The sequence below is a fragment of the Sparus aurata genome, chromosome 16, assembly GCF_900880675.1.
Source record: "Sparus aurata chromosome 16, fSpaAur1.1, whole genome shotgun sequence".
In the NCBI taxonomy this organism is placed as follows: domain Eukaryota; kingdom Metazoa; phylum Chordata; class Actinopteri; order Spariformes; family Sparidae; genus Sparus; species Sparus aurata.
The window spans coordinates 3999560-4287917 of NC_044202.1; the positions used below are offsets into that span (position 1 = coordinate 3999560).

A 288358-nucleotide genomic window follows, 5' to 3' on the forward strand; every position below is an offset into this window, starting at 1 on the left:
TCGAAAACTTGATTTATCCTCTGTGGATCATAAAGATCCAGAGAAAATTATTCACTATTTTATCTACAAAGAAGAAGAAATTGCAAACTGATGTGAAGGGTCCTAAGTGTAGAGGGTTTTTTCCTCTGGGGAGCATGAACGTACTCAAACTTACATGGTTTCCCATTTATATTTTTGTGTACAAGTTGACATTTTGGGCCCTTGCTAGAGAGGCAAGTGATTAGACTAAATGTCTGGAGGTCACCAAAAAGATCCATCCTCTGGAGATCATGCATTTTATCACGCCATTGATTTAAGTAATTCAAAAGATTCAGAATAACTCATTTTGGTTAAGTCGAAATTTGATAGGACGGGGACGCTAGAGGAAACAAACTTCGAGTCATCCTCTGGGGATCATGCATATTACCAGGCCATTTTTTCTAAGTGACACAGAACATTAAAGGTAAGATATTTTAGTGAAGTGGTGACACTAAAGGAAAGTTTATGAGGTCACAAAAATCTTTAGAAGTCATCCTCAGGGGACCACGAACACCTGAACCCAACTTTCATGTCAGTTTGCTCGAAAGGCGTCTGTAGCGATAAAAGAGGTCTCACTCGGGATTAAAAGTGAAAGACGGAAAGTTTCCCCCACATTATCCATCGTATCGTGACTCAGCACGTCTGCAGCTCTGTGTCGGATGAATAGGAAGAAACAAATAATGAGAGTTATTGTTTGTAAATACACTTCTCCCCGGGCCTGTTTTCAAATAATCGCTGCTATTTTTAATGCCGCCGTTGATGTTTCCGAGCCCTCCAGCTAAGCGGCGGCGGGAGAGGCTGAGTGTCGGTGAGCCGCTGTGTTCTCACCAGCAATTATTCATCACCAGTCATCCCGCATCGCTCCCTCGTTCTTTCTCTCCCTTTAATCTCTCCGTCTCCCACCTCTCCCTCGCTCCCCTCCTCACTCAGTGTCTCTTTTGTTTCTCTCCTCTCCCCCCCTTTCACTCCTCATCCTTCTTTTCTGTTTGCCTCTGAGCTTTTCGTTTCATCTCCTCTTTTCTTGCCCTCCTTCTCTCACTCTTTCTCTTTTGTCTGACACCTTTTTTCCTCTCCTCCGTTCTTGGCACATTTCTCCCACTCGGCCCATCCCGTTTCTGTTTATCTTCACTCCTTCCATCTCTCACCTAGAAAGTTTTTCTTCTCCTCTTCCACACTTCTAAGACTCTCTCCAAGTCTTTCCTCAACCTCTCTCCATCATCACCCCATCTTTCACGTCTGTCCTCTTTCATTACCTTTTTTTTCTGTCTGTGATTTTTCTCTCTCATCACATCTATCCTTCTACCCCCTCTCTTTCCTTCTCTCCATCTCCACCTTGCCTTTCAGGTTTTCCCCACTATTTTCCCCTCCTCTTCCTCCTTTCCACTCCTCCATCCTTTGTTTCTATTAATGCAGCATCATTGTCTTTTACCTCCTATTTGAGAGAGCCGGTCTAGGGATCCATTCGAGCCAGAACTTCCTCTATCCATCCTTCCTACTTCCCTTTTCCTTTTCTGTCTCCATCCGCCCATCTCTCGAGGGAACTTCCTCCATCAGCATCACTGTCTTTTCTCCCTTCATCCTCTGCTCCCTCGTCTTCCCCCCTTCACCTCCTCTTTTGCTCCGTCTACCATTTCTCTACCTGTTTGATTTTCTCGCCTGTCGCTGCCATTCTTCTTCCTCCTACACTCCCAACACTCACTTCCTTCCCTGCGACCTACCTGCAGTCGTTTCCCTCCACAACAACTCCATCCCTCCTTTTCTCTCCTCTTCCTCACTCAGTCCTCTCACCCGCACCTTCTACACTTTCCCACCTTTTCTTTCACCTGCCCACGTCGTTTTCTCTTCCCTCACTTCCTTCTGTCACCCGTCTCCCACCTCTCTTCCTCCTCCACGTTGTCCGACCCTGTTTTCCTCTCCTCCTCCTCCTCCTCCTCCTCCTCCCGCCTCATCAGGAGCTCCTGCTCAGTGTAAACAGATGATTAGGTGCTGCCCTTTGATTTCAAGTCTCTGACTAAATCCATCCTGATCATTCTGACAGGCTGCACGCTGCCGCTCTGTAGCAGTTGGCTGATAATGAGCCTCTTCTTTTTTTTTTTTTCTTCTCCCTCCTTCACATTATGGCGAGGCTGTTTTATGAAGCCATCCTCCTCATCCTCCTCTTCCTCCTCCTCACCCTCTGAGTCTGATACCGAGTAAGCAGAGATTGTTTGCCGGCTTAACACGCGTCTGCCCATTTTCAGGTCATCTCATCTTTATTGCTTTCACCAAACAGTCTAATGTAATTATCTCTCCTCGGCTTTGATTTGCTCGAGCTGTCGGGGGCAATAACGTCTGTTAAAAAAGAAAAAGAAATAATAAAAAATTTCCCCTGTCATATTTCAAACTTGCTGAACAAAGGTTACTCGGTGAAATGTAATTCTCAGAAATGCTGCATTTGTGTTTTTCTCGCTGCAGATTTTTCCCCCCCGTCTCTTGCTGACAGCATTAGACACATTATCACAATTAGTAAACATTTCTCAGAGGAGTCGCTGCGATCCATCCGCCCCCGCTTCATCCAGTGTGCCGAGCTGTCAGATCCTGACTTATGATGATGTTTTTCGCCCCTCGGTACTTGTTACGTTGAAGGCTTTCACTCATAAATAATCTGCAGTAAATCCATATCGGGAGAAAAAAAACAAAAAACGTGTTTGCTGATGTGCAGCCGGCGCCCCAGAAACAAAAAAAACAGGTGTCTGCCACAATTACAGGTGTCATCCGAGATGTTTCTAATGGCGCCAAATGGCCGTAATTTGTCTGCGAGGCGACGTTTATTTTTCTTGGAATAATTAGCAGTCGAGGAGCGGACATGTCTGGCCTTCAACACGTCACTCCAGACACATTCCCGGCCTGTTTGCTTGCTTCTAGTTTTGGAGCTTCTTCACCAGCTCTTTAAAGGAGAATTTGAAATGATTCATACTTTCCAAAAGTTCTGGAATTGGTCCTGCAGATTGCCTCAGATCATTTTGGTCTGTTGCTAGAGAGGCAAGTGATTAGACTAAATGTCTGGAGGTCCATCCTCTGGAGATCATGCATATTATCACGCCATTGATTTAAGTAATTCAAAAGATTCAGGATAACTCATTTTGGTTGATGGGGACGCTATAGATAACAAATTTGGAGTCATCCTCTGGGGATCATGAATATTGTCAGGCCATTTTTTTTTTTCAAAGTGACACAGAACATTAAAGATTAGATATTTTGGTGACACTAAAGTAAAGTTTATGAGGTCACAAATATCTTTAGAAGTCATCCTCATTAGACTAAATCTAAATCTATCTGGAGGTCCATCCTCTGGAGATCATGCATATTATCATGCCATTGATTTAAATAACTCAAAAGATTCAGGATAACTCATTTTGATTAAGTGGAAATTTGATCAGATGGGGACGCTAGAGATAAAAAATTTGGAGTCATCCTCTGGGGATCATGCATATTGTCAGGCCATTTTTTTTTAAAGTGACACAGACTTTCCTTTAGTGTCACCACTTCATCAAAATGTCTCATCTTTAATGTTCTATGAGGTCACAAATATCTTTAGAAGTCATCCTCAGGGGATCACGAACAACCTGAACCCAACTTTCATGTCAGTTTGCTCAATAGGCGTCTGTCATCTTTATAGGAGAATCTGAAATGATTCATACTTTCCAAAAGTTCTGGAATCGGTCCTGCAGATCGCCTCAGATCATTTTGGCCCGTCGCTAGAGAGGCAAGTGATTAGACTAAATGTCTGGAGGTCCATCCTCTGGAGATCATGCATATTATCACACCATTGATTTAAGTAATTCAAAAGATTCAGGATAACTCATTTTGGTTAAGTGGAAATTTGATCAGATGGGGACGCTAGAGATAACAAATTTGGAGTCATCCTCTGGGGATCATGCATTTTGTTAGGCCATTTTTGTTAAAGTGACACAGAACATTAAAGATTAGATATTTTTGATGAAGTGGTGACACTGAAGGAAAGTCTATGAGGTCACAAATATCTTTAGAAGTCATCCTCAGGGGATCATGAACACCTGAACCCAACTTTCATGTCAGTTTGCTCGATAGGCGTCTGTCACAGATCTTTACTGGAGAATATGAAATGATTCATACTTTCCAAAAGTTCTGGAATCGGTCCTGCAGATCGCCTCAGATCATCTTGGCCTTTTGCTAGAGAGGCAAGTGATTAGACTAAATGTCTGGAGGTCCATCCTCTGGAGATCATGCATATTATCACGCCATTGATTTAAGTAATTCAAAAGATTCAGGATAACTCATTTTGGTTAAGTGGAAATTTGATCAGATGGGGATGCTAGAGATAACAAATTTGGAGTCATCCTCTGGGGATCATGCATATTGTCAGGCCATTTTTTTTAAAGTGACACAGACTTTCCTTTAGTGTCACCACTTCATCAAAATGTCTCATCTTTAATGTTCTATGAGGTCACAAATATCTTTAGAAGTCATCCTCAGGGGATCACGAACAACCTGAACCCAACTTTCATGTCAGTTTGCTCAATAGGCGTCTGTCACAGATCTTTATAGGAGAATCTGAAATGATTAATACTTTCCAAAAGTTCTGGAATCGGTCCTGCAGATAGCCTCAGATCGCCTGCAGCTGCAGTGTAATCCTTCAGGGTGACTGTGACCGTCCACTGTGTGACAGGCTGAATTGTTATTTCAGTTTGAGGAACTATCAGCAAAAGTCATGACTGAATAATTAATTTAGCATCATCTAGATGAGACGACGACTGTAACCACTCAGCTTGCATGATTTCAGAGCGAGACTTCTGTTTCCGCTCACAAAAAGGAGCTCACACATGAGGAACAATTCTGTCAGAATCATTTCTGTAATGCTGTCAGACACTCAGAGCAACAACCTCAGCCTGTCAGCGGTGAAACAGGCACTTTTACTGGACATGACACATTATATTGTCACCATCACTGCAGCTGTGTTGCTGCTTTTGGTTGGTAAAAATCCCCCTTTTGATCGTTATTGAAGCCCGGAGAGGCGAGTGAGAAAAATAAAGTCTGATCATCCAAGTACAATCAAAATCTGTTTTCTTTCCTGTATTTATGACTGAGAACAGGTGAAATAAGTTTTAGGCTGAAAAAGCTTTCTAACTTTCTTGATCTTTTTTTTCCATCTGTGAGACAGATGGAGAACAAAAGTTTAATCAGGTGAGGAAGAAAAAAAAAAAAGTTTTGCCACGATCATTTTTCTCACCTGTGAGAAAATGAATGAAGGAACGTGGAACATTTATCCTGCTGAACAATGGCAACAATGTGGACCAGACTTGGATCAGACGTTTGTCTCTCAGGGCTTCCGTAGTTTTCTCACACCTTCTTGACTTCTTGATTTCAAACCACAACTGAACTAAATGGATGATTTAGTTGGTGTTGTTTTGAGCCATTTACACGTCCAGGAAGTGGGCAACTCCATCTGCTAAGGACCTGTATATGGACTGTGTGGTAGATCTGAGCAGCTGCTTCTCAGATCGACAATGAACATCCAGTCTCGGCTCTCTGTCTTTGTTTTGGTACTTTGGTACTCCTAAACAGGTGATTTTTGTCTCAGGACTCATTGCTGTGTCCAAATCTGTTTGCACAGGTGTTCAACATTTGCTCTCATGGTGATGACGACGACGAAGAAGCTGCTGCACCTGGTTGGAACCAGGCGGTGTGGACTCAAACACGGTGGACATTTTTGCACTTTCCCTTCCTTAGACTGCTTTTCTTCCTGTTAGGAGCTACAAAAGGTGGAAGAGGCGCTTTTAGACGATGCGGAAATACAAATTCTTATTTCTTGTAAAGTAATGAAACAACAGTTTTACTCTCTCGCTTTCGTCGAGTCAGTTTTAAAGGCCCAATCTGACCACGCAATACTTTACAAACTAGATAACCATCGACCAGTTTTACTAACACATTTACTAAAGATATTTATTTAGATTAAGACTATAAAAGAAGAGTTTTTACATCTTTCTCTCTTGGAGTCTGTTAGAACTTCTGTTTTAAACCCCGACGTCACTCGTTAGTTTCAGATTCTCTGACCCGTCCTCAGCTTTCTGTCGGTGTTCAGATGATTTGTGGACTTTTATCTGCCAGCAGCAGCAGCAGCAGCAGCCGTGGACCCAACAGCTCCAGTATGTGGGACAGCAGGAGGTCTGTCCCACATAGCTGCTGACCCAAAACATGGAGGCTGGGACCAATTACAGCCGCCATATGCAAAGCACAGGTGGCACACAGGCAGCTGGACCCATCTTTTGTAAAAAGGATGACTGCCGGAGTCTTTTTTAATTTGGCCTGAGTTAGCAAGTGATTTGTAATTCACGTCAAGTTACTGCTACTTCTTTATTGCAGCCCAGTTGCCAGGATAAAATAGCAAAAACTTGATCTTTTCTTAACCCTGACCACGTGTTTTTTTGTGGGAAATGTAACCTAAAGAAACGTCAAATTGCAATTTATCTGTGGTTTGCAGAAATATACATTGCCAACATGTATTCTGAAAGTTGGGCTACTAGACGACAGAACATCTTGAAGTATTCCTGTGGCTCTCCTTCTTCATTGTCCCCCACAAATTTTCCAGTTTTACCTCCGCTGCCTCTCCAGTTCACCTCTGCACCGTAGCCTTAAGGTACAGAGTAGTTTAGAAGAAGCACAGATCTGCTCTGGGTTTGTTTACACCAGGGGTCTCATTTATTACAAGTTTTCTGATGCACAAGTTTGCGCTCAAAGTTGTGCTTTGTAAAGTTTTCATGTCAGAATCAGCCTCCCGGTGATTTCTCTCCATCTGACATATCAAAAGCAAAACTTTGGGTAAAATCCTTTTTATTATCAGTCAAGGTATGAATGTTATAGGCATCATATATGTGGTATACACTGTGTAGTATATACACTATACTATAACATCTTTACAAATCACTCCCTGTGTGTGATAGGAAATGGCTTTTGGACTCGATGCCGGGGGCGATGCCAGAGGGAGGGAAAGGGCGAGTACTGATCCGAACTCTGGTGAATCTCAGTGAAGATCAAAAGTCACATTTCATCAGGAGACAGGTGAGGAAAAGAAGTGCTTCCCCTCTTGCACAAGAAAACCGGTCAGAAGTCACCTTCCATTTACAGTGTAGTCTTTATTTGCAGGAAGTGACACGTGTCGCATCAGAGATTCTGCCGACGCAGGCGAGCAGGGGGCGGTCCGTCGGGTCACCTCACGGCAGCAGAGCACATGAAGCGAGGCCCGCTGACTGAAAACCAATCAGAACCCGGGGGCGGAGCTTATCTGGTGAGGCTTGATGGACACCACATGTAACACTCAGATCACATAACTGCATCATTTAAAGGATCAGGTCACCAGAATCACAAAAACATATTTCTCACTCACACTTAATGAAGGTGTTCTTTTTCTGGTCATCTATTTTCTAAGTCTGATCTAAAGTGTTTTCTGTCCTCTGGTGTAATACTTGAAAACTGGTGGGAGAAATCGTTTTGCCAAGATAATCATTCAAAGTTGATTTTTTTTCTTTTAATCTGTGAAAGCATGTGAAAAAAAAATATTTTCCTCATGAAAGACATTTTCTGGGGATTTTTTTGTAAATATAGCTTTTTAGGGTTTTTTTATCAATGGAAAATTGTTTACACAATTTGTCATGAAATGTTTTTCCAAAAATTCTTTTTTTTTTTTCACAAAATAAGTTTTCTACATTTTTTTCTTGTGTCAAAACATAAAAAAAAATACATTTTTGGAAATGGAATTTTCCCAACCCAAAAAATGTTCAAGAATTCTTTTCATAAAAATGTTTAGGATTTTTTTTCCAAAAAGAAGGAAAAAACAATCCTGAACATTTTTTCAAAAATTACAAGTTTTCTCAAGAATCTTTTTTCCAAGATTTGAGTGAAACTGATTTTTCTTACTTATTAATCTATTATAATCTTTCTATGTTCCCTATTTATTTATTTATTGATTCATTTATTTATTTATTCATTTATTTATTTTGTTTTCTTCTGTGAGAACACTAGGAAGAAAAAAAATCAGGGGACTTTTTCTTTGGTTTCATGTGTAAAACCAAGTGCTAAAATCATTCTTTCTGATTTCTTTTTTTCCCTCCGGGAATGTGTCAGGCAAAATTTTTCTGGGAGAAAATGAATGTCCAGACTTTCTTTGAGCACTCTCAGTCTAGAATGAATCCAGAATTTCGTTTTGGTTTCATGCTTAAAACTTTCTCTTTTTCTCAGTGAAAAGAATTCCTAAAATTGGGAGAAAAAAAAAATCCTGATTCGTTTTTTTCCATGTGTGAAACTAAAAAAAACATTTTCAGAAGAAAAAAGAGAAAGTTAATAATCTTTCAAAGTTTCATCATAGTGTTTCAGGAGAATGTTTTTACATGTGAGAAACTGCAGAATTCAGCAGATTTTTTTTTTTTCATGTTTCACACATAGAATACTTTTATTCATGTGTTTTCACAGGTGGAAAAAATATTAAGGAATTTAAAGATTATCATAGCAAAACTTAATAAACTTAATTGCAAAAAGTAATAAACTCAGGTGAGAAAACAGTTTAGATCAAACTTAGAAAATGGATCAGCATAAGAAAAAAAAGCCAAAAACCTTCACTTGCCCCTCAGGGCTTCCGTAGTAATCCATCAAGCCATGCAGAGAATTTTTATTTTATGCGCCCAGGATCGGAGACATCTGCCCGTTAAACTTCTGCTGCTTCAACTTCTTTTGTAGGAGCTACTTCTGTTATATATACATTATGTATACATATCAATAATGCAATGTTAAGGAGTCATTGAAAGAAGTCAAAGAAGAATTTCGGTTATCTTTATTGTGTTTGGATGGCAGCAGCAGCAGATCGACATCTCTAAACCTGGACAAAAATGTCTCCATGAGAGATCCAACGCTGATTCAATAAAGTTGGGACACTGTGTAACACGTAAATGAAAACAGAATGCGAGAAGTCTTCTGTTGCTCCTGTCACATCTTATTTGAAACTAAAATTCAGATAAAGTGTATAGAAAACTCATGAAACTGACAGGGTGAAACATTAACTATATTGTCTTTGGACTTTTCAACTGAGTATATGTAAAAAAAAATGATTAGCAAATGATCATATTCTGTTTTATTTGTTTTACACAGCATCCCAACTTCTTCTGGATTCTTGGTTGTAAGTGAGAAAAGGTTTGTGATTCACATGACATTTGTGTTACGTTATTTTTAGGTCTTTACAACCCTGCAAAAAAACCTTTCGGGCTCTTTATTCCAAAATCACACGGGCATCAATGAAGAACAACAACAGTTTTTTTTCCCTCTCTGTAGAACTTGGCAGGCAGATCCCCAGCAAATCGTGTGCTGCTATGATGATATTACGAGCTTATACTGTGAGCGTTTTTAGGTCCAACTTGAACTAAGAGCGTGTCTGGTTCGTCGGGGCGACACACGTTGTTCTGTCTTTGTGGTGAAATCAGCACGCGTCGTGTCGTTTTAATAATGCAATAAAACAAATGGGTGTTTCTTGGGGTAACTCAACTCAATGGCAGTGCTGAAGATGACACATGACCCGGCACAGCCTCGTGAGCTCAACACTTTTTCACAGACATGTCCGCTCCGCAAAGCAGAGCCGTGCCTTTTACAGTACATGTTGTAGATCCTCTGGTGTCCCACTCGAGAGTGAAGAGTCCCTGCAGGTAGCGGGCCAACACGGGTCACCACCTTCATCTCAAGAGTCCCTCGAAAGACAGATGCCTCTCTTCATGCATCAAAAACCCCGCTCCGTCTGTTTTTTCCACCTCCGCCTTCTCCTTCTTCCATTACAGCAAAGCATGATTGGTCACAAACTCGTCTGTTTTCTCTGCTGCAAAGTCCACATACATTTAAAAAATAGAAACTTGTGTCACCTCGTGCTGCTTCACCAGACCAACATGATATTTTTTTTTTATACATTTCTGAGGAGGAACAAACCCCCCCCCAATGGCTCTCACACTTAAAGCTGAACGAATGAATCATGAAGAGTCCCCTTCCAAAGTGACATCTACTCATACAAAATGATTTGTAGCTTTAAAATTAAAAACACGTGAAGGGTTAATAAGTAAATGTAGGTCCTCGTTTGTCAAAATAAAACACTTTCACAGCCTTATGGAGGTTCTCTTAATCTTCAAATGTTACATTTAAAAGTTTTTCTTTATTTTTGAAAACTTCATCCTGCCACTTGAAACACAACAAACAGTCAAACAATTCCTTCGTGATTCGATTATAACATGTGCTTCCCTCTAACTAAATTAAAAAATGTGGTGGCTGTGTGATCAGAGCGCTGCATGTCGACAAACACACACACATCCACCTTTAAATCTCGTTTAACACTTCATCACGGCTCATCTGAGAGAAAAGTCTTAACATTTAATATTTTCTTTTACATCAAGGAATGTTCAGGGACGAAAAAAAAAACCTTTTTTTTGTTTTATTTTATATGTATATATATATATATATATATATATTTTTTTTAGAGTTTTCCAGCACTGTGTCATCAGTGTCTCTTCGCTGTACACCTTCTGAACCCACTTATTTTTCCGATGAGCAAAGTCCTGGCGTGTGTGTCGTGTAACAGTTTGTGTTTGAAGCAAGAAATGAGGTGTGTACTTCCTGGTTCCCCACCCAGCCCACCCTCCACCCCCCCCATGGTGCGGTAGCTGCACCCTCTCCGGCGTTCTTTCTCAAAGGTTTGGTCTGCACAACACATCTGCTCTGAGTCATGATTCACAAAAAAAGAGATAAAGTGTGATTGTTGTGACAGAGAGGGAAGCGAGGCAGGACAGAGTCGACCCTTTCCTCCCTCCACCGTCGTTTGACACATAGAAATGGCTCTTTCTTTCTCCCTCTCTCTCTCACACCCACCCTCCCCCCCTTAGTTCTGGAGTTTTGTCCTTGGAGGCCAGGTGAGCGAGGCCTCTTATTGGTCGGAGAGCAGCAGCAGGAGCAGCCAACCGAGGCCCAGCAGCAGGGAGAGGCGGACGGGCTCGGCGCCATGGCCCGGCAGGCCCGGAGAGGGAAAAGTGGAGTCTACCTCGTTGCCCCACAATCTGTCGTTCTCGTTTACCTGAAAGAGAAACATATTCAATTAGCCAAGCTTTTTTTTAATTTTATTTTTTGGGGGTAGAAAAATAAACCTCCAGGAAACACCTTTTCAGCTCAAAGCAGCAGAAGAAAATAACTGATCTGGGAAAAGACATTTTTTACGAGCTAGCACACGGATATAATGGCCAAATGTTCCGCATCCGCGGCTAAGTGATGCTGAGGACATTGCCACTTATCAGCCAGACGCAATTTCACAGCCAGAGATGCTTTTTCGCTGCAAACATATTCAGCATAAACTCTACAATCAGTCGAGCTCCATATCCAGATTATTCTCTTCATATCTCTCCAGCCTCCATCACATGTCGTTTGGACTCATTTCCTTTTTTTTTTTTTGTGTGTTTGCTTTGCCCCTCAACGCTGCTCCCGTCTGTCTCCGGGGTTAACAGCAACTTGTGCTATTTGACTGTAAAAATAATAAAAAAAACATAATCCTTCACACTGTCAGTCACTTATACTCTTATGCTTAATAACAAGGTTTCACAATCGAAGATGCCTTTTCTCTTTATGTAGTCTATAACATGACACAAAGAACGTGTGGAGCATTGTTGTTAAGCATTGTTTTAAAACGCTCTTGATGAAACGTCAGTGTCGCAGAGTGTTGACGCATTTGGGGAAACTGAGCAAGAGCAGTGTGTGGAAATGCATATCTGCATGTGCCAATATCTACTTTGGCAAAGGAAAAAAACATTTTTTTTTATTTTGTTGTTTTGTTTTTCTAGGAGAAAGTTTTGAAAACTTAAATGGATTGGATTTATTTATTTATTTTTTTGGATGGATAGTTTTCAAAGTGTGTAACTGTTGCATGAAACCTGACCTCATGTTCAGTGTATTGAGTGCTTTTTTGTTTTTCTAGAAGATATTTTTGAAAACCGAAACATAGCGGGAAAAAATGTTCCTAGGAGAATTAAAAAAAATAATAATAAAATTTGTTTAAGCAAAACTTTTTTTTCTTTTCATTTATTTTCTCAAACTCTCATTGACGCTCCTAAAGCTTAGTTCCATATAAATGCACAGATAATTCATTGTTTTGTCATTAGAGAAAAACAATATTGACCTTGAAGTTGAAAAAGGAGCCTCATATAAGAAACAATGCTAAAATAAAAAGCCGGAAAAGTCACGTGAGATATCGCGTGGATAGTTGTTGCTAGAAGACAGTAGTTCCACCATAACTGTCCTCTATGTTACGGCGAAGATCGATACTTCTCGACTGGCAGGACGGCGGCTAGCGGAACAAGCTACTGCTAACGTGAATTTTTCAAATATCTCTTTTTAGTAAACTCTGTGTACACAAACAATGTTCTCAATGCTCGTGTTCATGTGTAGAGACCCTGGTGATGCTACAAGCAAAGTTTCATGTTGTGTCGAGTCTTCTTAGTGTTTTAAAAATAGAGATTTTGATGCTATCGTAAAAGTGCCCGTAGCACTCCCATTGAAAATGAGTTTGACCGGAAAACGAAAATATGGTAAATCTTAAAAGTGCCTCTTTCACCGTAATTATGCTTTTGTACAAAGGTTTGACTCGGGTACATTCACAAGAGAGTTTCGCTTTAACTGTTCGTAACTGTTGAGCATAACAGTCATACAAACAATCTGAAGAACATTTTCAGTGTGCAAATTAAAACCACCCTGGAAGGAAACGCTAAAAGTTTTTAGTCCTATTCAGAACATGGGGTAGTGGTGCACCTCAGCCTCTGGAGGTCAGAATGAGTATTACAAAAACTAACAAAGTAAAAAAAAGTTACTAAAAAAAAAAAAAATGTTTTCTCTTCTGTATGGAACTTTCTCCTTCCTTTCCAAAAATGACTCAATTCCTTAATTCAGAGATTCAACCAAATTAAAAAACACCATTGACTTCGAGATCAAAAATGCTTACTCATATCCAGGTTTAAGGACTCTTATTAAAGTGATATATATATACTAAAGTCTATAATTTTAACTGGCGGTTAAAGTTAATTGAATTGTGTAATAATAAAGGATCATTTGTAAGAAATGTATTCAGCACGTTTCATACAAAGTTAGCAACTTAAACACAGCAGAGGAGAGTTTGTCTGCTGCTGAGGCCGAGGCCGAGGCCGGTGTGACTGAAACGCACGGTGACATTTCCAGCGTTAATTAAATTTTTGTTGAATTATCAGTGACAGTTATTTAAATGTGACAGGATGGTGGTCCAACATGTCTGATGATGTGACTCTGGGGCAGCTGTCCAGAGCTCGTTTACCGGATTAATTAACTCTGACTGGTGTCGACTCGGCGACACTTTATTTGATCCCGAGTTGATACTCGACTATCAGGTGTCACTTCATTGTTTACTCTGCGTCTGCGCCGCAATATGAAGTCCAACACAGTCGGAAGATGATAAAGACCGTTGGAACAATCGCTGCGTGGGACGAGGGGCTTCAGAGGTGAATATTTTCTTCCACTTTCCCTCTGGAAATAAGAAAGTGGCCTACTTATACATTTAGCTTGTGAAGTTTATTTATATCTGTTGGCGGATTGTCAATTACAGCTATTTTTCCCCCACTAGCAGCCAGACGCATGGAACAAATTTCCTTTGCCTGCAGTGAATTGTATTATTTATGATCCACTCCTCATTATTTAAATGGAGATAGTGTGTGTGAGTGTGTGTGTGTGTGTGTGCGTATGTTTAACGGAAAACAGGCTGTCCGCATTAAAATTGATGTTCAACAGAGTTTAATAGTTGTTTATTCTACGGCTTCATCGTATGGCCTACATTGATGATGTTTACACAAGCTGTTTATACTGTTGATGAAGCAGTTATGAATATGAGACAGTTTGCAGTGTCTGATATGTTCCGGCTGATTGCGCTCAGCTAGCGATGTACGACCCGAAGACCCCCGACCCTCCACCACTACGGAAACCTTAATAATAATTCCACTATTTCATTATGCGCGCGGATATGTTTACTTCTGAGGGCATGTGTAAGTATATTTCTATATGAGAGTTATTTATACGGAACTATGTCATATGAAGCTTGATCTGTAATGTATCAATAGCTCGAGCTTATATAACGCACATTTGTTTACATAGTTTTCCGCGGCGTGTTTTTTAATTGTCTCCGCTCTTTTATTCTCATTATGTTGTTTGTTTCATGCTCCACTTTGCGTGCTGAATCCCCTTTAATGCTGCAAGAGATGCAATGATCCCACTGGGATCAATAAAGTTACATCCGATCTTAAAGCCTCAAGGCCTTCCTCCATTCACTCACTGCGATTCTCTACATGACAAACACTCGATAGGTTAGTCTATAGTGGAGCAGCCGAGCCCGACTGACGGATTGACTTTAACATCCAATACTATCTTGTCACAGTGTGTTGAATCAAGTCAACGAAAATACAAATTTCATCTTATTTTGGCTGGTACGTGTCGGTGCACATATCTGATCACCAATTTGAAGCATCATTGCGAAAAAAAACTGCAGGTGTTTGTGCACAAAAAGGAAAATATAAGCTAATAAAGTTTTGCTGTCCAATTCTAATTAACTCATAAATCCCGTATCGGTCGATCTCTAATGAGAAACATGACATTTAGGAAAGTTATAGATCATTATATCTTGTCCTGATTGATTTTTATATCAGCAGCAAGGTGAAGCAGTGCATCTTGATTTCTTAGATATTTCTTCGCTCTGGTTCAATATGTCAGGTTGACTGTTTACATGAGATGGGATTAACAGCGCTGTGGCACTTATTCCACATCTACAGTGGCTTGAATCGACGTTTTGGACAAAAGCATCCGATCATTTTTACGTTCTGATTGATCTGGTAGTTTTAATATACTCTGCTAGGGCCCAACAGTCGTCTTTAACGCAATTAAACCTGATCCAGTATCATATTTGTTGCCATATTGCGGCAGAAAAGACTATATATAAAAAGAATATTGCTCGATCTGGATATTGAATCACATCTAATTGTACGCATTTAGGTCCCATCCAGCTAAAAATGGCAGATTTGTTTGACCAGAGATCGATACATTATTCCCTGAAAATGTAACAAATAAATTCCTAGACTGGTCTCTCCCGGGTCGAGACCCATCCTTCAATCAGCCTTCGTGGAAATCCATTCAGTAGCTTTAGTGTAATCTTCCTGACAAACAAACGGACCGGGTGAAAGCAGAACCTCCTCAACAGAGGTAATTAAATCATGCCGACATCTTACACCTAGAATCTGGACACGTGGATAAGCTGATGTGAAGTGAACCGGGCGCAGCTTCCGTTCTCTCCATCTCGGCTTCCGCGTGACTGACGCTGTCTGAATTATGCGGATAATGTAAATCCCACCCGTCTGCTGCTCTCCCGCCGGATAAAACAAACACCCCGAGTTATCAGCAGCAGTGCGACCCAATTCTGAGTGCGGCCGTCTCCATTAGTGCCTCTCTGTTTGGAGAAGGTTGTACATCACATTCTCATTCTTCCATCTCGTCTCACCTGAGTAGGTATCTGTGCTCTCAAGATGTTCTGCTCTGTTTCCATGGAGACTCCCGGTGCGGTGGTTGCCAAGTGTGGGCTCTGGTTGTCGGTGGCTGGACTGGGCATCCCGGGCTGGCTGGCGCCCGTTTTCACATCTGATCCGTTCCCAAAGGCCTGGATGGCATTTTCTGGAACACAGGGAGCAGCAGGGACGACAGGATTTAGGGATAAATAAATAACAACTTGACAGCAACTTTCACATCGGCTTCACCTCTAGTATCTCAAGACCACGAGTTAATTATTTTGTTATCTCGACATAATCAACCCGTTATCATGGGGAAAAAAAGGTTGTGTCCTCCAATTACGTATAATGTTTATCAGAGATCAGGAGTGCCGTGCCAGCATATTTAGATGTCTGCTTGACAACTATCGACTGATTGAAGCTGAAAATGTCACATCAAGATGTCCAGATTACTGATCAAAGCATCAGACTGTCTTTAATCTTACTTTGTTGTGCGCATACTCTTACATGTGATTATACTAATAAAACATCATATAGGTAATTTATTTCCAAGGTCTCCTAGTTTTTTTTCTTCTGGTGATCCATTTTTTGTTTTTTTTAAGTCTACACTGTTTTTCTCTACTGTGTTTATAACTTGAGAACTGGCAAAACATGTAAAAAGATAAATAGAAAAAATAAATTAAAAAAATGCAGATATTTGAAAAAAAAAAAATAATTTCATGTGTGAAATGTAGAAGTTTTCTTTCTCAATTTCACACAAAAAAAATAATAAAAAAAAAAATAAAAAACTTTGAGAATTTTTTTGTAATCTGTTTTAACGTGTAAAAGTACGAGAAAAAAAAAATTCTGGCCAATTTTTTATTTCAGGCGTGAAACCAAGTTTTACTGAGCCTTACCCAAAAATTAAAAATAAAAATAAAAATCCTGTCAAAACTTTTTTCCTCCCAGTTTCATACAAGAAAACAAACCCAAATTTTTTTTTTTTTTCCCATTTTCACATATAAGAAAAACAAAAAATTAAAATGTAATTAAGGATAACCAAGAAACATTTTTTCCCCACAAGTTCTCCAGTCAGAAACACAGAAGAGAAAACAATGTAGACTTTCCTCACCAACAAACTAAAATCTTTACTTGCAACTCAGAGATGATGCTACTGAAACATGCCTCATTATCGATAGTTTTGTCCCAGTTCCACTATTCTAATGAGCCCTTTGCATTAATTTGACCAAGCAAGTGAGGATTTCTTTTTTTCTGGTGACCCTTTTTTAAATCTACATTGGTTTCTCTCCTGTGTTTATGACTTGAGAACTGGTAAAACATGTCAAAAATGTTTTATAAAAATGAAATTAAAAATAAAAACCAGCAGAATTTTTTGTGTGAAAGTGGGAAAATATATTTTGTTTTTTCGGGACATTTTTTTATTTCATGCATGAAACCAATGAAGTTCAGCCTCTTGTGGTCGATGAGGTTACTGAGCTTGACAAATCTTTTTTTTTTAAAATCCTGTGAAAATGTTATTTTTCATGGTTTCAAACATAAAAACAAAAAAGTTCACTCGGTTTCACCAGAAAAAAAGTATTTTCCAATTTTTTTTTCACATTTTCACACATGAAAAAAATATAAAAATAAAATAAAAGTAAGAATAATCAAGTTAAAAAAAAAAAAATCCACCAGATCTCTCTCACAAACACAAAAGAGAAAAAAATGTAAACTTTTCCCACCAGAAAAATAAAATCTTCACAGCATCTCTTGCAGTAATTACCGATATTGTGCACGCCTTCACTAATGAAAACATTCTTAAAACAAACGCTGAGAGTTCACAGAAAGTTTATATGATTTGCCTTGGAGGTCCCTCGCCCGCCCCGCAGAGCCGTGTGTGTTTGTCAAGGTCCACTAATCCTATGAAGTTGTTTTCTCCTGATGAATCATCTTATTGTCCTGAGAAATCTGCCGTTTGTTTTCTCAAGATAAATCAATCAGTTATCACAAGAAAAACAAGCTTCATCGTCTGGAAATAACAACGTAATTAAGTCACGAGCCTGATGATGATAATGGCATCAAAAATACTGCAAGCGCGGCCAATTCTCTGCTTCCATATGGAGGCCAACCTCCTCCTACTGAACACAATGCTGCAGGAGTAAATTAATTCATATTGGACAAAAATACGGAAACCAAGTGTATGTGTTTGGAGCTGATCATTATATGACTTGAATCTTTGAGTGGCGTTTTAGTAAAGAGTGAATTTAAGCTTCCCCTCGATAAACAGTCATGCAGTGTAAACCGCCCGGGGCTTTTATTGTGAAATGTACAAAAACAAAGAGTGTCTGTTTGCGCTGCAGTTGTGAGTGGAATAACTTCGCCGTCTTAAAACTAGGGAGCCTCCATTAATATTGTACAATCTTCGTCAGTATAGATGCAACATAGAACCCTTGGCTACAATGTCAATTAACATGAAAATGTAATTTTTGGCCTCATCTGTGACCAAATCAGCCTTTTCAGAACCTGCTCAAACCATAATTTGAAGTTCAACTTCCTTCACGCTGGTGCTGCGGCTGCACCTGATATACCAGCCACCACTTCTAGTTTCCTCTTGCCTTCCCACCCCTGCAACGCTCTTTGTAATGTGATTGGTCACTGATTGCATATAATTACAATGTCGTCATGGCAGGGTGAGTCATCAGGTGACTGAAAGACCCTATTTTCTATTTGCATTCAGCAAGACTTTCTCATGAAAATACACTGTTGCTTAGCCAAGATCAACAAGTGGTAATGAGGCAGACAAAACGGCCGACATGGTTTGATTTAGTCTCCAAAAAATGAAAGTGAACGCACGCACACGTCTCTGTTCACAGGAAGCGATGCATCAGGAGACGAAGAGAAAAACACGCTCCCTGAAACAGCAGCGACGGCTCAGCCATTCACAGAAAAGCAGATTTCTGAATAATGGAAGCTCAGATTTCTCTTTTTTTTTGGTTGCAATTTTACACATCTCGTTGCTTTTCTGGGCCACTATTGTAAGACGCTGCCTGAAGTGAGCAACATATGTTATTCATACGCCTGGGGGATACGTTTAAATATGTCATACGGCAAAAAAAAGTGCTGCAGTCCTTGACACAACTGTCTGCCATTACACGAGAGAGAGAAAAGGAGTGCTGCGTGGGCAGGGATTCACTTTCCTCTCTATTAAATGTAAATGTACAGTGAGAGAGCCCGTTTGGCTGAAATAGAAGAGCGCCTCAGTCGGTGGCAGATTGAAGGTTTGATTTTAATCACAGAAATCTCAGAGGCAAGAGCTGCTCGCTGCAAGTCAGATGTAATGCAAGTTCACCGACAGGAGACAAAAAGAGGAACTGGGGATATCACGTAAAATAATGAACAAAAATGAATAATGAACAGCTGTGAGTTACTTCTTTTGGATCCGTTCTCAGTCAGCAGGCTCGCTGGCTGGCTTACCTAAATAGCTGCAGGGTAGCATGAAAAAGTCAGAGGTGAACATTTCCCAGACACTGAGTGGATTTGACTCACTTCTGACCTTCCTGCTGGTTTTTCAACGTGAAGGCTGCATGCAAATTCAGCCTTTCCCCTCATTCACTACTCACTTCTGTACAAAGAGAATCATATGTAAATATAATAACGTGTTGTTGTCAAAGGAATGTAAGAAATGGAAGGGCTGTTTTATGGGTCATAAATAATATTCACACACGCCGTTATCATCCCGTTTCTGCTGTTGGTGCGAGTCAGTGTCGGCGTGCTGTGAATGAGAAATAATAAACTGCTTGTTAGAGAAGTATGTATAGTTGGGAGATTGACAGTTTGTCAAAGATAAAAACAATCATCACCTGTGTAGCGAGTAGTAGCATGCATAAGAAAAAATAATAGTGCCCATGCATGAGAGAGAGAGAGTAGTAATGGCAGTCTGTAAAGCTGCAATCTGCCGTCTTTTCTATGTGAAAGGGAGGCGTAAAGATTTGACGTGACCTGAAGCACCAAGTTGGGCGTGAACAGTGACGTACAACATGAGCGTCGGAAGAATGAATGGCCACTCCCTCGTAATGGGTGCTCCCCCCCGCCGTGGTATTAAATGTGGCGACACTTAATTATAAACCCGTGGCCCATATTCTCGCCTCCTCAGTCAAACACACGCTAACGTTAAACCCCCGTTATAACGGAAGCGTGCAGCAGAGCGCCTCGCCCCCTCCGTTAGCTGCCTCAAGCACCAGACAGAAAGAAGGTCGAATTTGTCTTCAAAATAAGAGCTTCAAATTGCACCTTTTAATTTGAAGGTAGCGACCGTTAGTAGCTTGCCGGACAACCAAGACAGCTACAGAGACCGAGAAGACGCTAGCATCTCCTGGATCTCAGCGGCTGTCCAGTTGCTCATCTTGACGTCCGCGGATGAAGTGATGGACTGACTGCTGTGATCAGCTGTTTCCTGGTTTTAAAACTCCCCGGCTGTGAATCATCGACACCTCCGCCCATCTCACGCAATTGCCGGCACATAGACGACTTGGATTTACATAGCAATGGAGGTGGCAAAAAGTGTACCCTCCTACGCACCACATTGGCGAACCAAAACAGTCGTGGACCTAGCCACAAAAAGGACGGCCAAATTGCCGGGTCGCTGTTCAGTATAAAGACAGAATGCAGAAACAGAATAGAATAGTTTGAAGTGGTTAAAATACATTTTGGTGCATAAAGCTCCGATAGGCTCACGGCTGCCCCCTGTGGCTGGAGGGTGGAAGACGCCCACTGCAACTATGCTGAGAACTGCCGTCATAGCGGGTGTTTTATTTTTTCCCTGAGATGAAAGTTCAAGAGGTTTAGCTCAGGAGTACTTCCTGGTTCTAAAAGTAAAGTCCCATCGATTTTTACCCAAAGTCAATCTTACGTGACTCAACGTTTGAGCACTTCAGTGGCTCGGATTGGCACAAAAATCTCCTGGTTGCATCATTAGCACAGAAGATTCTGGTTCTTTGACAGAAAGTCCAAACCCTGTGCACATGAAACCTTAACGCAGAAGGTAAGCGCAACTCTCAAACATGCATTTTTGGCTATAGGCATCCAATCACCAAGCCCGTAAAATTCACCAAGGCTTGGCAATCGTTAAATGGCGGGAAATGTATAATCAGAAAATCTGCATCTTGAAACAATTCAGATTTTGATGGTGGGTCAATGTGAGATGTTTGTCACCCGTCTGATTTGTGCCACAGAAACATTAGATTTATGCTCTAATGTAAGTGTTATCATACAGTTTGTTTGGTTTAACAAGTGAAGGCTTGAATAAAGGTGAACCTTTCCTAACCTCGCCATCAGAGGCTCTGCAGAGACAATACCAAATGGGGATTAATGGAATATGTAATCTAACATATAACTGTGGAGATCAACATGAGGGCAAACTGTGTTCTGAGTGTGTTTACACCTTGAAGAGGCTGTTTGTGGCCCTGTGCATGGGTTATTACTCAGCTCGTCTTTTAACATGCGCTGTCTATGTTTCTAAGAGTTTCACCATGAATCGCCATCTGAATAAAAGCTTCTAAACTTTCTGCCAGAGGAGCGACTTGGATCTTTCTTCGTTTGAACCTCGGTGTTCCCTGCCAAAAAAGAGCACCTTCTTCGCATTTTGTTTGAACTTCTGAGCAGCCTGGACTTTTTCTTTTTCTGATGCAACCGAGTATAATTGTGAGTGTTAAGGGGGGAGGGGGTTAGTGGTGTGGGTGTGAGGGAGAGCATACAGGTGAACCTGTGGTAATTAAGTTGTGTGGAGTTTTTTAAAGAAGTGCAAAGCATTTTGTTAAATGTGTTCAGGACCCTGACAGGAGCTTAGTTTAATAATCACTGTGTGTGTGTGTGTGTGTGTGTGTGTGCTGACATGTTTGAGAGAATAATAAAGAAATGTTTTTGAACCAGTTGTTATGTCTTTTTATGTGTGTTGTATTCAAACTAGTCTGCTCTTTCCTTTCTTAATACTATCACACACACTATTTCTACTCTCACTGAATCCTGCAACTCATAATAAAACCTGACGGTTTTTCATCAACCACATTAAAACAACCGTGTAGGGTTAGGTCGCCAACAGTCAGAGAGAAAAAGCTCCAGATCCGTCTGGGCTTTATTTGTTCAAAACACCTGCGCCTCATGATGGATATATGGTAGCTGTGGAACTGAGGGTCCTTCATACTCCAGGAATCTCTCTATAATTAAATATAGCACCACACACGTGGTCACAAACAGCGTAGCCTCGATGCATTCACACCACCAATATCAGCTGAATGTCTTCTACACAGGAAATGATTCATATCCTCATGAAACACTAAACTGGTGGGTAAACTGTCACAAATCTAATTGCAAAATGTCTCATTAAGGACACACCTATCATGTGTTTACACAAGTAATGAAAGAGAATAAAAACAGACGTCTGCCCTTGGATGTCTCTGTGGTGGATAAAACATGACAGGTGCCCTCTAGGCTGCTCCTCCAGCGGAGAAAACATAATCAAGTGCCCTCTGCTGTGGCCTCATTTGCAAGAGAAAGTGAAATTCTCTATAAGCTGCCATCAAATGGAGAAAACATTGTTAGATGCCCTGCAATGCTTTGTGCATCTGTTGATACCTGATACCGATCCGATACCGAATTAATAATAAACTGTGTACCGGCCTCGGAAAAATACTTGAGCATCTAAAACAGTGAATTCTAAAACTTTCTGTGTTATTGCAGATTTTTTCAAGCTCTCCATCGGAAACCTTTCGCGTCGTTGAAATTCATCTGCCAAAGTTAGTCACTGGGCTGTACTGTCTGCTGCTCTTTGGTTTTGTTGAGCTGCAGGAATTCCACGCTCTCCTCAGCATGGTGCTTTAGGATGTGCTTGATTAAATTGGTAGTATTGTACTTTGCAGTACTACCACCACCCCTCAAAACATTTACTTTGCAGACACTGCAAACAGCCGTCAAACAAGTTAGCGGGGTAAGCCGACTCTTTGGCTCGGTCCATGTTGCTTAACGGTTAACTCAACTCGGATCGGCCGATGGATCTGTCAATTTTTCCGATCCAGCTATTTTGTCAATATCAGGGCCGATATCCGATCTCAATCTGGATCTGCTCACCCCTACTCTAGGGTTCAAAACATAGCAAAATGCCCTCTAGGGTCCCTTCCAGAGGGTAAAGCGGGATGAAGTGCCCCGTAGGATATCCGTCCAGTGGAGAAATCATGATAAAGCATCCTCTTGTATTCCATTCCAGTGGAGAAATCATGATAAAGCATCCTCTTGTATTCCATTCCAGTGGAGAAAACATGATAAAGTACCCTCTTCAGTGGCCCACTGTGCAAGAAAACACAACAGTCACATAACAAAACTATTTCCATCTGAACTGGGGTTTGGGTCTACTTCAAATGCAGGACGACTTCCTGTGTGCTGGTGCCACACCACATGCAGCTGATGCCCTTTTTTGTTGGGAGGCTGGTTTGCCGTTTGGATTGGAACAAAAAAAAGCTCAGTGATTTGTTCTTGCCGCTGCTGTTGTTGTCACCCTCTGTTAACCCTGCTGCTGTCACCCCCCAGATCTCTTCTGACAACGGAGGCCCCACGCTGCGCACAGTTCCTCCGTCATTGACAGCGCGATAAAAGAAATGCATACATTAGTGGCACTTAAGAAAACAATTTATTCGGTGTCAATGACTGTGGTCATGGGCGATAAATACTGAGTTCAGCCTACGTAGAAACACTGAAGTGGTGACTTAGCACACAAACACTCTGAGGTTGGTGATGTTAAACAGATTTTGATTTGCCACGCAGCAAACAGCAGTGAACAGTGCTGTTCAACAAAAGCCCCCAAACTAAAGTCATGTTTACATTGTGTATGATTCAATGATATGCATTGGGCCGATATATCACACTATAATGGAAAATTGGTTATTGGCAGATAATCAGATTTTATAGCCGATATATAGAACCGATAATACAAAGCCAAATTGCTTCAGTTGACTTAAAAAGTGCAGCATTTGCACACAAAATGTGGCGGTATGCATCTTTAAATTGGTTTTCCAGCCGCCAATAAACACAGAGAAGAAGAAGAAGAACAATGCTGTCGACACAGAGCTAGCTAATATTTTAATGTTCTGTTTTCAGCTTGTTCTGCTGCTCCAAGTTCCAAGTTAAAGTTTTAATGCAAGGTTTGTACCGTCTCTCGACTCAAATTGCATACGCCAACAATAAATATTAACTTCAGGGAACAGGTTCAGTCTCTTGCTGCCGAGTACTCACAGTATATGTTCTTGTTCTCGGATGTTAGCACGCATATTTCACACTGAGCTCACTGGATTTCCTTCACCGCTGTTAAGCTGTTGGAACAGTTGCATGATTGCGGTGATGACTGGAGGAAGGCAAATCTTTAGAGATCTTTCTCCCTCGTTAAAAAGGGAACAGATGTTCAAGTTCGGATGTAATTCAATTAAATAAAACAGATGCTTTGGGTGTTTCCGGTTTGAGTCCTCACCTGACTGAAAACAGATAATGTTTTTGCTGTCAGAGCTGAAAACAAGCGATTCAGGGAGGGTGAGATACAGGCGAACAAGCCTGAATTCTCTGGATGGACAAATACTTCTTTTACTTTTCAACTCTTGATGCAGAAAAAGTGTGACAGTGTAGAAAAAGTCATACAAGTGTTAACTCAAAGTCCTGAAGTTGAAAAAAAGCAGCATTGGACTCTGATGTAATGCTCATGGTGAATATCTAAATGGACCACTTGCAGTGAGTAAGATGTGACTGGAGGGCATTTTATAGTATGTACATTCTGTACTATATATAATTTACAGTCTGGTGGATTCGTACGCTCTCGCGCGCCCCAGAGGACGTCCAATTACATCACGTTCTTGGCTTTACCACAGCCAGAATGACTGATCGTCGTATAATGAATTGATATTCTATAAGCATTCATTTTAATTCAGCTAATGGGCTACTCTGCAGCAATTACGTTTGCATGAAAGTCACTTCAATTAAAATATGCTCAAATGAAGACATGAATGAGAGATTCATCAATTAATATCCGCAGCTTATACTGTAAGATGGATGTGGGTGCTCAGCAGTGAAAATCACGCCATTATTCCATCGGTTTCCAGCAAAAACGCTCAAGATTTCTGAAGCGACGCGCCGGTTGTTAGGGATGGGATTTCAAAGGCTTCAGTGGAGTATCGGGGTGTGACAGACAAACATAGATTTCTCACAGGACCAGAACAAATTGATCCATCCTCCTGAGGTGGGTTACCTTTGCAAACACAATTCAGCAGCAATCAATGCAGAGCCTTGACTCGACTCCCTCCACCGGTGCAACGCTGAGCATCAACTACTAGACAGAGGCGGAGGTGGTGGATGGGTAACCTGCACAGTCATCGCCAGCTTTGCAGCTAATTAGAGAATCTGCAAGTTGCAACACATCAGCAACGAGTCAATAGTGAGGGGAAACAGATTGAAGCCGGCTGACGGGGTGTATACATCAGCACCTCACAGGAAAGGCTGTGGACCAGCTAATGGTGCTGTGGGCCATTAGCGTCGGTGGGACAGGTGGGAAAGTGTGCCGCAGCACTCAAAGAGCGCAGTTAGCACTCGGCAGCGTGCAGCGATCCCCTGGCAGGCTGACGGATGAGAGAAGCGAGGGGTGCAACTCCAGCTGCTCGCCACCGCGCCTCGCCACCCGCCGTCACGCGGCGATGAAGTGCCAATTGATATCTTCACTGGTAAGCTGTTGTGACAGTTCCTTTGTAAATGTTTGGACACGGCTGTTTAAGCACCGCCATCTCGCATCTCTTTGACTTTTAAGTTTCTCCCAGAGGGCTTTTTCTTTTTACCGACTTCATAGGTTCCCCCGAGCCACACTGCAGAGCACATCCTGTGCACCATCCCCATTCCTGCCCCCAACCTTTCCTGACACATTGCTGGTTACCTTCACTCTTTTTTCCTGCTACGCTACCAATTTAACTTGCAGAAAAAATTAAAATAATTGCAGAAATAAATGAGCTTCACCTCCATCTGTCCTCTCGGTTTTTTTTCCCCGACACACTCAGCTTTCAGCGTGCGAAGAAGTCCAGAGCTGCTGTTCTGCATAGTGATGTGGTTATTATCGCAGTGATGAGGAGGTAAGGTGGGGTGACAGCTGTTTTTTTTAAACTTGAGCGCGCTCACTCCATAGAGTCCAGCAGTTTTTCCCCTTCCCCTATCTGCAAACGACTGTATTCTTCCCTGCCACTATTCTGTCTGTCCACCTCATTAGTTCGGAGGCAGGAAACCAAATTATCTTCAATTACAAAGTCATCAAAGGCCATCTGAAGTCCTGTCTCAGCAATCCGGCCCCAGCACAACAACACGGGGGGCCCCTGTGCACAAAACAATGCTGAATTTGGTGGCACAAAGATGTAAACACCAAAAGAGACCAGGAGGATTTATTTAATTGACGATCATGCGGTCCACTTGTGAAACACGACCATTACCGGAAGACGGCAGAGTCTTTTGGCTCGTGTCAAAACGAACAACATTTCATTCTCTGCTCACTGTGATTACATGAGGAACATGGGGGAAAGACAAACATTCATGAGCTCTCCCAGGGCGAATTCATTTTCCCAATTATTGGCTCGAATCCAAACCCTCTTTGCCAAATCATTACGCACACTTTCTCCCCAAAATAGAACTGTGGCCCTGCCTGAGCCTGGCAAACAACACCGAACTCCAATTGAGATGAGAGCTCGACATGCACCGCCGGTCCGTGAATCGCCTTTCCCATTATAAACTTGTTCGTCCTTATTACCACGTACTGTATGCGGTTGCTTGGCTTCAGCCATTTGCTCAGGCAGGAGGAGAGGAGCGTTTTTTTTTTTCTTTTTTGCTCAGACGGAGGGAAATGAGGCCAGTCAGTCTGAGGTTTGTTTTTCTGGGTCTCTAAGGAGCTTACAGTAAACAGCACACAGGAGCTGCCTTGGCAAGACTGAGTCCTAGCTGCAGGATGCACATGAGGAGTTTCATTGAAAAACAAGACATCCATCAAGCAGTTGAAAAAAACACATGTGGCTACGCTGGGAGGTTTAACTCACTACAGGATAATGTACATTTTATTGCCATCGCGAGTTGGCTAATCAGAGAAAATTAGCATTTTAACAAATGTCATTATCTCGCTGAGCGATGCATGTCAGGTAGCGAAAAATGGATACAACATGTCGTAATTGGCCTGAAAATAGCTTAAAGGCAGGAGGTTTTGTCCCCAGATAAAAACTGTAATTTGCTCTTCTATGTTTTCTAAATGTGCACATTTTCTCCTGCTGCATTTACGCCTTCGGTGTCATTTTGTTTCATTTGTTTAGTAGAGGGGCTACTTATCAGTGCATTAATGTCCTGATGATGGCTGATGATTTCAGAGTTTTTGAGGTAGCTCTTGAATGCACCATTAGCTCCTAAGAAGCCCCGGTCCAATTAAACCCCTGATTATATACATGACATAAGAAAAACAAGTCCTCCAAATTAAAGAACAAAAAACATAGTTTCAACTACTCTTAGATGCCTCGAGCTGCCCACGGCTCCTCGGGGATGTGGTTTAATTCAGAAAACAACCTTCAATTTGTACGATTGTATGTGACAGTAAAGAATCTTTGTCTTTTTCTTCAAAGCATAGAAACGTTTTCTGATCCGACTCCATCATTTGTCCGCGCCAAAGTCATTCCAAATCGCTATTGAAAAATAAGCCAGTTTTATCCTTCAAGCAGCATCTGAAGTGATGCAGGCTCTTCTTATTTAATGTGTAGTGGTGCAACTTCCATTCCATTGTTTAGTTTTATGCTGCTATATTGTTTGTCTCATATTTTGCCATTTAACACATAAGAAACATATTAGAAATAAATGTTTCCACTTAAGCATGTAACACGTCATCCCTCAGATTTTGTTGTCTGCAAACATGACGGGTTGGGTTAAAAAATGTATACGTTAAAGGGATATTCCGGTGTAAGTTTAATCCATGGTCTAACACACCGTGAAACTGTGTTAGACTCCCTCTCGAGAGATCAAGTTAGCAGACCGCTAATTTACGGAGTTTTATCAACCTCAGAAACGACCGCACGACAACAATACACTGCAGTAAATGGATCCAAATATAAACCGCCACCAAAAAGCCACAAATAATGCTCAGAACAGCACCAAACTTCAGCAACAGTACAAATAGGGTCTCAGCACATAGTCCGGGGCATCTAACCTCCGCTAGCTTAGCTGGATTTCTACTGAAAAGCTGACTAAATTTACCACTCTTCTGCAGCAGCTTCCTGTTGACGGGAAGTCCCGACGAGTCGATTACCGAGTGCAGTAGAGTTCCGCGGCTCATGGATGAAAATGTATGATTATGACTCCATGGAAAAGCAATCAAAGTTCATATGTGTCTTACCTGCCAGTTTATAACAGTTATTATGGCGAGCGGACAGGGAAAAGAACGGAATTGAGCATTTCTAACCGCACTCGGTAATCGTCGAGTCGGGACTTCTCCGACCCGGAAGCTGATGGAGGAGAGTTGAACTCTGTTTTTAGCTTCCCAATAGAAATCCAGCTAAGCTAGCGGAGGTTAGATGCCCCGGACTATGTGCTGAGACCCTATTTGTACTGTTGCTGAAGTTTGGTGCTGTTCTGAGCTGGCGGTTTATATTTGGATCCATTTACTGCAGTGTATTGTTACCGTGCGGTCGTTTCTGAGGTTGATAAAACTCCGTAAATTAGCGGTCTGCTAACTTGATCTCTCGAGAGGGAGTCTAACACAGTTTCACGGTGTGTTAGACCATGGATTAAACTCACACCGGAATATCCCTTTAAGTATGTGACAAGTCATCCCTTGGATTTTGTTGCCTGCAAACATGACGGGTTCAGTTAAAAAATTTTACAAAGTTAACGGTTAAAGAAACATTGTGGTTTTGGTTTGAATGACTACTTTATTTAAAGTTCGAGGAACTTTGTCATCCCGTCACAAACAGCAGTCTCTCGGCTAAAGGGAGACATTTTCTTGACCGATCTATCAGCTCGATATCCTCGTTTCTATGCAGACTTCGTCGCTCTTCAGCAGCTCCATCATGCGACTTCATCCATTGGTCCAGATGGACACAAATCATTTTTCCTCTGCCTGCCAAAAAGCTTTCTGTCGCTCCCACGTAAACATATGTCGTCTTTGGCGCTTTTACTTTGGAAGACAATCTCATGAAAAAACATTCAAAACTTCCAGAATTGGCAGCTCAGTTATACTTAGTATTGACCTGTTCTGTGCTGTTAAGTGGTATCCTTTTTCACAACTATTCCTAGTCATTGACTTCTGTAACACAAAAGCACAACCGCTCACCGGTAAAAGAGGTCGGTAGGCTTCAAATTAAATTGCGGTTTCTTTTTTTTGTGAGGGATCGTTGCTCCACTGCAAGTTTTAATCACCGACTAACTCATTAAAACCCATAACGGCACGTCAAGTGGTGATCCTTTTTGTGAAGCACAATTAATACAAGTGATGTACTGTACCAGGAGTTTTGTCACTGGAGGAGTAGATAATTCTTCTAATGAGTTATTTTGAAATGTTTTACTCTGTTTTGTTCTTCAGGAATCTTAATTTCTTCCCCTCGTTTCCTCTTTATCTTCTCTTTTATTGGTGCTACTCCTCCAGATGGAGGGTTTTTTTTTTAATGCTGTTTTTATGCTCAGACTCGCTGCTTTCTTACTGGATTACTACGCTTATTACTGGATTAAACACCAAGCTGGTAAATTTTGTAGCTGTGTCGGTTTCTACTTTCATACTCCATAAAAATACCTGTATGTTAGGCTGTGTACAGCATGAAATGTAAAGATGTTCCAGACCGGGTTTGGACCAGATATCCTGTTCTGTGATCACATGTTCACCACATGTGGCTGTGACTTGTTTCAACCTGTTGTTTAAAGTTGTTTGTAAGACGTTTTTTAGGTTTCCAAGCACATAAATACACAAATGCTTCCCATTTATGATGGATGCGGTGACACTTTGTAATCTACTTTTCTGCTGATTACCTCACGCAGCCGTCTATTTAGCCTCTGTATTTCCAGAATAAAGCGAAGCCAGAGTCAAACTGCTTCCTGGCTTCTGCTTGTTGAATATTAAGCAAGTGAATTCTTCATTCCTTTAGAGCACCGCCTGCAAAACTACATTAGAATTATTTAGCAGTTGAATGTGGGATACCGATAAATATTTCGTTAATGCCTAGACAGAGACGAATATGTAAAGAATAAGGAGAGAAGAGTTTAGGGAAGAAGATGTGTTGAATAGAGAGTCTGAACTGCACTTTAAATATTTAAAAAAACATAGTTAAATGGCACTAACAGCGTTGATATTACAAATAAACGTCCAGTGAGGATTTTGTGGCATCTAGCGGTGAAGTTGGGGATGGTAACCAACTAAATACTTTAATAAGAATGTGTCAGACAAGGATAGAAACATGGTGGTGCAACAAGGCGGACCCTTTTGAAAGAGGTCCCGCTCCCTCTGTAGATATAAGAGAGTCTTTCTAAGCTAACGATTCTTATCTTCAGGTGATTATAACCTAATGAAAACATAATAATGAGTGTCATTTTCCGTTTCAGCCAATAGGCCCTCTAATTACTACGCACTGCACCTTTAAATTAGGTATGGCATCGTTAAATAAAAAAACGATGATACTTAAAATAAAACATAAAAAGATTACTTTGGGTGATTACACCTTATTAAAGTTTTTATACGCCATTTATTATTGTTGCTCAGGGACAAAACATTAGGCCAAACTTTGGAACTATTATAGCTATAAAACTTTAATGAGCTGCCTTTAAAATGATGGCAGAATACTGAGGGGAAGTAATGTCGTGTCGAGGCCATCGCAGCTGATGGACAAGCTTTTATATCCTTTACGTCCCAACAACTGAAGGGTAACTCCACCAATTTTACACATTAAAGTGCGCTACAAGTCTTTTGGAAGTACTAATACATATGAAAAAGAAGTAGTATAAAGTATTTTGTGGCTCCAGAGGAAACTGCCTGTAAATATCATCCGATGTTGTCACTCAGTGGTTGCATTGTGGGTAATTTAGACATCAAGTTTTGAAAAGGAAGAAACAATATCTCTGGGTCTGCTCTCTAATGTCCACATTTTCAAAACCAGCTGCCTACATTACCCAGAATGCACCTAAGTCACTGAGTGACATCACTGGAAGCAATTTATCGGATTCCACGCAGCTTCCTCTGAGGATATAAAGGCCTTTATACTACTTGTAAACACTCTTTAACGTGTAAAATTAGTGGCATCACCCTTTAAAAAGCTCCTGAATATGCCTACTTTCACTTTCTTGTGGTTTATTGGGACAACACACAGCTTGAAGAACAGTGTAGGTGTAATTTGTGGGCTGTAATCTCAATCTCTCACTGCGAATTTCACAGTTGAGATGCGAGCTGGTCGGGCCAAAATAGACCCGAAGTGTAGAGGTACTGGAGCAGCGTCCAGTGGACTTTGGCACGTCGCCTGGACAAACACAGGATCGTTTCTTGGATCCAGAACAAAAAAAAAAAAAATGCAGTCGTGTCCGATTGATGCAGGTTTAAGATGCTTTTTGTGTGATTACTGATGACAGGCTGATTCTGTTTTATTTTTTATTTTTGTCCTAATTGAACCGAGACGTATCCTTGAATAAACTTAACCAACGCTGACATTCTCTTTTGTCACCACACGACAGCAGCAGCGGTTTGCTTTGTACTGTCACTGGTGTCATTGGTCTGTCACTGGTGTTGGGACTCATACCGACAGCTTTGTAAGAACTTGTCTTCATCTGTTGTTAGAAAAAAAATAATAACCCAAAAATAAACTTCAGTCACCGGCAGCTACAGTCTGTATTACTTTGTCACCGTTGTCAGTCTGATGTCAGTGCCGCCATCACTCATTCAGAGAGATGATCGCTATCATCATCGCTGTTCTGTTGTTGTTGTTGTTAGATGATACAAGCTGCGACAAAAGGTAAAAGACTACAGAGGGTGATCCTTATATAACAGCAACTTCAGTTCATCAGCCAACGTCGTCCTTGTATTGTCATTTGTGTCGCTACTAAAAAAACAACACATGTTTCTATCATCGTACATAGTTAGTTTCCCCGGAATAATCAGAACAAACACGAGCGGTAACCCATTACTGTGCGCCACCAGCTGTAGTGTTTCATTAACGTCACCGGTCTACCACTGCTGTCATCACTCAGGGCGTTGTTTGTCTGCAGAGTCTTATGTGTGCAAAGATATAAATGAATATCGACTGAAGTAAAGACACACACGGAGGGAGTGACTGTGTTGTCTTGTCTCTCTGATGTGTCCAGAGTGCCATCACTCCTCAGGGATGATGAAGAGCGAAACACAGCGGTGGTCTATAGACGATCTGTCAATATGACAGAGTGGGCAGACCCTCGTTGTCTCTCTTATTGATGAAGAGGACAGCAGCTAACATTTCATAGAGTCCATGTTTATTATCGTTTTGTCACAGACGTCTATGTACGCACAAGTTTGCTGCAGAGTTGTCTACCAAAGTTAGCATGCTAACCGGCTAGCCCATCTTGTAATACCATGTATGAATAACGATCTTCTCATCAGACTGTCTGCAAAATAAAAAAATCAAACTATAGCAGCCAGAGGCGTGCACAGACTTTGTGAAGGGCAGGGGCGAAAAGAAGGGCACTTTAACGTGAGTTTTGGCTCCCAAGAGGGCACTTTAGCATGAGTTTTGGCTCCCAAGAGGGCAGTTTATCGTGTTTAAACCAGCCAAGGGGGCAGTTTAGTGTGTTTTGCCAACAAAGAGGGCACTTTGACACGCTTTTTTGGCTCCCAAGAGGGCACTTTAGCACACGTTTTTCAACAATTGAGCCACGAGGGGGGTGACTGCCCCCCTTGCCCCCCCCCCCCCCACTCGTGCACATCACTGATGTTGATGACACCAACACATCACACCTGTCAACATGTTCACCTTCCTACGCAGGACTACTCAGTTGTCATTATTACATTATTACATCAGACCGCACTCATCATCAAACTCAACCTCCATGGACAGATATAAATCCTGGCAAAGAACACAAACCCACTTGCCAAATATTTCTTTAATTATCACGTTATCTTTCATGTTACTTTTGTCTACTTACATGACAGCTAAATGTTCTTTCAACGCCCTCTCTACACTGTTACATTTTGGGATGTTAGGTTTGAAAAATGGCAAAATCAGCCTCTAAGAAGCCTTGAAAATAATAAAAACCAAGTGTCTGTGTGTTCTTTTGTTCATCCTCTCACAGAATAAATCACACAATGGAGCTGCAGATGAAAGTTTTTTTAAATTTTTTTTTTACATCTGCGGCTCTCACAACTCCATCAACCGGGCTGAGGCTGATTATCGTTAGCGTTGACTTTGATTACCTTCCTTCACAAGTACAGATAATTCTCACACTTGTCCTTGCTTTCTTTGTCTGTGTTGTCATTATCACTGCGTGGCCAGAGGTCTCTCTCTGCAGCTGTTACTCACTCAGGCAGACGTTGTCGTGGAAAAAAGTGAGGAAGTCGTTGCATTGTTCCCTGTGGTTGCCGCTCGCTACGCAGGAGCACCAGGGTCCCACGTTGGATGTGGAGTTGTCAAGGTAGTTGGGAGTGATTGTGCTTCCTGTAGAAGAGAGAACAACACCGTGTGTTTACAGGAACACTGAAGAAACACAACTTTTTGTGTTCAGAGTGATTGAATCTGAACATAAGATCACATCAATAAGAAGCGTGGTGGTGTTTGCTGAGTTGAACTGGGCTGAATCAAACTTGTTTCTCAGGATATTCTCTCTGTCTGACGGAAGAGTTTAATGTCCCAACAAATTGAACGTTGGAGCAGAATTCCGCATGATTTAATCTTACCTGCTTAGCCTGATTATGACCTTACCCCCCATAATTATGATAATGAAATAAAAAGCGTTTACATGCCAATTTCTATCATCACAACATCGCCTAATCAGGTTAAGGCTGAAGTTGTTAGAGTGCACGTAAATGCATTCACTGAGAGAGAAACTGAGAGGAATGTAAAAAAGGAGAATAGATAATGAAGCTGGAGCGAACAGAGACACAGACTGGCAGGCTGGTTATCCAGTGTCGACTGGTTCAATCCCAGTTGCTGACAGCGCTGCAGTAATAAAGTTTTTACTCTGTTTATTCCAACAGACAGGTTTTTTGGCAACCAGTGAACATAAAAAAAAAAAAATCCACTTTGATCTTTCCTGACAGGCAATTATTTTTAAATGTCATTTTCTTTGAGGATGTACTTATGATAAAAATGCAGCAAAAAAAAAGAGACACAGAGCTTATATAGCATTCTCCTCTTGATCCTCATTTGATGCTACTATTACGCACACTCCTCTCGAGTGCTACCGATCAGGCTGGAGGTCTGGTAGTCCAGTTTTCATGGCTCTGTTTGTAGGTTTAGTTCACGGTGTCGCCTCTATATGTTGCAGATTAAGTCCAAACAAGTACAGAAGTTGTTGTTAAGCTTCTATAGTTTCTGAGTTTGTAACAGGCAGATTAACGCAGGCAGCCGGCTTGGTGGTGGTCCTGCAGCAACCATCATGGAGATCTTTCAGGTCTTGTCCACATGTACGCGGATACTTTGCAACACTCTGTGTTTTGGCTTTTGTTCCCTTGCAAACAGGGTTTTTAGTCGAAAGAACAGATTTGTATAAATGTCCTTTATCAGTGCAAAACTACAGATTTTTAAAAATTACAATTTCTGGGCATCTGTGTGGACAAAACAGACTATTCCTGAAACGATGGCGTCATCACCAATCTGTTCCCATCCCAGGTCTTCAAATGCTGATTCTGCTTTGTCGCACTCCTCCGTGTCTCATACAGACTCACCAGGCATCTGACATTTCTAAACACATGGTTGAGGTGAAATGGCAGTTTGGTTAGGTTGAAAAAAATACATTTTTGGTTTCACACAAGGAATCAGCCCTGGTCTGCTGGGTGAAGGTCTTGTGTATGACCCACCACTCAACCCCTTCTTACCCGCAGTTCTCACCCCTCTTGGGACTTTGTTGCACTTTTGGATCCGCCAGTTGCTCTGATCTCATATTTCCTGGGATGTGTTTATATTGGAGAGACTTTAAAGCCCAAAGTGAAGAGCAGCTTCTGTGTCTTCATGACAGAACGTCTGTATTTGACGACCCGGGAGTGAGAGCAGGATGTGCGTGCCCGTTGCTGATTCATGTAATAAGTATACCTCTGAAACATCTGCAGACTAACAGTTTGTTTACATTTGGTATATGTAATCATTTGTTGTCGTCCATGTGTGTGAGGACAAAACCTCAGATACTTTCCTTTTATACCTTTCTGCCTTTTCAAGCTTTTCAGCAGGAAATGATTGGGAAGTCTCTCTCCGGGAAGGGTAATATCGCCTTGTAGCTTGTATTTTTTAAAAGAGGTGGGAAACAGAATTGGTGCACTTTGAGGCAGTGTGGCGAAAAAAGTTCTGATTTACCTCCATCGATTTTCTGGGTCCCAGACTTCCAAAACAACACCACCTCTCCGCGTCTCACTTCTACTTCAGTTGTCCAGAATGGCCAATCACTGCTGCGCTGCTTTCTGTCTCTGTATTCCTTAATCTGTCTCTCTTCAGTTCCCCAACAAACTAAACAACCTTCTTTTTTGGCTCTTTTTGCAGCAGCTCAATGAGGTATTGTTGTCCCATAATGACATGTTTAGACTGAATGCTTTTTAACAACCCTTTGTGCATTATGTGATCTTTTGTTAAGTTTTCATCGAAAGTACAATAAGCCGTGTTCCACGCCTCCGTTCGCTCCCACTCATCGTCACGTCAGGGATAATTCTCCCAAAACAGCGGTCAATAGTTGTAATTGCACTACTTATAATGCCGACGACTTGGCCGGCCGTGCAGCAGCCACATTAATCAGCGCCGCATCGATCGTTGAAGCGCGCTTCTCATCACAATCCTCGATTCATTCTTTTGAGTCCTGCTCAGTGCGCTCGTCTGCTCTCCGCCATCCTCCCCTCCAAAGCCTCTTTGTTCCTGTTCCATCACAGAAGGTGGGTGAGCCGGAGCTGGCACAGAAAGATTTAGTTCTTACCCATCAGGCCGGTGTAGGCAAGTAGACATGATCCGTAGTTCTCCTGCTTGCAGCCACTGGCGCTCTGCTCCGCAGGTTGGCAATCATACTGGAACTGCGCCCAGCGAGACCTGTGGGAGCAATAACATGCCATCCATCATTTACTTGTGCCTGGCTGCTGCGCACATTGTGTCACTGAGAGGTGGCCAGCGCCGGGGCTTTCTCTCAACGACAGGATGCGGATTTTAAACCCACAGCGCTCGTCTACCTACCTGTGCTCCTACATCAACTTCCTCCACCCTTCAAGATCTTCTCCTCTAAAGCACTTCAGCCTGTGCTTCACTCACCACTGGTGACATTCATCCCCCTTTTTTTCTTTCCTCCCCACTTTCCCTAGCGAGCCGTCTTATGGAAGGCTGCCAGGCTGTAAAGAGTCAATGAGGGGCAAAGAGAGGCCTTGGCTCTGCGCTCTAAATACCGTGGGCAGTGTCTGGCAGGCCTGGCCTCGAGGAGATTAGACAAATATGGATCTTCCACATAAATTCTCCCTCCCACAGCCGCGCACTGCCTTCCCTCCTTCACCTTTCCTGCCAGCCGCTCAGACATCTAGCCTCATCATCATCACTGTACAAGGCTATCGCAGCCATCATATCACATCATCGGCCCCCGCCGACTGGCATTTGCAACGGCATCCCCTCAGGGCACCACAACTCCCCGCTCTCCCCTCGTTTGTCATGTCGTTATAATGATGTGCGTAAAACTCATAGGCTGTGTGCTAAGTGAAGGCATCTTCTGCAGGCTGCCGGTTAATGCCAGCTGACTGGTGCGGGATTGGCGGGGGCCTTGAGATACTTCATCCATCGGGGCAGTGCTGGAGAATAATGCCTGATCGATAGCTGTGACAGATGAAGCTCTTTGTCTTCCTGACATTTGAAGAGGAACTAGATTAAACGCTGGCGACCGTGTGCTGTCAGAGAGAGGGGGACGGCTGCATGGGTATGAGAACTCCATGTTTTCAGTCTCCGGTGAAGGAGAGAAATACACCGTCTGAATATTAATGACTCTGTAAGACATTATGACTGATTGGATGTTTTCGAGCAATTTAAATTTGAATGAAATCGTTGTTTTTATCAACGTCGCACATAAACGAGGACTTAACGTGGAATAAATATGGTTATTCCGAAAAACTGATATTACACAGAGGGTCAGTTTTCTGCAAACTACTTGCAGATCCGGCCGATGTCTCGGCTGGATATTGGTAAATATTTTCTGAGCACTTTGGCAGGAAAGTCATGTGTGAATCCCAAATGATAATGGCGGCTCTAATAATGCCTATTTCACACGGCCGCCGCTCGTTGCCCGACTGCCTCCCTCAGAAAGTGAATGCAGAATTTAATTGAACTAATTAAACACAGTTAATGAGTATAACAATTGAATTAATTAAAACACAGCTGACTAATTAAATCTAAATGAACATATCATACCAGCCAGACCTATCTTCCAAGACACACAGTGCCATTTATTGTCCTGAGGGAAAGCTGGTGTGTGTGCGGCTACAACATCAAAAAACACGACAGATACCACGAAACCGCATTAGTCGCGCAACTTGTTACTGACTTGAAAGTATTCTATGTTTTGCAGTATTTGGGGGGAGGTGTACCCGAGTTGCAACATACAATAATGGCAACGACGCCGACTTGGGTTGGAGACGGCAGTTGTTTTTGCTGCATGTTTCTTACGCCATCCCTGACGACTGATTACAGATATTTCCTTCTTAATTGGGAGACTGCAGGTTTTAGACTATTTTAATTGACTTTAGTCTGGCTCCCAGCAACACAGGTGGCATCTATGGATCCTGGACACACTAAATGTGGCACAGGAAAATGTATCTGTATGGCTTTCGTCTGTATGTTTGCAAAAGAGGTGGCGCAAGGAGCTAGCACTGCAACCAGGGCTAGTTGGTGAGCTAGCTGGGGAATCCACCTGCAAGAGTGCGATGCGCCAACATTTCCCACCGTCGGTCAGCAAGCTAGTCAGCTAACGGGGCACTGAGCTTGAACAGTTTGCACGCAATGTTTGCGCAAATTTACAGCAAAGCTTTTCGGCCTCTTCTAGCTAGTTGTTTTGGTTTTACGGCACAGCAGGTAGCGATAAAACCAAGACAGCCAGATCGAAACAGACACAGTTGGTGAGCAGCTGCTGAGGAAAAGATGCTGGATGTGTAGCAAGAGAACACTTTGTCAGCATCTGACTTATAACTACTTCTGTTTGTCTTTCAGCCTGTAACCTAAAAGAAAATGATTGCAGCTTAAATAAAAGAAACTACCGGCCACATTAAGATTAAGTCCTGTTGCTCTCACAGACTACTCCTCAAACTCGATTGCAGAATGCTACTGATAACACAGAAGCGGCCGGTAAAGCTGGTCAAATACCTGACAAGAAACGAGACCTGGATAGTTTTCTCAGGAGTCGGCAGATCAAACAGTGTCGGTGAACTCAGGCAGCTGTTTGCCATCAAGTGAAACATGAGAACTGATAAGCGTGTATAGTTTCTCACAGCTTGTTTCTCCGTTCATGTCGGGGTCCTTCTTTCTGCCTCTTCAAGAAAAGTATCTGGGCTTTGATTTTGGACATCAGAGCTTCAGAGCAGCACTCAAACACACCAGGACTTTCCAAAAATCAATCAGTGTTTGCTGTCATGGATTCGCCCATTCCTCATTTGAGTGTCAAGTCGCTGTGAATTCAATTTTATGCCGCACAAACAGGAACACAACACCATGTCTAACCCGTGTCTAATAACACTGCATATGGTATGCTTTGAAAAAGGTTCAGCATTAATGTAATGTGCACATGATTTGCATCAGCTGAGCCAAAACAGCTTACAACACTTTTGTGATCCTTTAACAGAAGCCACCATTTCTGCAAATTATCAGTTCAGTGAGTCGAATGATGCCAACTCAGGAAATTAAGTGTAAAAATGTTCTTGGCAGCGGGCGGCATGTTAGACAACATTTCTAATTTATACCTGCACACGTAGTCTGCTTTACAAATCCGCAGCTGAGCCAGGCAGTTGGGCTTGTCCTTGTCCTCGTAGGAGCAGGACGGCACGATGGTTTGCCGGCGGCGCTCTGCGCAGGCCGTGTCGGTGCAGGGACAGAACAGCAGCTCGTGGGTGTAGTCGGGGGGAACGCGGTCGAAGAACTTCCTCAGCGCCTTGTTGCACTTTGGTCGGTTACACGGCCCCGAGCGGGCTGACGGCTGGATGCAGGCTGAGACGTACTCCGTGCGAAGCTTCTGACACGTCTCGTCGATGTTGCACGCCTTGGCGGCGTCCAGGCAGCGGTTCACCGTTGTTACCTCGGACTCTGAAAAGGAAAATAAGACACAAAATGAGAGCAGAAAGCATTTCATCCTTCTGTGTGGTTTGAGAAAATCAAATCCCAGGCAATGTTTACCAATGATTTCAGGGCCTAATTGGAGCTGGTATTGACTTGCCACTCTCACCTCTAGACTCTGATGCAGCGTTGCATTTACAGATGGAAAAAAAAAAGAGGGGTGTGTATGTGTGTGTTTTACAAACTAAACCAAAAGGATGATTATATGTAATAGGCCCCCTTGTAATGAATAGAACATGAATGCCGTTTAAATGTTGCATGAGCCCGGGCAGTGGATGTGCTTCAGCCGAGGTCTAATGGCTGAATATTTCATTCTGCTGGGTTAATGCAGAGTGGCAGTGCTGAAAAAGCAGCTCCTCCATCTCTCCAACCGCAAAACAAGGCCTGTAATTACTGTTCCTTCCCCTTCATCCATCTCTCCATCCATCCATCCTTCCAACATCTGGGTCCATCCCTCACTCACCTGACTCCCTCCTTCCCTCGCCATCCTCCTCCCTCGGCGTGCGCCTGCTACTCTCAGCTCTGCCATCACCCTCCGCTCCATCTGTCTCCTCCCTTCACTTCCCCTCTCCTCCATCCCTTCTTCCTCAACTTTGTCCATCTCTGCCTCCCTCAGTGCCCCGCGCTTCCTCTGACTTCCTCGGTAATGAGCCACCTCTGTGGATGCAGCGGCGAGCCCCTTTCATTACCATTTTCTTTTGGCCGCGTTATTTCCCAATCCATCATCATGTGTGTTTTTTCCCCCCCCCACGAGCGACCTACCAGTCAATACGGCCATGATGACGCTCAGCTCCTCTGGCAGATAGAGCTGCTCATTAGTTTGTAAACTGCCTGTAGTTGTGTCTCCTGGTGAGTTCGCCTCTCACCAAGCTGTCATATAAAATATGAATGGCCTTGGAGAGCAAGCTAACAACCCATCACAAAGCATAGGTTATTCCCAACTTAACTGCTCAGCAGACGAGGGGGGAGGCGCAGGGAGGATGGGAGGACCTGATGGAACCGCAGGGTGGGATGACAAATTGCATCTAGTGGCCACATGCCTGGGAAACAGTACGCACGTTGGATTTTATGTTGTTGTGGTGTTTTCTCGAAGCCATTATTTATTCAGAGGATACTTGCAGAGAATGCGTGCTCTTATTCCAGGAAACCATCCTGATTCACATTCATGCCCTGCACACATTTACACCTCAGAGCTGCCCGGCGCGACCACGGTCCTGAGCCGCTCCGCGTCGGAGCCAGCGGAGGCTGAGAGCACTCACGCTGGAGCTTGTTTTCCAGTCGGAGGCCTGGCTCTGTAATATTCATCATCATACATCTAAATTTTAAATCCGCAGAGTCTGTCGGTGTTTGGGCATTCTGTTGTTTTGGCCTCCATAAAGCAGCACATTTGATTTCAGAGCCTGAGATTAAAATACTGACTTTAAGGCTTTAAAAAGGAAACTTCAGCACCAGACGATCTTGTTTGAGAGGACGATGGTGGCCATTGCGACGAGTGACGTGAGGTGGCGGCCAAGTGAGAGATCAAGGTCAACATTTGGAAGCGCAAAACCACCAGGTAATTTTCAACGAGACGTCACGGCAATTTCTAGCTGTGTTAGTGGCAAGAAAACCCTGATATTTTTATATGAGACATTGAGACAACTGCAGCTGAAAACACTATCGTTTAAAAAGGCTTGAAGGAACACAAACCTATATTTTGTGCATCTGATATCCGCACATCCACACTGGACGCCATTTTCATGAACACCAATCTGTTCCTGCAATGTTTTGTTGCTAGAGTTCTATAGAGTTTTCACTGTTCCTACGATTCGCCTGCAGTTATTCCAGTCAGTCTCACCATGTCCAGACTGTAAGTGATGTGCTGTGCAGGTTCTGACGCCTCAGCCGCAAGTGTGAGCGCGAACGCGGTCCGTTGATGTTGTGATTCCTCAACCCTGAGGCTAATAAAGCCCCATGTTGAACTGGTATCTTTGACCCGCTGAGCTCTTCCTTGGAGAAAACCCTATAGCTCACCTTAAAATGTTTGAAATGTTTTCCAAACAACTCAATATGTTGCCTCAGCGTTCGCTTTAGTTGCATCACCTTTTCTCTGCTCTGTGTCGACACTGGAAGTCATGTATTTATAAATTCATTGGCGTGTTGACCCTGGTTAGGGACAGGATGAAACACAAGCGAACGGTAAAAAACTTATGCTATAGAAATACGAAAAACTGGACATTTAAATCCTTTTTTGAATCATTTGTTTTTGCCATGACACAGGGTGGATACTGAAATATAAAATACTGTAGCTGAGAACAGCAGCCTTCATGAAGGAGCAAGCTACAAAAACCTTTAAAACTCCTTTTCAAGCCTACACAGGGTGAATATTAGACATTCAAAAGAGATCTTTAGTGAGGTACTCCATGACAAGCTCTGAAGGTGATTATATTCATATTGGATGAACAATGAATGGGAGGTTTGGACAGTAACAGGGTTAGATGTGCTACATGGGATTCAAAGTGCTGGTTTCCTTGTTGCTTTGACCAACTTGTTGAATTATAAACACAAAGAAAACAAAACTGTGTCACAGCCAAAGGGCACCGGGAAGAAAATCATACAGGGAAGAAAAACAATATCTGCCACGTCTTTAGGAGGTCCTTCTTGGTGCAGAACAACAAATGTGTTCAACTAGAAGCCTTCACTTGATGCCGCAGGCCTCACATTAGCTAACTGATTAATTGGTAGAGGTTGAAGTTCTCTGCTGTTTGAATACTCCTCAAAAAATATGATGAGCTGTGGCTCCGGCTGGCATCTTTGAAAAGGGTCATTACTCTGTTTGAGGGAGAGATGCTATAACGGGTCGGAAAAACATCCATTAATCACGTCTTTGTTGTTTTGGCAGTCGACTTGTCGAGATGCGCGGCATGGATGTCAACTTTGACCTCCCGCGGAGCCGCTGCAGTGAAAATTTACGAGGAGGCTGTACAGTGCAGGTCTGCTGCTGCTGCAATTCAAAGCAGCCCCAAAACGAGTGGCGTCGTTTTCACGAGCGGCTCATGTACGAGGTCACAGAAACATACGATGACGCATAATAATCTGAATTATTTTAATGCATTTTCCACTCATATGCCAACACAGCCTCCCACAAACAGGAGAGGACAGTTTATCCACATTTTTCCTAATCTGCAATCTCAATCAATTATGCAGAACGAGCCTGTCGAAAACTGGAATTTTTTCTGAAGATCTCACATGTGACTGCTGCAAGCTGCTGCTGAAATATCAAATACGCTGAACAACTTAGAAGTACAAGCATGTTTCCAGCTGTCAGCATGTGTGAAGAGTGGTGTGTTAAACCAACTTCATCATGTGTTTGAACTGTAACGCTCATTACAGTTGGAACTGTGTCAGACTCGTTTACTGGCTCTGTCAGTGCCGTTGACTGTAGAGATGGACAACACGTCTCCGCTTCCTCCCACTGTACAAAAATGAACCTCAGATCACTCTCAGACAGAGTATGTGCAGCACTGATCAGGCGATGGAGCCACAGTATGGAGGTCCTGTGCACACACTCAATCACAAACAGGCCTGCAACTACAAATTTACCACAATAAAAGCTCCTCTTATTTTATTATGTCAGTGCAAAAGCAGCAAAATTTAGGAAAGAAACTTTTCTTTAAAGGGATATTCCGGTGTAAATTTAATCCATCGTCTAAATCACTGTGAAACTGTGTTAGACTCCCTCTCGAGAGATCAAGTTAGCAGACCGCTAATTTACAGAGTTTTATCAACCTCAGAATGGACCGCACGACAACAATACACTGCAGTAAATGGATCCAAATATAAACCACCACCAAAAAGCCACAAATAATGCTCAAAACAGCACCAAACTTCAGCAACAGTACAAATAGGGTCTCAGCACATAGTCCGGGGCATCTAACCTCCGCTAGCTTAGCTGGATTTCTACTGAAAAGCTAAAAACAGATTTCAACTCTCCTCCATCAGCTTCCGGGTCGGGGAAGTCCTGACGCGACGATTACCGAGTGCGGTTAGAAATGCTCAATTCCGTTCTTTTCCCTGTCCGCTCTCGATAATAACTGTTATAAACTGGCAGGTAAGACACATATGAACTTTGATTGCTTTTCCATGGAGTCATAATCAGACATTTTCATCCATGAGCCGCGGAACTCTACTGCACTCGGTAATCGACTCGTCGGGACTTCCCGTCAACAGGAAGCTGCTGCAGAAGAGTGGTAAATTTAGTCAGCTTTTCAGTAGAAATCCAGCTAAGCTAGTGGAGGTTAGATGCCCCGGACTATGTGCTGAGACCCTATTTGTACTGTTGCTGAAGTTTGGCGCTGTTCTGAGCATTATTTGTGGCTTTTTGGTGGCGGTTTGTATTTGGATCCATTTACTGCAGTGTATTGTTGTCCTGCGGTCGTTTCTGAGGTTGATAAAACTCCGTAAATTAGCGGTCTGCTAACTTGATCTCTCGAGAGGGAGTCTAACACAGTTTTAACGGTGATTTAGACCATGGATTAAATTAACACCGGAATATCCCTTTAAGAAGCATTTTCAAGACTTTGGCCAGGAGACTGCAGATGACAACAAGCCTTTTGCATATTTACTCATCTATTACAATGTGTTTTACTAACTCAACTAAGAAGCCATGAAAGTGCTGAGAGCTGAACACACAGACACTTTCTATCTGGACTCCTGCAATTACAGTATATATGCCTGTTGGAGGTGGGGAGAAGGGAGCCCAGCAGGGGGTTGTGCTTTGGCCTCGCTCTGGAGAGGTGCCATCTCTGACCAGGCTCTGCTCAATTCGACGCGTTTAAACTGGTAATGGAAAAGCAAATCACAAAAGCAAAAAGCCCCACTAGAGGAATTAGGGGGGGCGAGGTTTGAGACCTACATTGCGGCGAGATATTTTGGCTTCACTTTCGGGGAGCTATTATGTCGACCTCACATACAGTCAATGTTTATATTGACTGGTTAAAAACTCATCCAAGGATTCAACAGAGTTCACATTTTCTCTTCTATATCTTGCACGTTATCATGGGGGTGCCTGTGTCTCGGGTATCGTCAATTTGAGATCTTCACAATGTTATGAGCTCTCTCACAGATCATAAAGAATATATACATAGATGTTTAAATATCAATAACAGATAAACTCAAGGGCTTCTTCTGTTTATGTCTGATTATCTGGTGTTTCTTGGCCTGTCAGACTTCATTTTATACATCGAAGTACACGAATGGAAACAAAAATCTGATTTAAGATGATTCTTTAACTGTGCAGGGCAGTGTGCAAATATAACACACTCTCGAGATTCATGCCTTTAAGTTCAGATTGCCTTCAAGTTCAATGGACTCTCTTGTAAAGCTGTGTAAAGCTGTGTTGAGTACCTCGGCCGTGCCCCCCCGTGATCTCTATGCTGTTAAGTAGAATTGTATAACTGTTGCACAACCGGAATTCATCGTTACATTATGCAAACTGTCTCCTGAACCGGCCTCATTACGCCGTTAAATCATTTGCCTTTTCTCATCCCTGCGGTATGAAATCAGGCACGGGCTGTTTTGCTGATGTCGCCTCGCATTACCGCAGGTTTCAAATCATAAAACGAGTATTTGACACTGATCCCCTCATTGCCATTAGGAGCCGCCGTCATACAAAACTATCTAGTGCAACTTTAATATCACGAGGAGACGAGTGATCCCGTCGTATCCATAATAAACATCGCTGCTTATTAAGTTTTGAAAAAATAAACACTGCTTGAGACAACTCAAATGCTCCTGAGCAGCTTGGTATTATACATCCAAATAACATCTAATACAACAGCCTGATCTAAATCCTTCTCTCAGACACTAAAAAACCCCAAACAAATGCCACTGATTACCCAGTAGCAGTGATGGGATGCAACTAAGTACATTTAATTAAGTACCATACTCAGAATGTATTTTACTTGGGTTTTTATAACATTGTCTGATTTATACTTCAACTCCACAACATTTTGGAGGCCAATACTATACATTTTTTTTATATACAAATGTAAATTAATGTATAATTTTAATTGCACTCTTTCTACTTCAGTACATTTATTCTCAGAAAAACGACTTTTTTGTCAGGTTTTATTCATATGACTGACTTTGAGTAATATTTTTACAAAAAAAAAAAAAAGACTTTTTGTGACATTTCACAAAACCACCAAGTAGTATAAAAAAAGGGGAAGGCATAATATGGCATTGAAGGTATCATTTTGTTGATTCTGGCGCCCCCTGTGGACAAACGTGGTATGAGCACCTCCTGAGTTAAAGATCTCGATCAGGCTGAGCCGCTTGTTTTGTAAGCAGGTGAAAGAAACACGGAACATTTTTTTAAATTACTCAAGTTCTATTTGTAAAAGGTGACTTTCACTTTTACGAAGATATCTTTACTTTTACTGACACACTACTTTTGGTGCCAAGTGGTATTAAAATAAAGAAGAAGGCACGATTACTATTCTTAACCTTGTCTTCTTGTCAGCTTTTTGCATAGATGTCCTCATCCAGTATTGATCTAATGAAACAATTTTTTTTTAAAGAAGCTAAATGGATTTTCATTCTTTGAAGGTTCTGGCGCCCCCTGTGGACAAAAGCGGTATAAGCACCAAAACCACCTGAATGATCGGAAGATGGAATATATCTTGAATATTGTTTTACACAGCTGTTTTCCAGATGCATGGTGATGAGGCAATGTATTTATTCATGCCTATGTAAGATTACTTAGTGTAATAGGAGGATGGTAGCCGTCACACACCTGTATTACACGGGATCCTACAATTAACAGGTGTAGGATCTTTCATCAAGATATAGCTCGACAGTGGAGCAAGAAATGTAAAATCACAAGCCGGTTGTTCTTTCCTCGGGCTGTGAGACTCTTTAATTCATCCTCAGCACTCTGTCTGCCAGAAAAACTTGTTCACATTTTTCAGAATCCAACCTGGAAACAAATCTTCTTATTTTCTTATGGAGGTCATACAGAGAATACACTGAAGTGTTAGACTGAGACTGTTTCATCACCAGTTTAAAGTTCCTTGTGGAACATTTAAATAAACCAATTGAACTTTGGTTTTTTCGTGTAGTTTCTGTTAATTCTCTCAAACGCTGCCTGAGCTGCTTTATGTATATAAACACACTGTATGTAAATGTTTTTAATTAAGCCGTGAACTCCCTATTTAAGCTGCCATTATCCACTTGTTTAGACTTATTTTGTGTGTGTGTGTGTAGGACATTTATCATTACACTGTAAGGCACGCTCCAACGCCTTCCATACTAATCACTTCATTTAAGTCATTATTTAAGTTTCACAGTCTCTCCATCTCGGCTTCACTCATCCACGGCATAATTGCCGTCGGAGAAAACAAAACACTTGACTTCATGTCCTCTCCAGTGAGAAAAAAACCGTAACTCCTCATTTGTGTGCAGCCCGTCTCTTTTCCCAGAAAAAGATGTGGCGTCTGAGTAAACAAAGCCGCTCTGTCTGTCTTCCATTTTCTTTTCTTTGTCTCTACCTCCCTCTCACCTCTTACCACGACTTTTTTACTTTCTGTTCTCTCCCTCTTCCCCACATCCAGTGCTGCCTCTTCCCTCTGTATTAGAGCAAATAGGTAATTAATCTGTGCCTCAGGGGCTAACAGCAGCACATACTGGCCCTGCGGCTTGCCCACAGGCTCGGAGGCAAGACAGAAGCCGAGTGTGGGATGTTGCTCATCAAACGCTTTTCAAAAACCTCACTGCACATCCGCCCGTCTACTCCGTCAGAATTATGCAGAATAACATCTCGATCTTCTCCCTCTTTGACATATATAACTTTGGTTGGGACCAGAGTATATTTTTGGGTAGCAGAATAAGATGCTTCACGTTGCGTAGACGCAGAGAAAGCACTTGTAGCGGTGGCAGCTCGCCAGTCACCTGCAGCGATGGAGGCCAGACGAACGTAGTCGGAGCCTCTCTCCTCCGGTTCATACGGGAAGCTCTCCACCAGGCTGAGTCCTGCCAACACAGAGAGGAGAGACGGGTCAGATTCTGTTTCTCTCACTATACATCATTAAAGGCTGCATGCAAAGTCTCCGCGCATTGTGTATTTACCCGATCAATTAGCAGACTAAAGACCAACCGGCGCTGTGGGAATAAGCGTATACAGATCTCTGGCACAGAGCTGCAATATAACCCGTGTGTTGGACTTAACTGGTGCAAATTCCCAAACAAATCAATCTAGTTAAAACCAGTTGCCGTGCAGTGCCGCTGACTTCTGAGGCACTTTTGGGGGGTTTCAGTGCTCGGAGCAGTTACCGGCCTGATAACCAGCCTCAGCTTAACTGCGAAGAAGTTAAACTCTGAAGTAAATCAACTATCAGGTAGTCGACTAATTCTGCAAAGACATACATCTTAAAGCGGTTTGTGCTTCAGTATTTCCACGTATTTCTAAGGAATCATTTATATTAGTTAATCTACCATTTCTATGATTATTGCACCTCATTAATGTTTGTTGTAGACTCACTCCACACTGGATATAATGATGTTTGATGTGTGAACCAGAGAGCTTTACTGTTTATTAATCAATTATCTCTTTTTTTTAATGTTTTTGGACACAGTGTTGTCAACCTTGTTCTGCTTTCGCACTCGTATTTCTTTTGCAAATAAAAACAAAATGCCTAAAATCTGAATGTGAATGTACCACATATATTGTGTTCAGCGTAGGATATGACAACGTTCGTGCATTTGAAATAAGCAGTAACACAATGAGCGTGGGTGGAACAAAAGGAATCAGCGCCTCGTTTTTTTTACTATTTTCGACACAATAATCGCTCTTTTCATTTCACCCTGGAATTCACCGTTGAGCTCGTCTGGAGGCGGAAGCCCTAATTCGTGTGTAATGGGCGGCACACTTGATAATCCAAACAATGTACTGTACCTGCTCCCGCCCGCCTCTCGGGAGCAGAACCATCAGATTCTGTGCGTGTTAGCGCCGGTCTTACCGTGCAGCACGGACTGATGCAGGCTCCAGTAGATACTCAGGCAGTTCTTCTCCTTCTTCATGCCTCGTTTACACTGGCAGCCGTGCAGAGGGGTGGACAGCAGCGCCGTCATGGCGTTCTCACACTGGTTTCGCGCCCCGGGCCCCAGCTTCACGCTGCCGTCCCCCGCCACACACTGCCTGAGGGTGCGCAGTCGCGGGCTGCAGGTGTCGTCGCTGGAGCAGGTGTCTCCGGCACGCAGGCAGTCCCTCCCGCCCATCGACAGAGCCATACGGGGGACTCCTGCAAAGACAAGGCAGACGAGACAGCTTAGTGTCACGTTGAGGTCCCCTGCGAGGAGCTCGGAGCAGGACACCGAGCTATGGGTCGGTTTGCGTGCACTCGATCGGGGAAGCTGTCCGACTTGTTGAGCATTACTCCAACACACCAAAGCCCTAACACAACAAACACGATAATCTCTCAGCCTGCGAGTTAAATAACACAAAAGGAAACTCGTGAAAATAAACAAAATGTGGCTTATCTCGTTAACTCATTCAACCGTGATCAGTCAGATTTGATACAGGCAAATGAGAAAGCTTGTAGAAACAACCTGTTGCACTGTGTTCCACCTCAGAAACACACTAAATCATTCAAAAGACCCATCAATTCTTTTCGGTAAGAATAGCGGGAAGCAACAGTTTCTTGGTTGAAACAGTATTGATAACAAGTCAGAAAGAAGTATATTAAATGTTCAAAGAATCTTAACAAATAAACTGACAAATCTTGAGACGTGAAAGTATTCGGCGGGCAGAAAATTGGGGAAAACAGAAAATACACAAGACTCAAAACCACAAAAGACATTTTATAAGACTCATGACGACAACATCAGAACGGAGCTGAAAATAAATCCGACAGCGGGGTAACATGAAAGATGATCAAATACTTTTTTTTGATTTAATGTTACAGTGTTTCCACCCTGAAGAGACAGCGATGCAGTGATCTGAGGTCTGGAGGTCGAGGAAAACGCGTCATGCAGTTAAATGTATTCGCGGTGAATCATCGGCGCCTGAATCGGTTTTATTTATACACATTTGTACAAGTATGAAAATTCAACCTAAAGGGAATTCAAAGGCAGCAGCTCAGTATTGCGCTTCCAGGTGATATCGTGGATGCTCTTTCTCCGCCGTGGGTCAAGATGCACTTGCACTTCCCATAATGCAGCTCATCTGTATCCTATGTAGGACCTTGACCCGTAAAAAAGCCCACGCGACAACTCTGACGTCATTATGACCTCACCGCGGTTAGTTTGTCCGACTTCCTGTGATCCCTCCGGCACCACGAGTCGTGTTACTGATCTCTAACGCAGGAAAGCCATCTTTGATGTGCAAAACTGGTGGATTGCTCCTTTAAGCGGATCAAAACAAACTGCCGACTGATGATAAGATTTTATGATCGTCGCTAAAATAGTGTAAATTGAATTGAATTGAATAATCTGATTAGATCTCCTGCAGCCTCCTTGTCAGGAGCGATCGACTAGGTCAACGAAGCGTCTCGCCGTTGAATCGCAGCATTTTCAAAATCATATTCATAAACCCGAAGGGAGCGCTGTATTATTCATGAATTCATACAGTTGTCACGTAGAATACATCTGACACCGCTGACTGGATTCTGATGAAACGAGGGGGGGGGGGGGGGTTAGATGCATCTCGCCAATACATCCTGACATGTTCAAAATTAAACCGGAGTGTTTCGGCTGCAGTCAAAACAAAGTGTCATATTTGTTAGCGGTCGGCCCAGAGAGAGGACGGCGTGTTTGCTGTTGTCTCGTTTCACGTGGCACTAATAACATGCAGGCTCCGTTCCCCTGAGCAGTAAATGCTTGTTTATTCTAAGCTGTCTGAGACTCACTCTTAAAAAATAATGCAGTGTTTTTTTTTTAATTAAATCTACAAATTACAAGAGTTGTAAGAGTCTACAGCCATGCTAGTGGCTCTGTGAGGCTGTGTTCAGGCTAAATGTACGAGCTAAATGCTAACATGTCAGGAGCAGCTGTAGCTCAGGAGGCAGCGCGGGTCATCTAGTAAATGGAAGGACGCTGGTTTGAATCCCCGGCTCCCACAGCTGCATGTGCTCCTGATGGGCAGTTGGCACCTTGCATGTCAGCCGCTGACATCAGTGTGTGAACGTGTGAATGTGACAAGTGTTGTAAAGTGCTTTGGGCGTCAGTAGCTACTATCAAACCAAACAATATTTCCCATGTTCCCCATCTTGTTTCATTCTCTTAGCATACCAACATTCGCTAATTTGCACAGAACACAAAGTCTTACCGAAGCTGAAAGAAACGTCTTTGTGCTACTCAGTTGCTTATAAAACCGAACGGCGCGTTGCACAGAACCGCCTGGAAAGGCGCTGCGAGGAAACGTTTGGGAAAAGGCCAGGCGCTGTCAGTGATTTAGTCTATTGTGCAGCCAAACTTTGTTCAAACCCACAGAACTTCATTTTCTACTAAAGCGGAAATCCCAAAGCTTCTCCCCCCGCCCCCTCCAAAAAGAAAAGAATATATGTCACGTTGAATCTCTGTGAAATGTGAAAGAGTGTGCACATCGCAGAGACATCTAGAATATTTCAATTTGAGGGAATGGTGCAGCCGTGAAAAATGGACCCTTGGGTGTGAATATTTCACCCAGTGTAAATATCAAATAGCTTTGATAAAAGAGCTGGAACAGATTATATATATGAAGTTCTGTCAGACGAGGGGGAGCACGCTTGACGGGGAAAAAGGGGGGGCGAGACTGTATGTGAAGGGGTTATTTAAATATCCATTATAAGTGTCCATTCACTGCTCTCTCTCTCTGTATGTTTGGAGAGCATTTAAACAATCGGAGAAATGACAGTGATTAGTTTGGAAGAAGTGAGAGGAATTAGTTTTCCACCGCCTGACAGATTCCAAGAAATCATGTCCAAAAGCGTTTTCTGTGTCACTGCGCACCGAGTGCTCGGTGCAGCGAGCCGGTTCGATAATTAAGTCTTAATCAAATTTGATTCTATCACAGCTCAATCAAGTGATAAGGGGCGAAGGCGGTATCCCAATAAAATGGCAGAAACTTGCTAATTTTCCCCTCGGCGGACTGACGAGGCTGTCAGAACTCTGCGTTTTGGTTTGGCTCAAACTGCAGCCGGCTCTCCCTCGGTTTACGTGACTCTGGAGGCGATCGGATGAGAGTACAACATTATCTGAGCTGGAGGGTTCTGTAGCTGTGGAGAGGAGAAGGGTTAACCGTCACGCGCCCGGCAGGTGACTTCTCAGCCCCTTTCCGAGGACTCAGCTAATTTAGCCGTGAGCCGTCAATAAAAAGTCTAGACGCACAGCGAGGCGAGACGCCGGTTGCTGTGGGTTTTGGGATGTTTGTTGAGCCTGCTGAGAGAATTCATCTGCCACTCAAGCGAAGAGCTCATCATCGCCGAGGTCCTGACAGGCGGCACTTAGTGTGCCAGAGAAAACGTCTCCCTCCACAAATCATTTATTCCACTATAGAGCCTCAAAATCTGCTGCCGACTTATGTAATGTGGAGGGGGAAAAAAAACACCACAGGGTGAGACAGTGTCATTCGTTTTCGATGCAAATCAGCTCCACTCACGAGTTTTCTTGGATCACGAGTACCTTGGAAAAAAAAACAAAAAAAAAAAACCCAAGAAGAATCAGTAAGATACTTCACTCGCTCGGAGAGAAAAAAAACTCTCGAAATGCACATTTGCATTGGAGATACATGATGTTATCTCACCCCTGCGGTGCTTCTCTGCACTCCATTTATGAGAAACAATATTTAAAACATACTTAAAAATGATTTTCTTCTCGCTCCTCTCGTCCAAAGCGACTGCAGGTGGGTGCAGATGCGTGGGTGGCCTGTGTGTGTGTGTGTGTGTGTGTGTGTGTGTGGGTGTTCTGATCTGCAGAGGTGGAGCACGGAAGAAAAACCTTACAGCCAGGTTTTTTTTTTGTGTGTGTGTGTTTTTTTCCCCCCTATAAGCTTCGAGGCAAAAAGCAAAAAAGCAAACACAGCAACAAATCTTATTAAATTGAGACTAATCCGGCGTGGAGAGCGGGGTTTGATATTTGTCGGAGAAATTAAGCAGCACTCCAGATTGCGAGCAGATAGCTGTTTGCCTGGAAACGCAGCCGCGGCGCACCGGCAGTTCAAAGAGAGACAGTCAAAACCAATTAGGAGAAATCAGCTGCCTTGTCATTCAAATTCGTTCCATCCTATATGCCTCCCTGTTTATCCCACTGAGGTAAATAATCTGTTTGAGCGCTCCCTCTCCGCTCACGCTTTGTTTCTCTTCCCTCTTTGTTTCGCTCTCTCTCCGATTTCCTCTCCTCGCTCTCGTCATCCCTTCCACTTATCTCTCCCCCCGTCCTTTCAGTTTTTTTTTTTCCCTCTTTGCACACACAAACACACCTGCCATGGTTCGAGGAGCACATTCGGGGGGAAAATTACAGAAATAGTTTCAAGGAAACGGGACGCCTCGGAAAAACAAAACAAAACAAAAACTCAATTCACTTTTCATTCCTGTGATCTCTGGCTCCGTCCTCGCGGCTAGACGCACGAAAAATGAAAAACCACAGAGGAGAGGAATTTTGTAGTTTTTTTTTTTTTTTTTTGACAAACAATGCGTGGGACTGTCCAAATTAGCTTTAACTGAGAAACTGTCGACAGTGTTGTTGGGACATGAATCAAAAGCACTGGTAATCCTGCAGGCATACAAAACATGTTGCTTTACAGCTGCAGCCGCGAACACTTAGAAGACAACAGTGGGTGAGATTAACGGGGAAAAAAAGCCTCACAGAAGACACAAAATAACCACATTTCTTATCCTCCTCTCGACTCTGCGCTCAGAGTAAACAAATGCAGGGACGGTGAAGCGCCTTCCTCTCATCGGGCGGCTCCTCACGTCTCACGTCTAAACACCCCCCGGCTCCTCCACAGCCACCGGACATAAGTCACTGCCATCAGCCGCGAAAGCCGCGAGGAAGCTTCCTTTAAAAACCTCTGAGAGCCGCTCGGCACAAAGCGTTCCCGTCGCATCGAATATAAAAGAAGCTCGATGAGATTTAATTCTCGATAAGTCAACGGTGTCGATAAAACTGGGATGCGAGCAGAGAGAGGAGTGATGACAGTGATAAAATGAGTTGTGTGTTTGCATACAGTCGGCCTGACGCGGCAGTTTTTTCCAGAGTCGATATCCCACAAAACAAACAGGAACAAGTTTACAGCGCGTTCATCTCCGAGCCGTGTTCCCCGCAGAGACAATCAAAGCGTGGGATTTATTATAAATCCACTGTCGGATTATAAATCCCTTGTGTTTTTAAATTCTATGACTTCTTGTATTCCGTTTATTATTTGTAAAACATCTTCTTACAGACTTACAAACCAGACTGTCTGAGGACTCTTTGAAACTGTCCGTCCAAGGCAATGTTTTTATTTCCGTTTGAGGTTTTTTGAGTGTCGTTTTCTTTTCTCCTCTTCTTGAAGACACTCGAGCTGAATTGGAAAACTTCTGCCTCGTGTGCTGCTGAAACGAGAACACTCGGTGGCCACTTTGTTTGATAAGACCGGAAAAATCCAACGCAATAAAAGTACCAACAGCTCAGCCGCGAGTTCTGCCGGTTCAGTTCTGACTGACAGTGACACAGAGGGATTGATCGCACTGCATCTTTATTATCGAGGCTGCAGGTTGCTGCTCTTCTTCACACTCTGGATGTCTGGTGTCATCTGGCTGCAAGGAAACGACTTCGGATGAAGAATTTGAAGTAACTATTACAGCGAGAAGAAACACTGTTCCTGCAAATGAGGCAGGAATGTGAGCAGAAAATCACTAATCATTCAGTGCTCCTTCAATGGTGTAACAACCCGAGCTCTTAAACTGTAAAGTTGACAGAGCAGAGTGAGATACTCTGATATGGAAGTAGACTAGTGTAGTTTTTGGTTACGTCAAAGTGAAATAATTTGTATTTAGAAGCATTTTAAAGCGTGATTGCGATCGACAGAAGTAAAAACGTCTCTGCTAGCTTAGCTGGATTTCTACTGAAAAGCTGACTAAATTTACCACTCTTCTGCAGCAGCTTCCTGTTGACGGGAAGTCCCGACGAGTCGATTACCGAGTGCAGTAGAGTTCCGCGGCTCATGGATGAAAATGTATGATTATGACTCCATGGAAAAGCAATCAAAGTTCATATGTGTCTTACCTGCCAGTTTATAACAGTTATTATCGAGAGCGGACAGGGAAAAGAACGGAATTGAGCATTTCTAACTGCACTCTGTAATCGTCGTGTCGGGACTTCCCCGACCCGGAAGCTGATGGAGGAGAGTTGAACTCTGTTTTTAGCTTCACGATAGAAATCCAGCTAAGCTAGCGGAGGTTAGATGCCCCGGACTATGTGCTGAGACCCTATTTGTACTGTTGCTGAAGTTTGGTGCTGTTCTGAGCATTATTTGTGGCTTTTTGGTGGCGGTTTATATTTGGATCCATTTACTGCAGTGTATTGTTGTCGTGTGGTCGTTTCTGAGGTTGATAAAACGTAAATTAGCGGTCTGCTAACTTGATCTCTCGAGAGGGAGTCTAACACAGTTTCACGGTGATTTAGACCATGGATTAAACTTACACCGGAATATCCCTTTAATTAGTCTATGAATTGTTGAGTTAAGAGGCCGACTAGTGAGTAAATGAGTCCTTATTACGTATTTTATCGTGGACCAAAATGTGACAATCTCTTGACCACAGATGTCATTTCAGGCATCTGAACCGAAACCCGTCGATTCAGGTGCATAAATGCTCATTTGCAGGTTTTCGGACTGATTCCTGTCGCTATAAAAACATGTTCAATACATAATATTGGTAAGAAAACAAACTGAATACATTTTTTAAGACAATTTGCAGATATGCCCACTATAAACATATTGGATATTAAAAAAAAGTTTCTTCACTATGTTCTTTCTGAGCAGATGGAGTCGTTAAAAGATGAATTAGTTAAGATGGGAAAAACTCAATTGATTGATTGGCGCTGAGAATAATCACTTACTCCAGGCCGAGTCGCGGGCGTGTAAAGTCGATTGAGACATTGTCTGAGATATCGAGCTGTGAAGATAAACAATAAGTACACAACGTGGCCGCGGAACAACTTACTTTGCAAACATTTTAAAAAGAGTGAATCCCCGAGACGGCTGGAGACGGCGTCTTAAAAAAAATCAATATCTCGGCAGCAGCTCTTAAAGTTTTAGTTCCAAGTCGCAACTCCAAGTTCACAATATCGACTGAGCCAACGAAGACCAGCGAAGCTCATGAGTGATGAAGTGGCTGCTTGTGACCAGATCTCACATGGAGACCTTCTTTCTCTTCATCAGCCGCTGCATGCCTGACTGACTCAGCTATACAGACAGGATGATGAATCCTATTAGAGATAACAGGCTCTTGGATTGTTTGCTAAATCTTTGACAGTGCTACCAAGGGACCGTGCTTTTTGTCACTGTATACTGTAGCTCCTTATTAGCCGACTGCGCCTCCCCGAACACGTTTTTAAACCGAGATGACTCACTGCGTGTCTTCTGGGGGTTTCTCTCTTTTTTTTCCCGCTGTGTCGTCTACCGTTTTCACAGCCGCTAATAACGCCCTCTCTCCTCTCCTCTCTCCCCCCCCCCCCGCTAGCAGTGCCGAAACGAAACCAAACAAACAATCTTCCGTCTCATAAATGCGCGCACACAAACGCACCGAATCAATGCGGAAGAACAAACATGCTTGTGTAAATCCATTAATCCACACAGTGGCACAAGAGTGGAGGGGGAAAAAAAAGAAGCTGTTTCGATACTTTTCCCATAAATTTTGTTTGCAGCAGGATTAATTTGGACAATAATTGGTCCTCAGAATACGAGATGTGATGTGATGGGGTCCTTTCTGCTACTGTATCATTGATTCAGTGAAACATGATGAAATTAAGAGGAGAACCAAGAGACCGCTCCGGCCGGCGATCGCAGAATACTAATTTCCTTCCTTCCTTCCTCGGGATTGACGACAAAACCGAGCGACTAATCCATCCCAGAGAAAGTCAATATCCTTCCAAAGCCGCTCCAGAATAACCACACGACTACAAAAAATTTGGGGCATTTTTCTTTTGTCTCCTTGGAATTTAAAGTGTGTGTGTGTGGGCACCATGCGAGTTCCTGAGAGCTCGATCGCTTCTCTTCTTACCATTTCATAAAAGCCACTTTGCTAGTGAGAAAATAATTTGGCGTTTTTGAAGTAGAGATCATGATTTTTTTTTTTTTCTTTGCAGACACATTTATGTGCGGCGAGATAATAATAAATTGATTTTTGGACCGAGCTCCTCAGCGGTGTGAGTGATGTGACTGGGGAGTGAGATGATTATTACACTGAATTTAGATAACTGGATCGCTGTTTGAAAAGAAATAAAAAGATAAAGGCTCAAGACTTCAATCAGTGCCTCTAAAAAGTCTAAATTGGATATTATGGTAATGAAGACTTTTTTATGTGAATATAAATAAGAGATACTGCATGTGATTACGATAATATTTAACACGGCAGGAATCTGCTTTCATGTCGGACTTTCCAGATCTTCTCGGAGGTAAAAGGCGTCAAACACGAGCACTTCAGCAACCGTACACATGTGGAAACGTGATGGTCGGAGCGCTTCCTGGATTCACACTTGCTGTGTCTCAATCCAGGGTCTGCATCGTTCGGAGGAGCATGTGAAGGCCAATTACGTCACAACGCCGCATGAAGGCTCCTTCAAATGCGGCCTTCTTTTCCCTGTTTCTGGAGGATGCACCGCTACTATCCTTCGTGGCCTCACATATCCCAAGATTCTTTGCGGTGCCCAAAAAAGAAGAAAGAAAGACAGAAAATGGTGACATCGCGTGGCGTAGATCGTCACTTTCGAGGGCCTGGGCGGCAGAAATCGTGATATAAAGGTGAAACATCTGGTGACGCAACCAGGAAATGCTCCCAAGGCTGACGAGGTTAACAAGGTCTCTCTGAAGGACTCGGCCTTCAAAGACCACAAAGGCCGAGTCCTTCAGAGGATGCAGACCCTGAATTGAGACGCAGGAACTGAGTCTGTCAGGTGTGCTCTGTGGACGAGGCTACATGTAGACATAAAAATCACACTTTTAACTATCAAAATGTATTTGTTTTGGGTCATTTTACAGAGAAATGTTGCACTTTAATTTATCTTGACTAGAACTAAGAGGAAGCTGATGTTGAGTTCAGGTTGTGTTTCCATGTAATGGTCAAGGAAATTTGAGGTGAACTTTTAAAATGTTGCAAAAATAAGAAAGAAAAGAAGGATAAGTTGCGAATTAGGCACATTTCCATCAACTGGTTGGAAAGGGGAAACACCAGGGAATTCATCTGGGAATGGGAATCTTACGGCAACATCCAGGATATTGACGTGGGCTGTGAACACTTCAGCTGATCAGTCATGTGAGTTAAATGTTTGCTACCAGGACTTGTTTACAAAAGATGCTCTCATCTCCCACTCAAACTCCACCAACCTTTCCTGATACCATACTTCAAAACGCTCCTGTGTGTGTGTTAATGGAAGCAGCTATCGACAGCCTTGTTTTAACTCAATGACACTCTGACTTTTAGACTACATTTGTGAAAATCTCTCCCGTTCTTTGCCTCTCTTGGCGCTTTTTGTCGTCTTATTTCACTAATAGCTTCGTTCTTCTTGTGCCACGTTACATTTTCTACCTTCTGTTGTGTTACTGTCTCTTTTTGTCTGCATGTAGTAACAAAATGAATGCATACTTTTAAATGTTTTGGAATACATCTACATTCTACTTTTACTCTGTCACCAGTTTTACTTAAGGAAAAAGGTATATTAGCACAATTCCTTCCACTTTCCTTCCTCCTCATGACGCCTCAAAACAAAGCTGTATGGTTCTTTAGCTCCGGCACTGAGGCGACGAAAGCATCTGTGATGGAACTGGATGTTGTTAAGCTGCTGAACTAGAAGAAATCCCATAAAGAGGTGAAAGGTAAAGTAAAGTCTGCTGTCATGGTGAAGCTGAGGGTCTAAAGCTACAGTCTACAGTCATTCAGAGAGTGAAGATGTACGGCTGCCGAGTGTGGGTCAGTTCTGATAAAACCTCCGGCTGCTGGGAGTTCGCTCCACACAGGTTGGAGATGTGAAGCTCTTCAAAAGACCGTCGCTGAATAATCTCGTATCCTTCCTCATGTCTGCCATGATGACCGGCTTCTAACATCAGGGAGGCAGTTTGTCTCTTAAACTGCGAAAAAGAACAAAATTCAAGAGCTATTGTGTTCCCAAATCTTTGGGGATTTTAAATTAGCATCTGGCTTTTTTTGCTTAGAAGTCCCAACACAGATCTTCAGTTGGTGCAAATGTGCTAAATGCAGCACTTTCAGCACAGAGATCAAATGGTCTTTGAGATCGGGAGAACAATGTTTTATTGGATATGAGGGTGTGTGGGGGTGTTTGATGTTTTTCTGTGTGATGTTTTGGGCGCAAAAATGGATTTCCATAAAAATGAGCAATAATTAAGCAGAGTCTGTGTGAGGACGAGCTGTGGCGCAGCAGTTAAACGCCTGCTGCTGATCTTAAAAACAGGCATTGTGATTAATATCAGATGGGCTCAAGTATTAAATCTCATTAAAGAGGAAAACGTCTCATCACCTGCACCAGAAGAAACCAAACAAGTGTGTCCCTCCGTTAACAGAGCTGTGCGTAATTACGCAAAGGAGAGAAACGTAAGGTGACTCCTCAACTGTGAAGCGGCCATTTCGTTGCGTCTACTCCTTGTTAAGGTCTTTTCACACAATGAGTCCAGGTTATTAACACTGTCTGCCGGCTTCATTCATTAAAACAAACACCATCCTCTCGACAGGTGATGTGTTTTGTTTTCTTTTCCCGCCTGTAGCTGCAGGGTGTGTTTGTTTTGTAAGTCGCTGCCGACAACATGAAAGCGTCTCCACCTGCAAACCAATCACGCGCTTTCCTGTATCCCTGTTGCCTGATTGGCAATCAACAAATCAATCACCTGCAACGGCAGCCAATTATTTTACCCGTTCCACTTGTGCACAGGTGGGTAGTTAAGTTGCATGGGAGTCAGGTTAGCGCAGTGTGTCACGGTGCCGGAGGAGTCCTGAAAATGGCGATAAGAAGGTTAGAAATGATAGATAAAGAGAGACCGCGTTACTCTGAGGCTACAGTAACGAAAAAATATTACCCAAAAGTGGTGTAACCAGTAATCTACACTGATACTAACACTGTAGAGTAACGTATCAACCTACTTTTAACACCAGTGACAGGAATTTACTTGAGCACTGTACCGAAGTTCAGTGTTGAGATACCTGTACTTCCTCTCCACTACAATTTGGAGACAGATATAATTTTGCACTCACTGTATTTATTTGGTAGCTTAAGTTACCAGTTACGTTTTAGATTACATGCATAATTTACATACGAAAAATACTGAATATCTGATTCAGATACAGTACACAGTATCTACATACATGTAACTAAAATGTACTTTGACTTGCACTGTTGATATTTAAGTGCTTTTATTGCCAGAAAATTACGTTATTAAGTACATTTAATATCAGCTACTTGAAGACTATTACTCATGTACTCTTCATATGTGTGACTCTAACAGGATATCTTTACTTTTACTCAAGTATACGTTAATATGTAATATATTACATTTTGGAAGTTAACTTGCCCAACATTTGTAACTGTAACTGTAGAATACATTTAGTTAAGAAGAGCAGTGGCGTGCAGACTTTTCGAAGGGCAGGGGGGAAAAGAAGGGCACTTTAGCGCGTGTTTTGGCTCCTAAGAGGGCACTTTAGCGCGTGTTTTGGCTCCCAAGAGGACAGTTTATCATGTTTTAACCAGCCAAGGGGGCAGTTTAGTGTGTTTTGCCAACCAATAGGGCACTTTGGCATGCTTTTTTGGCTCCCAAGAAGGCACTTTAGCGCACGTTTTGGCTCCCAGGAGAGCACTTTAGCGTGCGTTTTGGCTCCCAGGAGGGCACTTTAGCGTGCGTTTTGGCTCCCAGGAGGGCACTTTAGCGTGCGTTTTGGCTCCCAGGAGGGCACTTTAGCGCGTGTTTTTCAACAATTGGGCCACGAGGGGGGGCAGTCCAAAGAAGCATAAAATGGAAGTACAAGTTCATCCAAACTGTACTTAAATACATTTCTTGAGTAAATGTACTCACTTGTGTTCTATCACCAGTGAACATTCTAACATGTTGTGACATAATTTGAATTAAACACAAATTACAGGAACATCTTTGTAGTTTTGCAGCTGATGACCCAATCCACCAAACAACTTACAATTCTTTAACCGATCAATACCTGATTTATTTATATGCACGTAGTATTTTTTTCATAACTTTCAGCCGAGGAGAAAACCTCGTGCTGAGGAGTTAATCCAGACCCGCTCACAGAAGCGAGATCCACCTGGCCCTGTAGAGTCATCTGTGTTGCAGCCTGGTCACAGAGCCCAGCAGAGGGCACAGCTGACAGCGTCCTGAACCTCGTCCGCCCTGCCAGCTGCACCCGGGCCGCACCGTGCCAAGAGGCGAGAGGAGGGTGTCGTACAAGATGACAATGATCCCGACCGCAGAACAACTGGTTGTCAACAAGACATCCTATTATCCCCTGCTCTCATTATGTTATCCCCGTCTTTAGTTGTATTAGTGTGTGATGCTCAAAGCAGAACAGGTGTTTTACATCTCTGATTTGTCGATGTTGAACAATTGGACCGGGCCAAAACGGCGGGGGCTTAATAACTGCCATGATGTTGGGAGAAAAATTCACTCGAAATGTCATCGGATTGTGAGCGCAGCGAGAAGGGAGGCCGGGGAGAAGATGTTCCCTTCAATCCGCTATTTTATTTGTTGTGCCAGTAAATCCAGGGACTTGATAAAAGAGTCCAGTGTCAGTCTTGATGTAATTGTTGCCAATTTTCCCTGTTAGAGGACAATCTGGGGAAACAGGGCTATTTGTTTCAACTATTGTCTGGGTTGCTGTCATTCTGACCTTTAAAATCCTGACTCTTGTTTGAGCGCAGTGGATTTGACACTTTAAGTCTTTCCTGTTGATTGCCTGTAATGTCTGGGATGTTAGAGCCAAACCTTATTCCCACTGCGGGGCCTGTGGATAAGATGCGAAGATGTGAAATAAAGAAAATACCGCAGGGACTGAACTGAATAGTGACATTTACATATTTGAGTACTAATCATGAATAATTAGGACTTGTATTAAGCTATTTCTGTCTAAAATAGTCACAAAACAAGTCACAGAATTGTTGATGCATGCAACTCTCAATCCGTCCAGTTTGGGATATGATTACAGCCCAGACATCCTTTGTTTTTGGCACCATGCTCCAGCTCATGGAGTCCCAAAGTATTCTTGGACCTTCTGGGAGATGTCAGCACACCAGTTGGTCCTGGGTCTCCTCCCAGCAAGCCGTTACAAGAACACTGTTTAAAGGGATATTCCGGTGTAAGTTTAATCCATGGTCTAAATCACCGTGAAACTGTGTTAGACTCCCTCTCCAGAGATCAAGTTAGCAGACCGCGAATTTACGGAGTTTTATCAACCTCAGAAACGACCGCACGACAACAATACACTGCAGTAAATGGATCCAAATATAAACCGCCACCAAAAAGCCACAAATAATGCTCAGAACAGCACCAAACTTCAGCAACAGTACAAATAGGGTCTCAGCACATAGTCCGGGGCATCTAACCTCCGCTAGCTTAGCTGGATTTCTATTGGGAAGCTAAAAACAGAGTTCAACTCTCCTCCATCAGCTTCCGGGTCGGGGAAGTCCCGACGCGACGATTACCGAGTGTGGTTAGAAATGCTCAATTCCGTTCTTTTCCCTGTCCGCTCTCAATAATAACTGTTATAAACTGGCAGGTAAGACACATATGAACTTTGATTGCTTTTCCATGGAGTCATAATCATACATTTTCATCCATGAGCCGCGGAACTCTACTGCACTCGGTAATCAACTCGTCGGGACTTCCCGTCAACAGGAAGCTGCTGCAGAAGAGTGGTAAATTTAGTCAGCTTTTCAGTAGAAATCCAGCTAAGCTAGCGGAGGTTAGATGCCCCGGACTATGTGCTGAGACCCTATTTGTACTGTTGCTGAAGTTTGGGGCTGTTCTGAGCATTATTTGTGGCTTTTTGGTGGCGGTTTATATTTGGATCCATTTACTGCAGTGTATTGTTGTCGTGCGGTAGTTTCTGAGGCTGATAAAACTCTGTAAATTAGCGGTCTGCTAGCTTGATCTCTCGAGAGGGAGCCGGAATATCCCTTTAAGGAGGAGGCGGTCCAGGCGACATCTGCTGAACTCCTCGCTTTGCCACACACGCACAAAAAAACGGCAGCCGAAACGCAGACGAATCTCTTCTCTCACCATCACGTAGCTGTGATCTCACTTCCATGGCCTCAGAGCTTGTAACAGGGGCGAGCGTCGACAAACACTGAGATTGACGAGTAAATGGAGAGCTCTGCTTTCCAGCTCACAGCTCCCTTCACCAGCTGGTGCGGCGCCAGCGTCGGTGCAGACGGCACCCGCAGCCAGTGCTCCATCTTTCAGCCTGCGCACACCGGGACACGGTGACCATCGTGGTGCGATTAAAACCAAATGAGACCAATTTCACCCGCAAAATACGCCGTCAAACTGGGCACTCTACAGGCCTCATGCTGGTCTTTGTGTCGTGTTGATGTCTGAGAGGGTAACTCTGGGGTATTGTTTTTGTGTCTAAGTGACTAATGGGGGACAACACATTCAGAAAATGGTCCTAAATGAGCAGCTATTGCAGCTGGCAGCCATGACACATCCCTGCACGCACGCTGAATTCCTCCCCAGCGTCTCTGATGTCGCCATCGCTCGCACACGAGTACGGTCCAGATCGAGAAGATATCTAAATCCATTCTTACATGCAGATACAGTTATGGGAATGATTAAGAGCTGTAGGTGTGACGCTACTGTGTCCAAAGTGACCAAAACATGTTCTTTTCCAAAACTTAACCGAGCGTTGTGGTGCCTAAACTTACCCAGACCATGAGCACAGTGCTGTTACAATATACATCTTTGAAAATTGAATGAAAAGAAAAGTTTCAACACCACGAAAAGTCAGGTTTCACCTGTAGTTCACCGAAACAAACAACATTTATTCTGTTGTTTCAGTTGAATAGGAAATCACGAGCAGAGGCCTTCGTGTTTTACGTATGATAACAACTGTTACCACTGACATGCGGCACATTTTACTGGCGAATATTGTTGAGAGTTTTGCCATAAATTTCTTCTGCTATTTTTACTTTGTTGAATCATTCGTTCCTCACTATACTCCGGGGACAAAGCGCTATAAAACCTGATTGGAGCACAGTTGGAGGCTCCATCCAAAATTTGTGCATTTAAGCTTCTTATCCCCGTCTGTGTCTTCTTTTATACAGATGCCAAAACAGCTTCACCCTCGCTCTCCCTCCTGCATCACCTCCCATCACCTCTTCTTTCTCCTCGCAGAAGCACACAGACACCAAAAAATGAACAGTTTCACCTCCTCGCGTGTCTCCGCACCACGTCTGCGTTGTGTATCGAAATCAAACACGATGCACGCGCGGGTGTCTCGTTTCTCACATTCAACCTCGCAGCCTTGTTCTCAAATGACTTCTCATCTCGGCTGCTTGCACGGAAAGTACGAAAATCGACACCGAGATGCACAAACACGCCTCCCTCCGTCTCGCACATGCCCCGAACAGGCTCTCTGGTGAAGCCTCACCTCTTCACTTCATCTCCCCGGGGTGTCCTTTCATGCGGCGCTTTTGTGTCTTCCAGATTGTGTGTTTGTCGAGATTTCTTTAACTCTGAACGTGCGCCTCCCCGCCAGCATTTCCCCCCCCCCCCTGTCGGTACTATTTAAAGCACGCACGCTCTTAAACAAATATTTGCTCTCGCACATCTTTTTTTTTCCGAGGGCGGAAAAAAAATAATCTTATTGTTTGAGTTAATCCAGAGTAGGAAGAGCTACAGGGACAAAAGCCTCGCCGAACACTTGGGAACCAGAAAACTTGAGTGGCAAAGAGACGGCGGTGAAAGAAGTGTTTCAGATCCTTTAATGAAGAAGAAGTATTCATATTTAAACTGTGAAAAAAGTCCTGCATTCAAAACCACATCTAAGTATTAACGACAAAAAGAAGTTAAAGAATGTAAAAGTAATCTGTTTGGGTAAAATGTTCCCTGTGAATGTTTATTAATATTAATTAATATTACTGTAGAAACAATGTGAAAGGTGATGTTGTTGAGCTTATTTGATCTACTTCATATATTGTATAAAATGATAATGCGTGTGACGATGTATTTTCCAGCTAATACGAAAGAGTTTCTTTAAATTAAGAAGAAAGAGGAGACATTTCTCTACACTTCACCTCTAAACCCTAAATCAGCCAATTTGAAGGAGATTTCAACAAATTTGGGGTTAGTTTGGGGTTTCATTCTGTGAATTTGTATATCTCAGCGCACCGGTCGAGCTGCTGTTCCTCAGCTGTGGTGTTGGTGATGTGTTGTGACGTCACAGCGCCTCTAAACCTCCGACCTTTTGCATATAAAATGTCACAAATTAATTTGATCCATCGAGAGCATCCATTTGAAGAAATTCCCTCGAGGCGTTCACGAGAACCGAACAAGAAAATCTGATCAGTTCATCAATACGATCGAGACAGCCGAATCAGAGATGTCACCTTTTTTATTCCACACATTCTTCTTCCATCTTACCCATAATGCACCTGAACCACTGAGTGACATCACTGGAGGCAATTTCTCAGACAACAAGCAGCCACAAAAGGCTTCATGCTACTTTTTTTTCACACTTGTAATAAAGAGTTTTAGAGTAAATGCTGCACAGTCAGAACTTCTTTAAATTATTTTTCCATCCGTCACAGCCTTAATATTTATTATCTGGTAAGGTCACCAAGTAGCCTAGCAAAGCTCCATACTAATGTGATATAATATCATAATAATAATTTCTTGATGTGAAAGTTCAACAGGCGCTGAGCCTCTAAAGTCCCCGCGAGGAGACATTTTTCATCCTGTGTGCACAAGATAATAAGTTGGCGTGCCGCTGCCGGGGCCGCCCCTCGCGTTATGAATATCTGCCCCTCCGAATGAATGTGTGAGTAACAAGAATGTCCTTTTAGTCTGAAGGTGGAATTATATTACGGCAGTATTTCAAGCGCTGTTTTCAAATGTCAGCAGCGCAGTGTGAGGCCCGGCTGGAAATGCTACTCCCACACCTCGGGATGGAGCGTAGTAAATATCATGACCCAGTAACCCCTGAGCAACACTTGCCAGTGTGCTTAAGGTGTATTTTTCATCTAATGTGTTACTCATAAGCGCGCCGTAACACCGGGGATGTGGGCTAAAGGCTCACTCTATACGTCTCTGTTGGTTTAACAAGTGCTCGGTAGTAAAAACAGAAGCTGTCAGACTGAAACCAACGTGATGCATCACAGAAAATGACTGTACTGAGTATCAGCAATGGGGAGGAGGTCACATCTGAATATATATATAACATCAGTCTGTCATTTAGCGTCTTTTTTTTTGGCGTGCATATTGTCGGAAAACATTTGGACAGGCTCCATCCATTGAGCGCCACTTTTGATTGGTTCTCTTGTTTGAAATTGTGTCACCTGTCGTCTGCTCAGCAAATCAGCACACACCATCTGCACAGGTTTGATTGGCTGATTTGATTTATATTTATCTATTTTCTATCAGCTCTTTATTTTGTTGTCTTCGTCCACCAGGCGACATATTCATGTCTTATTAAAACATTTCTTTCTTACATTACCTTTTTTTTTTCTGTTTACGTTCTTGCAGGGTAACTTGTAATCTGTATCCTATTACATTTCAACAGTAACCTTACCGACACTGTACTGAGCACGTCTGATGTGTCTTCAGTGTTCAGCCGTAGCCGTCCTCGCTCTGAGCTCTGTCCATGGTGCTGAAACTGGAGCTGAGTGAAACTCTCCCCACCGACTTGTTTGTGAATTATCAGAGGCAACTTAATGGAAATTGTTTTAATTAATTGCTTATCACACATAGGGTCATTAAATAAAAGGTAATTACTATACTTTATTAATTACTGACGGGCAAAAGTAATGAAGCTGCCTCCACGTCAGCATCGTCTCGTTTACAAACTGATTGTATATCATTTCACTTCCGTAACTATTCAAACTTTGGTTGACGAAGTGCTTCATGATTTCATTCACCCGTATATTTAGATACTCCATGTGCTGTATCTGTCTCCACAGTGTGTCCATGTAGCTGCCAGTTTCTTAGCTTCTCTGTCACTTTTGTTCGGTGTGTGTGTGTCTGTGTGTGTGTGTGTCGGCCCTCTGTTCCTACGTGTTCCCCCAGTCAGATGAGGCGACGGGACGAGGACACGCTGATTGCCGGCCCGGGCTGTGAATGCATCACTGACCCCCAATTATAACTTTTACAAAGAGCTCCTCCAAATGCATGTTTGAACCTGGAGGGCACAGGTCAGCAGACAATTATACTGTGGAGAGGGGGGGGGGGGAAAAAGAAAACTTTTCAATGAGAGAGGGAAAAACTAACCTTGAAACTGACAAATGGAGCTCTTTGTTCAGCGAGACGGTTTCAAGCCTTCGTGACGGCGCCGTCATTACCGAGTTTTTGTCATGGGTTTTGTTTCTCGGCTGGAGAGATGCCCTCTCACTGGCCAAGAATCCGCTCTGCATTAATTACCGATTGTGGATGCATGCTAATTAACGACCGTTGCTCCAAAAAGATATAAATAGACGGTCGGTTTGATGTTAGCGCTCGGTCACAAACTCCTTGGGCGATGACCCGCGATGAGCAAGGTGGCGAGTTGATGTTTCATTATGTAAGGCGGCAGATTAGAAGACGCACCACTGGGTCCCCCCTCTTATCTGAGAGCATTACGCTCCATATGAGATCAGGATGAAATGATAATGCGTATTGACAGATTCACTCCTGTCTCTTTCCATCTCTCTCTCTCTCTCTCTCCAGCTACCTCATGCTCCGGCACACGTCCACAGCGGTATCATTCTGCATGAGCAAATTATCGTTTTTTTGAATCTCTTGGCTACATCCAGCGGAATAACTCTGCGAGTTGGCCCTCGGTTTGATGTTGCCGCGCAAGAGCGGCTCCCAAATTGAATTCTGGCCATTTTCTACTCCATTCTTCTGCCACTGCGGGTGCTGTTATGTCAGTATTCTCCTGCTAATATAGCCTGGTGAGCAGAGGGCACCGCGGTATTAATACGGTCCTTGTCACTTCGAGGAGAGCTTTCTCAGTTTAGGTCTCCGGTCATGAGTTTGGAGCCAGAGGCATCTTTTTAATGAGGAATAGGGACACTGTGACAGGGGGCGAGCTGACCTGAAACAAGCCCGGACTCAGCCACTACTCCGTCCCAGTGTTTCTGTATGTACACACTCAATGACACATAGACACCGAAACCCACATAACAGGAATAATACACGAGCCCTGCAGAGACAGATCAAGTCGGACACAAATGACCAGCTAGGCTCGCTCCGTGTCAGAAGCAATTTGGAGTGCCTACCGCAGACTGCCAACACACAGAGAGGCTCCTGCATGTTCACTCACACGAACACGCCGAGAGCCTCCATCTGCACCCGCGCTGCACCCGCAAATCGTTTGTTGCCGGGGTGGAAAAGACCTTGAAATGGCATTTAGATGGCTGGAAAAAAACAAAAAAAAACAAAGCTTCCATAGTTGTAGGCTACAAGGTAACATGAGACTATTTCTTTAAAAAGAGAAGGTGCAAGGTTTTTTTTTTTTTTTTCTTTCCCCAAAATAAACTCAATTAGAAATCAGTTTAATCATCCCCACGGAGAAATGTTCCCTTCACTCGGCACGGGAGCGTCTGCCGAATGCCGAAATGATTAGACGCTAAACCGGCTAATTAATTAATCATTTGAGTCATTAATGGAGTGAAATCGCTGAAAGTCGCTGATTCCAATTATTTAAACCTGGAGAAACTTGCTGTTTTTTTCCCCCTTCGGTTTATATCTGGAAATCTGGAGTTTTTTTGGGTTTTTTTTGGACTAAACAAGCTCCTCGAATAATCAGAAATAATTGAAAATCATTCAAAACATAACTGTGAACATACATTTTAATTGAACTGTATTAAATCAGGCAGTAGACAAACTCTTTGCATTAACTCATCACTTTATAAACCTCACTTTTACTTTGTTATTCTATTATTAAAGTCTACACTCAAACCGTTGTAATGGCAGTGATGGAATGTAACTGATATATTTGACATCAGAGAGACTTTTGGACGCTTCTTACAACTTTGCTTCTATAGATCAATCTGTTGGCCTCAGACCGGTTGCACCTTTAATGAATCAGATATGCGACCAGCGTTTAATATCTTATAGCCGAAACCTGATAAATCTTCATATCATCCTGCCTGCACTTGGTAAAACTAGACATTTAAATAGTTAAGATTAACATGAGAGAGTTTGTCTTTAAATATGTGATGCATAGTCAAGCGTCGTATCAAGATGTCTGACTTGTTCCAGGCTTTTGTGATCCACTCATGATCACTTTGAACCCCACGGAATATCAAACCCACAGGTTAACAGAGCAGAACTCGGCACTGTCCAATTTACAAGCCAATTATGACTTCACACGATCTGTATCACAGTCGGGTTGTCCCGCTGTGTCCAGTGAATTCAGGTGCGACTGCACCTTTAAAATCTGTTGTCGCAACAGATACGACCGAGGAAGCTGTGAAACTACACGACAGCGAAAAACTTTCAGCTGAAAGCCGCGCTAACGATATTCACAGACGCGGCATCTGCTGTGACAGCGGTGACAAAAAACTCTCTTTATCCAATAATGATGAGGCTCCGTCAGACGAGGTGTCAGCTCCTCTGGACTTGAGCGACGCACTGCGAGTACTCACAAGCAGGAGAGAAAGCGGTGCGTGCTCAGTCGACACGCAGCACAGGGGGGGAGGAATTGGAAGTGAATTCTGTCTTGGCGTGGATGCGAGCGTGTGGGCGGTGCAGAGCTGCTGCTGCTGCTGCTGCTGAAGCCAGGCAGGGCAGAGCACGCCAGGCCACCTTACTGCCACTGAGGGCGTGCGAGGAGTTTGCTTCCAAATCAACAAAAATGCACTCTAAAGTTATACTTTTAATTACCTGCTGGAAAAACAAGACTTACGAAAGTTGCACTACACCGACAGAGAAGTTAGGTTGAGAGGTCATGTTTCGAAATCAACAAACTATACGGCTAATTTATGCGGCGCTCTTCTCTGCAGAAGTAACAAAGTGTGCTGTTCCACTGGCCCACATGTGATTCTTTTTTCCCAGCTCATTTCGGCCAACTTCAGATGCCAACATATGCACATATTTTTCCAGCTAATTGCGGAGAACATCAAGTTTCTCCTCGTAGTGGAATTAACATATACGAGTCATTTGTAAATGTGCGGATGCAGGGACTTCAGTATATCAGGCCGGTTAAATCAGACATCACGCTCAAAATCCGCTTTATAAGATTTCATTTGAGTTCATTGCCAAAAAAGACTCTTTCTCAATTTTTTCAGCTTATGTGACGTTGCCACCCTCTTCCGGCTCACGAGTGTTTTGGAGCTCGGTGTTGATCAGGATCCGGTTTGAGTCATCGACCCACTTGACGCTGATGTTATTTTGTTCACGTCGGGAGCACTTTTTAATCAAGCGATTACCAACCTGGTCCTCTGAGAGCATGCTGCGAATCTTCCCTTTTGTACATTTAAACCTTTAGTTAAACACGCGACAGAACAACTCGTGTGCTGATTAGACGTCTGTTCGGGTTAGGGTCATTTAACTCCAGGAACTCAGAGTGGTCGTGCTCATTATGAGCGCCGGAGTGCTCGGTGCTCCTCAGACAGCTTGACATTAGTCACTAGAATAAAGTGGCGGATACCTGATGGTGGCGGATCACGCGCTGCACGACACCCAGAGGAAACAACTGGAAGTGCGCATGGAATCAAAACGTCATTGTGTTGCAAGTCACAAGTACGTCTGAGTCTCAACAGGGTTCAGACGATTCAGCGGCTTTGTAAAGGGTTCGTCTCGGGTTGGAAACAGGAGAATTGTCTCAACTCACGAAGGAGCACTCCCTTCTTGAGGCTCCTGCGTGCTAAACTGAAACCGCGGTTCTTTCTTTATCAGGCTTTTGCCAATACAAGACGGTCAGTTGTTCATTCCAAGAATCTCCTTCCTCGCACACGTCGTGATTGACAGCAAGCGATAGCTGGTCAAAGAGCGACAAGAGGTCTGCCATTTTATAGGTTTTATATCTCGCCCTCGCGTCTGCACCGGAGCTTCGGTGGGGATGATAGGAAACCTCTCTCCAAAACATTCTCTGTATCCAGCCCAGATTGGGAGCAATTGGACAAATAGTAAGAGAGAAAACACCTGTTATTTGTTGGTAGAGGGTTTGCTGGAGGAGGCTGCGTTAAGACAACCAATTTCGGGCCTGATTCGGAGCAGGAGGCACGAGGTCTGACGCGAAGGCTTTGCGATGCAGATCTGCTCCTCTCACGGACGGAGTGCAGAAGGACGAGGCACACGGAATCTGCAAACCAAATCTGACCCAAAGCTCTGAGCAGCGAAAAAAGCCTCATCAAATCACATTTTCCTGGTGTTTAAACAGCAGAGATAGCCTTCTGCGAGCCACAAAGAGATAAAAGTTTGATTATCTTTTTCCATTGTGGATGCAGCTTTAGTTTATGTATGCAGATGCCTCGTGGAACCAATTCAAGAGTTTGGAATTATGAGGTCCCATCTGCACGTAGAGCAGTTTTCGCCATTATCAAGAGGAGAGGGAAAAAAAAAAAGTTTGCATGTGCGTGTTTTAATCATAACTGGATATTTTCAATCTGGGAAGCTTTTTTTTTTCGCAAATATTCTGCCAACAGACACAGAAGGCCATAAACTCATCCCGAACATAAAATATACTCGAGCTTTTCTAATCATTATAAAAGCAAAAACTTAAATCAGACCCAGACCTGGAAATAATGAGAATTAGAAAAATCCTATTTTCGAGCCTTGGGTTTTCAAGCCACTTGTACTGACTGGCCAATTTCCACTCAAATGTCAGCTGGAGCCGTCTAATAACAAAGAACCTGGGGGAATCACAGACTGAATCAAACACCGGTTGTGAGATGAAAAAAGAAAATTGAACCCCGGTCACCTTCTCCTACACCGCCTCCTCTGTACTGTATGACAGCAGAGAGAGGGGGCTGGAAGCAATTATCAATTCCCAGAGATCCAAGCTGTGATTGTGTTAATCTGATTCAACAAGGTCGGTTATTTTGGTTCTTGTGGCGGGTGTGGCTGGGACGCTTTTTATTCCTGTGGCTTCCCGGCATGCTCTGATGGCACATCTGTCCTCTGTTCTTGTTTTGGCAAAGTCATAACTATTGCAACAGACACTTTTAAATGTCCCGTGTAAGTACATATACAGAACAAACTTATGTATGAAGAAAAAGACAGATGTCAAGCAAGTAATGCAGTCACCGCTTTGTACATATGAACATTTCTACAATAGGTGTCACATAGAGGGGGTGGTGGTGGCAAGGACCAGCGTTTGCGGTGACGCTTGAACATTTGAAAGCGTGAAACTACTGGATATGTTTCAGCCGTGTTTGTGGTGACGAAGCATGATCTTCTCCTAACCCTAACCAAGTGGTTTTTGTCCCTAAACCTAACCAGACCATGAGTGCACAGCATTGAAACATTTAAATTAAAGAAGAATAAAGTCTCAACATATCTGTGGTTGAGTTTCCAGACTTTATTCTGGTGATTGGTGATGTTGTTCATCAGCAAAAATATCTGCATGACTGTATTTGGAGTAAACCAGGACACAAATCAAAATAACTCCCATGGTCTGTGATTTTCTCATCTCCAGTGTCAACAGATATCACTGATAGACTCATAGACTGTATAAAACTAGTGTGTGCGTTGGCGTCAAGCATTAATATGAATCCCACAACCCAGTCGCCAGAATTTATGTTTCTCCAAAACCACAGATAAGTTGAAACTGAACGTTTCTGTCTGTTCAGGTTGAAATTTCTATTTCTGTCTCGTCACAACGCTGTGCTGATGCTCTGGTTAGGTTTAGGCACAGAAAACACTTGGTTGGGATTTAGGAAAAGGTCATGGTTTGGCGTAAAAGATGTGTTTTTTATGCCAAGATCAAAAACAGCTGGAAATGTCTCATCTTCCTCAAAAAACAGCGAAAAATACCCCAAATATCGGACAGAAACATCCACTGCTGTTACTTGAACTGCAGTCCGATGTTTGGCCACCCTTGGTCATCTGGTCACCCTGTCCCTGGATATCACCACTTGGTTAAAATTCAACGGCTATCATTTTGTTTATATCTGACTAAAATATCTGTATTCAGTTACATCCTGAATAACATTCATCATAAAAATACAGAGGAGTTCTCTCGGAGCTGCTTCCCACCAACCATCGAGGCCCGAGTGAACCGCTGGGTGAGAGTTTGGTTTTGTTTCACGAAAAGGAAAATAAGACTTCACTTTATCGGACCGCTCGCTGTGACAAATGATCCTCATTTATTGCAGGAAATGTATAAAGAACAGTGGGTCTTCATAAGAGTTTGAGGCTGGCAAAAACATTTTCTGTGATAATGGAGGCGCCGGCACATAATGCTTTTTTTTCTCTCTCTTTCTTTCCGTCTGTCTCTCTCTCTCTCTCTGCTAAAGATATTACAACCTTTGCACTTTTAGCTCCAAAGGAAAATAACTAGTTTAATGCACTCAATTTAGAAGAGTTAGTAGGGAAGTCTGATAAAATGCTCCCAAAAGACTTTACAGAAATAAGCTCTCAAATGCGTGCCGTGCTTATTTATTTATTTTTCCCCCCTAGCCCCGGAAAAAAAAAAAAAAAAAGAAAGGATGTTGTCTGCCGCTGACCTGGATAAAGCTGAAAGTTAATATTTTTACTATGAGGCTTTGCCATGGGCCTACTCAAAGGAGTCCCACGGGCTGAGAATAAGGGTTATATAATTCAGGGATATGTAACTTTGATGTAAGCGGGCAGAAGAAAACTTTGTGGTCAGATAGTGCTCAGTAGAATAACTTGAGTGTGTGTGTGTGTGTGTTTGTGTGTGTGTGGCCTGAAGGTGACACATACATTCAACTCAAGCTGTGTCATGTATGATGTAATGTGGCTGTAATGAGGGTGAGCTGCACCGCGGCCCCACTCTGGAAGGTAGCGGGGGTTATAATTATAAATCAGGCGCTGAAATATTGACGAGGTCGGGGAATCACAGGGTGGTTTGTGTCATGGTGTCTCTGTCATGGACGCTGCCATTCCAGATGATTGGGCATGTGCACGCCGGGGACTCTCTGTCAGCCGGGCTCTGTTTGCCTGTAACTGTCAGTGCAATTTGTAACAAAGCGAGGCATTTTAAATCAACTTTGTGCTTTTATATGTGAGAGGAAAAAGAGAGTGGGATGTTCAGGGACACCTGAGGAAACGCTCTATGTTAAGTGACGTGCAGTTAGGGACGGTTAGAAAGAGTGAGCGTATTTTCACTAGTTTCCCTTTCTGGTCTAAATTTATTTTGTGAATTTAAATCATTTAAATGAATTGGATAGTATCATTTAGTAAGTGAAACAGTTACACAAATACAACAACTACTACTGCAACTTTTTGTTGCCACTTGAGAGCAGCAGCGAACACAAACACAACATTAACCTATTCCCCCCATTTTCCAACACTGAGTGCTAACAAAAGCCATGTTCGTTATTTATGTTCATTATGAAAATGACCTTTTTTTTTTCTTCGGTGTGAGACATGAGGTAGTTGGATATGGTTAGCGATGACAACGATGTGCTGCACTCACACTGCTGCGTTAAGCACACAACCCACGAGCTGAAGAACACAGCAGCAACACACTCATTTGGAAGCTAACATTAGCACAAAGCACACAGCCCCCGATCCAAGCTAATCTAGTTAGCACAAAGCACACAGCCCCTAACCCAAAGAATGGAGAAAACAAGCAAAATAGCTGTCACAAAGACGTGCCTGATACTGAACAGGCTACCAGGTGCAACAGTTACTCCTTACTACTGTAGGTGTGAGCTTTGTGCTAACTAGGTTAGCTTGGCTCAGGGGCTGTGTGCTTTGTGCTAAGTTACTCCACAAATTAGTTTATTGCTGCTCCATTTTTTGGACCACTTCAGCAGCTAATGTTTGCACAAAGCACACAGCCCCTGATCCAAAAAATGGAGCAGCAACAAACTAATGTGTGGAGTAACTTAGCACAAAGCACACAGCCCCTGAGCCAAGCTAACCTAGTTAGCACAAAGCACACAGCTACAGCAGTAAGGAGTAACCGTGCACCTGGTAGCCTGTTCCGTATCAGGCACGTCTTTGTGACGGCTATTTTGCTTGTGTTAACATGATTGTGGCAATTAACAGAGTTGTTAAAACTAAGCCTGATTTATGCTTATGGTAATGTTAGCAATCGTCGCCGCAGACCTACCGGACCGACGCCGAGCTGACTCGCCCAAAAAAGCTGACTACGGGCCGTCACTCGAGACGCGACGAAAGGACTCGATGGTCGCTCAGAACGTGATCTCTGGCAGTGGCTTTTAGGGTAACAGTATAACACACCGCCACGCATATGTGTTTTCCACGAGTATCTCAAACTTCATTTCAGTTGCTTGTTTACTGTATACGGGAAAACTCCGTTAACCCCGAAACAAACAAGACACAGCACATAGGCTTGGCGGAACAACATCCCTCGAGCAGAATACGAATGCTCAATGCGCGTAGGGCATGAGTGCTACGCCTGCCGCGACGCAGAAGCTAACCGGTTAAGAGAGCTTCGTTGATGTTGCAAAATGCGGTAACACATCGACCATCCAAAGACAGGCAGTCACTGTCGAGTAACGTATTGAGGGTGCTCGGGGGAGGGTGGATATTTTGTTACATACTTTGATTGCTCTTCAGGTGGCTTGATCAAGCTACATGTGAAAGTTTGCTACTTAGCTCGTTTAGTCTCCTAGCTCTGATTAAATATAGGCTCGAGGCTAACGCTCGCTTGGCTGAAACAGCTGCTACGCGTGAAATGATGTCCGAGATGAAGCTAATCCGCAGAGCAGAGGGGAGCTGCTGCGGGGTCGGGCAGTAATTTGTCACTTTGAGCGACAACTTTTCACATCACAGATAGACAGCTGATCCAGCTGTTGACATATTTATTATTGCAGCTTTAAAACTCTTTTTTCAGAGAGATTTGTTCAAGAGCGAAGCATTAAAGCAACAATGAATTCAAGCCAGACAACAAAAACAGACCAAACAGTCCCAGACAAAGAAGACAAACAAGGTCATGTCAGACTTTAGACTATGTTTGGTGCACACAAGAATAAAACTAAAAACGAAAACAAGAAAAACACTGAATAAGAACAGTGCTACCAGCACTCCGTCTGTATCAGTGTAGCACTGAGACATTTCAGTTCTAATAGCAGTGATTAAACAAAAGATCCTGCACTCTTGCACCTTTAGTCATTTCAAAAGTGGAAAACACGTAATTTTAAAGGTGTCAGTAATGTATACCTCGTTACATTCTCAATGGCTTTTAATTGCATGATAAGAAATGTTAACGAAAACGGTGAGCAGTGTGTGTATTTTGGTCTGGTGTCGACAGCTTTTGAGAAGGGAATGAGATTCAACCCCTAGACGATCAAAGTTTCCATCGAGCTGTCGTATGCAGCCTTGACAATACAGCTCCGAGCACAGAGAGATCGTCTAACGAGAGAAAAGGAATCAAAAATAGGAGCGACGGGTGCCTTTTTTCCCGGCCGAGAACAAATACAAGCGGGGAAAGTCGCGAACAGATCCATTTTCAGCCTGCTTGACTTTGCGGATGGTTTTCAAATACCTGAGCGCTGACAGTTCGGAAACTTTAATCTTTTTTGTCTTTCGGCAAATTCAGTAAAAGAAATTGAAGCCCCCCCCCTGAATTTGTATGAGCACTCAGCAAACTGTATGCAGGAAATGTGATCAGTTTCAGCCCTGTGGGTTTTTTTTTTTTTTTTTTAAGGAGAGCTCAAAATAAATGTGATGCAGGGAGATTCCATTGACCATAGCCTGCAGCCAAACAGGCTTTTACAGCGAGCGGGAAGTCTACTGGCATCACTTTCTGTCCCTGAAATAGCCGGAATAAAATTACCCCATTTAGAATGCATGGATGTTCAATATCAACAATCATTCTGCTGTTTAAAATCCTTTTTCCTTTATGGGCTCTTAAATACCGATCTTGTCACACACACACACACCCCCCCGTATTCTGTCCGTGACACAAAACAATATCGACCGAGAGCTATCGACCCGGACCGGTCCCAAATCTGAGCAGGAGACAGACTTGTGCTCCTGCCAAAGCAATTAAAACCCCGGCGAGACCTTCGATGGTTTGTCTTTGCAGGGAGGGGTATCAATATAAACAGCGGAAAAAGAAAAAGTTCATTAAGAAGACACAGTGAGAGTAAAGGGGCCAAATCACACACTGACGTGCTTTCTTAAGAGCTCGCTATCTTGGCTTTGAGAACACGCCAACCTTGTGCCGTCGGGTACTTCGCTTTTTAAAGCTCGCACTGAGGCGCCGCGCTGCACAATTTCATATCAGACAATCCCCAGCATATGTCTGCCGTCCTCTGAGATACAGGATCTTGATTGCTGTTTCGACTTTGGACCGCTTACAGTACGCCTGAGCCGATGTAATAACACTCAGAACTCCTGTCTGAGCGTTTCAATCACCTGACAACTCCAGCAGACCTACAGCGGCCGTGATCAGGGTGCCGCGGAGCGAGATCTCATGGCTGTATTGATCCGCGATGTCCCTGCGAGGGGGGCTCATGGGAGCCTGGGGCTCATTAATCAAGCCGACACTCAGAGTGACACACGGCGCTGAGGCAGCAGCACCAGGACACCGCTATGAACACCTTTTCTTCTTCTGTCCCCCGCTCGTCGTTCTCCCAGGCTGCCTGCGAGTCACATGAAATGACGAGCCTGTAAGTGGGTGATGTCAGCACATAATGCACTGCTCCGACACCCCTCTCATTCTTTGGTTTCGGCACTGCTCGGTCCCCAAAGTCCCTCTAGCCTTTTCATTTTCTTCACAGGCATTTCACAAAACCTTGACACACAGAGTGTTAAGCCTTGCCCAGCACCACGAGCTGCAAAAACAGCGGGGAAAGGCAAGTGCATGGGCTTGTGTATCAATTTCTTTAAGAGCAATTCACATTTTTGGATAATTGTAGGGAAAGCTGCTGTCAAACTAGAACGAGGCAGTCGAGGAAAGTGGACTTCTCACATTTCTGCTCTTCGTGCTGCAGTGCTCAGTTCCCATGGAGATTCACTGAATGCTACAGAACAGCCAGCCTGCACACTTCCACGGTGGGACTGTTGGAATGTGTCACATCGGTCGTTACGGCACCAATCTACCCAAGACATAAACCTGATAGTGTTAAAATCTACCCGAAGTGGACTGAAGTAATGCGGACAAAGGCAGCAAACGGACTTCATCCTTATCGTGAAACTACTTCTAATCTAATCTGGCGAGGTTGACGGCGTTAACAGATTTTATGTCCCCCACAACACGAGTGACATGCTGTGGGCCGACGTCACCGCGCTCCACACACGCTCTCCCCTCCATCGTCCTTTTTGTGATGCACTTCTGTCATTTTTTTTTTTTCCCCCTGTCGTTTGTTTCTTCCGCTGCGATTCACCCTGGGACAAACGCGCTGGTTAAAAGCACTTTATAAATAAAGCCGACTTCACTTGACTCGGTGAGGAAGTCAACAAAATGCGAGAAAACATCGTCGGTTGTCACCGCTGAAGGCAGCCGCAGAGGGAAGTCTGGGAAACAAGCCTCGCACTTCCTACGACTATCTAATGGCTGAGAGGAAGCAACGGAACAATGTCAAGTGCAGCGCTGGTAAAATAAAAAAATGAAAAAATCCCTGCTGCATTCAGGGTCAGCGTGGCGAGAGGAGATATATAAACAAAGATTCAGGGCTAAAGAGTTTGCCACGTGTGGTGTAAACCTTAAATGCGCACTCTGATGAATACACGATGAGTGTTTGTGGCCTTCCAGTGGCTCAGCGACAGCCGACGAAGGAGCGAAAGCGTAAATAAGCGATCGTTATGTGAAATAGATAGACATTAGCCGCAAAGGCATGGGTCTTTATCGAGAGCGGGCCAACAAACTGTTGAACCGCACCGAGATAATTAGTGATGGAAAATTCACGGGAAAAAAAGGCATGGAGTTTCACGCTGTGCTAATTATGTTTATCTTGCTGGTATAATTACTTTTAATACCTCTTGCTTTAAAAAAAAAACAAAAAACACAAGCATATCCAATTCCCCCCCAGTAGAAAAGCTTTTCTTAACACGGCACCACAGTGCAGCGTCTCCGTTCGTAATCTCACGGGACAAACGTCGTTACGGAGCAACGCCGCCCTGCTTGTTTATTTCTACCCGTCTGCAGCAGCATCCAGTCCTGCAATGCAGAGATCACGCAGAGCCACGAGAACGCGACGACTAAAATAGGCTGTTTTGTGCTTATTGATGCCTTGTCATGTTTCATTCCCTCGACCCGCCTGTTTACAATATGACAATGAGGAGACTGTGTTCTGCCACGGGATCCGGCACATCGCGTTCCACTGAGTCACAATCCAGCCAGAATCAGACGGGAAAGAAAAGAGGGAGCCTAAATCTTACCCTCCAGAAATCTACAGATTTAATGCATCAGAAGACACAGCAGAGGGTTTTTTTTTTTATTTCTGATTCAGGCTGGAGTAGAATCGTTACTAACCTGGGAGGGTTCACATCACAGACTCACTGCAGCTCAAATAAACACATAGTGGGGAAGTATTCAAAGGTAACTGGTAGTTAGTGTTGATACAGTTATGTTTGGACCACCAGGGAAGTAGCGAGTAAATGTTCTGATGATTAAAACTGACTGATATGAACAACAAATCGATCCTACTGGCGAGTGTTCTCGGTGGAAGAAGGTGTACATAAAGATATATCTAATTTTTTGCCAATATGCCGATATTTTCCAACTAATTTTGGGCCAATTACAAACGCCAACACGCATCTCTGCTAAGTGCAGAGAACATCAAGTCTCTCTGCATTGGAATTAACATATTAGTATTCCTGCAATTATCGTAATGGCCCGATGGAAGATGGAGACATACAATTCACATTCACTGCTCAAACTGAGAAAACTACAGCTGCACGATATGGATTAGTTTCAGCAGATACGATAACTGATAATTACCTGCTTTCTCGCGGCTGAAACCGATAAGATAACTGATTATTGTATTGTAAGAAAAGAAGATCCTTCCTTGTACTGAGTGAACCAGAGTCTACACTGTGCGGCTCCACTCAGGTGAAGCAATTCGCATTTCATTTTGAAGCCTTTTTATTACACAATACTGATGATATCATTGTGCATAACATCCAAAGAATTATGAGAATTATCTCTGGCTGGTTGCGCTGGCTGACACGTTGCTTCACTGCCATGAACACAAACACTGTGGTGTATTTTAAATCAGCTCCAGATGTGTATTAATCCACAGCTGAAAATAGTCCCCAACAAATGTACCAATTTCTCCCATTTGAGTAATGTTCAAGACAAACTACAGTGAATAGTTGTTTTGGTAAATCATTAATGTACGCGGCACAAGAGTTTGCGATGCAGATGGAAAAATCAGCATTTGTGTTGAATAAATAATAATAACAATCCTCCAACATTGCAAACATATAGAATCTTTTAGTGGCTTCATAAAACATAGTGCAACATGAATAACAGGTCCACGAGCAAAGTTCCTGTTTTGAATTTAGATTCTTTGTTAGTTTTCCTCCTTTTTGCTCTAAAGAAGAGATTTCCCCGCACGGTGCTTGGTGGAGGTGAGATGTTTTGCTGCCAAATCTTTTGAAAAAACGCTTTTTTTTTTTTTACAAAATCGTTTCAACCCAGGGGTCTACTTATCAACTCGTGTTCGACAGAAACAAAATAAATAAAGGTGTTTCTTTGCCAACAGATCAGTGGCTTCTCCAACAGCTGCCAAAGGAAAAAAACACAGGAAAGATTAAAGGGAAGCCGCCGTGCCCAGCGGGAAGAGAAACTGTCTCAACTGTCCAAAAAGAAAACTATTACATAACTGTTTGTATATTCATCAAAATCTCAAGTTATATACCAAAAGAAAATCACAGTTTGTTGGTTTAACTTTTGCTCAGTCGACGACGTGAGACACATAAACTACTCCATCATCTTCTCTTAGTGTGTTGGAAGACAAACTTTGCAGCTTTAAATATCAAATAAACAGAATAATAGAAACAAATGCTCTTATTTTGCTGTTTTTAATATAATCTTATACTTTAGCTCGCTGAGGACGTTTAACATTCATCTCAGGTTAGGCTGTACGCCTGACATACAGTAAAGGATGACGAGTTTTGCACAAGAAAATCTTTGACCTTTCAGCAGGATGATGTCTCTCTGATCTACTGGCCGTCATTTAAATTCACCATTTTAGACAAGTTCATCCCATTTTTTGAAGAGACAGCACTTTGTTTTTTTAGGAGTTGCACGCAAGCAAAAAAAAAGTTTACTTTCCTAACAGGAACTCCTCGCGAAGCCTTCTCCCACGAGCCCCTAAACAAGCACGGGGGGTTTCCCACGTCAACTTTGGCAAAGTCTCGATGAATAATGCAAATTCAGAAAGCCTCTGCGTCACACGTCTTTTCTTAGAATACTAATCGTTCTGACGGGGAGATATTAGATCCCTGTGTACCTCGTGTGAACTCTTATCTTAGCCCTGGCTCACCATATGGCTGCGAACAGGAAACTAGCTGTTTGTGTGAATTTCACATCACCCGTAGCGATCCAGAAAAATGCCACTCTGAGGGGGCACGCGACGGCAACCTGCCAAGACGCCCGGGGTTCCTGATGCCTTCCATTACGTTTCGGGACAAACCACTTATCAGTCCAGCACAAACACTTCTGTAGAGTAAACATGTTTACAAAGTTAGGATCTCTGATGAAATATGCCCCTTCTGATTCCCCACTGCTGGTAAACATGTTTTCTCACCTAAGACACTGTAAACACCGTTGCACGGAAAAACACGTCCGGTTCATTTTTTCTGTTGAGCTGAAAATTTGAAACGACACCGACCCACCATCGGAAGATACTTGCCGTCAGCGTGGCCACAATATTATATCAACAGATGTCAGATTGTGTCGACATCATAGTTAAGGGAGGAGAAAAGCACACTCCGCTCTCTTCGAAACTGGGAGTGCCGCACTTGACCTTGTCCATTCCAATTACAGCAGCCCTGCAGCCGCCATCATGCACTGTGTCTATTGTCATCGGCTTGATAAGACCGTAATGTGCACAGTGTAAAACCTGCAGCTACCCTGCAGGGAGTGAAGGACTATGGGATACATGCAGTCACACACACACACACACACACACACGACTGCTGCATCTGACGTGAACAGCAGCATCTCAAGTCACTATAGGAGAGTACATTTGGCACTTGAGGCCTGGAGGGTTTTTGAATTCAGTGGATTATGTTTGATTGATTGAATTAGTGAGGGCTATTCATGAATGTAAATAGATGGAAAACATCTGCCTGTACTGTGTGCAGTTATTTTTCGACTGAAAAATAAGATTAAACCTTGTTTTTTTTGTTCATTGATGGGTAAAAGATAATTCCATGTTTCTGTTATCGTCACAATCAGAGGTGTGTTCAGTCGTCTCTGTAATTTCAGATCATATAGCTCCCAGCCCCGAGCCTTGTAGCTCATACTGAAGATAGAAAAATCATTAACAAGGTGTCACAAATATACAGCTTTACTTTGATAAATGGTTCAGTGTTGTCCTCAAACAGCCCAGCATGCTGTGTGTTTGTTGGGAACTATTTTCAACTGCGGATTAACACACATTCGGTTCTCTAGTGAGTGTTTACACTGCAGCAGGGAGGCGACAGTGTCACGTTTTACCTCACTAAGGCACAGAAAGTACAAGCGCATATGAAGGTACAGTGGCAGTGCAGTAGTCGGTTCATGGTTGGCGGGATCGAAAATTCAACACTGCACTTCCTTTGGTCCTCATCAACAAACTTGCAAAGTATGAAGTGGATCAGATGAATGGTTCTTGGGATATGCCGACCACAGACTGACAGAAAGATGAAGATTGCTTGCGTTATGGTTAGATTATGATACAGCAATCGTTTCCGATACCTAACCAAACTGCAATCATCAGTTGAAATGTTCTTACTGGACGTTGCATATTTCCTAATTCTACCTTAACCGTAGAATGAGTACGTGCACGTCTGGGCGAGGAGGTGCATGACGCCGTCAGAGTGGAGCGGTGGATCTATTACTCGCTTTGACATGATACTGGGTTTGAGAGATTGAATCAACTTGTCCTGATGCTCACACTGATCTGCATCTCGTTCCACGTTCGTTTAAAAATGTTAGATATGGAGCGCTTGCTGTCAGCTCTCCACCGTCTCCTAATACCCCTCAAAATACAACAAATCACACTTCCAAACACTTCTGCAGAGTTTCTCACATAAAACTTTAAGGGAAAACGAAAAGTGGAGGCTGGAGAAAATCTTTCTGTGGTCCGTCACACTATCTATCTCACTATCACGGCAATCACGAGCCGAGGCAGGCCAGAGGAAATGGCAGTAATGACGGACAAAGCCTCAAGCTGAGCCAGACTGCAGAAAGTCTGAGCTAATAGCCTTTTTTATGGTCGAAGGTGTTCTGCTCCCATGGGGACGTTTTATCAGAGAACCCATAGTTCTCAGCAAGACCTCTGCACAATCTGATTAGGAGCCGGCAAACACCAGGGACACCTAATGAACATCTACACGTTAATCTCTAATCCTGCGCTGCTCGGTCTTTCATGTGTTTAATTACGTTGGGAGCAGGCATTACCAGCCCCATTTAGAGAATTCACAATATGATATGTTACACGTCTTATTAAAAAAAGATGATTAAAATTGCATATGCTGTAACTAACTTTACAAATACAGGTGTAAGTGTATTACGTTTTTCTTAAATTATAGAGTTTAGTGAAAGTGTTTAATGCCTTAATTTGAAGCAAACGAGTGTAATAAATATGCTTAACTAAATCCTCATCGCACAACTTTTCAGTAGGAGGCTGTGGAAATAAAATCTGTTCACCCTCACTGATTTTATCCTTCCGTGCTTTTAAATTGAAAGCCGCTCTAATTAAACCTGTTATATCAACAATGGATCAAATGGCTGTGTATGATGTGAAAAAGACAAAAAAATAAAATAAAAGAAACCACAGATAATTATCCTCCAACACTGAGTTCCTCTCATTAAAACAACAATATTGCCATGGAGGACAATTTTTTTTCGGAACAAGCTCCTGACACGCCACTAGAGGAAGAACTACATCCAATCAGCAGGGTCACCTACTCTGCGATATCAATGTATTGGTATGATCAAATAGCGCAGATCGGTTGTGGACACCTACAAGATCAATCTGGATCTAAAATCGGCAGATCGCCAAATAAATAGCTGGTGAAGAAACTTTGAATTTAGACACAAAAAAAGGAGTTATTCCAGTTTCCAAGAGTTGGTGAGGACCAAAATGAGTGTTTATTGGATTTATATTGAATATTTGGACGCCAACGTGGCTACAAATGAATGCTTATGATGCCTCAAACCTGCAGGATGAGTAGGCTGGCCATTTCAGCTTCATACGGTTGATGGTATGTCAGTGTTGTGATCGTAGCTTGTTTTCACTAAACCCAAGGAGCCAAATAGTAAAGAGGTAAACTCGCTAGAAGTCAGTGATTAACATGGCACAACATGGACACGGTGACGGCCAGTGAAAATGTTCCAGCGGTCACCTTTTTGTCTTCTGGTTCAGCTTCTCTTTGAAAGTCAACGCTTATTCAACTTACGAGTGCTGCTTAGCCCCAGTGTGCATCGTAGCATCACGGTTTCATGTTTTCATCAACACTGATAGGAGCTAAAGCCAATAAACATGAAAATAGTGCCCATGCTGCAGAGTAGTTTGACCTTGGAGCGAATTCAGATGGATGACAAGAGTCAGATGTTAGTGGGTTCTTTGTCAAGTGTGAAAAGAAGCATATTCATCTATTTGCTCAACTTCAATATCTGTGTTTTTGTGCTTATTTCTACAAGTATGTTACGTAAATATTACTTCATGAAACACAGAATACAGTCTAACCGAGCCATGGCACGTTATGCGCTTACAAATCCTTGGCCTGCCTTTCTGCATAACCTTGCAAAGCATCCGAGCTCAGTCGCATTCTCTCTAACTAACCCTTTGTATTTGAGTTCACATTACATCAGGACTCCAGATAACTATCTATTCACACCGCTGCCTCCCTGCAGCCCGGCCAAGTAAAACAGCATTGACTGCTCATTTCCTAAACGAAGCATTGGTCACATTTAATCGGCCTTTTCCATTCAGGGGAATACATCAGCCAAATGAGAGAAGTCTTTTGGCCTTGGAGGATGAATTTTAATTAGGTGTGCGAGGGAAACTCGGAAAAAAAAGGTCATCACTCGCTCTCATCTAATCACACGCCTTTCAGACTCCTTCAAAAGGTGAAAACATTCTCCCATTCTGACAAACTCACTTTCCCAAATCTGCATTTCAATTAAATGTCTCCGGTTCAGTGGAAAATGCATGTAATTAATTAGGTTTGAACAAATACAAATGCATTTTTTAATAGCCTGACTTGTGATTAAGCGTCGAGGAGATTAAATGTCTTCCTGACACCTTCCTTATCTCGGCCGGCCCAGCGGGGAGATGATATGATCGATAGCGCTTCTTGTCCGGGATTCGCAAAAAAGCATCGAAAGATCATTTTAATCCTGGTTAAGCTAAATTCTGCCAGAGTGTTTTTTAACCTTTATTCATCTTGGGAATGTTTGCTGGGCAGGCACACAACCTGTTTTATATTCATACTGTTACGAGCTGTAAATTCATAACAGGTCGCTGCGAGAGGCTTTTTACCCTCGACTGCCGAGCGGCGCCGGCTCACAAGCACCATGAAAATAGTCGCTGAAGGAGAGGAAACAGTTAATTATTCAACCCAGGCAGCTTTTTTGCTGTCGATCATTCAACTCAAGGTATTTTCAGAAACCAACGCAGCTCCACATTCCCAGGAAGTCTGGATGTTGAAGGATACATTCGTGCTTCATCGCCTGTCCTTTAGTTTCCAGGACCAGAGATGAGTAAGTCTATTTGGCCCTGAGATGAGAACCATCTGGATGTCAGAGTCAAAGTGTAATCGTATCAGTTATTGGACTACTCCGAGCTTTCAGCAGCCGGAAGGAAAAGCGACGGCTCAATCTGCAGCGAGCCCCGACGCGATCGGCCTCATCAAAAGCTCTACGGTGTGTATTGTCAGGCGTTGAGATAAAAGACAGAGATGGTTCTGTGATGCATCTGACTCGGACTGACATAAAAGAGAGAGAAATCGCGGATAAACCCGACATCTCTCACCAAAGTCCGGACAGTTGTGTTGGATTTATGGCCCGCCTTTCAAACATATAACCCCCGTCTCGTGGGGATCTTTACATGTGCGCTTGACAAATAAATGATGCCCTTTTCTGCTCCAGTCTGACGCAGCTCGATGGCGCCATCTGATCTGATTTATAGTCGCACATCTCCGGTCGCTCCATCCTCCGCCCCGCCATGCAATCATTCAGCGCCAGATGTATCCAAAGAGCAGAGGGATATAAAACGCAATTACAACGGATTCCGACGCATCAAGTGGACTCAAGGCCTCGGAGTCTCGCAGATCTCCGCGTTAGCCCGACAATTTCACACACGTTCGAGGTGTCCCGCATCAAAAAAAGAATCACGAAGGTAAATTTCCTGCAGATGCCCGTGCTTAGTCTGGAGGAGGTCAGCGGGGAATAAAGTACACAGGATTGCGGGGAAGAACACAAAGAATCCAAGGAGACGGACACTCTATTACGGACGACAATGACGGCAACTCTGTCCTCACGGCCAGGGAACAAAAAGCGAGCTGGATGCAGCCGTCTGTCGCTTTGTTGCCGCGGTCAGACGGCTCATCCCTCACTGACACGGACGGAGGGACTCGGAGCAGCTGAGCGGAATTCAATTGTGGACTTTGGTTTTTCGACTGAGACTCATTGTTAAAAGTTCCTCCTCTTCACTCTCTGCCTCGGAGCTCGTCGGACTAAAAGAGAGAAAAAGAAAAAAAATCGAGTGCTGCGAGGGGCTCAGGCTCTGCGGCCTCTCATCTTCCTTCGATGGGCAGACACATTTTTCAATTATGCACACGAGGGAAGGGAATTAGAGTCCTAATCCCGGCCTAATCCCCAAACAAACAGATCTATGGCCTCCATTTCCAGCCGAGCCACCCGAGCAGTCCCCCTCTTCCCCCACATCCTTCTCCTCCCGTTAAACCTCTGCCCCTCTGCTAACCCGGTCAGGGATGGAAGTCCTTTCGGCTCTGATAGTTCCTTAAATTGAGCTCCCCGAGCATTAGCCGTGTTTGAATGGTACTTAGAACCCGTTGGAGCTACCACTTGCGACTGTTTTTAGTTTTACCCCTGTCGATAAAAATGGCACCGGAAGCTGTATTTCAATAGAGTGACTCATCCACTGGCAGGTACTGTCCAGTAAATAAAAAGTTTAATGTTTGCAGGTTGTAATGGCTCGCGTTCCACCACCGATCACACAAGAATCACCCAATAACGAGAGATCTTTTTACACCTACGTTGGTGGAGGAATGCTTGCAGAAAAATAGAATAGGAAACCTTCAGCACATGAACAATGTGGTGTGTAAATCAATGGTGCCAGTGACCTCTTCGCTGTCCAACCTTGATTGACTGTGTGCTAGTCCCTGTTTAAAGCGTACTGAAAGACAGCAGATGCCACAGGAACAATAATTACGTGGGACTGTCGTGAAAAGAGAACGCGGAGAAGTCGAAGCCGAGCCATTAACCTCCCGACGATGCTCAAAGAGAACAGTTTCAGAGTGGCAACAAGTTGAAGAAGTCGTCATTCCTTAATGGCACAACATGTCATTCGTCCTTGCCTTTCAAAACGACTTATACAAAAATCATTAATGTGAGTATTCTGATAATGTGTCACCATTATATTTGGTCAGGTGACGGGAAGTTAAACGCTCTTGGCAAGAAACAGGGAAAGTAATTGTGCTAACTGTTGGTCTAAGACACGCTGTGATCCCAGCGTCTAGTGCCAAACTCTTAAAGGGATATTCCGGTTTAAGTTTAATCCATGTTCTAAATCACTGTGAAACTGTGTTAGACTCCCTCTTGAGAGATCAAGTTAGCAAGTTTAGCTTCACAATAGAAATACAGCTAAGCTAGCGGAGGTTAGATGCCCCGGACTATGTGCTGAGACCCTATTTGTACTGTTGCTGAAGTTTGGTGCTGTTCTGAGCATTATTTGTGGCTTTTTGGTGGCGGTTTATATTTGGATCCATTTACTGCAGTGTATTGTTGGCGTGCGGTCGTTTCTGAGGTTGATAAAACTCCGTAAATTAGCGGTCTGCTAACTTGATCTCTCGAGAGGGAGTCTAACACAGTTTCACGGTGATTTAGACCATGGATTAAACTTACACCGGAATATCCCTTTAAACTTCCAAAATCATGACTTTACTGTTAGACAAACTGTTAATATAAGCTTATTTTCCATCACTATGTTAAAGGTTTGGTTTAGTTATCTAAAGGTGGACTTACTCCGACAAGTTGTGAACCACATTCTCTGGCGCCAAAGAAAAAACTTTAACCTCGTCCTCAAGAGGTCAGTCCCTGAAGTCATTTCTATGATAATGTCTAACACAGCTTCCCCGGTTCTGAAACGTGACTTCTGATATCACTTCTGGAATGTGTGGTTAGTAAAGCGATCGATGTTTGCTTTTGGCCCGCAGCCCACCATTTAGATTCAGTTTTGGCTCTTCAAGGAAAGAGTTTGGGCACCCTTGATGAAGAGGCATCGGTCTTAAAATGCCCTGAGGTATGTTTAAAATTACGAATCTGGAGACGAATCAAGACATCTGATTTAATCATCTATATTACCTTGACAAACAATTTAGGACGCGGTGTCATTTTTTCGCTTCTTTAAAGTAAGAAAGCGCAAAAAAAAAAAAAAGGTCCGATAAGAACGTACTTGATGTTGATACGCCGTCGCTATCATTCAAATTAACGCGCTCCGGCATCAATCCATCACACAAACACACTCTCTGGCCCCGGGCCCTCTTCCCTTGTTATGATTCTCTCCGTGAGGGATTCCAGCCAATCCAAGGGTGGTCAGATCTCTCTCATTTCCCTCGACTTGTACAGGCGATCGATTCCACTCAAAGACGAAGGCCGCTGCTCGCCTCCCCCCCCTCCAACCTGCCAGCCCCGCTCTTAACTTCCCTCGCCATATCGCTCCATCACCTCCTGAATGCAGATGGGGTTTCGAGGTGGTTGTTAGAAGTGAAAAGAGAAAGAGACAAACTGTTTTATCTGTAAAAGGTCCCAGCAATACACATCAGCGTACGACAGCCCCTGAGAAGATTTGTCTCCAATTAAGCAACGTGCTGTCGCGGATGTCACCTTGTGGAGTGGATCGTATTCGTTAGATCCATTTGTGTTCGACACCATAAAGAGAGTTAGTGCGCCGTAAAGACCAAACTGTTGGCTGCACGTTTGAGTCCATTAACTGCACATCATGCATATTTTACATTAATGCTGACCTATAGTGTTTAGACTCCTCCTGCTGTGTAGTAATGCAGTCGCAAGCTGGGATTGTTTTACAGAAACACTGCCGGTTTTCTTGTCGCCGCGTTCAAGGGCACTCGGACATCTTGATGCTTGACATGCAACGCAACTCAACAACCTTTTTTTTACCTCAAGAAACAAACCAAAGTTATGGGATCCTTTTCCAAAAAAAAATCCATTTGTCTTATGGATTTCATGTTTGGACAACAGGGCTGGTGACTGAAATGCTCACTGGCAGCTTGCAATCAATATTCAGATGTCAGAGCACAGCCAAGGACGGCCTCTGCTCACGACTGCAGTGCAACACGACAGTAAGTCAGCTTTGACAAGAATTAAAAGTAACTACGGATCGCCAGGTCGTCACATACTGAAGTTTTAGGTCGGTTGCTCGAGTCGACGCCGATCCGAGTGTCAGTATTTGACGATTTGGGGATAGGATTAAAAAATCTACTCCGTTTCTCCGAAAGTGTTGCTTTAAATTATGTTTTCTGTGTGTTTTTGGTTTATAACTTTACATTTTGTCAAGCCATTTTGTTCTTTAACGTCTATGTTTTCTGTATGAACACCCTGGACTTTCTTTACCTCTTATAAATCCTAAAACCTGAAAATAAAACATTTTAAAATGTAAAAACTGAACTTTTTATCTATTTTCTGTCCTTAAAAATTGGCTATTTCATCAGCGTTGGCTTCTTTTTTTCCATTTAAATTCTCAAAATAACATTCCCATAACTAGACACACCAGAAACACATCATGAGCACCAATTTACTTATAATATCTCAACTCCAATGGCGACCTTGTATTATCACAAAGTGAAGGGTGGAAACGTTGCAAGTCCAGGAACGACCTCATCGTGTCCTGTATGAAATCCAAACGTGGCAGAGATGATGCAGCTTCATCCACGCTGATAAGATTTACAAAAAGTCCGCCAACTTTGAGAAAAGGATCTGGATTCCTCTGAACCTAAAGCACCTCAGTTGTAAAGCTTAAAGTTTTAAAAGGAGCGTTAATCACTGTTGCATGTTGTGAAAACGATCATCAGTCATGTTAAGATTGATTTAATTAAGGGGTTAAACATACAGACAAAATAAAAATGCACCTGTAGGCTTCTTTAATGCCTTTTGCTTTACGGTAGTTAGAGATGAAAAAAAAATATATAGCACACGGAATTGAAAGTGACGTGTTTTAATATTGTATAGCATCCAAAAGCTTTAAATATTTACTCTCCAGTCCCACTTTAACATTTCTTTGCTTTTTATGATGGTGGGGAGTTTTATCTCTGGACATGCAACCAGGTGATTTTTTGGAAATAAGGGGAAAATAAATACATTTTTTAATGTGTTTTTTCCTCACTATAATATTGCAATTCAGAAACAAACTCCTCCATATGGGGGAGAAGTCCTTGGCACACAACGTGATTCACAGGATTTTATGCACCCAACTGTACTTTTACTGCCAGAGTGTCGAGTTGACACAGTACTGTAAGAAGATATAACTATTTTTCCCCTACAGATAATACTGTCGGGACAGATATATCAAATGAGCTTAAGATACATGAATTTTTCATAAGATTTAATACAGTTTGAGGCCTAGAAGTTCACATTCGGCACCACGTGCTCTGATATATTTGGGTATTAATGTTAGAAAGTAACATATCAGCTGCTGCAACTTGAACAGTATCTCTCCACTGTTTTCACGCCGATAATGAAGCCTTTATTACTCCTAAATCTGCGCTGAGGTCCAACACAATCTGCCTCGACATAATGTGCAGTGTGGGTACTGTGGAAGTTAAGATAAAAAGACTTTGACGATAAAACCCAACATTCCTCATAAAGCTTCAACGCTCGGCTGGATTTATGAGCATTGCAAGCAAATTACTTCCAGCCAGTAGTCGAGGGAGACCTTTCCGTGCCTTTGAGTTTTAGCAGAAGGGTAAATGAAGCCGGGGGCCACGGGGTCAGAGTTCAGCGGGTGGTTATGTCATCACCGTCGGCTGATGACCTTGACTCTCAGTCACGTCAGCTTTGAGAAGAAGAGCTTTGATTTCAGGTTGACGACAATGTAATTATGAGTTTATCCAGCGTGAAAATGAGTTTTATTGAAGGGGAATTTGGTTGTTTTTACACCTGGACCTTGTGGTTACATGTTTTGGAATCGGTCCAGCAGATCTCCTCAGCTGTCCTTCGGGGTCGACTCACTAAAAAGTGCTTGTGTTTGCCGCTGAAGTGTCTGAAAACATTCTGGTTATGATTTATTCAGAGAGCCAACGAGCACTTTTAGAGGATGTAGCTTCGACTGTGACAGTTGCCCCAAAGGATTACGCTCTGTCAGGGGCAGCATATCATCAGAGTAACCGCTAACTGCAGCTAACTGTAGCTGCTACTAGCTAGTTACCTCATTTAGCCTAGCAACTAGTGGTCCAAGACCTGGGAGTGTTTGTTTTTGCAGCACTAGCACAGGACAGAGATGTCACAATGTCAAAACTGTTATTGAATCGAATAAAAGTCTTCGATATCGCACATTTAAGCCCAATCACCCGAGCGTGAAAGCAATATTTTAGTTAGTAAAACTTGCCGCTGGTCAGTGAGTGATGGCTCTTTGTTTTTGCCGCTGCAACTCAGAACCGCTAAAAGCCCTCAAAGCCTGCAAAACACTGACAGAGCATTAGCACATTCGACACCCAGGCTGTTTAGAGAGACTACCTCGATACCTGTAAGTCTCAACAACGTCGGCAGGTTTCCATTTAATTTGTTTCAAAGGGACTAATAAGAGATGAGTCTGAAATGAGCTCGGGCTCGAGTGAGGACTTGTCGACGTTGTGAGTGCCTAGCATAAAACAATCTGCCGCTGTATCCTTGGGGCAGCAGTGTGTCAGTGTATACAGTATAGTCCCTAAAAAAAAAGGAAAAGAAAAGAAAGAGTTGTTTGGCGCCGTGGCTTTATGTGAACCATAATTACTGCCTGAGGTTCTCATCGCCTCGCCGCTGCTGACACAGGATTTTCATGTGGGAACGGCGCGGATGAAAGGATCTGCGCTGTCAATAAAAAGATGGATTCTTGTAGAGGGAGCGGTGCCGCTATTGTATGATATTTATTTCATCTACCGTCGAGGTGCTTGTGGCTCCGAGTTATACAATCTGGAGCGTCGGCTCTTCATAATGCTGGTAATCTAAGAATTGAGGCTTAGTCTAAGTAACGCTCATTGTAAGCTGCTCGCTATCGAAGGGTGAGTTGAAAAAAAAAAACAAGTCCCTCAACCCAATTTTCTAAAGTGACAGTTAATGTAAACGACTTTGACTTGAATCTGAATCTATTTGAGCTATTGAACAGTTTCTTTGACGTCCCACGGTGGTTATAAGCGCTTTAGAAAATTGCCACTTCCTTTTATGTTCATGCAGATTAAGTGTATCCACATCTGTGGCTTCATACAGAATGCATGCATATGGGGGATTTTGAATTTTATAGCAGGGGCTGTGCTGCGCATGTGGGATGATATATTAAAACTATATCTTCGCGATATAAATGTACCACTGTAAATGAGCGATATCCGTGTTCTAATTACATTCCTCTGAACGTGCCCAGCTGTGTGTGGAATGAGAAATCACTCCCGTCGTTTCATTTCAACTATCACCTCCGTATTAGTTCTAGTTAATATCCCCAAGGTCATAACATTTGATAGATCATAATGTCAGCGGGGCCGGTCATAATTCGCCGCCGCCGCCGCCCTCCTCCTCCTCCTCCTCCTCCTCCTCCTCCTCCTCCTCCTCCTCCTCCTCGTCTTCCGCGTGGCTGCTACAGTCTGCTCACATCACACCTTAATTGACGGGCGGAGAGGCAGACGGCACGGTCAGGCCGAGCCAATCGATTGTGACAAACAAATTAGAGACGAGTTTGAATGATTAAGTTATGTATTGATTTTGATTTAAACATTAACGGCTCATGTACTGGGCCGGATTAGATGGAAAGACGAAATGTAATCAATGCTTCCTTGTACATATCAATGGGATTTAGCATCTGAAGAGCCGGGTCAATGGGGTAATGAGGGGCCGCGCAGACCCAGCGGCAGCTTTCTGAAGTGAGGTTTTTTGGGTAATGGATTAGGTGCAACAGGCAGGATGACGTGTGATGTGATTACAAACAATCACATTTGATAAACTGGGTTTTTATAGCAGGTAAAGTCAACTGCAGCTGATGCTGTTAATGCCATTTCCTTCCTGGTTTGATTTCAAGTTCACACATGATGCATTTATATCATTTTTATGAGAAATCAAAGACTATTTTACTTTCTTTTACTTAGTAAATCAGAACAAGTAACACACTTCCTCATTGCTTTTACTGAGTTTGACAATTACAGTGAGGCTAAACGCTAAAATGCATGGAGCTAGTGTAACAACTGTGAGATATTTACATTTTCTGCTACTCTATTCTTCCTCCTCACTACATTTATTTGGTTTAATTTATTGTTTCTGGGCTATTAATTGTGACGTGTGGCCAATCAGCAGTCAGGACATTGTGTGGGATGATGTGAATTTTTAATATTGGTAGCAATAATCGGAAAAATGCTGAATATCGGCCTTGATAATCGATCGATCCTTAATAATGTAAATCCACTTTATCCCTAGCTCCCATTATAGCTTGTGTGACTTCTGGCGCATCCTTGTCACTCACCAGAACCAGTGTTTTCCATGGTAAGTGGATGCTAATACTCATTCCTAGAGCGACTGGTATGGAATATTCATTCATTCATGCATTCATGAAGCTCTAGGTTAGAAACTTATGAGACTTTCTCACTTATACTTGCTCTGACGAGCGCTGGAAGTATCAATCAATTCTCCAGCGACCGGCCCGGGAAGCCGTGGATAGTTCCCATGAAAATTTTCCCGAGGCTACCGTAGACTATTTCCATCATCTTAACTTAGTTTCTCCAATATCCATGATATTAAAGTTGGGGGATGCCTGACAAAGTGGCATATGATGATGTCCACATTGAAACATGACTGTTATTACAGACATGTCTGAACCGGTCGGCGTTATTCCACCTGCCCGAGCCGATTCATTCACGAAAGCCCAATGGTTTAGTCGCAGGCCTGTAAAAGCCCCAAGTATTCTTGCTACTGCGCTGCTTCATTTTTTAGTTTTCACAGTTGCTTCCAGTCAAAAAAAAAACCCCAAAGCCTCAGCCCTGTCTTCAACCTTTATTGCGAAAGTGTTTAGCTCCCTGCGTGGATGTGCACCGTCGCAAATAGTGAGGGCATGAAAAAAAAAAAAAGAAAAGAAATTGCAGGGCTAACACACTCACACCTGGAGGTAATTTACAGTTTTCCGTGCGCCTGACCTAAATGTCTTTGGGAAAGTGGGGAGAAACTAGAGCAGAAGGAGGGGAAACCACACAGACAGACGCCGGGAGAACATGCAAACTCCACACAGGTGGTCGAATTCAGTTCATAGCGAACTGGATTTCTGAATAAATCATACATCGCGCCGGTCCCCGTGCCTCGTAACCTACTGAACACACACGCAGCGGGGAAAATATAGCGCTGGATAACACGAGCTAATTCTCAATTCAACTGAAATATTCATCACAGCAGTGAAAGATACATATCGAAGCAACAAGTACCATCGGATCTCAACAATTAGAAATGTACACAATGTAGAAATTAACTGTTTCATTTCTGGTTGTTTTTACTTCTTATTCCCACATCTGGAAAACTATCAGGATACCTGCCAATTCTACTGATAACTAATCGGTAACAGATGGTTTATAATCAATCATCGTTTGACAGCGGGCCACAAACATCCCGCTTTGAAAACCATGATAAAGGAATCCTTCTGCTGAGTTTCAGATACGGCAGCTGGTACTCGGCACCACCGCCGCTGATTTTGGGTCCAATAAAGTGTTTTGTCCTGCACCAAAAATAGGTGCTCCATGAATTCCCCCCCAAAATAGACTCCCACCAAACTCTGTGCATGCGTGTGTGTGTGTGCGTGCTCTACAGAGAATTCAGTGACCTGGTTTCCATTAAACATCTGAGCGTCGACGCCATCTTAGTCCATCAGCTCATGATAAAATAAAGATGACTTGCGTGAAGACTCTTGTGGGAGAAACTGACTGGAAGGAGGCTGAGAGAGCAGCGGTGGAAGGCGGCGAGTGCAACGACACAGAAGCACCGAAACAAGCAGGAGTGAAATAATAAGAGCATTTGCGCCTATTACTAACTGTTATTACTAATTATGGGTATTAAAAAACCCGCTCGAGGCTCCGGAGAGCAACTAAAACCATTAGGCTTTATCAGCCGGAATCGGCTTTACCGGCAAAGTGTTGTGCGGAAACACGAGGAGTGTCTGCTCCTTTGTTTTCTCTCAGCGCCCACAGAAATAGAGTTGCATCTAGAAACGAGGACAACAATAACTGAATAATAAATGCGTTAAAGAAAGGTAAACGCAGAACGGAGGACGGTCAGGACTGTGCGTACAATCGCGCTGTGCAGTCAAGTCGAGGCAAGTGTTCTGCATGTTTGCAGCAGCACAAATAATGCAAAGAGATAAATACTGGATGATCATAAAATGCACGGGGGTGGATGTATTATGCCCGTTATATGCCTATATATAGGCTACATTATACATAATGACGATGAGCAGCGAGCAGGAGCGCGGGGCACGATGAGACGCAGGCCTGCATGTTGAGAGCAGAGTGTTTTAAACTCTAACAATGCAGCCTAAGTGGATGTTTTGGTGTCAGAGAGCTGTTGACACCGCGTGGCCGATTTAAAGGTTCAACAGAGCGACGGCCTGCGGGGAGAAGCCGCTCCGGAGCACTTATAGAGGGAGACGCTGGAACAGGCCGTGTCGAGGGTGAGAAACGAAAACCTCATCTCGACGTGGACTTTCTGTCCTCTTCACAGTAAATATATAACGTCTCCACGCTTTTAATAGCAGGACCGAAGTGCTCGCTGCTTCTATTCACGACTGGTAGCCCAGCTAACGGCAACAAAGTTTGCGGCGGCGTCAGAGGCGCTCGTCAAACTTTTTCCGGCAAGTGAAAAGTTCAAGTGCTGTTTTTTTATTATTTTTTTTTCCCCTGAGAAAAAAACTTGACAGGTGTTGATTAGAGAGTCGTTGTTGTCCACTCAGATTTAGCTCTGGGGCAAACGATCCAAACTAGTTCTAAGTCGTGAAGTGTTAAATCGGCTCTGATGGGTGTGAATCTGTAACTCATGAGCAGTGGCGAGGTGTTGATTGTTAGTTTTTCTGAGAACGCCAAAAATCAACAAAGCTATTTTTTGATGCTGATGCGGTGTCTGTCGACTTCTGATGTTAAAGATTTTTAAAGTCATTTTGACGATAGGTTCCCAACTACTGATTCAGTAGCTGAATAATAAAAAGCGGTAGACTTGTCCTGAGACAAAAGTGATGCCGCGGGGTAATTACAGCTAGTTACTTGCTGCTTCCCCGTGACTCTGACAGACGGAGGTGAGGCTAAAAGCAGCCGGGAGGTGTGTGTGTGTGTGCGTGTGTGATGGGCAGCGGGTCGAGGGAAAGTGGGGAGCTGTCGGTCCAGAGGAGGTGATGAGGAGTGACACAATGCTGATGCAGGACTTGGATTCATCACACGGCGAAGTGGTCCTGTCAGGGGCTGCGATGATGACAACGACACAGTCGGCGGGTCTGTCAGCCGCGGTGGTGGAGTGACAGGGTGTGTGTGTGTGTGTGTGTGTAGCAGGTAATGAGTGAGTGTGGACATAGAGGAAATAGACATTTGGGGTTTTATGTATGTGGTAGTAGCAGTATGGATTTTTGTCCGAGGTGGAGAGTCAACTATAGTCAACTTTTGAAATAGAATATGTCTTCTCACTTTGATGCCTTCAGGTGACGGCTGTCGTTATTTGGATTCTTTACAGGATGAGATTTCATACTCAACATAAGATGAACTCTGTAAATATTACGAGAGATTAACACCATCTTCCTTTTCCCCTCTTGACACTTTTCATTTTTAGTTTCTATTCTTTTTTTCCATCCTTCATTCCTTCAGACCCTGTTCAGTCTACTTTAAGTCTTACTCAAGCCAAACTGAAGTCCAAGAGAGAAACTAAACTCTTAACTTACACCACTTTTAAACTGGACAAAAAAAAAGCAATCTTCTGGCTTTTGTCTTCAGTGTAAATGGTACGACCTGCTCTGATGAAAACAGCAGCAGCTTCGCTCGCAGGTCAAAAACTTTGAACACGAGTCTTCTTGTTCCTTGCCGACTCTCCGTTTGTGCTCACACTTTCTTCCCCCGCGCTCCAGATTTTCCTGCACCTGCCAGCCTGCTCGCTCTCATCTATGTCATCACCTGCCCACATTCTCATCTTTCACCTTCCTGCCAACCAGCCACTGGATCATCCTCATCCTCCTCCCGCCCCCCCCACAGGGACTGCTCTCTGCCCTGCCCGCCTTCACCTTTCCCTGCGTCCATTCCTTCCAGACCTCCCTCTGCCATCATTCATCTGTCCCTGAGTCTGTGTGCTGCGTTCAGGTGCACTCGTTAGAGGTATCCAATTTGCATTATGACAATTTAAAGGTTCATTATGTAGGTTTGGGGAAGAAAATGCAATCAGAAGAGAAAGATCATTGACTAAATAAAACAAACTATCTCCGTTTTCATACCAAAATACTGAAATAACAAACCAACTTTAAAGGACAACACAATATCACACCGTTTTAATCTGTTTATATGTGGCGGACCCTGCCACCTTTCTTCACACATATCTATTTGGACCTTGTTTCCTCTGCGAACAGCTCGTTAATATTGTACATTTTTAAAGTTCTGAGGTTGAATTTCTTCAACAAAACTGCACAGCACCCCATTAACCGTTGCCAATTATGTCACTTAAATTACCTGAGCAGCAAATTACTTAGCAACCAATTCATTCTCTCTCGATAGATCACTTGATTAGCTGACTAATCGCGTTAGCACTGATGCTAGTACTTTCTTACTTCTACTGACAGTGAGTAGAAATTTGTATCCTAATTGCCTGCGCGTACTTCGCCCTTTGTATGTGTGTACGGGCCTGAGTTGTGTATATTAGTAGGTACGTAGGAGTATATGTGTGCAGAGGGATCAGATCAGTGTGTGTGTGTGTGTGTGTGTGTGTGTGTGTGTGGCTGTGCACATGCAGCTGCTGTCATTCGCAGAGTCACATTAAACCCCATGTTAAAGAATTCCGACTTGGCAGCCACCCGCTCCTAACGACAGGCGGCTTCTCAAAGCTTAAGCAGGGTAATGCCTCATAAGTGATGGCTTGTAAGGCCAGTGTAATGATGAGGAATAAGAAATACCCACAGGCATGTATCACCATAAACATCACGCAGCTCGAGTGGCTGTGATGAATTATCCTGCAGGTCAGGACCGACTTATCAGATCTTGATTTGGTGGGAGGACACGTCTTGTAAACAATGACAAATGGCGTCACGCGCCTTCATACATTATCCTCCGTTTCTGCCTCAAACTGGGTAAACCATTTATTTTTCTAAAGTTTTCCAATCTTTATATATTTCCATCCGGGGGGCGAGTTTGCCGAGCGCGCTCATTTGCAACGAGAGCCTGCTTCATAATTCACACAGCTGCACACGCCGAGGCCTCAGGTGCCGCTCAGCACAACCACAGCTCGCGCAACTGTGAGTTCAATTCCGCTCAAAGGCACATTGATGGGAGATCTGCAGCGACTCTTTTCTCATCCATTTCACACAAGTGGATTATCTGAGAATGTCTACCAGTTCATTATTCAGCGGTGCTTCACAGTTAGCCCGGCACTTTGAGGGGCTGAAAGATCTGATTTAAAAAAAGGTAACAATTACCTTCCCGTTAAGATCGGCCTTTCAAGTTCATTCTGTAAAGCAGCATTAATTAATTTTAGGGCCATTCAGGGGAGAAACAACCCATAAACACAATGCTGATGTATTATCACTGTGTACAATTATGTGTTAGCAAACAAATTGGCTCTTGACGCATCCAGCAGACAGGGAGCTTGCAGATGCTTAGTTTTATTTGGCATGGATGTGAGAAGTGGGGATGCTGAGGGGGATGAGCAACAGCTTTAAGTGTGGTAGTTCACGCCTGGCATAGCAACTGAAAGTTGCAGCTGTTTTAACACATTTTAACATGGAAATGTTTGTATGTATTGTATCTTTAATGGTGTTACTCGATTTTGTTTCCTGAGAGTCAGAAGACGCCCAACAACATAAAAACAAAGCTACACCTGAAATGGCGAATTATTGCTTTACATTGTTGTGTGTGAGGCTATTTGGCTAGCTAACATGCTAACAAAAAGATTTCCTGTTTAGGTGCACATCCAACAGCAGGAAGCAACATCATCCTTCATTGCGAGATAGCTTGAGTCAAACTAAAACAGTCTCTTTTCCTTTGGAGAGTCCGTCTAAATCTGACCATTTTTGCTACTTAACAACGTGGCCTGCTGCCAAGCCAAAATGTAAATGTGTGAACCATTTATCCAAAACAATGTGCTAAAAGAGATAAATCGTAGAATTAGATGCGAGGTCTTTTTGGTGCGTCTGAAGTCATGCTCAGCTGGGTGGGAGGGGGAAATTAGTGCTAGCAGGCAGCGTTAGGTCTGTTTCAATTTGTTGCTAGTACTGTAGTTCTTACAAATCAATAACTTCCTCGCGAGCCTGGCTTCAAGCTGTTGAAGAGTATTAGACTTCACTCCTCTGGCCCTAAAATGGAGCAAACAGCACAAAGCAACAGTCCAGAAAGGGACATTAATGGATCCCCGCGCTCAAAAGGTTGCAGAAAATCATGGACTGTGCGAGAGAGAAGATGATTTGAATTGCAAAGCGGGTGTAATTACAAATCCAAATGTTTCAGCATTCGAGCCATTCCCCGTCAGTGTCACTGTCACTTCTTATTTATAATTCCTTCCTCTTTGCAATTCAAATCCTTCCCCACACATGATATCCAACATTTAGTATTCTTGGGTTGAAGTGATCGTATTTTGTTATGGGAACAGTGAAGAGGGAGAGTGAGTGGAGGCGACAGTTTTACGCAAGCCATCTGGACACATGCGGTGCAGACACGCTGATGAACACATACATTAAAAATTAAAGGCGGCTTCATATATTACTCAGGCAGTCTGCTGTAGCTCGGTGGCGGCTAGATCTTAAAGCAGAGAGACGATGGATTCCATTAATACTTCATAGTGTTATGTTGTTGAGGCTGATACTTACATGTCATAACATATTTCAGCACATTTCTTCTGGAGAGTGGAAGGGCTTCAGTAACAGCAGCAAAGGACAGTCCCATAACAGTCCCTATGAAAAGGCAAACGGCAAATGGCAAACGTCTATCTGTCGGGTCAACACAGCCTCCCGAGAAGACGGAGGCCGGTTTGATTACAGTACTGAAGTGGTTTTCTTGCTAGGTTTGGCTACTGGTGACCCGACGGGCGACACCGGTATGTGTCCACCAGGAAACTCCATAAATCACCTCGGCATGGTAACTCGCCTCTGTCACTGAGGCGCTGTTGATTATCGGCGTGTTTGTTAGACGTCACTTTAGCACCGAGTAAAGCCATCCATCCAGAGAGAAAACCAGACCCAGTTTGACCCAAACCAGTCAATAAAGTTATAAAGCTGTGTTTTTGCACAGTAATCTGTGAAGACGTGGTCGAGCAACACACTCCTCTGGTGGTTAGTTCTCTTTACAAATCCATGGCAGCGTCATAAAAGAAAGAAAGCCTTTTTTGGGATATTAATTAAAATGTTTATGATTTTCCAAGAAGTTACAAACTCCAACATACCATTAAAGATACTTCCTGCTGTGATAAGGTATAGGTGAGATATGGCAGAAGACAAAAAATCTCTTTAACATTTTGACCTGAGAACTTTAAACCCAGAAATTACTTCACAGTATAATAGAAGCAGCCCCTCAGGCGGAGGGACCTGCACTGCCTTCAGTTCTTAATAGAAGAAAAAAAAAACTCTGGAATTTTGCATTTTGATCAAGAATTAATTTAAAAGAAGCTTAATTGAACAGTTAATCATCGGATAAAATGAAACAGTAACTGTGACTGTTTTTATGGTAATCATATTTTTGTTGGATGACATGTCTGGCGACTATCCAATATCTGCTCAGAGTCCAATTATCTGTCCAATCAGTAGAACTAATCCCGTGTGACAGTGTGTTTACGAGGTGTGTGTCTTCATATGTGATACATCAGAACAGGGCTGCAAGTAAGAAGCTGAGATTTGTTTCGCTGATATTATAAAAATGAGTCGTCTGCCGAGCAGAGTCTGCACTCTGTCTTATCCCCGCCTGTGTCTCTCTGAGTCCATCAGCGCTGACAGAACTGTCTCAATGTGACTCTATAGAAAATGTGCCACAATTTCAAACACTTAGGTTCAATGTTCAAGCACATCAGTCACGGCCGGTGATTTATTGACTACAGCTCAGGCTCTGCATTCACATCAGGATTGTAGCCGCTGCCCTCGAGTCCCATAGGGCCGCGCTGCAGCAGGATATCCTGGCCCAAGGCGAGAGCCTGGAGGCTCGGTGGCCTCGCTGCTGGGAGGGAATACGGAGAGGAAACGCTTATTAAGTCGCTCTACATATCTTTGTAGCTTGCTCATTCTCATTAATTCAGTCACCTGCTGACTGACTTCTCATTTATTCACTTACTCACTGACTTGCTTGCTAACTCCCATGGTCACTCACTTTCTTACTCCCACACCAAACCCATCGCTTAGTAATTTATTTGATGACTTGCTCAGTACCGTACTTAGCGGGCAATGTGATCAGGCATAATGGAAAGAAGCACAGCTGAAAGAAGCACCGGTTTGGTTTCAAGCACTTGTTTGGCTTTTTCCTTTTATTTGCCTACATTTTGTGAGACACCTGCCAGCACACCAACACTAGTTGAAGCAGACAGAACTTGGATCGCTGAAATCTCAATGTCTTTTCTGTTCCTGGGGATCAACGTCACATAGAACCTCGTCTATAGTCTTCACACAACACCACCCCTGCTAAAATACTCACAGAAAAGGCTCTACTTCAGGAGACTTAACGTAAAAGAAGGCTAAGTTCTGTCGCCAAGTTCCCCTCAATAGAAAGCATCCTGTGTGGTAACATCACAGAATGGCAGGGTTTGTGCAAAGCCCAGGACAAGAAGGCTTTACAGCGGGTGAGTTTAACCACCCAGAACATCGCTGGTACCCATGTACAGCATCAGTGACATCGCTGAAGTGAGATGTCTGCACAGAGCCGAAAGGATACTAAAAGACAACATCCACCCCAGACACAGCCCGTTCACCCTTCAGTCGTCAGGCAAACGATACAGAAGTACAGTAACAGCAGCTTCACTCCTGAGGCTGTGAGACTCCAGACCTCATCACCAACACCCCACTATATATATATATACATATACATGTTGGCCTGACCTATCTGACATTTCTGCTCTGTTTATTTCATGTACTATATTGCTTTCCTAGGGTGTTTAATATATACACAAGAGTGACATCTTGTGCTAACTGCTAGTTTGGTTAAATTCAAGATGCCATTTTCTTTGCAGCCCAACAGCAAAATTAAGTCTCCGAAGCAAACGTAAGTAAAAGTGTAAACTAATGAGACATAAAAGCATCAAACATGCATTTTATTGGATGTATACATTTTGAAATAACATCGTGAAGAGACTATTAAATTGCCTGCAAGCTCATTTGTGAAACATGAGAACAACATGACAGTATTTGTTCCTGCAGAATATATCGTAGTCCCACATCTGTCTCTCAAGGTCACTTAACTTTTGGGTCAAATTAAATAGATTTTACTCTGATTTCACTTGAATTTTTGCCGGCAAAGACAGATAAAATCCACGACTGAAAACGTATGTTATTCTCACAAAATGCTCTAAATTGAATCTGCGTACAGTTATCTGTCCTGATACGCTCTTAAATCTTGATTTGCAGACTTGTTACTGCTTTAATTGCCTTTGTGGTCTCTTGATAACTACTATCTCTTTCCTCATATTAAATTTATATACTGAGAGATTATTTTAGTACAGTGTTTAGCGTTTTGCTTGCCAAGAGTCTGCCTTTTTTTCCCCTCCTGCCAGGTTTATGTTTTCTTGTGCCATTATCTGTATTAAAATGCCATCCCACAAAATCAATACCTGCCCATACTCCTGCAAGCACAACAAGATGAATATTAATACACACCGCCGACTGTGTGTGCGTCTCTTTATAATGAAAATAAAAGCTTTTAAGTCGCTGGCAAGAAAAGTTGTTTACTCGCACACTATCTGCGTGTAAGATCTCAAGTCTAGTCCTTCACAAGTGGAAACTCCAACATGTCAAGGGCACTCGGAAAACATTTCAGCAAGCGCTTGTGCTCGTCTTTGTCGGGTCTACATCTCGCGCGGCTCCATCTCAATGTTTCTGCGCAAACTGTTCTCATTGTTAATCCGTGCTGCCTGGAGCCATCCGTGGGGAGGTGGCTGCTTGTTCAGTATGCACCTCTACAGTGATGCAGAGATTTATAGGGGCCAAAAGATGTGGAAACAGCATGAACAGAAGGCCAGGTCAAGTGTGTGTGTTCTCCGCTGGGGCTCGCTTCTCTCATGGGGGTAACAGTTTCATTTGCGGCTGTGAATAATGCAGCCCGGTTCCCTCGTTTCCGCCAGAGGTCCGTGCGATGGGGCAAGCCTTGAGATAGGGGTCTGTAGATATTTACATTCAGAGCGCCGTCTGCTTTCTGTGCGTGACCAGACGCGCTGGTAGAGGATGGGAATGACAAAGACATGAAGACTGGAAGTGTCCCGGTGGCCTCTAAACGTTGCTATCTTATGTGTAACCATCTGGTGAGAAAACACTCGACTCATCTTTTTGATTTAAAGGAAAAAAGGACAAAACGCCTTTGAGGCTGAATCACATCGTGCTGTTATTTCCATCTGTGACATCTCTGCGAGCACAAGCTAAGGAAATGATGCTCGCCCTTGTCTCTGGTGTTGAGGTTGTGATTAATTACTGAATTCTGGGTCATTGCTATGAATATCTTGCCTGGATCTGTCAGTTGGGTACAACTTTTATTTTTTAATGTGCTCCAGCGTGGAAAGATAGAACATATTATTCTGATGCAAGGCAGAAAAAGGCTACAAATGTTTTTTTCTTGGTTATCTAGAAACTGCTTTATACGTCTCCAAAGACCCTGGGAGCGTGCCCGTGACACAAAGATTGACCCAAACTTCAGTGTAAGATTAATGATGAACTTCAAATCTCTTTTAAGTTGGTGTGAAAGCAAGGCCTGTTTTTCTAGATTACCCTATTTTTTTGCCAACATAGTTTCATAACATTGCCTAATATCAATTCTTGTATTATTTTAAAAGCCCTTTGTAGCATGAAATGGGAACAATTTCCACAGTACTGTTTATTGTCTGTCCCCTGGCAAAGAAAACAGATCTACAAGGCTTCTTATTTTCCCAAATGCAATTAATGTGGTCAACAAACTCCAGCTAAACTTAAAAAACACAATAGTGTGTAAGCCTTGGGTATGAACGCACCGACTGTAAAACTGAGAGATCTTTGTTCTGTTAATGTGATGTTTTTTTCATCTTGGACATGTTTATGTTTATTTTGCTCCTAGGTGAGACCAAAGACAATTTTCCTTAATCAGTCGGACACTGAAGTCTATTTAAATCTATTCTATTCTCAACATCGACCCCCCGCAAAGGCACGTAGAAGCCCGTTTGATCCCGATGTCCCTGAAACTCATACTCACATTTGAGTTTTAATTGGAAAACACTGCATGTCAGATGTAACCAAAACAGCGCTGTATGAGTTAGACTACGAATGCGGCGTGGTTAAGCACAAATCCCACCGTTCCTAATAATATAATGTTACGTGATTATCGCAGGTTCAGTCGTAATTAGACACCTCTCACAGAACATCTCAGTCATCAGCCACACATTCACAGCTTGATCTCACTTACAGGGATGTCATGAATGTGTTTAGATGTTCTCAACAGTCTCTACTAACGCGATCCGCATTGGAGTATCAAATGCATTGTGTCGTGTATCAAGTGGAAACCTTGTACCTGCAATAATCAGCTTTTAAAGGATGTGTGGAGACTGATGACTGATGAAAACGTGTGTTTGACATTAGTAAAAGGGAGGGCAAGAAATCTGCGTAAGTCGCTGGTCGGTGAAAAGATTCTCGTCCTTGTCGCTCTGTCCTCAAGACAAATTCCCACACAGCGTTTATTGTACTCGGCCAACAAATTGATTCTGATTCAAGCCTGAGTATGGACCCATATCGTGTGATCCTTATCTAATCCTCGAAAATCTTATCGAAGTGGCAAGTGTAACCGAGGTCTGCCTCTCGGTGACAGCGAGGAACGGTCGGGTAAGGAATGGGACGGTCGGGGCCCTGCGGGGAGGCAGGCAGGGAGAGCATTTTATCTGAAAAGATTACTGAAGGCAGCCGTGCCCTCTCTCCTCGGCTGCCAGGGCGCCCTCGCTTTGATCCTAACTCCCTCTGAATGGTAATCACCTGGGAAAAGGTCCCAATTATCTCCCTGAAACTCTCAGAGGTACAGTGTCCCCGCCGGTCTCCCACAGCCTCGGATTAGACACAGACAGGCAAATATAGACAGGCGCAGACACCTACATATTCTATGGAGGCGCTTACGTACATAATTCAATTCTAAAAATCCTTTGACTTTGTGTTTTCAGTGGGTAGAGGACATGTTTGGCCTTGCTTAGCGTTAACACCACAAACAGGGAGAGACAGTTAGCTTCCAACAAATAAAGGACCAATATGCTTTCACTCAGCTTTAAAATTCTATTACGTACATGTCTTTAACACCAGCGACACATTCAGCAATCATCTGAGTTTTGGTAGATTTTGGAAACTGAACAGCTTCCAATTGAAATGCTAACTTTAGCTTGTCAAACAGCAATGTCAGGTTCCTTATCTGTATGCAAAATACACAAAATGACATCTTGGGAGTTTCCGTCAGCACCTTTGACCACTGCCAATCCTCCCAATATTCCCTGGAAACACGTTTGTCATCGCCATCTCTCAGTCTCCTCTCGGTATCACATGTTTCCTGTAACACTACCGATTTATGAAACATCTTCACCTTTTCCCCCCCCGTTAGTAATCCTGACCTTTTTCTGTCACTGTACAGCTCGTAGTCTACTCTACTGTTGTGTTTCGTTCTCCTCTGTGAGTGAGACGCAAAGAAAAAAGGAGAACAGAAAGAAATACTCAAGCTTATTTCAGACGTAAGGAAATTCAGGGATAAGGAGATAAAGTTGCAGCGTCATCGACCGCCTGTGAGAGGCTGCCGAACGATCAGCAGAGTGCAAAGACTCTCTGAGCAAAAAACTGAGTGAATGAATGAATGGAAAGCGATGGTACTTTATGCAGGAGATCCATGCAAGTTCACGCCAGAGGCGGCAATTATTTTACATTGTTTTCTGAGATTTGAAAGCAACATTTAAATTATTTAACATAAGAGATGCTGCTGTACTCGTTTAGCTATTTTCATTCGCTAAAAGTCATCGGAATGCAGGAAACAAAGTCTCTAAAACTCAACTTTTTTGAGTCAAACCCACTGCTTTGGTTCTGAAATCATCCCTATTAATGAGGTCTCAAGGTTGGCAAGTACGCCTCTTACAGTGAGGCTATCTCTGCCCCTGCTTTTACGGCTTCTGCTAAGCTTGTTACCTTGGACTAATGTATGTACTACGGAGGTGAAACTTTAAATGTTAAATGGCTAGATTTATCCAAAGTGTTTTACAAGGTTTCCCCTGCTTATATGCCCATTTACACACACACATACACCGTCACACAATGCTGGCAGCGAGCTACCAAGCCTGACCATCGGGAGAAATGGTGCCGTTCAGGGTCTTTCCAGGACACTTTTACATATTTACAGGAGGAGATGGAGATTGAACCGCCAAGTCTGGCTTTCTCCTTTATGACATTTCACTCTGCCAGATGGCTGCAACTACCAACTCTGGTGAGGTGACACGGGAAGCATGACACTCGATGCCACGCTTTATGGTAACACTTCATGAAAGTCACAGATTTCAGCTTTCAAGATATTTAAGGTATTTCACGGCTCTTTTACTTGTCATTCCGCAACACAGGGTTGTGCAATGTGCATGTCTTTTTGGTGAGAGTTCCTGTTTTATTTGTACTTTTATCTTCATATGCTGTTTCATATGTGACTCTAACACAAAAAAATAGCTAACACCCTTTATTTACCTCAGACCCGAGTCCTATTTTTTTACATTTAGCCTTAAACACAATTCTAGTTTGTGCAAAACTCTGCAAACATGTCGTCGCTCTGAAAGATGCACATGTTCTCATCAGTTCAATATATATATATTCAAAGTCCAGACATACTGATAAGTACCTACAAATATACCTAGAAAACACATAAAGTGGTGTATTAAATCTAACATCGCAGCGTGTAACATGAATGGCAAGAAAAACCAAGCAGGCGCTTATTTCACACATGAACTGTGTCTTCTCACTTTGGGAAAGTGTCTTGAACTGGACCGCTGAGCCATGCGGTGATTACCGTGAAGGCTCAAAGACAAAATGCGTAAGTGCTCACTCAGCAGGTCGCTGCAATACATCTTCCACCTTGACTAACCAGGAAATTACATGTTGTTTTTTCAAATACAGGTATCCTGCCTCATCAAAGCACCGCGGCGGACGGCGGGTGGTTCTCATCGGCAGGGGGTTCAAAAATATACAGGATGTAATTTATGCTGGAGGTCCGGAGATGGTATCAGTGATAATGAAGTGGAGAATGGTTGATTGAGATAAAAGACTCTGCCTTGCCTTTGAGGGCTGGCTGATTATGACTGGGCAGCGGATCAGAGGAGCGGGAGAGAGTGAAAATGGTGGATAGATGGATGGGTAGATAAATGGGCATGGCTGGGTAGGTGTGTGGACACTAGATGGATGGAGTGTGGGCACGGATATGTCTGGGCGGTCGCACTTTACATAACAGAGGCTTTTCACTTCAGGATCCCAGGAAGAGATAAAAAACACAAATCCAGCAGGCAAGGAGATGTGTGATCAGCCGGCTGTTTCGCCGTCGATAAACTGTTTTTCCTGACAAAACATTACAAATCTCTACACAGCCAAAAGGCTTCAGAAGTATTCGCAGAGTTCCACTGCACCATTGCCTGGTACATCGGGGACGTGGCTTTTCCCTGAGTCACATCTCGTAATGTGATTTTCGCCCTTGAAAATGTAATCACACCCTTAAAATAAGGCTCGCAGTGCACTAATCCCCTCCAGTGTGCCTAAGTGCTGTGGTGAGATAAAAAAAAGGCATTGAATCACCCTGCCTTTTTTATGGCCGTATTAATTGTCCTTGCAGTATCATGATAATCCCGAATAAGCTGGTATGCATCATCATTGTCACAGAAAAAGGGAGTATCTCAGAAACATGGACTTACCCTGAACCTCAATAGAGACCAGATGCTTGGCTCTTCCTTATAAAGGCAAAAATCTAAAAGGCTAATTAATTTTTTTGTTCATTTGCACACTGAAGCGTGTATGTAAAGACATACAACACAGGATTTGCCATTACTGTCGCCTCTTCTCACCGGGTTAAGAGTCTAGACGACGAGGTGGTGGTTGAGCGAGTGAATGAAGAGAGGGAGTGGCTACAGCAAAGCTTCGAATCAGCGAAACAAAATGTTATTTTATGATTGTTTCACACCCTCTGCAGGCTTCATATTCTCAGCTCTTTGCCTCTCTGTTCTGCCTGTGTGTGTGTAGCTCTGCCCCGCCCTCAGTCAAACACACAGACCTGCAGCTCTTTATATCCATAATGGACCTAGAGCAAAAGACAGTGTTGTAACCTGGTCAGTACGAGTCCTGACCTCGTGCTATTGGGGGTTGCACACCAACATTTTGATGGATCTGAACGTCATTTGTCAGTTTTCCAGTGTGACTGTGCAGAATGTTTCTACAGCTGAAAGTTGCAACTGTTACCTCTCATTTAGCCCCGAAAGAAATGAATGGACATTACGACCATTTTTATGATATATGTCTGTCTGGACCAAAGCAGTGTGCCGACCAACAGACCGTCAAATCATCATTGCCACACCGAGAGCCGCTACAGCTGCCAAGGCTAGAACTGCAAATTACAAAAATGGTCTAAAACTACTTCAGCTGCCCGACATACGTGAATTAAAACGCTCACAACCAGAACAGCTGGTTGTCTCTTGCTGTTAGTGCAACAATCATTATCTCAGACTGTTGCAATGCACCGCTCCATGTACTACACAGTGCCATATGTTTGTCAGAATATAGTATACTGTTACCTGCATGCTTACCAAGCCGTCAACTCTGATCGACAAGCATACTGTATATTTTCTCTTGCACAAAGTTCTGGGACTATTTTTGGCATGGGAAATTAGGTGTAACTTTTGTTTTTCTCCCACCATGTCAATCAAAGCCTCCTTCGCTGCTATAACTTTGAGTGTCTGAAATGCATTTGCATGAGTGTTAGAAGCAATGCCTTAAAAGTACAGCAAAGCCGACTTTCTCCACCTTCCTTTATTTCACATCGCACAAGGATGAGCAGAGAATTAGAAAACAATCCCCAATGGGTGAGCTTCAGAATGTGTTATGTTTGCTAACTTCACACAACTTGTGAACTCAGGGCTATCAGAATGGTGACACAGTTAGAAAGTTGTCAGAAACTGTACAGAACTGACAGATGGAGTGTGATTTTTGTGGTTTCCTGCTTCACATGTAAACAGCCAATAACTTGAAGAGTTTTTTAACAATAGGTGTATATCTATGAAAAGTGATGAAAAGTGATCCCGTCGATCAAGAGCAAAAACTCCCTGATTATGCCTCACTATCTATAGTATTGAAAGTTCAAAAAAGAGTAAAGAAAAATGGATATTCTGTGCAGTTTTTACATGATACAACACTGTTTGCTCTGCTGAATTTCTCATATTTCTGCACAGTTAAAAGGAGGGCAATGCTTCCCAAAGTATGTCTGAAAAAGAATTCATTAAGATTCCCATTTGATAATGGATGTCTTGAAGGGATAATTATCTCGTATTTACAGTACACTGTCTGTACAGTGGGGATAAGCGAGAGGAGACTTCAGCCTCTGGTCAGATTAGTCACGGCCACATTTTACTGTGCAACTCAAAGTTCTCATGAATATATGAGATACAGAATGGAAATATATCAATATATAATGAGACACAGGATAACACCAACATTATTAAAATGCATCCTCAGGGGGACATTAATGATGGTATGAAATTTCGTGACAACAGCCGTTAAATTACACGCAAAACCACGAATGTAAACTGCCTGTGTGTGTGTAGCTCAGCCCCTCCCTCAGTCAGTTTTAGGGCTTTTATACAACTGAATGTCATTTTACATTTCTATTACTGTAGCATTGCCTTTCTTCGTCAGTGTTTCACCTTATTGTTCTTTTCTTTTTCCCTGTTCTTACGCTTGTTTTCTTTTTCACTTGATGTCACTGTAAATGAGGGTCACCCTTTCGGTACATGAAGTCTGATTGATTTATCTAATTGCTGTGCAGAATTTCATGTAAATAAGTTGTTGAGGCATAATAGTCTGAAACAAAGTGGTGGGCTGATTGGCCGACATTAACATTCCTAGAGCGACCACCGGTTAAAACTCTTAAATCATTTGAATATAAAAAAAGAAATCAGACGATGAAAAAGAAAGAAACGGATGCAAATCATCAGATAAAATGATAATTTGCAGCTCGCACATTCTTCAGTTTTGCAGTTAGAGCTCACTTTGTGCATTTAAACTACTCATTAAAATAGTAATCAACAACAACCTTTAAAGAGACTTGTTTGTACAAAAATCCACGCATATAGTCGTATCTCAACTGTGTACTTGAAATTCCCTGTTGTTGTGCATTACACTGAATCCTGAACTACATGAGTGGCAGAGGGAACACAGGTCTGGGAGGTAGCTGTCCGTCATTGATATGCTGATATATATATGTGGACTGTCAGTTGGCCTTAAGCATTCTGCCTTTGTTGTCTTGTGATGGGGCGGTTTCCCCTGCGGAGGATATGTGGTGCTGCTCTGGCCGTGTTAGCCGTACCTGATGTCTCAGCTCCTCTACTGTAGTCCCGCTCCCTTCAGATCAGCTCAGCTCTGCTGTGATTACACCGAGGGCAAATGGGAATCCTTCGCTCTTTACGTGCACACACATGATCATAAACGCGAAGGAAATATTCATGAGGACACACATGAATATTTCTTCATATGTGTGTTCATATGCTGATGCGCGCCGCATACAGAGCACCTCATATGCTGCTGATTTATATGCCTGCATATGCACCCAGGCATGCACAGCCTATAGACAAGATGGCACACACGCACACGCAGAAATATTGTATTCTGTTCTCATTATTTTCCTCCTGTGCTCAGGACAAACGCTGGATGCTCTTTTGTTTCGATTACAGCATCGATTTTTAGGGGGGTTGCAAAACTGTGGGGAGTCGGCACTCTCGGGTTCTCGTGTTCTTTACTCTCTTTACTCTGCACCAAACAAGATACACATGTTTTAGGAGACTCGGGTTGCTGCTCTGCTCTGCTTCTGTTTGGCTGAGCCCAGCAGTCAGAGAGCGGGGCACTCTGCCAGAGCAGACCTGCCCTCTGAACCCCCCTGGACAGCGAGGCTAGCACCAATCACGGTCCCTCAATGCATCATTAGTAAATAGACTGACCTTTCACATCAAAAATACAAACAACAACTTATTCAGGTCAAGTCCCCTCAAAGGCGTCTGCGCTGCGTTGAATTAAAAGCAGTGACAGGATGATGGATAATCCACATATACGCGAGCTGGCCCTGGACTCTGTCTGCTAACCAGTGCTCCTTGCCTCTGGGTGGAGGTAGACTGTCGGCACTGAGATGCCCTATTTCTGCAGGAAATAGGGAGGAAGGAGAGGGAACAGAAGCAAAGAGGGAAGCCCTGGATTCGATCACCTTGATAACAGTGGGGGCTGCTGAAACTGAGGATATAAATGTGAAGAGAACAGTGGGCTCTGGGTTTAACAGAGATTTACCACCCCAGTAGAGCACCTGAGCCCGTCCAAGAGCTCCGAATGAGCCCTTCTAATTGGACTGATTTGGCTGACCAGTGCAGCCTCTGCGAGCCTGCAGCCCTGGAGGACTGAGAAGAAAGGGAGAAAGAGAAGGAAGAGGAGGAGGAGAGCATGAAGGGAGGGGAGGAGCAGGAGATGCCGCCTGGCTGCAGATGAGCTCTAGTTACAAGAGCCGTTAGCCACCCTGTTAAACTGCTCTTCTTATCTTAACACCAGGAAATGGATCACTAAACTCCTTTGTTTAAATCGGATTTCTGGAGGAGGAAATCGTTACATGAGAAATGTGTCTCAAGAGTGCCGCTGCTTTATCCTTAAGTCCTAACATGGCATGGAACTTATCTCTATAAGTGCCGTTTTCAGGCTTTGAGAAGCTGTCGAGAAGCATTGACGCTCGGAGAGAGGAGGATATGATTTTTAAGTGTGCGGCACAGTGTTCAGAACATTTAACTTCCCTTAAAAATCATATTGTGGTGATAAAGTGGCAGAATAAAGATGTGTCTGCGAGACCCAAAACCAGCTCTCAAGAACTGAACAGTATTTCCAGGTGATTTCTGTTCATTTCATCCAGAGCAGTGAGTCTGATACATTTCCTCATGTCTAAGCATATTTTGTATTTCTCATTAGTCAGTTGCGATGGTAGCCATGTATCTCTGTGTCTCCGCTGCCAGCAGACTGCAAAATGATAAGAATTAATGACTGTAAAGCTGACAGGCATCAACAGACGCGAGTGGGATTGTTATGCGGAGGGCCCACAAGTATCTGAATGAGCAGTCTAAACAGAAGTGCTTTAGTCTGAAACTGACACCAGGCTGTCAGTAAACTGCAAATCTCTGCCTTCCGATAAGTTACAGAGCATTCGGATTACAGTGACAGGGACAAAATACAGAAATGTTATGTTCTGATTAGGTTGTGTCCAGTTTTGTACCGCAAATAGATGCTAACTTGACAAAAAACTTGATGTCTACAAGTCAGTCTGGTGGTTTAGTTGGTTTAATAGCTGACATGGCTGGTAAATGCCCTTTAAAAGAAGAGCCTTCCAGCTAAAGCAGAGCAGTGGGCCAAACTGTCTCCACCAGGTGCTAAGATCAGAAAAAGTCTCACAGACTTAAAAGCTAGGTCAGCCAAAAGTTGCTATCCTTTTTAAAAAGGGACCTGGCAACGCAGCCCGATGCAGTCCAGTGTGCTGCAGAGACTCAAAAGTTGCCCGGCGACACCACGGGAGGAAATTGAGAGCCGAGTCACTGTGAAAATGTGCGATGACCTGTAGAATATGATGAGCTTACTCCGGTTTCATCTTCAGGTCAAGGGAAACCTGCACATTTTTGGGTTCAGCAGCTCTCCTTCAATGGCACCTTCTTCCATCACATAAGTCTATACAGTCTATATATGAGCCAGGTTTCAAGTTCTGAGGAAATGTATTTTTTGGTAAAAATGCTCCACGTGTCAAAATAAGGCGCAGAAATGAGAATGGAACCGGTTTCTATGTTGGTGAGAAAGGAGCCACGGTCAAAGGAATGACCAAAGTCATCAGCATGCATGTTGAAGGAGGATCTGTACGGATCCACGGAGGAGAAGTTGCTATTTATTTTACAGGATAAGTGAAAGTTTTTGCCATCTGGTGGAGCTAGATGACAAGTCAGAGGATCCTCAGAGTCATTAGGATTCGTTCTCTGGGTGTCATGGATATGTACGCCATATGTCATGGACGTCCATTCAACACAAATGTGAATGAGTTGGGAATTCATAGACTTCACCAATCTTCACTGACTTATCTCATTTTTCTATACTACTATAAAGCCGGTGCACGCTGTCAGTTTCCAGGGGTAAACCAGAGAGCGATCCTGCTTTTGTTTAATCCCCGCCATCAAAGCTTTAATATGCTCGTGGTAAAACGACGGTCTTGAGTGATGTTAGTGGATGTAGTTCACAAGTTCAAAATGTACGGAAAGAAGGAGGATTTGTCTGATTACAGGGTTGAAACTTAGTGCAGGAGGAAGAGAAAAAAAAAGGACTTCAAGCGTTATAAAACAGCGAGGGGGTTGCATACGACAAATGTCTCTCGGAGTCACGGTGGAGAGACGTTCCACGAGACAGACGACTAACAAAGCGCCAGACAACAATGTCAGCGTGGGTCGGCCTTGAGGTTATAAAACTTCCATCTGTCTTCCATCTTTATCAGGCGCCACAATGCGACGTGTCGACAAATCACAATGGGGAACTTTCCATTGTATTTATCTTCTTTAACAATTTGCCTAGGTGTGTTTTGTTTGCGTATGCTTATTTTGATGCGTTCTTTTGGTCGTGCCATTATCAGAAATATTGTTCTAAATGTTGCCTTGACTGTCAACAGACCTCACAGTAAGATTCTTAAAACTTAGCTGACAGGCAACAACTGAGATTGGTGACAATGCCCACAGGTTCCTGGATGAGCCGATGAACCTCCTCTCGTGATGCCTGGAACTTACCAACGTACCCACCACTAAGCACCGCCGTGTATTCATTAGTGGGGCATTTTGCCGGGGCGAAGAGACAGGTTGGTGACAAGGCCTTCATCCCCATCATGGGCACGGGAAGACCGAAGTTGCGGCGCGTCCCCATCCGATCGCTGTGTGTTGTGCAGCCCAGATCTGTCCCGGCCGTCTCGCTGCTTCTCAGCTGTGACTGCATAGCAAAAAGCAGCGCCAGACGTGATAAATATTCCATCTGCTGAGAGGCCGTTTCCCTCCCCTGATCCCCTGCAGAATGAGCCATGAAAAGACCAGCTTGTCTGCTGTCTGTCTCTCTCTCTATGTGTGTGTGTGTGTGTGTGTGTGTGTTTTCCTCCGAGCTTTGTCACTCACTCCGTCTTTAAGTTTGTCAATCTATCTCGTCCGTCTGCTCTTCTGGCCACTGTGTGTCCGTCTGTCTGCCTGTCTATAAACCTGCCTACCTGTTTGTTTTCCTTTTCTTTTTGCCCCAAGACACACCAGCCTGTCGAGATGTCCCCCTGAATAAGCATTTATCCCACATATTTGCCCTTCTTCATTGATATGGAAATTGCAATCACTTATATTTTATCCGAATAGCTGCTTTTCTTCGCAGGGTGATGAAAAAAAAAGTCCCTGTCTTGTGACTTCACCCCTTCCTCCCTTTTTATTATGCAGCACATCTTGAGAGACGCAGGAATGTTTATTCTATCTATCCTCCGCACAGTTGCTCTGACCCTCCAGGTCGTTACTTTTGATGGCTTGTCAAGTTGTTGATCGAGGATTTTAAGCATATCCGGCGGAGAAGAGCTCACTGAAAGTCATTGTGGATAAAAAATATCAGCTACGCTCAGAGACGTTCTTTGACGTGTCCTCAGCATGACTTCCCGGCTTGTTGACCTGTTCGCGTGCCCGGTCCGTCCTTACAATCTCCAGTCTGCTTCTCATTCGTCTGATTCGCTCAATCGCCTGCACGCAACTCCTGCCACAGGTACACTCTGAGAGCTAAAGGTTCCAAAAAGGGTTCTCCCTGAAGGGCTGAGGTTCTACCCGGAACCATCTCTGGGTAGAACCTACATTTTGAAGGTTTTCAAGGGTTTGTTATATGACAGAGGCTTTTTAAGAACTATTCCATCTAAATAACCTTTTTTGGAAGACAGTTCTTTGGTAGCATTGCCAGGCCTAGTTAAAGTACCTCAAACTTGAACATTTACCCGTGTTCTCTGTAGAACCCCCACGAATGGGTTTGAGATGAAACCCTTGGAATGTAAAAGGTTTCGGCATAGAACCCTGGATTGGTTCTGGACCAAACACTTGAAACAGAAAATGGCTCTGTGTACAACTCTCAGGATGGGCTTGAGATGAAACCCTATGAATACAAAATGGGTCTCAGTGGAACCACTACAGTGGGTTCTTTTAAGGTGAGGAACAATTAAACCATAGAAAGGCTGTCTGTAGAACCTCTATAGGGGGTTTATGGGTGGTACCTTCACTGATGGTTCTGGGAATAACCCTTTATTGGGTTTTGTTGGGTTTTAGGTAGTACCTTTTAAAAAGGGTTACAGGTGAAACCTTTATAAAACGCTCTACTTAGAACTAAAAAGAATTCTGCTATGTGGACAAGCTGAAGAACCCTGTATGGTTTTAGTTAGCACCTCTAATTCTAAAAGTGTATCTGTGGTAAACGGGGCAGGAAGCCAGCGGTGAAATCTTCCTACAGCCTCAAAGACAAAGCAGGTTTGCTCGAGAGAATCAGCCTCACCTCCTGCACATCTTATCGTCCAGCAGTGGCACGACAGAGCAGGATATGCAGCAGTCCAGGGACACAGCACTCCTCCGAGTTGATGCCTCGGGGCGGGTGACCTTCAGTGCTCTCACTGTAAATCCTTACATTCATCTGCTGCGTGCACTATCTCAATGTGACAGAGAGCCCGAGCTTTGATAGGGACTTCTATTCAAAGTTTAATGATTTTCCGGGCTCAGGCTAAGTCCTCGGATGGAGCCGCGGCCCTCACCTGTCCTCACATTCCTGATCTTGATGTACTGTGGAGCTGAAGGAGGAAATGTACCAAAAAAAAGCAGCACTGCGGGGGGAAAAGATTTGACTCAGTGAGCTGTAGGGGTGACAAAAGTTGATCCAGTAGCCCAGGCAGAACAGATTAGGTGTTTCCACAATCTCTGGAGCTAACTGAGTTTCACCTGACCAGTTTTATTGCAAAGGGAGATCTCTGACGCTCATAAAATGTGACGCAAAGTCTTTTTTAGAGGAGCGATAGGTGGTACTGCTACTGCGGGGGGTTAATAAGGTTGGTGGTGATGCTGCAGGGTGCTGCGTCGGTTCAAAGACGTGTGGGAGGATTTTTATCACCGTTCCAGTTATCACGACAGAACTCTAAAAAGCAGAGCAAAGTTTAACCCCTTGAAGTGAAACGCTGGGATTTGAAACGACGGCTGAAAGTTTTTCCTATAGACCTCATGTTGACAGACACTATCTCGTCACAGCTAATTAACTTGGCACGTGGGATTCCAGTGAAGAAACAGCAGCAGTCAGCTCACACAAGACTACACAGTTAGGAGAAATGGCCTGTGTGCAGTGGTGGAGGAAGAATTCAGATCTTGTTTTGAGCAAAGGTTGCAATAGTTGAGTTGAGTGTAAAATACTGTTACGGGTCTCATTGATCATACATTATTACTAGTGATGCATTATTACGTTACAGCTGATAGAAGCGGGGCTTGATGTGAATGATTTTAGAAGATTTCTGCACAAACTGACTGAGGAGAGCTCAACTGGCAGCTCAGCGAGGTCTTGACCTGACTGCATTTTTGTCATTTTGCTTGGATGGGGAAATTGCTCACCTTTGGCGGTGTCTCCACTCAGATGAATGTCGGTTTATCGCTCATGTGAAGTAAGATTTTAGAGTGGCCTGTCATCGTGACCAATCCAGAGAACACCTGTGCACTAATTATGCTGTTTAGTCAGCATGTTGATACGCCACACCTGTCAGGTGGATCCTGGAGTTACCCTGGTGAAGGATGAGCACTCATTAACAAGCACTTCACCACATCTCTGAACACACCGTTTATATTTGAACGTTTATATTTTTGTTGACTGTACTTGTAGGTAGCCTCTTTATATTTTGGAACAGAAAATGAAAAGTAAAAATACTTAGTTACATCCCATCAACAAGCAGCACGGGTTAGCATGTATGGAACTCCTGCTGTTAGCCTGTTGCACGAGCTAAAAGCACAGAAGCTCCCACATTCTGGATATGTTATTATAGATCTTCGTGTCGTTATCACATCTCGCCTCTCTGTATGATGTCAGTAATTTCCTTCGATTGTGGAGATTTGGAACGTATAATGAAAGATTTGATTTTGGCGGATTGAGCTGGAGAGATTCTGTCTGGACAATTTTTATCAAATTATAAAAGTATTTGTGAAGAAGCATAATATTAAATGTCTAACCATATAAATCTATACTCGACAGATACCGTCCTTATTGAAATATCTTTACAGACGTGATTGTCTGCATTTCAGGCACAAACACCAAGAAAACACTAAGAAGCTTTCATGTGATTTACGCCTTCTCATGCTCTCCAAACAATTGCTAATTATATTTCAGGTAAGTGTTTTTTCTTTGACTCCGTTAGCCTACACATCCCATTCTGCATAAAGACATCAGCATGCATGAGTGACTCAATTTCAGCGGCGGGAGAGTGATTGCTTAATGCACTCGGTGCCGCGGGGAGGTCTGGTGGCGTAGATTGCCTCAGAGTCAGTTACCAGACAACAAAAGGTTTTTCTAACAAGAGTGTGTCTTTAATTATTCAAAAATGACAAATAAGTAGTCTTTGGTGCCCACCATCCCTGCATCCTCCACAAAAGACATCAGGGAGATGTCATGAAACTTTAAAATCACGCTGACGTTTCGCTCGTGCTGCGCCGGGTGGTGAAAAAAACCTTTCATCATATCAGCGTCTCTGTGTCTATCCAAGTGTCTGTTAGCCTTCATTAAACAGAGAAACTTGGGATCCTGCTGGCTGCGAGCGAAAGAGGAGAGGAAAATGTGCTTCTATCTGTGCGTTGCTTTCTTCTTCCTGTTTTGTCAGCTGCGCGAGAGTTAAGCAACGCTTTTTAACTTCATGTTTTAACTTGACGCAAAGTCCTTTTATAGCCGAGCGACAAAGAGGTCTCTCTTGAGATAATCGTATTTGGAGTGATATCCAGGAATGTTGGTCACTTGGCTTTGAAGCAAGACTCGAAAACTTTGTCATCCATAATGTGCTTTATTTCTATCTGAGCGAGCGCATAATTCAAAGGCGCAGTAGTATTTTACTCCTGTTAGTTGTCTCGTTTTGAAGGAAAACATCGCTGCATTGTTTTAAAACGGGGAGAAAGCTGCCGAAAGTGTTATTTGAGAGGTCGTATGTTTAAATCCCCAGACTGGTAAAAACAATCTGGGACGCGTTTGGGTTGCTGTTGGCGTTATTCTGTATAGTTCTGACTTTGCTCACACGGCTAATTGCTGTGATCTGTGACATCGCAGGAATCTGACAGGGTAAAGAACACAAGCTGTCAGACGGTGACGGCGGGTAAAAAAAAAAAAAAACCCACAGTTTCTGTTTGTTATGTAAAAACACCTTTGGGAATGAAAGAGACAGCAAGCACACCTCAGTTTGATATTACGATTAGACAGCAAAACACAATTATGGTAAGGTTTTTTAAACAGGGGCTCTCAAAGTCTACATTGTGATTATATATTATAATACAGTACTGTATTCCTCTTCCCTAACACTGTACTTAGAAAGAACCGTACAATAATGTATGAAGTCTCCCTTTATTTTGCCACTGTATGCAAAGTAATTGCCTCCATATGCTGTGAATCACAATGGAAAGCAGGTAAAACTACAACTAACTTTCTTCATTTTCACAAATACCTGCATGCACTTCTTCTTTTTTTACCTCGAATGTTTCTCAAGCCCCTACAACCATCTCCTCCCCCGGAGCGCCACGCCTCACAGTTTGAAACTCTCTGCTGAAAGATGTGATGGATGTTTACAACAGACGGAAAGACAGTCGGGGTAAAGTTTAGTTTTCTCTCCAGATAAGTCAACCCTGCAGGTGTGTTTGCTCTGAAGTCACCGTCTCCATTTCAACGGCGGTTGTTAGTGTGTGAAATGTCTATGAGCGACCTGGAGTGATGCACAGAGCTAAGGAAATTCCAAATAATGGGAAAAAATATTGTGTTTTGAAGAATTTTTGGTGCATTTTTATCATTCGACAGTCGTGATTCAGGGAGTGAGAGATTGTGAAATGCCCCGTCCTTTAACAAAATGTGCCCAACATCTCAACATGTCTGGTTCCAATGTCAACTGAACAAGAAGCCAGACGAGAACATCGCCCAGATAACAATATTTTTCAAATAACTTTTCAAATAATAACATTTTTCACGGCTCAGATGAAGAACTATTTGATAAATGCATGACTAAGAACCAGTCGGAGCATTCAATGTCATCCTCACTGATGCAGACACACAAAGACAGTTCGTGTTTCATACACGGCGCATGTTTCAATACTATTATCTACAAAACTGAAGTCATAGTCAACTTCGGTTTTGTAGATAATGGTGTTGACACTGGCCATAATGATTAAACCTTTATCTGCAGCCCTGTGTGCCCCTGCGGTGACTCAGACGGCCTTCCTCACCCAGACTCTCAGTATAAGAATGAAAGAAAAATAACACCCACTCCTGCAGAAACGACTGCTCGTGAACAACTACAACAAATTATCTTTTTTTTTGCCCCCCTCACACACCAGTAGATAACATGCACTGGAACGATTTTCAAAATGCATATCTGGCACTTTGAAAATGAACTCTTCAAGCAGAATATTGTGCATCGGAGGCGAGTAGGCAGCTGAGTTGCGTCTGTGTTTTCATACTGAAGAATAAGCAGGAAGAGGGTGGAAGACTTCAAAGCGGCTTTTTTTCGTGCCACCAGAGTATTCCGTGGATAATAGACTTAAGGGGAAGATTTATCAAACAGCACACTTGAGGACTCTAATATGAGATGTGAATGCAGGCGAGAGAGAGTTTGAGTGTGGCGGAGATGTGTGTCGGTTGTGCACGCGGCAGTGTGTGTGTGTGTTGCTGTTGACAGGCATCTGTGCTTTTTGTGCCGGCAACACACGCCCCATGTGTGTGTGTGTGTGTGTGTGCGCGCTTTCTAGGTGCGATTACGACCACAGGCAGGTTCACGGGTGCCATCTCTCGTTCTAAATTTGTGAAGTGAATATGCTAATGAGCGGCCTGCGCGCCCACGCAAAAAAAGCGCACACCATCTCCCTCACAAGCCGTCCACCTACAAACACACTCGGCACCCCGGGGGCCTCGGGGAACGGCTTATTTATGCAAACCTCTCCTGTTGATCTCTGCCAACTCTGATGCATGTTGAATAATTTCCATCAGCGCACAGTCATCATCCAATCCGGAGCCCTATCAGTCACACTGAACCATATTGAAAAAGCATTAGTGTGCACTCGTGCTCTATCATCACTCTGGAAACGTAAACATTTGAATTGACTTGATGATTAAGCATGGCCGACTGGATTTCTCGGTAGAATAATGGCCTAATACTTATCAATATTAAGCAGGGGGTCTTTCCTATTACAGCCTCGCAGCAAAGTCATTAATTGTGCCGCGTTCATGAAAAATATGCAAATACGCCGTTGACATTCTGAAATGTAAATGGTGCCACTTTTTTTTTTTTTTTATATAATGAAGAGTGGAGATTACACCAACGCTTGTAGATGGAGCTTCACGAGAGCTGTGCAAAGAGGAAATACTAACTCCAGAAATGTATTACAAACTCATTATTGGTTTTATTGCATTTTGCCATTAAAGTCTCCTTAAAAGACAAATGAGCCAGAGCCATTTCACTTCATCCAATTCCCCATTTTAATCTGCTCCTCACATTTACTTAAAGCAGCTTAAAGGACTTTCTTTCTAGTTGAGACTGGCGCCCCCTGTGGACAAAAGCGGTGGAGCACCACCTCAAAAGTGCAATGTAAGAATTAGCCACCTGTTCAACCTTTCTTAACATATCATATGCTAACTGTGGCCCCCTGTGGCTACTATCAACTAATTAGCGCAGTTAGCCATGCAGCTAGCGGTCAGGACAGGGACTCGGAGCACTGCTAGCGTTAGACCAGGACAGTCCGGGGTTAGCATGCTAAACATTCTTTGCAATATCTAAATCATATCATTATGTTAAAACTGATATTCTGTTTAATTTTAGTGATTCATTAGTTCAACCAAAATTGTTGCATATTGCTCCTTTCAAAGTAGCAATTTGTAAGAATTGGCTACTTGAATTCATAGTCCTGAATAACAGAGGCAGCATATCACCAGAATAACCGTTCTGCTGCTAACTGTATCTTGTTAATACACCCATGACCGTAGCTATTTTTGGCTTGTTAGCTTAGTCGAGCAGCTAGCCGGACTACCATTGGGTTTGTGGTGTTCACGCTGCTACCACTGGAGGTTTGGACCACAGGGAGAAAGATGGTTTCAGGCCCCGGGGGCTAGCTGGTTAGCATGCTAACTTCAGTAGATATCCCTTCAACACAAAACAGTCATAAGCTGTTATTTCTTCACATTCTGTTGATAGTTTTAGTTCATTTTTGAATGTTTTAAGCTAAAATTCTTACATGTTGCACGTTTGAACCCAGAACAATCTCCGTCTTCAGACTTTGAGAGTCCTCGACTAATCCTCAGCATCCTCCCCCGCCATTTTGTGACTTATCCGACTTCCAGAAGTCATAATCCGTCCAAGTGACAGGCATTAAGAATAACTATAATAACTGAGTTCATAACTCTCGCTGATCATCTCATTTGCTTATGTAGGTCATTTACTGCGGAGGCGTCAAATTTAATTGAGACGGGTTTCATAACCATTTAAAAGTTTCCTTGTGGAATATATTCCCGTCAAAGGCATCCTGACTTTTTTTATTATTTTGAAGAGCTTTTCATGCTACAGCTGCCGCTGCAGTCAGCCTTGTTACCAGACAACACCCCGCTGACGCCTGGGCACACACAGACACGCTGTGTAAAACTCACAGCTGATCTCAACACGAACACAAATTGTGACAAACGGTGCGAGCAGTGTGCGAGTACTGATTGAAGGTTGCGAAGCTCGCAGGCATCAAGGTGAGGTCAGAGGGCCTCCGCCGCCGTCCTGCGATGATGCTGACCACTGAGATGGAGCGAGGGAGTTGATGTAGTCTAAAGTAGGCAGACACATCTGCTTTATCAGGGCCGTGTGGTTTAATCAAGCTAAAAAACTCACCTAATTTGTTTTCCGGATCTTTTCAGTCACATGTGACATGTTGAAGGATGTAACAGGTGGTTAAAAGCTCCTCGATTAGTCTAAGAAGTGAAGGGAACAGGCTTTCAGGCCTCAGAAGCACTATAGGAGATTTACTGGCTCGAGTCCTTGGTCTGGACAGAAAATCACTCTCAGTGACTTCTACTGAAGGACACTTGAGTGAAGCGCAGCTGAAAACATTTTTCAATCCTGAAGGTTGTTTCATTATAAACACACACTATGTAATTTCCGCCACACAGAGGGGCTGTCCAATCAAAACAAGGCTAAGGACATAAGTAGCGTGGGATGATGGGAGTTGTTGTCATCATAGCTAAACAACAGCCATCGCCGGTGAAAATCTATCTGATGTGACTCAGACGAGGTAATGCTTTTATGGTTTAATGCGTGTTGTGTTGTGACAGCGCTCGGCAGCCTCCCTCCTCACTCTCTCCGACTCCCTCTCTGAGAAGTCAGATCGACAGGTGACCAAAGGAAACGCACCGTTGTCTCACGAATTTCTCCGGGTTTGAACATTTCTGGAAACATCTGGGATAACGCGAGTACACAACTCAACAAAATACACAACAGAGACCTCGAGTACCCGCCTGAGACGAAGCGAGACTTGCACAGCTGAACAAATCATCAAAATGAGCAAAAAAAAAAAAATGTTTTGTGACATGTTGTTTCGCATTTCAGCTGATTGAAACGACAGAGAAAAGAGGTTTTAGACGTCCAGACTTCAACTTGAAGTCAGAGTTAGAATCCCTGTCAGTGTTCGCTGGGACGCCGCGCAGTGCGACCCGTTAACGGAAGCTGCACAATGTTTTTAATCAGGATTTATTTGTTGTTCTTCAAAGCCTTTTCCTCTCTTAATCTATAATCCCTGCTCTATGAATGCTCGATTTTTTTTGCTTATCTGATTTGTCGAGCGTGACTCCTCACATGATCTTGTCATTTGCTGATTGCAACGCGAGAAGAAATTAGAGGCGGTTGGTTTGATGCAACTGATCTCCAGGCTAATGCCCAAATGTAAAATCTGAGACTGGCTTAGACGTGGGAATCAATATTACATTTTAAAAACCGTCTGAGTGGCTGGTCAGGATATGAATACATCAGTTCCATCCGCGCATACGGCCAAAACAGCATCCTGTCTGTGATTTAGTTCCCCCACAAATCTAGTATTTGGGCGTTAATACAAATCCAGCAGAAGATTTAGGAGACAGCGAAGAGGAGAGAAAAGGTGATTTGATAGACAAAAACAAGGGATGGAGGGCAAACGGAGAGGAAGGTCGTGAAAGTGAGAAAGCGAGAGAGCGGCACAATGAAGTATAAGGTGGAGGAGAGTAAAGGTGAGAAGAGGAATGATAGCGCCGAGGCTTAATTACAGGTCTGTCCCCTGTTCTGCAGGTCAGACCATGATTCACAGCCAATGGATGAGCAGTCGTGTGTGTGTGACTGTGTGACAGTGTGTGTGTGTGTGTGTGTGTGTGTGGTTTTAGGAGGGGTGGGCAAGCAGCCACCAGCTGCACAGAAAAGTCCATAACCTTATCACCGCGAGGAGGGTCAAAGAGACGGACTCAAACTACTGTAAATAATATCCTCATTGCGAGGGGACGGAGGGACAGACGGGGTGGGAAAAAAAAGAAAGAGGAGGAGGAATAAAAATAGTTGGACGGAGGGGTCAAGAGCCAGAGAGGGCAGGAAGGTGAAAAAGTTACAGGTGATGAGAAAATGGAAGTTTAGGAGAGAGAAAATGTGATAGTTTTAGGGGGCGTCGTTTAATTTCTTCCAGCATTTGAATTTATTATTGTGCATTTAAGGTAAAGTTGTGTAAAAGGTGTGCAAACATAAGATTGTATCAAGTGTAAAAACCTCGACTGAGCCTTTCAAAGATTCCCCTTTCATTCTCGATCATGATACTCTGAGAAATCTGTCTTTGGTCGCTCCTGGACCAAATTCAGAACAAGCAAATATTCATAAAAAATCAATGAAGTCGAGGAGGTGAAACATTAAATATATTGAGTATGTGTCAAAAAGGAATAGCTGTTTATTTACGTTTCACACAGAGCCACAGTTTTTCTGGCATCAGGGTGTATCAATGAAAAAAAAAAATGGAGTTTGGGATGAGGGAGGACGCTGAGCGGCTCGCTCTCAGATCACCTGCACAACCTGCTTTCTCTGAGTGACCTGGTTTCATTCAGTGCAGGTAAACAAACTGCTTTCGGATTCACACTCGTTTCCTAATAGCTGCTATCCATCGGCGGTAGCAAATTCTGTGTGAGGTTCCCACTGCTGCCTCGCTTTTTTTTTTAAGCAAACAAATTGCTGCGAGGCTTTTATTGTACAACACCCATACCAAAAAAGTCTCTCTAATCCTTTTCAATGATTGAAAAGTGAACAAAGACTTGCTCGTTCAGAATCTGATGGCGGCGACGTCGGGGAAAAAAATTCAATATTCTGTTTTCATTTACATTTCACACAGCGGGGTTGTGAACGCAGCCTCTGGAGGTGTACGTGAAAGACTTTAGTGACCTTCTATTGAGTCTTTGAGTTATTGAAACTGGTTTAATGACTCGATATGAACAAACTGTGCTGCAGGCGACAGGTGATATCATATTTGGCACAGTTCAAACCTCAAACGTTGTCACTGAGCGGAGCTACAGCTTCTGAGGCCACACACGGAAAACCACCCAGGCCGTGTCCGAACGTCTAATCAAATCCAACCCTTTCACCTGAGTTCTCTTCCTTCCTCCTTTTCTGAAAAACCCCCCACATGCAAATCCTGCGCCTCTGTCTCGGGTGAGAGGGGGAACTCGGCTGCACATAAATTGCGAGAAGAAGATAATAAGCATCAGAGTGCAAGACAGACGGCGGTAAGAGCGAGATAATGCAACTTCAGGCAGGAAAGGAGCGAGGGACACGTTCTGTAATATAGCGGAGAGAGGACGAGAGCGTGCTTATACAACCTCGGGGACAGAGATAGGAGGACGAGTACACTCTATATAACCTCAGACACGCCGAAAGCCGCGATAGAAGACAGGAGATACGGGGAGTGAATAAAGCCTGAACAGAACACGAGTACACTCGGCACGCCGCCGCTTCATATTTACCGCTGTGACTTTAAACTCAGAGATGGCGAGATGAGATATATATATACACATGTAACCACAGAGAGGCTGTATGGTGAGAGCCACACAAACAGAGAGGCGGAGAAGTAATACAACTTTTACGAGAAAACACCGCGGGAAGTTTGTGGAAAGAGATGAAGAGAAAGGCTGCACAGCGGAGAGCGACACAGGGAGCTACATGGACCGGAGTTCTGGTCATGTGTACCTATAGATGGTGATCCAGATCAGGAGAACATGTGCTGGAATGTATCAAAGAACATTTATTCATGTGCTTGTTTTGCTATGCAGAGAGAAATACCACAACTGCAAATGTTGTAACTTTCCGCAAACCACAGATGTCAGATTAGATGTATATGAGGTGACGTCATCGGGAGAGGGAGGAGGACAGACGCCTGCCGGGCCACCACTCGCTTCCTGTGACTGCTGCAACAGAAGCAGGTACTTTTAATGAGATTTTCTGTATCCGTAAAACTGTGTATTTCATCTTCTACTAACTGTAACCCCAAAGCGTTTTTGTGCCTTAACCTAACCAGACCACAGTGTTGTCAAGACACGAAAAAGGAAAATGGAAACGTGACGAATCTTTGAACTTACCACCAACATTTATTCTGCTGATTTGGTTTTATGCACGTGCACTTCACTCGTTCCAATCAGCACCTTGTAGCAAAGTCAGCGGGTCAAGTCAGTAATAAAGTGTCAACTGGATGAAATGGAAGAGTTTTGGATGGAAGGATGGAGGATCAACCCAGTGATTTGCTTGCATACGGCCACGTCTGCCTCACACAAGCCTTAGAAATCTAAATTCACTGATTTGGAAACCTTAGAATGAGCAGAGAGCGGGTCCTCTTCCTCGCCTCGTTGTGCATCTTTGGTTTAAACGGGGCTAATCACTTTCAGTGCGCGATCTTTACTTTACTTTGCTGAGGATCTAAACACTGCATGAAACAGACGCTGCTGCCTGGAAGCTCTGGAGCTGCTTCTGAGCTTCCACAATGCTACAACACCTCCCTTCCTCCCTCCATCACTTGTCCTTCAGATGACTCAGCTCGCCACCATCTGACGAGCATGTACACAGAGCTGTAGAGCTTCACACTGTTAAGACAGACTGAGTCCAGCTTGTGGAAGTCGGTCTCACTCCTTGTTTTTTGACACTTTCTGCAGTGGCATTTCCACAGTGAAGTGGGCTCAGCTGGTCCTCGTAAGACAAATGTGGCCTTGAACTGTGGAACTGTGGAAAGATCAATTGGTTTAATGTAGGTTTTGCATTATGTTGGGATCAGACTGCACAACTTTCTTTTTCATTTTAGCAGATTAGGCGGATCGTAGTGTCATAAATTGACTTGGTTGCCGATCGATGCTTGCTGTCTTGCAAAACCCACTCGCAAGAACAAATGTTCGAGATGTACGTTTCTACACGTTTTTACACGTTTCTACATGTTTCTTTATCTGGTGACAACCCTGTGCTTGTGATCTAGTCAGGTTTAGGCACATAAACCACTTGGTAAGGGTTAGGAAAACATCATGGTTTGGCTGTTTTGGTTGCCATGTTGTTAGCTGAAAATGTCCCCAATCCCTGCCAGAAATATCCAGTTTCTGTTGCCACTCGGGGCAGGAAACTGAACCGAGGTCTCCTCAGAAGATACCCAGTGGTGTCACACACACACAAATCTTTAAAATCAGTCTCTAAATGTGGTCACTGACTCGGCAGCATGTATTGACTGCAGCTCCACCACCTTCCTCTCACCCTCTCAAATAGGAAAGTCGAGTGATGAATGCGATCTGACAAGGTTTGCAGAAATGTCAATATGGTACGTGACCAATGACGAGTACAAATGTGAACTCGCATTATGTGAATGTGATCAGAGGATTTTTTTTCCACCTTGCAGCTCCAACGACAAATTTCCTCCGTCCCTGTGCTTCACCGTGTTTACGGCTGTATGAAGAGCTCCGTGCTGCAATTGGTCAACATCACAGAACAGGCTGTAAAACAAACCGAGCCTGTTTGTCAGGATGTTGTGAGGCTGCGTCATGACATTATGCACAGGATAACAAAAAAAAAAGCACCCACGTCTGTCCGGCTGGGGAGTTATCAGGCGGAGATTATGTAATCTGATTCCAGTTTAATTGCGCTTTACTCGGATATTGACTCTCGGTGTTTGTTCAAATGATTTAGAAGGTCAGGGAGAAGCACAACGGCTGTCTTGTTTTGTGTTGCCAGGATAAGGTGTAGTTCCAAACCCCCGATACGTTCACATTTATACTCGTCATAGGCTTACGGAACATATCGAGATTTCTACAAACTGTTAAATGTGACATGTTAAAGACTTGGAGAGAATGGTGGTGTTACAGGTGTGACGACTACGAAGCCAATGACCACAGTTCAAGAGTGTGTGTCTACATTTCTACAAGTGTGACGCAACTGGATAGTTTTAAGGAGACATCGGGACAATTTCCAGTCAAATTTGTTGCAACAAAAACCAAATATTTTTGACAAAAGGTCTGAACATCTCTAGCGGCGGTTGTGTTGACCAAATCAGGTATTGGAAACCAGAAAAGTGAGTGTTTTTTTATGCCTAAATCTTACTAGAACATAAGCACGGCTTTGTCACAACATAAAATAGAAAATTCAAAGAAACATCGAGTGGCAATCGTAAGGAAATTTAGAGTTTCAACATGTCCCTGGTTTGCAGAAACAAACATTTACTCTGGATTGGCAGGGGGATGCATACTTATAATGGCTGAGTTGAGTTGTAGAGGAGAACAATATGACTTGTTGAATTCTCCGCTGATTATTTAAAGACACACCTGTCGGCGATCAAGCACAGCGTGAATCTGATGAAGCGAAACACAAAGCACGCTGTTTGCTCGAGGTTGTTTAAAATGTGATTACGTCGAGTCCCTCCTGCTCTTCGCATGGCACAGCAGCCGGCGCGTGACGCCCTGATCATCAATCATTTCCCATTTTCTAAATCTGAGCTTCAATCACCAAAGTTCATCATTCAATTAATCATCTCTCTGTTTCGGCTAAATGTCAGACTTTTCAATAAACGCAATCAAGTAAAATCCAACAAATTGTCATCAAGCACTCACCGATGGCTCTAATTCAAGAACGCGTTTTATTAATTTATGAGCTTATTCAGTGTTTGGCACAAATTATTAAATTATACTTGCAAAACAAAGGAAGAAAGACACAGATCAGCCAAAACAAGGGAGCAGACGGTTTCAAGTTGACTTTAATTAATAAGAGTGAAGGCTTTGAGTCAGATCTACTCCGCATTAGAAGTGATGACGTCTTTGGCCTTCTGCAGAATAAACCATGCCTCTGAATAAAAATGATCTACTGTATCTGCCTGCGAGCGGCTGAAGAGACCAGCTTTTCCTCCCAAAGAAAAGGCCTCTCATTAAAATGTTTCTCTGGAGGAAAAAGAGATCTTTGGTTCTTTCTTACCAGCCGAGCACCGAACTTTTAAGTGAGGCTTTCACAGCTCCGACACCTCTCTGACACTTCCCATGGAGACAGGACCATGGACACTTGCACCATAAGGAGGCAGGATAATGACCAAGGCTGCACCTGTTGGACTTTTTCTGCAGATCCGGGACTTGTTGTGTGTTGGAGATGGTGTAAAAAAAACCAAAACACTGGAGCTTTGTTATCTGCATCCACACGTCAATGACAGTATCATCGAAATCACTATATGGTCGAGTGCAATAAAGGAAAGAAGGGAAAATGTGTGATCATAAAGAAGAATTGTTGTTCTGCAGAGATGCACATCTTGTTCTCCAGACGTGAGGCAACATGTTTGTTCTGTAGGACCAGACAAATCTCAGCGTAACAGTTTTCAGCTTATTTGAAAATAATCACAATATCATTTCTTTTTTATATAATATTGCACAGCCCTAGAATCCAAGCTTCAAAATATGTGTTATATCAGACAGAAAACGTGCATTTTTTCTTTTAAGATAGACAAAATAAACTCACTTAAAGCATTATGTAGAAATTTTGCACAAACAAGTGAAAGGTGGGCGGATTGGCTGAGACAGAGTCACCATCACCCTAAAACAAGACATTGTACCATCAAAATGATTTTGAAGCTGTTACTTTAAGGTCAGAAAGTTGCATAATGTTGCTTTAGAGAAGTATTTCGCTGCTAGAAAGACGATCTTTGCATAAAACTGAGCCGTCTGTGCAGAATAAAGACACAAATGTCTTTAAAATTGGCGCTACAAGACGAGTGGAAACAGAGAAAAAAACGCCTGTGGTATTAAGTTTTGCTCAAAAAGAAGAGAACCTACAAGACCCAGAATGCACTGCGGCACATCAGACCAATAAACTCTCTGAATGAACAGGATCTTGTTCCTTATCTACCTAAACAGTCGGCTAAAAAATATGTTTCTGAAAGCATTTCGGACGAGTAATAGGCAGTTAAGTGACAGAATCTTGGTTTATAGTTTAGACAGCTTAATCGGAGTTCGGTGAGACGCGCCTCAGTCAGTGGAAGATAATGGAAAGTGGCAGGTTGCTCTCTACAATCCAACGACACTCTTCGTGACAAAACTGGGAACAAAACATCTGTAGTTGATGCAACAGCTCTACAATCGGAGGAAATTACATGTTTTCTAACATTTGTCAGATGTCTGCCAGCGAAACAGAGAGAGGTTTATTACGATATTCCATCAAAATGCATCAAAGTTTCCGCTTAACTCAGTTAAACAACGACGCAAACTTTTAATTCATGTGACAAAGAGGAAAAAAAAAAAACCCACAGAATTTGCAGTTCTGGCCCAGCAGTGAACATTACGCACACTGTGGATGTCCTACTTAGTGCTGGATGTGAGTACAGCGTGCGTGATGCTTCTGCAGGGTGTAAATGAAAAGCCATTCTGTTGCCAGTGTCACATCATTACTCCTTTTGGCAGCTATTTAAAAAGTGTGCGATTCTTTTTGTGTATGTGTGTGTCTGCGGTTTGTAGAGCATGTAGTCCGTGTTCATACGTACGTGTGACTGTGTGTTACTATGACTGTGTGTGTACCTCTGGGGGGTCCGTCTGCATGCGTGTTTGCTCGCCGGATTGAACTTTACACCCTCGTGACGGTGTTCAAATATTATCATGTGTGACCAGCACATGCGGCATGAAATGAGCAAAAAAACCAACCCATTTTACAACCACACCATGGCACATATGTACCGCTGCAAATGTCACACCGCCGTAGGGCGGAGAAATCTTTTTTTGCATTTAAATTATGAGTCGATGCTTCCCAATTTCCTGCGTGAGCCGTGGCCTCGGCACATGTACACAAGAAGTGATTTCGCAAGGCAAATAACAGGTAACCAGGCCTGCGACGGGCCGGAAAAACGGGGAAGACATTTAATTATTTAAACATAGCTAAGCTTGAGAACCCATTAAACAAATCCGATTATTTAAGTTTTGTGTTCATCTTAAAATACATCTCAGTGTCCACGTGTTGCTCGGTTTAATTTCTTTCCTAATAGCATAAAAAAGCTTTGCGAGTTCAAAGATGTCAGGGACTTTTCACAGCGAATGGTTGTACAGTTAAGACACAAGGATTCTGCTTTTGAGCTAAATAATGAACACATACATGCACATTAAAGGTCCACTGTGTGTGTGTGTGTGTGTGTGTGTGTGTGTGTGTGTGTGTGTGTGTGTGTGATTTAGGGGGATCTATGAGCAGAAATTCAATATAATATTCATAATTTTGCCTGCCTGATGTTGCTGACTTTGCTCAGATTGCGTTTCTTTAATCGTTTCTCTGCAAAACGTGTGCCTCTACTGCGAGTGTAGGCCACGTAGTTAGATTGTGTCATTATTTGTCTATTTTAGTGTGTTTAGTGTTCATATTTCACACTTTGTTGAGTCGGCACACAGCGTTTTATTTTGAAAATTCGCTGGATGCACGATGCCGTTCCGCGGTCTGTCCCGATGTCTCGGCTGCCGTCCGCTTCCGTCAAAAACAGCCTAAAGCCGCTCCAGGACGCTGCTGAAACAAGCATGTTTTTCTGCTACCTTAGAGAGAGCCTTTTATGTCTAAAGCGGGAGTTTATCTTCCACAGGGGCCACAAAGTTGCACTGTCATGTTTCTACAGTAGCCCAGAGCGGACAAACCAAACAATGGCTCTGGAGAGGAACTTTTCAAAGTTTTAGCGGCCGCCGTAGGGAGCGAGACAAAAGGTGTTCAGTTGCTACATTCCACTAAACCAGCCACACTGGTCCTTTAAAAGTGAAAGAAGTGTTTGGTTGAATATGACCTGATGTTACCGATGAAACGGCTGCTTAAATCTGAAAAAGTTTGTGCACTGTTTCGCTGCAGTTTCCCGGTCGGCGTGCAAAGATCTTTTGAGACACGTTTCCTCTCGTTTGGTGTTTGGTGTCAGAGGTATCCGATCAGCAGCAACACGTATAAACTCCTCCGTATTAAAAAAAACTCTGCGCACTTACAGAACTCTACAGGGTCTTGAGGGCACCAACGTTTCAGTGTGAATAAACGTTTTGTTAAATTTTGTTGGGGCCGGACGTGCCCCTGATGCGAATCAGCTCATGCAAGTGCAAATGTAGAGCCTCTGCCTTGACTAATGCTATGCTTCGATTAAATTTTTTACCAAGCGCACATATAAATCAGGGTCGGCTGTATGGAATCCCAATTTGGAGCTTATGTTAAACAAGAAAAAATCGGCTGCAGAAGATTCCGGGTATTGATAGAACAGAGCCTCTTCCTATACGTTGTAAGCGCAAGGGCTTAATTTTCAGTTCTTTTTTCGGCTGGAGGCAACTTCAGACTGCTTTACTGGGGATTGCTCAAAGGCGTTTTGTGGGGAAAAAGCACTAAATCACTTCAACCAAAATGGTGGAAGAGGAGTCGTGTCCAGAGAAAAAAAATGCGAGAAGTGAACAAATTATTTGTCAGGAAGTAATTGCTTGAATCCCCCTGAAAACCGCGGATGATTTTTAACAGTGTTAGAGTGTCTGAGGGGTAATTTTCCTGCAAGTGCCTTGATGAAAGGCACCTTGACAGCTCTTAAGGGAACGTCGAGGGTTCCTTATTTATGCCCGAGGAGTCGAACCTGCAAATTTATAATCGCAGAAAACCCTCTTCTGCTCCGCTGCTCCGCTATACATTTCATGAATCCCATTTTTCAACACAGACACGTCCCTCTTCCTCCCCTCGCAGGCCTATAGAGGACATAACGGAAAGCAAAAAAAAAAAAAAAACACAAGGCAGAATGACACAGCACTCCAATTAAGGCCTTTACATTCTGTTAAATGGAAGAGCGGAATCAATTATGTGAAATTAGCACTTATTGCTAACTACCCCGCTCTCTGTTGGGAATGTGTGCGCGAGTCGCACAGTGGGGAGATGCCTTTTTAAGTGTCAGAAGGGCTTTGTCATAGCGGGATCAAACCTCGTGCGGTTTTAAAACTGAGCAGCCGTGCGGCGGGGGAACGAGGAAAGATGTAAAAAGATCAAATGGCGCTGCTGTAAATATGAGGGGAAGGTGAGGATTAACACCCAGAGGCGTTATTGCCGTTGTGTTTGATGATACTGACAGACATAATAGAGTTCTACAAATGTTTAAAAAGCCTCAGCGGGGCCACGGCTCCTCTGAAACGAGCGGAAAAAAGAGAAAGAAAAAGAGGAAGTGGTGGGTGGTGGTGGGGGAGAAATAACCACTCGCCCAAAATATTCCGGGGGGAGAAAAAATGTTTGAAAAACTGCTGTGGGAGAGCATTAAAAGCGCTGGTTCTGAGACTTCCTGCCGCCTCAGCTCGGCTTCATTCTCTTCTGCGACATCCCTCGCCGAAAAAGAGCAAAAAGAAAAAAATAGTCGGGAGGTGAGAAGGTGAGGACGAGGTCCCTCCCTCCCCTCAGAACTGAGACCTCACCTTGAAAAGACATCGGCCTCCTTGATCAATCTTTCATCGCCGTCTCCCAGCGGCCGGCCTCTCGCCCCACACACCCACAACCTCATCCTCCACTTTGGCACTACGGACCTGGAGAAATGCCCGCCGCACTGAATCACTCCGATGTGTTTACAGACCGACCTGCCATTTCGCTACCTGCCGCTCGCTCTCTCTCCGTAACTGCATAGCAACAGATAGCGCCGCCGCAACAATGGAGGGAAACCAGAAAGGCAAACACTGGTTCCACGCGCGCTCGCCGCACACTCCTGTATGTACATGTGTTTATATAAACGTGACGGAGAGCGCGAAAGCCGAGCTCATGAAGTATTCAGTTTAGGTTACAGCGAGTCGGTGAGTGGTTCAGCGGCGCTGACAGCGGCTTTAATAGGATCTGTTGTTGGAAATAAGTTAATTAATCTTGTCTGCTTTCTCTCAACTCCCCCGTCTTTCTTCATCTCGCAGTCGCCCCCTCTCTCGCTCACCCCGAGCGTCACCTTTTAATCCCTCTCACAGTCGACTCTCTCATTTCATCCCGCTGAACTCTCTCTCCGAGCGAGTGTGTCCCCCTCTCTTCTATTTCCGTCCCTCCACATTTCTCAGAGACAAGAGCATTAAGAACGAGGGGCCGGTGGGGATATTACTCAAGGGGCCACGAGACAAGAAGCACAGCGGCGCGCTTACACATCTTCACACTTTTTTTTTACTTTATTTCTTTTCAGCTTTTCAGCGTTCTTCACAGTCCCCCGCACAACATATACAATGTTTTTCGAAACAATCCAGCTCCTGTCACCGTGTCTCTTGACGTACGACTTGACTTTTACACCGCCTATTTTCAAACCAGGTGTTGATGAAGAGAGTGCGTGCTTCCCATTATGTGAGAGGGTTATAAAGCACTGAGAGCTGCCACTGTGTTCGTTGGGTGGTGATGTACTGAGAGTCGTGTGATTAATCTCATGTGTGATCACTTCGTTCCGAGCCGGCGCAGGTGAAACCGCTGAGCGGTGTGAATCAGCATGCAGATCTTGCAGCCGCGACAGGACTCGAGGGTGCAATTATTTGAGTGGCATGTGTTAAAAAAGTTGGAAAAGTGCCACAAACAAAGTGTTTTTTTTTTTGTTTTTCCAAGGTGCATCTTGGTCAAACATCCCAAACACACTTTTTGTGAGAGGGATCCCAAACTTTAACACTAAATACCAGCGTTGTTAAAAGTACCCAGAATGACGTATTTGAGTCATTCTCTCTCCCTCTTTCCCTTTTAAATTTTTTTTTTTTGGGTCATGGTGCATTGTTTGTACAATTTGTAATTAGGACGACAGATGAAATTTAGCAGTTATGCTAACTCTGGCATATTTACACATTTTTGATGCTCTTTGATATGTTAATTAATATGCATTGTCCTAATCAAATAAATTTAAAAAAAAAATGTTTTAAAAAAAACGGCTTTGGCGGCTGCCAGGCTGCCAACCTTTCTTTTTGCTTCCGCATTTCTATTACAGACTAATTTATCGAATAAACTGTTTGTCCCGAGGAAAGCAGTAAATAATCCAGTTGTCTTTGCTCCACTTGCAAATGCGTGGGGGGGAAAGTTGTCTGTTGTCCACTTTAAGTACATTCATTGCCAGAAAACGAGTTTTAATATCCAAATCGTTTGGACTTTTATTCAAGTACTATTCAAAAAGGCGACTTTCCCTTTCCCTATTTTGTTTCCAAATATTCAGAGCTCTAAAATTCAGCCAGTTTCAGTTGCTGGAGCAAAAAAAAAACTATTACAACCATCCCTGGCCTCCCGTGCTTTCTGTTTTTGAAAGTCACTGAGCAAAAAGACAAAACTGTGCCAGATACAGGTTGCAGCTATTTGATCAACGGGCAGAGGAAACTAAATGACACACACGGTTTGGGTTCAGATCGGCTTATCAGAGAGAAAAACACATCAAAGATGTTAAAAAATACTAATTACTGTGATGTTTTTGCTCACTTTTTAAGGCTCGGGTCACATGTGACGATCATGGTTAACACGCACCGGCCTTACCCTCCTATCTAATGGGAATCCTCTGTTAGGAATTAATGGTGTTGATCATGTTAAGATTTCCTAGCGGGTCGGATACGTCTTCATCTCCTCGGGTAGGTTGTTTTCGCAGTGTTTTTGTCTGGTAAACATCACAGAACAAAACTGATTCCATGAGGGGTGATTACAGCGAGCGCCGGAAACAAATCAGCGTAGCCAGCAGTGAAATGTACTGACGTTACGGAGAAGGATATTAAAGCCAGCAGACCTGGCTGCAATAAAATGGTACTAGAGGACAGTGGGAGATTACAGGGCTGAGGAGCGGTACCAGTTCATTGCTTTTACTGAGCAATGTAGACATAGACCATTACTTTGGGGTCATTACACAAAATGATTCAGATACAATCCAATATTGTAAATGACACAGATGGAGCAGCTGTCTGATGTGGAAGTCGGCTTTTAAAAATTCAGAAAGGCAGCTTCAAACGGCGAAATAACGCTGATTTGTTGATCTATTTTAGGTTGCTAACAGCTCGGCTCTCGCTTACGGCGCCAGTAATGAACGTGTCCATGGTTTGAGGGAGATGTTGGGCTTTCAGCCACTTGTCGGGCAGCTGTGTAAAGCCCTGCTTCGTTAATACCTCTCCACCTTTGCACAGGTTTGTGGCCACGGATCAGCAGGCTCAGTAACAAGGCTGACAGAGGCTTCTAACAAGTCAGGAGACAGGCAAACAGATGAAACTGGCAGCTCCTGTCTCCGAGGGGAGCGGCGAGGGAGGGAGGGTCGAGGATAAATGGGAATCATCCAGTCAAGCGTAGCTGAACATGCTAGCCGTTCTCAATGGGCCCTAATGACTGGGCCGGGGATCAGTGTGACATGACTCCGGTCGGAGGATTTAGCAGGAAGGGAGTTCAAATTTCAGGAGTCCTGTTCCGGGTACGTGGCAGCGGGGCAAAGGGGAGAGCAGGGGAGCGCTGAACCGGATGACTGGGTCGACGGCTTCGGAACACGGACGTCAGACTAGAGCATCAGTCATGCGTGTCAACCTGCACAAACACACATGGACACCAGACCCAGCAACCATAAACAGTAAAGACATTTCATTTTAATGCATTCCGGGATTTCGCTATCGCTCACTGGCAGAACATTTAACAGATTCAGAGGCGATGGAGGCGTTTGTGTGAAGCAGCTGTTTCCTGCCGTCTTTCAAAATTAGTTTCTCCTGAAAAATTAGTTTCCCCTGGTGAAAAATGCCTCTGCCTCGACTTGATGCCTGGCCAGGGAAATAACATAATTTCGGCGCATGTGGACTGTTTTCATCACTGAGCCATTTCACGCATCAGAGTGGGAAGTTAACGCGAGCGGAGAGCGACCGCGACCACGGCGCCAAATACAGAGAGTCAAAAAGGAGGTGGCTTGACTCTGTTCATTCTGTTTCCCTCATTGTCCTGCCTGATGAAAACCAAAAAAAAGCAGTCGGAATAAAACTAAATCAACCTAAATGAAAAGAGAATTCAAGGAAAATAATGTCACAGTTCTACGAAACTGACATAATATGGGGAATGTAGTGCCAGTGGTAGAACATAACTAAGTAGCTACATTTACATTTTCATTACACTTCATATTTTACACGACTACAATTCCAGAGGAAATGTTGTACTTTTTCTTCCAATTATTATTTTTTACTTTTTCAAGCCAGCTTGGAGAGATGAGGGACAGGAAACAGGCGAGGGAGGTTAGTTACTAGTTACTTTTTCAAATTTACATATAAAACACACATATATAAGCTTTTATAGATACATAAATACATTATTTATGATCTAACCACCACATGTCTCGTCTCAGATGTTGTTAGCGGTGATGCTGAATAGACGTTTCACTTTTAAACTTTTCAGATGGTTTTAATCAAATAGCAGTGTGCCTGCAGGCATTCACATATCCAATATATCACAAAAAAAGTAAAGTTTAGAAGACAAAATCTCTACAAATCATCTCCATTTATCATCTAACAACCCCTCAGATTTATCCTGTGACCCTTCTGAGAGACTTTACCGCAGCTTGGGAACCAAGAAGACAGTTAATACCATCTCAACCTCAACAAGCTAAAACACTAAAATGTTGCTTACACATTGAAGCATTGATAGAACGTCATTATCTTATTCACAAGTCACAAGTCAACAACTTCTACAGCCAATACTGCGTCTGCACTATATGTAAACTTTTGACTTTTGCATGGATGTAATGGAGTATTTCTATATTTTTATATAAGCGATGTTTCGTACGACATTGTGAGATTCAAACCACCTGCTCAACAGCAGTGATAACCACTCGTACACACACTCACACACTGATGGAAGAGCCATCATGAGCTATTACTGGTTCAGTATCTCGCCCAAGGACACTTCGCCATGTAGACCACGGGGGGCCGGGATCAAACCGCAGACCCTCCGATCGGTGCCCCTGAGCCACAGCCGGCACCATATTGAACACTGTGGAACATTTAGCAGCTAATGAGCCAGGTATTTCACTTAAGAGTCAGTGGAGACCAAAAACAGAGGGATGAGTATCCGGCTGATATGACTTTCAATGAAGGATAATGTAATATAAATAACAAGTTCGCAACGTCAATATGAACGGCGCCTACAGATTCTTCATTCATATGCAGATATCTGTCCATAGAGATACATTTAGGTTTAAATGAAGACTCTTTCTTCCACCATTGCTGGAGACAAACACCAAAGAAATTGATATTTTGCACCTGAGATAAAGATGTCCCACTTTCATCACTCCGTAATGTTTTACAGTATTGTACTAATTACCTGTTCGGGGGATAGTGATGAAGCACTGATTTCAATCTTTGGAGTCACGTTGAATTGAAAGGCTATTGCAATCAAATGCAAACATCGCGTAATTATGTAGCACGTTATCTGGAGAATTGCATTTTTAACCACACGGCCTGCACCTTTAAAAGACAGTTACTACTACTACTACTAAAGCTAATTAGCTTCTTTTATTTTTGCATACGAGGCAGTATGAATAAGACGCTCTTTTTTCTGACTGTCACTTTAAAACAAGACGCAAACAGACTCTTCATGGCTGAAATCACAATGATTCAGGGAGCAGCGTAATCACTGGATGCAGACATCCTCAAACTGAATAGCAGGAGGATGTATTTATCATTTAGCTAATCAAGTGGGCCAGCGGAGAACTGCTCCAGTCAAGACGTGTGCTTACATATTTCCATATGCTTCCTCCCAGTCCGACAGTGTAAAAGTCTTCCAGGGAACCGAGGATGGTTGTAAATATCCTGAGCACGGTCGTGTTGATTAGCCGCCATCGTTTTTTTTCTTTTTGTCCAAGTGTTGCATAACTCACGGTTTAACAGCCAAGTTTGCAAATTGATCGTGGGAGAAATTGAACCAACGTTATTGCCGTACGTGAATAAGTAATAATAAAAACGGGACCAGAGGGTGACAGTGCCCACAGATGCCAAGGATCTCATTCATTCTGGTTGTCACGACAAGCCGTGCAACAGCCTCAATAAAACCTTCGCCGCGCCTCATCATCTATCATGGCTCTGGCCCTGGCAGATTCTTGGCTCGCTTGTCTGAGGCCAGCCTCTTGGTCTCATAATGCGTTTTGGGCTCTTAGCCCCCCTCCGCTCAGGAGTGTACTACAACACAGCGCACGGACCAGTGGAGTACTCTTACACTCTGTAAGTCCTTAAACGATATTGATGGGGCTGAAACCTCCTGAACCCGTGAAGGCCAGAGTACACCGAGGAGCATTCTTCTGCGCCTCCGTGGCTTTCACCCAATCTACTGGTTATCAAGATCGGATGGCGACTTGTTCCACGGTGTGAACATGTAACCCTGGGTTTGTTCCGGTTGCCGATCAGACGAGAGGTCACAGCAGCCGACAGCAGAGGAGGGGCTCTCGCTCTGTCTGCCAGCGCCTCGCAGGACGGGCCGATGATAGCCAATCTCCTGCGAGCTCTACTTCACTTCCTCTCCTGTCTTATAGGGTGACCATGTCCATTACCTTCTTAAGATATCATCAGGTAGTATCAAGAGTAAGTCAAGTGGTCCGACCTCAGAGGCTATCTCCTCATAATCCTTCATCTCCATGACAGCGGCACTATTAAGGAGCCAGAGCTTTGATAGCGTTTGAAGCCGAGAAAACCACAAAAGCTGCGTTTCATGTCGCTACTCGAGCGCTTGTGAAAAATTTAATACCCGACCATCTGGTGGATAGATGGTGCGCCGGATTATCAAATAATTGAAATCCGTGAAAGGTCACCGGCGTGATGGTGAATGACCTTAAATCAATGGCGGTCGGTTGGGTCACACTTCAGTAGCAAGGCCTGCAGGCACGGAGGGCGAGGATCAAGGATCAGACGTCAAAGTGGGGGAGGACGATGGACAGAGTTAAAAGCAGCAAATTAAACCTGAAGATGAGACGCGGACGAAGACGAGCCGGCAGTCGTCTGGAAATATTTTCCCTGCACTCTTTCTTGGGTTTTTCTTCCTCTCCGCTCTTCCATCTCTCAGTTCCTCGTTTCTGTCGTTTGATCTCGCCGCGGCCCGAAGTCGCTCGGCAGTTGGGTTGGGGGGGTTTATATCTTATATTCAATGTTCCACATGAGGGAGCATGTCTTTAAAAAAAAAAAAAAAAAGAAAAGAATAAAAAAAGTCTGCTCAAAATAAATGAGGCTGTCTGAAGGCAGGCGATGACGGGGGCCCTGCCGACACTGACCATCGCATGAGGCATCAGTTATTCGACTCAAAAAGAAAAAGAATCAAAGTGTGTGTTTGTGGATTTGTGGTTCTGACGCGGCGGCGGCGCGTGACTGCGCTCTATTTTTCAGCTCCACAATCGGATTAAGACAGGTGTAGGTGTCGACTGTCCTCCTTCGCACCAGTATCGGCTTTTGTTGCCTCTCCCTTGTGTCGTCTCCTCGGCGCGTACAAGTGTTACTAAAAAACAAAGGCGAGGGCTTTGGCAGACTGTAGCACCACAGTGATCTGTAATGGATAACACCAGGGGAAAATATTTTCAATCTTCAAAAAGAGATGAAAATAACTTTAGCAGAGGATGCCAGTGTTAATTGGCTGGAGAAGCTGCTACAGCACAAAGGGCCGCGCGAGTGTTATCAATATTTTCAAGAAACGCTCTGAGCGATGAGCGCCGCGCGGTTGCGAATGGCCAGTTTTCTAAATGAACTGACAATCCCACTCAACGAGCATATAAAGCAAAATCAATATCTGTATTGTCTCGAACGGGAGGCGTCCAAAAGGGCAGGAGTCGATATATATTGCCACTGTCATCAGCTTTAAAACACAGGCTGCGACTGTGATTGACTGGCACACCAACACACACCCACCGCCTAATTGGAATTTACTCGGAGGAAGACAAAGCGAGGCGGCTCTCTTTGTCACTGACAGGATGCCACGAGGCCTGGGGAAATTGAATTCACATCGAGAGGGATTTAATTAGACCACTTTGTACCTTTCATTGCCGCTGAATCCTATTTACATTCATTCCTGTGTTACTAAGCGTCCTCACCTTGGTTTTATTGGCTCGACTAATCTTCAGGTCTCAGTCTTAAAAAAAAAAAAAAAAACACACCAGCATGGGGCGTGATCAGAGCAATGAGATCAGGGTTTTATCTATTGAATCGCTTAGTTTTGGATCTCAGCTCTCTGCAGCTATGTGGTAAAAGCATGTAAGCCCATTCTAGGAGCAACCCCAAAATAAAATTCTCCGTTAACACAGCAAACATCTAACCAGTCCATTCCTGTGTCCACAACAGAGATACTGCATCGCAAGTCAGCGATCCCACGGGCGAAATGTGAACAAGAACCAGATCAAACGGGAAAGAAAAGCAACTAATTCCTTATTACATTGTGTGCAGCATGTCAATCACGGAAATCCCCTTTGAAATACATCTTTAAAAAAAACTGTATTTAGATGTGCTGGTATAAAAAGGACCTTGAAGGCAGGATTTATCAGCTTAGCTAAAGGGAGATGATCCACTGAGCGCAGATAGGAAGGGGTTGCCCCGTCTTAATTCGAAGCTTAACTGGAGAACCACGAAAAGGCTGCGCGTGATAGTCACATGGAATCCATACCAAGGCCGGTGGGACGAAAAATGATAGATTAATAGTTTAACGCAGCAGTTTAACCTGATGCTGTTCACCAACTTCCTTCCTTGCTTTACACCAAACAACAGACAAGCAAGGTTAGTGGTTAGTCAGAGGATACAGAGGAGCATTAAGCCTCTGAACTAGTCATTTAAAGATTGGTGGAGACCAAACCAGAGCTCAAATATACTCATTTTTAAACATGAATTGGCCAGAAGGAGATCTGACGGCATGCTGACACTGGCCAAAGTCTGCTGGCTTTGCAACGCCAGGCCACAGTTTGTATTTCAGTTTGGCTGTATGGTTATGAAAACTGACTTGAGGTGTGATTCAGGAAGGGAATCAGATTTTGTTTGTCAAGACCGGGCTGCAAAATAACCTGTAATTCCGTAAAGAAGTTAAATGTTTGACCGCGGTGCTGCTGCTGTACTTTGTGTGCCTTGTAAACCCATCAGTGTCGGTCACTTTGTGTGCATGACATATAAATAATAATAAATTAAATCAAATGTTTATTATATATTATGGTCATGTTGGGTTAACCGCCTGTTTCCTTATGTAAACTGTCTTCTTGCTGTTCAAAAGAGACTTCCCATGACCTCCTACTACATTCAGGCTATTTTGTTTTGTTTGACCCTAAAAAACAATCTGTAGCGAATGATATATCATTTCCAGTCCAAATGAAATGGTATTTGTAGAATAATTGATTATTGATTCTTCATCCCAGGTCATCAAATACTGATGCTATGAGTCCAGAATCAGTATTTGATGACCTGGCATGAAGACTCTGTAATCATGCATCCTTCTGCACAGTCACTTTTTGCACCTTTACCATTAAATCCCACCAACAACGCCCCAACTAGTCAGAGGTCTAGAATTAAACTACAATGACCTTTGTTGCTTAAAAATTCCAATACTTATCACCAACTAACCATGAAATTGAGGCCAGGCCAGAGGTTACAGAAGCAATTTCCCACATTTTCATATTGTCTTTTATTGATAGTATCACTGCTCCAACACACCCAGAAGTCCAGACTTCTTAATAAGTGAAGTGTCTAATATTTTAACTTTGTTTCTGATAAGTTTCAAAACTGCAAGCAGAGGTATGAATCAGAACCGTGACTCAACGAGCAGAATGACAATTTGCTGTCGGAATACCACAGATGCTGAATTCAGCCGACATGTACCCAGAATCTATAAGTGAATTGATTAAAAGCGGTGAATCTTTTATCAGGTTTCTCCTGTGTGTAATTTCTAGCTTCAGATTGCCGTCGGTGGTGTGGACAAGAATTCTAACTTCCAACTGGACATTTTGACAAAAAACTTCATAGTTTCATAGTTGACTTCTCCTCTCAAGTTTTAATCCACAGACTCAGAAAAATAACATGATAATTATTCTGAGTTTCACATTATTTATCCTGATGATTCAGACGCTCCACCTACCAGTAACCCAACAATATCTATGTAGCAGAAAACTGGACTTCTATATGTGGAACCACAGTTGCCCTGAAGTGACTCCTCCCACGTCACAGTTCCATATGGTCTTAAATGTCTGAATTATCACCGACAGGCTGTTTTAGCATCATGGTTTGATTTGATTGAGTAGTCGCAAGGTCACAGAAATCTATAAACTCATATTGAAGAACATATGGTACTTGTTTGATATAATTTTAATGAAAAAAACACTGCATACTGCAGCGCAGTTGTTAAATCAGACTTTGTGTGATAAATATTCTGGGAAAGGAGACAAGACATAAACTGCCCGATCATCACTGCCAATAAACAGTTTTTTGCCTCTTGTATCTTTATGAAATCTTGAACGTCATCCAATTTTTGATGTCTTCTGCCTGTTTGTCCGTCTGCTCGGGCGATGACGTGGAACATGTAAGACAAAAAGATATAATCAGCCGAGCGGCCCACGACAGAGTGCAAATCGTGTAAGTGTCGAGCCGCGCAGTCCTTTATTAGCCCTCCTAAATGTTATCTGGCACATATCTGAGACAGGCTGGGTGGATCGCCTGCTGCGATTTGGCCCCTTCTACACATCCCCATCCTCCTCCACCTCCCGTTGGCTCAGTCAGTTGACAGCCTGGCACTGAACCTGATTCCTGAGTCGCGATTTCACACTCTTTTTCTATTTGTATCCGAACAGGCTGAGCAGATCGCTGCAGCAGAAACTGCAGCACTGATTAGAAACCAATTAGCTCCCCAGATCCTGGGGCCCCTACAAAAGAGGCTGCAAGATGTCATCATGATTCAGACTCTTGCTCCGGACGGGATCTGTGCCCTCCCCTCCGCCTCCTGCAGGTCTGCTCTCATTTGCCGAGGGTTGTCGGGGAAAAGTAAGACGGCACGTGGAGGAGTTACTGCTTTAACTTGACCTAACCTAAATATGAGCTGTGGCAGGCGGAGATGGATAAGCGTTGGCCCTCAGATTGTGTCTCTCGTGTAAGAATCTTTTTTTATATTTTTGGCTCTCAGATTGATGATAAGCTCTGAGTCGATTAAACGAGTCTACAATTTCATTAAATAAACAAACTCAGGGAAAAGATACAAACGCCTTTTGGGAACACGTCCTGATAATCCTCAAAGTAAAACCCTGCAGCGACAATAATCTGGCAACAGGAAAACAGATGTTTTGACCTGTTTTACAAGATAATTCAGAGCCCAAACGAAAAATTGCTCCAAAAAAAATCTTGCAGCAGTTGATTTAACTGTTCGTTCATTTTCCAAACTTTCAGTTGACTAACAGTCTCCTTTCTGTCAAATCATAAGAAGTAGCCAGTTGAAGGACGACAGAGAGGGTTGTACAACATTTTGTCCTTGCAGTTTTGTAACAAGCTATGACACCGTATGTCTTGGGTAACTTACAAATGATTTTGTCCAGTCAATGTCTGCAGCGAATAAGCTGAGAGAAGCTTTCCTCTGAATGAATTAGTGTCCTCCATGCCAACGGAACAAGTAAGACGAGCCAGCAGAAATCTCTTGATGGTTCAACTAGGCATCTCATTGGGCGATAGCAGACACAGCAAAACAGAATTCAACAGTGACCAGGCACTTTTTAGACTGGGCCCGGTACAGTAAGTATATTTCCTATTCATCATTCCCTGAGAAATTAATGAAAGTGTCAAAAAACAATCAACAAACAAGATAAACAAACATTTATCTCGATCCACACCATTTATTTTGATCTATTCTGGGCTGAGTCCCATCCTCCATTTAAGTAGCGTTGAAATCCATTTAGTACTTTTTGAGCATTCCTACTGATAAATCAACCACTCAGCGAATAGACTCGAGTGAAAACACAACCATTTGGATTAGAAAAGACTTTCAGGCCTGGAACCAACCAAGACCAACCAACTACGAGATGAAGCGCGACCATGACTGTTGAGTGTGCTGCTAATGTACCCTATATTCCCCAACAATGCAACACAGAAAGGGAAACGAGGAGTTGCTCACAGCTGCAACCAACTAATTATGTATGGTGGTGAAACATCTCCGGGAACAGAAAACCAAAGAAAATTACTTAATTTTTTGGTGAAAACATTTTGCTGCCTTATGAAGAGGCATTCTAATGTCAGCAAATACTGTATCATGTCCTTGCTGTATATAATTAGAATGCGGTACGCAATGGAGACACAACTATGAGTAAAAACACGGGGAAAAAAAAGCTTCCCTGTACACCTGAGGGCATTTCTCCTAGCAACATTACAGAAACGTCTTTGAGGATCATGGATGTCGGACATGAAGTTTTGGACAGCTGGAGAATGAGCGTACAGCTGTGTGTGGGACTAATGCTCGGGATCATGCGACTGGAGAGCGAGTCCTCGTGATCTTCAGCGATATTTTTATGTTTGACGTCATCTGTGCGAGATGAGAATGTGATTGCCACCTCCAGCAGCTCTCTCAATAAAACGCCGGAGTAATAAGAGCCTTTATGGTACGCGCGTGGATAATCTTTTGCACCGGCAAGATAGACACAATGAAGGTTCCTTATACTTAAGTACGCACTGACAGACGCACTTACAGGTTTCACAGTAAGTACTGTGAACACTTGATGAAGGGCCTTGAAGCCATGCTAGCTTGTTTCATTACCACTTGTCATTCTCTCTGCCGAGCCAACTCGACGCTACCTTTTCTGCGCTGCTTACAAAACTTTTTCTTCTGATTAATTGCAGCCTTTTAGGCTTTCTCACAATCAGCCCGGACCATTTTGCAGCCTTTTCATCACAAAGTTAAACGTCTGGCTTTGGAATACAGTGGCAGTAAATGCCATATCCTTTCAGCACGGCAAGGGCAGGGTAATTGTCTCTGTGGCATAATCGTCCCTCAACAAAAGCCAGTGGAAATGACAGGGTTTTAACATAATAAGGAGCACTGTCACTTTGGTTTTCACCCCACAAAATCCTCATGACCAGCATCAGTGCTGCAGTTTGATTTCCCTCTATTCCAGGGATTGTTTATCTCCATCTTAGGGCCTCCATTTTGCTCTTTTCTTTCCTGCGGATGGCCTGTAATTGCTTCCATCTGCTCTTTATACGTACAGTATTACTTTTCCAGGCAGAGATAACAGAGCAGTGAGAAAGCCAGTAAGACAGCGAAGAACAACTGGCTATAAATGTCAGCAACGAGACAAACCGGCAGCTATCTGACTTTATGTTTCAACTCTTTTTTGTTGAGTCATAACAGTTAGAAAGACCGTGTTCCCACAGGAAAAAAAACTGTTTTCTGCCGAAGCCAACACATTATCTCCGTGAAGAGACAGTTGACAAATTAAATCAATAAATCAATCAGACAAGATGGATCGGGTGTCAAAAATGATGTGTGCAAACTCAAAGCGCCCGGGTGCAGATTGTGCGAGACATCTCTGCCATCTTTACTTTTGGGATGTGGAGCAACAGGTGCTGAATAAATAACAATCAGGAGAGCGTAGATGAAATTCAACGGGGCAGCACACTAAACTTGATGCACCGGGGATCCAAAGTACAACTCAGACGCTCTACAGAGGATACATATCTCCGTCTCTGTAAGATGCCCAACGACAGCTCCAGCCTCATGGAAAAAAAAATAAATCCCCTCTCTCGCTGTCACGCACGGCTTATTCGCATTCACATCCTCCTCTTCCTGATATGTTTGCTCCTGTAATTCTCCGACACTATTCTCTGGCTCCTCTCCGTCAAAAAGAAACTTGAAGGCACAGAGAAGTATCCTCTTTAAGAGAAATCAAGAAACTGTGCAGAAACTGCGGCGGCTACTGGATCCCAGCGAGAGAGAGAGAGAGAGAGAAAGGGTGAGTATGAATTATACATGCGTCAGGGGGTGGCGGTGTGGGGGTGGGCTTCAGATTTGTCAGAATAAATGCATAAAAGCGCATACTTGCAAAAACCCATAATATTATCTGTCACAATTCAAGGTTACCAAACATGCAAGGAGCAAATTATTCACGCGCATACAAAGCATGGTGATGAGGCCGAATAACTGCTGAGAGCGACATAAGGAGTTTGGTTTGGATACACAAGAGGCCTCGCTATGTGTGTGTGTGTGTGTGTGTGTGTGTGTGTGTGTGTGTGTTTGTTAATTAGGAAGCGATTTGCACGGAGCGAAATGTTCATTTTATGATCTGTGTCACTGTCCCCTCTGCACGGTAATATCTGTCCTGTGAAACTCTCAAATACATGTGATTATATCTCCCACGCCACACTCTGAACATTTACTCTACTTTACAGACATTAATTAATACTCTCACACTGACACCAACTCAAATTACTGTGTGGGTTCAAAATAACAGCAATAAATCTGCATAAAGCAACGGTCGCTTTTTCGACTGGACTGCCACGTTATTTTAGCTTATCACTTTTCTTTTAAGCCACATTTCTTGTAGATTTCTAAGTGCTTTAATGTGTTCTCTGCAGCAAGATGCAACTGTTTTACCAAAAGCTCTGATAAAGCCACTGCACCTTCCGCTACAACAAGCAGATTGGCAAACTATCAAAATTACTGATACAAAGTCTTTTGAGTTTCAGTGCTAGCCTCAATAGTGCAAAAATAAAAATGCATCGTATGCTGGCTCTTTGAACGCCCCGACTAGTGATGTAATATCTTCCTCTCTGCTACTGTTGTGTGCATACATGCAGCAATCAACTCTTTAAAAAACTAGAAGTTAGAAAATGTTGCAGCTGAAAGACGGATCTTTTTAGGGGGTGTTAGTAGAAACAGGAGAGTGGATATTGGACTCGTATTCTCCTAGTGGTCACGAACAAAACTCTAAATCAATTCAAATGTGTCACTGTGTCTGCTGGGTAACATGAAAAAGGTTTGCCAATATGTTATTCAACCATTTTTACTGGATAATAATGTCAGGGGTTTGTTTTCTTCAACCCTTTTGGAGTTGTTTGCCCACTAGTTTGATTTAATTCCAGTTGCAGACGTTAGCTGGCGTGTTCCCAGGAAATTTGAGAGTACTGAGGGCTGTCAAAACCCACAAATCAAGAGACCACAAGTGGACTTTCTGCAGACCTCAAGAGAGTCCACTTGGGGTCACAGGACTTCACAGTGCAAAAGGTGGAAATTTAAATACAGCCTAAATATTTTAAAATTACCAATGAAACCATCCCAGATTCACTGATTCAACTTTTCTCCCTTCCAATACCAAAAATCTGTGCACCTAACTGCTTGGAGTCATGCAACCAGGCATTGCTGTGGCTCTCAAAACTAAATTGGGAGCCCACTGTGAGCTAATGAATGTTGCTGATAGCAAAAACACTGAAAAGAAACTATTTAATCAGTCGGATCGTGGCCGATACCCAGTCTGCTATGAAAGGTCAGTATTGGCACAAGGATTTGGGTGAATCCCTACCACCAACAGTGTTAGTCCTCCACCATCAGAGGAAAGCTTTGATTCTTAAATCCACACCCACCATCTGGCACTCGCAGTCAATAACCATACAGACAGAAATCCATCTCGTGGAGTCAGACAGACCACTTTCTTTACACTGACGCCGGAGCGATGAAGCCACATGCTCGACTTCAAGAACTCTTTCTCAAATGGAAAATCTTGACATCTAAATGCGACAAAGTTGTGCAGATGCCAGTGCTGGGAGGAAAATGTAAGAGCTCACACATCGCTTATTGCAGTGAGAGAAGGATGAAGGGAATGTGGACAAACAGAGCAAAAATAACAACGCTGCAAAGAAAAAAACACAAAAACAACAACCCAGGAATCCAGCGAGAGCCAAGAGCCTCTGAAACTATACTTTTCTTTTAAAGACGAGATCATTCTGCTGCACCGAATAATGAAGCCAAGTGCAGAAAAGACTACTTTAAAAATCTATTCAACTGGACTGGAAAGTTAATCAGTAAATAATTACCTAGTGAGGAATGGTAATCAGCAGGCGGCTTCCTCTCTGAGCTGCAGTCTCAACAGTGTAATTACTTTTGGGTAACTTTGCTCGAGAGCCCTCAAAAATGAAATCAAAATGCCTCTTTAGTTCCAATCAGTGATTTGAAACGCTTTTTCTGACATTATCACCAGCCAAATCATGATTAACGCCGGTATGAAGTGATTGACGGTGTAAAAACAGATGAATAATAATAATATCAGCCGTTTCTTCATAATCAGATGACGCTTTTAAACAATTTGGATGCAAAAATCAGGACATACGTATCATATTTGACCTTTAATTCGACAGTTTCTCACTTGTTTGTTTTGGTTTTTTATCATCAGTCTGACTCTCCTGTACAAAAATGAATCAAATACTCATCATGACCATGTCTTTGCACAATTCAGTAGGTAATTATTTAACAGTTTGATCACCGTGTTCTCCCGCTGGGTGTAACTGATGACAGCTACCATGTTGGAACAGATTGCACATAATAAGCTGTTATCCAAAACTGATATAACATCAGCAGTGGTTGCCCTTTTCAGTCTGCTGGGCCTCTTTATCGGACCTGATAGTCCCCCCTCCCCTCCCCCCACCGTGATGAATCTACAGCCACACCAGTTTGCCTTCAGTCCTGCCGTTTAACGAACGCACAAATCGTTCGCACCTTCCCTCCACGACTGCCACACAGGTTAGAAACCATTCACCACTAAAGCATGCTGGGAAAAACCATAACCCCCCCTCAAGCAGTGGGACATTTATGTTTATGATTATTACTTCCAGCCGGCCAATTACTGTATATAAAAACTATTCACCATATGTAAAACAGCACAAACCCTCTGCCGTGGCGCAAATGGCGAGGTAGGCTGTGTTCATTTACTGCCTTCCACTTAGAGAAAAATCATATGCAGATGAACCTGGTCAACTAATTACAGTAATGACTGCAAAATGTTCAGAGACGCGCGGGCAGATAATCAGTGAAGCATCGCAAAGGCTGAGCGGTAAATATGCTAATTTAAATCTGACGTAAAAAACAGAGGCCGTGGTTTTTTCCCCCCTTCTTGTTAATTCATGAGTTTACCCCCGCGAGTTAACTACATGCAAAAAAAAACAGCCACACTAACCTTGCATACATCCATTCCAGCAGAAAGATGCATTAGACTGCAGCCTCGGACACCACAGGCATCTTTAGAGCCTCGTTTTTCTGGCCCGGCAAGTTGTAAAAGGAGCATCTTTTCATGTGCAGCATGAGCTCAGAGGAGAGAGCTGCATGAAAACACACTTGCATGCATAACAGCCGATATGTCCTTTTAAACCGAAATGTCCTCATAGGGAGAGTAAGCTATCGAGTGATGGTCCCCATAAGGACAGCTAAGCCAGTATGCACACACAAACTCCTGGAAGCGACTGCTCAAGGACACTCGGGCAGATGTTGCTGAATGAACTGCCTTTGAGTGCTGCATGAAAGCTCCAATTTCAGTTGTAAATAAGACTTTTTCTCACGTACAAGTGCTTTTAATTGAATGTAGCAACAAAACGCAAAACCATTAATCAAAGAGGGGGTTTTTAAGGTGTTTGGTGTTCTACTTCAAAATCAAGTGGCGCTAAGACAACTGAGAACGAGCATCACCAAAAAAAAAAAATGTTATCAACGCAAATAATTAGACGAACAAACAGTAACGAATCATATCAGTCTTACGTGGATCGACTCGGCGAACATCCCGTCCGGCGAAATCGCCCATCACATCGCAGCAGCTTAGATTTGGTCGCAAAAACCAAACTTCCGATTTGTGTTTATCAGTTTTTCCTCGAAGATCGTCCAGGGGCACTCAAGTTCTAACATTTCTGACAGCCCCCTTTAAGACTCATTTGCTCCTCCTACTATGATTTCCCCCCTGTGGATTCAAACCGACCACCTTCCTCTTCCCCTCTCTAACCTTCAGGCTAAAGCTGCTTCACTTGCTTTGATCCTCCATCCTCCATCCCCCCTTCCTCCTCCTCCTCCACCTCCTCCTCCTCTCTGCGTCGGGCTCCCTGTGTGGCTGATGGACGGGATCATGAGGCCCTTGGTGAGAGACTCTCTGCCGTTTTGACACATCTATTTGACAAGGTGAGAATATCTGCGGTGAAAAGACCAGGACTGACTGCTTCACTTCCCCACATCCTGCTTTCACTTACCCACCCGGCTCATGTCTTGAGTGACAGCACGGGGAAGTGACACAGGTTTTACATGTGATGTGAAAAGTGAGGGACGACAAGGGGAGCGTAGCATCGTTCTCAGCAGACGGAATGTGTGTGTGTGTGTTCAGGGTTCCAGGAGGTGGAACATCTTGCCCCGGGAGCACCAGCACCAGAACGCTGCCTTCAATGTGCTTCGTGAGGGGCTGAAATCACAGCTGCAGCAGAGGGAAATGGAGTCGGAGATGTAGAGCTGTCATCATCGACGCTATAAATCTCACAAATACAAATCCTTCCATCCGTGCGTCCTGTTTCCAGCCCGCATTCGCTCTGCGGGAAAGGCTTCTTCTTTTTTCTCTCTCTCTCTCTCTCTCTCTCTCTCTCTCTCTCTCTCTCTTTCTGTGGTGAGGGAAATTTTTTTTGCAGAGCAGGAGTGCAGCACAATCAGAAAAAAAAAGTCAGAGTTTGTACCACAGATGAATTTTAAATGAGAGCAGCGAGAAACAGCTCTGACATTAGAGATGACTGGCACCAGCTGGCACGATGAGAGCTGCACAGGTAACTTGATTGATAGAGGTGGTCTGAGTGTGTGTGTGTGTGTGTGTGTGTGTGTGGTCGTCTCATGAATTGTTTGGTTTGATTCTTGTTTGGGTCAGTTTTTATGCATCTTCCACACAAACACATGCACAATTGCGCGCACACACACACACTCAAACACACCACACGACGCACACACCGGCTGCCACTGCGCTCCGCCCCCACCACGCACGAACGCACACACACACACACACACACAGAGCACAATTCACCTGCAAAGGCAGGTGCACAGCGCACGCACGCACCTGCACGCGCACTTGTTACCACACATGCTGGTGCACGCGCACTCAGACACTTTGACACACACTTGTCTGCATTGGCATTTTCGCAGACAAACCGGGGACCAGCGGCAGCAGCGGCTGCGGATGCGGCGGATCTGGTTGCACAAACATGTCTGAGGCTTTCTGTCCTTTTATAATCTCCTCTCACACCATTTGAACAGACAGGGGATGTAAAAGGGGGCTGCTGCCTGCAGGGCAACACAAAAAATGCTAAATGAGCCTCAAAAAAGACATGCAAGCGCAGAAACCCGGCGAGTCCCGCCGCTTCATTAATGTCAGTCACCCATCAGATCATATTTTGCGGTCTTTCCGTGTGGTCCTTAGAAAACACAGCAATCCCTGATCTGTCCGGGACCCTGAGGCGCCTCACTTCACCTTAACACAACCGGATGATCTCCCAGAAAAAAAGGAAACAAAAATCTGATCATGCAACTTTGACAAACAGAAGCTGAAAAAAAAAACAGAATCAGAGGAGCTGCGGCGACCATCCTTTCTATCCATCCAATCCATCCATCCACCCGCACATAAAAAACGCATTCATTCAAGTTCAACCACACTGAATCACATACGAAGTGCTGGTTCAACTTACCAATAAGAGCCAGCTGCAAGAAGTACAGTCCGAGGAAGTCCATTATGGAGTGCGACATTAATTCAAATGGACGCAATCCCGGGCGAGCGATGATGCGCGAGAATAAAAAGCCCTCTGTTTGTGGAAGATTGGCACCGAAATTCAAAAAAAAAAAAAAAGAAAAAAAAAAAGACCGAAAGACCGAAAGACTCGCAGCTATTTCTCAAGTGACGACTGGCCACTCAGGCTGACGCCGGAATCCACAGCATTGCATGAGAAAACAGGAGCGGAGCAGAGCATCATTTTTTAACAGTCAAACTTTTTTGTCGTGGAGGGGGGAAAAAAACGGGGTTACAGCTGCGCCAGATCAAGCCGGTGGTTTCCAAAAATGCACCGAGGGAGGGAGGAAAAAACAGTTCGTTCCTTAGGTGGAGTAAATCTTACGCGCGTTGAACATCCCCTGACCGTCTCCTCCGTCCGTCCGTCCTGAGCGGCTGCTTCCTCTCCTCTCTTCGCCTCCACCTGCGCGCCGTCTGCAAACTGCGGATGAATCACAGGGGCGCGTTGCTTTGCGCGCTCCGACCTGCGACTCACACAGTCCCTGTGATCCTCTGCTCCCAGGCGGGTCCGGCCGGAGATGCCCAGCCCAGCTCGTTAAAAAAAAAAAGAAAGAAGAAGAAGAAAAAAATCCAATCTTGGCCAAAGTTGAAATAGGACAAGTTAAATCGATAGGCTATTTCATACTGCCATAAAATGGAAACAATAAACCCGCGTAAAATGGTGCATAGTCTGTATGGGTGGGTAGAGCGTGTCCACACTTCTCCGAAAGTAGGTTATTCCCCCTCTCCAAAAAGAGAGAGAGAGAGAGAGAGAAAGCACCACAGTCAACTTGCATGGGAATCATTGATTTTGAGGCAGTTGAGGAGATATTTTCGGGGCCCTACAGCAGCAGGACGAGCAGACAGTACACACAAAAAAACAGGCTGACTCACAGTGGCTGTGCGTCTTAATGGTAAAAACGAGGAGACCATCTTGCAGCCAGCATGGGCTGTTTGAGGCTACCTGCTGTCTAATGTGCTCCTGCTGCTCTCCTCTCACAACAGAACAAAGAGTGATCTAGTCTGGATCTGGGTTTTGGGGACACTGGGCCTGATTGACTCGACTATTATTATTTTGAGACCTCCTTTTTTTTTTTTTTGTCTTTAAGAAATTTTGTTTGCCGTCGCTTCCAGAATAATTGGATTGAGCCCCGAGAAGGAGCAGCCCCCCTCCATGAATCATGGAGAATATTTAAATTCTTCATACTGACAGCTGTTACGGGTGCAGCTTTTTTTGGTCAAAGCCTGAATTATTTTCAAGCTGTTAAACTCTGGATGAGGATGAGAAATTAATTTTTGAGCGGCGTCTCTGCTGGGAGTTGTTTTTGCCTTCCTCCAGCTTATTTTTGGAGTGTTTTACAGCATCTCGGGGACACTTTAATCCAAAACCTTGTTTGTGCAGTATGTAATAAAAAAAGGAAAAAAAAAAAGGCTGACACTCACGGAAAACGTGGGTTGGATCATACTCGGCTTCCAAAGAAGAAGCTGCACAACCTTAGACTCTTACAAACTTCTGTTTCAGCGCTTTTTTTTCTTTCCTGAGGAGAGTGGGCAGTCGGCTCCTCTCAGGATTTGCTCATACTGAGACAGTAGGAAGGTTTAGAGGAAAAGATGCTGCAGGAGGAGAGATGTTTCTGGAAGGATTTGTGTCGTGGAGCTCTGAGGCCACAGCGGCTTCTCTCCACGACTTCTGCTCTTCTTGTGTCTGTTAAACTTTCACTACATTTGCAGATTTGTCTCTCTTGGCCCTGAAGACAACGTTTAATTACTCGCTGTTAACGACATGTTGATGTAAAGAGAAGTAACCCTAAAGCTTTCCATTCTACATTTGTTGCACACACACTGGAAGATGGAACGGTCGTTTTTGTTTTTCAAATGTTGAAATCTTTTCGGTGGCGTGATTCACTGAAAACCGCCTCTTGCCACTATTTAGAGACTCCACACTGAGCAGTAGTCTGCTGCTAAAATGTCAGCCTGGTTTCTCCGGTTGCAGCCATTGTTTGATAATGTCAAACTTAATCATTGAAATAAATTATAATAATAAAGAGTTACTGGTCATTCAGTGATACATTCTATGCACACCTGACACTGCTATCAGGTGACATTATTATTATAGAGCAACAAAGTCCTGCGGTGTACAACATATATATATCTGTTTGTTTCCTGTTTCAGAGAGTCAGCAGTGTTTTTTTGAAAGCATGACACAAGATTATAGATAGATAGATAGATAGATAGATAGATAGATAGATAGATAGATAGACAGATCAGCCATCCCTGATCTTGTCCAAACCCTGACCAAGTTGTTTTTGTGCCTAAAACCAGCGCATAAACACAGCATTGTGACAAGAGAGAAAACAAATTGCAACACAAAGAAAGTTTTAAGTTATCCGTAGTTTTGCATAAAGAAACATGGCTCATATTTATTCTGGCGATAGTCTTGGTCTCAGCCATGAGAGGTAGGTTATTATTGGTTATCAGTGTCCACTCAAAGAACTCCACATTGTGCAGACCTACAAACAAGTTATTATATCATGGAGGTTCTGTAAGCTTGATGCCACTTTGACAACAACACTTCACCGTGTCGGCTGACGTTTAAAAATGCAAAGTTCCAGTTTCTCATGTTTTAAGTCACCTGAAATCAAGCTGGGTGATATGAACCTAGAATAAGATGGGTGTATTGATATTGTGACAGTAAAGTACTGTTGACTATTGGTACTTTAACAATATATTAACCTAATGAGATTTTTGATAAAAAATCACCGAGGAGAAGCTGAGGCACAGGAGCTAGTCATCAACTAATTGGAAGGTCGAAGGTCTCAGTCGCCGGGTTGGCATGTTGAATTATCCTTGAGTGAGATAATGAACCCCAGATTACTCCTGATGAGCAGATCGACACCTTACAAAGGTGCGTGACTGTGTGTGAAAGGGTGAATTTGACAAGTGCAAAAAAACATGCATGCAAACAAGCGCTAACTACAAGGGACAGGAGAGTAAAAAGATCTATAGTTGGTGTCAGCACTTCATTCTTAAATTTCAACTCATTTCTTCCCATGAATGGAAATGAGACCACACATTCATTTGGGCACTCTGGATGATTGTATAGGACGTCTTCACGGTGGGATTGGAGGCTTTTGTTTGCCGCTTTGTTAAAACAAGTGTATTCATAACATTCTTGGCGAGCGCAGATTCAACAAGAACACATAAAGAAAAAATGTGTTATTACAGCCACACCAGAGTAGGGGGGGGGGAGTCTGGAGTTGGATTTGTGCTCTGGCACTGGTCCAGCAGCACATCCACTGAGCAGCTCCACAGCAGCTGCAGCAGCTGGAAGGTAACTGCCTTGCTCAAGGGCAATCTGGCTGCAGTAGCTGTGGGGAGGCAGATCAATCCATATTCAAGTTTTCCCAGAAGGTTCTCAAAGCACGACCTAGCTTTACCCGTCTCCCAGCACCCCCTGAATCACGGTGCGCGTCCAAAAAAGATGGCGTATCGATTCCCACCTCTGTCCTTTGAATCACACGTGCCCCTGCCTGCTTTGGATCGAATCCTTCCAGAGATTTCTCTCCCGCGCCTCCGATCTGCATCCCTCTCTCCGTGACACATGAAGCTGCCGTGCCCTTAAAATATCTGCGATGTTGATGTCACAAGCCGGGAGAGAATGTGGGACAGAGCTCCTGCTGGGTTGATCATGAAGCGCAATGACAATCCTACCATGGGCTGATTAAGAGGTGTTAATGCATTCAAATGAATGCCAGCTCCTGAGCTGTTTTTTTTTCTTCTGTACGTCTGCCTGCTGATACATCGTCTCACTGAGACACATGGCGAGAGAAAATTAGAGGGGGAGGCAGAGAAAGAGAAAGAAAAAAAAGAAACTGACCAGCAACAGAGCTGAATCAGATGCTGGAACAGCTTTCAAGGCCTCTGCACTTAAAAGTCTCGCCTGGCAATGAAGGTACAGTTACATGATCATGTCACAAGGCCGGCTGCAGCTCAACACTCTGCACACCTACCTTCACTCACATTTGTCCTTCCATGGCCACAGTTGGACCAATGTGCAAAAATATTCAGTACGCATATGTTTGCATTTTGCACCTTACCTTCAATTAGGAGAAACACTGCATTATTCATGGCATCCACCCAGGTCTCTGCATACTATATATAACATTTCATACAACGCTTTCATTGCTTTTATAAGTAAGACGTTTGCATCCTAGTGAAGGTCCTGCAATAAATTACTTGTGCTCTGCAGACTGACCGTGCTCTGACTGATTGACCACGGATCATTATCAGCCAATATTCGTTCTAATAAGTTTGATCAGTGGTTTCTCTAAAGGCCGATCAGAAGAGCTGATCAGTGAGCTTCTCTACGTGCCGCTGAAATGCCAAAAGTGTCTGAAATCTTCCCATGGTACTAGTCCGTCCACCCCGTCACTCACAAACATCTTACTAACTAGAGCTAGTTAGCTTTCAGGTGTTAGCACTCCTGCGGTGTGTTTGGCTAACAGAGCTAATAGCTAACAACAGAGCTAAACCCACAGGAGTGAGAGAAGTAGCGTCCGGTTTTACGAGTAGTTTCGCCGTCTTTGTTTCACAGTCAGCGATGGATAAAGGGAGTAGCGACTTGAACCAAGAAGCAGCGTCGTCCTGCCGTGCACTCCTTTCCCAAACCCCTTCCCTTCATCACAGCGATTACCAAGGGTTTAATTTCTAGTTCATTGTCAGATCTCTCTTGTTGATAGCACCGCCGACAAGACCCGACAGATGTACTGTACGCCATCGAGCCGTAATCTGCTTTAATTATATTCCCCACAGTAGCTCTGTTTATTTTCTTTCATTCATTTTGTAGAACGAGCATACGAGTCTCATTACTGAATAAATTACAGATGTGTAATCACCAATTTTTGCATTCCTGTCAATCACTAAGATAGGGAGAGGTAATTGGGGTGTGCAGAAAGTTTGCAGTGGAGATGGATTTGATGGATGTGTCTAATTCAGTGGTTCTAAAACTTCTGCACGGCCCCCCTTTGGTAGATAACAATATTTACACATGTTTGTCAGCCTCTCGAAGGTGATTGACAACAGTGTGATTGACATAAAAAATGACAGTGCCTACTTTTGGCTGTATTTAAAATTAACAAGACAAATCAATTGACTGCACTTAAAAAGACCACACGGTGCCCAAAACAGGTTGATAAAAGATAAATCGAAGGCAATAAAGGTGTGAAGATTCGTCACTAATCTGGAAAAATACAGGAATATTGTGACCCTGGGAGGAAACAGATGAAAAGCTGAGGTCTCCTTGAAAAAATCAGGAGTGTTGGCAAGTATGTGTTTACCTGGGAGTCCCTCCACAAACTTGACCATTCATTTAGCTTTGCCGCGGCCCACCTGTTTTAACTCCGGGCCCCTCCTAGGTGGCTCGCCAACCAGTTTGGGAACCGCCGGTTAAAATGAAGAAACAACTAAACCCTCATTCAGCATCCTCAGTGTTGTCTTTACTCTACCCAGTTCTGCAGTTTCCATAGGTACAGCCTTTGTTGGCTTCGTGCTAATGGTCTAAAAAGCTACACCGCAACCCCTTAATGTGCAGCTATAAATCCAAGTCAAGAGCAGCAATGTTGTCATGTCTAAGAAGCTGGAACCAGTGAATGATAAATGACTTAAACAATTGACTTATTGTGTCTGCACTCGCATACTTATCTTACATAATGATCCTCGAATTAGCAATAAGTCTGTGCTGAGATAGATCCACAGCACTGCAGATCTTGAGGAACTGCACTGTTTACTGTAAATCCCGTATTTTGATCTTGTACCAAACAAAACAAAAGTCTTGACTCAGTCCCGAACCTCTTTTAGCGAGGCTTGACCCTCAAACTGACCATTTGCACTTTCACAAAGATGTATAACTTCAGCTGCTGTCACAAGTGAGCCGTTTCTTAACATTTGCTTTTTTAAAACAGCTCATTGTGGCACTTTGCTCACTTCATAACACTTTACACCGTCTTCCCTTAGCGGCCCGTGGTGCGACAACTGACGGACCGGACTGGTGGCACTTTACTGGCCGTCACACTGATTTTGTCCCATTTGCAAATTCTGTCCCTGCGGTGGGCGATATTACCGAGCCACACTGCTAGAAAACATTCCCCGCGTATCATCGCCTTTAAAGGCCTGGGAAGCATCGCTTGTGAGCAGCGATATGAGATCTGAGTAGAATGAAACTCAGCACGTCTCATTTGATGCCCGCGCTTAGTCTTCTGAGGTGTGAGAGTCTCAGCTGATAGGATTCTATGCAAAGCGTAAACAATCCGTGTACTGATAACGTCGTCTGTCTGTTTGCCGTGCTGCATTCTGAACTTTTCACATCTTGTGAGAAGACTCACACGGAGAGATGGAAGGTAAGAAACAACGTTTATTTCAGTCACGTGTTTCGGCACCGTGCAGGAGAACAACTTGTACCCGAGTGGGCGGCACCTTCACCACACCTCCAGCTGGAAGTTGCTCGACATCTTCCCACATTCTTCATATATTCATGCAATCTGTCTTGGCGTCATCCTGTGTGACCATATTGTAATTTTTTTACTTTCATCACTTCAGTCGACTGTGTAAACTCAACATCTGTTGTGTACTGATACGTACTGGAAGAGGAAACCCTCCCGAGGTGTCGGCCTTTCTTTTCCCTGCTGAAGTTTTGAGGACAGTTTTATGTGAACTTTGAGTCCGAAGACAGTTTGAGTCAGGATCAGGATATGTATAAATAAAATGCATATATCAGAAGAAACAATGGATCGTTTTTTAACAGTTGTATGCTACTGACTGGATGGGTATAATCTTATGGATATCCTTGGAGTTAAAGTGAAACTCTCGCCAAAATGCAACCTAATAATGCAAAAAGCATAATTACAACGAAAGCGGCACTTTTAAGATTGAGGGTATTTTCGTTTTTTCGGGTCAAAATCATTTTCAATGGAGTGCACAGCGCAAATACTATGTTAGCATCAAAATCTCTGTTTTTAAAACACTAAGAAGGCTCGACACAACATGAAACTTTGCTCATAGTATCACCAGGGTCTCTACACGTGAACACAAGCATTGAGAACATTGTTTGTGTACACAGAGTTTACTAAAAAGAAAGTTTTTGAACTACTCACATTAGCAGTAGCTTGTTCCGCTAGCCGCCATCCTGCCAGTCAATCTTCGAATGTGGCGTAACCTGGAGGACAGTTAAGGTGGAACGCTCCTAAAGCTCAGTTCCATATAAATGCACGGATAATTTGTTATTTTGTCATTGGCGAAAAACAATATTGACCTTGAAGTTGAAAAAGGAGCTTCATATAAGAAACAATACTAAAATCAAAAGCCGGAAAAGTCACGTGAGATATCGTGTGGATAGTTGTTGCTGGAAGACAGTAGTTCCACCTTAACAGTCCTCCATGTTACGTTGCATTCGGAGATCGACACTTCTCGGCTGACAAGACGGCGGCTAGCGGAACAAGCTACTGCTAACGTGAGTTGTTCAAAAACTCTCTTTTTAGTAAACTCTGTGTACACAAACAATGTTCTCAATGCTCGTGTTCATGTGTAGAGACCCTGGTGATACTACGAGCAAAGTTTCATGTTGTGTCGAGCCTTCTTAGTGTTTTAAAAATAGAGATTTTGATGCTAACATAGTATTTGCCCCACGCACTCCACTGAAAATGATTTTGACCCGAAAACGAAAATACGCTCAAACTTAAAAGTGGCGCTTTTGTCATAATTATGCTTTCAAACTAAGGTTTGACTCGGGTACATTCACAAAAAGACTTGGTTGCATTTTGGCGAGAGTTTCACTTTAAAGGAGAACTTCGGTCGATTTAAACATGCAGCTTCATTGCTCAAGCTACCCTTGACTTGCGAGTACCGAAGACGTGAACAAATTTGGTCCAGCCATTACAGAGCTCCGTGAACGGAGATGTAGCATTGAACGCTAACTGCATGGGGTCAGAACTTCACGCTGTGTTTTAAGCATCTTAACATGCTCCACATCTCACACCAGAAGTTATGCAACATCAGCAGACACCTTAGCACACAGCACTGTAGCGTGTATGACTCAAACTGAATAAAAAAGTAGTTAAAATAGTGTGTTTGTGCAAGCAGCTACTTACCTGTTTGTTGACATCCGTGTGTTCCGGTAGCTAGACCAAACTAGTCAATCCGTCGAGCGTGCACTTACTCCCTCACTGGCGGAGACGGAAACGTATTCCAGCATTTTCGTGTGTATGTTCATAATGTACATGTCCATGTTACAACCTGTCATGAGCCATGAGCCTTACAATAGCCTGTTAAGCCTGTTAAGTGCACACTCGGTGGATATACTAGTTTGGTCTAGCTACCGGAAGACGCGGATGTCAACAAACAGGTAAGTAGCTGCTTGCACAAACACACTATTTTAACTACTTTTTATTCATTTTGAGTCATACACGCTACAGTGCTGTGTGCTAAGGTGTCTACTGATGTTGCATAACTTCTGGTGTGAGATGTGGAGCATGTTAAGATGCTTAAAACACAGCGTGAAGTTCTGACCCCATGCAGTTAGCGTTCAATGCTACATCTCCGTTCACGGAGCTCTGTAATGGCTGGACCAAATTTGTTCGCGTCTTTGGTGCTCGCAAGTCAAGGGTAGCTTGAGCAATGAAGCTGCATGTTTAAATCGACCGAAGTTCTCCTTTAAGTTGGTTGCTGTTTATGGAGTGTGGTAAAAAAAACAAACCTTCTTTACACGGCTGAGAAGTATCATGTTCCTGTTTCTAACAAAAACGCTTCAGATCGGTAGATAAACTTGTCAGAGCAATCTGAGTCTCTGTGACTCATAGAGCTGCAACATTGACAATGACAACAATGACTTTGCCCTGAAAGGAACTGTTCTTCATCATCAGCGTGTTGAATCCTCAAACGTTAAGCGCATCTTGTTGCTGTATATTCACTCGTGTACGTTTATGAGTAGAGGATGCCAGTGTTTTACATTTTCTTTTTATTGCAGCACAGCTCGTATCGAACTGTCAATCCTTTAAGCTCGGATGGTGTGTAAGCTCCCAACCGCTGGCTTCAACAATGATTAGAGATCACTGCGGGGGAAACATATTTCTGCTTCGCCTGCGTAGCGCGGGGCATGTCATCAACGTGCCAACTTGTCACTAGCCTTTTCCAACAACAATGAGAGCCCTTTGAAAATGAGGCTGAATATGAGAAGCCTTCCCTGCAGTGGTACCAGCGTACTGCAGCATCGGTTTCTGCTCTTGTTGCAGGCTCGAGCTGTAACCAGAAACTGGCTGGAGAAAAAAAAAACACAAAAAAAAAAAACACAAAAAGACGTGCTGCCAAACGAGGCTGCAGCGTGATCGGGCTTTTTCCGAGGCAGGCCTGTGGTGTAATTATAATCATATCTGGCCATCGCAGTGGGCAGGTGATGAGACGAATGTGACCGCAGAGAAGTGCCAGGCATGAAAGCTAAAAGACCCATATGCCCTTGGCAATTCGGGGGCTGTTTTCATGATGTGTTTGCAGCGGCATATTTCAGATGCACAGCAAGGATGCGTGGAAATGGATAAATCAATGAGGCCATCTGGGGAGAGGAAGTCAAGATGAGGAATGGTTTAATGCTGACGTTCATTCGACAGTAGCCTCACAGACCTAATTATTCCAGTCATTACCGAGGCACAAAAAAAATGTAAAAAAAGAAAAAGACGCACAGCCTTGTTATTTTCATGACACAAATCAAACGATTTTCCCCATTCATTTGCCTTTAAGGGAGTTAAAGGTCAAGTTATTAGTCGTGTTTTTATCGGCATAGAAAGCAATTAAACACGGGGCATATTCACGCACTCTGCCACAGAGCGGGGTTCGAAGTGAGAACGGTCTTTTTTTGAAATAAAATTGGAAAAGGTTAGTGAATGATGACACGCGCAGGGATAAATCTGCCAAACGTACAAAAATAATGCAGCGACAGAACCGCCAGCGTGTGAAACCAAATAGCCTTGTACTCGGTAACTGCAGCATGTCTAAATTAAGGCCCCGGTTGCGGCGAGTATTACTGAATATCATCATTGTCATTGTCTGCCCTCTCCAGCTGAGTCAGTCATCAGCACACAAACACACACACACACACACACACACAAAATGACACCTCTCACTCCCACTGCCTCTCACACACACACACACACACTCAGTGCAGTCTGATCAGGAAGCACAAAAATACTCGATATAGATTATATAATATATGAACTGAAAACTCAACCTCTACAGTGCTGAACTGATCACCAGAATAGTCATTTTCTAAAACAATAACATCTATTTAATCTGGCTCTGTTGATCATATGACACAGATTAAATTGTGTCATTTGATAAAAAAAAAACAAAACAAAACCCTGAACTGTCATGATGATGTCGTGTTGCTCATAAAACAACAGGCACAGACGCCTCTACAGACGTCATGACGGAGGCGAAGAAACCAGAGAAGACGCTGATGAAGGAAGCCAAGAAGAGAAACACAGACAGTGACTGAGCAGGAAGTCAGAGCAGGTCTCTGACTGGCTTTTAGTCACCGGCGACGGCTTCACTAAATAATAGTCTGCACGAATAGTAGGTAATATTAGCTGGCATGCTGGGTTATGTGTCTGGTGTTGCTGCTCTTTCTTTTTGTTTTCACTTCCCATTTCAGCAGAGGTTTGGCAGACGGGATGTTACAGCCAGCTGTTACTGCCCCTGGTTCAGGTTACGTTAGCTTTACTGCACTGAGTTGAGGGCAATGCCTGTCTAAGAAGAAATGCCTGGGATTTGTATTTAAGACCTTTTGTCTTGCACTCAGAAATAGTATTAAGGTGCGAAACATGTTGAGTTCGCTGCCCCGCACTAACTAAACCACAGGGTGACTTTTATTGTGAAGCAGCCACCGACGACACAACATATATGTCTTTCAAAACTTCCCCAACAAAGCCGGACAACTTCTCAGCAAGTTCACCAACTTTACCGAGACGTTAACACTTCACCTGTTATTGTGAACTATGTTCAATAAAACAGATCGCAGCTGCAACACCTGACTGGTTTCTCCATTAAAACACTTCGGCTGGCTGCCCTTTAAACACACACTCCCACTCAGGGTTGCCAGACCAAGCAAGAAGTTTTTGTCTGTCGTTTCAGTAGACCTGTTTTTCATGCAAATACGGCATCTGAAGTCCACAAACGCAAGCACAAAGACACATGCACTCAGACATGACCGCCGCTTGCTCCCAAATCTGCTAGTTAGCAATGCAAACAAGTGAACGACTAGCGAGTGATCCCTGGGAGAAATATGACTCCTGGAGGAAAGAGTTTCTGTCTCTTTTTTTTTTTATTCTAAGCCCATTAACTTCCTGCAAATGAACCAAGATGACTTTAATTTAATAAATACACAACCTATTAACACATGTAATCCGTGAATTAACAGGATAACATGCATCAGTTGAAATAAGCTAAACAATAAATACACAGCTAGTTTTATGTATTTACTTTTAGGATATTAGTTTAGTTTTCAATTAAAACAACTTCATAACTACAGTCATATGGTAATAATATTATGATTAATTTTCTAGGCAGGGAGGAAGATGGACAAGTGAAAAAAGACAAAACATAAGATTAGTTGTCCAACAGCATATCGTTTTGAAAGGGTTTATTATGAGTTCCAGATTTGGGCTGCTTTTGTCACACAGACCTGGCAACCCTGCAGCTGCTGCTCTTCTGCTTGTATAAGGAAAATTACTGTTCAAGGAGAGTTTCTTTCTTTTAAACTCTGGAACTTGTAGAATGAAACCACACTTTCTGTTACTACGGTAACCATCGGGTCAGAAGCGGGTAAAACACGGTTTTGTTTGACTCATGCGTGTAATCCAGGGGCAAAGGAGCCTTTCATTAAACTGATGAACTTAGCCTGCTGCACCTTTTTACTGCTTTTCTTCTTCACCCTCCATTTTCTTCTTCTCCAGGAACTAACAGGCACGATAATTACCACCCACTCCGCCGCTGTGTGACAAAGGATACGCCGCTGAAGGTCACCGGTCCACCATCACTGGCAAAGTCATGTCATACCTTCAGCACTATAATGTTTCTCACTCACACACACACACACAAATCTTGAATGTGACAAGCTGCACTTGCAGAGCAGATGTAGGCGAGCGGAGGGCGTCCGCCGCGACACAAACGTTGCGGCGTCAAAACCACATCAGGCGCTTACGTCAACACCTCCAAATCACTTCAGGAGCAGTCGTCCCTAAATGTGTTACCAGAGGATCTGATGTCATTTCAGGCATAAAGCCGTAAAGCTTCCGCCTCCTTCTCCTCTCAAACAATAATTACTAAACGGACACGGTTCACTCTGAAACTGGAAAAACAAGAAATACGACCGGCTGCATGTCGCCTTTCTGTTTGTCGTTAAACTACTGCTCGTCTCCGGATTAGACTGAAAGTATGAATAAAATCAGATGTAGAGCAGATAGATAGTGTGTGGATTTATTGATTAAGTTACCGCTCAGTGTTTGAGCTTCCGGGCTAAAGAAGACAGTGCAGCCAACAACTAGTATTACAGTTCCTTCAGGCAGTATGCAGTTGTAAGTGGTTCCTAATGTAAGGTGAATAATGTGGTACATGTTGTCTCTGTATGGCAATTAGCTTAATGTTTAAAAGCTTAATAAAGCCGCGTGTTTATATTCACATTGTAAGCCGCGGTGTGCTCCTACTGCACTTGAGACAAATTATACACTGCATATATTGTTTTACTCACTTGAGTGAGAACGGAATCACGCCAACTATAAATACGTCTGTAACCTTTCGCTTTATGGAAAAGAGATTAAAAGAGCTTCATGTTTCAATTTGTTGCGCTCAAAGTGAGACCTTCTGAGGGAAGAGAATAAACATCTTCCTGCGGAACTCATTAGTAACAAACACAGGTAGAAGACGTAATCACATTGTGTACTTAAAGCAACTTTATTGTCCTGAAATATCAGCTTCTAAATTGATTTGATGGTACAGTGTTGGTGTTGACTTCAAGGTAGAAGTTTTCAACACGTAACTTTATGATGATGTCCAACTGTTACACACCTGGGATTTGTTTTCACGCCATCTGCGAGATTGGATCCCTGTAACTCTCAGCTTTTTGGGCTTACACTCTCTCCCGGAAAAAAAAAAATGAAGGTGAAATTACGGCACAAATGAATTACGTCTGCCGCTGCACAACCAAAACAGGAAGAGGCGTGTTTTTCCTCTTACCACCGGGGATTCAAAACAGTTCCAAACCGGCCTACTCTGCCTCTTACAGAGCACTGAGATCTGGGTTTCTATAAAGAATCACCAAAAAATACATCCTTAGTCCGTTCAATACAGTTCTGCTGATGTGGTTTAGCTGCTGGTCGACTTCACTTCTACTGTCAAAACATGCTTCAGCGTTTAACCAGACTGCTCAGCACCACTCGCATGATCTCGCATAAACCTCTCAGGCCACAAAGTCATAAATACACTTCTTGTTGAATCGATATTTATTCTACGCGTCCTGTGCTGATGGCTGTTTCTATGAACAGTCGAAAACAGACCATGGCAGCGTTGACACGGGCGTGTTAAGCTGAATTTCAATGTGAGCAACATTAAGCCACTGCTTGTAATTTCCCTTCAAATTCAATTCCAGAATTCAATATTCAACAAAAGCCAGCTAAATGTGAGGCTGACGAATTCAAATGTATGCAATACAAATACAATCTGTGCTGGCGCTGATCTCTCTCCGTATTATTTATCCGGGAAAAGTTGATTGAGCATGCACGCTGCGTTCCAGCAGCTCCCTCTCACGCACACAATTACACTCACAGCTGGGAGCTCCCCAGTACAGCCACAGCGCCGTACTGGTGAGCGCCGAGCAGCTGCATCGGAGCAGTGTGGGGTTAAGGGCATGTCTGCGCTAGTTGTTGAATTACTCATTAACTTTTCCTCCCGTATGTCTGCGCTCCCTGCTGGGGGGGAACAGGTTTCTAACTACGGTCTCGCTCCTGTTGTTCTGACCCGGGCTCTCCTGCCTCGACCGTTCGTCCTCGATTTTCTGACTCTCACGTGATTTCATTTTCTAGCAATAACCAGCTTTATACCAATAACTCCTACAAAACAAAACCTTTTGAGCTCTCCTCCAGTAGGAATGCTACATTTTGTGAATATCAGGAGAGCCACAATTATGTGTCTGTAAGTTCTTTCCAATGCGTTTCAGGGATTACTGCGGCTGACTGCGTTCTCAAGCAGAACCAGACCAGAAAAAAAAGGGCTCACAAAAATAATCTCAAACATTCATAATGTTTCACACGTTCATTATGTTTTAAGGGCCTCCAAAGCCTTTGGAAAATTTATTTTCACAATGAAAATTTGCCTGGAGATGTATTTTAATCATTGATTTGTGGACAAAACATCCTCTTTCGAAAAGTGAATGTGAAGTGAAACTGCAGCGTTCTTATGAGAACAGTAACCGCACAGTCAGTGTTCAGATCCTTGACTTGAGTACAACTTCTCATACCCCTAGAATCAAAATGACCCTTTGTGCAGCACATTGTTCCGTTTTCTGTTTTCTGCTGTAGGTGTTTAAGGTTGAGCTCATTTTAACTACTTTATAAACTGTTGGCTAGTTTAATCCACAGCGAAGCATCGTATTCTATAAGATCATCACATGCTTGAGGCTCTGCTGTGAGAACCACATATATTTGAGAGGGAAACTTTTCATGGAGCCTGTTTTTAGCTTCAAGATGATGTATTTTCCAGAGGGTAGAAACCTTCTTGGATTAAAGACTTAACACTTTCACTGGACATGAACGCTACGACATGATGCAGAGTTATCTGGTAAGGCAGATGTCAGGATAAATATGGTATTGTCGGCCACGCGTTGGATATTAAGGTGTGTTTACATGTGCTTGGTGGACAGTTTCAGACCCGTCAGCATTCTCTCTACATATTCCTCAAAATTTGGACAAAACAATGATTCAAAACCTGTTTTTTCGCAGAAGCTGGAATATATAAATACGAGGAACATCGGGTCATGGTGCAACAGGTGCAGCAGCGCATCAAAGAACCAGAAAAGAACTTATTGTTCATGGTCTCCTGAATCTCATCCAACAATGTCACTGAAAGAACTACAAATACTCACTCAGATGCCCTTCTCGTCGTCCCTCAGGCGAGGAGGTCTGCTTCCAAGCAAAGTCAGCTACCTGGACACAATCCAACTTCGCCTTCTGAAGTCCAGAGTGAAGGTAAAACACCCTCCAACATGAAAGAAGTGGAGATGGCTGCAGTTCATGTCTGGCAAGGCATCAGCAACGGAGATACCAGGTGTCTGCTGAGGTCGGACACTTCAGGCGGTTTTGTTTTTTTTTGGCTGCAATAGATTTGCAACATTTTAGAAATAAGACGACTTTACGGTCATGAGTTTGGATTAAATGGAGTTAAAATGTCCAAAATGTTCACCCAATTTGGACATAAACACCTTCAAATGAAAACTGATTGCTTCCTTTCCTTTTCCTTTCTTCCATCGCAGTTTAGAAATGGCACAAAAAAAAGAAGCCATGATAGCTGAATCTCTAGTTTAAGGTTTTGAATATGTTTAGGCACAAAAACCACTCAGTTAGGTTTAGGAAAACATCATGGTTTAGGTTAAAGTACCCTAATTTTGTCAGTTGCAAACGTGACAAAATCTGTTTATTTGCCAGAAAACCGTCAGCAAATTGTCCCAGCAACTCACTAAATAATGCATCTTTTCTCTCCATAAAATCGGCTGCAAAATGTCCCGACACCTCGCTAAAAAACCAAAATATCTGGCACCAGAAAATCAGCTGGATACTGACCGACACCTTGCTATCAAAATACCGGTTGTGTCACCAAACGCCGGTGTTAAACAGATGCTCTGCTGCTCGTCAGTCTGCCTATACGAGGAAAACAAACTATGCCATCTGATGCACCACAGATGCATCCACAGCATATGTTCTGTTCTGAAGCCCTCCTGATGTCTGTGATACAAATGTGTCACAGAAAGTGTCAAGAAGTGACTTCATTTCACACTAAAAGGTGAAGATTATTTCATTCTAGCGCCAGCCAGTGGACTGACGAGACGCTTCCTCGGGTTGGTTAGCTATAAAGTGCGATCACAAGTGGAACCGAGATCTGTAAAACTTACTGAAAGGCTACAGAGCTAATGCTAATTGCTTGAAAAATATTTCCAAGAATGTCAAACAGCAGGATATCTGGAACTCACCCAGTTAATCAAACATTACATATGTCATTGTCCACTTGAAGCGAAAAAATTTAATTTAAAAAAACAACCAGCCAGTGTGAGAGAGACACTTTAAATGGAGTAAGTTATAGTTTGGTTTGATTGGAGTGCTGGAGTGTGAAGTGTGCAGGAGAATACAGTCCAAACCCAGAAAGGAGGGGGGAAAATAGGAAGAATGGAGGGAAAAAGAGAAACTAAATAATGAATATGTTGTATAGCAGTGTGGTGTGCAGCTTTCAGCGGCACACTAATGAGCCCGTCGGGGGAGAAGAAGGGTGGATGAGAAATGGTTTAGTGCTGACGTTCATTCGACAGCAGCCTCACTGAGCTGATTATTCCATTCATTACCAAGATGAGGAAAAGAACCTTGTTATCAGCGTTGCCACACTGATCTCACCTATTTGTTTGGTTTTTTTTCATAATGAACTTTGGACCGTAATCAGACTGAATCGCGTCCAGAGACGTGCTCGCAAGAGTGAAACTTATGATAATTTGTCACAAATCGCGGTGTGAAATTAAAACGTGTTTATTTCCATTAAGGTGGCGCTGCCGCGTAGGTCAATGGCATTAAGGCATGAAGGCTGCGATTTGCACACCGAGGAGCAGCCGGTGCAGCTTAAAGTGGAAGTCAGCAGGAATAAATATTAAGACGTTGCTCTGAGGGCCAGTATAAATGTTTGTATTCATTTCTGCACGTCACGGTTTATGTTTTACGTTTTAGTGCTGTTGCAGGAAGTAGTGTGGCCCGTAGAGAAGGTAAGGAGGTGGTGGAAGCACGTTAACGACATGTAGGGTTAATGTGTGATCAGTGCAGCCTTGGACGTGTTTGGGGAGCGAGTTCCAGAGGGAGGGGGAAGCGATCAATATGGTCCTGTCGTCTCAGGTTCTGGTCTTGAGTTTTGCAGACAAGAGGCGAAGGAGAGCGATTTCGGAGCGGTTCCGTGAGGTCGGAATCGGCCTGGTTATGGACGAGCAGCTGATTTCTGGATGTATCAGAGTTTATATAGGACTTCTCGATGTGATAAAGGCAGGGGTGAGAGTTTCAGCAGCAAGAGAAGGAGAGTGATTGGCAGAGACAAGCTACATTTCTTAGAGGAAAGAAGGAAGTTTGTGTTATGAGCGACATGTTGCTTGAAGGAGAGGATGCTGTTGAAAGGACTGAGGTTGCGGTTGAGTGGAGAGGGACTTGTTGGAAAAATGTTCGTAAACGGATTTGCACTTTCAAAATGTACTTTGCCGGTGATTGGACCGATCTGTCTCTGTCTACCACGGACTCACCTCAACCAGTCAGATCAACAGTGGGAGAGGGCTACCACCAGTGTAGCCAGCTGGTGAATCAAACTCTTCCATACGCTGTTAGCATCCCCGCTAACAGTGACGTGCACAGACTTTTTGAAGGGCAAGGGCGAAAAGAAGGGCACTTTAGCACGCGTTTTGGCTCCCTAGAGGGCACTTTAGCGCATGTTTTGGCTCCCAAGAGGGCACTTTAGCACGTGTTTTGGCTCCCAAGAGGGCAGTTTATCATGTTTTAACCAGCCATGGGGGCAGTTTAGTGTGTTTTGCCAACCAAGAGGGCACACGTTTCGGCTCCCAAGAGGGCACTTTAGCGTGTGTTTTGGCTCCCAAGAGGGCAGTTTATCATGTTTTAACCAGCCAAGGGGGCAGTTTAGTGTGTTTTGCCAACCAAGAGGGCACTTTGGCACGCTTTTTGGCTCCCAAGAAGGCATTTTAGCACACATTTTGGCTCAGAGGAAGGCACATTAGCGCGCGTCTTTCAACAATTGGGCCACGAGGGGGGGCGACTGCCCCAACCCACCAACCATCTCTTCTTGTGCTGGTCATCACATCTAAACTCTGCCTGTAGCTTCTCACTAGATGCTGATTGGCCTGAACGGAAGTGATTCGGCCACAAGCGCGTAGCTTGAAGCCAGGCGAGACGCCTCCCGAGGGAAATAATTCACCATCTCTGCGTATAAATCGCTAAAATCTGCCAGATTTTATCTCAAATTCCAGTGGAAGTCCCTTGGTTTCCAGGGATACAAAAGTGTCAGGCTGAATCCAGCAGAATGTGCATAACATAGTAATGCAGAAGGCATCTAAGATATTTCAATATGATATAAAACCGCTGCCATAAAAACACAGAGTCTCGGGTGTGAATACTTGGCGCACTGTCAGCTTTATATACTGTAGCTTCGATTAAGTGCTGTAACAAGCCGGTACAGAATATATGAGATACTGTTGTGCACTGGAAATGTTTTTGGAAATGTCTTTCATTCTATAATTCAGGGAAGCCTAAGAGGAATCCAGAAGGAAGTCACGAGTTAAAAGCGCTAAGAGGACGTAAAGGAACTGAATCTGAGCTCTGCCCTCACTTCATTTTGTTCTTTCGAGGATATTCTCACTATAAGATATCAACATGTGTCTTCTAATACCCGTAAAGCTGAGTGCACTTTGGCATCGCTTCCTGCTGCTGGTTTGTATTACATTGTCAGAGCCTTTGACCTGCACAGTTTGACTGGTTTTCCTCTCACCTATCCGACTGGTGCAAACAGAGCAAGGAGGAAATAACCCCATATTGAATAAATCATCCAAACGCGCCTGAAGTGAACGTGGACTTGCCCGGGTGAGGGATTCTCTCTACTGCCGGGGCTTTAGCGAAGCTTTTTTTGCATGAAAGCATCAAGCGAATGGCAATTTAACAGCATTCAGTCATAGTCAGACTGTTCAGAGAGAATCACCCTCACACACTTTTTGGCGTTTTGCGGTTCAAGTGTCATTGCTGCTTATAATGGAGTTGGACCACTCAGAGAACCATGAAGACGAGGGCTTTTTTCTGTCAATGTCAGAGTACATCTCAAGGCGGCGAAGTGACAGCGTATAATATCAGGTCCACTCTGCTAATGCGACACTCCCCACCACCATCTCCTCCTCCTCCTCGATGTGCACGGACCATTTCATTTGTAATGAAGCCTGTGCCTCCCACACCTAAATGGATTACGGACTCGTGATCCGTGAACAGCACAAGAAGTGAAAGGTGGCAGGGTAGCCTCGCGCTCATAAAGACATCTCAGTTATTAAAAGATCACAGGTTAGATCCCCCCCCCCTCCTCCTTGAAGGCAACCGAAAGCGTCCTTGAGAAACACTCCAAACTGCGAAATCACTCAAAGTCGTTCCTGTAAACTAAACGCCTCAGATGCAGGACGTGCAGGCGCTTCAGTGGCGCGTCAACAAGAACGCCAGATTCTCAGACATCCTGGCGACGTAGCATCTCTTCCATCGTCTAATTTGCAGTTCAAACGAGAGCAGATTTCACGCTCCTCTCTTTCTCCAACCTTCCCTCCTTTCTGCTCACAATCTCGCCCCTTGATCTTAAATTCCTAATCACTGCCTTCCATGCAGATGTGAGAGGTTCCAGGGGGCATTAGCAGACTGTTTCCACATCACAGTGATTTCTCAACAGGTGAGTCATAGCCCAGAGGTGGATCACGAGCCTTACAGAACAGGATCAAGGTCAACGGGGGAATATGATCGAGATACCACACGCGGGGAATGTGTTTTTTTTTTTTTTTTTTTTTCTTTACCGTAGTGCAGTGAATATAATTTCCACAGCAGATCAAACGCACATTAGGCTTCCTCAGGTGTAGGATGTGTAAAACCTTCTTTTTTCTTTTTGACGTCTTAGATCAGAGGACCACGGCTGAAAACATACCGATTTATTGATTTTTATGAAATGTCAAAGAAGTGAGAGTAAGTCAGTGTAAAATCATCCAATCTGCATAATGGAGAAATTATGTTCATTATCTATTTCCTGTCATCCCGCTGACTGTTTGAACTCTACAGGGGGGTATTATTTACCCCGGGTTGATTACATGCACATCCAGAGACAATATTGCATTACGTCTCATAGCTCGGAGGCCCTTTTTTCCTCAAATTTCCCCGTCCAAGTTTCCCAACTTCTCTCCTCTTCTTGGACTTTCTAATCAGTTCTGCCATCTTTGGTCTCTGCGACGCTCTTTTTTTTTCTATAAAGCTGTCTGCATCCTGTTTTATGCTCTCACAAGCACAGCGCATATCATTTCATCATCTGCAGATTGGAGTTCATCTCCAGCCATTTTTTTTCCTTATCTGCTCGTCCCATTGTCTCTTTCTCCTTTGTTCCTCGTCCAGGTATTTTCCGCACTTTATAATGGGATAAACCATTACGCTTTTCGAGCAAGAAGCTTTACTTAGACGACAATTACTGGTGTGACAGCAGAGTCATTTACAAGAAGCGGCGCAACATGACAAACGCTAACACAAACACTTTTTAATGAATATTTATGTTACATATGTTCAGACGAGAAAATTCCCACCTCATTACAGCTGTGTCTGTTGTTGGAACTTTTCTACAGAGGTGTTGATTAAATTTGATGATCGCTTTACAAGCTGCAGTTTGTTTCCAGTCGACCAGCGTTCAATAAATCAACCTTTATTTGTATGGCGCCGTTCAAACAAATCAAAAAGCAATTCAAAAAGTGCTTTACGAGTGATTGAAAAACCAACATGGGATATTATGAAATACTAATATGGATTTAGAGACTGGTGCGCACCAGGCGTGATTAAATGAGTAGTTAGAAAAACAGAAGATAAAGAATGAAAGATAAATACAAGCATACAAGTGGATACAAAAAGTGTATCAATGTGTAAATACAATAAAAAAAAGAATATACTTATATTATTAACAAACTCAAAATAAATAACCCAGACGAAATAGCTTTTTTTATATATATATATTGATATTGTACTGTAAGATATAGAAGTATAACACAATACTTTTCAACACCAGCATGAACCACAACGTCTATCCCTTAAAAAAAGAAAAAGCAGCAATAAGTGAACAATATTACGTTCATGACAGTGGGGTTTATTGCAGGACTGCTATTGGACTGCATTATTTTTGTATTAGTGTACCTCATAAATTGGCAACTGAGTGTAGAGCTGTCACAGCGCAGTAATGGCATATTTCATGGTGATGGCTGTAGTTCCTGCGCGATGAAATACAGTCGGTGAATTGCTGCCGAGACGAGCGCGTAGAGTTCTTTCTCTTCATCTGCAAATCACCACAAAATGCTGGCCGGTAATGGGCCTTCATGGCCGACAGGAGCCGCGGTATGAAGTGAGTAAAAAGTAAACACAAGTATTGACTTTCCAAGTATAATTGTTCTGATCTGACAACAGGCTCCGTTGGCTTACCTTCAATTTGTCCGGTTAATCCTCAGCTGTGCAGAGGCTCAGTGACCAACAGTCGGAGGAAACATACTACGTTCCCGTCTCATTGGTGGGGCCTGATGTGGAGGTGTGGTTGTTTGTTTTTCATCAGACATTATGAAGTAAGAATCGTTTAGTTTTCTGATCAGTTGACATTGTCAGAAAGTTGATTTTTGAGTCTCATTCCCAACTCGACAAATACTGACGCTCATGGATGGCGACTGATCCGACCTACGATCCCAAAGCTGCCGTATTTGGTGAGTTGGGTATGGAAGCCCTGAGGGCCAAGGGAGACATTTGCTTTTTTTTTTCATTCTGGTGCTCCATTTTCTGAGTTCTACATTTTGTTTCATGTGTGAAACAGAGTGAAAACATTAAAGAGTAGAAAAAAGAAAAAAGAAACATTAGAATTTAGAAACTGGAGCACCAGAAAAAAACAAAATGTCTCCATTGCCCCTCAGGGCTTCCGTAGTTTGGAATGAAAGATCAGCTTTCTCACTAGGTCGACTTTTAAAGGTGCAATATGTACGATTTTTAGTTGCAGTGGACTAAAATGATCAACAGAATGTAAGGAAACAATAATTTTGACGTTATTAGGTTGATGTATTACGTTAAGGAGGTATCAGTGGAAGCTAACGTGCTAACCAGCTAACTCCTGCCATCCAGTTCCAAAGCTCCTGCACCAACATCCCCCACTACTGAGTCATAGCAGCTACAGTTAGCAGCAGTTAGCGGTTACAACAGTCCTCTTTAGATCAGTCAAGCCTCATCGAATAAAACTTGTACTTACTCATAGATACCAACCACCTTAATACACCAGATACCAACAATTTTACTCGAGAAACTGAAATGAAAATGTCACCACAGCGTTCCATCTCGCATTGTAAAAGAAAGCAAGAAAGTTAATGGGGTTGCTGTAATTATAACTCATTAAAAATGTTAATTGTGAAAGGTTGGAATCGTGCATGTAGCACTCATCCGATGGAGCGACTGTTACCTGTTGAAAGGTAATCGGGGTGAGGGGAAGTTTGATTGGCTGTCATCTGTGAAAAAGTTCCACCGCTGCAGACTTCTCTGGCGATAACAACCATGTCGAGCGTCTCTCGCCTGAACATCCTCCTCTGTTCGTCTCCGTACATGAATTGTCTCTCACCGACTTGTTTATTGTATTATTTGCAGTGTCAACACACAGTTTGTATCGTTCTCCCGCTGCCTGCTGGGCTGCGGAGAGAATTTCCTCTTTTCTACCCGTGGAAAGTGTTCGCGTCACACTCTGCCCATTGAGATACACATGACCACAGAGTAACCTGACAGCACCTCGGATTTGCATTCAAGTCTTTCTGATGTTTATAAGAATCGGGATTGGCTTTCATGCCGGAGCCGAAGCTCTCCCACATGACTGTCTGTTTCGTGGTTTAGGGCACTTCTTAAAATGATTTTTGCTGCAGTGCAGTTCAAACCGTCGGGCTAACTCGCTCTCTTTTATAACATCAGCCGTTTGCTGGGCTTGCACGAAATTGCAAATCAGCGGCTGGTGACACTCTCTGTCATGTTTGCAATGAGGGAAGAGAGAAAGAAGAGGGGAGGGAAGCAGCATCGGTATCTAACACCTGCAAATGGAAACTGCCACAGCTTGATAACAAACCTAGAGGAGGTTGAGCAGAATAAACACTAAGCTTCCTAATGTCGCTGCTTAATGAGGTTTTCAGTGATACAATTCAGTGAGACGGAAAGAAGCGACTCGCCGTCGTGAAACGTGATTCACGGGGCGAAGCGGGCGCCTGTGACCCCTGCGAGGATCTGTAAGTCTTAGCGGCCATACATTTCATTCCTCTCGACGACTGAGATCCTATAGAATATCATAAAAAGGAGTCACCGCCACGGCTGGGCGCTCGGCTCCCGTCTTTGATTTAGTGCACGGAGGCGGCCAGAGACACTGGCGCAGCCTTGCATGACCGGAGGCAAATGAAACAGGAAGCTGACCGGCTCATCTTCTCAAGGGTGTCTGTGGAGGCTGGGAGGGAGGAAGGGGGGGGGGTTCAGGTGAGCTGGGGTGGGGTGGTAAGGGTGAGGGAGTATATTTTACTAATGAGGACACCCGCGCGTTCACCTATGCCTGAACATACAGAGAAGAGACGGGGGGAATAAATCACACTTCGCCTGAACATGCATTCAGTTTGACACTGCTGAGCTGGAAGGCTACAGTATATCTATTGATTGCCTCTACATGGATGGTTAAAACTAAACAGAAATGATAGATATGGTAGATAGAAATGCATTTTATTGTGCAATATAAACATTTTAGGTTACAAAATGTATTTCTCTTTTTTTTTTTTTTACCCGTGAGTGGTTTTACATTTTTGCGATGACACTTTCAAGACGGAGACATGTCTGAATGCTACTCAGATTTAAGTATCCAATTATGTCTCCCACATTCACAAACCATGACGGGAAGAAGAAGAAGAATGGTACCTGGATCGCTGAGCTGCAGTGTAGGGATTCTAGTTTTAGAGTCACTAGTTGAGGGGGAATTTTGTCACACGAGAGCTGAAATGATCAGTTATTTCCTCAATTAGTCAAATGACTTTCAGTAATGGATGCAAAGCGAAGGTTGCTTCTTTTGTGTCGGTTCTTTATTTTTCAGAGTCAGAAATTGTGACCTGACAGTGGCACCGGAGGAAAGACGCAGACGTCACCAACATTATTAGCGATCGTCCTCCAGCGACTATTAATTCAATTAATTGCAAATTAACACCAGTGATGCAGTTTAGCTTCCAGCCTGTTGTGTATTTTTCATGCTTGTCCCTTTCCCACTTTTGTCGACCACGTAACGATATACAACTTTTATCTGCTCATTCATCGTTTAAGCCAAAAGCTCCATTAAAGTTTTTTTTATGTTCCCCATTCAGTCGTGTTCATATTAACTGACTCGTTCCAGCTGTTACAACTCTTCAGACGCCGTCAGCAGCTTCTAGACTTCTTTTAGTATATTTTGAATCCTTTAACCTCATCTCACCATTGACTCTTCGTACTATTCAGCAATTCAGTTCAGCTTTTCCATTTTAGAGGCAGTAAAGCTAATTTAGTGTCAGCTTTTCGACAACCAACATCCAAGATTGCGATGTCTTCGGACATCACCGTCTCCTGTTGAATTTGAGTTTTTAAACATAGGTCAGTTAGAGTGAGAGGTCAAAGGTGGATTTTGACCACAATAAATCAATTAGTTAATTTGCTTTCAATCAGCTACTATTTCCAATAATCAATCACAGATGGTAATTTCAACAAATGATGCAAAATGATAGTTTCCTTCTGCTCGATTGTGAAGAAAATCAGGATTGTTGACTAGAAGAAAGATTAAAGAGTCACCAAAATTGACATAACTAACAAGATTTTCTCATTTTGGACTGATGCGTCCCAATTTTCAGTTGCTGACAAGTTTTCAGTTTAGATGCCAATTATAGCAGCGTAACAGTATAAAAAGCAACCGAAAAAAATGACACGATGTGCCCGTTGAGAACTGCGTCCTCTCACAGCGTATACAGTTGCTCAGCACAGGCCGACTCAGCAGCGTTGCCCGTAGCATGAGTGCGGTGTCACGCTGCCAGAGTTAGGGACCATTTAACCACTGGAAAAATCTATAAACTCATGTTACAGTAAAGTGCTTTGGGTGAACGAACGTTAGGAGGATCTGATTATGTCGGCCATTTTTTCAACCACACACACACACACCCTCAAACGCACCTGTGGCGAAATGGGAGGTTGTGGTTTGCGAGTGTGTCCACAATACTCACCCTCACTGTTTGGGGTCATAAATATTCATTTAGCATCTATCAGCCTTTAGGGATTAATCCCAGTACGATGGATAAAATACAGAACACAGAGCTACACGACCGGCATGTTAAGTCCATTACATACTGTAAAGTGCCAGGTATTGCCCACAGGAGACTAATGGCTTTTTATCAAGGATCCCTGGAGGGCTGCAGCCCTCCACCTCCAACAGCACAGCTTCCATTAATGCAAGACAGGTTTAGTTCAAGAGCACATTTTACAAAATGCACCTGCTTTAAAAGTAAAATGAGTGACATTAGTGAGACAAACAACCCACGCCTCTGCTCTTTTATTTTCAGAGAGAGCCACCTTTAAGACTGTGGCTCCGGCGGCAATGAAAGGCTTCTCTCCGCCGCGCTTCTAATTGACATGGTTGACACAGTTGCTTTTTGTGTCTCGACAATAAAGCTGTTAAATGTCACAAGGCGCCGCGATTTAGATTTTCCTTTTTATAAAAAGGGGTCGGAAAAATGTGTCGAAATGCTAAGAGACAAAAACTGGCACGGCCGTGAAAAGGGAATAATGTCCAGCAGCAGCCTGTTGGCTCTGGATTCCAACAGAAACGGTCACTCAACTCGACGTCCTTGTTAAAGCAGAAGAACAAACAGACCCGTCATAAAGCGGCTGCTTTTCAAGTGACCCGCATTTACGTCTCAATCTAGTTCATTAAAGCGTGGACAACGTAATCCACACCATGTTTTAACAGAAGCAGATCGGCATTAACTGAACCGCACAGTGTTTACACTTGGCTGTCAATCAAAGCTCACAGCAACAACAGTGCTACAGTCTGTAAGGCACCTTGAACAATAAAGTCGAACTTATTTTGACAGTAGCAGCAGAAAAACAAGACGGTTGTTCACTGCAGCGGGAGAGACACTCGAAGAGGACGGAGCCACTGCAGAGAAAATAAGCAGCCGGCATGTCTGTTAATTGCTATTTTCACAATCTTGTTTTTGCAAGTTTTTTTCCCCCCGAGTTCCATCTTTAAATGTATTATTTTTTTTTTTTTTTGCTCTAGCAATTGTGATCGTCTGCAGAGGGAACTCATGCTTAAATGTACTACAAGGACTTCTGACTGGTTACGAAACCAGCCTCAGTATAATACTGATGCCTCTCTACGAAACAACAGGAGACCATCTGCAAAAAACATTCGACTATGTCTGAAATTAATAATTGCTGCGGATGTGACCTCCATGACATGCTGTGAGTCTACAAACCTGCTGCAGTGGTCAGAATCTGAAGGACTGATGAGGGCACAGGATGGAGAAATTTAATATATTCTGTTTACGTTGACCACATATAAAGGTTCTCTCGTCCCTCTGTCTTTAAGATCGGGGGTCTTTGTTTCGTCGATGTTTCCATGCACATTGTGTCTTCGGAATAAAAGAAAACAACGACCCGTTTCCTCGGTGTTATGACCGACATTAAAACAGCAGCGCCAGAACAAGTCAGGACACAACAGAAAACATTCCCTCTTCTTTTTTCCACAAACACCATTTTTTCCCCTCGCCACCATTATTGTGAGGGACCTCTATTTCGTTCTCAGCGGTGTGAGCCTCGGCCCCAGCAGTGTCCAATCTATCCACCACTTTACCTCCTACCTCTGTCAGCACCTCTCTGCCTTTATTGTGCCGGCTGCGTCTGGCAATTAAGAGACAATTTAACAACCAAAAACAATAGAGGTGGCGGTTTGAGGAAAGCGGCTGACTTCTTTCTGTGGATCCGGCTCCCCCCCTGCAATCTAGGATGTGTTGAATCCTAAGGATCATGAGCGTGATGAGTGTTATTTCAATTTTTTTTTTAAATGCAGATGATTACGTACTCTACTTCCTGTCGTTAATGGCGATATCTCACGATTACTCATCTCACACCAGCGAGAACAGATTTTTTTCAAACAGTCCGCATCTCATTTTTGAAACGAAACGCTTAATTTATTTGACTGTCAACCTTTCTGTCAGAACTGCGTGAATCAGCGTTATCTTCACAAAATGTCAGCATCAGCCAAAAATCACATCCTTCCCCGTTCTCGCGCGGGCGATAACACATTTCTTAAGAAGCTCTATATCTGAGTGTTTCCTCGCATTTCAAGGCGAAACATCAAGTTCGTCATTAAACGCCCCGAAAAGACGAATTATTCTGATTTTGAAAGCGTTTTGTGAGCCGAGGTCATCAGTTACCTCCTAACTCACAAAACGTTCTGTAATTTGTTCTAATTTCCTGCCATCAGTCATTTTTGTGAGAAAATGTGTTTCAGAGCAGGTGAAACATGGCGGGGGGGAACGGGGTGACGTGCTCTAGCACAGTGGTTCCCAACCTTTTTTCCTTGAAGCCCCCCTTGCCTGTGTCGAAGACAAGCCAGGCCCCCCCAACCCCAACCCGCATACACTGAAAGAATAAAGTGATTAATTACAAACTTTTGTTTGCAAAAATAAACAACAGTTGTAGGTTTTTGCTCTTATTCTCCTTGTTTTACAATGTATATAGATACATTTCTTCCTTTTTTGTGTCATCAGGTGTATCACACACAAACCCACACACACAGTTTACCTACCTACCTGCCTCCCTCATAGGGGTGTTGGTGATAAATAGCTTAATGAATTCAAATGTGGACCAAAAATACGTTCAATTTGGATTATACAGACTTTGGATTATCCAGTTGGGTGTGTTATTGGGATTTTATACATTTAATGTGCACAAATATAATTTTGGTAACTTCACAACCTCAGAGCAGACAAAGTTGTGCGCCCCCCCTGCGATCTCTGGCGCCCCCCTAGGGGGGGCCCGGACCCCAGGTTGGGAACCACTGCTCTAGCAGACCTGTGTTTTAGGGGAATGATTGTGCTCTTGCGGGGTCCATCATTTTTAATTTGTGCGTCTGCGATCAACCCGAGTGGAAAGGAGTCCCCGAAGGATGTCATCTGGGTGTAATTATTTTTCCTCACTAATTAGCAGAGCATCAGAATTACTACTAATTGAATAAACTGCTGTTGCTGCCGCAGTAGTGACGGCGACGGCCTTGAAAACATTACAGCTGCATCTAACAGCCTTTAATGGATGCAGCGGATGTGATGTTTGCCTGTGCTCGTCTCGTTGTGTGTCCTTGATGCTTTAGACAACATGTACTTCAAAACATCTTACATGAATGTCCGGAAAACACTGAAGAGGGTTACATCGAAAACATTTCTTTGTCACATTCCAGGGAAAAAACATGGATTGGTGACCTATTGGACTATCAAATTTGACATTATGGTGGTCATTGATTTGTTGGAGCCAGAGATGACTGAGAACCCGAGGACCTGCCGTAGTTAAAAGGGATATTCCTGTGTAAATTTAATCCACGGTCTAAATCACCGTGAAACTGTGTTAGACTCCCTCTCGAGAGATCAACCTAGCAGACCGCTAATTTACGGAGTTTCATCAACCTCAGAAACGACCGCACGACAACAATACACTGCAGTAAATGGATCCAAATATAAACCGCCACCAAAAAGCCACAAATAATGCTCAGAACAGCACCAAACTTCAGCAACAGTACAAATAGGGTCTCAGCACATAGTCCGGGGCATCTAACCTCCGCTAGCTTAGCTGGATTTCTATTGTAAAGCTAAAAACAGACTTCAACTCTCCTCCATCAGCTTCCGGGTCGGGGAAGTCCCGACGCGACGATTACCGAGTGCGGTTAGAAATGCTCAATTCCGTTCTTTTCCCTGTCCGCTCTCGATAATAACTGTTATAAACTGGCAGGTAAGACACATATGAACTTTGATTGCTTTTCCATAATCATACATTTTCATCCATGAGCCGCGGAACTCTACTGCACTCGGTAATCGACTCGTTGAGACTAGCTGTCAACAGGAAGCTGCTGCAGAAGAGTGGTAAATTTAGTCAGCTTTTCAGTAGAAATCCAGCTAAGCTAGCGGAGGTTAGATGCCCCGGACTATGTGCTGAGACCCTATTTGTACTGTTGCTGAAGTTTGGTGCTGTTCTGAGCATTATTTGTGGCTTTTGGTGGTGGTTTATATTTGGATCCATTTACTGCAGTGTATTGTTGTCGTGCGGTCGTTTCTGAGGTTGATAAAACTCCGTAAATTAGCGGTCTGCTAACTTGATCTCTCGAGAGGGAGTCTAACACAGTTTCACGGTGATTTAGACCATGGATTAAACTTACACCGGAATATCCCTTTAAAGCACACCCTGTTTGTCATCTGTTTCACTCTAAATTGGATCATGATTTAAAAAATGAGCATCGTGCTGGATTAAAGATGACCTTGAGACTATTAACTCATTGGAAACTGTTTACTGAGGTAGTAAAACAAGTGATTGCAACAGATTGATCCTCACTCGCCTCCTCTGTGTCTTTCTTCACATGCATGTTTTCGCTGTTTCCCCCACATGCCTTCTTCTTTTTTTACCGTCTCTTCCTGCTCAGCCTCGTCTTTGTTCTGCAGCACTTGTGCACAGCTGCCAGTTAAACTCTCTCCTGAGCCCTCTCTCGCTCTCCCCCTGAGCCGCTCGCTGTCTCGGAGCTTTGTCCTCGGTGCCCGCTGATGTCATGTTGTGGCACATCCTTTTGTCCGCCGGCCCAAACTTGATGTCTTTTTCTTCGGAACTCTTCTGCTGCCGTCTGCTTCCAGGTCATTAGGGTCTGCTTCACAGTTTGGACTGCGCTTAAATGTTCACGCTGCCGTTTTCTCTGGTTGCTGATGTTTCAGTAAATATCCCCCAGTCTCAAAGACGGGAACTCACCATCTTACAGAGCTGCCTCTCATTAAAACTTGCAGGCTCTGGTCTATGCAACGCTGCAGAGCCTCTCAGTGAGCAAACACATCACCAGGTCGAAACTGCCTCAACATGTCAATTACTTTTCTCAGCTGACATCAAGTCTGTGAGTGCCCTCTTGCAATTGGTCTGGAGCAAACCGGCGTTGCAGGGTCCTGCTCCCCAACGGCAGGTTACAATGCTCAAGTGTTATTCCCAAGCAATCTGCTTTTATAAACACCATCCCATATTTTGGAACATCTTGGTTGTATATGAGGTATCAAAGCCTACAGTCTGCATATATATATATATACTATGTATTTTTCCAACCACTCACAAGGTCTTGTGGATGCACCGATCTGAATCCGTCTGCCTCTTGAGACAAGTACACCTCTCTTGCAGGAACAAGTTTGTCTGGCGTTGAGCTGGCAGGGTCACGGGGTCTAGTGGCGGATGTTCTGGCTTCACAAAAGCAAACGAGGAAGTTGGTAAAAAACTTGCAGCAACTTGTGGACAACCCTGAAGAGGAAGTAAAACTGCCTGAGAGCTCACCTTACCGAAGAAACAGCCATATTGCTACAAATGGATTTTATAACTTAATCAGACGGGTAATAAATAAGGAGGAGAACCTTAAATGTATTTTGAGTAAAAGAAACATGACGGAGTTCTACAGTAGGGCTGGGTATCACCAGGTACCTCGCGATACGATACTATCACGATATTTTGCCCACGATAACGATGATATCACGATACAGCGATTCTGCGATAATCGATATATTGCAAGAAACTTCATCCACGATACATCACGATATCTGTGTCACTGAAGAAATTCAGAATTTATTGACTGCACTGAATCCATTTCACAGGAATTACAAAACATTGTCAATCAATTTCACATGAATGACAGCCAAGTAAACAAAGAGTATATTGCACAGTGTCTCTTCTTAACACACACACTGACTACAACTATCATTAAATATCTATATGTGTGGGTTTCAGAGCTGCTTAAACCATTTTTTTAAAAATTTTATTTGGTTGTATACCCATGTTTGAATAAAGATAAAGCTGTCCTCCGAAGAAGGGTGGTGGTGGTGGGCCAAAAAAAAACAAAAAAAAAAAAAAAAAATTTCTTCATTTTTAAATATCGATATTTGGCACCAGTGTATCGATAACGTACCTCAAGACGAAATATCGCGATATATCGTAGTATCGATATTCTGGCACACCCCTATTCTACAGTGAGATCCGTTTGATGTATTCAGACTGATGCGACAGTGCTTAATCGATTAAATCATGAGCGGCCGTCACGATGGATCTCAGTTCATCTGAGAACAAGTTGCTTGTGTTTACCTGAAGCATGAAGGTCACAGAAGAGCTCTTCTTGGTGGCTGTTGGAAGGAGAAGCTCTTTGAAGCATTGTGTTACAAAAATCCAGAGGTTTGAATCCATGTATGAATCCATCACCGCGCTCACAATGAGATCCTGTTGTCTTTGAAGGTCTTGTCCTGAATACCTGCGACAAACCTTCAAGACCTTGAAAGAACCCAAGATTCTCTCCATCAGTGGTCTTCCTCTCTGGGTGTAAATAACTGAGCAGGATGGAAAGCACCCTTTTAGTCACCATTAGAGGCACTTTCATCAAGGTTAATGGAAACGTATCTGTGTCGCTGAGGTTCCTCTCAGAAAAAGTCAGTCCTGATCCATGGACCCTTTCTTAAGATGCTGATGTGCATTACTGCTGCGTTCTGCTGTGAGCCACTTTGTCCAGTCCCAGAATTACAGGTGCCACCGTGAAGGAGAGTAAATGAACCATCGCAAAACAATCAATACATACAAAAAAGGCATATGAAAGTCTTTTTACCACTTGGGAAAAAAAAGACAAAATTGAGCCAGAAATGAAGACAGATTGTGTTGGATTTCCTTTTCAGCTTCAATGTAAATTTCCCAATAAATAATTCAAATGAAATCGTCAATAATTCATTTGTCACATCTACTGTAGTCTACTGTAGCCGAATCAAATCTGGCCTATTTAACAATGTAAACAAACCTCTGCCTACGCAACACTTCGAGCTGCAAGCCATCGCGCTCACTCTCTCGTGGCTTCCGGACCCTCGGGATCTTGGGAAAACAGGCGTAGTTGTCATGACGGCGCTCCCTGTTTGCTCGTGTGTGGCAGCGTGACACAGCGGTGTGCATCCTGATGTTGGAATAAATCATCACTTTTGAACAGAGGAGGGCACATCTGGCATGTCGCCGTTTGTCTACCGTCATAGAGAAAGGGTCGATGTGAACAGGACTGTCTTCAGCCTCTTCGTCAATGAGCGCTCTTGATAACATCATTCATTGCTTTTATTTTGTATTGTTGATCTGAATCTGCGGAGTAACTTGTAACTGTTGCTGTCAAATAAATCAAAAAGTACAATGTGATCTTCGGAGATGTAAAGAAGACGACGACGGACGAGGGTAGAGATCGTCTTCGAGCGGGTGTCACGACGCAGATGACGTAAAAGCTCCGGTTGTACCTTAGAAATGCAGCAAAAACGACTAAATCTACACTACTGATTGGGCCGATTGATGCTAGCCCGGATCTGCACGAGGACAATCCCACTGAAAAGACTGATAACGTGCAATTCCAATCGTTCTCTCCTCTCTCAGTCAGCAATCGTCTCTGCAAGGCAACAAGTAAAACTGAGCTGAATTTGGCAAAAAGTGAAAGTCTTGTGAACGTCACGCTGTCGTGAAACCATTGTTCCATCAGTGCTTCGATCATTAGATCCAACCATGTAGTTAGGACTTGTTTCACATCAAATTAAGCGACACTTTTCAGTTGTGTGTGGCTCATCTAGTTTAAAAATATTCATTTTTCCCCCCTTGTTTTTTTTTAAATAAACCAATTTGTACCATTCTTGCATGCAGCCTCCGGAAATCAAGTGGCCCTGTGAGTCTCTGCTCGGGCACAGGGGCGCCTCGAGCTGAATGCTAATGTCAGCATGCTCACTTAGGGGATGACCAAAGTTATTACAATTCTTCCTGAGGGGGACCGTGAATGTCTGCATGTGACACGGCAAACAGTCGTTGAGCTGTTTCAATAATAATAGAGAAACAATCATGGTAGCACTTGAAAAAAAAAATAGTCAGGGGATCAGCAGACTCTTTAGCGGCGATCCTTTAGAATCCTTGAGCGTCTGTAGCAAATTTCATGAACACCTTTTCGGTTGTTTGAATTGTTTCATCTGGAGCGAAGAAATATTCAGACAGACCGACATTTCCATGTCTAGAACCTCTGGCATGGCTAAAACCTGAGAAACTTACTGATTATACAGAAAGTGTAAATATACAAAGCTCAGCACTGTAACTCCCTTCTTACTGTAAACCAGCACGTGAATTATGAGAGTCGCAGATACTGTAACAAATAACCATTTTATCATATCTCTTAAAACTTTAATAGATATTGACAAAATCCTCGGTCGGCTCTCTCCGTGCTCAGCCAACAATTACCGAACAAATTAGACTCTGTGTTTCCGAGCGGCGCAGATGTTTGTCTATTAAAAAGCACAGATGACTCTTATTGGAAAAAACGTCGCCGAAATTGAGGGAAAGCCTCATTATCAGGTTGGTTTATTTGCTTTCAGCTCGCTCCCCATTATGTGAGACGGCGTTTCAGATGAGCCAAGGACTCCGCCATGGCTGCGCGCTCGGCAGCACGGTGTCCTTGGTATTGTCATGGGAAAGCGGTGTATTTGGCCTTCATGCTCTGTGAAACTCCCTCCCCGCCCAACCTGCGTCAAAACTTTCCTCTCCGAAACTCGCTAATGAGGCTGAGCCGGGAGTCAATCAGCTGGAAGGGGCTGAAGGCGAACCTGCGCAGCCTTCCGATTCAACATTCTCGCGTCTTTGTGCGCCTATCAGCTTCCCCCCCTTTTCACGTCATTCAAGCTCAGATGACTTTAGGCGGCCGGTTTGTTCATCCACCTCACAGGAACGAGCGCTCGACGCGGAGGTTCTCACAGCAGGGAGGCCTTGAAAAAAATCATTCCTTGACATTTTAGGACAAAATCTGCTCCCTTCTTTTTGAAAGTAAAGCCACTCTGTCACTTAAGGACAACGTCTGACTCCAACACAATGAGCGCTCTTTGAATAATCAGAATAACCTAATTTGGAGTCATCACTCCGCCAACCCCTCGTTTCACAGCCTTCTCATTTATTATTCTTTTACAACATATGACTAACCAAGTTTCCGGCCCACATTCACGCAGCTCTCTGAAGGGAGCCGGGGGCTTTATGGCGAGTATAATACGCCGCCGACACTCCTAATTCAATGGTTCACTCTTCTACCTATAAACTGAGCTCCATTAAGCCCAATAAACGAAATACTTTACGATCCATCATCGCCCTCTTTCTATTTTCGGCCTCTGCGGCCAAACATCTCCGAGCATCATTCCGGTAAAACCGCGCGAGTGAATCAGCAAGCAGAGCAGCGGTTAATGTTGCCGTTTAATGTATAGAGGGGTCGCGGAGGACTCGGAAGTGTCGAGGCACCGATAGTAGTGTGGGGGAGAGAAAGGTGGAAGAGTTGCCGGCGCTCCGAATCAGAGGAATAATTCATGTGGAGGGGAGTTGGGGGGGGGGGGGGGGGGGGGGAGAGAAAATAACAATCTGTGACATCTGCCTCTGGTAGTGATTATTGTAGATATTTTCACCGCTGCCACTTCCACTGAGCCGAGTGGTGTCTCACTCAAAAACGCATCTCGGAGACATGAGAATAACAGCTCTCGATTGATATTCTGGGTGTGGCGGTGCTTACTGTCAAAAATTGCGAGTCTAAACAAAAATGGGGTCTATTGAAATTCTGATTCAGGCTTGCCCTAGTTTTTCCCCTCATATACATTTATATTGTTTGGGGCGGAGCCTGCGAACGGGGACTTATCGTGAGAGATATTATCTTATAAACAAGTGCGTGCCAGGCGAGTACCTCTCTCTGTTCTTTGGCGCCATGATATCTCTGGATGCTAAGAGAGACGGGCAATCCAGATAATTCTGCCCTGTAATCAGCTTCGTTTTTTATTTATTTTTTTTTGTTTGCACTGCTGATGAAGAAGTTCCACTACATGGCGAAGATAAACTCATACATTTTTTTTTTTTTTCTGCAGAAACCTCCGCGATAGGAAAAAATCTGTGTGATCATGCAGAGAAAATGACACTGTGGGTAATTCTCTGCGCTGGATTCATTTCGCGAGGTGGGGAAAATTGCGGCGTTATCGCGGAGGGGGAAACGGGAGGCCGGCTCAGCGCCGTGTTCTCCGCTTTTAAACCGCGCATCTGCATCGCATTTAATCTTAGTGATGTGATTTCACAAAAGATGCCAGAATTAATTGAGGAGCTCAGCGGGTGGCCGCGCTTAACAGGCTTATGAGTTCACGTCTTGAGATTGAATGTGACTCATGGTGTGTAGTGAGGACATCACGGAGACTTCATTTGCTTTTCTGGACTAAAAAAAGGCCTTTTTCAAATCCTGGGTACCCACTCTTCGCAGAGATTGGCATCAGATCAAACTGAGAGATAAAGGCATGTTTTAATATTCTCATAACATCCTGGCTCGACCCGGGTCGGACGTACAGTAGGAGCCAATCAACTGTGCTCGCTTCCTCCTGAAGGCAGCAATATACTAGAAATGAAATTGAGCTTGCACAAAATTAAACTGCCGTTGAACTGGTTTCAAACACAGCGCTGCGAGCAAATATCTGTATACTCACTGCGACTTGATGTCTGTTCATTTAGCGACGCTCCACGAGCCCTTTGCCAGATGGGGCTGCTCGCAAACTCCAACTATGAGATCGACGGAGAAAGAGAGGGAGTAGAGTCAGACGGATTAATGAGGATGCAGGAGATCTCGGTCTATACGAGCTGAACATTAGATTGAGATGACGTGTACGGGTAAATTAAACAAGCCATCAATATGTGGACAGGGTTAACGCTTTATTAAACGTACAATATGTAACGTCTGCTGCCAGGGGGCTCCATCGAAACAGAACAAAAGGCGTTTGCAGAGTTTCGTGGGGGAGCCAGGTGGAGTCGGACGCTACTGAAGCTGCTAAGTGGGGTGCTGGGTGCAGAGCCAGACCATCAGGAGGAATAAACACCAAAACTGGGAGGAGGGATTACTTTTTATCTTCACTCCTGTTTATCAGCCTGACTGCAGCAGCGATCCGCAGGGGCTGACCTCCATTGTCGGGTGTTACATGCTCTGTAATGTTCAATGTAAGCTGGAGGGGGAGGCAACGTTACGGAGAGGAGAGGGGAAACGGAGAGAGTGCGCGTCGTTGCCTGCTGACGCTAAACTTGCAGCTAGCGTACAATAAATTAATCGGGCTGTTTTGGGTGGATAAACATTAAAACACACCTGATCCTGTGGTCGAACTCACTTCCCTGGTGGTGTACGCGCCATCTAATAACCAACACTGCTGATGAAAATCTATCTGACATGACTCAGGCACACATGTTCTAAAGTTTTCCTCATGTTATGTCTCCTTTGCCGAGTTTCTATCCCAGGCGTAGAGGCCCGGCAACCAAATGAAACGCCTCATTACCTTGAGTAAACTTGTTGGAAACATCTGGGATAAGGTAAGTGCACGACTCAACAAACTATATAACAAAGGCTGAGTTGTTTGATGCAGAAATTGTTGCATACATTATGTCTGAACTGATTAAAAAGTTATTATGTTGCAGTGAATTTGTGCGGTCGTAACAACTAAACCAAAATGCCAGAATTAAGACACACAGCCATTAATGTTAGTATAGAAAATGCCTGTTGAGATAGCTTTGGAAGAAATGAAGGCTCCATTTGCTCTTTACTGTTTTTTGCTTCATTGCTAATTCACACTCAGCCTGGCAGACTCGTAACGGTGTGCGCCTGGTGTACAGCATGAATCTCACCGCATGTGATTTTTATCATCGCTAATATGTGCAATTTATACGTCTGGGCCCCTGATGGAGTAATGACTGAATAAATGGTATCGATGAATAACCCTATCAAACTCCCACTGATACACGATGAGCGTTTGTGCTACAGGCAGCAAGTGAAACTGAAAAGAACAAATTAAATTTCATTCAGCCGGCATTGAGGTCACGAAAAACAGCTCAGGCTTTAGACACCCGTCCTTCGGCTTCTCACGAGTCTCTTTGTGAGCGATCAGAGCGAGAGTCGAACCCCCGCTGGCACGCCGACACTTATTAGCTGCCACAAATATTCGCATTGAATTCCTCTCGTTTAAACACGCCACAGAAGAATTTCAGACGGATGCATTTCCACTTGACGTCAGAAGTCAAACGATTTTGCGGATCAACGGTCAGCCCTGTTGAATTCTGACCTGTGAAATCAAATCTTACGGTTCTACTTCGCTGTCCAGCCACTTTGAGAGAAGAAGTGGGACGGAAAAGGTCTTCGGGACGCATTGATCTTCACATAAGTGCTTTCTGAGACGCAGCGGTGTGGGAGGGCTCAGCAGGGACAGAAGGTAAGTTAAGCTACGGTCTGCAGCTCGTCCAACCCTGCAAATGCAAACACACTTTTCCTCACTAACTGACCATTTTTTCAACCCCTTCCCCCCCAAAAACATGTCAAAGAAGAGATTAGTAACCGTAAAAGATCATGGTGAGCTTGTCAAGCCTCTACAGTATATTCATATGTTTTTACCCATGTGTATTTGTTAGTTGGTTGGTTGGATTGTCAGCAGAAATGCACAAAAAAAACTACTGGATGGATTTCCACAAAACTTGGTTGGAGGATGGATCTCAGCCCAGAATAGACCCCATCGACTTTTAGAGAGGATCCTATTAAAAGGACAGATCGAGGAAGTTTAGGTAGCATTAATCCTCAGGGGGCGGAGCTTACCAAAGCGTCAACTCCTGTCAGACCGAAGCTGCATTTGGCCAATTACAGTCTCAGCTGGAGCCGAGCAGTCGCACCTGCAGCGGTCCGCGGGCGACGCAGCAGACAGGTGCAGAGATAATTTGAAAACAATTCTCTTCCTTATGGAGACTAAAACAAACATCTCTGTCTGCCTCCACCATTAAAGGTGTCAGATACGTTTAGCGCCGAAGGTCATCCTGAGGCACGCCCGGACGCTCCGCGGCCCTGACTCGATGATGCAGGTAGATCCAATTGAAACGCCACAAAATGAAAGTCCTCACGAGCCTGCCTCTCGCCGTCCGCCTCTCCCCCCGTATTCCTCATCTCGCTCGCTCGCCCACTTAAAGCGGCAGAAATTGAAACGCGGCTGAAATTGTGCAAATCGGTGTTGTTGGGCAAGAAAAACCCATTTAGGAAAAAAAAGTACACTTTTCAAAAAAGATGCCTGCAGTAGAAACTATATTTTAGATTACCTGATATATTTTAGAGCACGTCTGAGCTAAAAAAGAAAAGAAATCAGCCGGCACTTTATTTACTGTGTAATAACTGCTACGTGGCTGCTTCTATGACAGCGGGAGAATTGTATGTGACTCACCATCTAACCTCCCCTCCAACACGTTACTCTGCCGAAAAGAGACACTGTACAGAGCGGTGAAAATCATGCGAGACCAAATAAATCAATGTATTGTTCCCCCCGCTAACTTCAGAGCTCACATCCCCACCTTGTCTCGGCTCGGATCACTCTGGGGTATAACCTAGATGTTTCAGGGACGCGAGTGAGAAGGGAATTCAAACAGGCGCTGGTGGCGTAGCATTAAAAATAGCAGACTTGTCTTAGCCTCAATGAATACATGAATAATGAAACAACCTATAAAAAAAAAAAAAAAAGTTTGATTACCGAAAGGTGAAATACAACAGCTCAGGTTTGGATGATGAAATCCATCCATCACCCGTCCATCCGCTCGCCGCCTTCGCGCTGCTTGTTGCCGCATCACTCTGCTTCTGTCCAGAGGCCTCTTTGAGACGGATGATTGCTGGTTTTGGCGCCACTGGTCCCGCTGTGATTGGCAGGACAACTAGCAATATCGCTACATGACTGGCAGCTGATGTAGCCCAGCGGCGGATGGGTGATATATATATATTGGACGGATGGAACAAGACACGGGTCTAAAAGAGGTAAACAGGTACGGCTGTCGGTCCAGAGGTCCACACTTTTGCCTGATTGTTGCTGTGTGATTGGACGTGTCAAGGCCAGTGATGTCAGCGCTCGTGTGAACCTCACGAGGCTTGAAATTCATGCACTGTCGCTGTCAAAATAAAACCTGTTTCCCCATCCAACACAGATAAAAAAAAGCAGCCATTGCACTTCCATATTAACGGCGATGAATATTCATATATGTATATAAATATCTCTGCACCTGGCATTTCCTTCAGAGCTCTGACCGGACATGGATTCATCTTCACGATGTCATGGCAGCGCAGAGTGTGATGCATCCACCTGGCGGAGAAGTACGCAGTTTATTATGCAGGTCTTTTTATAGATTATTCCCATGTATATGCATCACATCACCTGCTCTTCATGATATCTGTCGTTTTACATCGTTTAGCAGCGTTTTCCTCCCAGGCTTAACGCGGCCTCTCAGCACTACCTTTTCTGTTTTGTGCCCTTCAGTTTTCACCACACCGCGACCACTCGCACTCCACGCGCTGATTGAATGTTGTGTTGACGCGTGTTATGACAGAGATCATACCATCAGGTTAAAAGCAGGCGGAGAGGGGGGGAAAGATGGTTTACAGCTCTGAGGGACTGCAACTGTTTTCTCTCTGATTGAGGCCTCCGTGTGTAATTTAGCATGCTTAACACCAGCCTGACACCGAGGCCAATCAGATTGGCAGACGACCAGGGGTTCCTCTGGTGCTCCCGACGGCCAATCTGCGCCTGAGGTCTGTGGAGTTAGAAATACGTGATTTCTGTTGGCTGCTGCTCATCTCAGGCTACAGTGGGCTCAGTCGCTACCAGCACAACAACAACAATTCAAACTGTCCATCATGTGTCTGGGTATTTTTTTGAAAAACCGTGCAGAACTGCTTTTTCGTGCTTTTTGCATCATGGGATAAAGAACTTTGTCAGGTATTTTTCTTCCCCACCGGAATAGATAAACATTTTTTAAGACTTGCACTTGGATTTCTATAGAGCTTTTCAAGTCTGCTGACGGCTCAAAGTGCTTCACAACACTCACACATTCATACACTGATGCCACGCAAGGTGCCAGTGCTCATCAGGAAAAATCTGTGGTTTAGTATCTTGCTCAAGGACACTTCGACCTTATGTTAACTGGACAACCCACTCTACCTCCTGAGCCACGAGCCTAAAGTGATTTTGTTCCGAAAAACTTATAACATCACCACATAAAATTCAATATGTAATCGAGGATTTTATTCATGGGCTCTGACTAAATACCCTTCTCTTCTCTCTCTTCTCTTTTTTGACCGATCGATACGCCCAGAAGGGACGTTCTAATGTGCAAAAAACAAACACACACAAACGGAAAAATCAAGACAGCTTCAGGATAATTAAACTAAAAAAATGTGTTTATTTGATAAATGAAGGCCGACTCTGCCTAAACAACTTATGCTCCAGCTCGCTGTTCATTCTGTGGGTAATTTACACCCACTGTGAGTAATTAAAAATTATCTACTCCTATTCCAACGGCACCAAGACTTGTGAGATGTAGTCACGGATATCTTCTCATTGCTAGCGTTCATCAAATATCACACAATAATTCAAGTGGTGCAGATTGCAGAATGCAAAAGTAAAGACACAAAATACACATCTGGGACTGATATAAGAATTAAAAGGTTAGTGAGCAAAAGTTAGACAGTTGTGCAGTTGTGTACTGGTTTAGCACATAGCTAAGGCTGAAGTCCAGGTTGCTGAACAGCTTCGATGTGAGACTATCAATTGAGAACAATTGATTAAACAGGAGTTTGGTGTTAGAGTGGATTACCTCGCCTTTACCGTGACCACCTGACAGAAATCAAAATACAATATCTTTGTCATGATTTGAACATTTACCAGAAGCCAAGGCCTTCCAGCTTCAAGTGTCAGCTCACAATGATGAGACTGTGCAGTTGCCTGTAACAAGTAAAAAGTATTCTCCCTGGTCGTGGTTTTAACGGATATTTTCCCACCAACCAAAAGATAAAGGATTCACCCAGACCCTGTTACAGCAGACAATGAATTATTTAGTCGAGGGTCTGGGTTGGTAGCAGACCGCCTGTGCTGGCCAGCTCCTAGGTTTCAATGAGTGCAAAGAAGGATTTTGCCAAACTTCACTGGCTCCAAAAGAAATATCTGACCTCGACTACTCATACATTGTTAGATCTGTGATGTTCGGCGCCTTACGGGAGGCACTGATTCTGTGATGAAGTGTTGCAGTCGAGCTCTGCCGTGTACCAGGTGTCCTTCAACCTGCCTCGCCTGCTTTAGTCCGACAGCCTCCAGAGAAGGGCTGTGATTCTGTTTAACTCTGCAGTGGGTTGTGTATGGAAGCCGAGGAAAGTGAGAATTTGTCTCACATTTCCGATCGCTGCTTTGCATTCTGGTTTACTGGGGCTACGATGGGGAGCTGAAAGTGGTCTCTCTGCTTTCTCAACAACACATTTCTCCTAAGTAAGTGCTGAATATCTTGAGAATAGGTTAAAGGTGCAACATGTAGAAAAATGGCACACTCAAAACAAATGGGGGGGCGGCTAACTGGTGGTGCGGACTGGGAGCTCAGGATCCAGCAGATTGTTGTTTACGCTGCTAGCACAGGAGCCTTAAGCGAGGTTAGCCTGTCAGCTAGCCTAGCCAGCTTCCTAAAAAGCTATGCGTATACACAACAGTAGAACCTTTCTCCCTGATTTGTGATTTATCCAGCAATGAGGTTTATTATAGTCTCTATTCAAGACTAAACAAGTTAATAAACTTTTTTTGTCCCGTGTTGTTCGTAGGTACAGGAGGAAAATAGAAGGTGATACAGTTCTTTGCCAACCGTAATACGTTTGGAAACACACACAGCTATTAAGCTACATTTATATTAGTTTATTTTCCTCCGTTTCCAGGCTCTCTGTGAACGAGATTACTTTTTGTATTGCACATATTGGAAACAAAATTTCGCTTGATGTAAAAATCATGCAAATGCAAAACCCTCTCAATTCCATTTATTAAAGATCTGTACCGGAAATATCCTCATGTGACAGACTGAGACCATCGCTGGCCACAAAAATGAAACAAAAACCAAACAAAACACCGTCTTTGCGGTGTCGTGACTTTGAATGCAACACCACTGTCATACCTCTCATACCTCTTTTCCTGTTGTGTCTCTAAACGCCATCCTATGAAGCAGAAACGCCATAAAAATTCTCTTAAAAACAGAAAGAGCAGTATTCCCTGGGACTCTCTTCAAGGGCTGAGTGAAACGTCACCCAAATGAAGAATGGCAGCGATATCCAGCCAGAGGACAGCTTCCTCACTCTCCCTGTTTTTTTCTGAGCTAGATAAATCAGCTCAAGGTTCCTCAGTGATCCTCTGTGTGGCAGTGCAGGGGGATTTATCATTCTCAGATAAAGGCTTGGTCCTCGTCAACGTTCGCTTTCACCCTCGGCGGGGAATTTATGGGAACGGGTGGCATTGTGTGTGCAGCCTACCTAGTTACACAACAGAGTGCAAAGGGCTGCACAACAAGACAATCCATTGTGTTCACGCTATTAATTTCTACCCCGAGGATGTCTCGCGGACACTTGACAAATGGTGATTTACACAGTCATTTGCAACTGTGCAAATGCAGCAAAGGTACAACCGGTGTCACTGCGGCGTGCAACAGTTCACGGTGCAATTCATAGAGTTTACATATTTCAAAGAGCTGCAGGATCTGACTCAGTTTACCTTGAACATCAACGAAATGGTCTCACTTTACCTCCAACTACCTGATATCATAATCAAAGGCTACCACGCACAGACAACACAGAGTCAGGGGTCAAAGTACTCGTCATTTGCAATTTATTTAATTAGAAACCAAAAAAAGCTTTAAGTGGTTTCACCTCCAGCCATCTACAACACCAGAAAACGCACAGATCATTTCTACTATGAGAATCAGAACAGTCCGACCTTGTCTTTCAAGCTTCACCTCGTCTGCCAGTTACCTGCTAACTGCAGTCAGTAAAAATACCATCTGTACAACTGTGTTTTTGTAATTACCTAATTACAGCCGCTAGACCGACAGAATTAACCTCTGCTCGTGCTATTAGAGCAGTACAGTCGAATACATAAAGAGTGAAAACCATTTCGGAAGAAAAAAAAAATCCAGCTGAATGCAACAATGCAAACAAAAGGCAGTCACATTCATGGAGAAACACGTTTTCATCTTTTCTTCAGGCCTCTTCACTCAAACGAGAAATGTTGGCTTGAGGTATGTATGAGAAGGATTTACGTGTGAATGCGGAGGCACTTTTTTCTATGATTCTGAAATGATTCACAATTCATCAAAAAATCTATTCTTCCGCATGTATAATGCTGTACTTTCTCCAAGATAAAGGGGGCAGAGAGGTGAAGACAGAACGAGTGCGGCTGCCAACGACTGTATGGTGCTACAGAGAGGTTATTCGTCTTGTAGATGTGCTGTCACGTTCAAATTTGCACGTGTCATATGTACCGTATCAGAAATTTCTACTCTGTCATATCACGTTTAGATAACGTGTGTGAGCGGACTTTTCATGTAGGAAGGTAGTGGCAAGACAACTGCCATGCCAGAAACAACTGTTAGAGACGGTGTTTCAACATCTGTAAGCGTGAAACCAATGGAAGTTGGGGCATTTCCCAGCCATGTCTGTGGTGATGACAAAACATGACCATTTCCTCACTCCAACCAAGTGGTTTTTGCAGCAGCTAAGTAAGGTGGTTACCAAGCGAGAGACCACTGCTTGAGACAGTGTTTCTGTAAGCGTGAAACCTCTGGATATTTCTAACAGGACATCAGGACATTTTCCAGCTGTGTTTGGGGCAACAGAACCAAATAAACTAACCAAGCAGTTTTTGCAACAGCTGGGAGATCAGTTGCCAAGCGAGAGACCACTGTTCGAGACGGCATTTTAACATTTATAGGTGTGAAACCACTGGAGATTTCTAGCAGGACATCAGGACATTTTCCAGCTGTGTTTGTGGCAACAGAACCAACTAAACTAACCAAGTAGTTCTTTGTGGCAGCTGAGAGATCGGTTGCCAAGTGAGAGACCACTGTTCAAAACAGCATTTTAACATTTGTAGGCATGAAACCACTGGGCGTTTCTTGCAGGACTTCGGGACATTTTCCAGCTTTGTTTGTGGCAACAGAACCTGGTAAACTAACACAGTTGCTTTGTGGCAGCTGGGAGATCATTTGCCAAGCAAGAGACCATTGTTCGAGACAACATTTTAACATTTGTAGGCGTGGAACCACTGGATATTTCTAGCAGGACACCGGGACATTTTCCAGCTGTGTCTGTGGCTACAGAACCAACTAAACTAACCAAGTAGTTTTTGTGGCAGCTGAGAGATCCGTTATCAACTGAGAGACCACTGTTGCAGACACCATTTTACCAGTTGTAGGCGTGAAACCACTGGATATTTCTAGCAGGACATCGGGACATTTTCCAGCTGTGTTTGTGGCAACAGAACCAACTAAACGAACAAAGTAGTTTTTGCGGCAGATGGGTGATAAGTTGCTAAACAAGAGACCACTGTTCAAAACAGCATTTTAACATTTGTAGGTGTGAAACCACTGGATGTTTTTAACAAGATGTCGGGACATTTTAACAGCCGAGTTTAGGGCAACAGAACCAGGTAAGTCAAAACATGGTATTTCCTAACCCTAACAAGTGATTTTTGTGCTTAAACCGAACCAGAACATGAACACTTGAGAGAAAAAGTTGAATTATTCTGGGTTTTTCATACATTGCAATATGAACCAAACCTGACAGGTTGGCTAACTGCTCATGTCGCAATTAATTTGATTGATTAAAGGATAAATCTGGTAATATCCTACATTTTAATGATCCTAAACAAGACTAAAAACAACAGCCAATTTATCCTACTAACATCTCTGTGCAGCCAGAGCCTGAAGTATATTATTCCTCAGTCCCATGGAGCTCCACCGTTTGTCCAAAACCTATTAAGAAAACATCAGTGAGCCACACTGTTGCACGAGGTGACACGTTCCCTTCATTATAATAAACAAGGGCACTGTGGTTTATTTTGAGTGAGTCCCACATTCACCACGCTTCTGCCATAAATACTAACAGGAGCACTGAATGTGTATTAATCTGCAGCTGAAAATAGTCCCCGACAGACACACTCCTTACTCCTGTTTGAGTAATGTTTGTGAAATTCTACAGTGACCAGCTGCTTCAGGAAATAATTTAGCGTAATTAAAAGGGAAATTTCATGTTTATTAGCCATTTTTTTTAGATTTAGTTTAGTTTAGGTTACATTTCCTCAGGAGGCTTTTTTAAAAAGAGGAATAAATAGATATAGTGAGGAGAGAAAAGAAAGACCCAACATTTTTGACCAGAAGTTGTGACATCTGTGTTTTTAACCTTTTTTAGCCTTCTAGACGTCTTCCAGCTGGATTTCTGGCCTCCAAAACACGTGTTTTCATCCATAACGTGATATTTTTGTCTAACTCAACAAGATAGAATTGCGAAACGGACCTCAAAAATTGTAAAATTGCCACGTAAAGAATTGTAAAGTTGAAACTTATCAGTGTTTTTGCAGAAACATACACAGTTTTCCCACGAGACAGGGCTGAGAATAACACAAGCCTTTTCCCTTTAAGTCACGTAACAGCAGTCGATTTTGAACAAGAATCTGAATAAAATTGCTTAAATGTGTTATTTCTGTCATTGTATTAAAGAGAAGTGCTATTACCAAATTTAAATTCCATCGGGGTGAGTTAATCAAACCCTCACCTGCAGTGGACTCTTTCCAAAAAAATCATCGCTGGCGTGCAAATGAAGCACATCAGGCATCACTCAAACTCGACAAACTGCTTTTAACGACAGACTCATTGCTGCTTTTTGAGGTAATGATTGATGATTTTTTAAGGAAACTAAAACATTCCCGAAAATACACCCCAGACTTTTGGCCTGAAACCCCTCATTTACAGAATTATTACTTTCCCTTCCGTGTTGTTTTTTCCTTTCTGATAATGACGGATCATTCGCCACGGACCATCAACCGACGGCCTCGCGGTCACAATGTGTGCTCCGGGGATTCTTGAAAAGAAAGACTTTCCCTGCTCATTAGCTGATGTCCTGAGGCACAGCTGCCTCTATTTTTGCTTGTGAAGCTTTGGTTGTTGACCTGCGGGTGCTTTGGCCACCCCTCTCTTCTTTTTTTACGCTCCCCTTATTCGTCCTCACGCTCACTCAGTTCATCCCTCGGTTCGCTTCGACCGCCTCCGGGCAGACGGGGGACCTTTTTTTGCATCTCTCGCGGATGTATGTTTGCGGTGCTGCGTATTGAACGTTTGAAGCTGTGTTCTTATTAGGTAATGACGAGGGTGTTATACAGTAGCTGCATTAACTACGTAGGCGTCAAGTTCTCAGCTCGCAACCACATTTAAACTTCCCACTTTTCATGTAACTTGCATCAAAACCGATAATCTGAAGCACTGAGCGCTTCATCCTGGAGCGCTTCATCACCGTCTCTCCTTTGGCTCGCTCAGCTAAAACACTTTTCCGTCCCGCTCTTATTGTTATGACAGTGGGGTATTTGTTTTTCAGCTGACTCAGGTTCCTCTCCGCCTCATTGAGTCATATCTGCTGAGTCACATGAGGGCCCTGCACCGTGTCTCCTGATCAAAGGGGCTTGACCATCAGCAAAAAAAACCAAAAAACAGCAACTTTGGCCAACTCCAGCGGGCTTGACATAAGGCGCCGTGATCCGTTTAAACTTGTACTGACACTTACAGTAGGTGAGCTGTGTGCAAAACGTCCGGCCTGCTCGTTGGATTTCAGACGAGGCGTTCGAGATACGTCCAATCTCTCTGTGACAGCCCTCTGAGGCTTCGCTTTGTATGCCGCGCATTCTCGTAATTAACTTTAGTCATAATGCTACATGACAGACCAGTCAGGTTTCGGCTCGAGGCGGATGCGAATCCTCCAAGGGTGTAATAAAAAACGCTTGCTCAACAGGTACAGCAGTCCACATCAAAATGTCCACACATCCGCGTTAGGATAAGACAGCAGGCTCATGTTCACGTGGGGACGCGGCTGCTTAACGTATAACGCTGAACCATCGCCCACGCTCATGTTACCTCAGATTAACCCCGAGGCGCGAAGCAAAGCTCACACTTAGATGCTTAAACAGTCGATGTTGACACTTGATCCTGTGAGAAACAGATGTGATAATGAACATTTACATTAAACGCCTGATGGTGAAACTACATGAACTCACCCGAGCATAGAAATAAATGAACAGAACGTCGAGGTCTCTAACCTGGAAGACTTTAAGACAAAGTGGCTTGAACACCAAACGCCCCTACTCCGACTTGCAGCATCCAATGAGGACCTTGTTACCATAGCTGCTTTTTCTGCAGCCCTATGCCTGTCTGTAAAGAACCTGTCGGAATAAAAACCAAAGTAGAGAAAGAGAGAGAGAGAGAGAGGAGGGGGATCACAGCTGAGCCCAGCCTCACACTACACCCCGCTGCCTCCTGTAAGGACAGACTGCTGCGAGATCTCTCATCAGTAATGACCAAATTCAGCTACTGCAAAAAAAAAAAAAGAAAAAAAAAACGTATCCCAGTTCTGTTATGCTGAGGTAAAATTCAATCATGTTGTTGTGACTGCGAAGCGGCAGAAGGAGACCGTCAGAGTGACACAAAGTCATCTGAGGGGTTTTTATTGTTGGGTTTGACAGAGGCTGCGTGTGTGTGTGTGTGCGTGTGTGTGTTGGGAAACATTTTCTGCAATACCGTTGGCGTTTCTAATCTGCTGCCTGCAGTGCGCCACAGACGCATGAATTGACACCATCAAATGAGGTGCGTCAGTTACTGCTTTTCAGCGCGTTGGGGCCTGAACGGCTCTCCCCAGGTGCTGCTGTTGACCAGGAGTGTTACACAACTGTGTCGTGCATGTTGCAATCCACGGAGTTTCATGCACAATGCAGATGCAGGCAAACTAAGTCGGGCCACAGAAAGCGGCGTGTCTTAAAATATGAGCAGTAACACGCTTTTGTATCGTGTTTCTAAGAGGGGAACTGTGTGCAAAATCCAGGCTGAAACAAAACCATATGGGTCGACTGTGAAAGCAGCTTATTAAGACCCATATTCACGTATTTAACCTCACTTTTGCGATCTGAAAACTGAACAAATACCTCCTCATAATTCACATAAAGCAAGTATAAAAGACTATGTATGTTATGTATGTCACAGCCACGTGTTTAATTCAGATACTAAGAGTAGGATTTCGTTTCCTGCTTGGTTCTTGGACGACTGGCCGACACCAATTTTGATCCAATACAATCTCTTTTCTTCAGCGGACGATAAGACCCAGCCAACATTGGTTTTGTTGTATGATTACAGATCTGTACACAGTGTCCCGACTCTCATCAGAACTGTGAAGTACAAAATCACGTTACAGGCTTTAAGAAAATGTGTAGGAGCATGTGTGAGAAAAAATGTGCTAAAAATATTTGATAATTAATCGACAAAACTCTTTAGAAATGAAGAAAACAGTCAGAAAACTGTTACTGGTTCAAGTGTGTGAACTGTGGAGATTTGCTGATACTCTTTTCTTTTTTTATATATATATTTAAAATCAAATATAAAAGATTTGAACCGGCAACCTTCTCACAACAAAGCCCGCTGCTCTCACCTTCAGGTTGCTCCAGCTCTCCTTTAATGATCCCGTTCTATTTGTAGCTCTGTTCAGACCCGCTGTCGGCCACAGTAAATGGGAATATATTGGTCTGGGGCTGATGAGGGGCATATAAACGGGACTGTGAGGAGGAGGAGGAGGGTGTCAGAGTGTGTGTGGGGAGGGCAGACCTGACTCAGCTGAATGGACCGTCGGTGACACAGACTCCTAGAAGTGGGTCAAGTACACACACCTCCATGCTGAACCACGCAGACAGTCGGCGCCTATTTACCCAAACCCATAAATGAGCAAAGCACCGTACGACTTGTGAATTATCATAATATGTAAATTAAAATCAAGTAATTATGGCAGGCCATAGAGGTGCAGCATTTTAAGCCAGTTTTGCCTTAAGTATCGACATTAGCTTAGCACAGCGTGCCCCCCAGCACATGATAATAATGATGATAAATAATTCTTCCCCCGGCAGAGCCGAAAATACTCCTCCTACGGCAATTCTAAAACAGGTAACAGACTCAGCTGTTAATCCTTTAAATGTGAGGAAGAGATGCTTATACATATTCATGCATATTAATGCGGTGCTGCAACCCAACCTGACAGGGGAGCTTATTAAATTCTGGTTCTTTAAAACCACCATGACATTCAGGAGTCTAAATCCTGTCCTAACCTTGTTAGCTTGTGTAAATAACAACGATGTGGGGGAATCGCAACACTGCGCCCCTCGACGCAAGCCGCCAAATTAAGATGTGTTTTGGCATTTTCACCGGGGACAATCAGTCAAAACACAACTGGGACTGTGCACTCGTGTGCATGAAAATCAGCCGGCAAATACTAATAATAAAAGCACCTGCAGCTCCTCTCAGCAGAGCAGTAAATGGAAAAAATGGCGATGTAACAGAAATATTGTGATAATAATGGAAAATAACATTAAAATTCGGATACAGAGAGGCACAAAAATACATCCAAACTGTTTCAGAGTGGACTCCTCCGTCCTGAAGCAGAGGTGACTGAGTTTTCTTGGCGGTTGAAGTTTCAAGGACCTGAGTATGAGTCACAGATGTTCCGACTCAATGGACGGCATTATGGAGCAGTATCCCATCAGTTCGTTCTGTGTAAACTGTGTTATCAGGCGGCGCACACAAAGGCCCCGATTCTGAACCTAATAAAGTATAATAACACGCCTGTAATGAGGAGCCACTTCCTGACTGCACATCATAAATTATGCAAATCTGCAGGCGAATAAAGGGCCAAAGCTTAATTGCGATAGTGTGAGGTCGAGAGCGACGAGGGAACATCGCGGCCTTCTTCCCACTTTCATCCCCACAGATACCAGAAGAGGAGCTTCTGCACGCGCCTCCAAAGCAAATAATGATAAAGAAACCGGAGCTAAACTTGCACTCTCATTATTATTTCAAGTGTTTGCCTCTGATAAGTCGCTGCTGTTTGTTTGTTTGCTAATTTAATGGTGTGAAGTTTGGTCAGCGGGTTGACAAAGTGCAAAGACAGCTGATGCACACGCTGAGGTGAGTCAAAAGAAAAGCCCTCCACACAAATAAATCTCAGCACGCCGGGCCGACGGAGCGCTCAGAGCTAAATAATAAACACATACGCAGAGACTTCTGCCTCAGTCCTCTGCTGCACAAGGTCAAAAGGCTCCGCGGAGCCTGCGGGGAGCTTCAGATTGCAATTGCGCGTCGAACGCGTCCGTCGGGGATCTGAAATCCAAACAGAGTCAATGAGCACTTGAGGGTCCCTCACAGGAAGAAAGTACAAACTAACATTTATACAGAAGTTCCCTGTAAAAAATAAAAAGGCCTTGAGGAACTTAAACGGAGTTGAGCTGAATCAAATTTAGTTCAAGAGAAATTATGTAACTGTAAGAGAAACACGACATCTCAAGGGTTTAATGGTGATTTGGAAAGTTTAAATAAGAGCTATTCAGATTTGACTCCTTTAGAACCGAGACAAGTTTTTAACAAGCCTGACCTGCGAGAGCCTCTATTCCAAACACAAAGAAGTGTCTCCAAAAAACACTAAAGATGAAGGTTCGAGTCTTCAGTGGCCTCGCGATTCAATAACAACTCACCTGTCCACAACGTGACTGCACGACTCTCAGTGTACCACATGCTCGATTTTCTTTTTTTCCATCAGTTAAATACAAGCAAGATAAATCTCAACTCCATTTTTCTTTTAGCAACTCCTTTGATATCTGTGTAAACCACCACAGAACATACGAATTACAAAATACACTCCGGTTTGAACCAAGGCTGAGACAATACAAGTAGGTAGTATTAAACCTTCAAAGCATATTTAGCGGCACTGTTGACATAAGTAGCTGAAACACATTGTTCTTGCTCTTATAATCCCTGGAGACGCGTGTTTTTTTTCTCTGCAGGATGCTTTTTTTAAAGGCTGGCTGATCTCTGACTGAACCGCCACGAACCTCTTTTACACAAAGGTTCATCACTGCACCTTTTATAGTTCTCTCCGTGAGAAAAAAAAACCCTCCTGATCCACCTCTCACTCTGAAAATGTCAGATCAACACGTCTCCGCGGTGATGGTATCTACAAATGAAATGTGATATCCATCCGACTGGCTGCAGAGTCATTACGGGGGTTTAACTGTACATAATTCACACATTATAATTGCATTTTGCAGGGGGGCTTTGCTTTCATTACTCCTGTTAAAGCCACATTCGACATGCCTGTGGAACAGAAAGGGATTTGTACAACTTCACAATGAAAAGGATATTAACTGTTCAGTGGATTTGATGGCTATTACACTGTAATGAGCCCAATTTTAGTTGGAGAATTGACGGCGAAAGCGTTACATCTGTCCTTGGCCGGTGTGATTCGTGCTGACGGGTCTCAGGACATTTGTGATATATTGTTGAATGACGTGACACACGGTTGAGCAGTTAATCAGTGGCTCACAGCAAGGATCACAGATTCTATTAAGATGTAATAAGAGAAATAATCGGATGCGTATTTATTGAGACTTTATTGAGACGTAAACAAACAAAAGCATTGTACTGCTCAGGAAGCCAGAGCATTTCCACCTTCAGGGCCCACTTGAAGTCGGACTAATGGTGGTTTACATCAAAGCTAATCTAGGAAACAGCCCGTCTCTGACAGCCAACCAAAGCAGCGACCTCTCAGCAAAAAAATCCTGCTGCCGGGTCTGAAAAACGCTGACTTACAGTACATTTAACTGTTATTTAGCACGGCAACTTGACTAAGAACACAGTCTAATTTGCTGCATTATTGCCCGAGGTAAAAAAAACACATTCACACAGAGAGAAGAGAGAGAGAGAGAGAGTGGAGCTGCGACGTGGCACAGAAATATATTGTACTGTTAGCCCGCTCGTAGCTTTGGGAGAGGGCAGGATTTCTGTGCTTTCCCTGTTGCAGACTCTGCAGGTCGATGTTTAAAGACGGGGGACTGAAGGCAAACAAGAGTTTTTTTGTTCAAACACAAACCACCGGTCACAGAGTGAGTTTGTTATAAAAGACGGACTTTTGCAGTGACAGAAAATAGAAGAGAAAGTGTTAATCAATAATCCATCAGGACTGTCCAACTTGGCCCGAGTCCTGCCGGGTTCAGACCGGTCACAGCGAGGAACTGAAGGAAAACACACCTAATCTGGAGAGGAGGCTTGCAGACAGACGTCAAAGAGAGGCGTGAATAGCCATGTGGAAGAAGGCAAAATGTGCCGAAACAACTGGTGAATTTAAAGTCATTCTAAAGTTATGGTGAGTGTATCGTAGAAGGTGGATGACCATGATAAAATGCCTGTCAAAGAAGACGTAGACTACACAGCAGTGCTAGCGGCTGCAGCAGCATGTTGAGCCGCGAGTACGTCAGTGAGCTAAACATGCTAATGTGCTGATATTTAGCAGGTATAGAGAAGTAAAAGTCATGAGGCTCAGTCTAACGCCCGGCGCAAATGTCACTGTTAGTTTGCGACCGAAGTTGTGTAAATAGCAAATGCACTGGTCTTAAAATGAGGTGTGGTCCGAAGCACTGATGGCGCCACAGACCAACAAAAGCTGGCCTAAAGTAAATGGCACAGTTTGTTTTCCTGCTATTCAAAGGACAGCAAGACGCGGGAAGGTGGGTTCACACAGGCCTGCACTTAACTAAACTTAAAGCATCTGAAATGAATATTTTTAGACAACTTTGATGAAGCTCAGGAGGACAGCGGCTTCACTCCAAAATATGTTAACGTACAAATCTGAACCGCGTTTGTGACCTTTTTTGACGTCCAACATGAAATCCTGATTGTTCCTCTCAACATGTCTGTATATTTTAATACTCAGTGAATAGAAACTGCTGCTTTCTTAATGGGTAGACACGCTTATCAATTTCCAGCTGGAGAATCATGGCAGGAAATGTAATTGATATCCTCTTCAAAGACGTAGAAGTCTGGCAGCCCAGACTCTGGGATGTCATTAGTATTTGATACATTTTGATCTAATAAAATCTCACATTATCCTTATTTATCCTTGATAAAGGGTTAGAATATCTTTAATATCTGTAAGGAATTTCACGGCTTACCATCCGATAGAAATGGTATTGTTTAGGAACTTTTTTTCCCATCCCTGGGAATCATAAACATCTGCACCAAACTTCATGTCAATATTCAAAGGTTGCTGAGTTAATTCAGTCTGAGCCAATGTGAAACCATCACACAGAGCCCCACTGTTAGCTTGGCTAAAAAGAAATGCTGACTTATATCATCTTGTGATATACAGAATACAGCATGTATAGATCAATCACCCCACTCTGCTGCAGCTCACTCTGTTCTGACATCAATCCTGGTTGTTTCTTTGATGATATTGTAGTCTGACAGATTCATGGACTGTAGGTCAGGTGTGCTCCTTTTAACTGAACGATGTGGTTGAACTCCAAAACAAATATCCATAAAAATGGACGATAAAGTTGCGCTGTGTTGCAGGTAACACGTAAGCTCTGAACAGCCCTGCAGATCCCCGCAGTGCAACCCAGACAAGTGCAGTCAAGGCCCTCTAATGAAATAAGAGCTTTCACTGGGCGCTGAGACAGTTTTCATCCATATTTTTCCTTCCTTTGTGCTTCCCTTTATAAATCGTAGAGCAAAGTGATAGCTGGTGTCTTTGAAAATATACTCCTGGAGGTGTTACCACCTACTGTACCTGGAGAATAAAAGAAAACAGTCGTATATTGTAAAAGAGGATGTTCGTATTAAACACCTTTTCTTTTGCTTTATGTCACATAGATGTATACAGCCAAAGGCCCTCTTGTTCTTGTACTATATAGAGCAGGCCTGCCCACAGAAACGAGTGGGCCTCTAACAGGGTCCAGTGAATGGGCCCTCCACAGATCTGCTTTAATCGCTCTCTCACACCAACATAAACACATGCAGAGCGTCTTCATTAGTATCGACATCATCCTCTTTCTCACAGGTGGAGGTGGATCCTTAACTAATGCCAGCTACCTCTGGGCTCAGCACGTCCTCATCATAAAATTGACCATATAAGTCGAGTGTGAAAGCATCTTATTATGACCCTTATTGATGTTTCTTGTTGAGACTGATTTCAATGCATACACACCGAGATAGAACGTCTTGGTTTCAGCAAGGTGGCCTGTCTGTTCGCTCTAGCCCAGAGACAGTTCAGCAGCGAAAAAGCTCTGTAAAAGTAAAGCCCAAGAAGAGCAGCGGCACTGAAGAGGGTGGTGTGTTTACTGGGGAAACTGCAGGTCGCAATCCGTGGTATTAGCACCACCGCTAACCACCGGAAGAGTTATAATAATCTATTCAGTCGTTTAGGTCTGAGGATGTGCTGCTTGTTTAGTTACATTAGCTTCAACATTAGCATCCTGGCTATCTTTAAGTTATTCAGTCTGGCTGGTTGAAGCTTTCTGAGCCGACATTATATGATTTGCCAGCTCCCTCTTTTTTTCCTCCTTTCTTTTCTGGCATACCAATTTAATTTGCAGGTCAGGGCATAGAAAAAGAAATCCATTCCAGCTTTAGCTAGCAGTTAATTTACATCAGTTAATCACTCAGGCCAAGAGGCTTTTGTAGCTAAACTGACATTACAGAAGAATAGTGTCAGAAAATGTTTAAGATCTTTTCACTGAATTTGAATTTGTGATTGATGCTGTGTCTTGTAATCTCACACCCCCAGAAGCTTTACTCGGTTACTTCGCCGCATCTTCAAATACTTCCTGTGGATCGGTGACAAAGATTCATGCGAACATTGTGGTGGCAAACTACAAAGCTCGACTTCTTTCAGATACATTAGACACCTCATTAGGCACAAACAGCTGTGGGTCGCTTCAGCTTCGCAATGCCGCTGAGGCAAATTCACACATTTATAACAGTAAACAAGGACCTTTCAGTAAAGCTGTCGTTCGAGAAGAAATATTGTCATTGAAATCAGACGTGTTGCTGCTTCATCACAGCGGCAACCAGGCCTACGCTCAGCACCTTCAACAGGCCGACATGGCAACTTCTTACAGTGGAGCTTCACATAGAGTTTAACACCCTCAGCTACGGATGCTATAGATGTAAAAAGATTTTTAAAAAGATGTGGGAAAGTGATTAAAGAGATATTTCTCAGATTTGACACATCAAGATCAGCTTTTTAGTCATGGGAAGAACTGCTCAGCCTGTAAACAGTTTCATAATGTCACATCTGAAAAATAACCCAAAGGTGATGCTATTCGGGTTCTCTCAGCTACAGACAGAAAATCCAGAGTTATAAACTTGGGTGTGGAGTTTAAAAGACATAGATGATTACCGTGCAGAGCGGATTTAACATGCATTAATCCCCCAAATTGTAAGAAACCAGTTATGGATAATCACAACTAAAGTGAGTTTGGTGGGTAAAAATTGAGCTGAGAAGTATAGAAGGATCTCTGGAACAGGAAGTTGGCGTAATGATTTTACTGTTTGCCTCTTTTGCTTCAAAATTGGCGGCTTGTTTACAGCCTCACCCCTTCTGTTCGCTGTCCGTTCTAAGATCTCGGCAAATCCTTCGGGAAGAAAAGTGGCCTCTTTGGAGACAACTTACTAACCTCACATGAACTGTCTCGGACTCTTTTGTCCGAGGCAAAGAGTCTTTTGCCATGTTGTGCTTGTAACATCGGCGTGTCCTTGATCCCCCGTGGCTTGGATCGTGCGGATCATTTGTGTGTGGCTTTGGACAAAAGCGTTTGCCAAGTCAATGCATTGGAAGGGTGGCTTTGCTAGCATTCACTCGTCAGGTATACACCATAACAGAGCATTCATCTTGCTGCATGAATGTGCACTGAGAAGGTTCACAGAAAACCGAAGAAGGCTGTTGGCGTGCGAGATGTCTGACAGCAGCAGTCGTTTCAACAAAACAACACGTGTTTACTTTGAGGCGGAAGAGTGACAAAGTCCATATAAGAGTTTGGTTCGATTCAATTCAGTATTGTTTCGGTCAGGAATATTCCAGTTATGACAACAGATTCGCCTGGAAATAAGTGATTCTGAAAGAACTAATGCTGTAAGTTATAGAAAGGAGTCCTCAGACCCGACACATGTAACGTATGTATGCAGAACAAATGGGTTATTGTTATTTTAGCATCTAATTATTGAAAATGCTGGAATGGAAGAACAATAACAGACGTAGGCCTATAATGTATGTCATTTAAACATTCCTTTTTTCAAACAAATATCCTAGTCTTAACCTGACCAAGGCTTTTCTGTGCATAAACCGAAATCTTAATCTTCACAAAATGTCAAATATAGATTTTTTGTGAATTCAACAGTGTTAGAAGACACTGACAAATATTAACCTGGCAATTGGGGCATATGAAGACTAAAAACACTTGAACAAATCACGTATTTTGTTATTTCATTTGGAGGACTTGTTGGGAATCCAATTGTGTATTTTCACACTTTTCTAACGCAATTCTCTTGAAGCTCCATGTATTGTTAGTCTACTTTGAACAACGCATTAATTGTCCTGATGTAATAAAATCCTCCATCGCGGCTCTCCAATCCTGTCTAAATTAACCACAGAGTATTTGAACTTGGTCTGTTGTTCCATAGAAAATTGTGACCCCCGCCGCCTGCTTTGAATCTCTCTCCTTTGTTGTGTGTTGAGAAAGGTGATAGCCCAGATTTAGTGTTACACGGTCTGCCAGCCCATCAAGAAGCCTGATAAGCAGCTCAGCGGCATTCCTTCAAGCTGTGCGCTGCTCTCTGATGAAATCCCTGCTTCTTTAAAAAAAAAATTTGCAGAAGCCTCTTTTACACTGACATTTTTATGAAGCTATAGAACAGGTCACGACACTTTTCATCCTATAAATAGATAAATAAAGCTGCACTTTTTGCGTAAACATGAAAATTCCCAGGACGAAAATCTGGAGTTTTTTTTTTATTTTGCTTTAAAACATCAGCAGGGTTCTCGTCAGAAAGCATCATTGCATTTGTCATGTCGAGGCTCCAACTTGCAAGGTTGCCACATCAAGAGAGCATGGTTTCGTAAGTGCCTGGCAAACAGAGCCAACGAGAATGAGTAGATCAATCAGGTGTCACCAACATCATTTCATCATCTTCGTTTGCATCCAGCAGCCGTCAGAAGAACTTGGCAATAAGATGATGCACATGAGGCTCAGTTTTATAAAAAAATAAAACAACAACAACACAAACCTTCTTTTGCGATTGATGGTCAATGATCGAATTTCCCTCTGAGAGGGATGTACGGTGAGTTTAGAATGAAAGAACAGCTACAAAGTGGACCTCATGGTGAGACTACTATTTCAAAAAAGGTCAAGAAGTTTAATCTCAATTTCTAATTCTGTGTGGACGAGAAGCATGAAAATTCAACAATCCCCAATGTCAGAGATGGGGGCAGACTCCATCTGCTGATGCTACGTTAAAACCACAGGATGTTAGCCCTGATTAGCCCAGTTGTGAAAGGTTTCACTGATAAACTTAAACCAGATCAGAGTCAGGTCAGCACTGGTTCCCATGTGCAGTGATCTCAAAGTGTAAACTGTTCAAAGACGCTATCTAGAGCTCACCAAGAGCTTGCCAATGCCTGCTGGATGGATTGTGCTGCTAGCAGGCTAACTATGTGGTAGAGTCAATCAGTCTATTAAATGATGTCACTGTAAATGATGTTCTAGAACCGATACTAAATGGGCCTTGTGGTGAACTGATTGTCAGACATTAGAGATCAACAGTTGATCATATAATGTCCAACAGAGATGCTTCTTTCCGATTTTCATTCTCATGTAGTAATTTTTGGCTTTAAAATAGACACAGTTGCGGTTTATCTGGTCTTTTTCTGTTGTTTCATGTGCACAGTCCACTGTTGTACTCGTAAGACTCCTTGTTATCTGCTGTTGTTGCTGTGTCCTCCTCAGAGACGCGTCCTCTGTGCCTTTACTTGCCAGAGCAGAGGTGCAGCGCTGGATGCAACACACCATCATTTTCTCACACATTTAGTTCGACATGAAAAGCGTCTTTCAGGATCCGTGCCCACACCGTGCATTCAAAAAGACGTTGGCTCTCTTTATGCTTGTGGACAGACTCTGAACCATCATTACCAGGCAGCATGTGTTTGTGCTTTTTCTTAGATACATTCCAAGACATATGATCATCTGCAGCATCATAACTGTCAGAAAAGACTCTGATCTGGCTTGTTGGAGGCTCCTTAAGGAACAGCCATCATTTAGCGGAGTTGCTGTGACCCAGACTCACTGGCTGATGTGGGTTATTTTCATGAGGTAAATCCACATAATGATGTTTTCTGCCCTTCGCAAAAAGCTGCCCTGTTTACAAAGCCCACATCACGCATGTTTAATATTTCAGCACTGTTCTGTTGGCGGCGTCTGGGAAAGCATAGTAGAAAATCACCCAGAGGTAATTTTCCTTCCGTGCTTACCGTGTTTCCAACGAATAGTTGAGATGTTAAGTGTGTGAATGCAGAGTGCCGGAGCGATCTGTAAGAATGACTTCAGTGTCCTAAATCGCACATTTTCTCTTCTCTCCACCGGCAGAAAATAATGTGCACAATAAGTTTACAACAGCACAGCTCAGCGGCCACTTTGCAACAATCTATAAACATGAGCTGAAAACTGAATATGCCTCTGATCTGATGTGATGATATGCAAAGCCTGAGTTCGCTCCCAGCAGGCAGCTACTGCGGGGACGTCAAATCTAAAACTGAAAACTGGTGACTGTGCAGGGTGCTGCCAGATGTGATGTTGGTGTAAGATCACAGCTGTAACATCTTTAAATTAGAATGAAAGATCACTGTACGCTGGTTTTCATGTACAATGAATAGGGCTGACCTCCAATAGTCGACTATTCGATTCGGAGAGGTCTGATTTCACTATGAACCTCGTAGTCGAATGGTCAGAAAATGTTGTTATGTAAACAAGACCGTACCATTCTGACTATATGGGGGTGCCCACGGCTGCTGAGCATAAATTGTTACATAGAATGTCTTTTTTTCGTTATATAAAAGCCTATTTTGATACAAAATCTGCCTACTTTCTGTTAATAAAGAGTTCAAAATGATGTGTGCGTTTAAACGGTAGTCTTAGCTGCTTACTACGTATTAATAATTCACCCACTGCAGTTGCACAATCCAAATGAGCGGAGGTGAGCAGCACACTACAGGACTTATAGGATCACAATGGCTACTAAGGCCCCGTCAACACGGGCGAAAACGATCTTTTTTTCTCCGTCTTCCTAGTCATCGTTTTAAGAATATTTGCGTCCACACGGATCCACTGAAAACGACCGAAAACGCTCTGGGTTTCAGTCACGTGACTTTTCGTTCTGGCCTCCATCTTGAGTACCATTAAAGCGAAACTCTCGCCAAAAAGCAACCGAGGCTTTATTTGGGATTGAATATGACTCAAACCTTCGTGTGAAAGCATAATTACGACGAAAGAGGCACTTTTAAGATTTACCGTAGTTTCGGTTTTGGGGCACGTTAATTTTGAAGGGGAGTGCATGGGGCAGGACATGCTAGCATCAAAATCGCTATTTTTAGAACACCAAGAAGGCTCGACACAACATGAAACTTTGCTCGTAGCATCACCAGGGTCTCTACTCATGAACACGAGCATTGAGAACATTGTTTGTGTACACAGAGTTTATGAAAAAGAAGGTTTTTGAACTACTCACGTTAGCTGCTGCGCTCCTGCGCGTCGCCGTCATGCCAGACAAAAAGTGTCGATCCCCTGACAGGCAGGAGAGTAATGGTGAACCGCTCCTCAAGCGTGCCTGCCAGGACGGCAACGCGCAGGAGGTGCAGCAGCTAACGTGAGTAGTTCAAAAACCTTCTTTTTCAAAATTAACGTGCCCAAAACCGAAACTACGGTAAATCTTAAAGTGCCTCTTTCGTCGTAATTATGCTTTTACACGAAGGTTTGACTCATATTCAATCCCAAATAAAGCCTCGGTTGCTTTTTGGCGAGAGTTTCGTTTTAAGGACCGTACGTAGAGTGTACTGTTAGCGCCTTCAACTGGTTCGAGGGGAAATGGCTAGCAAAACTCATCTCTCCACGGAGGAAGAGCAGCGCTATGTTACAAAAACAAGTGTTTTAGGATTGGATCCACATGTACTCCAAAATGGAATACTAACCCCGTTTTTGTCCGCACAACATTTGCCAAATATTTGTTTTGGCGATAGTTTCATTTACCTTGTACACAACCCGTCGCCATACAGCAGGGAGCACCAGCTCCGGAGCAGCAAAAAAATAAAAAGTACAACTTGAAATTCAAACTTTCTCTCGTAAAATATGCAGAGGTTAACTCGGGAGAAGCAGCCGCTAGATATTTCTCTGTCGACCCCAAGAAAGCGAGAGATTGGCGAAAAAATCAAGCTGAGCTTCAGCGTCTGTCTGAGGAGGACAGCAACAGGGCCAGGCTGCCTGCTGGTGGGAGGAGGACGGCTAGCGAGGAGCCTGAGATAAACATGCGGGGATGAGTTATCAGCAAACGGGCACGCCACGAGAGAGTGTCCCGCAAAATGATCAGGGCGATGGAGAAACAAATGTACGCCACCGTGAGTGACAGCAGAGATGAGGAGTTTCCTCCGCCGCAACAACTTCACTTGCAGAAGGATGCCTGAGAATTCACCGAGAAGCTGGCGAAGTTTGTGACATTTTCATCCCGGATTTTTGTGAGGAAGGAATTAAACGCCTTTCCCAAATTGCCGCCTGGTCTGTTGAGTGGTTGAAACACATAAACGCTCCGGCTATTATTTGGTATTTTACGGTGGGTGCTAATTTCCACTTCTGCTAGCTAGGCTAACTAACGTCAGTTCAGAGTCAACGAACTTACCCGAAATAAAATTATCATTGCACAGCCTGGAGTGTTCTGTCGGCGTCCAGCGATTCCTTCTAATTGCAGCTATCCACTTCGGTCTCCTTTCTGTGTTCTTGGGAATGTTATAAAATATGTGTCCATCTTTGTTTGACTTGATGTTATTACAGCCTACAGCACAGCAGATAGACGGCATTGTTTACATTAGACTACTGTAGATCCGGGTTCTAGGACGGTCTTCAAGATGGCGCTGTGACTCATGTGTGACGTCACATGAAACGCATGAAAAAAACGCAGAAGAAGACACGGAGCATGCGCAGACAGCTTGCGCGCTGTAAACAGACAGTAGACGGAGAAACCGAACACAAGAAGACGACGATGAAAATGGTGAGTGCAAGGAAACCAGAATCGTTTGTGTGGACCGGTAATGAGGTCGAACTGTTGCTGCGACTCACACTCGACTACAAGGCGAGTAAGTTGCAAGAAAGGCTTAATATCTTCTGCGGCACGAACACGAGCATGTAGTCCGCCATTGTTGTTGTTGTTATGAGACGTCGCGGGGTGGGGCGATAGCGTCATCGTTTTGGAAAGTATGCGGATTCGCCGTCCACACGACAACGGGAGGGCTGCGTTTTCGGATTTCTCCACCCTGAGACCTGTTTTCAAAAAAGTGCGTTTTCAGGCGCTGCGTTTTCAGGATCCGTGCGGTCGGCCATGATCGACGATCAGTCGACTACGGCAAAATCTGACGAATCAGATTTGACTATGAAAATCCTTAGTCGAAAATAGCCCTAACAATGAACACGACTGATTTATTGCTTTAACATGGAAAATGTTTTGTGTAGATAATAAGCATGATCATATTGTCATATTGGGGACAATAGAGTTGAGGACCATTACGCTCATGAGCTCACTTGGAAATCTAACCATTAACGTTAAGCGTTAAAGGAGACCTATTATGCCTTCAGCGTTTTATATAGTAGGTTCCCAAACTGGAGCACACCATGGCACATTTACATTGCTGCTGTTGTGAATAGTTTTGATGTGACATATTTGCACGCAAGTATTATTCGCATGCTGTGGATGAGCAGTTCCCAACCCCAAAACCATAATCTCTCCCCAACCTACTGGTCTTGAAAAATATTGATATTCAACGCTATTTTCTATACAACATGGGAGGATGGACCCAACGTCGAGGGTACGACATTATAGATTCTAGTAGCAGAAAACAGAAGGATAAACACTTTAGGAAACATTATCGGTATTTCACATTTGTGCGTTTACTGTGTCACATAATCATAAATTACATAAATTAGTCTGAATTAATCAAGTGAATGCAGTTCTACACATAAACCTTGATGAGGATAACAAATATTTGTGGAAAGTGTCTAAATTTGCTCCGTAGTTTAAGATTGTTGCTTGCGTTGGATAGACATCACCGTCTTATATAAATCTCAATAAAGTGGTCAGCTAAAAAGAAGGGCGAACTGATTCGACCCCGGTGGTGATGTACCGGACTCTACTTGGCAGAGCAGGGAGGCATGAGCATTAAGTTGGACTATAAATATTTAATTCTGCTGAGATCCGTAAGCTTTACCCTGCCGGACCCTCACAGGAAAGTTAAGTAAAAGTCTACATTTCGGTGGCTAACAGCCTGACTGATGCTATCCGATTTGTCTTGATGCAACGAACCGCACCCACCCGGGACCGGAAGATTACAGGAAATGCTAAAAATCATTTGTCACAACTCTGGCTTCATGCTCGCGTGGACTCAGATTTGTCCTTCCTTTTCCATGAGATGGCTGGGCATCAGGACGCAGCTCCTTTGATATCAAAAACACCATAAAAATAGCCATGCTTTCCACCAAACATTTACTCGCCATATGTGTGAATAATCCGTGGGACTGCTCGGGGTGATAGTTGGAGATATAGAGGCAATTACACAGTAATAGATTCAATCTCAGGCCAAGAGAAACATAATTGGAGAGGGAGCTCTCGCCTACGGGCCAGAGTATTGTATATTGTCACTGTGATTATAGACACTTGGCACTGCGTGGTGCTGTTAGCAATTTAAAACCAGCCCATGAATGCCTGACATTAAATAGAACGCATTAGATCATAGCTTTGATTGCGCTGTAATGTTTGTCTGTGTCAATTTCAAAACACCCCATTTGTTTTCCTGCGCGGCCAGTTGACTGTCATCAAAAGAAAATAGCAATCTACACGGCGTCGTTGTGTTTACAGCAAATGCAAATGTGATAGACGGAGTGGATCCCCAAAAGAAAATGAGGTATTCAAAGGAAAACGGTGGAGGGCTTTGGTACATTTCAAATTGGACATGCCAGACATCTAACTAAATGTGTTTTGTCCAGAGGCCCTTAACAAAAGGATTCAGTTGTAAAAATCATTGAAATTACAAACGAGTGATGAAGAAAAAGACTAAGGAGACAGAGGTCTATATCAAGTGATCGTCCCCTCGAGAGAGATTTTAGAGAACAATGCAGCAAAATCAGGAGCAAGTAAAGTGGGATGTATCCAGTGACAGCGAGGGAACAGGGTGTGTTGGGACTAACACCAGAGAGCAGGCCGAGGTCAGAAGGTCGTTGTAACACTAGAAGGGAGATGGTGTGTCGGGACATGGTGGAATACGGAGGATAAATCCACGGGGAAGGGAGGACAAAATGGCACAATGTGCTGTCGTCGTATGACACATGTCAAGTCAGTCACACTTGTTATTTTCTGTTATGTGAATTCTGACACCGGCAGTCTCGGGGTTTGTACCACTTGTCGATTCTTTCCTTCTTCATATATTCATATTCCTTGACTGTACCGGACGTGTGAACAGCGTGTCAGCAGCAGTTCCCTCTGTCTTTATTGGGTGTGTTCAGCCACAGTGCTGCTGTGCATTCAGAAGCATGTTGCTGTAGCACTATGTGCCACGTACAGTGTTAAGAAGGGAAAACAAACTGACTTGAAGTCTAAGTCTAAGTTGCATTCATGCATATTAAGAGTGAGCCACCAGCATAGGCGGCTGCACTCATTAAAGCTGAAGCACTGTGTCCTGGGAGGTGGACAAATCACAAATGCGATGTGCAAAGTGGACTGGGAGTCAGAAAGCAAGCAGTTTGGCTAGCTTGTAACAGTAATTAACAGCCCGTCCTCATCAGTAAAATAAAAACAAAAACACACAGGTTGACTGTGAAAGGAGCTTATGACATCCCATACTTACATTTCTTGTTCAGTGGCGACCTCTAGTGGTAATAGTAATAATAACGGCAGGAAAGGAGGAAGTCAGGCGAAGAAGGAAAAGAGCAAAAAAGGCGCTAAAAAGAAGAATGGGTCAAGAGTTAGATAATTAGACATGGTATAAACAAGCAAACAGTCGAGCATGAATTCCTCACACGGCCATTGTGTGTGGCGGCCATTGACATTCCATTTATATTCCCTTACTGCAAAGGAAAACTGTGTATGTGCACAATAACAGCAAATATGTCAACGCTTTGGAAGAAAGATGGTCTTTATATTGGTTTGGATGTGTACAATGGGACGTTTAAATGATAATCGCACAGTTTGCCTTCATTTGTTTCTTGACAAACCTGAGGGTTTCATTACGACTTGCACAATTCTCTGACTGCTCGTGCTTGATGCCCCTTTAGATCGATGATGAGTTATGCAGCCACGCTTCAAGATCTCAACAATTACTCTGGAGAGCACAATGAGCCGATAGCCAGGGCTGTGCAGATGGGGGGTGGTTCCAGATGGGTTCCAGTCTAAAAGGAGTTTGTTGCAACCCTAATACCCGAAGGTTGATGCCCTGTTAATCTTTTTATTTATTTTTTTTTTTTTTTTACAAATTGGTCTGGAGGTAGTCGAGTCCGGATATTTCAAACCAGAGTGGTTTATAATTGCGACAGGGTGAGTGCAGATGTTTGTAGAATCAGTTCTAATCACTATATAACTGTGTAGCATTCAGTTATTTCAGATGCTCGGGATTCTTTAAAAAGAGCTACATCTAAAGAGGAGTTGTGGTTGTAAGTTTAAGGCCTGTTTTACCTCTGAGCACAGCGGGCATCCCTGATACTTGTGGTTTGGGATGTGCTTTTTCTGCACCTGTAACCACACACAGCGGTGATGACACAGAGTCCTGGAGTGTGCATCGCTGTAGCAACGCACAGCAGTGTTCAAGTTACAAGTCCACTAGGAGTGTACGCTCGCATCTGTTCACAGAAGTGCCTTGCCAGATGCAAGAGAAGCGGAGACTGAGTTCTGCTGACCTTGTGTTGTTTTACCTGAGGTACAAGATTCACTTTATCATTCTACAATGCAGGGTTGTGCAAAGAAACAGAGTTGTAGTCCCTGCGTGCCCCTCACAAAAAGCTTATATATGGATGAATAAATAATAAGCAAATGGAATATTATTTACGGTGGACTGTTGAGGATGGAGGTTTGTAGTTTGGTGGTATGGCAGTGGATATCAGCTGTGTCACTTGCCAGATGGCAGCAGGGTGAACACACTGTGGCTCTGGTGGGTGTCGTCTTTAAGTAACGCCGTGTGCTCTGCGTAGGCACCACACTTCAATATCACTGATGCTCAGTGGAGGAATACTGATGTTCTGGGCAGTTCTAACCACCCGCTGTAGAGCCTTCCTGTCCTGAGCCGTGCACGAACCACGCCAGTTCGTGATGTTTCCAGTGAGGATGCTTCTGTAACAAATAAATAAGAACTTGGCAGGGGAATTTTGTCTTCAAAAGTTTCCTCGTGACAAAAAAAATCTTCACCTGCTCCACATCAGCTCCACTGATGTAGACAGGGGTGTGTGTCTTTGAGTCCTTTTTTTTTTTTTTCGTTCTAAAATCAACAATCAGCTCTTTCATTTCGTTGACAGTGAGCAGAAGATTGTTCTGTGTACGCCACGCTGCAAGATTGTTGATTTTTCCCTCACAGCAGAGCTCTCTCGGTGTCTGGGAGTGCACTCATGGGTGTAGAGCCTGGACAGGAGGGGGCTGAGCACACGTCCCTGGGGGGCTCCGGTGTCTGTTTGTCAGAGAGTCCCACACCCGTTCGCATGGGGTGTTGCTCAAGCCCCGAAGATTGCCAATCAATTTCATGGCAGAGTTGAAATCAACAAACAGCATTCTGATTTAGATGTTACTTTGAAGGTGTGTGGTTACTGAGTGGAGGGCAGTGGATACGGCATCCTCCGGGGAGCTGTTATTATTGAATGCAAACTACGAACAGTAGCAGCACTACGTCCAGCTGCAGTTCTCAACTGTGAGGATGTTCAGCCCATACACTGTCCTTCTTCCTGCCACAAAAAAAAACAAAGATCTCACCCTTTTTAAAAACACACACTGAGACAACAAGGTGTAAACACTGGAGCTATTCTTTGTGCACAAAGAAATCAGAGTAAATCACACACTTTCATGCTCTGATTTTTGCAGCAATGAAAAGAGCCGGCAGGCCACACAGTGTGCAACATCGCACATTGTGAGAAAGCAGCAGTGTGACAATCAGTGAGCAGTGTGCAGGCAACATTGCCACAGGACCAGTATATACACAGCTGCAGGACACTTGTTTCCCAGAATTCACGGCGGCATGCAGCACAGAGGAGACAGACTTGACTGACTGCAGAGGAGGAGAGAGAGAACAGATGGATGTGTGTTGTCCTTGTGTTTGAGGGTTTGTCTTTCCTCACGGCTACGCAGCATATTCAGTGCATGTACAGTACACACACACACACACACACACACAAATGTAGAGCATGAATGGGCATGATTAACCCAAATTACGATGGTAATTTTTTGGGGGAAGTGATTGTCCAGCAGGTCAACATCAGATTTACCCGCTGAGAATCTCAATGTATTATGCTAAACATGTGTTCAGGTGAGCCGTTACGTTAAGGGCGCTTTGTTGAACGCCGCTGAAGCGAGCAGCGGTACAATACGCATAATAAAACACAAACAAAACACACATTAATCACTATTCAGGTCAATCTGTCTTTTGTTCATGTTTGCAGGTCTCCAGATCGCTCAGAAACCGTCTGCGCGTGTGTGTGTGTGGGTGGTTTTGAAGCGGGAGGGTGTGGGCGCACTTCATGTAGTTTACTTGATTGGTGTTTGCAGAGCGCCTGAATACCGTGGTGTGAAAAAACATTCCCTTGTGAGAAAATTACAGCTTTACGGCCGACTCAAAGTAGTAAATACATTAAATTTTTGATACTTACTGTTTATATAATATTTATGCGATATTTGTGCAGCTTTGAGTTTAATCAGAGATACATTAGCTACAGAAAATGAGGCCAACACCGCAATAAACACCTACCAAACAAAGTTCAGAAAAGTTAATGTTGGGTCTTGAAATCAAATGTTACTTTTAGCTTTTGTTGGCGCCACATTAAAACAAGATAATGCAGAACGCACGTGGGAGCAGTGGTTTGCACTGGTACCCTGGGTTAAGATAACTTCTGTGCCTTTCTGTGTGGAGTTTGTACGTTCACCCCGTGCCAACTTGGGTTTCCTTTAGGTGCTCAGGTTTCTCCTATAATTACTGTGCCGCGTCACGTTTCTGTGTCACAAACTCGCCAGAAAAACAGGGAACAGTTAAAAGTAGCAGATCGTAAACCTCATCAAACCACATCCAGTCGTTGTTTCCAGAGCTGATGATGGAAGTTGCTTGGGATTGAGACCTCTTGATTCTTTATTGTCCCTGTTGAGAGGTTTGCATGTGCAGTGCGGATTGGGCAGCAGGCAAGGCTTGTGTAGTGACACTGACAGTGTAAGAGTGTTTACTTGAACAGAGATGGATGGAAAATTATCAACAAACCAGCATTCATCGCGCTTAACAAGGGGGGAGGGAACTGGCGTGTCCACCCAGGTGTTGTGTTTTCATCACAGCCGAAAAACACCCATGAATACCGCAAAGTCATTTGAACCTGGACGTAAATGCTGATTGTACACATTCACATTTAAAGGGACAGTGTGTAATATATCAAGTATTTAGCGCCATCTAGCTGTGAGGTTCTACATTGCAACACTCCTTTGCTCACCCCTCCCGTTCTGAAGACGTTGGAGACGTTCGGAAGCTACGGTGGCCCTGACGGACAAGAAACTCATTTTCAAAATATGGACTCTTTCCCAACAGCATCGAGTATTTCTACTGATTCAATAAGGTAAAGATGAAGTTAGTTATTAAGGCTATAAAAGTAGAGGTTCTCTCTCAGTTCCGCAGTCAAGCTAGCTCTGAGCGAAAACGCGTTTAGCCTTACTACGTAGTACCACGTAGTGCTTTGTGTCCCTCTTGGCAGTCCATAGTTTTTTTAAAACCGGAAAGACATGGCGGCCTCCATAGAGTTTGCCCGTGCTATGTATATTCAGATAGGTAATTTTTCGCCTAGGAGGATAAGTCAGATTGTTGGCAGAGGTAATTGTACACCAATGAGGACTTACTTATGAACGAAGATGTTGATTTGAGTTAATAAATTACTTAAATCGTTACACACTGTCATTTTTAAGACAGAAGCCAGATGTTAGAGGGGTTTTTCTTCCAATGTAAAAAAGAGTTTACGTTTCATTGGTAGAAATCCAGCAGTTGTTCATGATATTAAGATAGAAATGCTTTTACCTTGTCGATTATAGTTCATATGGAGGACCAATCAGCCATATTTGGACACTGACATTTTCTTGGCATTGCACTTACATTCACTGCACCACCAGAAACTAGATTGTAGTTTTGGGGTATTTCATTTTAACAATATCGTTTTGAAAACCGTACTCTCCGTGTAAACATGCGAAATGCTCCTGCAAACCTGCGCTTGCGATTTCCGCTGCGTTTAAACCAAATGAGACAGTAGAGCACAGCTCCATACTAAACAGCGTTTTAAGACAAACATGTAGTGAAGCTATTTCCATGCCGCCCAGAGGGGTCATCTGTCTGTCTGTCTAGATGGAGATAAATGGCCAGTGTTGCCCAGAGGAAAGCGGGCTGCTGACTGACAAAGGCTGTGTTTGGGATGAAGCTCAGCTGTTAATGTTTACTTTAATTGTCCTGTAATCACTAGGTTTCCGGGGGTCTCCTGCCGAGCTGCACCTGGACCCAGTTCTAGACCGATTATTCCAGCGGTGGAGGAGACTCCACAGTCTGATCAAAACACAACAGGAAATCAGTGGGGGAAACACAGGACAGATGACATTATTAATAAAATGACAAATTCCATGTTTACAGAGTAAATTGCCGATTTACAGACTGCTTGTTTGAGAGAGCGAAAAATAATAGCAGAGATTAATGGAAAACAGCGATAAAAAGTATAAATGTGTTTTTGTATGTGCCAGCGAACAGAAAACGAAAGCCATAAAAAAATTAATTGACTGCATAATTGGAGGTGCTGCATGTAGCAATTTGGCATCAATAAATCATTACAAGAATCATTTGAGGTGTCATTTTAATTACAGTAAACAAACAGGTCCATCATGAGGAGAATTAGCATCCCGCACCAGCCTCAGCTTTACCTCACGTACGCCAGACATCTGACAGAAAACGTGGATGATTAAGGAGCAAAGAAATAGTAGGAGGGTGCTGTTCACAGTCCAGACACGGTTTCTCATTCTGATCAAATAATTCATATCTCAGTAAAGCCAGAGTGAGCGTACGCTGTCTTGAAATGGAATTTGTGAAAAGTACACTTGTGACATGTTTGTGACCTGCGGTTGTGAACGTGGTTTTAATGGTTTAAGACATCATTTCTTTTGTTATGTAAATGAAGAATGATTTGTTGTTGTTGTGCGAGGAACAAGAACATCGTTTATTAATGAATGAAACTTTTAGCTATGCTAGCAGTGTGACATCTGTAAAGTGAATTTTTAAAATTTGAAAATGGATATTCTCCAGACGTCTGCCAAAGTTAGTCGGTTTGATTGTAGTTCATCTGACTGTTGTTCAGATATTTAAGTCCCGGTCAAAGCAGAAGACCAATCATAAAGGACCAACCTATAACAACAGACGCTGGTATCTTTGGAGCCAAGAACGCAAATGTGAAGCACTAAATGAATCTGGAATAACGGCCCGAATCAGTTCTATATCAGTTCAGTTTCTCACAGAGGGAATGGATGGGAAACTGTTACAGATATTTAGCTTCACAAGGTTGTTGAGAGAGCTATTTATATGGTTCTTTTCCAATCAAAGCACTTTCCAACACTTGTCACATTCACCCATTTATATACACATTTATACACTGATGGCAGGGGCCTCTGCCTTGCACGTTGCCAACCTGCTGATCAAGCGATACGCCGCTTCCTAATAAAAGCATCCCACAATATTTCCATGCTCAGCCATTCCCACAGGTTCAGGTTTGAGGTTCAGTATCTGGCCCGAGGATCGAACCACTAGCCCTCTGATTAGTGGGAGACCCGCACTTTCTCCTGAACGCCCCGAATTCTAGAAATGGTGAGTTAGAGAGAGAGGTAAACGGAAGAGAGATCAGGACAGTGAGTTATATTACACAGTCCGTGATAAATAACAACAGGGAGGATAGAGAAATTGAAAAACCAACAGAGAGCAGATGTTTACAGATTAAAAAATAATAAAACTGGAGTGGTAGAAGAGATGGGAAGTGCAAATAGACCAAGTATTATGAGCCCACAGCAAGTAAGCAGACAGACGGTGAAATGAAGCTCACAGAAGATCTTTAATTCATTATATGATCATTGAAACCCACAGAGACACGGAACAACTCGTTTCCACCAATGTCCACTGATTCAGTGGTCAGTCAGCAGGTACTTACAGGACCAGACAGGTCCGTATGAATAGAGTCTTCTCACCTGGCATGACTTTATTGTTTAAGTAAAGTGCCGGAAGGAGACAGCAAATGGGAAGTGAACTCTGAAAACAGTACTGGTGGTATGAACTTTGTAAGAGTGAGGTAAACTTCAGCTGAGCTTTGGGTCCGAACTGCTTGAGCTCTTGGCAATAGGGACTCCAATGTCGTTCTGTTGGTTGGTTGGACGGTCCATCACTTTAACTTGTGGGGTGTCTCAGGGGTCAGTTCTGAACCCAGATATTGCCGTAGTTGGATATTCGTTCGATGTCCACGTAGGCTATCAATAAAGGCAAATTGCAAAATAGCGATTATCATACCACGTCTGGCCAAACTACTCAGTATTACAGACATGCACAAAACACACCAACCATTGGGGAAATTGATTCAATAACAATTAACAATAGAAACAACGATACTGTAGGATGGCAGAACCCCAAAAAACTGATGCCTTCAATGAAACTGAAAGACGCGCTGCAAAGTTATGCCGCACATCTCGTCTAAGAAAACAGGAATGTCTGGCTAAGTCCCTCATGAGTCATGAGTTATCCCTCCATCCCCGATCGAATCTTCAAATATTTGCTGTTTATAGCCATTGAAGCTCCGGAGCCCAAACAATGGCATTCCGGAAGGGCCCTAAGAATAACAGAGTTGCCATTTTGGCGATTTTGATCAGTGCCATGCCATCGATACACAACTCAACTTACTTTTAAGGCCCAGTGAAAACTCTGATCTAAACACAGTTGCAGTTGTTGCTCTTTTGGACGGTGTTTTATAACTAAATACGTACTTACTTTGTTTTAGAATGAAACTGGATGTCTTTCCATGTCTGACCTGGCTGGCTGTATAGTCGTGACATCACAACCTGACGGAGATCCTGATGGCTTTTAGGACGTTGAGCATTTCTCTGTGGATTGAGCGTTTTGATGCTTTTGCAGTATCTATACAGCACCTAGACCTGCTAGAGCTGTCACATTTGCAAGTAAACATTCGGCATGCTGCCTCAAAGTCCTGCCGCCTGCAGGATTGCTCGTGGCTCACCGAAAGAATATCTGTAGATTCTCAGTCGTGTTTCTTGTCAACCATTTTCTGACCTTGTAAATAATGCTCAAACGACAAAACAATCCACAAATTAAGAAATTAATAGATGTTGCCCTCCGTGTGATAGCTGGGCAATGATGAGATCAGAAGGCAGACAGATCCCCTCCAGCACAAATCAGAATTATGAGACAATCCAACAATGTCCCCACCCTGTCAGTTTATAAAATGACTAGAGGTGCGATGGGGAAAAAAGGTTAGTTGTGTGTGTGTGTGTGTGTCAGTTTTATGCATAAAGGAGTACAGTGAAAGGTTGTTAATACCCAGACTCTCGGAATTGCCTCTGATGTGATGGATGAGGTTGTCAGCTCCAAAATTTATGGCTGGAAATATAAGTGTCTGAGAAGTGTGTGTGTGGCGTGGGAGTGGCCGTTTATCTGCAACAGTTCAACATCTCTGACAGGTTACATTTTTTCCCCTCAGTCCTCTGCTTCATCACCTCGTTCAGACCGTCACATGATTCCAGAGCTGTTACGAAGCATCCTCAAAGAGACGTCGGGAAATCTGAACCTAATTGCCTCTGATGGTACCACTCTGACGGCGTCTGTCCTCCTAAAACTGAAGCAGCAGAGTGATCTGTGACATCCGGGAGTCCTTCAGAGGGGGCCAGGGGGATGAGGGAAGAAGTAGGACTACTTTGGGGGCACCAAAAAAGGAGGAAAGAGGGAGTTGTGGTATTGCTAATGAGAAGAAAGGGTTTTAGCAAAGAGCTAGAATTGGAGGTAATTGATACGGTCTGTCAGAAAGATAAAGGAAGAGCAATAGTGTGAGCAAGACATGAGAATCAAAGTGAGGCTCTGAAAAGAGCGCTGAACACTCATCATATTATGATGCACAGGAACACTGACTTCATTTCGATAATAATACTGCAGGGGAATATGTTCATCACATGTCTTGTACAGGCCTTAGCACAGCATGTGGGCTCCCCTCCGCAGTCGTTTATGTCACTCAGATGATATAATTAGGTTTCACTCCATAGTTTCGAGCGTGAACCGAAGACATTGACTCTGAAAGGTCCTTTGGATCAGGCCATGAGGTATAGAGAGGAAAGTGAAGGTGCACAGCAGGAGGGCCAGTATAGATGAGGAAGGAAGACTGTTTTTATAAGAAAGAAACAGGAACAGAGCGCCAAAGCAGAGGAAACCTACACAGCACCTCATTTTTAAAACCTACTCTTCCATCCACTTGTGACCAATGAGGATTTTCCGCTGTCACAAGAATGGATTTTGATATTTACCTGCATGATACAAACAGAAAATGCTGCATCAGACACTCGTACTGGATAACTTGGATCCGAGTTGACAGGTCATCTGTAAACTCAACAACATTCAGGTTTGAGCTCAGAAAAAGGTCAGCTGAAAACAAGGTTCAAAGTGCATTTCACCAGTCATTTCACAACACTAGATTGTGTATTTTATGGTAAAGTGTTGCGGATGAGGAGGAGTCTCACAGCATCGGTAATAAAGCTGCTCGGTAGTCTGGAGGTATGGCAGCAGATACTTCTGTATCTTTTGGCAGACAACATCATAACAACAAAACCAACAATGGTTTTTGCAAGAAAATGCTGATAAATACCAAAGATACCAAAGATTTAGAGTCATTAGAGACACTGTAGCTGATCCTGCTAAGGCAATTCACAAAGTCTGACGGGCACTTTTTGAACGGCAGTGTAATGTCTTGGGAAACAATTGCTATCCCAAAGGCTCAAGTAACCTGGTGTGTGGTTAACAAATGAGGGCTTTTTACAGGTGGGTCGAAGTTCCAGTCCTCACCTATGTTCACAGGCTGTGGGTAATGAGCGAATAAATGAGATCCCAGATAGAAAGGGGCTTAAATGAATTTCCTTCACAGGATGTCCGGCCTTCGGGAAACCGTTAGAAGCTCGGAAATCCAGAGGGAGCTCAGAAAAGAGCAGCTGCTCTTTCACATGGAAAGAAGCTTGCGGGGGTGATCAGGTCTCTGATCAAGATGTTTCCTGAAGGAATTCCAGGCATGTGTTCAACTGGGAGGAGACCCCAGGACACACACAGAACACTTGGGAGGGATTACATGTTCTATCTGGCCTGGGGTTGTCTCGGGATCCCCCAGGAAGAGCTGCAGAAAGTGGCTTGGGAAAAGAGCTACATTGCCTAACCAGCTAAACCCACAACCCAGAGACATGAGAAGATGGAGCGATGGATTGATTGGTTAGAAATTGGCCTCAAATTCGCAGTATTTTTTTAGTGACATATCTATCAAAGGTGTTGCACATTTTCCTTGCCTTTATTAGAGCAAATTGCATTTTTTTTTCTCACCAGGGTCATTTTAATTAGGTTCCACTCAATATCATGGCAGTCTAACGTGAAAACATGGACTCTAAAGTTTGTTGGATTGGGCCAAAAGGTATAAAGATGAAGGAAGGGGATGTGTCAAGCAGGGATATAACTCCATCTCCTCCTGAGGGATGTATGGATTTGGCCCCATGTATCTTTACACATCTCATAGCACCGATGTTTTCAGGGCTTCTTTTGCCTCTTCGGCTGAATCAAACAACATCTTCATGACCTTGTCATACACTTCCAAAATTGCCAGAATACAAGGAACGAGTCAATCCCTTTCGTTTTATGCTAAAAATGGATCTCCTTGTACTCCTGCTGCTCCTCCAGCACCCTTGGGGCTGTATTTGGCAAAGATCTGCAGCTGACTGATGTTTTACTTATGTTGCATCCTCCAGGACAATTGATTTAGCGTAGAGGCCTAAAAAACATGATCTGTAAGTGTTGTTACAAACGATCCGATGTGCCCCATCTATCAATCCCTAGAGATGTGCTGTGGTATTCTTTAAGTTCCTGGATCCAGTTATGCAGTGACTTTTGGAAGTAGCCGGTCGGACCACAGCCCACAGTGCATGTTGGTGAGTTGACCAGCCATGCATTGTTTCTCCTGGATCTGCCCTCGAAGACTTTGAACTTCTTCCGTAACTTTAGCGAGACAAGAGCTATTATCTTTCTTGGGTAAGCTAAACTGTATATTGTCTGTTTTGTTTAAGACTCCTTTGACGAGTGCTGATTGTTGCTATTCTCTGCAATATACCTCTTAATAGTTATGAGAGCGTATGGCTACAAAACTTTTTAAGGCTTCTTGCAGAGATTCCATCTTCATTCTCATGGTTTGCTTGATTAGAATGGCTCCATCTCCTCGGGTGCATTGTTAGCTCTGCGCCGTCTGCAAGTGTCTTGTTTCCTTGATGCATTCTGTTCAGTCTTCCTCCAGACCATCTATGAGCCCGACTGAATGCAGAAAAGGAGAGTTTGTCTCAGTGCTTTGCTGCTATTTCAACTCTTGCCCCATCTGAAGTCCTATCGGGATGCAAATAAAGACTGATAAAGAAGCTGATGTTTCTACCGAAGGAGCGGGCAGAGAATATATTTAGACAGCCTGTTGACACAAATACGACACCACAATTGAACAATCGCTCAATATTGATCTTGCTGACATGCTGAACAATGGTATGCCCTCTCCTTTGCACTGTATGTGAGGACATATGGCATTTGCTTCACATAATTGCGCTCGACTGGATCTCGCAAGGCCGCACCCAGGAGAGTGACTCCTCAGGGTCCTTGAGAGAGAACCAGGAGGTTCTGAGTGAGGCAGAATTTCGAACCGCTCGGGGAGGGGGAAGGAAAACACGGAGGGAGGGAAGGGTTATTTCTGCTAGGAAAGAGCTTTAGCAAAGAGCTGCAAGCATTTAATTGCTTGGCAGGCAGAAGGAAGAAAGGGGAGAAAAGGCAGAAGTTACGTGATCATTTGGCAAATAAAATTGTTGACTTTGTACCCGAAGAGTGTTATGTCATTAATATGCTTTTCCTATGTTCCTTTGCACTACACGTGAGGCTCCTCTGCATTTGTTGGTGTCACAAGCATCGTCTAATTAAGTTCCACTCGATATATCCTGCAAGTGACGGACTCCTCTGGGTCCTTTGGAGGAGGCCAAGTGGGATAACTGGGGGGGGGGGGAAGAGGGTACTTGCTTCCGAAAAGGAAAGGCCCTTTAGTTAGAGGCTGGGAAGCATATAATTGCCTCAGTCAGACAGATAGAAGGAGAAAGAGACAGAAAAAAGGACAGGTAGTAAAGTAAAGGAGGAGGGGAGAAAAAGAGAGAAAGAAGAAGAGGTAAAAGAAGAAATGAGAGGAGGAGAGATCTGGTGTATTTATTGAGCTTGGAGGATAAAGTGATTCTGATCACGGGAGAAAATACCGGAGGAAGATAGAGATACAGGTGGGGAGAAGATGGAGAAAGGGAAGAAAGACAATAGGAGCCAGACGAAAACCAGCGAGCCAGTTCCATTACCAAGGCCCTCTCTAACGGGAGGAGAGGCCAGGCTGGAACAAATGGACTGTAATTGCACACAATCTGTCTTCAGAGCTCAATCACTTTGCCCTGCGGGGACCATTGGTGAAACACTTCTCTCACACTAATCTAATAACCTTCTCCCTCACCTTCCTCCCCACGGAGACGTTACCTTTCACCTTCAACACGGACGTTACCCCGACAGAGGAGCGAGACATTAATGCGATTGCTGCTCGTCATTAACCGGACACATAATGAACCTCGAATATATTTGCATTTGATATCAATCACAGCGTGTTGTAACTGCAAAGTGGAGCTGTTTGCTGACTCTCGAGTTCCCCTCCTCCTCGCTACCGTGTGAGACGGACGTTTTAAGTAATCATGTTGCTCCAATTGTTTGTTTTGTTTCATCATTAACCCGCTGAATAATGAACATCGCATGAATTTACATATCATTTATCAATCAAACCCACTTCTATCCACACTGGGAGATGTGTTGAAAGCACTTACCACAGCGTATTCTCCCCCACAAACATTCAAATATTTTTGGCTTTCAGGTTTCCAAGTGTTTGCTCGTGTTTCTTTATTATGTGTGTTTTTGCCTTCTTCGTTTATTAATGCTTCATTGTCTGCAGGGCACGTTGTGACTCTTTAAGTTTGATGTCAGTTTCATTATTATTGTCTGGCTGCAGATAAAAATTTCTGGAGAGCGAGATAACACCCTGTTCGGAAATAATGACACTTCAGCGATTGCTTATGTGAAATGGAAACTCATTATGGCAAAACTTATTTCAAGTTACAAAGCCTTTCAAGAGTTCTCCATCGTCGAATGATGACATTTTTTTGAGGGCAGCAATAAATTCCGGTCTTATACGTTGATGGATTTTAAGCAAGTAGCTTAAAGATATCAGAAATCTTCTTTTTTAAAACATCATCTTTGAATTTGGAATACCATAAAATAGCAGCCTGAATTTCATTAGTGTCTTTTTAATAGAAGTTTTCTTTCTTAACAGTGTGTCTTTTTTGGGAAGCAAGTGTTTCACTAATAAATTCACTGCATCTCATTTTTGCTGTTAGCTCTTCATATATTCATGAATAAGGTTTGCAGCACAGCCTACTCTCTGTCTCAACAGGGCTATTAGCATTTTACTGAATCCTAAAAAATGTCTTATTAAGACCTGTGTTTGGCAGTTTGTCAAATGTGTTGAGATTTTAACTGAAAGATAACAAAACAACATGCATCAGTATTAAAAGCCTGTGTGAACATATTGCCAAAATAAGAGGAAACAACATAGATGGCTGTTACCTGCTGCACCATTTTGATAAACTTTAATGTCATTATCTTTTTTGAATTCAATTTAATTAAATTTGTTTGAACAGCGTCATGTTATTTATTAAGTGTAATACTACATTTTTGTTTGTGTTGAACTTGGCTGCCTGCTGTGCATCACTGTCCCTCAAGTGCATGCTGGGCGACGTCTGATATGTGTTTGTATCCTTCTGTCCCTCTCTGACCGTCTCTGAGCATGCATGCAAATCTAATTTGCATCTGCCTGTCTGAGCCTGCATCTGTGTGTGTGTGCATGCATGCTGGTATGATGGATGCGCGTGTTTATGCGCCAGCTTGTGTGTACGTCTGGTTGCATCACGTGTGTGTTTTGTCCGTGTCTGTGCGTCTGTCTGTCTTCCCATTCATTTCATTTCCCATCGTCTATCAGGGGAAAAGGTCTGAGGAGCATCTCCTTGCACGGAGCCCAGGTACCGGGGATATTAGAAGCAGTGAACCAGCGAGGGCCAGTCATGCGTGCTGACTACAGAGACAAACATACATAGCGCTCCAATAACAATGTTAGTTCCTCCGATCGAGTGAAAATCCCTTGATGTTGTTTTCTTTGAGGGGCCGAACAGAGCTGTCTCTCTGGTTAAGGACCAAACCGACGTCCCTGTGTGTCAAATATGCACAGATTTGGTGCTTGCGTTGGGAAATTGTGTGGTTATATTCCATGCAGACGGAAAATATTTGGACAGGGAGATATTTTTTGTATTTGTTTGGGTGTGTACTCCAGCACATTGGATTTGAAATGACAGAGCACCTATGAGATTTAACTTCTGACTTTAACTTCATTTTTTACATCCACATCCGGAGGCAGTGCCAGAGGTTTTTTTCTTATTGCTTGGGGTATTTTGGGTTTTTATTACTCGTGTGGGGTTACAGAAATTATAGTAAATACACTATTATTATTCTATAGAGATGCACCAAGCCAACTTTTTTTTTTTATTGGTGTTGGTGTTGATGGTCATGCTGATAGTGCTATTGGTGGTGATGGTGTGTGTGTTGTTGTTCTTTGTGGTAGAGGTAGTGCTGCTGATGGTGATGTTGATGGTAATGGTAATAGAAGTGTTGTTGGTAGTGGTGGTATTGGTGATATTGTTTGTGGTGTTATTGGTTGGTGGTATTTATGGTGGTGCTGTTGTTGTTGGTGGTGGTATTAGTGGTATGGTTCTGAGGGGTGGTGGTGTCAATAGTGATGGTAGTTTTGCTGGCACTGGTGGTGATGTTGTTGGTGGTCATGGTGTAGTTTTTGTTGTTGTCATTGGTGGTTTTGTCATTGGTACCGTTGTTGTTGATGTTGTTTGTGGTGTTATTGGTAGCAGTAATTTGGTCGGTGGTATTTGTGTTGTTGGTGGGGTTGATGGTGATGGTATTGGTGGTGGTAGTGGCATTAGTGGTGTTGTTGGTGGTGCTGGTGGTGTTGTTTTTATTCTCGTCAGTGGTGGTGGTACTCACAATGTTGTCATTGGTAATGTTGGTGGTGCTGTTGTCGGTGCTTTTGGTATTGCTGTTGGTGGCGGTGTCAATAGTGATGGTAGTTTTGTTGGCATTGGCGATGTTGTTGTTGGTAATGGTGCTGTTTTTGTTGTTGTCATTGGTGGTTTTGTCAATGGTACTGTTGGTTGTGATGTTGTTGTTGATGTTTGTGGTGTTACTGGTAGCAATAATTTGGTCGGTGGTATTTGTGTTGTTGGTGGTGTTGATGGTGCTGATATTGGTGGTGGTAGTGGCATTAGTGGTGGTGTTACTGGTGCTGGCGATGTTGGTGGTAATGGTGCAGTTTTTGTTCTCGTCATTGGTGGTGGTGTTGTTATTGGTAATGTTGGTGGTGATGTTGGTGTTGGTGAGACAATTTCACAGAATGCAGTGGAAATGGATCAGTGACAGACTAATATCTGATAAGTTAGTTACATCAGTATCAGCGCCTGAAATGGCTGTTGGATCTGAGTGGTCCATACTCTCATATTGTAGCAAAACGTTTGCTCATATAACTACTACAAATGATGATGATTTATTTAAAATAACACAGTAACTATAACAATCCGTTTTATAACATACAAACGCACACCTTCACAAACAAGCAAAATGGACGGTGACTGTATGAGTTTGTCTACAAAATGCTGCAACAATTAGTGACAGAATATTCCAGGCAGGAGTTCTGCTCACACCAGCTCTGAATAAAGCTCCTTTGCCGGTTGTGGCATACTTGCGGGGGGCACTTTGGGCACTGGCTTCGTCGTCTGGCTGCCAGCCGGCTAACATCAGCAACATTTCCAGGAGCGAGTAAAACCAAAACGAAGCACTGTAGCAACTCACAGGTGGTCTCCTCAGGCTGTTTCTAACTCTGTCCTGAGATGCCTCTGCTTTCTCTCCTCTGTTCAGTTTCTGCAAACTCTTGGCGTTTGATGCTGAAAAAAATTGTATTTTTATCATGTACCAAGGCAAGCTCAATGAAAGTTCACTTCATCAAATTCATCTCGTGGAACACCAGCAACGTGAAGCAACTGCCCAGATCACTGAAGTGCATCAGAGGCTGCTATGGCAACCGGGGACACTATCTGACCGCATCAAGCAAAAAATGGAAATCTGACAGGACCTTGTGTTTAATGACTGGTTATTTCTCGTTGGAGCTGAGATACAGCCGTATCCAGCCTTCCACTAGCCTCAGGTGATGGCAGAAGTCTTTCTGAAAGTCATTTTGCATGTATGACAGATGAATCCCATGTTTTTTTACATTTACAAGCTGTAACTGCATTTTAGTTGCAGTGCTTTGGCTACGCAACATTTAACATAGCTGTAGATGCTCCTATCATGCAATCACTCGAATGTTGGAACGATTCATAAACATAAACCATGAACATAAACTGCTCCGACAGGCACAGAGTGAATAGAATGCTTAAGCTTTTTGAGTTGTAATTTAACTCATATCTTGTCATTGTGAATTAGTAGCAGCTGGTCAAATCTAGCCCTGTGATCTATAACAATGGACTGGTTTCATTTTTGAGCGTGAACCAGACATTTTGAGTTGCGGTGAAGGCTGGAATCACTATTAATAATATGAAGTTGATAGGTCGAATGGATGTAAACGGTTCCTTTTTATGTCTTTGTTTCCTTAATTCCATATATATTTAATTGTACAGGGGACATGTAGGAGTGTGTAGACATATGCATGCATTTATAAATACTTGAGTATATGCAGTAAGGATGTATTGTATATGTAGTTATGAATAAGTATGACTTTACCTCGTTTCATTTATCCCTTTAAAACACTGCTTGATGAAATAAGAAGGTTAAGACTATTACGGGAATAACTTTTTTGGTTTGTTTTTCATCTCACTGTTTTTTCTTCTTTCCTAAAAAAGGAATGCATTCAGTTTCTGTAGATGCCCTGAGAGTTTATGTAATAAAACAATAATAAATAAAAATAAAGGGATCGCACAAGAATACTGAGTTACACCAGTGGATATTTTCTAAGAACACCAGAGATTATTTTCAGCCTATTTCATGGCGACAGAAGACATCTACGGACAGTTCCAGCTTTTTTTTTAATGCCGACTAAAATCCTGCTGTTTTCGCAGGAAGTCGGTCCAGCTCCACCTCAGATCCTGTCAGCATCCGAAACAGGTATTTAAAGCCAAAGCAGGATGTTCTTCTAACCCTAACAAGTGTTTTTTTTTTCGTGCCTGAACGTAAGCAGAGCATAAATAAGCACGGCGTGGTGACAGGGGACAAACAGAAAATTCAACTGAATCAAAAAGCAAAGTTGCAACATAAAGAAACTTTTATTTGTTGTTTTTGGTTTTGCAGAAAACTTTTTGCCTTCACTGTGGTCTTCTGGGTATGAAGTTGGATTTAGTCCATGTGACTGATACCGAAAAAGAACAAAATATTATATATATAAAAAGAATGGAGTAAAGAGTAAATAAACAGTTTTTTGTTTTGTGGATAGCTCACTCTCGAGACTCGTCTGTTTCTTTGTCCGACACTAACGATGGCTCTCTTAAAACCGCTGTGCTGTGTGATGTGTTGCTGCTCCACTTTCATTGTTTTCATCATGTTAAGGACTGGAGCTGCAGCTGAGCCTCATAGCGGCGTATGCAAATTTCTACAGTGCTTATTAATGTTTTACTATTTTCCGCTGTGCTATAGGATCCTTTTCAGCAATATTCATGAGGATAACCCCCCCCCCACTCCCTCAACCGCCACCGAAAAACACAAACACCCACGCTACATACACAAAACAGCTGTGACTCTTGTTGCATCTGCGATTATGTGCTCATTATTGGGAGAGCGGATTCTCTCTCCATCCCCGTGTAGTTTTTCCCATCGATTCAGAGAAAAATTTCAATTCCCCCTTTCCGCCCTGAAGGTGGGTGTGCGGATGAATCACGGTCGCAGCGCACGTCTCTGATGGAATGCTGATTAGAGACACTAATCTGCAATGAGGAATATTCATGCGTCTGTGTAAGTGATCGGAGGAGCGAAGCAGAGCTGCTGTTGTAGGTACAAATTAATAGCGAGGCAGCCATTGTCTCTGCTGCCACTGGTAGAAATGTGCTCATTAGGATTCAGCGAGTTGCCGAGTACAGATGCCTGGGCACGCTGTGTGGAGATTGAAGACTCCTGACTGTCAAATTAAGTCCTGCTAAGTACTGTTTGGGTTATTGCTTTGCAGGCGTACAAGTATTTTTAAATAGTCGTGAATTTCTGTAGCGGGCAGAATGATTTTCAGCTCTCAGCAATGCACACTGGGACGTATTTTTGTACCACTGAGGCGTAGCCTTTCTGGCGGATAAATTCGGGGTATTCTAAGTGTTTCAGGAAATGATTATTCATCCAGCAGAAACACGCTGCGGCACACACACACACACACATTGTGCTCGATGTAGATTGAAGTTCGATATGTTTACAGTCGAGTAATCTTCGAGCAGGAAACACAGCTAATGAGCTGGAAAAAAGAAGAAAAAAAAAAATCAAAGAGAGATGTTAAGAAACCAACTAAAGAAAGGGGAAGAAACAAAGAGAAGCTTCAGGATAAAATTGAAGAGAGACAGAGAGGAAGATGAAGAGGAGGAGGGCAGATGATGTCGCCCTCCAGGCAGTGATAGTCTTAAAGTTCACCCGGCGTCCTGCTCCCATCTGTCCCGGCCCGGCCTCTCTCCTCTTATGTCTACCAGTCATGTAGTGCACACAGCCAAGTGGAGCTTAACAAACCTTTTCCATTACGGTAATGACCTTCATGACTGAACACCTCGGGAGCCGGAGCCGGTACAGGACTGATTCCACAGCACGGCCATTAACTCGCTCCCCATGGGTCCGCTGAGATCAGATCAGCGAGAGAAGAGGCTGTAGCGGCGACATAAGCCCACCATCGATCACAGCACCAGTACAACAACCGAGAATCCAATTCAGGCCGTTTCCATTCAACCGAAATTGGGTGCTCCGAAGACCAGCAAAGTCAGCGCGGAAGATCAACAATTTAAAGTTTTATTACTATTTTTTCCCAACTCATCACTGCTCATACACTTTATTACACCTTGTAGACTCTCCACCATCGCTGATCCAAACACCCAGAGCCTGGAAAGGGTTTGCAAGGGAGAGAAAAACATGTGCTATGTTGGATCTTTTGGCCTGTTCGACAGTCTGAACGTTTACAGAATCAGGTTTCAAAATTAAAACTCTGCACCCTTTTTAATTCTTTACATGCCGAGACTTTGATTTCTTATCTTCGCAGAGTAGCTGCTCAGAAACATCCATTTGACTTCCAAAATAACAGTTTTAGATGTGTGTTACTTTCGTAAGCTAGCTGTACTCATGCAGTTTTTATTGAGTGAAAATTCAAACTGTTCGGCCAGTTGTTACGTGGTGCAACCCAATGACGTACAGATCTCCATTTAATAAACACTTTCTTTTAAATGAGGCTTTGTTTTAACTAAAGACGAGCTGCTCCAAAAACTCCACCACATGCTGTAAACGCCCGCTGATTGACTGACAGGTGATCTTTAAAAAAAATGCAGCACAGAACCACCACAGACACAAACCACACAACTGAAGTAAAGACGAACGCAACACGCAGATCACAGTGGTGCTTAAATACTATTTGGGGGGGGGGACTTTCTGTTTAAAAGCAATAAATTAATAGCAATTGTGTGAAGACAGGAAGTACAACAGTCAGCTCCGCTCAGCACGTCTTTGATCAGAATCAGAGAAGGATTTAAAAATTGCATGGGTGCCATATTTAGCGAGAGCCTCTCCACTACAGAGCCGATGTCGGTTTTTATGTTCGAGTCCGTTTGTGTTCCAAAGTCGAGGCGACGCAGAATGTGAAGCATGCTCTATAAAAGATCAGGGAGATTGTGACACATTGTTATTCTGGTTTTGTAATTCCAGGAAAGGTTTGCTGAGCGTGCGCTTTCCTCTCGGAAACACAACCCGCATCCAAAATGATAAGTTGCAGTGCATTCATACCTGGTCGCCGCCAGCTGAACCACAACCACTGTGAACAGCAGAACATTGATACAGGAGTGAACATTTGTCAGGGTTTTTTTTGTTTTCCGTAAAAAACCTTCAAGCCACAATAATCCCAGCAGTCATAGCTAAAAACAAATATGTGACTTTTCATCCTACTGCATCATTTATACGTTTATAAGAGGTCGGAGGGGTTTCAAATAGGTAAATAGTAAATCTCTCCCCTTCATACTGATGTATAGCAACCCCTTCCAACATCCACATTCATAAATATACAGTCCTTCTTCTGTAGAATAAAATGAATAATTAAGTTTACTCAAAACTATTTTGTGTTGATGTGCGTCATGCGTCGCAAGAGGACACACAATGCCCGTTGGGAAGCAGCAAGAGGGACGGCAAAGCCAATGTGTGTTGCATTAGAATGGTGAGCGACCAGTTAATAATAGATGAAATAAAGCAAAAAACGGGAGCTTCTTAAAATCCCAGAGGAGACGGGCAAGGCCACTGCATTGTGTAAACATTATGACCTTGTTGTGACAGATACAAATCTCTAACCTTCCTCCACAACTCCTTAAAGCCACACTGCAGTCAGTTTCAGGAGATAACAGGGGTGTGATTCATAGTTGAATAAAAGCATGGATTGCAATAGCACGAATATTAGCATGGATAGCAATAGCATGGATATTGAACACATGAACATGAGCATGGATAGCAACAGCATGAATAGTGAATGCACAAATATTAGCAGGGAAAACACTAGAATGGATATTAGCATGGACAACAATAGCATGGATATTAGCTTGGACAGCAATAGCATGGATATTAGCATGGACAGCAATAGCATGGATAGCGGATGTATGAATATTAGAATGGATAGCAATAGCATGAATAGTGAATGCACAAATATTAGCAGGGAAAACACTAGCATGGATATTAGCATGGACAGCAATAGCATGGATATAAGCATGGACAGCAATAGCATGGATAGTGGATGTTTGAATATTAGATTGGCAGCAATGGAATGGATATTAGCACAGATAGCAATAGCATGGATAGCAACAGCATGGATATTAGTGTGGATAGCAATATCATGGATATTAACATGGATTGCAGTTGCATGAATATTAGCATGGATAGCAATAGCATGGATATTAGCATGGATAGCAATAGCATGGATAGCGGATGTATGAATATTAGAATGGATAGCAATACCATGAATAGTGAATGCACAAATATAAGCAGGGAAAACACTAGCATGGATATTAGCATGGACAGCAATAGCATGGATATAAGCATGGACAGCAATAGCATGGCTAGTGGATGTTTGAATATTAGATTGGCTGCAATGGAATGGATATTAGCACGGATAGCAATAGCATGGATAGCAACAGCATGGATATTAGTGTGGATAGCAATATCATGGATATTAACATGGATTGCAGTTGCATGAATATTAGCATGGATAGCAATAGCATGAATAGTGAATGCACAAATATTAGCAAGGAAAACAATAGCATGGATATTAGCATGGATTGCAATAGCATGGATATTAGCATGGATAGCAATAGCATGGATAGCGGATGAATGAAAATTAGAATGGACAGCAATGGCATGGATATTAGCATGGATAGCAATAGCATTGATGGTGAATGCATACAAACTGACACAGCAAAATCTACATTGGATCGGGCCACGTATTACGGTCAGAACAATCTGTCTGTCTCATGGTAGATTGCTGATCTGAATCAAGCGTCTGAGGTTCGAGGGTATCGTTTGCTGTGCAGATTGTAAAGCCCTTTGTGATTTATGAGTAAACAGGCTATGTAAATAAAGCTGACTCGACGGTAGCGGCGTATTTGTTGTATTGCCAAAAGATCTCTGCAGCGTTCCCTTCTCAGACTCATTCTTATTCATACCCCACTTTATGGATCTGTTGCCAAATGTCAGTTTTTACACCACCAGATGACGCCCTGTGAGTTTCACCTTTCCGAAAACTTGGAGAACTTAAAGCAGAACATTACATAAAGCTTTGGTGTGAGCAAGCAGCCTCCGTCTCCAGAGCCTCCCCGACTGCTCTCAGAGCCTTGGCCTGCTGGCCAAATACAACTGTTAGGTTGTGTTAGGCATCAAACGTCAGTTTTTGCGAAAAGCATCTGCAGCCAAGAAACTTCTCTCCGAGGTCCCCTGTGGAGCCTGATGTGCTGTTGGTCTGAACCAACACACTCACAGCGAGATGCTCTCTGAGAGATGTTTTCTCTCTCTCACGTTCCGTCTCCCTCTCTCCACCTCGACCCCCTCTTTCTCCCACTTCCTCTGTCTCCTTCCTCCTCTCCTTCCTTGATCTCTCTCTCTCTCTCTTTCTCTCTGCCTCTCTTGCTCTTTTCACCACTTCCACCCTCTTGTCTTTTCTCCCTCTGTGACTTTTCGCTCCTCTCCTCTCTCTTTCTTCCTACCCTCCATCTCATTTCTCCAACCCTCCAGAACACTTACATTGCAATACACTCAGCGTCTCACACACTCCGAGGGGAGGTGTTCAACTGGTACATTATGTCTCTTGAGTATTTCTCAGACTAATGGAAAACACTCAAAATGCCTCAGCATTCCATCATTCTACTGGTAAAAGAGAAACTCTCAGTCCACATATTGCCTCCGTAAGGGAAAGTTTCTACCAACAAGCTGCAGCAGGCAGTAGTTTTTCAAGTTTATTTTTCTCTTACAGGTTCTCGTTCTGTGGGCCTTTCGCGTACCGGGTCAGGAAGTGGCTGATTTAACGACATTTGTGTCATCAACATAAACAAATCTGCAGAAATTCATGACGTTTTGTCAAACTCCTGCAGTGGTGAAGATATTCAGAAACTATTTTTTTCAGTGTTCATGTCTAGCTGGGCAGAATCACACTTTTAAAAATGATGACGCAGAAACACACCTTGGCTTATTAATTGGCTGTATGATTAGCAAAAGTGTTATGATGTTGGAGTATCTGTACACTAACGGAGGGGATGTTTTATCGATATGTTTAAGTACAAATACATCCGTATAAATCCAGGAGGATTCTGTGATGAGCAGTCATGTTTAGAGTTTTCTTTAACTACATGAATTCTCATGTGATGTGCAATTGTGGAATTATGGATTTAGATTATTTCTAAAACGGCGCTTAAATGCTCGACAATCAATATCAACATCTCTTTAACAAGACAGACCTGAGAACCCATGAATCATTCGACATCTGGACAAATTTTCTTACATGCTGCTGGTCAGCTTTTCAGATGTTTACATACAACGACTTAAGTCAGCGAGTCTTTTAAATGTTAATTTCTTCCCACTTGGCAGATTAAAACCAGAACGTCTCATATTCAAGATTCAGCGATTATTAAAAGCAGCGAGGTGAAGATCCGCTACGATACAAAGGACGGAGCTTCTTTTGAGCAGACATATTGTCATGCACAATCAACGCGCCCTCAAGTCCACACCGAGGGCACAGAGAATAAAATATCTTTATTTGGCATTGAACTAAAAAACCCCTTGCTGCGTATAATAGTATAGAATTACCTATGTTTCTCATGTGGGGTTTGAAGGCTCAGGGCTTTCAGTCGAGCGGTGTTGCAAACAGAACAAAATGCCTGCGAGCTTTTCATCTGATCGGCTGAATAGCCAATCAAGGTTGAGCTCGACTGTAGAATTTCAAGTGGTAAGAATCTAAACACGCCGACAACGCCAACCTTTAAAGCTGCAACATGTTTAGATGTTATCTCACCCGGTGCACGTCTGGTTTTTTTTTTCCGCATCGCTGCCTGTCAGCTCCGCGCATACGGTACGTAACTGGAACAGCTGGAGCAGGAGTTGCACAGTTCAGTGAGGGCATCCAGACACATTCAAGTCAGTGATGGAAGATGTAAGTGCCCTATTAACCCACCAGGATACCGTTTTCCCCTGCTGCTATGATTTCTCATACTAATTATGCTTTAATGCAGCGCCGCAGCTTCTGTATATAGGCCACCATTATGCTACATCGCTATGGGGATTCATTAGAGTAAATGTATGTTGTATGCACAAGATACTCAAAAGTGAGCGACGTACCAGAAGGAGGATTATAAAACAAACGCGAAAAATGAGGTCAAAAGCAAAAAACACTGTGGAACATGTGGACAGTTCTCAAGCGTCGTCTCTCCTGATGAGTTTGAACACCTCAGCTGTAACGTCACTGGAGGGTTTTTTTTTTTTTGTGATCGTCGGCAGGAGAAAGATGAAACAAGATTACTGAGGAGAAACAAACTGACATGTGACAAAGGTCCTGTTCCAGATTCAAACAAAGGGGACATCCTGGATACACGACTTGTATCTGAGCCACGAGGACGCCTCAGTGCATCGCTTTGAAGATTACACTTGGCTGGGAGACCGTTCCTGCAGGGGGAAATGGAGCCTGTTTATCAGGGAGAGATAAAAAAGCAAGGCAGCGGCTGAGACTTATTTTGATAAATGAAACATGAGTGTCAAGGTGCCGCAAAGATTTGGATGTGATTTTTGTTTAAGTGTCGGTGTCGGGACAGAAAATTAGCTTTTATTCGCGCTCGGTTGGACTGAAAGGTAAATGTGCGTGTGTGTGTGTTGCCAGAGACAACACTGTGATTACATTCCTGTTGGGGTGCTGATGTGTTAAACTTTGGATTGTACAACAAACATTCATAAAGGAGCTGTCAAATTCATATGATCTATTCAACAACATCCGGATTTGTTTGCCGTTTCTTTTAGATTTGATTTTTTTTCCCCGCAGCAAAGTTTGTGAACGCACCTCTTTTATTTGAGATGTTTTCTAAACCGGCGAATGAATGCACCGGCTGCAGTTTTTGTTGTTGCAGTTTCAGCCGTTTTACATCACATCAACAAACTATCTCCGACAAAAGTAAATAGACACTATGACCAGGATGAATGCGTCCGTCCTCCTCTTTTTACGGGGGGTTATTCTCCTGCTTTTGTTGCACAAAAGGAGGCAATGTCACCTCAACATAAACTGCAAAAAACCTCTTGAACACCTTTACAGCACATTACTTAAGTCGTTACACGCAAAAACAGTCATATTCAGTGTCTATCTTCAGCATCGTAGTTCGCTCATCTCACAATTTATGCTTTTCTACTGCCATACCTACTTTTCGCATCAAAATGTAGTAAATTCCATAGAGTGAAATGTGGTCATGATGTGTTTTGGGCCTCCTCTGCCTCACTGGAGCGACAAGCCAAAGTTACCAGGCAGCGGAATTGAAAAGAAAAAAAAAAAAAAAAGCTAGTGCACTTTATAAACGGGGGCTTTAAATGCATCCAAATGATATAATAACACATTGTAATGAACTATTTATTTGATTTATTCCAGTTTTGTTGTTTCTGTAACCTTTTGGTGACAGTAACGACCTTAGCTCAACATTAATCTTCAATATTCCTCTCACAGATCATAAAGTAATTACTGCATGCTGCCACAACCTCCAAGTGAAGTAAAGAATGAAGGCATGAACACACGGGAACACAGCGACACGGACTCGCTTATTCAGCTAGAATACAAATGAATCTCACAAATGACAAGTGATTCTGGACCTGTGTAAAGCCCGTGAGTCGGCAAAAGGATACCGTTACAGTGACGTATAGTGTAAACCCACGGTTCAAGTGCCACACATTAAAAATCTATTTGTATGTATGTGTGCGAGCTGAAAACGCCGTGTGCGGCAAATTCCTCCGTTCCTGATAATGAGGCCCGGGCTAACAATCCGCGGACGCTCCCTCTGTGATTGTGCTTGCATAAGCTCTCGGTTTCACCAGGTGACTCCTCCAAAATATTAATACATCTAAAGAAGACGAGGACAGGCAGAGAATCAGGCCAGTGCACATTACTGCTAATGATCTCTCTCAGCAAAATCACACACACACACACACTACAAGCACACACACAGACGTAAGAATGAACAGCGAGACGCCCACGTTAGCACGGGCCGACAGACAGGAGTGAGCATTTGCACTCAGACATACTCACGCAAACAAAAACATGCCTGTGTGCAGATAAAAACACACACGTGCACAGGCGACTGATAAAAAGTGTGCAGCACTTCGGTGACACAACCACGAGTGCATTAACATTTCGTTCCGTCGCGGGGAAGCAGCAGCAGCAGCAGCAGCAGCAGCGTGACGTCAGCGTTCTCGGGGTGTTAATGAGGGACGGACTGGGTCCATGATTCAAATCCAGCAGAGCTGGCTCATCACAGCCGGCTTTAATAAAGAGGACGCTCGACTGTAGCAGAGCTCGTTTATAACGTCGGCCTGTCACAGAATGTTTTCACAGCAGCTTCCAGTGAACAGTGAGGGGGGAGTTCAGATTAGGTAAATAAAACACCAGGGTTGGACAATATGAGGACACACTGTATACCATGACACAACAGCAATTTGTTTTATCTTATCTTTACACTGTGGGAGCCATCTCCATCACTCCTGGCTGTACTGTATTACACCGCTGCTGACGTGATGTTTCCAATCAATGCGCTGCTTATTGAAGCCACATGTGGTTTTTGCACCAGTGCCATGAAATTGATTTTTTTTTTTCAGCATTTAATTCACTCGACTACATGCTAAGGAAATAAATAAAATACAAGATCACATAACAACGTCAATATCAACATCATAAAACATTATCGTCACGTCGTGCTTCCTCACAAGGCAGGAGGACGGAAGCTGCCCGCTCGCCACATGATGCAGTAAAAGGAGAAGTTCCTACATATAGTGATGGATGTGTCGACCAATAACAGATGATCAGGTCACTTTACTTCACCTCTTGTTAATTGTAATAATTGAGGAGGATCTTAATCTCTTGCAAATCTGCAGTGTCTGTACCAAACACAGAGGTCATGTGACCACAACACTCCTGTGTGAATCAGAACGTCGGCTGTCTGAGCGTCTTTCTTTTTAAACATCTGTCTTTTTGTTTTTGTTGTTTGACAACTTGACAAGTAATTTGCGAGAAATTTAATCACAGCTCATGATACGTTGAACAGCAGTCAGCAGCTGTGCTGCGAGAGCGACGTTTAAAAGTGATGACAGCGACGGCAGGAGAAACAAAAAGTTGTGATATTCATGTACCGCCACAAAGCCTCCGCTGTCGGATCTGAATGAGCTTCACTTCTGAAAGTCGATGTAACATCGAGCCCCGACATCGTACATATAATGTCAGTGAACACGAGGAAAATACAGGATTTGCTTATCTCGTGCAAAAACACCACAGGAAACACAAACGTGGGGTCAGAAGTTCTAATTCAAGGACTTTAGAAAGTGTTTAAAGAAGCATTGGCATGAATAAAATTAAAGTGTAAACTTGAAAGCAACCAGAAATTAAGTTCTGTCCGTCATGCTGAGATAAAACCAACAGCAGTAATGTCTAACATAACATAATTTGTTTTTAAGATGTGCAGTCAGTTTGATTTTCAGACGTGGCTCAATTAGGCATAATGTCGGTCTGTCGGCCACTACTTGGATCCAGACTGAAATATCTCAACAATTATTGGACGGATTGAAAAGATTTTCGTAAGGATATTTATGGTTCCATGATGAATCCTACTGACATTAATAATATTTGTTGCCAACAACTAATGAATTGCCACATGGATGCAGAAATGTATCCTCCCCCTTGGATTGTGATTACTTCGGTGGTCCCTTGACTTTTTAAACCCGGCACCATCATCAGTGTCGTCCCTTTGATTTATGACCAAGCAGCTGCCAAATATTCCCATCACCAGGAGCTGTAATTAAACTACCTAACCCTCAGCATGTTAGCACTGTCACTGTGAACTAGCATTATTAGCGTGCCGATTTTAGCATTTAGCGCAAGAGTACAAATGTCCCTAAGTAGGCTAAACCTCCCAGAGCTGCTTTAAAAACTAGTCCTTTTTTGTGGCCTCGTGTTATTGATCACACCTTTCACACTATCGTATCTTAAGCGTCACGTTTTGGTTTTGCAGTTCCATCCAAATAAAACTGCAGACATACAGTGCCCTGATACCTGACGACTGGGAGTTCATGGAGCAGTTCAGAGCAGTAACTAGGGAAAGATGCAATAAAAAGCAATATGAAACAAACTGAGGGCGAACCGCAGTCAGAACTGATGAATGAATATGAACACAAGAAAAGAAAATTACAGCCAAGCATGCAGAAAGCTCCGTCATGCTACAGGGAGTGGATGAAATTTGTTTCGACCAGTCTGCTTCTGCCTCCGTAATCTCCACATGAGTTTTGTTTCGGGGGGCTTAGTTCACTCGGGCTCTGCTAGAACAGAAGAACACCATTTTCCACAACGGTTTGGGGGTAAAAGTAATGTGCGATCGAAACCCTAAATAGCCACAATCGATATCAGGCAATAAGACAAGACGCACCTCTAATTAAAGCAGACGGTTGGCAGCAGCGGAACACGACTTGAGCTGTTAATGAACGAGTGCATGCGGGGAAAGTTGGCAATCAGAAGGCGTGCTTCCAGGCTTTCATGAGACAACAGCTGTGATCAACACATAAACGAGCTCTATGGGAATCTGAATCAAACAATAGCTGCAATCACGTCCAATAGCAGGTAATGATGCATCTCGACAGGCAGAACGCGTTTATTGATTTGAAAGCTGAGATGACGGCAAAACTGAGAAAGCTTCAGTCTCGCCAAGCGCAGAGATAAAGACACTCAAATGGAAATGAGGGTTTCTATTTGGTGTCTTTACAGTTTCAAATGGTGTCACTGCTAAAGTAACTGGACTGGTTAAATTGGGCTTTATTTTCGTCTTGGAGCCACCAGACTCAATGCAAAAAAGGCTCAATTTAACGGATTGCTCGCAGGTTTTAAAAGCTGCAGCTCGTTAATATGGTCCCGTATGGAGCCGGGTCGTTCATTCAGCTTTTTGTGCACAGCTCTGATGTTGTCGTTGGACACTTTACACACTCGCACTGTTCTACCAGTCACAACTGTTTGGTTTTTTATGTCATATTGTAAATGTCAGCGTCATTACTGGCTCAAGAAGGACAGCGAGTTGACCGCTAATCATTGGATGGGTTTGATCCCACATGCCGAAGTGTCACTTAACCCCAAATTGCTCCCAGTGGTCAGGTCAGCACGTGTTTGTGTGAATGGGAGACAAATTGCAAAGCACTTTGGGTAAAAGCATTAAAGCGGCCATATGCTGCAAGTCTTCGTGATGTAAATCTACTAGTTATTACTTAATGCGTCTTTATTCTGAAATATAATAATAAAAGAAGTTATAACTGGATTTTGATACCAGGCGTCTCTGCAAGAAATCACCTTACATCACCAAACAAAGCATAAATTGATCAAATGACCAAAAATCATTATCATACAGTGAACCTTGATGTTTGGTCTACATGCAGCTGTCCTTGTTCTCTCTCAGCACTCCCAGTATCTGTACTGTGTGTTGAGGTCGCGCTCTCGCTTTGATTGCAGCTACAAAAGAACCGCGCGCCGCTCTGATGAAGGCTACTTCCAATGAAACAATCCGCTGAAGGTTTCTTTATTGTTCAACCTCTTCAACGTTTTTTACCTCGAGCTGTCGGAGAGAGCTGAGGAGAGCTCGGTGGATTTTGTTCGCTCCCCACTGAGTGTGCACATGCCTGTTTGTGTTATCTCTAACAGTTATTTATAATCTGTGAATCTTTCAGCCAGTGTTTAATAATGTTTAACCTTCAGTCAGAGATTCTCTCCATTGTTATGTTCCACTTTCCACTTCCTGTCTTTGTCTCTTTCCCATCCTTTCCCCCGTTTGTTCTGTATTAGTCTTTTTTGTTGCTTTCCTTTTTCCGATTTTGGAGTCGTTTATGTTTTTTAACCTGCCCTCCTCTGTGTCAGATGTTTCGGTCCTTCTTTTGATCAAACCAAACAAATTATTAGCTAATCGAATAGCTGATTCACAGAAAGTTCTTAGGCAACAAATTTGATAATCCATTGATTGTTTCAATCATTTTTCAGGCAAAAAAGCTCCAAAACTCCACTCCAGAGACATTCAGGAACCCTGACGATTAGTCTTGTTACTATTCTCTAAAATCAAGAAAATAGTTGCTAGATTAGTTAATGATGGCAATAATCAGAAGTCACAGCTGTTGTTGTAAAAATCACAAACTGTGATTGTGTGTGGGAAGCCGGTGAGGGATCACGAGCCACTGGGAACAACTTAAACCTCAAAAAGGAAAAAAAAAAAAAAAGGGTTGATTTTATTACGTGTGCATGCCGGCATTTTCAAGAAAGCTTCGACACTGAATTGCGACCAATGAAATCCTGCGAGACAAAGTTGTATTGTTCGGGAGGAACCCGAGTCAGTCGTCACCTGAGTACACAGCAACACAGATAAGAACAGTTTGTCTCCGCACTCTGAACAAATATAGATTTAACTGAATAGATTTCTAATCCTGGAGCCGGGTCAAGAGATTGCAACATCACCACTACAAAGGCCGGGTCAATATGTACAGTATGAAGCTCTGTTTCCCCCCCATTCTCTCTCACACACATACACACACACACACACTTCCGCTACGTCTCTCTTTTCTCAGTCCTCTCATCGCCACCAGCCTCCGGCATCCTGCCTTCACCACTCTGCACAGACAACTCAGCAGCCATATGCCATTAGGGAAGAGCCCACAGCAGCAATACTCATAAATATTGACTCGGTTTCAACATATCCCCCAGGAAGTGTTCGAAACAGCAGGTACTGCATTAGCACACCAACAGCAAACACAACCCACGGTCAATACTGACGGGTCGCCGCGGCTAAGCTAAACTCTCTCCAGCGTTTCACGGCTGCAGAAGGAACGCGAGGTGCTGCCGAGGGGCCCGCGGGGCGGCGAGGTGTTGTTACGTAAAATATTTAATTAGCAGCCGCGTTAAACGTCTCTCCGATGAATGATCACGGCCGACAGTTAAGCATCTCGCAGGCCTCGTGGATTTCTTTAAAGGGGCAGCGTGTTTTTTTGTCATTACACACAAAAGCAGGAAATGAATTGCCGAGACACCTGGAGAAATTGGGCTTTCAGAGGCAACCCGGCTGTGGTGTGACGCTATTAAATGAAACGCAGCAGCAGCACCTGAACACATCCAATTCAGCGGCTCGTATTCTCCTCTGCCCCAATAGGTACGGTTAATTAAAAGTGTTTCCTCGGCAGCCGCGCAGAGATTACGCGTGGCCCCCGTTTTAATCTGCCGGGGAAGTCTCCGGGTTTAGGGTTCTGTTAATCAATCTTATTCGTGTGTTAACTAATTACATTCTCCCATTCCAGACGATCAGGAACGGTGAATTATTTGAGGCAAAGCTGATTACCTGACGGTTGGAGGAGCAGTCAGGTGGAAGAATTAAGTCATTTGCTAATGAGAGAAAATGTGATTTGTTACTCCCACCGCGGTTCATCGGCTCCAGCTGAGTGGAGGAGGAGGAGGAGGAGGAGGAGGAGGGCTCGACTTCGAGGCGTCGATGCGACGTGGGAATCAGGTGTCGTCTCTGAGGCGCAAACACTCATCTCTGGATGGTTTTTCTGGTGGAGAAGGCATCAAAAACCATGTAACGCCACCAATTTTACCAATCAAAGTGTGTTTACAGGTCTTGAGGAGTACGAACGCAATGTGGAAAAAGTTGTAAGAAAGCCTTTTGTGGTTCCAGAGGAAGCTAGAGGCCAAGATGCATCGTGGGTAATGTAGGCAAAAGGAGTCAGCTGGTCTGCATTGCACTATTTGGACTCACGATGAACAGTTCATTTGCACAGTAGCACCGCAGGGAAACACGGCGGGCGGAGAAAGTCAAGTTAACCGCACAGTTCCTGATTGATCGGCTCTTCTTACAGCGTTGACTGATTAAAGTAAAAAGCACTTCTACATCCCAGGACCTCAGCACTGCCCTTCACCTGTCCATCACTCCAACACATCACTCGGTGCATTTGCATACAGTTAAAGTATCGAGTGTCTGCAGTCGCTGATCTCTCTCCACCAGCTGCCACTTCACACTCCGTCACTCCTCGTACCCCCGCGCCTGCATCTAATTAATGAGCGCCTCTCGCTTTGTCTCGTGATGTCACACACAAGTACCTGTGCTTTCGCCTCCTTAAAATTTGAAAACAGGCTCCTCGCTTTAGTCTGATTAGCATGGATTACTTTTATTTTGCGTGTAAAAGACGCGAAAACAGACAGAGAGAAGGACTGGAATGTGGAGAAAAAGGCATGTTAGATTTTCTTTTCTTATTTTCACACTTTGTTGCTGCGCAGGACGCTTTAACAACCCAACGTGTGTCTATTTGACGTTCTTGGGATGAGACTCACCAATCAACTGTCTTTGTGGTGCGTTCAGGAACAGCCGGGACAAATCCTACTGATTCTACCTTTAAGTTTTCTTTGAATTATATTTATATGACGTGAGCTTCAGTTAGCTTTGCACAGAAATGGTAAGAATAAATGTCCTTCAGATGGAAACTTTTTACTTTCATACTTTTACTCTGTCAACACGCGTATCTGTCCTTCTTCTCGAGTAAAGGATGTGTGTGCTTTTGCCACCTCTGGAGCACACACTCCAGCCGAACATTGAGAGTCGGCCTCTAGAGATTTGAGTGCAAGACGTGTCAAGGCTACAGACGGAGAGAGAGAGAGATGAGAAAAGGACGGCTTGATATGTTGTAAAAATGTAAATACACGAAATAAAAAAAAAGGCGAGGCTCCAGGGATCCACAGTTTGACAAGTTAATTAAATCCTTTCTATTGACCAACGGAAAACTATTACACGCTGATCCACGTAATAAATGCTGGATTCTCCTTTTTGCAGAAATTCCTTGAAACGTTATGACAGCAAACCTCCCAGAACACAAAACAAAAAGGAGAAACTTTCAGCAAAGCAGCCACCAGGAATGACATCAAACTGACAGTTTAGCTATTAGTGTTTGTTCCATGCAGATGATTTGTGCATTTCTTCCCGCCATGAGTCACATCCTAATGCCGTTCGCGTAGATGGCGGATCACGCAAACGTTCTAAAAAAGAAAAAAAATCCTCGTGTTTTGACAAGAAGCATCTCACTTGAAGAGCTCCTTATTAAGCGAGGATGAATCTCCCTCCGTGGAGTTAACTAAAGTAAATGTTTAATGATGTTTCTGATTGTGTCGGAGCGCGGCGAGCGTCCTCGGACCTGCCAACAGCGCGACAGCTGGAATCTACAACGGCAGGTCGGCGCGCCGCACTAATGTAGGACTGAATTGAAATAACAAGGAGCATCATTTATTGATTGTTTTGGGTTTTTTTTTTTATTCATTTTTCAGGAATCATCAGACCTTTATCGGGCTTGCAGCAACAACAGGCATTGTGTATTTTGTACATTCCCTCATTAGAAAGTGATCCGAACCACGGTTGAGTATCGCCTACTAAACAACTCGCCTCCCATCTGCAGAGATACTCCGAGCACACTCCACGGCGTGCAGAGAAAAAAAGCTCGGGGCCTTCAAGGATTCCCACTCCTTCACAAAACAGTAAATAATACATCATATTGGATTTGAGGAAAGAGCCACACATTTCTGCAGAGGGGAAATATCATAATTCATATATGTGTGAAGCAACAGGGCACGGCGAGGACACAAAGAGATCGAGTAAATGCTTAAAAATGGTATCAGTGGAGTTTTCGTGTCGCCATTACCGGCAGAGAGAGCTGCGCCGTCCTCTCGAGCCTAATACATAACGTCGCTGTTACTCCCTCGTCCTCTCCTGAGCAGTTTCAGCCGCCGCATAATTGAATGTGAAACCAGTATATTATTCTGTCCGCGGGGAGGGAATTGAAAAACATCAGAAAGCAGGGAGATAAAATAACATTTTGGGGCCTGGCTGTGTTATTTTATTTATTTATTTTTTATTCATCTGGTTGGAGTCTGACCACATCACTGAGCAAATGTAACCCGGAGATCCAGAGTGCCGGGCGCTGAGGCATAACGACGCCCTCCGCTGTCTCCGCTGCGTCGACAGCCGTCGCGATTTATTGTCGTTCCGTCGGATGCGAGGATCTTCAAAGATACACTTTTCACCCTTGGAGCGGGGGAAAGCGAAAAAGGAGGCGACGGGATTGTTTGTGTCTGTGATTTCAAAATGCGGCCAAGAGCAGCTCGCTAACATCAACATGGAAGTTATGTCATCATCTACGCGACTGATTTCATAACTGTGGGGTTGAGACGAGGAGACGGCGTTGGGGGGAGGTCGGGGTTCGTGAGAGGAACCCTGGACTCTCTGGACTGAACCGGCTGGTCCGGTTGTCTCCACTGCAGCTCATCCCTCAGTTATTGTTTGGTTTTGTTACCAAAGAATTTATGTTTTCAGCCCATGTCGGCTTGTCTCTTTGTTGGTCGGTTGGTTGGTATGTCAGCAGGGTTACACACAAAAACTCCCGAAAGGTTTTTCACATGACTTGAATGGAGAATGCGCCACGGCCAGAATAAAACCCTCTGACAGTAGTTTAAAGGTGAACTATTCAGTTTTAGGAGTATAAACCAAATAAATGTTCTTTCTTTTTCTTTCTTTTAAGTTTCCTATTTTTTCAGGGGGAAGCCCTAGAAGACCTGAGTTTGAGAGCCGCAGAAGTCCTCCTCCCCGACCGCCACTGATTAAAAATTTCTGAGCCAGATGGTCATGAATTTTTCACTCTTCTCCTGGCAAAGATTAGTTTCGACTTTATTTATTAATATGGGAAAACACACATTACTGTAGGTGTTTATACATAACAGCGAGCTGCCTCAAACTTCTACATAACACATTTTCACTGCGTGTTTTATGGAACTTTTTACTTCAATTCGAGATATCCTGCCGAAATGACACCTTGTTGGCTGAGCGGTGAAGCTGCAGTTTGCACCGAGCGCATTGCTCACGCTAACCGAATCGCCCGCTGCAAAAACAATATTAGCTCGAGGAGTCATTTGTGGTTGTTAAATATTGATTCCATCCCTCAAAGCAATATCTCCGTAAACACACATGAAGCATTAGGACCGTAATACCTGGAGTGGAAGGAGAAATCGATGTAATGTGACAGCCGACCCAACGGAAACAAGGCAGACGAAAAAACATCCCTTGTTCCTTCTCTCGTCAAAGACTTTCTGGGTTATGGTTAACAGTGTTGGGCAAGTTACTCCAAACACACATTAATGCATTATTTATTACCTGTTATTGTCATTTCAAAGTCATTTGTAACATGATAATATTGCTGTCTTTAAATTGTAAGGCATTACACTGCTGTTGCATTACTTTTAAGTTATTTTCACCAAAATTCACAACCACCAACACTGAAAACAGCCGTTTCTGTAAGGGCTGGTCATGCTGAACATGAACTGCAAAGTTAAAATTGAAACATTTGGGGTGCACTGCCTGTTTCAGTCCCAGGAGAAGTGGTGGGGGTAGCCTACATTGGAAGGCCCTTTTAGCTAATGTTTGTTGTGTTTAACAGAAGTTTTTGTATGTTTTATCAGGATACAGATTAACGTGAAGCCGACTGACGTTATGTCGCGGTTCTGTTGGCTATTTATATTACAGTCAATAGCCCAGTAGCACTAACCTGTTGAGGCAATCATAGCTTACCTTGTCGTTGCTAGCCTGGACGGGGATCTTGCTCACAATTTTTCAAAAAGATGGAGAAACCACTGTTGAAAGTGGCAGCATAACATCGACAGCATACTCTGCCACCATTAGTTTTTGCTGCTTAGTTTTTTCCTCCGCTCTCATCCTCAGTTTGCTTTCTCTTGGTTACTAGCTTAACGTTCTAGATGTTTCGTTAAATTACTTGTGCTATTTCGCGAGGTAGAGAGATCTTTTGGGTTCGCACACAAAGTGCACTTAACTACGATGTTATTCACATCCTGGAAATAATGAGCGTATGTCCGTCTCGCGAATGTGGAGTCCAACTTGTCTGCTGCTGCAGTAGTTCTCTAGCACTAACAGGAAGTAAACATTTGCGCAGATTTTTTTCTCAGCTAATCTTGCGGTGTTAGCAAATTTGTATAAAAACAACACACAACTTAATTTCGGGTTTAAAAATGCGTTGTAACACGCGTTACTGAGATTTGTACCGAGTAAAATATTACCAGTTATTTTATTTTTTTTGCAATGCCTTACATTACTGCGTTACAGCAAAAAGTAATGCATCATAGTAATTGCATTGCTTTTGTAACGTGTTACTCCCAACACTGATGATTAAAAGGTGCAATATGTGGGAATTAGTCACCGGTAAAACTCCAAACGTAAAGTGGGCACCACATCACCAGAGTGGCCTTAACGACTCTGTGAGGACACTCCCACACAGGGTGTAAAAGCCTGCGTCTCCCCTCCAGTTAGTTAGAACTGAAGAAGCCTGAAACATCTGCAAGTCCAGTCGCCTACGATTCAGCATGTGAGATCATCTTTCTGACGTGACTCAGGCAGAAACGTTCACTGACGAGGTGAAGTTTGACAGTTTTATTCATGATGCGGAAGTTGTAGCAACAGGAAAGCAAAGGTCAACATTTTAATTCAGAAATGTTAGGATTTAAGAGGCCGTCGCAAAAAAGCTCTCCAATGTAAATGCCACGAGGTCGCACGCAAACAACCCCCGCAGCCACAATACAGTCCTGTGTACATGATAATGATATGAGTGATAACTCGAAAGTTTCAGAAGGTGAATGGAAAAACTACAACAACTCTGAGCAGTGTGCTTTAAACCGACATGCATTATTCAGAAGGCTGCGTTCTGCTTTAGATTAAAACACATTATATATTATAATTGAAATATGAAAATGCTCCAGAAATACATTACTGTGGACGGACTCAAAGACTTCTTTTGTCCATTAAAACATTTATGACTCATCGATAATGAGTGCACGGCTGTTTTTCACAGAGACCGTAGGACCTTCAATTACTCCGTAATTTCTGCCATCAGCGGAATTTATTTAACCGAGCTCGAATTGTGTCTTGCATATTCGGAGTCTCACTTTTGTCGTGTTAATTTTCCGTGAGTTCCGACTGTTTTTTTGGAGCAAAGACAAAAGGGTGTTTAACAGCCACCTTCCAGAGGTCTTTATGAAAACAGCCCACATGTAAACTCTTCAATACCACCTTCATGTAAACCCCTTTAATACCACCCACGCTCTCCGCGGAGCCGTTTCTTTCTTAAAACAGCCAACCACGGCGCTAACAAGCCTTTACAAGAACATTATGAATTATAATTTGAGAACATTATGTGCTAATTTCTCCAGGGGTAGCTGCAGCAGCTGGATTGTGCTGGGCTCTGTGTGAGGCCTTTTTCCGTCGCTTCTCCTGCACAGACACAAAGTCACAACAGAGTGAAACCATAGCATTTCTCTCTGCAGCCTATATTTTCATGCTGTGGTGAGTGGGAGCCCAGTGGACCATGCTGGCGAGTCTGACTCATTCTAGTCATTTTTAAGTCTTGAGTATTATTCCAAGAAGGAAGACACTTATTACCACAGTCAGGCAGTTTCTCCTCAGTCTGATCCCCTGACATCCTGCTCCGTGAATGAATTCACAGTATCCACACAGCCTGTGAGAGCAGGACACACGGGCATAGAGTCATGCATGAGCATACATGATCCGTATAAACACTCAATCAAGGACACACAGAGGCTCATTTACACAAAATGGAAACCCCAACGTGGCGAATCTCTCGCTGCTCGCCACAGGAGGGAGATGTATATATTTACAGCCTTTAGAACGGATCAGTCACGGACAAGCGCTGCACTAAACTTTGAGGCAGCCACGCTCAGTTACTTCAAACAGGGCTGTTTTCACACTGCTAGCTGCTTCTTCCACAGCCATTCCATATTTGTTTCACACCTTTTTTTTTACAAGTAGGTTTACAGAATTGAAGCTGCATCAAAGGTAAGTCGAGCTGAAATAAAAAAATGCATTTTAGATCACATCCCCGGTCACACTGTGTGCCCATTTATGCAGAGAAAATTAGATTCTAAAATGTCTTTGTGTTTTTATATCAAATTCACAACTTGCCTATTTAGCAATGCAGCTAACGTTAGCGGTCCCATTAGCTGACTCAGTCCTGAGATGCCAAAACCTCCTTGGTATATATACCCCGACATGTGACCATTTCTACAGGAATTTCTACATTTAATACTTTAATTTATCTATATGACCTACATAAGCAAATGAGACCACAAGTGATGAGACTGTAGAATTCTAGACTCAGATTCCCTGTAGAATCTTAATATTAGCGGGAATTTAGATAATGAAGCGAGCAAATCTGTGAACTGTAGGCTACATGTTGGCTAACGTAGTGCACACGCTAACCAGATCAAGGTCTTTATCATAGGACGCTGTAGTGTTCATACCTATTTTGTCCACAGGGGGCGCCAGAAAAACTAAATCAGAGTTCCTCGCAGCAGCTTTAAACTGTAACGATGAGGTTGTTTTGGAGTTCTGCTCTCTAGTTAACAAATGTATTCTTTTTTGCTCTGTTTTTCAAATTTTCACCAAATTATTTGATCACAGGATTGCAAAATGGGTTTCAAATATATTTTACAATCTCCTGCAAATTTGCTGTTTGTTGTGTGTCTTTTTTACTATAAAGACCTCAGACCTCTGCCAAATATTTACCTCAATTGCTTGTTTCGTCTTAAAAAAAATACTGAAAATTATTAAATGTCTGTCTGTCCTCAAAGTCTTTTATCCATCCAACAGTCCATGTATCATGTGACAAAGAAAGGCCTCGACCGACGTGGTGGCCTTATTTTTTTGCCTTCCATATTTTAATGACATCACCTGGGTCTTCTGGGGTTGCTGCATGCCGTCAGCGGACGATTGGCTTGCGTGAGCTTGTTAGCGGCTACCCACAGTTTCATGAGGGGGTTCAGTGGGACACCGAGGGTACTCAATCAAACAATCCTAACAAAACAAAAATAATGAGCTCAAAATGGCTGATAAGTGCAAAAAGCTGCAAGCTACTGTATGTGTTAGTTCTCGGAGGGATTAGCAGCACGGGCTGCTCTCATTACACACAGCTGTGGTTATTCATAGTGCACATACCATTAAGTCATCACATGTGCGCATACACCATCAGTGCAGTGATATCTACACCATCATTATTATTAAACATCAGGGTGATCAATCTTTAATGTGTTGCTCTTACATTAAATCTGACTCTACAAAGTGGTTCAGACACGAGCCAACCAAAGGATCAAGATGAAAAAAAGGGATTGTATTGTTCATATATCAGGGGGGAAAAAGTCAATTAATGCAATTAGCCCATGGACACTGGAAAGTATGAGAAAACTGATATGTTTATGCATGCAAAGCGATTCTTGTAGTAACCCAAAGTCAAATTATGAACCTAAAAGGCGATCCTCATATGTTGCCTGGAGGCGGCGCGGCCTCTTCAAACATGCAAAACATATCGAACATATAGTAAAGAAAATCTGACGCAAGCGTTGTTTATTGAGAGAAAAAACACGAGGGAGTATTTTTTGCCAATCGTGAGTTGGAAAATGAAAACAGATCTGGTTTTGTTGTCGTATCTCAAGTCACATGAGAGCTGTGATACAGGCTGCTGGAAAAGGTTAAACCACTTTTAAGACGTCAAAATAGTAATTATAGAGACCGCATCTCCCCAACAACTGATGGTCAACAATAAGGCAAGAGTAATCCGATAAGGACGGCAGCGGTGCTTCTAATGGGCACGTGCAAGCTGCACTGCAAACCGACTAAACTTCTTCAAACCTGGACTTTGAATCCGACCTAACATTTGAAAATGAAGACAGTCATGGCACACCAAACAAACATCTGTGTCGGCTGTGTGGCTTTAAACGGAGCACTAATCTGTTCCTAATTACGCTGTAGCTGCTTTACAAAGAAGTTGAACTGAAGTGAACCGTGTAAAAAAAAAAAACAACAAACTCTTCCATAACATTCGCTTTGAACAAAACATTAAAGCGTTTTCAAAGAATCAGCTCAGACAAGCCTCCTTTCTTCAGCTCTTTATGATAATATTTGACTATGATAACCGATATGTTTGCAATAACAGCTATCTGTTCCAAAGCAAACTCAAACGCCGCGACGCTCCTGCTGAGCGTGTTGATTTTAAATGTGACTGATCTGGGAACTCGATGCTAGTTGCTATCCGCGACTGAACGATGGATTTTATCGTCCTTTTTTTTTATCATTCCGGGAAACAAAAACATCATCTGTGTGAAATCATGAGACGCTGCACAGTTTGCGGCGACATAATGCGGACTAATGCGCGCGGCTTTGTGTTGATGATTGCCTGTCAGTCAGCGGGAAATCTGATGGAGCTTCAAACCGAATCCTGGGGAAAGTTCGGAAACGCACATCACATGATGTGCTGTGTTTGGCGCCCAATCCGAGACTTTTTTTGACGCAGTTAATCCATTATTTTTCATGGTTTTGTGATCTTTCCCTGCTACTCGTGAAGAAAAAAAAAAATCTAAAAGAAGTTTTGAAAACCTTTTTTCTTCCCCCCCCCCCCTTGTTAAATCATTTCCATAATAAGGCTTTTTTGACAATACCCGTGGGTTCCATTCGAACGGAGCCTCTAAAAGTGTGAGTTGGAGGATTAGAATATAATCTCCGACTCCTTTGCAACTTCTGTGCAGTGCTATCATTTCCAACCGGAGCGCAGGGGGAAAAAAAAAAGGGGGGGGGGGGGGAGTTTTCTCTTGGTGGCGGGCCAAATCCATTGCGTTTCCATTTTTCAACCTCTCCCGCTGCCCTTATCCAATTCAGGGCTTATGATTGTAATACTAAAACAGAGCGACTTGTCAAACCAGAAACAGCGATGATGAATGCCCCGCTGCTCCGTGTGCTTGTTTGTTTTGGGGTGGCGTGGCGGCGGCGGCGGCGGTGGTGGTGTTGGTGTGGTGGGGGGGATTGAATTTTATGCTTACTTGTTGAGGTGCATTTTCTTGACCGCAGCCGCTCTGCTGTACCCTCGCAGGCAGCATTGATTAAATGGAATAGTTCTGTTATCTGGATAAAAAGGGGGAGAAACATGAGGACGATAGTGGGCAAGGGAAAAATAATGAGTTCTTTCATCTTGGCAGTGAGGGCGTCTGCGTCTTTCAGACTTCCCAGGGAGATGTACACAGCTTAAGGAAACGTTTAATTAGAAAATGTCAACCTTGTGTCTGCCGCGCTGTGTGCGCAGAATAATAACATATTTGATGTGAATATGACAGCGCGTTTCCTTTCGGGGCTGCTTTCAGACCAACTCAAAGACGTGCAATCAATTGATTCTGAAGAGGGAGAGAAAATAATTAGCCACCCACGTTACTGCCACCGCTCTGAAGGCGAAGGAGACAAGGAGCACGGATGGCACCGGGTTTTTAACATATTTTATATCTTATCAGACGAAGGGAGAGCAGAGTCCTGCACCAAAAACTGCCCCCCCCCCCGTCCATGTGTGTGGGTGTGGGTGTGTGTGGGTGTGACGGGTACCTGGTGAGGAAGTTGTAGAAAATAAACAAAACTGGTTAGTCACAGTGACTCACGGGGATGTTTTCTGAAGAGCGGTGGTCCAAAACAACGTACGCTTCGGAAAAATATTATTACCCGACGGGCATCAACCCACGTGTGAATTAATATGTAGTGAAAAACTCCTTCTAAAAACGTCAATGCTAAAAAATACAAAGAAAAATGGATTTAAAAAGTATATAAACATGCTGAAAAAGTCAACAGGGAGGGACCCCCTGGGCCCCCCCAGCGAAATGGTTCGGTCTGCACCTGCGCTATTGGTTTGATCATCGCCTAACGTGGCTAATTGTGCTGACTGCTGGCAAGCTACATGCTTTTCCTCAACATCAAAGCTAAATCTGGATAACCCCCCAAAAAATAAAAATCTAAAATGAAAGGAAAGAAACAACAAATGAGGGAAAACAACCCCTGACACATTTATGTCAGGAGATACGTGAGCTCGCTACTGTTTAAAAGGCTTCTATGAGCTTACGCAGCTGTGTGTGTGTGTGTGTGTGTGTGTGTGTTGGGGGGTTGTTGTGTTTGGTATGTATGGTGCAGCCTGCGGCACTTAGCCCTCAGATACGTTTCTTGTATTTACATAATGGTACAGCAGCACGAGGAGCACATGCAAATGATCCGTCTGTCTGCTTGGACAGAAGAGTGTCGAGGTCAGAAGCTGAATTTATATAAGTGCGGCAATCACATCAATATTTATATGAAAGCGGTGCAAGAGATGAAGAGTCAATTTAAATCCGAGCCAATAATGTTTGAGATACACAGCGATAGCGTGACATCTATAGGCTTTGATATCCAGTCCCTGCAAACCAAATGCAGGAAGTGCTTTTATCTTATTCATCCGGCTTCTGTTGGAGAGTCCGAGGAGCTGACCTTTTCTAAAGAGTTTGAAGAGACAGAGATTAGTTCACAATAGGCCAGAAGTTTGTGGAAAGAATGTGTCACAAACTGTTTACCAGAAGACATGAATTGATTTTAACACAAAAACAAAGCTCTCATAAGAAACTTGTTCAAAGTCTACAGATTGCTTAAAGGTCCCACATATAATGCTTGTTTTCAGGCATAACTAGAAAACTACTGGAAGACTTCACCACACTTTAATGCTCAGAAAAACATTATTTTCTTATAGCATCTATCGCTGCAGCACCGCTATTCACCCTCTGTCTGAACACTGTTGCTGTCTCAGTTCAGGGTCTGCGTCCTCTGAAGGACTCGGCCTTTGCGGTCTTCGAAGGCGAGTCCTTCAGAGAGACCTTGTTAACCTCGCCAGCTGTTGTTAAATGTGATGGTCTAACCTTTGGAGCATTTCCTGGTTGCGTCACCAGATGTTTTACCCTAACGTCACAATTTCTGCCGCCCAGGCCCGCGAAAGTGACGATCTACGCCACACGATGTCACCGTTTTCTCTCTTTCTTTCTTCTTTTTCGGGCACATAAAGAATCTTGGGATATGTGAGGCCACGAAGGATCGTAGCGGTGCATCATCCAAAAAGAGGGAAAAGGAGGCCACATTTAGAGGAGCCTTCAGATTGGGACAGCCTTCGCCTGGCGTTGTGACGTAATTGGCTTTCAAATGCTCCTCTGATGGATGCCGACCCTTGAATTGCGACACAACGTGTGTTAGTGTCCGTCTCTTTCAGGCTCCCTCTCACAAAAAGTCTGCTCTGATTGGTCAACGCTAGCAGGCCTGAGCAGGCGCCCCTCACCATGTCTTTGTATGAGGCGTGACTGAGGGCGGCGACTGTATACTTGTGACATCACAGCCTTACGGAAGTCATGACAGATCGTTTGAAGGCACATTTCCTGAATCTGGCGATATTTCATCTTGAGGTACGTTATCGATACACTGGTGCCAAATATTGATATTTAAAAATGTAAAAAAAACTTTTTTAATTTTTTTTGGCCCACCACCACCCTTCTTCGGAGGACAGCTTTATCTTTATTCAAACATGGGTATACAACCAAATAAAATTAAAAAAATGGTTTAAGTAGCTCTGAAACCAACACATATAGATATTTAATGATAGTTGTAGTCAGTGTGTGTGTTAAGAAGAGACATTGTGCAATATACTCTTTGTTTACTTGGCTGTCATTCATGTGAAATTGATTGACAATGTTTTGTAATTCCTGTGAAATAGATTCAGTACAGTTAATAAATTCTGAATTTCTTCAGTGACACAGATATCGTGATGTATGTTGGATAAAATTCCTTGCAATATATCGATTATCGCAGAATCGCTGTATCGTGATATTATCGTTATCGTGGGCAAAATATCGTGATAGTATCGTATCGCGAGGTACCTGGTGATACCCAGCCCTAGTATTTAATCACACCTGGACCTGCTTTAGAATAAAAGAAGACATGGGAACATTACTTTCTACGGAAGAGGATTAGGGCCACATGTGATTTTTTTTTTTTTGTTCTAACTTTAAAGTCAGAATTCTGAGATTGAAGTCAGAACTCAAAAAAGAATTCTGATTTATTCTCAGAATTCTGACTTTAATCTCAGAATTTTGAGAAAAAAAGTGGCCCTAATCCTCTTCCGTACTTTTCCTTTAGCAATATTAATGAAAGCTTTCTAATATTTCATTGTAATTGCATTTCTAACACAATAACCCGTAACGGGGCTGTTAACTGTCAATACCTTTAAAAAAAATAATCTATTCCCCCCAATAACCTAGAAACTCATTCTTAACATCTTTAAACCTATTTTTCTTTTAAAGTGCTTCCTCTAATCTAACAATTCATGTGTTTATGATGCTATTAAGAACACATATGGTCTTATACATGATAATTAACATCTTATTAGGACTTACAGGGGCCTCATTATCCATTAACAAAATACATTAGGATGTTGGACAGCCTCTTTAGTTGTGGTGGCTGTATTTACCTTCAGACCCACAGGGGCTTAAAGAGGGCCGCGCAGGTAAATGCCACTTCCTTCATCTGCCTCGTTAATCCTTTTTAAAACACACATAGATCACAATTAATGGGAGTCGCCTCTGATCTCCCCGAATCCCTTTTCATCCACTTAGCCGAGGTGACTCAACAAGAGCCCGTCTCTCTCAGAAACGCTCCCCTGGTTTGTTTTCGCTCGGCTCAATCCGGTCTCTCACAAGTTAGAGGCCTGCGAGGAACCTTCAGGGGTTCTTTGGAGGGCGACTTGAGGAAGTTCCTTAAAGACTTCCCTTCATTAATGATTCATGATATCTGGGGAGACGTCTGCAAACCTTCAGCACGTTGAAGAGATTTACAGAGACGTATCTTTCTGACAGGTTTCGTCACTCGAGAAAAAAAAAGCCAACTCGTGTTTCGCCGGGTTAAACGCTTTTCATGTGAGGCAACAGGAAATGTTTGGTGTGCATGAGCATGAAATTAACACAGCGCTCCGAAGATAGTGAGCATCTTCTTCACGCCCTAGTTGCAAGTTAGCTAGCTATGCTATGTAGCTCTGATTTATTTTTTCTCCAATCAACGCAGTCATCAAATAAGCACCAAGCAAGACTTGCGATGTTTTGATGTTTGGACCCAATCCATCGCTGTCATGATTACTTGGAGATAATGTGCTACAAGTTTGTTTTTGTGGTTTTTCATTTTTAGTAAAGCTAGGCCAGCAGTTTCTCCGCTTCCAGCCTTTTAGCGACGCTGAACACATTCCCGCGGTAACCCCAGACTGAGTGCAAAGAGATCGAATCGGCAGGCTATCGATCTTCTCGTCTAAGGATATCAAACAACCGCACTTTCAAAATGTCGACGTGTTCCTCTCAGGGCCTCCTCAGCTCTTTGAATATCTTTGATGACTCCCTGATAAACCCCGGGTTTTGTAAAGTGTAATGTTGCCAGACGCCGACTGCTCCGCTGGCCTCTAAAACCAAGTTAAACATGGAGACAGCGCGAGGTTATTTATTGCCTCCATAAAAGCTGGTGAGTGCGAAAGGGAGGAAGGGTGGAAGATGGAGGACGGGGTGAGAGACGGAGCAGCTGCGGGCTCGGCTTCTCTGAGAGGCTGTAGTTTGTTATCGGAACACAATCGGGCACCGCACAAATCAAAGCAGGAAGCGACACAGGAGGGCTGAATTCACCGACGCACACACACGCACACAAAAAACACGCAGTCAAATGTAAGTGAAGAGGAAGAGGTGGTCGCCTCAAAGAAGGTTTTGCATGCAGAGGAGCACAAATAATCACGGAGACACACACCTACAGACAAACAGGGTGCACACACACATGCACAGTGGGAATATGATTCATACTGTACGAACAATTTCACACTTCCTCTTTATGCCGCAGCCACAAGCACACACACACACACACACACACACACACGAATACACATGCATACGTGATGGACCAGTCGAACAAACACGCACGGGAAAAACCACAAAACACACACACACACACATACAAACAAAATCCCCCTTTCATACAAACAATTTCCCACTTACCCACTCTGCCTCAGCCAATTCTGTGGCCAAAAAAAAAAAAAAAAAAAACCCAAGTGTTCAGTAGCTGATAGTGAGCGCATCGAAGCTTCCAGCAGCCCGAAGATGAGAAAGTTCAGCTGAGGTTATTGGATTAGTCCCTCTCCTCTTTGTAGTGTCGTGTCCTTAACTTAAAGGGGGTACGGCGCCGGATGGATCAGATCCGCCGCAAAAAGGGGACCAAAGGTTTTGTCGGGATAGCTTGGGAAGTGGAAGTTTAGCTTGTTGTGCCCTGAACGCTGCTCCTGGTTCATCTGGAGCTCAGGCAGGAGGACACAGGTTGTGCCACTTAAGCGTTAGCGGGACGGAGGCTGATCTTACGTGCTCAGTACATTTACATTCACTGCATTTTAGCGGAAGCTTTTGACCAAAGGGGGCTCACAGTAATTCATACATACATTCATACACTGATGGCGGACCAGCACATCAGCAGCAGTTTGGGGTTCAGTATCTTGCACAAGGACACTTTGCGCATGATTGATGGGTCGGTGGTGTCGTAAAGGACTCAACCCCTCCACACTCAGAAGGGTGTGGGGTTGCAAGATGGCGTTGGGAGACCTGAGGAGCTCTTTATCTGAAGCCCACTGAGGCCTTCACACTGCCAGCTTCTCCCCCACACAAGCTGAACCGAGCATGCAGAGTCGGGTGGGCGGTTACTGTACATTCGATGCACTTTTAGCAGCCGAAGGTGCCGTTTCTCAAATTAATTCCAATGAAGTGGTTTCGCACTCGGCTTACGTGATATAAGAGGACAAAAATACTCCACGGCTTTTTTTTTTTTTTTTTTTTTTTTTCTTTTCCGCGAGGCGCTCACAGACAAGGAAAAATGAAGGAATGTATGAAGTGTTAATGATGGATGGAACAACATGTGTTACGAGTCAATGTAAGTCAACAATGTAATCCCGCTCGTATCACACTTCAGTCGCTGGTTAATTCCCCAAGTAATCATCCTCTGCTGTAGTCTCCATGTGATTTCAGTTACCTTTAGCGGCTGAAAGGGGTGTTAATGGGAAATATGACACCAAAACCCAGCCAATTACAAGTTTTATTGTGTGACTGAAAATGCAGAATCATAAAGTTTCTCCAAATTTCTTTTGATAAACTTCAACTACAGCTCAATGGCAACCTTGAGCGAAGCAATAGACACGTTTTTGCTTTAACTTATCAAGTCACTGATTGCACAGTGTAATGTCTGTAGAAGAATGACACCGTCGGTGCATAGATTGGATCCCTAATTCCAAAAAATTGAGGATGAATTATGGCAAAAAGAAGGCGTGTTAGCCATTGCACAAACAAAACAGGAAGAGGCATCGTTTTCCCCCGATTGCTAGGAAGAACTGTACAAACTGGGGAAAGAGGAGGCAAAAAAAAGCGACGAGGGAGAGTGACAGATCGGACAGCGCTCCAATTTTGTGTATCAATGAACTTTTAAAAAAATGGCTGAACTTCTTGAGGAGAGGTTTTAAACATCTGTATATTACTCCGTCCAAACAAAACAGCTGGGAGGAGATTGGATAAAATCAAAAGCGATGTGGACGACGGCAAAGAAAAACTGGAGCAGCGTCCTGTAGTGGCTGTTCTGCTTGACATCCACGCCAACGTGAAGGACGCGTGGACGTTTGTGTGCAGCGATGGTCGTATCGTTTGAAACAGATGTGTAAAGGCGGCATGAATGAGCCTTTGGTCCGTTAGCCATGTCGCTAAAATTTGTCTTTGAACCAACAGTTGGACCACAGTGAAAAGTGGAAATCGAAAAAGTTGCCTTTTCCAGCTTTAAAGACACTTTTTTTTTGTCTACTCCGGTAGGTGGATGGATTAAAACAGACCCCTGCCTCTCACAATCTGCGAGCAGAGCGGCACCTCATAATGCAGAGAGAGAGCTCCAACAGCCAAAACCAAATAGCTGTTGTCAGGTGTGTCCCATCCAGAGAGATAAAATAAAGTTACTTAACTGCCAGGAGTCCACACCCACGCTGTCTGACTTTTAACTTGACAATTTGTCACAGCTCATAACAGTTTCCAGTGCGGAGCAACAGTTCAAGCTCAAACAAGAAGAGTACTGAGGGAGACACTGTAGTGATTGGTGTGCTAATGATGTGCCTCTTGTTTACCACATGATGGCCTCACACTCAAGTGAGCACACACACACACACACACACACACACACACTTTGATGTTCGCACAGAGATCCCTCTGTCAAACATCGGCTCGTTTTATTTTTAATGCAGGAAGCGTCTGGCTGGAGTTTTTAACAGTGTGCCGGCGCTCGTGTCACTGTGAGATGCCTGACAGCCGCTCTGTCAGCGGATAAACAGCATCGCGTTACAAACACACAACAGTCAAACCTTTCAAACCTGCCTGTTAAACTCCGGGTTCACTCTGTAATGAGCAGCAAAGTGAGATGGCGGACACCTTTTAATCATCGCTGACATCATGAGAGCCGCTGTTGTAATGTGAGTCATTGTTTACTGGTTTGTTCCACTAGATTTTTGAATACATTTCAAATTAAATGTTTCACAGTAAATACAGTGAAGGATACACACTGATCAGACACAATATTAACAGGACTTATAAAATGAATAACTGTGATTAGAACCACAGGTCTGCACTGCTGCGGACCTGCTGAAGTTCACCCCCGTGATGGTGACGGCACTGCCTGAAGATGCTGTTCTGGCACGTCCCACGATGCCTGAAATTTGGAGGTTGGACACCTTCAGCTCTCACGTTCTCCGAGTCATTCCTGGAACAGAGGGTGGGTGTACTGGTGGGGCTTCTCCGTCGTCACTTTCGGTCACACCAAGTCAAACCGTGCCGCACTGATTTGTGTTTACATTACTAGTTTAACCACGCAGAGTCGAGCAGAGTTCCCCGGGATGGACTCTCTCAACTGAGACCAACATGTGACGACTCACCCCCCGTTCTCCACTCAAACAAGAGGATGTTGCGATTGTGAGACTCATGTTTCATGTTAATGGTGTAGTCTTGTTTGCCATCCATCCATCCATTGTTTGCTTTCATGTAAAAGCACAACATTTCCTGATTTTTCTGCTTATAGCAAAAGCTCAAACAACAAAAAAGGGACATTTATGGTGAAGAATTTATAGGAAATTAAACGTTTTTTATCAGCCTTGTTTGCAGCTATTTGATAGAACTGCAGGGAGGGAGAACATTTACAACCTTCCGTTGACTACTACGACAATGGCGTTGTGAGTTTTAAGACACACCGTCCAGCAGGTTAGCCCTTTTGTGCAAATCCCTGCCACACAAATCAACAAATAATATAAGTAAACTTGGGTCAAATACAGCCAAAAGCCAGTGATTTATTTTAATAATCATTTCTATGGCCAACACCAACAACCAAAACATTCTTTCTTAAATCGTTTCTTTAATTTTTTACGTAATTGAATCCACCATATAGGTGTTATTTAAAAATTATATCAAGTTTATATGAAGTTTAGTGCCTGTCAGGACATTATATTTGATGAAATTACAATAAAGTGTTTGTCCAACCTTCTGTTTTCACTCCTTTATGGATCACTGTAACAGATAATAATTGCGGTGAAATCTCATCTACCACTGCAAACCCAATGCAGTTCCTCTTATCTTAAATTGAGAAGAACTGAAACGAACTGTAATAGCATCCTGTTTAATTACAATGATTGAACAGTGCTCTCTGTGATCAGTACCACATGCAGTATGTGAACTATAACCGTATATGTTCCGTGTAATAAGTACTGCGCATGTTTGCCTTAAAGTGAAATGTTGTCGTACATTAAAAAAAACATAAATTATCGGCTTTCAATGATTATTACTTTTTACAGTGAGTCATGGACTCCCAGGCAGCTGTCACAGTGCGAACATCGTCTCACCCCGGGCTGAGTCTCATTAGCATGGCAGACGCTTCCTTTTTCAGATCCAGGGAGCGAGCCAACCTAAACCACTTCACACAGAGCCAATCTCGCGCTCCTGTTTCGCCACAGTAGCCCGTCACCTGCTGCCAAGAACCCTTTCAAGGGGATTTTTCCTGCTCCACTGATGCACGGAAGGAGAACTTCCCCGTGGGTTTTTCCTGCCCACTTTTCATGGTGGAGGACGTCTCCTTTACAGAAGAAAAACCACCGACACTCGAGACGGGAAGAGTTTGTTCATGAAGCTGCGTGTGTTGGAGAGGGAAACACAGAGCCATTTGTGATTTTTAAAATACATGAACAATCTTTGGAAAATGATTGTCACAGTTTGACGCGTGTGCCCTTTGAGGGTTTTTTTCGGAAGAAGTATTCAAATTCGGTGCGTAAAGGCTCTGAAAATCGATTTCCTCAATCAGCTTCTCCCTATGAGCGATGTGGTTCTGCAGTTGTTGGTTTAAAGTGTGAAAAGGTGATGTCACACACTTCCCAGGATTTATTCATTGTCATTTTGAAAAGGTTATAGAAATGTACAGCAGCCAGCTGAGCACGGATGCACTGACATGTAGAAAAGATTTTGTATTTTTGGGTTGTTCGTTCTTTGGGGCCAGTTGAAGGCTGTGAAAGCTCTTTGCAAAATCAACAAGTTTAATGAATCTGTACAACAAGGCCGTTCTCACAGCACCTGAAACGCTGAGATACTGGAGACTAACGATTTTTTTACCAAGCAAGAAGAAAAATGAGCGAGCTGAAGGCAGAGTTGAATGTAAAAGTGTGAAACTGAGAAACTGCACACAACAGACCTAAGAAAGCAAAATGAAAAGCGCAATAAAACCCTGTTACGTCAAAGCAGAAAAGTCAGTGGCGGACTCAGGATGTTTGAGGGGCAGGGGTGGAAAAAAATCAAAAGGGCACCACATCTATGCAGTGAAGAGAGGGCACTTCACCACGTTTTGTCACCCTTGAGGCCACATTTGCACCCTTTCCCCCCACCACTGCCCATCAACGCTACTACTCAATTGAGTAGCTAAGCCAATAAACACAGTTCGATCAGTGTTTACAGCTCCGCCTTCCACCACCTGTTCCCTAACTGTTAACTCAGCTGGACCCGGACAGAACAAAAACCACCACCGAGAAGATGGAGTCCAGTGTGACGACAGGGAATAGTACCGAGATGGTTTTTCTTGCTCGGTTTGGCGCCCGGCAGCTCGGGGCAAAGTCAGTTCATGGGCTCTTTAAAAAAAAGGAGCGCCATTCACTACACACCTTATAATACTGGATATCATCAAATATGTCGTGAAACCATAACATCAACCTCTGAGCGGGTTCGGCTTCGTACGTACGGAGAGAAATCACTGCATGAGTTTGCACTTATATTTAATCACAACTTTCAAAAAGTGATTTGTTAATCAATTAATCTTAATTAAATCGATGATAGATCTGCGAGGGCAAGGTGACTTTGGCCCGGAAGATGAATATGATTCTCTCCTTTAATTGATAGTTTTCCTAATTCAGATTAAGCTCCCAGGAGCCACACATCTGGGCTTTTGGGTGGGGACATTTATTCCCAGGGAGGTAGTGACCTCCTCCGCTGAGGCTGCTGACAGTGTTCATATGAGCTTCTGTGATAACGTCAAGAAGCAGGCAGAGTCCCATATATTTCAATGAGACCCTAGATGACACGCAGCCCGAGCCATTCTGCACACCGAGCTACGAATAAATTATTAGAGAATCACTTTAAATGTCCGATACGCACACGGGAATGTGTCTCGTCAACAAAATTACACATTTGTAGGGTTGGGGCTGTCACGAGCAACACAGTGCATCACGCAGGTATGGCCGAGGGATTACGGGATTTAATAAAGAAGGAGACATTCGTACAGCAGGGAATATATACATCCCTGCCCACCTGGAGAGACACATGCTAGGAGGCAGAGCGCCGGAGCGTGGAAGCATCGGTGCGAGACTCTAAGCTTCATACGTGTGTGTGTGTGTGTTTGTGTGTGCAGGACCTGTGTGGGTTGTGTGTGTCGGAGCGTGTTCATGTCTGACTCATTCCAAAGCCGAGCATGATCAAAGCCGGGACCGAGCGAGACGGACAGACAGCGGAGGACAAAGCGAAGCCGGAGATGGATGCAGTCCAGCCGTCACATTAGCCGCCTGCCTGTCAGGGAAACCAAGTTATGGGGCAAGCAGCTGATAAGATGCAAACTCCAGCAGGGTCGAGGTGCATTTAAATGCGTCGACGTCTTTGAGCGCCACAGAAAACATCTGCTCCGGCATATTTGAAAACAGATGCGCGCGTTTCCCCTCACTCCTTTGAACGCTGCACATCTGGGCATGTCTGCGCCCTGTTGGTGCAGGTGTGTCGTGTTATGCAATGTGGCCAGCGCGTTGCCGAGAGGTAGAGGAGGCAGATCGGCAGCAAGAGCATTTATTTATTTAATTCTAGCTGGGGGCTATATTCGAAGTGTAGTGTGAGCAGGTATGTTGAACCAGGCGGATGTCGTGTGCCCGTGCAGGCGTACACAAAAACGCAGTTAAACACTGGGGCGGCAGAGAGACCTCCTGCTGAGAAGCTGCTGCTGCTGAGGATCGATTCAGCTGCCGTGTTCGAGTCATTACTCCCAACAAGGACTCTCAGATTTTAGGTTTTTTTTTTCTAATGCTTGCATTGTGCGAGGCCAGTCAGACTATGTGAGGGTTTTCTTCACAAGGCAGGGAGTGTAAAGACTGAACAAAGAACCAAGATGTCAGTATTCAAGGGTAACATCACCGATTTTACAAAAAGTAGTATGAAATCCAGCGATGCCACTCAGGGGATAAGTTGAATTGTGGGTGATGTAGGCTCCAGGTTTTGAAAAGGAAGAAGAAAGGGTGGAATAAAAAAGGTGATCTCTGGTTCTGCTGTATTGATTTTCATCATTTGTTTTTAAAATGTTCACAGTGCAGCTGCTGTAAAGACCTTGTGACACGTTCTCTGCTCTTTCTTTCTGGAAGAACTGTAAATCTTTAATGGTGGCCTCATCCTGCGTTGGTTTGTTTGAACTTTAAAAGCCAGCCATGAATTATAAATATACACAGATCAACCAGAACATTCAAACCACTGGCAAGGTGAGGTGAATAACAATGAACATATCGTTACTGCTAGGGAACCTTCGGGTCCTGGCATTCACCTGGATGCCACCCAGCACCCAGTGGTGGTCCACCCAGCGGGACAATGCGCCCTGCGATTCTGCTCAAAAATCACCAGGGGAACGTCAGGAAGATCTCACGCCAGGGACCAGGCCTCCAAATTGCCCAGCTCCCAATCCGGTCAAGCATCCGTGGGATGTACCGGAACTAGCTGATCCATGAAGGCCCCACGTTGCAGTCTACAGAACCCAAAGGATCTGCTGCCAACCCCGTGGTACCAGACACCAGAGGGCAACCCCAGAGGTCCTGTTTCGTATGCTTTGATTGGAATTGTTCAGAGACATCTCACAAGTACTCGATCGGATTGGAATCTAGGGAAGTGGACGCCTTCATCCCAATTCAAAGCAGATTTTGTGGCGGCAGGTTGCTGTTTGAGCGGGTCAGTGACTGTCAGGACCGAAGTTTTCTCCAGAAGAACATTTGATTGTGACAAGATGATCATAATCATGATCGGTATATATGAAAATACAGAAGGTCATCACAAAGTTTGGGTAATTCCACCTCTTTTTTCCTTCTCACACTTTAACTTCACGTTAGGAAGAAGAATCAGTCGTGGCGTTGTGTACCAGCCCAACGTGAATTAAGGACGTCACATTAGAGAAGTAAACATGCCATTCCACGGAGACGTACAGCGGCTGCCCGGTTTTGGAGTAAGACATAGTGCCAGTTAGTCGACGGCTAATTTACGGCTTAATAGAAGTGGCAGACTTGTGGTTTGGGATGAAAAATGCGAGGTTTTGTTGTGATTTATTCTGCTGTACTTCTGTTGTTCTCCCGCCGCTAATAAAATCTTTTTCAATTAGAAAGTCGTGTTTGAGCAGATTAAGATGTTTATGGGCACATTTATCAAATCAGACTTTATTTGTACAGTTTCTTTCATACAGATTGGTGCATTCAAAGTGCTGCACAGCTGACTGACTGGGTTTGATTACATGTAGACGATATAAAAATGGAAAAAAATGCACATACAGGCATGTGTGTGTGTGTGTGTGTGTGTGTGTGTGTGTGTGTTGGCAGATGGATGACCTACAGTACAGGGGAGCCTCCACAGTGAGCTGACCTGCAGACCTCTGTGTACTTTAATCTCTGTTCACCTCTGTGGTGCATGGCAGTAATACCACGGTGCCCTGCAGGGGGCGCCGCACTGCAACGCAGAAATTAATCTGCTGGACACCAAAAGTTTGATGCACTCTCTGGTGTTTCCTGTCTCATTTAAACATGTTTTCATTTTAAAATGCAAATCGATCCGTGCGGCGATGAGTGGAGGGAGCGGAGTGTTGACATTAAGTTCGCATCTTGGCGGAACTGTTCCGATGCAGTCGTAATATTTATTGGCGGTGTTTTACATACGTGCGTTTGAATTATTCATAGGCTCTCACAGTGATGTGCGTTTTGTGCGGATTACGAGGAGATTGACGTGATTGTTTGACTCTGGCAAGGCGACGTTTTCCATTCAGTTCGGACGATTCTGCGTAAGGAAATTATGTGCGAGTGTGCGAGAGGGAGAATGGAGCTGCTGGCACTCACGAGAATAATATCATGAGTAGGTGAAAGGGAGTTATGTAAATAGAGATGTCGAACTACTGTAATATCTCTCTCTGAATATAGCTGTGCTAAAAAACCGCTGTTTGCATAAGGATTGCCTCTTAATGCCTCATTTAGAAATAATAATTACATACAGTATTCTTCCTGAAATATATTGCTACAACTGTGACCACTTTCCATCTCGCTCTTACTTTTATCTGAAATACAGCAGATGTACGTATGCTGCAGGTCAACCGTACAGTACGAGACAGCTGTCACGGGATTAACATCAGCTTTAGCACACTGTAGACGGGAGTCTCTGTTAATGGAGATAAACAGAATTACAGAGAATTACCTTGAATATTCAACAAATAAATAAAGCTCTAGTTTCACGTCTGTCCTTCCGTGCACACACGGGCACTACAGCAGGTTTTACCGCAGCTGGTTTCAGGTCTGTGTGTTAATAAATGTAATCCCCCGAGTGGAACCTGCTGTCAGTTATTCTCTTTGCTCGCAGGATTTATTCCCACTAACGGTCTCTAATGTCCGTACTAAATTGGGGAGAAAGACGCGTTTAAGTAAATCACCACAATGTTCGGGAGCTGGTCTCACTAGATGCCGGAAGCAGAAACATCTGGATATAATTCTGATTGTGGATGAATGCTTCTTTTGTGCGTTTTATGTCTCAAACCGCGTCTGCTGCCAGTCTCGGCCAAGACACTAAGAAGCCATTCACATGGAAACGCTTTTGTGTGTAAACGCACATGTTTCGCATCGTTTTGGCCGATCGTCCACATGGATCCTGTAAACTTACTTTTTGAAACCTGGCCTCAGGGTGGAAAAATCAGAAAACACCGCCCGTGCATTCTCATGTTGACTTTGCATATCGATGACATCATCGCCCCGCCTTCGACCTCTTAACCTTGCGCCATCTCATCACAACAACAACAACAACAATGGTGGACTACATGCTTGTGTTCATGCCGCAGAGGATATTGAGCCTATAAGAGTTACTAGGGCAAAATATTCTGCTCCTCTGCCACTACGCTGAGCAAAAAAAGATTATGGACAACCGACTAGCCATTTTTGTCTTCTTCTTGTGTTTGTATACATGCTCCCTCTCCTCTTCTCTGTTTTTGGTGAATTTCAAGCGCCACCTATAGGCTCGAATATGCAGCAACAACAGCGTGTTGAGTCATTTTCAATGGATCCATTTGCACGCAAATATTCCTGAAACAACGCCAAGGAAGACGGGGTAAAAAAGATCGTTTTGTTATGTGTGGACATGGCCTGAATAAGACTTCACTTGGGGTTGAAAAGAGATTAAAAGGAGACATATTATGCTCATTTTCAGGTTCATAATTACTACTAGAATAGGTTTACATGCCTTCATATTTAGAAAAAACATCAGTTTTCTCATTTTGTCCACTGCGTTCCCCCTCTGTCTGAAATGCTCTGTTTTAGCTCCTGTCTCTTTAAGGCCCCACCCCCTCCGAATACCCAGTCTCCTCTGATTGGTCAGCTCACACATGCCTGAGCTGGCAGATTTGTTGACATTGGGCCTCCCCGTCTAGATTTACATGTTTTTTGTTTATATCTTTATGTAGGTTGGGGCTGGTTTGTGACTGCCTGTGCCGCCATAACGGAGCAGCTGCGCCAAATTAATTCTTACGTGCCAAACTGGTCTGCAAGGTATAAATTATGAAAATTAGTGACATGGGAGTGTGATGTCACAAAAGTCACGGTATTAAAGTGGGCTACTGATGAGGCATTTCAGGAGCTGGGTGCCTATATAACCTATATAACACACTGAAGGAAAGAAAAAAAAACAGCATAATCGATCTTATTAAAATAAATGAAAGTAGAGGCTGGAAAATTCCCATCTGAGCGTGTGAACCCAAGTGTTACAGGCGACAAGCTCTTATTGCGTTTCCCACGCCACCTCAGTCGCGCACGAATACCCCCGGTATCATGCCAACATCTCCAGTTGCGTGTACAATATCACGCCTGATAATCTGTTATAACTCTGTGAAAGCTGAACTAAATTGCTTGTTCAGAAGGAGTAAAGTCGGGGTAAAGAGTTCATATTTGTTGTGGCAAAAAGAGGCTTTTCACCGTCTCCGACTTTGTTATAAGCTCACAGTTAATATTCGCGACGATGCCCATTCATGACCCGGATGACTCATCCATACTGTGTGCTTTAATCCCGTTTTAAACGTCCCTGACAGACTACCCCATTAGCTCCATCTGTAGCACTGTGCATTGTTTCGTTTTAAATGTGCTTTGCATATCGGCGCTGTATTGATTGCGATTGTGTATGATGTTGTTTGTCTTGCCAGGAGCCCAATTACCCATCAGAGACACTAAAAGGCTCTAACTCTTAAACTCCACTGCAGAGAAACTCTGGTAATCTGTGCGCTTATCTGCTTCAAAAACACGTACTAATCTGCTTAAAAACACCTTGAAGTTGGACTGCGGAGTAAAACCTCCACATTGTGTTCTTCCGGGCGATTTCTTTTTGTTTTTTTTGAGAAGGTGAGAGCTTTTTAGCAGGCTGAAAACACGGCGAGCGCTCTCATTATCTGCCCTTCACTTTTTCTGAAGCACTTTGAGCGAATTTGTGTACGTGTTTGTGCGTCTCGTCCTATCTCCCCCCGTTGTTCGTGGTAGTGAGCGGTAATCTGAATGAATAATTAATTCGGCTGTGAACCAGTTATAAACGAGAGGTTTGGTTCTTTTTTTCTTTTCCCCCCTTTTTGCTGAACTACAAATGTGCTTTGATGTTTTTTCGCACCAAGGCTGACTAAGAGCAAAAGGAATAAAAATAGACGAGAGCTCCGTTACAGCAGGTTCAATGACTGCGCTCCCCACAGAGGATTTTTGGAGAGGGAGAGGATTTGAAGCTAATCCCACCAACAGAGTACAGTATCAATGAGGGCAACGGAGTGATCCGCGCATCTCGGGAAAAAAAAAAAGTTGCTCAATGACACCGCTGTCAAAAGCTCTTAACTGATCAAACGGGCAAATTGCTATTTAAGGCTAGCAGTATTTATAAGAGCTGTAAGCCTCATACAGATTGACGGATGCAAGCCGGCATCACAATGGACAGTGATTTCTTGCAAATCTCTTCCAGAGGTAGCGTATCCCCTCAAATCACAATAGGAGACAATGCATTTGAATACTGCCTTTGTCAGCCGAATCCCGTATAACTCTATAATTCAGCTTAGATAAGAAAAAAATAAAAAGGCTGTTTATCATTCGCGACTTGAAACGCGTCCGAGACATCAAAATTCACAGAAGAAGCCACTACATCAGTTATTTTGAGCCTTTAATGTCAGTTTAGACGGATTGCACGGATTTCTATTCCATATGTTAAACATTTTAAAAAAACACCGTCACACCGTCAACAGCATTACACTTGCAAATACACGACTTATATAATAAAACTACTTTTGGATTTCTGGACGGAAACATCACTGGGAGTATAATGACTCATAACATCCCCCGGTGCCTCTTTACTGTCGATGTTGTTGGAACGTTTTCTGAACATTTGCTGTGAATCTTGACATCTTCAGACTTTATTGCATGTTAAATAATGAGCTGATTAGTTTACGTTCTGGACGTCACATGTGGCATCTGACCACTTTTTGAACTTTCTCTGTTTAGATATCAGCATCCGTCAACGGAAGCATTTTTTATTTTAGACACAAACATCTGTTTATAAAGGGAGTCAATGAGTGTGCGGATTAGACAACAAGTATCAGAAACCAGAGATGGAATGTAACTAAGTACATTTACTCAAGTACTATACTGAAGTTCAGTTTAGAGGTACTTAATATTTCTATTTGTTTTCTTTTTTGCTACATTAAAGCTATATTCCACTGCATTTTTGAGGAAAATATTCTTATTATCACATTCATTTGCTAGCTTTAATTACTAGTTACTTCACAGATTACATGCAGCATCAGAGGCAAAGTAGCATATTAAAATTAGCAATCATATAAAAACCTTGATTCTGATGATAAAATCATAAAAATATATGCAATATACACTTTTATGCGTACTTTTGATACTAGTTCATCTGCTTTAAGTCAACAACTATTTGTATAGATGACTTTTAATAAGTAATATTTAACAGGATATCTTTATTTTTACTCAGGAATGTCTTCAGGGTACTTTTAGATGGCTTAACAGTCGAGGTTTAACGTCCACTCGTGGCCTCGGAAACAGTTTTAGTTTCAATTGACCTGTTGAGGAAAGCGGTTGTCTCCACAGTCAACAATGAACCATGAACACAAAATCTAAGGGGCTGTAATCGAGAAATGAAGACCATTCAAATGATTAAGGCCACAATACTAAACACAGGGAACTGAAGGTTCACAGAGACAGTCTTAAAATAACACTTGCATACTCTCTTCTCACTTCAGTTGCTGATCTCATTCTTCCTGTCCGTGCCGGCCGCAAACACATCCCGTCTTAATGCAGTTGCACTTAACGGGGGAATCATTTCTACCTCTGTTCAGAGACACATGCTTACGTCAAGCTGAAGGTAACGTGAGCCTGCAGCAGTCTGGGTCTTTTAAAATGATGGAGGCATCTTACAAAGTTAAAGTAATTTAAGCGTAAAATTCCCTCTTTGTTTCCCACGGACAGTGTTTCCCTGCTGAGCCACGACGGGATTGTCATACAAAGAGGGAATTAAGCAGACAAGAAGTTAAACCAGATAGATTTGACTAACTCCGACTGCTGACGCCTCACAATAGCTGTGAATTAACTTGTGCAACCAATGTATTTATTGTCACCATTTCCACTGGATCACATTTGGTTCTCCTCACAGCCAAGTTGGACAGGAGGAACAATTACAGCGAGGAATGTAAATAACAAAATTTCACCTGAAACGAACCACAGTACACTTAAATATCTGAGTTTGATACTCCGTAGTTGATAACCCCGAGCTTAGACAGAGCTAGCATACTTAACTGATGCCTGTGTATGTTTTGGAGCTATAAATGTGCAACTGGGGGTCGTTGCTGGGTAAAGGTGCCACCATTTTGTTTCCAAACTAAATAAAAATAAATTGAATTTAGCCTTCAACAAAAGTTTTGTACAGTTGGACCTCTGTTGGGTTCAGTTTCTGTTACAGCCAGTGTTGCATCTATCAGCAGCGATGTGCTTTGACAAAGGTGTCCTCGGCGAGACACCGAACTCCCTGCTTGAAGGTTACTCTGGATGAAAAGTGTCACATTCATGGTTTAATTATAGTGGACACAAAGGAGTATTAAAAATGACACCTGGTCTTTAACAGTGTATAGGATCCACAGTGAAGTGATGTCTGGTCACAGAGAGAGGCCGGGATGAGCCACAGGCAGACTCGGTCATGATGAGGATACCATTACAGCTCTGATCCCACACCTCCTCTCTCTCCCACTGCTGCTTTAGCCCTTGACACCCATCACCTTGAGTTGCTATCAAAGGCTGACACTGATGATACGTTCCCTGGGCAGGGGATCCTGGGAATGGACCGTATCCATCATCCTGCTCTCCACCGATAAAAATCCTTTGCCGGAAAACACAACAACATGGGGCACTGGAGAAAAGAGATTTAACACCCAAGATTCAAGGATAACTAGTTCTCGGTAATCACGTATATAGCCAGGGGCAGGCTGGAGTCATAAAAGGTCAAAAATCCCACAAAAAGAGGAGAGAAAACACAAAGCAGACCGACTGCTAGGAGACAATTCGGAGCAAATATAAGATACAAACACTGAAGTAACGGTGCTGATACTGATCTCACCCTCGCTCGCACGGAGAGAAGAGCGAAAAGTTAGCAACAGAACATGAAATTTGTTTCAGTCCTCCTGATAACAGCTGCTTTAATGAAACAAGCAGATGAAGCTATTGCAAAAGTTTTTTTTTTTTTTTACTGCATGCTCGCTGGAATACCACTGCTCTTTTTTGATTAATTCTCAGGAGGAGCCTTTTGAGTATTTGGGAGGGCTTGTAAGGACTCGGGAGAAGCCACTTGAGAAGGTGATGCATATTTTCGGGATGGGTTGAGATGTGAGTTCTGTTTAGAAATAGAAACAATTGCTCTGCTAAATGAGAGAGGCGTAAAAGTGTAAAAGGTCGACTAGAGGCCTCGAGAGGCTGCAATTATATAAAAAGAACACCCTACATTAAAAACTTGGACAAATAAAACATTTACTGATACACTGCTTTAGCTCAGCCTTACCAGTAGTGGTGCAAAGACACCAAACAAAACTACAAAGATACACAAAACAACTACAACAAGACACAAAACAACTACAAGGAGGCACAAAACTACAAAATTGGCACAAAACACCTACAAAGAGACATAAAACAACAACAGAGAGACACAAAACAATTAAAGAGAGACAAAACAAGTACAAAGAGAAATAAAACTACTATGAGAAATAAAACATCTACAACAAGATACAATACAACTATAAGGAGGCACAAAACTACAAAATGGGCACAAAACACCTACAAAGAGACACAAAACACCTACAAAGAGACACAAAACAACTACAAAGAGACACAAAACAACTACAACGAGACACAAAACAACTACAAAGAGACACAAAACAACTAAAGGAGACAAAACAACTACAAAATGGGCACAAAACACCTACAAAGAGACGCTATACACCTACAAAGAGACACAAAACAACTACAAAGAGAAATAAAACAACTACAAAGAGAAATAAAACAACTACAAAGAGATAACACTACAACTTGAGCCTTCTCAGTAGAGGTGGTAGAAACGTAAGGTTACAGGGAAGGCCTTTGGAGTCACTAAAATCAAGTGTTTACCCTCAGAGACACACGAGTGTGCTCAAGAAATTTCATAGCTACTTGCACATCATTCACTCCATCCATCCATGCTCTTCAGCTGATTCAAGTTGCGGTGGCAGTAAGCCAAGTTTTTGCCATCCTTTTCCCTCCTCCTGTAGGATCCCAAGACGTTTTCTTGCCAGATGGGATATACAATCCCTCCAGCGTGTTTTGAGTCTCTGGAGGAAACGACTCCAGCACAGAGGGATTCAAGAACTGGCTCTTCCTTTAATGCATTCCTCTCAGAGCTCCTTCCAGATATTTTACACATTATATATCTAGCGCAAGATATACATTTTCCACATCAGGGTGTTGGTAAGAGTCTGCAAGGGTCGGTCCATCTGTAATATATTTTTTTACAAAGCCATGTCCAAAAGGACCAGTCACATTCAGTACTTATGATTAGTGTTAGGGTTTCAGTTTGCACAATCTGCATATGTAGAAAACACATCCATACTTTATATGCAAACACAACCATGACGATGGATGCTAACAGTATGGAAAGCCGAAAAGTTCCCAATATTGAATAAATAAGATGGACATTATTAAAAACATCATATAAATGAATTAAGTAAAATATATAGATTAAAAAAAACAACCATTGGTGAAATAATTTGAATGATTTAAACTCAATTCAATATGAAGTAATAAAAGATGTCATTTCCATTTCATGACATACATTGTCATTTCAAAATTAAATTTTTCAAAAGTACGTTTTTATTTTATAGGGCATTTTCCCTTAGGACACATTTTATTTCATAATGTCCCATTTCATGGAAGTGGTGTTGCCACCACCCCCTCACCCGTCAGCTACTCTGACTCACCAGGTGTAGGCTGTTGGTACAAGCTTGTCATTGGGCGACTATTTCAGGCGATATTATCCTCCTTTCGCTTTCTGCTTGTCCCTGTTTTCTGAATCACCGTCCCTACGTAAAACAACCTCCTTGGTAGCAACCTACAAGCTGAAAATTGCACGTAACCTTAACAATAGCCTGGTCGCTAACCGTATACAAACCTAAGCAAGCTAGCCGCTATTACCTTTTCTTTAGTGGGGATTTTCTTCTCCTACACCAGAATGAGAAAAGGGGCAGAAATGCGAGACTAGAGAGACCTTTCAGCCCATCGTACCTTATTAGCCTCTGTTAGCTTCAGCAACAACAACAATACTTAAAGTTATTCTAAGATAACCAAGTAAACACTGCTGTAAATAAACAGTTTGCAGACACTGAACCTTTTTAGGCTGCATATGCCACCTACCAAGCCATCTAACTAGCCAGGCGGAGTTGAGAGCTTGGTTTATTACTCAGAAGATTAAATAAAGATTAATTCACTAATTATTTAACCACAAGCAGGGTAAAAAAGAGCTGTCTTTGGCATAGACGTATTGTAAGATACTCGACACTATTTTAGCCTTTTAAACTTTGTCCATAACTTGGTCCACACTCCGACGACACTAATGAACTCTTTTTATATAAGCAAAAGTTACTTGGACATAATGGTGCGTCTGGGGCACAAATTCACAAACTCTAAAAGTAGCAATTTTCAGAGAACAATCTGCCATATTGGACACCTCTTAGAAACTTAATGAAATTAGTATTTGTGTTCTGGAATCGGGCCAGCCTGAGAATAAGGGCCATCGATGTTGAAAAGGAAATTAGATGCTTTCCTAACAGCAGATTGAGAGTTGTGCGGAAATGCATTAGGGGTACTTTCTTCCATTAGATGCCACAAAAGATGTTTGAGAGTATCTTTTAATAATGATAACTGCATAATTGAGGCAGCTTGGAGCTAATGGCTCGAGCGTTAAACACAACAATCTCAGCTGCATTTAAAAGATGAACATGGAATAAATATTTGAATCCTCAAAGGCCAAAGCACTGAACACGCAGGACATTTCATGTTGTTAATTCTTTATAGACACATTTTGACATGAAAATAACATCACAGAGCATGAGCAGCGGCGTGCTTATGTCTGGCTGTGTGATCGTGGAAGGATTACCAATTGGGCTGTCAGTGCACAGTCTTGAATCGACTGATTTGAACTGTCTTAATAATTCTTATTGCACAGCTGCAAATGACCACAGAGATGCATATTAACTACAAAGACACACAAAACAACTACAGAGAGATCCAAAACAGCGGAAAGCAAAAAGCTAAATATCTACAGTTACAAAACAACTACAAAGACTGTAAAGAGATGCACAACAAACCACAAAGACACCCAACAAAACTAGACAGACAGGAAGCAACTACAAAAAGACAAAGCCACTACGAAGAGGAACAAAATAACTACAAAGTCACTCAACAAAATTATGTAGAGACACAAAACTACAGATACAAAGCAACTACAAAGACAAACAAAACAACAAAGAGACAAAACAACTACAAAGGGAAAATATAACCACAGAGATGCAAAACAACTACAAAGTCACTCAACAAAACTATGTTGAGACAGAAAAGCGACAAAAGAAAAACAAAAACACTACAAAGACACAAAAAAACTACAAATAGATGCAAAACAACTACAAAGAGACAAAACAACTACAAACAGATTGTTTTTAACTCTATAAAGACACAAAACAACTACACAGGCACCAGCTGTAAGCGGTGGGACATCAGCATGCAGAAAGGCTATTGTTACAGATCTATATAGGCTTTCAGCAAGTGATCAATACGTCAATATTGTTTTTAGAGTTTGTTACATTGCTCCAACCACCCAAAAATGTATTAATTCAGCTTTAAAATAACAATTAACTGAATAGCAGGATGTCGGCTACATTTCAGTGTTAATTTATATTTTCATATAGCAGAACAACAAAACATTTAAAAATGCGTATCACCATTTAATTGATTAACCAGCCAGCTTTGGAATTTCCTGCTTGATAAATGGCATTAATTGTTAACAGATGGTCAAACATGTTACCTGATTAATTTTTCTGTCCAGCGACGTATTGATAATCAATAGTCGAGTTCTGCAGGAAAGCCCCCTGAAGTATTGATGCACCGGGAGCCCATCACAACCCGGACTGTACCAGACCGAGAACACCATCACACTCGAGGCTTTTCTTGTAACCTACAGCTTACCGCAGTGAATCCATCTGAAATGAAATGCCCTGCTGTCTGAAAACATGAAACATGGGCACATTTTAGCTCTCGTGCAGAAGGCTTTTGATCCTGATCCATCCTTTTACTGTGGCTTCCAGGCAGCGGCTGGTATTTACTGTATGTGTCGGTCGTTCCGGTCTCTCTGTGCGAGCAGTGTCTTGACTCGTCTTCGCTCCTTCTGCTCCACAAACTGTTCAAGTAATTCCTCTCTGCGGTGATAATAAGGCATTGTTATCAGTCCTGCTTGTTATTTTCACCCTGTCTTCTCAAGTGCAAATATTTGTTTGCATATCATAAATCCTGCATAATAATAATAATGTCAGTTGTTTTTGTGATAGGAGCTTACAGCAACAAATAGTAAATTCATGCTCACAATTAAAACCTTCTTTTTTTTACTGTTGAATATGTGGCGTCCAAGAATGCAACGTCCCAAAATCCCCGGGACGTTTAGAGCCTTTGGAAGGACATAAGTCTGATATCATAAGATGAAATGACTGCTATAATTAAGCCTTATTAATCCAGACTTTCGGGACGGCTTCCAGATTGCATCCCACATGGAATTACTGACACCTGTCCATTGGCAGCACAACAATTTGGCGATGAGCATCAGCAGCCGGAAATATCTGAAACCCTTTTGAAATGGATTCATACTGCTGTCAGGTTTACAGGTAAAAACACTGTCAGGAAGCACAGCTGAATACAGATATCCTTGTTTTTCTTTTAAAGAGCCTCTTAAAGCTGAATGGTTCTTGATGACGGGACACTAAACCCTAGAACTAGATGCTGTTAATGAAAGCAGCGTGTCTGATAACAGGCCTTTAACTCGTTTCAATCATTTGGCCTCATCATTATAACGTTGAATTCCATTTACTTTGTCTCAAAGATAAAAACTGGGTTAAAAGAATACGTAATAAACATATTCAGGTGACGTTTGGATCGAATTGAATACTTTCTGCAGCACACTTTTGCAGTTTATCGTGGCTGATCTGAACTCACGGGGGAAAACAAAGTCTGAGTGAAAATGAATTTACCTGCTATTCTTATTCTGAAATAATACAAAAAAGAAACCTTATTACTGCTCATATTGCTTACAGGAGGTCTGTCCTTGGAGCTAGTGCTGCCGCTACTGAAGCAAATGAACTAAAATCCGAATGAATGCTAGAAACTTTGTAAGGTAACCAAACTGATGAAGGTCTCGGCTCTCGGCGACACAATACCGGCGCTGCAGTCGTTGAGTTCAGCAGACGGTTTGCCAATGCTGTCGGGACCGGAACTGTGGATTTCTGTGCGTCAGTTGGTTTAACGGTCAACATAAAGCTGCCCTTTGCAAGTTGTGGTCCAAGCTTTGTAATTAATTAATCGAAATTAATCGCATTTTAATCGCATATAAATATTTGACCTGAGAAGTGAGAAGCAATTTTTTTCACATGGATTTTAGTATACCATTGAATAATGACTGAATACATAAGCTTAAGCAACAAAACATTGTTTATTTATTTTTTCAAGACCAACAGACCAGTGCAATTTTTGCCATAAAGTGTAGCAATAGCTTATTTAGGAATACATTTCAGAGATTCAGGTAGCCTATAGGTAGGTAGACCTTCTGTAAACTATAACACTTTGTTTTTTAAGTAAAACACAATACTTTCAAGTACATTCAGAACATTGGAAACCCTGACTATTAGAAAATATCTATCTTCAGAGGCCATAACAGACTTTACCAACAGCTGATCTAAACAAATCAATTTCAGTCCAACTCTCTGTAAATCACCTTGGCCAAAACAATAAACAGTTCAACATAAAGTGCCAGTTGCAACAACAACATAATAAGTAGTTGCTTAGCATTTAGGTGATATCTGAGGCTTGATATGCTGCGGTGATACGCGAACTCCTTCTTGCATAATTTGCACACAACCGTGCTCTTATCTACGCTGCCATCCGTCCGCTTTTTAAAACAAAATTTCCCATCCACGGGGCCAACCAAAGCGGTCTCATCTACTTCTTCATTCATTGTTGTTGTCTGAAATCATGAACGCTATGCATGAACGTTAGCTGGTGCTCCAATATAATCGGTACCCCTGAAACTCATCCAGTGAGAAACGTTCCGCGGTGCAAAAATTAGTGCGATTAAAATGCGTTAATTTTTTTCACGCGTTATTTTTTGTGTAATTAATTAATCGTAATTAACGCGTTAAAGTCCCAGCCGTACAAGGAACATATAGTTGGTTATGCAACTTTGGTCTCAGGGTGGAAAAATCCGAAAAACGCAGCCCTCGCGTTTTCATGTGGACGGCGAATCCGCATACTTTCCGAAACAATGACGCCATCGCCCCACCCCTTGACCTCTAGCCTCCAACCACTGAACCCTGCGACGTCTTATAACAACAACAACAACAACAACAACAACAACAATGGCGGACTACTGCTTGTGTTCGTGTTTTTTGCAACTTACTCGCCTTGTAGTCGCGTGTGAGTCGCAGCAGCAGTTCGACCTCATTATCGGTCCACACAAAAGCTTCTGGTTTCCTTGCACTAGCCATTTTTGTCTTCTTCTTCTTGTTTTTGGATTCTCCTCCTACTGTCTGTTTATAAACAGCGCGCAAACTTTATGCGCATGCTCCGTCTCTTCTTCTCTGTTTTTGATGAATTTCAAGCGCCACCTATAGGCTGGAATATGAACTACAGCGTTTTCAGTCGTTTTCAGTGGATCCGTATGGACGCAAATATTCTTGAAACGATGCCGAGGAAGACGGAGGAAAAAAATATCATTTTCGTCCGTGTGGACGGCCCCTAAAAAGATTTTGAAAGGTCTTATTTGATCTCAGCTCTTAATACTGATGCTTTGGGTTTGTAGGTCAGGTCAGTGCCCATCCTGCATGTCATATCTGATGAGCTGGGAATGAAAATCAAAAGTCTACTTTCTTACAAACAGGAGTACTGAGGATGAATTGAGTCGTCTGCAGCTCTGTTGTCTGGAACGATAGAGAACTGATTTGCTTCACCATCATCATCATCTTCAAATCAAACGATGGGCTCACATTCATCAACCTAGCTGGAACACGATACGACTCAAAAAGATGAGAGAGGAAAGAATCTGACACCAGTCAGACTGAGGAAATTTTCTACCAACTGCTGCTCAGCAGATGGTTTGAAATTTCACTCTCATGCTCGTTTTTTTTTCTTCCCTGTGAGTGAAAATACAACAACCACATCCAACAAATTCATTTGGGCACAAAGTGTGAATGGGCTCTAAAATGCTAATAACAGGAGAGATGCCAGAGACAGACACAGGCACTCACCAACAAAGAAGAGTGAGTGTGTTGTGTCTGGGAAAACGGCGCTGGTGACGCTGCCAGTAAACACCGACAGAGTGCTGCAGCATTGTGTTGGTTAAAGTGGACCGTTTCTTTTCAAAACGATGTTAATCTGGCCACACAGAATGTTTCTGCGGGTGTGTGGGCTCACAGCGAAGCTCATGTCAAAAATGTGCGCAAAACAAAATGTGAATCATCAGCCTGAGTTGCGAGAGAAGCTGAGAAAATGACTTGAGGGACACACAGCAACTCATCTCCCACCGATGAGGGGCATTCAAATTCTTCCCACATGCACCGTGGCGTATTTGTCAGCTGCCGTGCGAATAGATGGGGAGATTACATGTGATGTTGGATCACCTGCCCCGTCGTCTTCCTGTCTGCTGTCGAAGAATCCGGCTGGATTCAAACTGGAAATGTTCTGGCTGCACACATGAGACATACAGGTAACGTAGGAGTGTGTGTTCAAAACGCATCCTCTGTGGGTTTCAAACACGCGGGGAAGAAAAATGTGTTTACAGATTTAGCCGCCCTCCGTCGTCGCACAAACATCCACCTTCTTCGCTAACAGCCTGCCGGTGATGAAACTCCGGCTCCTTCTCCACGCCGTCTCACGCAGCGAACAGATTTAGGCAGACTGTCAGTTCACAGCTTGCCATCTTCCCGGCACCCATCGGGCGTCACCTTGCGCCAGAAATTAAAAAGCACCAACAGGAGAGTCTGGACGTGTGCTGCGAGGCCCTCCTGCGACAACAAGCTGTCTGAGAGGAAGTAAGCAGAGGGCGTCTCCTTCCCTCGCAGACGTTTGTCTCAGGTGACTGACGGAGAGGTGCGATCTCAGTGGGCAAGGTCGGCCCGGCGCGTGATTCTGACACACCGCTGATACAGGACCTGATTTATCAGATAGTTATTCACAGCTCTTTCGGGATGAAACCCGCTTCTTCAAGCGACCGAGCAATTTGGCTTCATATTGGCTCTTTTATTCAGCTAGAAAACGATAGACAGCTGATGATATTAATTTCCCAGTGTCTTCATTCCAGACTTTGCTCAGGAGGTAGAGCAGGTCGTCTAGTAATCGGAAGGTTGCTAGTTTCTAATCCCCGACTCCTCCAGCTGCATGTCGAAGTGTCCTCGAGCAAAATACCGAACTCCAAATTGCTCCTGATGAGCAGTTGGCACCTCGCACGGCAGCCTCTGCCTTCAGTGTATGAATTGGTGTGAATGAGTGAATGTGACAAGTGTTGTAAAGCGCTTCGAGCGGTCGGCAGACTGGAAAAGCACTATAGAAATGCAAGTCCGTTTACCAAGTGCATTTAGCCACAAAAGGCTGTGTCCGATTTTTCTCTCGACACCTGTAAACACACTCTGATGTAGAAAAATGGCGGTCTGGCCCTTTAAGGCTAAGCTAGGCTAGGCTAGCCTCCAGATGCCCGCTCAGTACTTATCGCACAAACAGGACACAATAAGGGTTTTTCCCAAAACGTTGAACTCTTCCTTTAAATAAAACGCACCACCGTATATGTACTCTTGTACCAAACAGGGCCGTGAACACTGTGTTTGTCTCCGTCTCACAGGAGAGAAGAAACCAATAAAATGTGGTAATGAAATCTGCAGTGATCAGCGATATGAATATATATATAATACATCAACGCCTCTCTTCAAACACACTCCCCTCTGTGATGTGGATGCAGCGAGAGAGTTCTTTATCGATTTATTGCTGATCGCGGCCGACTTCACAGTGTGCGAACTTGAATTGCGTGAGAATTCATTATCGAGCTCAGTGAGTCCGACTCTTTGGGGATAATGTGAAAGTGACAGTTGTTTCTGGGATCTTACCTCATGTAGCATTCGCCTCACTCGGAGCTGCACTACCAGCCGCGTGATGTAATACAGAGAGATACCTGGGTAACATGCCGGAAAGATAAAAAGACCCAACATTCGGCGCCAAGTCAGCTCACACCGGATCGTAGAAGGGATTTCTATCGGCGGCGGAAAAATACCTGCGCGAATCGTACAAATCTCACCTGACAGATCTCCGTGTTTGAATGAAGGCTCGGAGTTAAGAAGAGGGTGGGACCATCTTATCTGGACCGTCGAAGGCAGACGGATAGAGAACGAAAGGGTTGTGCTGCAGTGTCAATTTGAACATTTACTCTCCCGGTTTCCACATTTTGCTGCAGACTTTGAGATACGTGCAAATTACGGCTGACCCAAATACCTTTTTTTTTCTTTTTTTTTTGGGTGCGGGGGGGCTTTAAAACTTCAGTGAGAGGTAGTTACCCACGAGGCATCAGTGCACGAGGGGCAGAAACGCTCCCTCGCCATGATGGTTTTCCACTCGAGCTCCATTTGTCACTAGGCCTCTTTTTTAAAACTGAGCCCACACATTAGAGAGGTAGAGCCCCTCCCCCCTCCCGCCGATGGACCGCCATGGGACAATGAATTGTGTCAGTCCATTGTGCCATGAATAACACATACGATGTTTAACAATTTAAAAGATATTGTATGAAGTGTAGAGCTGGTCCTGTTCATCAGCAGCTCACAGAACTGACTCACTCTCCTTTTATATAACATATATTCTTTTTATGTCTGACCGTGTTGTGCCAAACTCCAGTTTTCGGACCAGAAGCAGTCGGAGATTTGTTTACAACCTGTATGATCGTCTTTGTTTGATGCCCACTTCTTCTCTGCAACCTTTTTACGACCTCACTGACAACGTGAACTCGCTGGATCTTGAAAATGGCGTTCGATGGGGAAAGAAAACAACCAAATGATCCTTTTTCACGCAGAACCCAAACACAGCTGAAGTTTGTTTGAAACTGTCGACCGTTAACCGGCGTTTCTTTCACTGAACGCCTTTTGAGCTTAACTCAAAGCGATGCAGCCGCCGGGTTCGTGAAGTTCATAGTTTCGTGTCGAGG

General features: G+C 43.3%; 1 protein-coding gene across 3 annotated transcripts; it reads right to left on the bottom strand.

The window, feature by feature from the left end:
• Positions 1 to 10707: 10707 nt before the first annotated feature.
• Positions 10708 to 214681, bottom strand: gfra4a (GDNF family receptor alpha 4a). Of its 3 annotated transcripts, XM_030443082.1 has the most exons (9): positions 214542 to 214681; positions 189167 to 189239; positions 48112 to 48393; positions 47045 to 47125; positions 38746 to 39085; positions 35742 to 35851; positions 33149 to 33283; positions 15608 to 15777; positions 10708 to 11128 (listed from the first exon to the last, which is right to left on the bottom strand). In XM_030443082.1, exons 1-9 carry the CDS (start codon positions 214557 to 214559, stop codon positions 10982 to 10984), a joined length of 1356 nt encoding a protein of 451 aa, XP_030298942.1. In that variant the 5' UTR covers positions 214560 to 214681; the 3' UTR covers positions 10708 to 10981. The 3 variants fall into 3 exon arrangements, with proteins under 3 accessions (XP_030298942.1, XP_030298943.1, XP_030298944.1); XM_030443083.1 differs by lacking the exons at positions 189167 to 189239; positions 214542 to 214681 and adding an exon at positions 153209 to 154295; XM_030443084.1 differs by lacking the exons at positions 189167 to 189239; positions 214542 to 214681 and adding an exon at positions 151263 to 151551.
• Between the last annotated feature and the right edge of the window lie 73677 nt (positions 214682 to 288358).

Excerpts from the sequence above, each read along its gene's own strand:
- gfra4a (XM_030443082.1), bottom strand. Across the intron at positions 48,394-189,166 it reads TGAACAGACATCAAGTCGCA|GAGTCCCCCGTATGGCTCTG; the intron begins GTGAGTATACAG and ends TTGTCTTTGCAG. Across the intron at positions 47,126-48,111 it reads GCATCAGTCCGTGCTGCACG|GACTCAGCCTGGTGGAGAGC; the intron begins GTAAGACCGGCG and ends CTGTGTTGGCAG.